This window comes from Oncorhynchus nerka, linkage group LG24 (assembly GCF_034236695.1).
Source record: "Oncorhynchus nerka isolate Pitt River linkage group LG24, Oner_Uvic_2.0, whole genome shotgun sequence".
Classification (NCBI taxonomy): Eukaryota; Metazoa; Chordata; class Actinopteri; order Salmoniformes; family Salmonidae; genus Oncorhynchus; species Oncorhynchus nerka.
This window is the reverse complement of record NC_088419.1, coordinates 71,728,080-72,016,437: the sequence shown is the minus strand read 5'-3', so window position 1 is coordinate 72,016,437 and position 288,358 is coordinate 71,728,080. Positions and strand designations below refer to the sequence as shown.

The 288,358-nt window shown below is 43.3% G+C and overlaps 3 protein-coding genes across 3 annotated transcripts; 2 read left to right on the top strand and 1 right to left on the bottom strand.

Annotated features, from left to right (window-relative positions):
- The first annotated feature begins 14,001 nt into the window (after window positions 1-14,001).
- On the top strand, window positions 14,002-26,543 carry LOC115108556 (regulator of G-protein signaling 5-like). The gene is made up of 5 exons (XM_029633049.2): window positions 14,002-14,140; window positions 16,565-16,678; window positions 17,882-17,943; window positions 24,318-24,484; window positions 24,595-26,543. The coding sequence occupies exons 1-5, from the start codon at window positions 14,097-14,099 to the stop codon at window positions 24,754-24,756; spliced, it is 549 nt and encodes a 182-aa protein (XP_029488909.1). The 5' UTR covers window positions 14,002-14,096; the 3' UTR covers window positions 24,757-26,543.
- A 21,295-nt stretch (window positions 26,544-47,838) lies between these two features.
- Window positions 47,839-60,322, bottom strand: rgs4 (regulator of G protein signaling 4). The gene is made up of 5 exons (XM_029633048.2): window positions 60,137-60,322; window positions 59,674-59,772; window positions 54,427-54,488; window positions 49,757-49,920; window positions 47,839-49,282 (listed from the first exon to the last, which is right to left on the bottom strand). The coding sequence occupies exons 1-5, from the start codon at window positions 60,178-60,180 to the stop codon at window positions 49,043-49,045; spliced, it is 609 nt and encodes a 202-aa protein (XP_029488908.1). The 5' UTR covers window positions 60,181-60,322; the 3' UTR covers window positions 47,839-49,042.
- A 38,028-nt stretch (window positions 60,323-98,350) lies between these two features.
- On the top strand, window positions 98,351-276,301 carry LOC115108554 (carboxyl-terminal PDZ ligand of neuronal nitric oxide synthase protein-like). The gene is made up of 12 exons (XM_029633047.2): window positions 98,351-99,063; window positions 99,305-99,376; window positions 172,195-172,287; window positions 176,922-176,980; window positions 203,976-204,084; window positions 217,122-217,266; window positions 218,079-218,269; window positions 233,774-233,935; window positions 246,477-246,642; window positions 253,210-253,404; window positions 268,169-268,514; window positions 269,467-276,301. The coding sequence occupies exons 1-12, from the start codon at window positions 98,959-98,961 to the stop codon at window positions 270,104-270,106; spliced, it is 2,283 nt and encodes a 760-aa protein (XP_029488907.1). The 5' UTR covers window positions 98,351-98,958; the 3' UTR covers window positions 270,107-276,301.
- The last annotated feature ends 12,057 nt before the right edge of the window (window positions 276,302-288,358 follow it).

Sequence of the window (288,358 nt, the reverse complement as noted above, 5' to 3'; positions counted from 1 at the left end):
GACTGGTACTGAAAGTATTCAGATCCTTTACTCATTACTTTGTTGAAGCACCTTTAGCAGTGATTACAGCCTTGATTTTTCTTGGGTATGACACTACAGGCACACCTGTGTATGGGGAGTTTCTCCCATTCTTCTCTACAGATGCTCTTAAGCTTTGTCAAGATGGATGGGAAGCGTCGCTGCACAGGTATTTTCAGGTCTCCAGAGATGGTCGATCAGGTTCAAGTCCCTGGCTTGGCCATTCAAGGACATTCAGAGACATTTCCCGAAGCCACTCCTACGTTGTCTTGGCTGTGTGCTTAGGGTCGTTGTCCTGTTGGACGGTGAACCTTCGCCCCAGTCTGAGGACCGGCAAGCGGTACTGGAGCGCCAAGTAGGACCAAAAGGCTCCTTAACAGCTTCTACCCCCAAGCCATAAGACTGCTGAACAATTAATCAAATGGCCACCGGACTATTACATTGACCCCACCCCTCCATATGTTTTGTACACTGCTGCTACTCACTGTTTATTATCTATGCATAGTCACCTCACCCCTACCTACATGTACAAATTACCTCAACTAACCTGTACATCCGCACACTGACTCGGTACCGGTACCCCTGTATATAGCCCCGTTATTGTTATGTTATTGTGTTATTGTTTTATCATTTTTTACTTTAGTTTATTTGGTAAATATTTGTTTAACTCTTCTTGAACTGCACTGTTGGTTAAGGGCTTGTAAGTAAGCATTTCACTGTAAGCTCTACACTTACCGTCAAATAAAGTTTGATTTGACTGCTCTGGAGCAGGTTTTCATCGAGGATCTCTCTGTACTTTGCTTCGTTCATCTTTCCCTCGATACTGACTAGTCTCCCTGTCCCTGTTGCTGAAAAACATCCCCACTGTCACGTTCTGACCTTAGTTCCTTTGTTTTGTCTTTTGTTTTAGTATGGTCAGGGCGTGGGTTGGGTGGGTTGTCTATGTTAGTTTGTCTAAGATTTTCTATTTCTGTGTTTGGCCTGGTATGGTTCTCAATCAGAGGCAGTGGTCAATCGTTGTCCCTGATTGAGAACCATATTTAGGTAGCCTGTTTTCCATTGTGTTTTGTGGGTGGTTGTTTTCAGTCTTTGTGTGTCTACACCAGACAGAACTGTTCCGGTTGTTTCTTTGTTGTTTTGTTTTTCAGTGTTCAGTTTATTTTATTATTAAAAAAGATGAACACGTACCACGCTGCGCATTGGTCCTCACCTTCGTCCACCCAAGACAGCCGCTACAGAACCACTAACCACCAAAGGACCAAGCAGCGTGGTAACGGGCAGCAGCAGCAACAGCGGCTGAAATCGCAAGACTCCTGGACATGGGAGGAGATTTTGAACGGCAAGGGACCCTGGGCACAGGCTGGAGAATATCGCCGCCCCAAGGCTGAGCTGGAGGCAGCGAAAGCCGAGAGGCGGTGGTATGAGGAGGCAGCACGGCGGCGTGGCTGGAAGCCCGAGAGGCAGCCCCAAAAATGTATTGGGGGGGCACACGGGGAGTGTGGCTAAGTCAGGTAGGAGACCTGAATCAACTCCCCGTGCTTACTGTGGAGAGAGAGGGACTGGGCAGGTACCATGTTATGCCGTGAGGTGCACGTTGTCCCTGGTGCGAGTGCATAGCCCGGTGCAGTACATTGCAGCATCTCGTATCGGCCGGGCAAGAGTGGGCATCGAGCCAGGTGCCATGAAGCCGGCTCAGCGCATCTGGTCTCCAGTGCGTCTCCTCGGGCCGGTGTACATGGCACCAGGCCTACGCATGGTGTCCCCGGTTCGCCAGCACAGCCCAGTGCGGGCTATTCCACCTCGCCGCACTGGCTTGGCTACGGGGAGCATTCAGCCAGGTAGGGTTGGGCAGGCTCGGTGCTCGAGACCTCCAGTGCGCCTCCACGGTCCGGTCTATCCGGTGCCGCCTCCACGCACCAGCCCTCCGGTGGCAGCCCCCCGCACCAGGCTGTCTCTCAGTCTCCTTCCTACAGGTGCTCCCGCCTGTCCAGCACTGCTAGAGCCTTCCTCCTGCCCAGCGCTGCCAGAGTCTCCCGTCTGTCCTGAGCTGCCAGAGACTCCCGTCTGTCCTGAGCTGCCAGAGTCTCCCATCTGTCCTTAGCTGCCAGAGTCTCCCATCTGTCCTGAGCTGTCTGCCAGAGTCTCCCGTCTGTCCTGAGCTGCCAGAGTCTCCCGTCTGTCCTGAGATGCCAGAGTCTCCCGTCTGTCCTGAGATGCCAGAGTCTCCCGTCTGTCCTGAGATGCCAGAGTCTCCCGTCTGTCCTGAGATGCCAGAGTCTCCCGTTTGTCCTGGGCTGCCAGAGTCTCCCGTCTGTCCTGGGCTCCCAGAGTCTCCCGTCTGTCCTGGGCTCCCAGAGTCTCCCGTCTGTCCTGGGCTGCTAGAGTCTCTTGTCTGTCCTGAGCTCCCAGAGCCGCCAGTCTGTCCCGTCAGTCAGCCAGGAGCTGCCAGAATCGCCCTGGTGCTGCCGGAGTCTCCTGCCTGTCCGGTGCTGCCGGAATCTCCCGTCCATTCGGGACCTGTGGTCTGCCAGAGCCGCCAGTCAGCCAGGAGCTGCCAGAACCGTCAGTCAGCCAGGAGCTGCCAGAGCCGTCAGTCAGCCAGGAGCTGCCAGAGCCATCGGTCAGCCAGGAGCTGCCAGAGCCGTCAGTCAGCCAGGAGCTGCCAGAGCAGTCGGTCAGCCAGGAGCTGCCAGAGCCGTCAGTCAGCCAGGAGCTGCCAGAATCGCCCTTCACTCCGGTGCTGCCGGAGTCTCCCGCCTGTCCGGTGCTGCCGGAATCTTCCGTCCATTCGGGACCCGTGGTCTGGATCCTTAGTCCGAGGTCGGTGGCGAGGGTCACCGCGTTAATGAGGCCACGGAGGCGGGTAGAGAGGCGGAGAAGGACTATGGTGGAGTTGGGTCCACGTCCCGCGCCAGAGCCACCACCGCGGACAGACACCCACCCAGACCCTCCCCTATAGGTTTAGGTTTTGCGGCCGGAGTCCGCCCCTTTGGAGGGGGGGGGTACTGTCACGTTCTGACATTAGTTCCTTTGTTTTGTCTTTTGTTTTAGTATGGTCAGGATGTGAGTTGGGTGGGTTGTCTATGTTAGTTTGTCTATGATTTTCTATTTCTGTGTTTGGCCTGGTATGGTTGTCAATCAGAGGCAGCTGTCAATCGTTGTCCCTGATTGAGAACCATATTTAGGTAGCCTGTTTTCCATTGTGTTTTGTGTTTTGTGGGTGGTTGTTTTCAGTCTTAGTGTGTCTACACCAGACGGAACTGTTCCGGTTGTTTCTTTGTTGTTTTGTTATTCAGTGTTCAGTTTACTTTATTAAAAAGATGAACACGTACAACGCTGCGCATTGGTCCTCACCTTCTTCCACCCAAGACAGCCGTTACACACACAGAATCATGTTGCTACCATCATGCTTCACCGTAGGGATGGTGCCAGGTTTCTTCCAGATGTGACCCTTGGCATTCAGGCCAGAGAGTTCAATATTGGTTTCATCAGACAAGAGAATATTGTTTCTCATGGTCTTAGTCCTTTAGGTGCCTTTTGGCAAACTCCAAGCGGGCTTCTCTACTGAGGAGAGGATTCTCTACCATAAAGGCCTGATTGGTGGAGTGCTTCAGAGATGGTTGTCCTTCTGGATGGTTCTCCCATCTCCACAGAGAAATTATGGAGCTTTGTCAGAGTTTGGCCGGGTGGCCAGCTCTAGGAAGAGTCTTGGTGGATCCAAACTGCTCGACACAATCCTGTCTCGGAGCTCTGCGGACAATTCCTCATGGCTTGGTTTTTGCTCTGTGGGACCTTATATAGACAGGTGTGATAGACAGGTGTGTGCCTTTCCAAATCATATACAATCAATAGAATTTACCACAGGTGGACTCCAATGAAGTTGTTGAAAGAACTCAAGGATGATCAATGGAAACAGGATGCACCTGAGCTCAATTTCAAGACTCATAGCAAAAGGGTGTGAATACTTACGTAAATAAGGTATTTCAGATTTTATTTGCAAACATTTCTAAAAACCTGTTTTCACTTTGTCATTATTGGCTATTGTGTGTAGATTGATGAGGGGAAAAAATAACTTCATCCATTTTATAATAAGGCTGTAACGTAACAAAATGTGGAAAAAGTCAAGGGTTCTGAGTACTTTCCCGAAGGCACTGTACATCTCTATAAAAATGATCTTATAGAGCCACTTAAAACCCGTTAGACTGACACTGTCCTTTCATTTGTGGTGGAAACTAAATTTTCTCTCAATGAGGATTCATTTATTTCTCTAAGGAGAGGAATGATAACTCACATATCTATTTATCTCCTGGCCTGTATTTAGCTTCGGGTACACTTGCATAATGGGAAAGAGAGAGAGGCATTGTAATTTAAAAGCAAATAATTTTAAGCAGGCGGGTTCTCCGGAAAAGCCTTTGCAAATAAACCTCCTTTATCTAAGCAATTAATGGTGCTGTGGGAAAAGCCATTTAATTTCCTCTCTCTTCTGGCCTGTGATAGCATTCTGGAGAAACATGACACCTTTGTAGGAATCCATCCAGGCCTGCCTGTCCTGGGTCAAGTCCAGTCCAGTTTGGAACAGTTTAAAAGTGTTGAGATCACTGGTTTAGCTCATCATGATCATCTTCATCTTTTTCAGTGTCACGCCCTGACCTTAGAGAGCCTTTTTATGTCTCTATTTGGTTTGGTCAGGGTGTGATTTGGGTGGGCATTCTATGTTCTATTTTCTATGTTTTTGTATTGCTATGTTTTGGCTGGGTATGGTTCTCAACCAGGGACAGCTGTCTATCGTTGTCTCTGATTGGGAATCAAACATAGTCAGCCTTTTTTCCTTTTGTCTTGGTGGGAAGTTGTCTTTGTTAGGGGCACTATAGCCTTTGTAAGCTTCATGGTCGTTTTTGTTATTTCTTGTTTTTGTTGGCGACATTAACAAATAAAAGAAAATGAACGCTCACCACGCTGCACCTTGGTCTCATGCCGACGACGGCCGTGACAGAACTTCCCACTACAAACGGACCAAGCAGCTTGGTAAGGGGGAGCAGTGTCTTCAGGAGGACTGGACATGGGAGGACATCCTGGACGGCAAAGGAAACTGGACATGGGAGGAGATCCTGGCCAGAAGGGATCGTCTTCCATGGGAACAGGTGGAAGCAGCTAGGAAGGCAGAGGCAGCGAGTAAAGGGTCCCAGCATTACGAGGGAACACGGCTAGCACGGAAGCCCGAGAGGCAACCCCAAAAAAATATTTGGGTGGGGGCACACGAGGAGATTGGCTGAGTCAGGTTGGAGACCTGAGCCATGTCCTCGTGCTTACCGTGGGAAGAAGTGTGGTACTGGTCAGGCACCATGTAATGCGGTGGAGCGCACGGTGTCTCCAGTGCACGTTCACAACCCGGTGTGCTACATCCCAGCTCCCCGCATTTTGCCGGGCTAGGGTGAGCATCCAGCCAGGACAGATGGTGCTGGCTCAGGGTGCCTGGTCTCCAGTGCGTCTCTTCAGCCCAGGATATCCTGTGCCGGTTTTGCGCACTGTGTCTCCGGTGCGTCTGCACAGCCCAGTGCGTCCTGTGCCAGCGCCCAACATTTGCAGGGCGAAGATAACCATCCAGTCAGGACGGGTTATGCAGGCTCTACGCTCGAGACCTCCAGTGCGCCTCCATGGCCCAGTGTATCCGGTGCCTCCGCCAAGAACCAAGCCTCCTGTGTGCCTGGTAAGCCCTGTGGCAGCTCCATACACCAGGCTGCCCATACGTCTCCTCACTCCAGTGATGATCCATGGCACGAAGCCTCCAGTGATGATCCATGGCACAAAGCCTCCAGTGATGATGCATGGCACAAAGCCTCCAGTGATTATCCATGGCACAAAGCCTCCAGTGATGATCCATGGCACGAAGCCTCCAGTGATGATCCATGGCACGAAGCCTCCAGTGATGATCCATGGCAAGAAGCCTCCAGTGATGATCCATGGCAAGAAGCCTCCAGTGAGGATCCATGGCACGAAGCCTCCAGTGAGGAGTCATGGCACGAAGCCTCCATCGACGCTCTCCAGTCCGGAATCCCCAGCGAGAGTCCCCAGTCCGGGGCCCGCAGCGAGGGTTCCCAGTCCGGGGCCCGCAGCGAGGGTTCCCAGTCCGGGGCCCGCAGCGAGGGTTCCCAGTCTGGGGCCCGCAGAGAGGGTCCCCAGTCCGGGGTCGACACGTATGTTTTATTCATTCTATTACAGGAAATGTACTTCCAAACTGCAACATTTTCTCTTAGACTCATGGCAAAATGTGTAGAATAGCAGGAAAATAACTCTAAAACAACAACATCTTCACTCGACCTCATTGCATAATGACTAAAATAGCATGAGATTAGCTATAAAATGTACATTTTTCTCTCTGCTTGAAAATTGCGGGTGTCCTTGCTAAACTGTGCTACGCCATTAGTGGAGATAGCATTGGAAATAACAACGTGATTCAGAGGAGTTGGGTTAAATCAAATCAAATCAAATGTATTTATATATAGCCCTTCGTACATCAGCTGATATCTCAAAGTGCTGTACAGAAACCCAGCCTAAAACCCCAAACAGCAAGCAATGCAGGTGTTGAAGCACGGTGGCTAGGAAAAACTCCCTAGAGAGGCCAAAACCTAGGAAGAAACCTAGAGAGGAACCAGGCTATGTGGGGTGGCCAGTCCTCTTCTGGCTGTGCCGGGTGGAGATTATAACAGAGCATGGCCAAGATGCTCAAATGTTCTTAAATGACCAGTTAAATCCTTTTCCCATTTGGTTTCATTGATCAAGCCTAGTCTCCATTCCATTTGTTTCATTCATACAGCCTCCATGATGATGCTTGTTCTATGGTAATCTGCTTTATCAGCCTCTCTTGCTGATGACCTTTGCCAAGGAGGAAGTAAAACGTCAGAGGGGCAGTCTGAGAGCCGCGCTAAGGCACTCAAGGAGTCATAACAAAGCACAGAGATTACAGCAGGATTGGTGCTCTGTGGTATTTTTGGAGAAATGTCAATGTGAGATTACACTCGCCTTCCTGTTTCGTCAAACACTCTGGCACCAGGAAGCCTGATATATTCTGATTTCCCAGGAAACCAGTGATTATGGCAAATACCATGGCTTCTTGCACTTAAACGACCAAATAACAACATGATTAGTCATGTTAAGTGGAGATGGGAGATTTGAACGATTCTTTCATTTTTGGAAAAGGTTCTTAGAAATTATAACTGGACAACTTGTTCTTTCTTCAGATCCCTTAGAAGTGAGGTGATTTTAGAAATAGTTCTATTGTACTATACAATTTCCACGCAGGTGTTCTGCCTACTCTCTGAAGTGTGATTGGAATGGCATTCCAAATATTGTACCAAGATTAAAGTCAGATTTCATCCAAACTGAAATCAATAACGCGGTAATAAAATATATTCCCTCATTCACATGATGTAACCGAAGTTCAGATCCCCTGGTGCCAACATTACAGTTATTGAATATTCATCTTGGTGATAGAGCGTAATGTGAGGGTTGAAATACTTGGCCTCGCTTTACATTACAAGTATTTGCTAGTTTAACTAACTACCATGTAGTACATAGTTAATATGTAAATACACCATTTGTAGTACCACTTATTCATTACGACCAAATAGTTAACGCATCTGGACCATTTTATAGAATCCTGTCTAATTGCTCTCCATATAAGCACAAACTGTATGTGACAACTAACAACGAAAACAATGACATCCCAGCCATTGGGGTTGCATGGCAGTGTTTTCCCTTGGCAGACTTTCTTTGGGTCATTACATCCCTAAGCTGAGCATAGAACATTTGTCCATGGAACAAACAAACTGCCCGGCTGCCAACTGGTCCATGTTTATTTGAACTGCATTAAAACGATCATCTTTGGCAGTTTGGGCTTCCAGTAAAGTCTGTAATCAAAACAAAGCTTTTGTGGTTTTGTATGCTTACATGGTCTCTGATCCGTTACCACTGATGCTGCTGCCTAGAGCACACAAACACTTTCCAAACATGTTAGCTTTTGATGGAGCTGCCACTAACAGAAAGTTATGTTGCTTTTTTTTCTCAACCCCCATCTGCCTGACACAGTGCTGCTGTTCCACTGAGGCGGGGAAAATTGGGGGAAATGTATTGTTTACCATGTCATCAAGATAAGACGAGCTGCTTGGTGCCCCTTTATGGTCCACTTGAAAACATGCCAGATGACATTCTGTTATCAACCATACTGAACCAATTTCCCTCTCTTTAGTTTCCATTTCTACAAACAAATGATCTGTCAATAGTCCAATATGTCACTGTTGATGTCTGGGTGTCTATAGATTAGATCCATAGCCTACATGTTCTATAGACAACACAGCACACAAGGAGCAAAGACAAGTTAGCAAGTCTCAACGAATCTGGTCAAAATATTAATTCTTTGACCTTTGTTTTTGTAACTCAGGGGAAAACGTTATCAAGAAAGTTTGATATTTCAGTAGAACAATGTTAAGGCCCTTGTTTATGTAACTGGTGTGGTCCTGGTTTGTCTGGGACAGGAACGGCACCTTCTCCTATTCAGGAAACTGGCCTCTGTTTTCTGTGCGCCCTCCAAATATCCCTCCCTGCCAAGCAGCCTGGTCTCTATAGCATGGCTACCGGCTGTAAATCATGTTCCGTCGACCAGAGAATGGTATTGTTTTAGTTCCTGTCTTGGATCCTATTCAGAGATGCTCTCCAGCATCTCCGAGCCAAATGAAGGGTTCTCTTTTTTTCTTTGTACACAGAATGTTCTTCAGACAGTAGAAGGATCAGACTGTATGTCATGTTTACTTGTTCTTTGAGTATCATGAGTGTGTAATTGCAATTTTCCAAGCTTGTTCATCATTTGTTTTTGACATTTGTTGTATTTTTTTCCCCCATGTTCTTCTCAGAGGATTCCTCACATCAGATTTGGAGGGATTGTTTACTTTCAATGTACTGTAAACATGCAGATGAAGCATAAATGGTACCAAGGGACTGATTTACTGCATTATGGTAATTTGTTCAAAGCAACTATGTAACGGTTTTCCTGTGGTGAAGTAGAGGCGGACCAAAATGCAGCGTGGTGGTTATTCATGTTCTTTAATGAAGGAACTATACATGAAATAACTAACAAAACAATAAATGTGCGAAAACCAAAAACAGTCCTATCTGGTGCAAACACAGAGACAGGAACAATCACCCACAAACACACAGTGAAACCCAGGCTACCTAAATATGGTTCCCAATCAGAGACAATGACTAACACCTGCCTCTGATTGAGAACCATATCAGGCCAGACATAGAAATAGACAAACAAGACATCCAACATAGAATGCCCACTCAGATCACACCCTGACCAACCAAAACATAGAAACATACAAAGCAAACTATGGTCAGGGTGTGACAAACTAACGGTTAACATTTATTGAATATGTGTTGGACTTTAACCTCTAAAATTTAACCTCTAAAATGCCAGCACCATGATCCAACCAACCATGCTGATGTCAGCCATGGTTACTGTGTGAGAAGTTGTCACAAGTTACATTTTTTTATTTTATTTAACCTTTATTTAACTAGGCAAGTCAGTTAAGAACAAATACTTATTTACAATGACAGCCTACCAAAAGGCAAAAGGCCTCCTGCAGGGACAGGGCCTGGGCTTAAAACTAGTGTCTAGTTTGAGAAACAGACGCCTCACAATTCCTCAACTGGCAGCTTTATTAAATAGTACCCGCAAAACACCAGTCTCATTGTCAACAGTGAAGAGGCGACTCCGAGATGCTGGCCTTCTAGGCAGAGTTGCAAAGATAAAGCCATATCTCAGACTGGCCAATAAAATGAAAAGATTAAGATGGCCAAAATAACACACACTGGACAGAGGAACTCTGCCCAGAAGGCCAGCATCTCGGAGTCGCCTCTTCACTGTTGACGTTGAGACTGGTGTTTTGCGGGTACTGTTTAATGAAGCTGCCAGTTGAGGACTTTTTGGCATCTGTTTCTCAAACTAAACACTGTAATGTACTTGTCCTCTTGCTCAGTTGTGCACCGGGGCGTCCCACTCCTCTTTCTATTCTGGTTAGAGCCAGTTCTGTGAAGGGAGTAGTACACAGCGTTGTACGAGATCTTCAGTTTCTTGGCAATTTCTTGCATAGAATAGCCTTCATTTCTCAGAACAAGAATCGACTGACGAGTTTCAGAAGAAAGTACTTTGTTTCTTGCCATTTTGAGCCTGTAAACGAACCCACACATGTTGATGCTCCAAATACTCAACTAGTCTAAAGAAGGCCAGTTTTATTGCTTATTTAATTAGCACAACAGTTTTCAACTGTGCAAACATAATTGCAAAAGGGTTCTCTAATGATCAATTAGCCTAAACGTGCCATTTGAATACAGGAGTGATGGTTGCTGATAATAGGCCTCTGTACACCTATGTAGATATTCCATTTAAAAAAATCAGCCGTTTCCAGCTACAACAGTCATTTACAACATTAACAATGTCTACACTGTATTTCTAATCAATTTGATGTTATTTTAATGTACAAAAAAGGTGCTTTTCTTTCAAGAACAAGGACATTTCTAAGTGACCCAAACGTTTGTACGGTCGTGTATGTTTATCATTACAACCTTCGTACGCACTTTGTTAAATCTCAAAGCTGTTTCCAAAAACCATCATTACTAAAGCTGTACTTGAAAACACTCACTATTTACCTACTACCTCGGACCACTCGTAGAATACCTAACTGGGTCTTTAAAAGTTTTTATGCACTTACATGCCACTTTATAGAAAGAAGATCTCCGCTAAACATGAACATCTTGATTCTATCTATGATTCTATCTGTGACCGCTGATAACTTCAGAACGAAGTTGACTACTATACAAAGTTGCCAATGTCTTTGCAATTGTTATAAACAAGCAACGGTTAAAAAGATGCTTCAAATGAAAACCGAGATGACTGCATTAAAAGATAAATACAGCAAGTTATATACTGTAGGCCTATATATTTAAATCATATTGAAATCAATTTCATGTTCAATCAATTGAGTTCTATTTTGCCAATTGTAGGCTACTGTCTGTAATTTTTGCCTACATTTGTTGTGTAGGCCTAACAACATGTGTGCATTAATGTGCCAAATATTACATTTTGAATAGCAACACTGATCCGTGAGCAGCACTGCCTTTCTTTCAATCCTACCAGTATCGTCACATGCTCTAACTATGCACTTATTGAAAGTTCTCCTTGCATGTGAGTTCTTCGGTCATTATAGAAACAATGTATCCTTAAAACACTTGTAAGCTTAAATTCGGTCACTATCGGGAAACCGGGCCCTGGCTATTAATTCATGGCTATTTGACATGGCTATTTGCATTTATGCAAAACATGGATTCTCCCTTTCAATAGGAGATGGGGTGAATATCAACTGTCGCTTTATACACTGCTCAAAAAAATAGGGAAGGTAACACTAAAATAACACATCCTAGATCTGAATGAAATATTTTTATTAAATACTTTTTTCTTTACATAGTTGAATGTGCTGACAACAAAATCACACAAATGATCAATGGAAATCAAATTTATCAACCCATGGAGGTCTGGATTTGGAGTGACACTCAAAATTAAATTGGAAAACCACACTACAGGCTGATCCAACTTTGATGTAATGTCCTTAAAACAAGTCAAAATGAGGCTCAGTAGTGTGTGTGGCCTCTACGTGCCTGTATGACCTCCCTACAACGACTGGGCATGCTCCTGATGAGGTGGTGGATGGTCTCCTGAGGGATCTCCTCCCAGACCTGGACTAAAGCATCCGCCAACTCCTGGACAGTCTGTGGTGCAACACAGTCCATGTTGGTGGATGGAGCGAGACATGATGTCCCAGATGTGCTCAATTGGATTCAGGTCTGGGGAACGGGTGGGCCAGTCCATAGCATCAATGCCTTCCTCTTGCAGGAACTGCTGACACACTCCAGTCACATGAGGTCTAGCATTGTCTTGCATTAGGAGGAACCCAGGGCCAACCGCACCAGCATATGGTCTCACAAGGGGTCTGAGCAAAAAGGTAGCACATAGTTGGTTCTTAATGGACAGAAATTAGTCCAATGGTCCCTTTATGGACACTATAGTCTTGTTTTTATCCAACGTTTAGAAGTTGAGCTAGGAGGTAGGAGCAGAAAATAATCTGAAAGCTCAATTGCTAACAACCCTTTAAAAAAATCTGTAATGTGGTTTTCGGGAACGGCTGGACGGCTCATGACGAGATGCAGGGAGTGTGTTGTGTACCTCCAGTCAAGTTGATTTGCAAATTTTCATGAAGCTTGGTGTCATATTGGCTTAAGTATGATGGTAGGGAGAATTTAATTTAACATTGAGCTTCAACCAATGCCTATACTATTGTGGGGGCTAATAATGTACATTTTAAGGCTTCAAGTTCAATCCTCTGTCTACTGAGAGTAGTTCATGACAGAGTTGGCATGGGAAAGTCAACCTCCAAAGTGAACAAGCCTTTTTTGCATTACTGTGCATTAGTAGCAATGGCTATCAGCTATATGGGAATGGGAACTTAACATCCCAAGTCCAAACCTCAGTCTACTAGTGCCAAAGAAAGCTGGAGAGTGTGGGTGTGGCCTTTATGTCTACGCATACAATTACTTGTCAATGGGGAAATGCAATCACTGTTTACTATTGTCTTCTTAATTACAGCATTGTCAGGTACATTTGTCACACCGTCTAATCAACACAATGTTGCAAACAATTCAACACACAACTACTTTACATTGTTGTATTTCCATAATTGTATCAACTTCTTCTAACATGAGGTCCAGTCCTCTTGTAATAATTGTATATGAACAAAAAATCACTGTCTATAACTCCCATATGGATTAGAAGGTTTGGTGTTTCACCTTGTTTTCTTAAATGGCTGTAGATGGGATATCTGTGACTAAACGTTTCCTATTTATAGCTAATGATGTTTGCTTTGTGTGATGGTTGAAAAGGCCTAGCATACATTGCGCAAATAGTTCATGTTTATCTGAAAACATGTTTCTCCAGCTCCACTGGAGTTTGGGCGAGTCCTGGGACCCCCTGTCTGCAGTCTATACTCAAACTTGAATTCACAACTGTTTTTTCTAATTGAGAAAGATAATCAAAAGGAATGGGAACACTTTATTTAACGGTCCATAATAAATCATGTATAAGGCATTTACAGTTTGCTCACCATTTATTAAATCATTACGCCAACATTTGTAAATATTAGTATGTTAATTATTCACACATATATATATTTCCTTAAACATCCTGTTTTGTGTGATAATTGTTTTACCAGGTACCACAGGAATGTCTAGCAATGGCATGCCCGTCTTTCATATTTCTGTATTTATAAAGTATAGATAGAGTTCACTTTAGATTAGGGACTGCAAAAATACTTTACTAATGATTAGTAAATGGTTTATAAACGTGGGAGTAATTATTAATAAATGGTGAACACAATTTATAAATGCCTTTTTGTTATTAAGGACCCTTTAAATAAAGTTTTACTAAAGTGATCTTGATTTGCGTGTTAATAAAAGGGATACTTTCGGATTTTGGCAATGAGTCAGATGAACTCGTGGATATACTTTTCATGTCTCTGTGTCCAGTATGAAGGAAGTTAGAATTGGCTCGAGGAATTACCTCTAATAGAGTTAGTACAATGAATGGAAGTCTATGGGTATCTACTAGCATGTATTTATCTAATAAATTACTTAACAAATGTATCTTTCACCACTTGATCAGTGGCTGAGTTCAGTGCAACTTTTTTATCTTTGTAAATGTAAGCATCTGATCACAAATCTGTGGTTAGGGATTAACCTCTACTTCCAGCCATACCAGTTCTAGCAGACCACTTCTCATGCAGTCGACCCTGACTCCTCTGCCTGCAGTCGCAGACATCCGTTTCATTGGCTAATGCTCTTGTCCCAAAGCCAATAGGCTCTCTGTATATAAACTCCCCAAGAGTGCTGAAGGACAAAGGCAAAAAGAAAAGGGACTCTGAATCTAACGGTGGTGGACTCACTCAACAAAACATCAAAAAGGAAAACTTCATAAAATGTGTAAAGGATTAGCTGCGTTGCCCCAAACATGTCGGATAAGGTGAGATGCCAAAAGCAGTATGCTCTTCTGTTTCTCTGAAAGGGTAATCTCTCCTATTTTTGCCTGAAATAAGCCCAGAGAAACTACATTCAAAACATTTTTGAGTTGATTTCTTATTTAGAAAATGTTTGACCTATATTCAAAATCTGATTTCTGTATTTATAGTTTTTTTTCTCAATTTGTAAAAATGCTGAGATGTTTTTAGTATGGTTTAAATTATTGAAAGATGCTGTATGGTAATCTAGATTATTGTGAATATCGTTTGCTCTTCATTTTAAGACAAGTGGAAAGTTTAAAGTTGATTTAAATACTTGATCAAACATTTGTAACTGTCCAAAAAGTTACACATTTCCAGTTGCAGATATAAAAGGTAGTCTTAATACCTGAAGGATAGCATTATGCTGACTGTATTCCCATTTGCAGCACCAACTCAACTGCAGGTCAATTGCATCCACATGCAAGACAGGAATATTTAGCCAAGCTGAAAAGCAAAACAGAGGTTCACTATCTGCTCTTTGTCATCCTCAGGTCATGAATTTATAAAACAGCATAAGCAGCCAAATGGGAAAGCGGAATCAGTATGATATACTGCACTGCCCTGTTGCAGTTTAATGGGTTGATTAATATAGTATTCATGCATATGATGTATACTTCTATATTGAGTTATGGATTTCCATGACTATTATCTGGAGAAGTATTTTTCTGAAATAGTAGGAAGTTCATAAATAACTTATGGCAATAACACCGGGCTGTTTTTCAAACAGGCATTCCCTGAAAGCCGCTCATCGAACAATTAGAACAGTTACCAGTTGATCAAAAAACCCAAATTTAAGATGCAGTATATTATCCTTTTCATGGGGGATTTCTTTTTTAATTACACATCGTTACTTGTAGATGTCCTAAAAAAAGTTACCTAGACCAATGCTACTAACACGTCTAAAAATCGTAACACATTATTTTCTTCTTCATGTGGGCTATCCTGATTTAAAACGTCAATGCCCTGAACTCCTGGGCAATCTCCTAATTACAGCCCTGGTTAGAATGAATATTCTATAGAAACCCATGGAAATGTGTGGTCTGTCGTAGTTAGGGTTGAAAATTCCTGGAACTTTCAATTAATTCCTGGGTTTTCCAGAAATTGCATTTGAAAGATCCCGGAGATAGGAGGGAATAAGCAGGATATCTGGAATCCTCCAACCAGGATTTCTGGAAAACCAGGGAATTGATTGAAAGTTCCTGGAATTTTGCAACCCTACCTGGAATCTATACTCTTAGAAAAATGGTGCTATCTTGAACCCAAAAGGGTTCTTTGGCAGTCCCCATAGGAGAGCCCTTTGAAGAACCCTTTTTGGTTCCAGGTAGAACCCTATTGGGTTCCATGTAGAACCCTTTCACCAGAGGGTTCTACGTGGAACCCAAAAAATTCTACCTGGAACCAAAAAGGGTTATATCTGGAACCCTTTTCCCAAGAGTGTAGATGTAGTTGGGTGTCATCCCCGGTCAGGAACAACAAGGTCTGTCTTGCTAACAAGAGGCTGCACGTGTGTCTGCATGTGTGGCTGTGGTTTTAGTTGAGCCCATCTATTGATCGCTGACTATATGGATCGATGAAAGTAACAAAGAGGAATCAACTACGTGAGGCTCACCACGTCATAAATTATTGATCAGACTTTGTTTTGTTTCGTTGTTTTTCTAACCTGAGTAATGGGAGCAGTAGATAATGATAAAGGTGGGTAATTCTATTCAAAGTATTTTTGGTTTACTCACTTAAATGTCCTCTTTGTAAAAAAATATATTTTGATTATTGCCTTTTTGCAAATGGCAAGTAAAATTGTTAGTGTGTAATTGTGTCCACAAAATATTGTGGACACTCTTTAAGTTTGAGATGGCTTAGAAGTGGGTCTTTTGATTATTATGATTAATAGTTAACATAATAAGCTGATTGAAGATTAAAATGAAAGTTATATTATAAAAATGACAACCTTTTAGCCCTTTTATATGTTATGGTTACATTATAGTGTAATCTAACTCCTGACACTGTGCCATTGAAAACAAAGGCTACATCACAGGACCTCTACTAATGGATCTGATTCATCTGAGGATGTGTTTGTATTATCCTGGGTCTGAAAGGGTAAATTTAAGATCCAAATAAATGAATGTGAAGGCCTAGTTTATGATTAGTCCCTCCTTTTTGAGGTTTGGTATGTATTTTGCTCTGTTGCTGATTGCTGTTCAACATGTATTATATTGAACTTTGATTGATTAGTTATAGCTATCTGTGTCTCACTTTTTCTGAATACAATCTGCATTAGCCAAAGTCATTACTAGTGTTGTTATACTGTTCTAACTCATGAATGTGTGCCATTTAAAACATTACAGCATCCTCCTAAATGGCCTTATTTCCTCATGACTTTCCTTTCTTAGGGCTAAAGAGATCAAGTCTAAGTTGGGGGTTCTCCTCCAGAAGCCTGAGAATGGCATTGACCTGATCATCCCATACCCAGAGAAACAAGAGAAGAAGCCAGAGAAGCTTCAGAAGTGAGTAGCACAGACAGTCCTCGCACACACAAAGATTAACAGGAACGCATTCTCTCTCGCGTGAGTGCGTGAACACACCTTATCGCAACATGGTTTGTCAGTTATATCCCTGACTCAGATTCAGTCAATTTTCAAGTCATAATTTTACTTCAAGTGCTCCTCAAAGGAGTGATACGTTTAGGCCTTACTCTACTTCAAACAGTGTCAAATAGACAATTGTAAATTGCTTCCATGATTTACTGCTTGGCTTTCATCTCCAGATCTGACTTAGAAAGAGAGGGAGAGCCTGTCTCCATGCCTGTGGAATGTCAGTATGCACGTTAGCCTCATAATTGATAGCCGTGCATGGACAGAGACCATTGCATGTACTGTATCAAATGAAGAGTTCAAAGGTTGAGACATTTCCGTCCCAGGCACTGGAACTGACCAGACCAAGATAATGGTTGTTTATCACAAAAATGTATATACTGTCCTATATGTGTTCAGTCTCTACAGTTTATCATGCACTACCTTCTACAGGGAAATAATCAGTTGTATGTGTGATTACAGAAAGTGAGTGTTGAAGGAAGAGGAGAAAGAGAATGCAGGGGAGAGAGAATGAGGGGGAGAGAACATCCTGTGAAGTGTCACAGTGATGTTTACATGTTAAATCATCTCCAAATTGACCATAAAAGCATTGCATACTGCGGCTGTGTCTTCCACTTAATTGCGTAACCTCTTACATAATGGATGTTTGCAAGCTATTTCCCCCACTAGCTCAGTAGAACAGCCATCAATAAATATGAGATGCTGAAAGGCTCTCTCTCTGACTAGTGTGTGTGTGCGTATGCGTGTGCGTGTGCGCGTGTGCGTGTGTTAGAGGGAGGGCAATCAAGGACCTCAATGACCTTACATGGAGCAGTATGAAGAGGCTGTGAGTGACAAACTTCTGACCCTGGGGTTAAAACACTCCAGGTGGGATTCTCTGAATCCAGCTGTTAACAACATGGCCTTCTGATAATGGGCTGACGTGGTGAAGATGAATAGGCAGGAAATATAGTCCAATCAAAGGCTAATATTGTTTGGGCTTTCCAGTAGATAAGTTCTTCTCCTTCTTTGGTTAGTAAGGACTGACCGTGCTCATTTGCTTGTCTCATGTTAAATCAAGTTTACGGTGATTGACTATAATATGTGGGTGTTGTATTGTGTTTGTGTGTTGTACAGGCCCATTCCTGAGGAGGCTTCTCAGTGGCGTGAGTCCCTGGACCATGTGCTGACCAACAGTTGTGAGTATGCCCAGATCTACAGGCATGCGTACACAAACACACACACACACAACAAATAAGTCCTTACGAAAAGCCATGAGGTCTTGTGTAAAACGATATGTTTCTTCACCCCATCATATTAAACTTTACGAGTCATGCCAAATACAGAGCAGACAGACTAGTATAAGATTACAGTAACTCATGGTATTGATTACAGTAACTTTGATGGTATTCACTCTTGTTATCCAGATCCAGAGAAGTAACATTTCATAATCCATCTGTGGGCATAACGTCTATATTGTGTAATAAATTAAACCTGCGTCTAAAATTAAACTGCTGAAAAAATATGCCTTCCTCAAAGGCCTGGTCTAAATGTTCCAGTGTGCATTCTGCCAGGCTGTGTGTGTGTGTGTGTGTGTGTGTGTGTGTGTGTGTGTGTGTGTGTGTGTGTGTGTGTGTGTGTGTGTGTGTGTGTGTGTGTGTGTGTGTGTGTGTCAGGAATCTCTCCTTACTCATAACATACAGTGCATTCTGTAACGATTCTGACCCATTGACTTTTTCTACATTTCGTTACATTAAAAACTTTTTTTTAAATTGATTAAGAAAAAATAATAGTTATTTTTCCCCCTTATCAATCTACACACAATACCCCATAATGGCAACCCAAAAACAGGTTTTTAGAATTTTTGGAAAATGTATAAAAATAGACCCTTTACTCAGTACTTTGTTGAAGCACCTTTGGCAGCAATTACAGCCTTGGGTCTATATGGTTATAACGCTACAAGCAGTGTTTGGGGAGTTTCTCCCATTCTTCTCTGCAGATCCTCTCAAGCCTTGTCAGGTTGGATGGGAAGCGTCGCTGTACAGCTATTTTCAGGTCTTGATTGGGTTCAAGTCCGGGCTCTGGCTGGGCCACTCAAGGACATTCAGGTCACTCCTGCGTTGTCTTGGCAGTGTGCTTAGGGTTGTTGTCCTGTTAGAAGGTGAACCTTCACCACAGTCTGAGCTCCTGAGCTCTCTGGAGCAGGTTTTCATCAAGGATCTCTCTGTACTTCCATCTTTGTAGCCACCACCATGCTTCACCGTAGGGATGGTGCCAGGTATCCTCCAGAAGTGATGCTTGGCATTCAGGCCAAAGAACTCAATATTGGTTTCATCAGACCAGACAATCTTGTTTCACATGGAGAGTCCATTAGGTGCCCTTTGGAAAACTTCAAGTGGGATGTCATGTGCCTTTTACTGAGGATTGCCTTCCATTTGGCCACTCTACCATAAAGGCCTGATTGGTGGAGTGCTGCAGAGATGGTTGTCCTTCTGGAAGTTTCTCCCATCTCCACAGAGGACCTCTGGAGCTCTGTCGATTGCTCAGTTTGGCTGGGCGGCCAGCTCTAGGAAGAGTTTTGGTGGTTCCAAACTTCTTCCATTTAGAAATTATGGAGGCCACTGTGCCTTGACACAATCCTGTCTCAGCGCTCTACGGAGGCTTCCTTCGTCCTCATGGCTTGGTTTTTGCTCTGACATGCACTGTCGACTGTGGGACCTTATATAGACAGGTGTGTGCCTTTCCAAATTACATTTACATTTACATTACATTTAAGTTATTTAGCAGACGCTCTTATCCAGAGCGACTTACAAATTGGTGCGTTCACCTTAAGACATCCAGTGGAACAGCCACTTTACAATAGTGCATCTAAATCTTTTAAGGGGGGTGAGAAGGATTACTTTATCCTATCCTAGGTATTCCTGAAAGAGGTGGGGTTTCAGGTGTCTCCGGAAGGTGGTGATTGACTCCGCTGTCCTGGCGTCGTGAGGGAGTTTGTTCCACCATTGGGGGGCCAGAGCAGCGAACAGTTTTGACTGGGCTGCGCGGGAACTGTACTTCCTCAGTGGTAGGGAGGCGAGCAGGCCAGAGGTGGATGAACGCAGTGCCCTTGTTTGGGTGTAGGGCCTGATCAGAGCCTGGAGGTACTGAGGTGCCGTTCCCCTCACAGCTCCGTAGGCAAGCACCATGGTCTTGTAGCGGATGCGAGCTTCAACTGGAAGCCAGTGGAGAGAGCGGAGGAGCGGGGTGACGTGAAATCATCAAATCATCTCCAATCAATTGCATTTACCACAGGGGGACTCCAATTAAGTTGTAGAAACATCTCAAGGATGATCAATGGAAACAGGATGCACCTGAGCTCAATTTTGAGTTTCAAAGCTAAGGGTCTGAATGCTTATGTAAATAATATATATATATCTATATACATACATTATATTACATTTGTAAAACTTCCTAAAAACCCGTTTTCACTTTGTCATTGTGGGGTATTGTGTGTAGATTGATGAGGAAAAACATTTATTTAATCAATTTTAGAGTAAGGCTGTAATGTAACAAAATGTGGAAAAAGTGGGTCTGAATACTTTCCGAATGCACTGTACATGTGTAAATCATATATTCATCTGGGATCAGATATGTACAGTGCTTACGTACATAAGTACATGATTTAGTGGGTTGTAATGGTACCACATGCTTTGATCTTAGTGTATGGTAGTAGCCTACACACACACACACACACACACACACACACACACACACACACACACACCATCAGATTAACCCAGTGATGCAACTCCTCTGAGCAGCCCCATCAGTCTCCTCTCATAACTCATAGCTTGTAGAGTAGCTATGATAGGTTAGGGATGTTATTGTAACATCCCCAGATAGAGCTGAGCTCAAAATTAAAGTGATTAATTACCCGGGAACTGGAAACTGCTGCGCTCTAATTATCTAACTTTGACATTAATATTACAGTTAATATGGATTCCACCTGAGTTTCCCTCATGGGGTTTAAATAGGTGTTGTTCAATGTTCTATATTTATTCTCAACCAAATGCTCTACTGTATTACTGCATACACTCATACAGCCACATCACTTACTCTAAAGTGTTACGTTCCACCAAGACAAACTCAAAATGTCACTCACAACAAAGGGACCTAACAACAAAATGATTGACAAAGAGAAAGGCATTCAAAGGGGTTCTGAAAGGCACCCATTTGGGTGCCCCCTGAAAGTTGGCAAAGCCCCTAGTAAGGGGTTCTGAAAGGCACCCATGTGGGTGCCCCCTGAAAGTTGGCAACGCCCCTAGTAAGGGGTTCTGAAAGGCACCCATGTGGGTGCCCCATGAAAGTTGGCAACGCCCCTAGTAAGGGGTTCTGAAAGGCACCCATGTGGGTGCCCCCTGAAAGTTGGCAACGCCCCTAGTAAGGGGTTCTGAAAGGCACCCATGTAGGTGCCCCCTGAAAGTTGGCAACGCCCCTAGTAAGGGGTTCTGAAAGGCACCCATGTGGGTGCCCCCTGAAAGTTGGCAACGCCCCTAGTAAGGGGTTCTGAAAGGCACCTATGTGGGTGCCCCCTGAAAGTTGGCAACGCCCCTAGTAAGGGGTTCTGAAAGGCACCCATGTGGGTGCCCCCTGAAAGTTGGCAACGCCCCTAGTAAGGTGTTCTGAAAGGCAGCCATGTGGGTGCCCCCTGAAAGTTGGCAACGCCCCTAGTAAGGGGTTCTGAAAGGCACCCATGTGGGTGCCCCCTGAAAGTTGGCAACGCCCCTAGTAAGGGGTTCTGAAAGACACCCACCATGGATGCCCACTTGGATTGCCTTCAGAAAGACCAACTGAAAGAAAAACCCACAAGAACTTAGGATAGAGAGTGAAAACAATATGGAGCAAAACAAACATGGGAAACACCAAAACTCTGGCTTCTTTCAAACTTAAATAAGGTGTGCACGAAATCGCATCACAGTTGACATAAAGTGCAGCTCTCCCCAACATCTCTCATGCTCAACTGGAGCACTCGGCCAGCCACTCCTGAATAGCACCTGGGCCAACACAGGTGAAACACCTTCCTACTAACGAGATGGCAACCAGCACAGGTATAACACATACTGACTGACGAGGTGACACCAATCGTGCTAAAGTTAAAACGTGCTAAAGTTCAACCTCAAAATATAAATGGAAAACCCAAATCCTGTAATAAAAGCAATATTGTAAAATAGGGAACTAGTAGTGGTAGGGGCAGAAATCTTGCAGGAGGCAGGCTGTTCTGTTGCAGAAGCTATGCTTTTACGTTCAGGTGACGATTGTGGTCTAGACCCACAATCTGAAATATTTACAAAATAATTACATTTACATTTACTTCAATGAAAAGAAATGCCTTGCAGGCAACCTGTCTATTCCATAAAGACTCAGGTTGGAGGTATACCAGGGTTACATAAGCCTCCCCTTACAACTACCAAGATCACTCTGCCAAAGAAGCCAAAATCAGGAATTTAAATTCTCTCTGCCCCTCCCTGGGACATACCACTTTCGAAATGACAAATAAGCCACATACTGTAACTGGTGTTAAATGCAAAAGGCATAGGCCTAGTTCAAAATCCTTTATCACATATTAGTGTTAAGCAAACAATCATAATCAGAACTCGTTCATAAAGGAACTTCATTTAATTCACAATTCACATTCATTCATAATATTGGCGTCCTGCTGGAAGGCCATGAAGGCACCCGCACGCACACACAACTTTTACAAAACAGGTACTCTGGCAAAAGGCAACTAACAACAGGAATGCTGGGAGGCTGTAAAATATCTAGGTAGCTAGCTACCTCCTCATTTGTCTCAAGACTAAGCTACTACCTTGCATTCAGGCAACCTAGCTAGCTAGCTACACTTCAAACTCTAGCCCTCTAGGGATATCAGAAAATGTTAGCTAGCTAGCTAGCATTTAGGTTAGCTTAGTTATTTAACTAGCTAGCTAGAGAAAAACGTAACCACCAAGTCATGTAAATTGTGTCAAATAATTGATTTCCTCACATCCGCTAGCTAAATTGCTTTCTCAAACAGGTTTCCACTTATTGGTTCCTCAGTTTCCCCATTGCCCCTCTGGCGCCAAAATCTAAATGAACATAGGACCTTTGAACCACTACCTGAGTGTTCCTTCATTTGCTAAATTGTATAAATTTTAGTTTGTGACATTGGAGGGTGTGGTTAACAAAACAAATAATTTCCTAATGTTTGTTTTGCAGTTTGAGTTTAAAAAAATAATTTGTTTGTTCTCCAAAACTTCTCTTGAAAATGTTTATGGCCGCCATGCACTTCCTGTGCATTTTAATTTAGACATGAAGTGCTTCCTGTGTGGCAATGATACATGTGCAGTTTCTTTTCACATTCAATGTGGGAATTCTGCCTGGGACCCACAAGCAACAAATAACGTTTATTTTAAAGTGTACACTAAAGAACATTTGACACAGATGAGGAGCTCCAAGAACTAACCATCAAACAATCACATTTGATGGAAATAAATAAAGTGAAGTGGCTGAATCAGGATGCTGGTTATTTATTTATATATAGTCAGGCCCAGTATAATGTTCTCAATTCAGCAAAAACTTTTATACAAAATGACTCACAGCAACATATATTGAGGATTAGCGGGCCATATAAGAATCCAACCTAAACTCTGCTGTTGTAAACATTTACATTTACATTTAAGTCATTTAGCAGACGCTCTTATCCAGAGCGACTTACAAATTGGTGCTTTCACCTTATGACATCCAGTGGAACAGCCACTTTACAATAGTGCATCTAGGTCTTTTAAGGGGGGGTGAGAAGGATTACTTTATCCTATCCTAGGTATTCCTTAAAGAGGTGGGGTTTCAGGTGTCTCCGGAAGGTGGTGATTGACTCCGCTGTCCTGGCGTCGTGAGGGAGTTTGTTCCACCATTGGGGGGCCAGAGCAGCGAACAGTTTTGACTGGGCTGAGCGGGAACTGTACTTCCTCAGTGGTAGGGAGGCGAGCAGGCCAGAGGTGGATGAACGCAGTGCCCTTGTTTGGGTGTAGGGCCTGATCAGAGCCTGGAGGTACTGAGGTGCCGTTCCCCTCACAGCTCCGTAGGCAAGCACCATGGTCTTGTAGCGGATGCGAGCTTCACTAGAGTCCTCTGTTAACCTCACTAGGGTAGGGGGCACTATTTTCACCTCCGGATGAAAAGCGTGCCCAAAGTAAACTGCCTGTTACTCAGGCCCAGAAGCTAGGATATGCATATCATTTGGATTTGGATAGAAAACACTCTACAGTTTCCAAAACTGTCAAAAATAATGTATGTGGGTATAACAGAACTGATATGGCAGGCAAAAACCTGAGAAAAATCCATCACTGTGCTACTGTACCAACCACATAAGCTATCGGAGCTAGTCCTATCACATCATCTAACAGTTTAAAACAGAGGCACAGTGGCAGTTTGTCTCTGGAATTCAGGTCTCATGGGAGATGTTAGAGGATTGGCGCAATGCTCTCTGTGTGGCAGGAAAATATGGGACCACTTGTTCTTTCTCTCTTTCTCCATCTTTCTCTTTATCTCCAAGGTGGCCTGGCCATGTTCCGTAGCTTCCTGCGCTCTGAATTCAGTGAGGAGAACATTGAGTTCTGGGTGGCCTGCGAGGACTTCAAGAAGACCAAATCTCCCATGAAAATGGCTGTGAAGGCCAGGAAGATCTATGAAGACTTCATCCAGACCGAGGGACCCAGAGAGGTGACAGAAAATGTGGCCATCAAATCTGTGGTTGTATTTGTTGTGGAAGCCCAGACTTACCTTTGCCTGCCTTTCTGTGTCTCTTTCTCGCTCACTCTTCCTCCCTCCAGGTGAACATTGATCATTACACCAAGGATGTGACCCTGAGGAACCTGGTTGATCTTTCCCCTGTGACCTTTGACCTGGCCCAGAAGAGAATTTATGCTCTGATGGAGAAGGACTCCTTTGGCCGCTTCCTGAGATCTGAGCAGTACCAGGAGCTGGTCAAATAAAGAGATGATCACAGAATAAGGGTCAATTCCAAACCAATTGGATGTCATTTGAAGTGGATGGAATTAGGCCTTTTTTAAATAATTTGATGCAATTGACACAAGCGAGACTGCAGTTTTGATAACTAAGGGCCATCATAAAGATTTATCTCATTCTATACCAACTTAAATCTATATTTCAAATTACTTCTATATTTGTCTTATCTACCTGCAGCCAATCAAAATGTCACATGTCAATTCAAAAAGTAGAGTGTGGAACATGCATTATGACAGTATTTGTTCAATGAGAGACAAACAAACCACCAATCAATTAAACAGTGATTTAAACAAATACATTGGAAAATCACAATCTCTTGGGAAGATTTACCAAAGGTCATAAATATTGCAGACAAAATCTCTCGCAATCATTTTGTCCCATAGACTAAATAAAAAGGAAGATCCTAGACAGACAAATAGACACACCATATTTGTACATCATAGCTTTCCCAGAAAAAAAACTGAAGTGGCTTTCAGAGTTTCTGGAGAGAACAATCTGACCTCTGCCTTGAGACTCTTAGTGACACATCCAGTACCCATCAAGTGTTCTAAATAGGGGAGAACGGGTGAGGGACTTGGCCACACTAGCGTTCACACAGCCAAGTGATAAACAGTTTAAAAACAACAGATATAGAGACCAAGTGTCTTGAGTAGCTGTGAGTTGGCTCCAACATGCTCTCAGGCCATCCTTGGGATCAGTGGTAGGCAGTTTGTTCAGTGGTTCACGGGCCACTGTGTTGTAAGTTGCTAAAATGGGAAAACCAAGTAGGGGTGGATCTCAGAAAAGAAAATAACTCAGTATTTTCTCCAGATAATTATTTTCTACCCATTTGAACTAAGTAGGCATAAATTATTCCATCTTAGGTCATTTCAGCCATTCATTTCACCTACAGATGGTCATGAAGCAAAGGAGATGAGGAAAGGACACACGCAATACCACAACATTTTAACGTTTAGGCACTTTACTAACCTAACCGAAGAGAAAGATATGCACTCCATTATTGACTAACTAATCTTATCCAGCATTTCAATACATCTTTCAGCATTTCTGTTTGTCACTAACCATTCCCTATAATAACTAGCCTTCACACCTTTTATAGTCAGAGAAGTAGATGGTTTTGAGGGTGGAGGTCTTTGGTTATGCAAAGGTTCTCTCAGTCCCATGTAGCAATAATATATCACTACCTTACAGTGTGTTTTTATAATGCTCTTCCATGTTTTTATGTATTTAAGAAATGCAGCTGTCATAGCCATATCATTGAAGTACTATTACACAAATACTCAATACCTTAATAAGTCCTTATTGTTGCCCAATACAGCATTATTTGACTTTCTGCAACACTGCAGGTCAGGAGTTGACAATTGTGGTCATTTTAATTAACTGATTTTCCCATTTATTTTCACTTGAAGCTAAAGTGACAAAATGTTAGATCACATACTTTGTAATCACTTCACATCATATAGTAATTTAAAGTTTAGTAACAATACCAACACAAAAAACATGTTTCTAAAGTGGCATTGATAAGGGTATCCAGTTGCATAGATTGGCCAATCTACTGCTATTGCCCAAGGTGTCATGCCTTTAGTGAAAACACTTGATGAAAACATCAGTAAGGACTTATGTGGTGCTAAGTTAATATCTGACTCATACAGTCTGTGCATGTATTATTTGTAGTCACCCACATAAAAGGCATCAATACATTAAATTCCTGAAGATGTATTTATTTTCTATGTAAATACAGTATCTACCAGTATTTAGTAGTATTTGTGTTGATTAAGTTATTCATGACTACCCCATTGGAATGAATGGGAGTTGTGGCCAAGAGAGCACCGAGGTCCAGGAGTATCTAGGAGAGGTCTGTCTTTTCATTGTCATAAAAGAGAAAACATCTGACTATCTATTGTCACTCTGTTTTTATTATCCAATATCGGAGGATGTTTTCCCCTTTTTGTGATCACAAGTTTATCATTAACTGAAAACATCTCTCAACATAGTACCCAAGAGAAGGCATACTCAAGGATTACACAAGCATATGTGTATCTTATAAACACCAAGTGTTTCATGATAAGTAATTATGTGTCTTTGTGTGATGACATAAGGGATATTTATTAAACAGATACATATACAAAAGGAATACATTTTTAAAAAAATAACCATTTAAAACCTTGAGCATGATAAAGCTAATTGAAAATAAACACCCACTAAGAAATTTTCCAACAACAAAACACGCAGCTTTACGAGGCTGAGTTAGCTAACGTCCTTACTCTTGACTTCTCTTTTTCCCACACGGCAAGTGAGGGTGTTTTTCTTCTTCAGAACAAAGTGCGTCAGTCGGACCCCGGAGGAGTGCATCGTTTGCTGGCGAGCGAATGAAAATGTTGGAGTAGCGAGCGGAAACAGAAAGGAAGCAGATGCACTCTGGGAGATACAGCCAACACAAACAGTGTCAAGTCCTAACATGTACTCACTCCTTATTACGGTCACAGTTCCTAGAATCACAGAAGGGTTGTGATGGCCCCTTGGGGGCATCGGTGAACCTGATAAACATCTCGTTGGATTTCTCTCATCTCTTTTACTTGTATTCACTTCTCACACAGTAGCGTGTCATATGTGTTGACATCTACCCAGAGCTGTGTCATTGGAAAAGATCAAGAATATCAGTCAGACATCTTAGTAGATCTTTATAATATGCCTTTCATGAGCAAACCAACCCATTGTTTATGAGGAGTGTAAATACTATTTAAAGCCAGACCAGACAACATTACTTTATAATGTTAAGAAATAGCTGATATATCTTTATACTGCCTGGCCAAGCAACACCACTACCATTCCATGAACCATGCAGGCCACTAGCCTTATGTCCAAATATATAACCAGAGAGTACACGCAATGCTAGCCCGGAGATGACAACCCACACACTGTGTAGATAGGCAGATAGCACCTCAATGCTTCTTATGGTCATCTGTTATATTGTTATACCATGCAACAAGAAGAGATTGTGTATTAAAAAGAGGGCTAGGATTACCGAAACATCAAGCCTGCTCTTATAAATTATGTGTTTACAAACATAAGAAAAAGAGCTTCACCTTCTCTCCTCATTTGAACTTTTCAACTGCTCCTGGTCTCTTATTCTCTAGAAGCGAAAGCTTTCTCATTCTACAGCATACAGTGTGGAAGCTTCTCAGCTGAATTTACTCATCTGTCAAGGAACATCGCCATTAAGACTTGGGAAGAACTAAACTGTGCTTCTGTAACGGATGTTAAACGGCTAGCTTAGTTAGCGGTGGTGTGCTCTAAATAGCGTTTCAATCGGTGACGTCACTTGCTCTGAGACCTTGAAGTAGTAGTTCCCCTTGCTCTGCAAGGGCCGCGGCTTTTGTGGAGCGATGGGTAACGATGCTTCATGGGTGACTGTTGTTGATGTGTGCAGAGGGTCCCTGGTTCGCGCCCGGGTATGGGCGAGGGGACGGTCTAAAGTTATACTGTTACACTTCCTAGGGTCTCTAAGTTTAGATCCCACTGATGGATGGTGATCCTAAAGCTCTATATAATGTTAACACTTTATTTGGATAGCCCATCTGTCGATGCTCCATAGACTATCAGTAACATTTCAACTAACTTTCTACTAACGCTAACCTTAACCCTTATCCTAACCCTAAACTTAACCCTAACCATAAACTCAGCAAGCAGTTGCTTATCAACAGATAGTTGGTTGATAGTATGACCATCTGTAGAGCATCTACAGATGAACTATTAAAATAAAGTGTGACCAATATGATTGATGTTTACAATAGCTTTCTGAGAGCATTGTAAGCTTCTTACTCACTTGGCTCCACTTTAAAGACTGGAATGTTCTGTCCCTTTCACTGACATAGCCTGTAACATATGCAGGCACACACACACACAGACACACACACACTGAGGTCATTCATACCCAATAACTCTGTGGCAATAACTCCAAAAATTTCTCATGAATTCTCTGAAAATATTTTTGATTTAAAGACTGATGGTAAAAAAGCAATGAATAATAGACAAAACAAACAGCACACTTGAACTTCCTTCTTAAAGCCCCGCAGGGGTATATAAAATATATACATTTTAAAAAGCAGTCGGGTCTCAACTTACTGTTGTGGGTTAGAAAAGTCGAAAATATAAGGTGCAATTTTAAATGTTGGTTGAATGCAGTTGCTCTCCCAGAACAAGGCTCCAGAGCTGCAGGCCCCCAGAACTCCAGAGATGTAGAGCTGCAGCCTGGAGGACTCAGTATGATGACATTAGTAACACCAGGTCCTCTCTGTTACTCTGTAAAGACCAGACATGCATGGCTTCTGTCCTGCCTGCAGCTACAGAGACACAGAGAGAAGAGGAAACAGAGGGAGAGAACAGAGAGAGAGGAAGAGAGAACCAAGGGAGATAAAGAGAAAGAGAGAATAGCGGGAGAGAGATAGATAGAGAGAGAGAAAAATGGGGGGAAAGTCTGCTGTAATGATATGCTGCGGTTGGTAAGGATAATGTAGCTTTGCTAACAAATTGGCAGCCAACGTAACGTAACTTATTTGAAAAGTCATTACTTTATTACATTGCTCAATATTTTCTTAACATTTGTCATAATTAGTTAAAGCAATGAAATTGTATCCACTCTTGTCCGACTGCATATACAGTGGGGCAAAAAAGTATTTAGTCAGCCACCAATTGTGCAAGTTCTCCCACTTAAAAAGATGAGAGAGGCCTGTAATTTTCATCATAGGTACACTTCAACTATGACAGACAAAATGAGGGAAAAAATCCAGAAAATCACATTGTAGGATTTTTAATGAATTTATTTGCAAGTTATGGTGCTAGCAAAACAGTCCTGTAGTGTTGCATCCTCGTCATATGACCACTTCCGTAATGAGTCACTGGTACTTCCTACTTTAGTTTTTGCTTGTAAACAGGAATCAGGAGGATAGAATTATGGTCAGATTTGCCAAATAGAGGGTGGGAGAGAGCTGTGTGTGCTGCATTATTTCACTTATAATTCACTGTATCACAATTCCAGTGGGTCAGAAGTTTACATACACTAAGTTGACTGTGCCTTTAAACAGCTTGGAAAATTCCAGAAAATGATGTCATGGATTTAGAAGCTTCTGATAGGCTAATTAACATAATCTGAATCAATTGGAGGTGTACCTGTGGGTGTATTTCAAGGCTTACCTTCAAACTCAGTGCCTCTTTGCTTGACATAATGGAAAAATCTAAAGAAATCAGGCAAGACCTCAGAAAAAAAATGTAGACCTCCACAAGTCGGGTTCATCCTTGGGAGCAATTTCCAAAAGCCTGAAGGTTCATCTGTACAAACAATAGTACGCAAGTATAAACACCATGGGACCACGCAGCCATCATACTGTCTCCTAGAGATGAACGTACTTTGGTGCGAAAAGTGTAAATCAATACCAAAACAACAGCTAAGGATCTTGTGAAGATGCTGGAGGAAACAGGTACAAAAGTATCTATATCCACAGTAAAACGAGTCCTATATTGACATAACCTGAAAGGCCGCTCAGCAAGGAAGAAGCCACTGCTCCAAAACTGCCATAAAAAAGCCAAACTACGGTTTGCAACTGCACATAGGGACAAAGATCGTATTTTTTGGAGAAATGTCCTCTGGTCTGATGAACCAAAAATAGAACTGTTTGGCAATAATGACCGACCATGATTATGACTGGAGGAAAAGGGGGACGCTTGCAAGCCGAAGAACACCATCCCAACAGTGAAACACGGGGGTGGCAGCATCAAGTTATGGGGATGCTTTGCTGCAGGAGGGACTGGTGCACTTCACAAAATAGATCGCATCATGAGGGAGGGAAATTATGTGGATATATTGAAGCAACATATCAAGACATCAGTCAGGAAGTTAAAGCTTGGTTGCAAATGGGTCTTCCAAATGGACAATGATCCGAAGCATACTTCCAAAGTTGCGGCAAAATGGCTTAAGGACAACAGAGTCAAGGTATTGGAGTGGCCATCGCAAAGCCCTGACCTCAATCCCATAGAAAAATTAGGGGCAGAACTGAAAAAGTGTGTGCGAGCAAGAAGGCTTACAAACCTGACTCAGTTACACCAGCTCTGTCAGGAGGAATGGGCCAAAATTCACCTAACTTATTGGGGGAAGCTTGTGGAAGGCTACCCAATTCGTTTGACCCAATTAAAACAATTTAAAGACAATGCTACCAAATACTAATTGAGTGTATGTAAACTTCTGACCCACTGGGAATGTGATGAAAGAAATAAACCTGAAATAAATTATTCTCTCTACTATCTACTCTCTACTTTCTCTCTACTAAAACTGAGTTTAAATGTATTTGGCTAAGGTGTATGTAAACTTCAGACTTCAACTGTAGCTTCTCTGTTCTGCCGGTGTATTGAAAATCCCTCCAGCTCTATGTTGTCGTTGTTCAGCCACAACTCGTTGAAACATAAGATATTAATGATATTAAAGATTCTTAATGTCCCGTTGGTAGGATAATCATAATCGTAGGTCATAAATTGGATTTTCCAATGATTGCATGTTAGTATGTTAGCAAGTAGAATTGAAGGCAATGGGAGTTTACTCGCTCGCCTATGGATTCTCAAAAGGCAGCCCGATCTGCGTCCTCTTTTCCTCCGTCTTTTCTTCACGCAAATGACGGGGATCTGGGCCTGTTCCCGGGAGAGCAGTATCTTTCTCATTGGAGTCGTTAAAGGAAAAAGCTTCTTCCAGTTCGTGGTGAGTAATCCCAGGTCTGATGTCCGGAAGTTATTTTCTGTCATAAGAGACGGTAGCAGCAACATTATGTACAAAATAAGTTACAAAATAAGTTACAATTAACGCAAAAAATCTAACAAAACAGCACAATTGGTTGCGGGCTTTTAAAACATCAGCCATCCTCTTCGGCGCCATCTTATTTAGGTTGAGGATCTGTTCAGAGGAGACTGCGTGAATCAGTCCTTCATGGTCGAATTGCTGCAAAGAAACCACTACTAAAGGGCACCCATAATAAGAAGAAACTTGCTTGTGCCAAGAAACACGAGCAATAAATATTAGACCGGTGAAAATCTGTCCTTTGCTCTGATAAGTCCAAATTTGAGATTTTGGTTCCAACCACCGTGTCTTTGTAAGACGCAGAGTAGGTGAATGGCTGATCTCCACATGTGTGGTTGCCATCATGAATCATAGAGGAGGAGATGTGATGGTGTGGGGGTGCTTGGTGGTGACACTGTCTGGAATTTATTTAGAATTCAAGGCACACTTAAACTGCAAATTTTACATGTTTTTTGTTGTTGTTGTAAGGGTTCTACCTGTGTCTGTGTGTGTGTTTCCTTGCCTATCTGGTCGGCATTCACTGATCCAGATACAGAGGCAAGAAAAAGTATGTGAACCCTTTGGAAATACCTGGATTTCTGCATAAATTGGTCATACAATTTGATCTGATCTTCATCTAGGTCACAACAATAGACAAACACAGTCTGCTTAAACTAATAACACACAAACAATTATACATTTTCATGTATTTCTCTGAACACACTGTGTAAACATTCACAGAGCAGGGTGGGAAAAGTATGTGAACCCTTGGATTTAATAACTGGTTGACACTTGTTTGGTAGCAAACAACCTCAACCAAAAGCTTTCTGTAGTTTGCAGTCAATCACGGACTACAAAAGAAAAACCAGCCCGTTGCGAACCACGACCGCGATGTCTTGCTCCCAGACAGACGAAACAACTTCTTTGCTCGCTTTGAGGACAATACAGTGCCACTGTCACAGCCCGCCACCAAAACCTGCGGGCTCTCCTTCACTGCAGCCAATGTGAGCAAAACATTTCAACGTGTTAACCCTCGCAAGGCTGCAGGTCCAGACGGCATCCCCGGCCGTGTCCTCAGTGCATGCGCAGACCAGCTAGCTGGTGTGTTTACGGACATATTCAATCAATCCTTAATCCAGTCTGCTGTTCCCACATGCTTCAAGAGGGCCACCATTGTTCCTGTTCCCAAGAAAGCTAAGGTAACTCAGCTAAATGACTACCGCCCTGTAGCACTCACTTCCGTCATCATGAAGTGCTTTGAGAGACTAGTCAAGGACCCTATCACCTCCACCCTACCAGACACCCTAGACCCACTCCAATTTGCTTACCGCCCCAATAGGTCCACAGACGACGCAATCACAATCACACTGCACACTGCCCTAACCCATCTGGACAAGAGGAACACCTCTTGTCCAGATGGACATCGATTACAGCTCAGCATTTAACACCAAAGTTCCCTCCAAACTCGTCATTAAGCTCGAGAACCTGGGTCTCGACCCCGCCCTGTGCAACTGGGTCCTGGAATTCCTGACAGGCTGCCCCCAGGTGGTGAGGGTAGGTAACAACATCTCCACCCTGCTGATCCTTAACACTGGGTCCCTACAAGGGTGCGTTCTCAGCGCTCTCCTGTACTCCCTGTTCACCCACGACTGCATGGCCATGCACGCCTCCAACTCAATCATCAAGTTTTCAGACGACACTACAGTGGTAGGGTTGATTACCAACAACGAAAAATAACCTCACACTCAATGTCAACAAAACAAACGAGATGATTGTGGACTTCAAGAAACAGCAGCGGGAGCAGCCCCCTATCCACGTTGACGGGACAGTAGTGGAGAAGTTGGAAAGTTTTAAGTTCCTCCATGTACACATCACTGACAAACTGAAATGGTCCACCCACACAGACAGCGTGGTGAAGAAGGCGCAGCAGCGCCTCTTCAACCTCAGGAGGCTGAAGAAATTCGGCTTGTCACCAAAAACACTCACAAACTTTTACAGATGCACAATTGAGAGCATCCTGTCGGGCTGTATCACCGCCTGGTACGGCAGCTGCTCCGCCCATAACCGTAAGGCTCTCCAGAGGGTAGTGAGGTCTGCACAACGCATCACCAGGGGCAAACTACCTGCCCTCCAGGACAACCTACACCACCCGATGTCACAGGAAGGCCAAAAAGATCATCAAGAACAACAACCAATCGAGCAACTGCCTGTTCACCCCGCTATCATCCAGAAGGCAAGGTCAGTACAGGTGCATCAAAGCGGGGACCGAGATACTTAAAAACAGCTTCTATCTCAAGGCCATCAGACTGTTAATAGAGTAACAGTATTAATAAATATATGGTGCAATCCTCTCGTGAGTAAGTTGTGCAATTAATATCAGGCAAATCTTCTGAAGTCGAGAACAAAATTCTTAATATTGCAAACTAAAATAATAACATCAAATCAAATCAAATTTATTTATATAGCCCTTCGTACATCAGCTGATATCTCAAAGTGCTGTACAGAAACCCAGCCTAAAACCCCAGACAGCAAGCAATGCAGGTGTAGAAGCACGGTGGCTAGGAAAAATTCTGTAGAAAGGCCAAAACCTAGGAAGAAACCTAGAGAGGAACCAAGCTATGTGGGGTGGCCAGTCCTCTTCTGGCTGTGCCGGGTGGAGATTATAATGGAACATGGCCAAGATGTTCAAATGTTCATAAATGACCAGCATGGTCAAGTAATAATAAGGCAGAACAGTTGAAACTGGAGCAGCAGCACGGCCAGGTGGACTGGGGACAGCAAGGAGTCATCATGTCATGTAGTCCTGAGGCATGGTCCTAGGGCTCAGGTCCTCCGAGAGAGAGAAAGAAAGAGAGAAAGAGAGAATTAGAGAGAGCATACTTAAATTCACACAGGACACCCCCGGACAGGGCCAAACAGGAAGGATATAACCCCACCCACTTTGCCAAAGCACAGCCCCCACACCACTAGAGGCATATCTTCAACCACCAACTTACCATCCTGAGACAGGGCCGAGTATAGCCCACAAAGATCTCCGCCACGGCACAACCCAAGGGGGGGGCGCCAACCCAGACAGGAAGATCACATCAGTGACTCAACCCACTCAAGTGACGCACCCCCCCTAGGGACGGTATGAAAGAGCCCCAGTAAGCCAGTGACTCAGCCCCTGTAATAGGCAGAGAATCCCAGTGGAAAGAGGGGAACCGGCCAGGCAGAGACAGCAAGGGCGGTTCGTTGCTCCAGAGCCTTTCCGTTCACCCTCCCACTCCCGGACCAGACTACACTCAATCATATGACCCACTGAAGATATGAGTCTTCAGTAAAGACTTAAAGGTTGAGACCGAGTTTGTGTCTCTTACATGGGTCGGCAGACCATTCCATAAAAATGGAGCGCTATAGGAGAAAGCCCTGCCTCCAGCTGTTTGCTTAGAAATTCTAGGGACAATTAGGAGGCCTGCGTCTTATTACCGTACTGTACGTGTAGGTATGTACGGCAGGACCAAATCAGAGAGATAGGCAGGAGCAAGCCCATGTAATGCTTTGTAGGTTAGCAGTAAAACCTTGAAATCAACCCTTGCCTTGACAGGAAGCCAGTGTAGGTAGGCTAGTAATATGATCCAATTTTTTGGTTCTAGTCAGGATTCTAGCAGCTGTATTTAGCACTAACTGAAGTTTATTTAGTGCTTTATCCAGATAGCCGGATAGTAGAGCATTGCAGTAGTCTAACCTAGAAGTGACAAAAGCATGGATTAATTTTTCTGCATCATTTTTGGACAGAAAGTTTCTGATTTTTGCAATGTTACGTATATGGAAAAAATCTGTCCTTGAAATGGTCTTGTTATGTTCTTCAAAAGAGAGATCGGGGTCCAGAGTAACGCCGAGGTCCTTCGCAGTTTTATTTGAGATGACTGTACAACCATTAAGATTAATTGTCAGATTCAACAGAAGATCTCTTTGTTTCTTGGGACCTAGAACAAGCATCTCTGTTTTGTTCGAGTTTAAAAGTAGAACGTTTGCAGCCATCCACTTCCTTATGTCTGAAACATGCTTCTAGCGAGGGCAATTTTGGGGCTTCACCATGTTTCATTGAAATGTACAGCTGTGTGTCATCCGCATAGCAGTGAAAGTTAACATTATGTTTTCGAATGACATCCCCAAGAGGTAAAATATATAGTGAAAACATAGTGGTCCTAAAACGGAACCTTGAGGAACACCGAAATTTACAGTTGATTTGTCAACATAAACCCAAAATTATTGATAGAAAAATGAGGAGCAGGGCAACACATTTCTACAGTTTGCCTCAACCCAGCTAGCATGTTTGGTTCCTTGGAAATTGTGGCAACGTCTATTTTTGGTTTCAGATTGGTTATGGGAACGAAACATAACTTTTTGGTAAAACATAACTTTTTGTTAACATTCTAACAACAGAAGCGAACCTTCTAGACTGTTCTGGGACTGTTTCTTTTTATGTTGCAGGTGTCACGAATATCACCGAAGGTGGCTCCCCTTCCCGTTTGGGTGGCGCTCCCGGTCTACTAGCTGCTACCAATAATCCCTTTCCCCTTTCAGTTTTGTTCAGTCTAATTTATTTCACCTGTTCCTTGTTGTTTTTTGGGGGGTTGGTGTTATTTAAGTTCAATTAGCCCGCCTGTGTTCGTGCCGGCTTGTTTGCTGTTTTGTCAAGGAGTGTTCCTGTTTTTTGTTGGGATTGCCACTGTACTGTACTGTTTTACGCATGTGTTTCGGGGTCACCCGTTTGTGCGCTGTTACTGTACGGAGAATAAAGCGTTTCCCGAATCCTCTGCTCTCTGCTCCTGACTCCATACCCATCACTCTTCCAGCGTTACAGCAGGGAGGTTCTGATAGCATTTTACTCAAGCTCCTTAACAGTTTTCCTGGGAGATTTTATTAACACTCTGAGAAGGGAAATTATAGATTATTTTAAGGTAATTAAGTAACAATCTGAGAATATTATCGAAATCTTTTGTTATGATTATTAGTGAAAGTTTTATTAACACTAAGAAAGAAATGTAAACATTATTTGGAGGTTTTTAAATAACTTCCTTGAAAGTTTGACTGAATGTTTCAACAAGACTTTTAATAACACTTCTAGCTTATTTTAGGTTAACGTTTTTAAATTCCAAGCACAGATATGACAAATTAAAATTTGCTTAGGCATTAATCATGCAAGCACATTTCTTTTTGATTGTGACACGGCATCAGTGAGATTCAAACCTATAATTTGCGCTCGCTATCCATGGAATTGGCACCACGGCACCACGAGGATGAAGCCAGCATGCCATGTTTTTTTTACACATACAAAGCTGTTCATTTTAGACTATTCAAACAGATATATAAATATATATTTGTAAGTCGCTTTGGATAAGAGCGTCTGCTAAATTACTTAAATGTAAATGTAATATAAGCAAACAATGAAAGCTCTTACAGTATTCAATGATGACATTTCTCTAAAATAGGCTACATGTGCACCACCAAGTCAGAACAGTAGGCTAAATTATAAGGGAAAAGGGACCCAATTATTAGGGTGAGGGACATGGGCTGCTAATAGCTTACTACACAACATACACTTAGTATTACTCTCTTAGCTACAGTGGCATATTAAATCATGTATTCAACAGCATACAATACATTTTTGGACTCACCTTGTTGGATGACTGTTCAAAATGTATTTTTTCAGTCAGACCTAATTTTTTCAGAGTTCCCAGTTGTCTTGAACTCACTGAAATCTGAGATTTCCCAGTTCCGAGTTTCCAGTTGTTTTGAAAGCGGAAGAAGTCATGCTGGATTGACAGCATGGCCCATGTTGAATGTTTATCCTTTTAAGCTTGTAAAGGAGACCCTTAAACCCCAACTGTTCTGCCTTACTATTATTCGACCATGCTGGTCATTTATGAACATTTGAACATCTTGGCCATGTTCTGTTATAATCTCCACCCGGCACAGAAGAGGACTGGCCACCCCACATATGCTCTCTCTAATTCTCTCTTTCTTTCTCTCTCTCGGAGGACCTGATCCCTAGGACCGTGCCCCAGGACTACCTGACATGATGACTCCTTGCTGTCCCCAGTCCACCTGACTGTGCTGCTGCTCCAGTTTCAACTGTTCTGCCTTATTATTATTCGACCATGCTGGTCATTTATGAACATTTGAACATCTTGGCCATGTTCTGTTATAATCTCTACCCGGCACAGCCAGAAGAGGACTGGCCACCCCACATAGCCTGGTTCCTCTCTAGGTTTCTTCCTAGGTTTTGGCCTTACTAGGGAGTTTTTCCTAGCCACCGTGCTTTTACACCTGCATTGCTTGCTGTTTGGGGTTTTAGGCTGGGTTTCTGTACAGCACTTTGAGATATCAGCTGATGTACGAAGGGCTATATAAATAAATTTGATTTGATTTTGATTTTACTTGGACCACACATCCACTCCACCGAATAGCAGACTAGTGATTGCTTTGCAATGCTCGCAGTTAGCCACTTATTCCTTCCAAACCACTCATTATTGAATTTGTGATTTCCAACTAGTTGTGTAATGTTTATGTCCAATGGCTGATGAGCACCGATATGTTTTATCTATAATTTCTCTTCATAATTTATCTTTATATGACAAGGATTAACATGTCAACTACAGAACTAAGCCAACCTCAGCGTGAGCTTTGGTTGCGAATGGTATGAACTTTGAACTCTTATTCACTACAGAAGTGATACCTCCTAGCCGTTGAGTTAGCAACAGCAGCTGCAAATGCGGGCTAGGAAAGAACAGACAGAGTATCCCGTCTACCACACAACGACGTTACTACAACGTATCCAATTGACCACCAGAGACATTCTTCAAAGGACAAAGGACTCGGTTTGGCAACACGGCCTTCCATCTACCACCAACCTACCGAAGCGCAGCTCAGAGTAAATGTTTATTGTATTTTCCTTTTCCAAAAGGGAGGTCATTTAGAATGCATAAGATACTGTATTTACAATAGCACAGCTTTTCCCTTTGTCCCTCAGTCTTCCCGCTCTTTCACTCAAACCCAGCCCCTTTTCTTTTGTGTAACCAGCTGTCATATCCGCTCCCTCCGCTTGGTACTTTTTTTGTCATTTGTAATCAAGGTATGATTTATTCTTTGTATATGTAATTCTGTGTGATTAGTTAGGTATTTAGTAAATAAATAATTAAACCCAATTTTGTATTGCTATTTCAACTTGTTAGCCAGGGTCCGTGAAGATAACCAAGAATTTAAAACTTTCAGATGAGACTGAATTTCAGATGACGATTAATATTGACTGCTATTGATGTAAAATATTACTAGGTCTTTAAGAGTTTATTCGGAAGATAACAGCTTTATAAATATTATTTTGTGGTGCCCCGACTCTCTAGTTAATTACATTTACATGATTAGCTCAATCAGGTAATATTAATTACGGAGAAAGGATTTTATAGAATAGCATGTCATATCACTTAATCTGGCATAGCCAAAGACACAACAAATGATTGTTTGCGGATTTATTAAGTCACAGATTTGTTTTTTTAACTTTGCTTGCAAACTGATGTGACACATGTTAATGTAAAAATAACATCCAAACAAGTATACAGGTGGAGCTCAAAAATGTGGGGCTCTGAGGAAACCTGTGGGACACATGCTGAAGTAATGAAATCCCCACCTAATGTATAATTGCACAGCACTGACCTTAGAGAGCCTTTTCATGTCTATTTGGTTTGTTCAGGGTGTGATTTGGGTGGGTATTCTATGTGTTGTATTTCTTTGTGTTTGGCCGAGTGTGGTTCCCAATCAGAGGCAGCTGTCTATCGTTGTCTCTGACTGGGAATCATACTTAGGTAGCCTTTTTTCCCACCTATGTTGTGGGATCTTGTCCTTGTATTGTTGCTGTTGAGCCCTACAAGGCTGTACAGTTAGTTGGTTCGCTCTTTCTTGTTTTTCGGGTTATCATTAAAGAATATGATTAACCTACCCCACACTGCATCTTGGTCTAATTCCACCAACGACGATCATAACAATAATGTCAATTTACTTTTAATCCATTTGTTTGCATATTTCAAGATATGGCATATGAGGTTGCAATGAGATACCCGACGGGTTGGACGATACTTTTCAATCATTTAAAAAAAACATATACTTAAAAACAGAAAATCAACCAATCCTGAAATTCTTTATTATATAAATGTTGAAAGTGCGTGGGCTACGGAGAGAAACAAAATGGTGCAGTTTGATGCCATGTGGCAGAGATTGATGTGGGGGCAGGAGAAGGGGGTGTGAGCATGTGGGTCTGGACAGGGGTGATTTTGTGGATGTTTGTGTGTGTCTGTATGTTGTTGTTTGTAGAAGAATGTTGTTTCTTAAAGTTCTGTGAACTTCTTCAGAACATTCACAATGTCAAACCATTTGGAGAACATGGCTAGAAAATGACCTAAAATGAATCTTTAGGAAACATTCTGTAATGAAATCTGTTTTTTTGTTAAGTTCCTTAAAGTGTTCTAAAACCAAACTATCCTGCACCTTTCCCAGAAAGTTCTGGGAAGGTTGTATGAAAAATAACCATAGGACAACATACGTTTTGAGCTGTCTGGAATATCTGAAACACATTGTGTGGCCTCGTGGTAAGGGAACAGTGGTAAGGGAACACTTAACTGATTACTTCACTGCTGTTCCAGAGACAGTCACTTACTGTCTGTGTGAGTATGAGAAATCATAGGTCCCGGGGTTTGGAATTATTTATAACTCCCCCACTTCCTGGCACACCGTAATTATCTGTAAACAAATCTGTGTACCAAGATGCAATTCGATGCGTGGTAAATTTACAGTTGAATGAAAAATACCTTAAAATGGAGCTAAAATAACATTTTCCATGTGGCATTGGCTACAGTTGAGCAGAGGTGTTATTAGGATTTCCACATATGGGGAACCTTATTTAACAAGGCCAGAAAAAACATGGCATTTTAGAAATGCATTTCATGCAATTCTGTGTCATTTACAGGACAGAAGACAGCTGAATATTTTTTAATACCACACAAATGGTCGAAATGAGTGGCTATTCAGACACTGACCATCTGGGATCATTCTGGTCTTGAATTCAAACAAACAATTACCGATGCCAATGAAGCAATACACAGACAGACCCCCCCCCTCACCCCATCCCCCTTTTGCACTCAGAATATAATAATTTTCTCAGGGCATGGACTCTACAAGGTGTCGAAAGTGTTCCACAGGGATGCTGACCCATGTTGACTCTAATGAATTAAGAAGTGACATCAATAAGGGATCATAGCTTTCACCTGGAGTCTAGTCAGTCTATGTCATGGTAAGACAATAGTAATCCTTAATGTTTTGTGCACTCAATGTGTGTATATATATATATATATATATATATATATATATACATGTGTGTGTCCTGTTGAAGTCAGAAGTTTACATACACTTAGGTTGGAGTCATTAAAACTATTTTTTCAACTACTCCACAAATGTCTTGTTAACAAACTGTAGTTTTGGCAAGTCGGTTAGGACATCTACTTTGTGCATGACACGCATGCAAGTCATTTTTCCAACAATTGTTTACAGACAGATTATTTATCTTATAATTCACTGTATCACAATTCCAGTGGGTCAGAAGTTTACATACACTAAGTTGACTGTGCCTTTAAACATTTGTCATGGCTTTAGAAGCTTCTGATTGGCTAATTGACATCAATTGAGTCAATTGGAGGTGTACCTGTGGATGTATTTCAAGGCTTACCTTCAAACCCAGTGCTTCTTTGCTTGACATAATGGGAAAATCAAAAGAAATCAGCGAAGACCTCAGGAAAAATGTAGACCTCCACAGGTCTGGTTCATCCTTGGGAGAAATGTCCAAATACCTGAATGTACCACGTACATCTGTACAAACAATAGTACGCAAGTATAAACACCATGGGACCATGCAGCCATCATTCCTCTCAGGAAGGAGATGCATTCTGAGATGAACGTACTTTGGTGCGAAAAGTGCAAATCTATCCCAGAACAACAGCAAAGGACCTTGTGAAGATGCTGGAGGACACAGGTACAAAAGTTTCTATATCCACAGTAAAACAAGTCCTATATTGACATAACCTGAAAGGCCGCTCAGCAAGGAAGAAGCCACTGCTCCAAAAACGTCATAAAAAAGCTAGACTAAGGTTTGGAACTGCACATGAGGACAAATATCGTACTTTTTGGAGAAATGTCCTCTGGTCTGATGAAACAAAAATGGAACTGTTTGGCCATAATGACCATCGTTATGTTTGGAGGAAAAAGGGGGAGTCTTGCAAGCCGAAGAGCACCATCCCAATCGTGAAGCACGGGGGTGGAAGCATCATGTTGTGGGGGTGCTTTGCTGCAGGAGGGACTGGTACACTTCACAAAATTGATGGCTTCATGAGAAAGGAAAATTATGTGGATATATTGAAGCAACATCTTAAAGCATCAGCCAGGAAGTTAAAGCTTGGTCACAATTGGGTCTTCCAAATGTACAATGACCCCAAGCATACTTCCAAAATTGTGGCAAAATGGCTTAACCTGTTGCTTCTACTCGGGACGCTTGCGTCCCAACTAGAGCTCTGGAAATGCAAATGCGCTACGCTAAATGCTAATAGTATTAGTTAAAACTCAAAAGTTCATTAAAATACACATGCAGGGTATCGAATTAAAGCTACACTCGTTGTGAATCCAGGCAACAAGTCAGATTTTTAAAATGCTTTTCGGCGAAAGCATGAGAAGCTATTATCTGATAGCATGCAACACCCCAAAAGACCCACAGGGGACGTAAACAAAATAATTAGCATTTCGGCGTTACACAAACCGCACAATAAAATAGAAAACATTCATTACCTTTCACCATCTTCTTTGTTGGCACTCCTAGATGTCCCATAAACACTATTTGGGTCTTTATTTCGATTAAATCGGTCCATATAAAGCCTAGATATCGTTTATATGTAGACTGTGTGATAAACGAAAAAAACATCGTTTCAAAACGTAACGTCATTTTTTTAAAATTCAAAAAGTCGACGATAAACTTTCACAAAACACTTCGAAATACGTTTGTAATGCAACTTTAGGTATTAGTAAACGTTAATAAGCGATAAAATTCATCAGGAGGCGATGTAAAGATCATTAGCTGTCCGTCTGGAAAAATGTCCGGCTAGAAACTCAACGAAAATATCCGGTCCTAGACCAGAGGAGATACGGTGCCCTGCATGTGTCTGACCAAGAAAAAACTCGAAGGGAAATGACAAGACTCTAGACACCGTGTGGAAGCTGTAGGTACTGCAACCTCAGTCAATTAATTGTGGTTCACCTTTATCAATGGGTTCAAGTAGCGCATGGATATATTTTCCCATTTTCAGTGATCAGTTTTTCCTGTGCTTTTCGATGTAAATGCCGTTCTGGTAAAGCCACAGCAGTGATTTAACCAGTTTTTTAAACGTCTGAGTGTTTTCTATCCACACAGACTAAGCAAATGCATATACTATATTGCTGGCATGAGTAGCAGGGCGCTGAAATGTTGCGCGATTTTTAACAGAATGTTCAAAAAAGTAGAGGGTCGACTTAAGAGGTTAAGGACAACAAAGTCAAGGTATTGGAGAGGCCATAACAAAGCGCTGACCTCAATCCTATAGAACATTTGTGGGCAGAATTGAAAACGGATGTGCGAGCAATGAGGCCCACAAACCTGACTCAGTTACACCAGCTCTGTCAGGAGGAATGGGTCAAAATTCACCCAACTTATTGGGGAAAGCTTGTAGAAGGCTACCCGAAACGTTTGACCCAAGTTAAACAATTTAAAGGCAATGCTACCAAATACTAATTGAGTGTATGCAAACTTCTGATCCACTCGGAATTTGATGAAACCAATACAAGCTGAAATAAATCATTCTCTCTTCTATTATTCTGACATTTCACATTCTTAAAATAAGGTGGTGATCCAAACTGACCTAATTTTTACTAGCATTAAATGTCGGGAATTGTGAGTTTAAAACCTGTTCAAGGTTATGGTACCCATTTGGGAACGAACCCTCCCACGTTCAGCTGGAACGTGGCGCAATGGAACGCAAAAATATTCTTAGAAATATTTAACCTCCACACATTAACAAGTCCAATAGCTCAAATGAAAGATAAACACCTTGTTCATCTACCCAGCAAGTCAGATTTCTAAAATGTTTTACGGCGAAAACATAGCACATATTTATGTCAAACCACCACCAAAGACACAGCTAATTTGAATAGCCAAGTTGAACAAAATATGCAATCAACAAACGCAGGATTAAAAGAAAAATAATTCACTAACCTTTTGAAAATCTTCATCAGATGACAGTAATATAACATGTTACACAGTACATTTATGTTTTTTTCAATAATATGCAATTTATATCCATAAATCTCTGTTTACAATGACACCATGTTCAAAAAATGCTACTCAAATGTCCGGAGAAATGATGATAGCTCCGTCAGATAACGTCAGATAACAAGCAATACACATCATACACTTGAACTAAATATACATGTTCTACACATAGATAGAAAGATACACTTCTTCTTAATACAACCGCTGTGTTACATTTATTTTTAACGTTACACAATTCGTTCACTAGGCTATAATATGAGACGGCGCTCAGAAATTAGCATTACGTCTCCTCTATCTTGGAGTCCACAGAAACCCAAATTTACCACATAAATATTCCCTTACCTTTGATGTTCTTCCATCAGAAGACCTGGAAGGAGTTATACTTACCAAAAACATTGTTTGGTTTTGAAGTCTGTGTCTTTAGGTTATCAAACGCGACAAATTCCGGTCGAAATGCAGCCAAAATTCTAGTGGATGTGCACCAAAACTTCAAAATTACATATTATATGTCGACTAAACTGGTCGAACTAAGTGCAGAATCAAGCTTTAGCATGTTATAAACGTGGAAAACAATCCTTACAACGAACAGAAACAACGACATCGTTTGGTCAATCCTGGAAGAAAGAGAGCTCTGGAGCCGACGCGCGCATGAAAGTACTTGTTTTTTCGCGTGACCCGAAGGTTTCAGCCCGCCAAAAGTCTCGTGGGCGCGCGATTCTCACAATGGCAAGCCCCATTGAAAGCAGACATCGCGCTGAAGACATAGAAACTGTTCCCAGGTCTGTAGCTGCTTGGGAAAGGTGGGGGCGATGACGTCAAAGTTGGGCCAACTTTTCTGATGACAAGAGAGAGTTTGGGAGAATGGCTGCCCTGAGAGTTCTGCTTTACATACAGACATAATTTGAACGGTTTTAGAAGCTTTAGAGTGTTTTCTATTCAATAATAATTATTATATGCATATATTAGCAATTTTGGACAGATTTTTTTTCTGTTTACTATGGGCACGCAATTCCTCCAAAGGGGGCAGTAGTCAGCCCTATCCTTAACACAGGGAATTGGCCGGCTTTCCTTCCAATTCTCTGCTGCCAGTGACTGGAAAGAATTGCAAATATCGCTGAAGTTGAGACTTATTTCCCTCACCAACTTTAAACATCAACTATCTGAGCAGCTAACCGATCGCTGCAGCTCTACATAGTCCATCTGTAAATAGCCCACACAATCTAACTACCTCATCCCCATACTGTTTTTATTTTATTAACTTTTCTGCTCTTTTGCACACCAGTATCTCTACTTGCACATCATCATCTGCTCATTTATCACTCCAGTGTTAATCTGCTAAATTGTAACTATTCGCCCCTATGGCCTATTTATTGCCTACCTCATCATGCCTTTTACACACACTGTATATATACTTTCTTTTTTCTACTGTGTCATTGATTTGTTATTGTGTTATTGGCTTGTTTATTGTTTACTCCATGTGTAACTGTGTTGTTGTCTGTGTCACACTGCTTTGCTTTATCTTGGCCAGGTCGCAGTTGCAAATGAGAACTTGTTTTCAACTAGCCTACCTGGTTAAATAAAGGTGAAATAAATTAAATAAAAATGTAAACTTCTGAATTCAACTGTATGTATACAGTACCAGTCCAAAGTTTGGACACACCTACTCATTCAAGGGTTTTTCTTTGTTTACTATTTTTTACACTGTAGAATAATAGTGAAGACATCAAACTATGAAATAACACATATGGAATCATGTAGTAACCAAAAAAGTGTTTAACAAATAAAAATATATTTTGGATTTTGGATTCTTCAAAGTAGCCACCCTTTGCCTTGACAGCTTTACACACTCTTGGCATAAAGAAAAACCCTTGAATGAGTAGGTGTTCTAAAACTTTTGACTGGTAGTGTATACTATATATATAATATAATATATTGTATAAACTTCCATATGTTTTTCTTTACTATTCTTTTTGGGCCCATGTGCTTCATACCCGGTAAGCCACTGCATTAATCCGGCCCTGTGTGTGTGTGAGAGTATGTTCTTCACGGACTGTTTGAAAGATAAGGTCTTTTATACACACATGCTCAATATCTGCAGCTCTCTGTGTATAGCGTATACGGCAGACCTCCACTTTTCATTAGCTAGATGCCATGAAGGCTCACTCTTATTTTCACTAAAGAGCTCAGAGTCAATACCAAACATCTATCAGATTGTTCAGTAAAAGTCTAAGCTTAAACCTTTTTATGTTTCTTGGAGTCAGACCTGGGTCAAATACTTGAGCTGACTGAGATTTACAGTAATTACCAATGGAATAGTTCCAAAAGAGCATATTCCAGCTAAATCAAACTACCTTAAATATCTCTAAGTATTTGAAAGTATCTGACATATGTATTGTACACAGGTCATGTCGAGGCCGCCTGTGTTGTCCCTTGTAAAAGCTCTGTTAGACAGTATATTGGTGACAGGCCTTCTCCTGCGTCATCCAACAACCACCTCAGGCTACCGATTATACTGTACCTCTAAATATCAGCCAGACCCATTTTCCTCTGCTTAATCTATCCAGATCCATTCTCACCAGTTAGCTATCTAAATCTGTACAGGCTCATTCTTCTGCTACAACCAGGTTGGCAGCATGATCACACTATCTTGGCTATACTAATATTTGAACATATTTCCCTTATTCTGTCAATTAAAGTTAGAATTTAGACTCACCAAGAGAATACTTATGTAACATTGGATTAAAAGTGGGTACAGATTTGATCACACTTTTGTTGTTGAGAATATTCCTGTACTACAGGAAATGCAGATGCAGATGAAATGCACCTTTGTGATTGACATTCATTTACTGAAAACCCACACTAACAGACGGTTATATTAACAGTATTGCAATTTTCATGTAGCCAAATTTTGTCCAGCTATAGCCTAACAACCAAACAAACAAGATTATGGAGATTGCATGGCTGTGTGCTCCATTTTATACACCTGTCAGCAACAGGTGTGGCTGAAATAGGTGAATCCACTAATATGAAGGGGTGTCCATATACTTTTAGTCTTGTAGTGTGTCTTCAGTGTGGTTCTAAATAAACAAGCTTTAATGGCCAAACAAATTACCCTGACTGTTGTTGGCACCCATGAGAGCTGTGCGAAAGGTAACATTAAAATTTTTAAAAATTAAATATGTCCACTCTTTGGTTGCTGCTCCCACAAGTGCTTTCAGAGCCACACAAACAACCTTTAAATCGACATGATCTGCATCAGGCCACTGACGTAAGACCTTATCTTTCTAAATATGGCTTGTTATAGGACGGGTCAAGACTACGTATGGGAGAAGCAAAGTGAGTGAGTGAACCTAGTCTTCTCTACGGTTGTTTCTTCTATTTTTGACCAACTCTTATGCCAAGTTGTATGTATGTAAATACTGTCTTTTCCACATTAAAGCTGCAGTCTGTGGTAATAAACTAGTTAGAATAGTGTGTACTGGAGCATATCTTCTGTCACTGGCACTGTGATCTATACCGTGGGAGGTAAAATCAATATTTATACTGAGAGCAGTCCATAGTTTCAAGTAGTTTAATCTAGTGTCTGTGTAACTCTCTGTCATCCCGTTTCTCTGTTTATCAACAAATGAACTAATTAAATCAGAATTTTTTTGTGGTGATGTATTCAGTTTATACAGGGCAATGGAATGATTGGACTACATGGTCGTAGGAAACTGCATATTGCCTTAAATAGAATACGTACAGCTAGTGTGCTGAAATTAGGACATGTATGTTTTCGAAACTGGTACATTTTACAATATTGGCCTTTCGTTCATTTGGATAAATGTATGAAAATAAGTAACCATCTCTGTTGATGCATCGTTTTATTCACAAATAAATGATGAATAAACGTGTCAAGAAAACAACAAGAAAATAAATATGAAGATGATTATTACATTGTATAATAAATATGTAGCCATCATCATTGGAGGCGAGTAGGAGTAATGTTTTAACAAAACTTACAGAACCATATAATGATACCAATATCATTACCAATAACCATATAATGATACAGTATCAATAGCTTTACCAATATCCATATAATGATATCAATAGCTTTACCAATAACCATATAATGATATCAATATCATTACCAATAACCATATAATGATACAGTATCAATAGCTTTACTAATAACCATATAATGATATCAATAGCTTTACCAATAACCATATAATGATATCAATAGCATTACCAATAACCATATAATGATAAAGTATCAATATGTTTACTTCATAAGCACATCAGGAAAGGATCAGCTGAAGCAAGTCGCTGAATTGCTCAAATGGGAGTGGGTGTTTGTCTCTGTGTGTGTTAGGGGTGGATAGAGAAGTCATTCCAGATTGTTTCTCCCTGTGTTGTGAATCAAAACATCACATAGTCATGACTTTGTTGTCAGGTTAACAGAAGGCCAGCGAGTTACACATTAACAGTGCATGAACTGGCCACAGGTAAAGTAAAGACAGAAAAACAGAGTCAAACAAACAACAGTCAGGTGAAATAAGTTTTAACACCAATCCATTCAGAAACTATAATCTAATTTAACACAGTTTGAAGAAGTGCATTTTCATTATTGGTGTTTAAGCATGACTTAGCATGGAGCCCTTGATTAAAACCAGACTGAGGGGACACAGGGAACTAACCAGGGTGAAATACCTAAATGCTTGTTTGAACCATTTGAATATTTTTAGAGATCTGGAAGATAGTCAGTGTAAAGAAAGCAGACCCTCGCACAACAATGAAAATAAGAGAATGGAACATCCTTTCAGGAGCATATTTCTCCCGAAAAATAACTCTGACAGTTCTCTCCCTCTCCAATCGTCCCCTCGTCTCAAAAGTAATCTATTTGTGATGCGTGTTGAAATAGTTATCTGGAACAATGGACAGAAAAAATAAAACCCCACCCACTCATAATAATGTTTTCTCTTCAAGACTACCTGCTCTTTCCCTCACAGATTGACAAAATTTTACACATTCTTCAATCCGTCCTTGTTTCTCTCTCCATCTCCATCTATGCACCACATCTGTTCTCAGAACAACCTATTTTTCCTCCTATCTTCTTCAGTGCACAGAGTGGGGTGGTGGTGCTCAACAGGGACAGATCCTGGATCAGTTTGGAGTGGAGGAACCTTCTGTATGAGTCTTTCTCCATCAAATTGAAGATCTTCTGCTGGGCGTCATTGAAACAGGATAAGCCGGCAATAGACAGGTTCTGTCTGGTCTCCTCTCGCGTTGCTGAGTCCAGGTTCACCTGATAGGGAGAGGGAAAAAGAGATATACACTGTATAAGTAATGCATTAAAACATGGGTACTGTATCAACAAAATGTGCCACCAAAAGTGCTATAAAAATCCAAAAGGACAATCCCAAAGGAAAAACTACAGGTGTTTTTCGAAAGGGGGGACTCATTGAAGGGGAAATCCTCAGTTGAAACAATAACAAAGCGTGCTTTGTTGAGGGATGGGTGGGGATGGAGAAATGTAACCACTCTCAAATTCATAGAAATCAAAATGATATGATGCTATAAAAATGATTTTAAACCATCTTTTGAGAGTGGCTCTCAGTTGGTATAGGCTGTGTTGCTCTTGTTAACATAATATTTGCATATGTTCAGGCCGTCACTGTAAATAAGAATTTATTCTGTCTTGTCTGTCTTGTCTGGTTAAATAATGAAATATAATAATTTTAAAAAGTCATAAACATGCCAATCATTATTCCCATTTGACCTCATTTGGAGAGTCTGCCTCAATGTACTGTTCGTAGATCTCTTTAGCTTTGGCCGCCATCTTGTTTGGGGAAGACTTTTTGTATTCCTCGCAAGCGTTCCAGAATTCCAAGTTCTCCTGGCTGAGCTCTGACTTCAGGAACGCAGTGAACACTGTACGACCACCTGATAGACAGACAGACAAACAAACAGAGAAAGAGGTTAGGTTAGGTCAGTCTCAGATCCTCTTACTTAGCATGTGTAACATCCAGAGAAATTTCCAGGGTGCTAGGTTGAGTGTTCGATATGAAACCATACACTATTAAACTATCCTAACTGCTTTTCTCTATTAGAAGGTAGGGGGTGGGGGTGTTTTGAGAGAGAGAGAGAGAGAGAGAGAGAGAGAGAGAGAGAGAGAGAGAGAGAGAGAGCATCCCTCTGTAGGGAGGCAGTGGTGGAGGTCAAGGCCTGGATGGTTCTCAGGAGGCGTTGCTCCTGCTCTGTGTCCCAGCCTGGTCTCAGACTAGACGTAACATAGTAATAGTAAAAACTACGATACGTTTGGGATGGTTACATAAGACAGATGGTTATTGAGGCAAAAACAAAAGTATGGTGGTTGGTTGGGGTGGATGGGTAGCCATTTCAGGCAAACATCTAGCAACCCAAACGTATCGTGGTTGTGAGTTCAAATCTCATCACGGATCATTTTAGCTAATTAGCATCTTTTCAACTACTTATCATGTTAGCTAACCCTTGCCCTAACCATAACCTTTAATCTAACTCCTGAACTTAACCAATTTTTGCAAATTCGTAACATATTGTACATTTTGAAAATTGTTAACATATAACACGGATTGTAATGAGTAACATATAATACGAAATGGGTGCTGGACATATACAAATTATATATGGTGTCCCCACGGGTGTCCCCACACACAGCCTGACACCACAGGGACTGCCAACACACACACACACACACACACACACACACACACACACACACACACACACACACACACACACACACACACACACACACACACACACACACACACACACACACACACACACACACACACACACACACACACACACACACACACACACACACACACACACACACACACACACACACACACACACTGTTTGTTCACCAGCAACTGCTAATAACCCAACCACCAGAATATACAGTAGAAGTCGGAAGTTTAACTACACCTTAAAACTCAGTTTTTCACAATTCCTGATGTTTAATCCAAATAAAAATGCCCTGTCTTAGGTCAGTAGGGTAGCCTAGTGGTTAGAGAGTTGGACTAGTAACCAGAAGGTTGCGAGTTCAAACCCCCGAGCTGACAAGGTACAAATCTGTCGTTCTGCCCCTGAACAGGTAGTTAACCCACTGTTCCCAGGCTGTCATTGAAAATAAGACTGTGTTCTTAACTGACTTGCCTGGTTAAAAAAAAAAAAAAAAAGTTAGAATCACCACTTTATTTTAAGAATGTGAAATATCAGAATAATAGTAGAGAGAATGATTTATTTCAGCTTTTATTTCTTTCATCACATTCCCAGTGGGTCAGAAGTTTACATACACTCAATTAGTATTGGGTAGCATTGCCTTTAAATTGTTTAACTTGGGTCAAACATTTTCGGGTAGCCTTCCACAAGCTTCCCACAATAAGTTGGGTGATTTTTGGCCCATTCCTCCTGACAGAGCTGGTGAAACTGAGTCAGGTGTGTAGGCCTCCTTGCTCGCACACACTTTTTCAGTTCTGCCCACAAATGTTCTATAAGATTGAGGTCATGGCTTTGTGATGGCCACTCCAATACCTTGACTTTGTTGTCCTTAAGCCATTTTGCCACAACTTTGGAAGTATGCATGGGGTCATTGTCCATTTGGAAGACCCATTTGAGACCAAGCTTTAACTTCCTGACTGATGTCTTGATGTTGCTTCAATATATCCACATCATTTTCCTTCCTCATGAAGCCATCGATTTTGTGAAGTGCACCAGTCCCTCCTGCAGCAAAGCACCCCCACAACATGATGCTGCCACCCCCGTGCTTCAGGGTTGGGATGGTGTTCTTCGGCTTGCCCCTTTATCCTCCAAACAGAACGATGGTCATTATGGCCAAACAGTTTCATTTTTGTTTCATCAGACCAGAGGGCATTTCTCCAAAAAGTACGATCTTTGTCCTCCTGTGCATTTTCAAACCGTAATCTGGCATTTTTATGGCAGTTTTGGAGGAGTGGCTTCTTCCTTGCTGAGCGGCCTTTCTGGTTATGTCGATATAGGACTCATTTTACTGTGGATATAGATACTTTTGTACATGTTTTCCTCCAGCATTTTCACAGGGTCCTTTGCTGTTGTTCTGGGATTGATTTACACTTTTCGCACCAAAGTATATTCATCTCTAGGAGACAGAACGCATCTCCTTTCTGAGCGGTATGAGCTGGGCTGCATGGTCTCATGGAGTTTATGCTTGCGTACTATTGTTTGTACAGATGTACGTGGTACCTTCAGGCGCTTGGAAATTGAACCAGACTTGTGGAGGTCTATATATTTTTTCTGAGGTCTTAACTGATTTCTTTTGATTTTCCCATGATGTCAAGCAAAGAGTCACTGAGTTGAAGCTAGGCCTTGAAATACATCCACAGGTACACCTCCAATTGACTCAGATAATGTCAATTAGAAGCTTCTAAAGCCATGACATAATTTTCTGGAATTTTCCAAGCTGTTTAAAAGGCACAGTCAACTTATGGTATGTAAACGTCTGACCCACTGGAATTGTGATACAGTGAATTATAAATTAAATAATCTGTCTGTAAACAATTGTTGGAAAAATGACTTGTGTCATGCACAAAGTAGATGTCCTAACCGACTTGCCAAAACTATAGTTTGTTAACATGAAATTTGTGGAGTGGTTGAAAAACAAGTTTTAATGACTCCAACCTAAGTGTATGTAAACTTCCGACTTCAACTGTATGTGATAAAGTTAAAATCTGAGTCCCGCACCCGACACTAACCCGCAAATATAGACAATGTGTTGTAGAGTCAGAGATAGTAGAACGATTTATTGAAATGTTTTCTTATGTCCAAATTTCTCAATTAAAGTTGGTTTCGACATGTAGCCTATTGTGTAATATCATTTTGAAATATAGGCCTACATACAAAGCATCATCCAACTTGCACAATTGTGTATGCCAACACATAGTGGCTCAAAGACAAAAGTCTGTTTTTAAAACACCACATTAGGCCTACCTTATTATAAATTAGGCCATCACTGTCAATCGTGAATGATAATTCTTCACTTTTTATGCATGAAACATCCATGCTGCATCTGCATTACAACATTTAATCCCTATCAGTTTTATCATGGGAATATGTACTTCGATCTTCTTGAATGATATACACATAATTAGTTTAAGAATGTTTAATCACATTTTAGAGCAGATAGGTAAGAAGCTACACAGCCACCTGTATTTGTTTTCAATCAAAGTATATTTAGCTTCATGTACATTTGGTGTATAATTTTAGAGCAAGAAATGCTTAATCCTGCGTAAATTAGCCTAATATTATATCAGGCTATGTGAGAGGTTATAGACCTACAGTCAGATGTCCAGATTTCAGTTTGGCTACTATTCCATTTAACCCATCTGAGACTACAGTTCCCTTGATGTGCCATATTGAAGTCCCCGTCTTGTGACTGTGGAATTTGTATAGCGCCATACAATCATCACACACAGCATAGTCGACACTGCTATCATCCTCTTTTCATCAAATTTTCCCAAACATTGCTGTTCAGTCCCTCCTTCTCTTTATTTTCAAGTCAACTCTCCATTTCACAGCATTCCTCTTATTTAATAAAAATCCAACATTTTTATTTTTGCCTGAGTGGATCATCGTTAACTTTTTCATCCCAGGTTCCCAAAAGCATTTGTCGATTGGTGTGTATTTGACATGTGTACAGTTAGGCACTAATGCCAGATAACATAATGAAAAAATGTAGCCTATAGATATGAATTTCACAAGAATTTACATTTATGGATTTTGTGTATGCATTGTTTTCCATTTATTCAACTTGACCACCACCCACCCGCCCTTCATCCACACTATTTTTAATTACCCTAAACCCTCCCGCCGCGTGGATATAACCGCTATAACCGCGGGGACTGAGAGTTATGGTTCATCCTGTGCATCACACACACACAGGGAGGGAGCAGAGCAGAGCAGCAGGGGTCTAGGGGCTACCCAGCATACCGTCTAGACACATAGCACACGTCCAGAGCATGAAAACGTATCCTGAGAGCTGGCTGAAGTCCCCAACTATACACAGCTAAACCCAAAAGTACCCTACAGCCCACAGAGGCATCATGACATCAGTCTTTAAACAGAAACCCAGAGAGTGATAAAGCCCATTGAATTGAATTTAATTTAATTTAATTGGGGTCGGAGAGACAGGAGGAGAGGGGGTGAGGGAGATACAAATGTCACTCAAGTTTTGAAGAAATGTTGTTCCGTGGTCTGGTTTGGTAATAGGTCATGGTAGAGTTTTGTCAGGAATTCAACACAAGACTCAATTAAATTCAAAATCAATACATCTTTTCAATTCAGTAAACCACCATAACATTTGAGCAAGATCGACTCCCCAATCCTACAGTATTCTAAAGATGTTGCTTTGATTTGTAAGAAACTCACTTTCACAATTCATCAGGTTGTTGAAGGACAGCTTCCATTTCTCCACATCAGCAGGTGAAACTCTAAAACCAGAGAAATAACATCATTATTATACTGTACACCTGTATTACTGGGAGAAACGATAATATTATTAATATTTCAGTTCATCTCTTGTGTGATATCCCACAGTTCTTAACCTGCATATTGCTGATGACCTGTATTTTAATGATAGCCTACCAGTAGATGTCATATCTACCATCTTACATAATGTTCTTTACAACAGGACATACTGTATTTGACTACTATATTGACTACTGTATTTTCCATGAGCATCAGCCACACCAGATGCACCTCTTCAAGCTATTGAGTAACCAACCACTTATTTACATTACTCACCTATTTGAGCTAATGAGTAACCCTTTTATAACATTATAAACTGTGTGGTTCGAGCACTGAATGCTTATTGGCTGAAAGCTGTGGTATATTTAAGCAATAAGGCACGAGGGGGTGTAGTATTTGGCCAATATACCATTGCTAAGTGCTGTTCTTACGCACAACGCATCACGGAGTACTTAGACTCAACCCTTAGCCGTGGTATATTGGCCATATACCACAAACCCTGAGGTGCATTATTGCTATTATAAACTGGTTACCAACATAATTAGAGCAGTATAAATACATTTTTTTTATCATACCCGTGGTGTACGATCTGATATGCCATTGCTGTCAGCCAATCAGCATTCAGTGCTCAAACCACCTAGTTTATAATAGACCATATACCACGGGTATGACTAAATATGTATTTTTACTGCCTTAATTACGTTGGTAACCAGTTTATAATAGCAATAATGCACCTCGGAGGTTTGTGGTATATGGCAAATAAGCCACGTCTAAGGGCTGTATCCAGGTACTCCGCGTTGCATCGTGCCAAAGAACAGCCCTTAGCTGTGGTATATTGGCCATATACCACACCCCCTCTGGCCTTTTTGCTTAATTATACACCTCTTTGAGCTAATGAGTAACCAACATTTTATAATATTATCAGGCAGATCGCTCAAGAGAGACTTCGAAATTGGACATCTATCCACGTCGGAAAATGCCTTCAAAACCGGCAACTAGGGGAAACAGTGAACGCTAATACCATCAAGTGGATGGGCGTAATCCCATGACTCTGGACCCTTACCTTACCCATTCGGAATGAGTCCATGAACTTAATGTTTTAACCCTATCCAAAACCTTAACCCTTAACCATCTAAATGTAATGTTTGGAGCAACTTAGAAATGTTTGTTTGGAGAAACGGAATAATACTGAGCAGGAGGAGTCCTTATAATGCACCCCCTTATAAATGTAAATAATGTTTCCAAAATTATGTAATTACTCCTGTCTAATCACACCGAATTTGCCAAATATCGAACAGATTGTGCGTTGCGGACATAAAAATATTATCTATAGCAGCTAGCACATAACATTTTGAGAACCATATGTTCTCAGAGCGGGGTTGTCCTATGGTTATTTTGCATACAACCTTCCCATAACATTTCCTACAGGTTTCCTCATGGTCCTATTTAAAGTCATGTTCTCAGAACATTCAGAGAATGTTAAGAAGCAACGTTCTTCTGTGTGGATATCAGTACTTCAGAATAATGTTTCCTACAGGTTTCCTCATGGTTCTTTTTAAAGTCATGTTCTCAGAACGTTCAGAGAAGGTGGAAAAAGAACAGACTTCTGTGGGAATTCCAGTACTTCAGCATAAAGTTTTCTGCAGGTTTCCTCATGGTTCAATTTAAATACTCTTCTCAGAACATAAAACCACATGAAAACATCAGTAACATTCACAGAATGTTCTAAGAATGTTATTTAAAAACATTCTCAGCATCAAAAAAACTCTTGTTAAATGTGTTTAGGTGTGTTGGTCATGCCCACTAATTGGCCACACCTGATCTTAATGAATGCTTGTTTCCTTTGAAATAGGGTCTGCTTGAATAGACAAAAATTAACAGCCTTGTATGAGTAAAAAAAAACATGGCAAGCTAGCTCCATCCTGGTGGCGTAGTGAACTAATTCCATGGATAGAGAGCAGAAGATCATATGTTTGAACGGTCAGGAAATGTTTTAACGGTCAGGAAACTTATGGCTCCGTTCCCAGAACCATTGGGAAATCAAAAACATAAGGAACCAAATGTGCTAGCTGGAAAAGGGCTGCTGCCCTTTAATTTGGAGACTTACATTTCCCTCACTAACTTTAAACATCAGCTATCTGAGCAGCTAACCGATTGCTGCAGCTGTACATAGTCCATCTGTAAATAGCCCACCCAATCTACCTACCTCATCCCCATACTGTTTTTATTTACTTTGCTGCTCTTTTGCACATCAGTATCACTACTTACACACCATCATCTGCTCATCATCATCTGCTCATCTATCACTCCAGTGTTAATCTGCTAAATTGTAATTACTTTGCTACTATGGTCTATTTATTGCCTTACCTCCTCATGCCATTTGTACACACTGTATATAGACTTTCTTTTCTTTCTATTGTGTTATTGACTGTACGCTTGTTTATTCCATGTGTAACTCTGTGTTGTTGTTTTTGTCGCACTGCTTTGCTTTATCTTGGCCAGGTCGCAGTTGTAAATGAGAACTTGTTCTCAACTAGCTTACCTGGTTAAACAAAGGTGAAATTTAAAATAAATTTAAAATGTAAAATTATTTGTTATTTTTCTTTTTTTTCTACTTATCTATAATTAGACTTATTTTTCTTTCAAATGCATTGTTGGTTAAGGGCTTGCAAGTAAGCATTCACTGTAAGGTCGACACCTGTTGTACTCAGCGCATTTAACAAATAACATTTGATTTGATTTGATTTGGGGTTTGAAGGTTCACCTTCCAACAGGACAACGACCCTAAGCACACAGCCAAGACAACTTAAGAGTGGTTTCGGGACGAGTCCCTGAATGCCCAGCCAGAGTGGCCCAGCCAGAGCCCGGTCTTGAACTCGATCAAACATCTCTGGAGAGAGCTGAAAAACAGTGCAGTGACGCTCCCATCCAACCTGACAGAGCTTGAGAAGATCTGCAGAGAAGAATGGGAGAAACTCCCCAAATACAGGTATGCCAACCTTGTAGCGTCATACCCAAGAAGACTTGAGGCTGTAATTTCTGTCAAATGTGCTTCAACAAAGTAAAGGCTCTGAATACTTATGTTATTCTCATATTTCCGTTAATTTTTTTTATACATTTGCAACATTTAGTTTTGTCATCATGGGGTATTGTGTGTAGATTTATGAGAAAAAAAAAACAATTTTATAAATTTTAGAATAAGGCTGTAACGTATCAAAATGTGGCAAAGGTCAAGCGGTCTGAATACTTTCCAAATGCACTGTATAATAGTTATATATTGTACAATCTGTGTGTTTCCCTTCTTTTTATTGGTCCTGGGCCAGGTCAAGGTCTGGTATCTCAAAATCATCTTAAGGCTAAATTCATCTTAGAATCGTAGGATCCTATTTTCAACGATGAACTTAGCCCAAGATGCGTTTATATTTATCTGTTGGACAGTGTCAGAGTGCCAATCATTTTGATAACTTGTGTAGTATTAAAAAATATTTTGATAATGTCTCCTAAGATCTTCCCACTACATGTGTAAATCCTAAAAATGCTTCTGCTGAACTGTATGCGACTAGGCAAATGCAATGACAGAATGCGTTATATTAAAGGATTTTTCTTTACTGAAAGTACCATTTACATTTTTGATCTCAAAGTAAAATGAGTTCACCTATATTGGCTACAATCAGATAATCAAAGTTGGTCAATATTAATGCAAACTGTGAGGTTGCAATTAAGGGGTTGTGTTCATTTTTTCTCATCATGAGGGCATTGATTTGATTTAGTGCTAATGAAATCAAAAGTCAGGCTGGATATTGTCTATGCTAACTAGTTTAGGGACAACAGATGCTAAACAGATGCAAAAACTGGTCGAATCAACTTTGTTTCCACGTCATTTCAACAACAAAATATAAATGTGATGATGTTGAATCAACGTTGAAAGCTGATTGGATTTGCAAAACATCATTAAAGGTAAGGGAATTTTGTCTTTTTTTCACCCAACCTTTCACCTAAATACATAGACATGGTGACATGTTTTGTTTATTTCATGTTGAATTCACGTGAGTTGACAACTTAACCAAATGTAAATCAAAACTAGGTGTAGAACTGCATTAAAACCTATTTACCCACGTGTACAATGGGTATTGCCTTGAGAGCATTATTTCCCATGGCGTGATAAATTAATTTAATGGAGTCTGAAGGCTATTTTATCTATGATATATAAACGCAACTTGCAACAATTTCAACGATTTTACTGAGTTACAGCTCATATAAGGAAATTAGTCAATTGCAATAAATTAATTTGGCCCTAATCTATGGTTGTCGCATGACTGGGCAGGGGCACAGACATGGGTGGGAAGGTATAAGCCCACCCACTGGCGATTCAGGCCTAGCGAATCAGAAATAGTTTTTCCCCACAAAAGTGCTTTATTACAGACATAAATACTCCTCCGTTTCATCAGCTGTCCGGGTGGCTGGTCTCAGACGATCTTGCAGGTGAATGAGCCAGATGTGGAGGTCCTGGGCTGGTGTGGTTACACGTTGCCTGCGGTTGTGAGGCCGGTTGGACTTACTGCCAAATTCTCCAAAATGACATTGGTCGCGACTTATGGTAGAGAAATTAACATAAAATTCTCTGGCAACAGTTCTGGTGGACATTCCTGCAGTCATCATCACAATTGCATGTTCCCTCAACCTCAGACATCTGTGGCATTGTGTTGTGTGACAAACTGCACATTTTAGAGTGGCTTTTTTTTATCCCTATCACAAGGTGCACCTGTGTATTGATCATGTTGTTTAATCAGCTTCTTGATATGCCACACCTGTCAGGTAGATGGATTATCTTGGCAAAGGAGAAATGCTCACTAACAGGGATGTAAACAAATTTGTGCACAACATTTGAGGGAAATCAGCTTTTTGTGCTTTAGGAACATTTCTGGGATCTTTTATTTCAGCTCACGAAACATGGAACCAACACTTTACATGTTGTGTTTATATTTTTGTTCCGTCTGTATGATAATGAGTATCAAGTGTTTATTTGCTGCTCACATTTAACAGGTCTCCCTGGTAAAATAGATCCTTAATCTCAAAGAGATGTCCTTTATAAATAAATGATAAATAAATCAATACATTCAAAGTGTCACTATTCTCCTGTACACTCACCTCTTGACAGCGGTCGTCTTCTCTTTGACCTGTTTCTGGTCTGTTGGAAACTCAGGCTTCTGGAGCAGAAAGCCAATCTTGTGTTTGATGTCTTTGGCACTGAGGGAGGAGAGAGTGTGGGTAGTGTTTGGCTACAGAATGTATTAAAACATCTCACAGTCGTGTGTCCTATTATATGTAATGCACTTACTGTATAACAGAACCAAGATGCCTGGCACACAAGGCTCGTATTCAACATACATTACTGTCTTAAAATATCCCATTGCAGCACAGACATGACACCTTTCAATTGTTAGAATCTCACATGACATGTTGCATTACTTTTGTTGCATCAAATTTTAAACCAAGCATTTTCCAAATGTTACTGTTGCATTTATCCTCTTCCATACAACTCAATACATGTTCCATACACGTTGATCGTGATCTACAACAACATGCTAATAAACTAAAATAACCATCTTACCTTTTTAAGCAGGTTGCTGGCAGTGTTGCTAATCCCTTACACATGTTGTATGTTTGCTCAATCCAAATCTAGGAGAATTATTTGCAGTGGTTTGGAGTTAAGAGGAGAAGTCTGTAATAGTATGACTGTTAGTCCTCACAGTGTTTCAGTGGTATGCTGTGTCTTAGTGAAATCTCCCACAGTTGGGGTTTTATACAGCCACAGTGCTCACACACAGACAGAGAGCCAATCACAGCCCTCACTGGGCTAAGTATGCTCAATCAATTCTCTCAAAGGGGGGAAATAATATGAGCAGGTATTTGTCAGTGACTGCCTGTTACCCACTGAAGTGGGCATAGCAGCGTGTGGAGGAAATGTAATGCAGTGAAACTGTTATGTGGCTGATTGATGTACCCACTGAAGTGGGTGACAGAAACAAAAGGTGTTTTTCATTGAAGAAGAGAAGGTGATTTCCATTGCCCTCCCTCTTTGGAACGATTTAGGGTAATTATGTTCTTGTAAAGAAGCCAAAGATGTACAAATACTTTCTTTATTTGCCAATATGATTTGTCCAATATTGCTTTTGCCACCTTGGATTATCGTGTGCTCTTCTCAATGTTTTGGATCAGTGGCTTGTGGATGGTGTTGACATACTAGCTTATAGTGGCTCTCGCTTTGGTTGCAGTGATTGAGTCAACATTGTATTGACTTACACATTTGTGCGTGCACATGATGCATAAGGACAAGGTATGAATGGCTCGGATTGAACCTTTGTCGTTTGCACACCACTAGACTGTGTTAGCCTGCTGCTAAAGTCTAGGTAATAGTTCAGAGAGATAGCACAAATCTTCAGGTCTCAGGCTAGGATAATCCTTATGCGAGTGTGGTTCACCAAACCACCTCTGTTACAAAAAGGTCCATTGACATGCCGTTGACATCATCATCAACTCAAACTCCACATCCCCAGAACATTCCCTCAGCCTCTCCTTTCATCAACGGCCCAAACTCAGCCTCCTTTGATCTACATGCAGGCAGTGGTATACTTAAATAAAAATACTTAAGTAGTATTTAAATAGTTTTTGGGGGTATATTTTTAACAACTTTTACTTTTACTTCACTACATTTCTAAGGAAAATTATTTACTTTTTACTCCTTGCATTTTCCCTGACACTCAACCGTACTCGTTACATTTTGAATGCTTAGCAGGACAGGAAAATGGTCCAATTCACACACATATCAAGACAACATCCCTGGTCAGCCATACTGCATCTGATCTGGCGGACTCACTAAACTCACATGCTTTGTTTGTAAATTATGTGTCAGTATTGGAGTGTGTCCCTGGCTTTCTGTAAATAAAAAAAAACAATAATATGGCTCCATCTGATTTGCTTAATATAACGAATTTGAAATTATTTGTATTTTTACTTTGATACTTAAGTATATTTTAGCACTTACATTTACTTTTGATACTTTTAGACTTTTACTCAAGTATTATTTTAGTGGATGACTCACTTTTACTTGAGTCATTTTCTATTCTTTACTTTTACTCGAGTATGACAATTGGGTACTTTTTCTACCACTGCATGCAGGGTAGCAGAAACACACACACATACTGTATCTCTGTATACCTGTTTAGGTATTTCAACTCTGGATGGCTGCCCAGAGCATAGCAGCGTGTGGAGGAAATGTAATGCAGTGAAACTGTTATGTGGCTGATTGATGTAAATTATTTTCTGATGGCATCAATCAGAAAACTTTGAGATATCAGCTGATGTAAGAAGGGCTTTATGAATAAATTTGATTTGAATTCAAAGTAACCGAGGTGAGTTAGTTAAATTCACTCCTCAGGTTGAAGTACCCCGACCCGAGCCATCAAATTACTAACTTCTCAGTGGTGCAGCTGGCTAATGTGTTTCAAGAGTGCCAGTCATGTGTGTTTGAAAGACAAAAGCCACAAGATCAAGGCCCAGTGTGGGCTTGTGAGTAAGAAAGCAAATCTGTTAAGGGACAATGTGATGCTGGTTACACTTGCTTTCACAAAATGGTCATTAACAGAACACTAGCCTGCCTGAAGCATGTGTGTGCATGCATATGTGTATGAGCTTGTCTTCCAATATAACACAAAATCAGACATATTCACACTGGACAGTGCAGTGTACATGTATACAGAAAAGCAGTCATTGACATCATGGTGTATATGACTTGCCCTGTTGAAAGGCTACAGGGCAAAGCACAGTGGACACAAGACATGAGTCATCCACTGAGCAATCTCCTATGACCTCATAGACTCTCCAACGATTACTGCATAATTGATCTAGACCTGGGCCAATGATGAAAGACAAAATGGTGTGTGTGTGTGTGTGTGTGTGTGTGTGTGTGTGTGTGTGTGTGTGTGTGTGTGTGTGTGTGTGTGTGTGTGTGTGGTCTTTCAGTATCATCCCTGGGCAATAAAACTGAGATCTACATGAGTTTGAGGATATTAACCCTGTGTTATCTCCCTGAAGAGTTCACACTGATATTCACACCTACTGAGAGGACACTGTGAGAATAACATAAGTCGCTCTCGCACATACACACACTAACACAGGTAATCAGTCATTTCCCAGAAAAGTAAGGCTCTTTAGTATAAAGCCAGGTGCAGGGCATTAAGAAATTGTTTCAATGCTGTAGCCTTCCCAACTGTAGGCATATTGGTAACTGCCTAAATAAAGGAAACACTTGGGTAAACAAGGGATACAAAGTACACTACATACAAAAGTATGTGGACATCTGCTCGTCGAACATCTCATTCCAAAATCATGGGCATTAATATGGAGTTGGCTCCCTTTGCTGCAACAGCCTCCACTCTTCTGGGAAGGCTTTCCACTAGATTTTGGAACATTGCTGCAGGGATTTGCTTCCATTCAGCAACAACAGCATTAGTGAGGTCGGGCACTGATGTTGGCCAATTAGGCCTAGCTTACAGCCGGCGTTCCAATTCATCCCAAAGGTGTTTGATGGGGTTGAGGTCAGGGCTCTGTGCAGACCAGTCAAGTTCTTCCACACCGATCTCAGCAAACCATTTCTCTATGGACTTCGCTTTGTGCACTGTCATGCTGAAACAGGAAATGGCCTTCCCCAAACTGTTGCCACAAAGTTTGAAACACAGATTATTCCTCCTCCACCAAACTTTACAGTTAGCACTATACTTTAGGTCAGGTAGCGTTCTTCTAGCATCCTTCAAACCCAGATTAATCCGGACTTCTAGATTGTGTAGCATTATTCATCACTCCAGAGAACGCTTTTCCACTGCTCCAGAATCCAATGACGGCGAGCTTTACACCACTCCAGCCGACACTTGGCATTGCAAGTGCTTATTTGCAGCTGCTTGTGTCATCTAACATTTTGCGGCTGAGCAGTTGTTGCTCCTAGACATTTCCACTTCACAATAACAACACTTACAATTGCCCGGGGCAGCTCTAGCAGAGCAGAAATTTGACGAACTGACTTGGAAAGGTGGTATCCTATAACGGTGCCATTTCCTTCATATTTTTTTTGTTCTTTTTTTTTTGTTGTTTACTGCCCCTTCGGCCCCCCACAGGCCTGAACCTGGGCCCAGGGGCTTCAGCCCCAGTAAAACCCTGTATTAAGCCGGCCCTGGCCAGGTGGTAATGACATTTTCCTCTAGGCCTGAACACACCTGTTTTTCTGTAGACACTGAGGCAGGCTAGCCCACCTGGCTATCAATAGCCCCTTTCTGTCAGGGCTACACACAACAAACACCCATTGTGTTCTGTCAGCATGGGGTTGACTGAGGGATAGGTGCAGTTCAATAAACAGATCTTCTCATTACCATGACAATCTGGAATGTATTGGAGGATGTTTTGTCTCATTAGTTAGTTAACTGAAACCTCACATTCTGGAAGTGCGAATTGAATGTCTGACAGAAATAGGGACAGCAAAATATTGGACATGGTTGTGTGACAAAATACCAAATTTCACAGACAGACAGAGAGAGAGACAGAGAGAGAGAGACAGAGAGAGACAGAGAGAGAGAGAGAAAGACAGAGATAGACCTTAAAAATGGTCAGACTCCAGCCACCCAGGGCATAGACTGTTCTCGCTGCAACTCCACGACAAGTGGTACCGAAGTTGGGAACCAACAGGACCCTGAACATTTTCTACCCCAAGCCATAAGACTGCTAAATTGTTAGTTCAATTGTTAACCAAATAGCTACCCAGACTATCTGCATTGACGCTTTTTGAACTAACTTTTTTGACTCATCACATACGCTGCTGTTTATTATCTGTCACTTAATTTCTAGTTATATGTACATATTTACCTCAAAAACCTCGTACCCCGGCACATCGACTCTGAACTTGGCTTTATACAAGGGGTACCAGTAATCATTACTCATTGTGTATCTATTATTCATTTTTTTATTACTTGCTTTACTTTTCTATTATTTCTCCATTTTCTTTCTCTGTGCTTTGTTGGAAAGGCTTGTAAGTAAGCCTGTAAGTAAGCATTTCACTATCAGTCCAGACCCGTTTTTTACGACACGTGACAAATAACATTTTATTGGATTTGATTTGTCTGTGCATGATCAATCAGTGTGATTAAAAGAAGCAGAGGAGACAGAGATGCCTGCTTTTCTGTGTCCAGACTATAACTCATAATCACAACTGACACGTCAAAATATTCATGCTACCCTGTGCTGCATCCTACATACTGTAGTTTATTTGACTGATATTATTTTCAACTGACGGACTGACTGACTAACTAACTTCGTCATTACATTTTCAAAACATGAACGAATGAGAAAGAACGAAACCCCTGATTAGACTGTTGTCCTGACGTTACACACTTGGAACTCAAATGTTCTGACAAAACTAACAAGCAAGCCTTTCTTCGCTTAATCAACTGACCCGTAGACAGGTAACCAGTCTGGGGTGGGGAGGGGGCACATGTGCACATTGTTTAGTCATCTTCTCAGTCATTGGTGGATGTGTTATCAACAGCTGTGAGGCTACGTGCAGCACAGCACAGGGCAAGAGATGGATATCAGACCAGATGCCGCTGAGTGACCGGCTTCTCCTCTTTCATCTGAGGCATGGTGGGGTGGGGCTGAGGAAGGTGGGTTGGAGGCTGAGGCTGGGGCCGGCGGTGTGGAGGGCTATGGAGGTGGGCTGGGGCTGGAGTCTGTAACAAATACATTGTATGGACAAACACCTGGCCAGAATCTATCCAGGCTGAATCTTTTAGAAGTCTGTAGCCACTCTCTATCACTGAGGTGTGTGATAATAGGTTTTATTAGGCTTCAGTCACTCCTCCAGTCCCTCTTAGTGCATGGACGTTCTATTCAAGTTGGATTACTCCTGGGCTACAGCTCCCAATGACAGATGGATAATCACTTTTAAGAGTAGAACACACCAGATTTTTTGGACACTCTAAATTCAGCCACCAAGTTTGGTCCCTATTTTTAACCACATTCGTCATAGCTTTTCATTAACTACATTTCAGAGTTCATTTGATTTTCTTTGCTTTCAACAGAAACATCAGAACAGTCCTTGTTAACATTTACATAAAATGTTGAGTATAAATTATACTATTATATACTATTAACAACATAAATTAACTTTCATATATAACCATTAAGGCCTTTCCTCAATGGATGGAAAATGAACATATTCTGTAAGAGAGCCACTGGGGTGCTTGTGTTGCATGAAATCTCCTCCAGGAATAGTTTGACATGGTGTCTCTGTCCTGTAGGGGAGAGTGAGGTAAGTTGACCAATTTTTTACATTCAGCATCACTCCATCAAGGGAAATATAGTATTATTTTAAACAAAGATATCTACAAATATTTTAGGTTGTTGTGTATCTGTGGAATAATTCAGAATTCATATTAACAGTTTTTAAAACATAGCTTGCCCAAAAAAATGGTCTCTTGGCACAACTTGGTGTGAGTTGTAAGTTGTTCTGCTGAACAGGGTATGTTAAGCCACTTACAAATGTCTGTTCTGAATGAAATATTACCACTACTCTTTTAAACCATGTCTATCTTAATGTCCAAAACACAATTTAACAATCAGAATTGCCTTTTTGTCTTCAAATCATTTTAAGCATCTTTTAAAACAGCCTTAACACCTAACACTTTGTACTTTTTTGTTTTAACACTTTTAACGGACCAGGTCCTGTTACCTCAAATCCCAGCAATAACGCCTTGTATTACACCTGGGAAGAAAACACTTCAATTTGTTCAACTTGCCATTGGCTCAACTTACCAGAGCAAACAAGTGAAGTCCAATATCATTTATTTTGTTTTGCTGACATTGAGTGAGAGGTTATTTTCCTGACACCACACTCCGAGGGTACTCACCTCCTCCCTGTAGGCCGTCTCATCATTGTTGGAAATCAAACCTTCCACTGTAGTCTCGTCTGCAAACTTGATGATTGAGTTGGAGGCGTGCATGGCCATGCAGGCGTGGGGGAACAAGGAGTACAGGAAAGGGCTGAGAACTTACCCTTGTGGGGCTCCAGTGTTGAGGATCCAGAGTGGAGATGTTGTTTCCTACCTTCACCACCTGGGGGCAGCCTGTCAGGAAGTCCTGGACCCAGTTGCACAGGGCGGGGTCGAGACCATCAATCAATCAATCAATCAAATGAATTTATATAGCCCTTCTTACATCAATTGATGTCAAAGTGCTGTACAGAAACCCAGCCTAAAACCCCAAACGGCAAGCAATGCAGGTGTAGAAGCACGGTGGCTAGGAAAAACTCCCCAGAAAGGTCAGAACCTAGGAAGAAACATAGTGAGGAACCAGGGGTGGCCAGTCCTCTTCTGGCTGTGCCGGGTGGAGATTATAACAGAAGATGTTCAAATGTTCATAGATGACCAGCAGGGTCAAATAATAATAATCACAGTGGTCGAGGGTGCAACAGGTCAGCACCTCAGGAGTAAATAAATGTCTGTTGGCTTTTCATAGCCAATCATTCAGAGTATCTCTACCGCTCGTGATGTCTCTAGAGAGTTGAAAACAGCATGTCTGGGACAGGTAGCTCACGTCCGGTGAACAGGTCAGCGTTCCATAGCCGCAGGCAAAACAGTTGAAACTGGAGCAGCAGCACGGCCAGGTGGACTGGGGACAGCAAGGAGTCATCGTGCCAGGTAGTCCTGAGGAATGGTCCTAGGGCTCAGGTCCTCCGAGAAAGAAAGAAAGAAAGAAAGAAAGAAAGAAAGAAAGAAAGAAAGAAAGAAAGAAAGAAAAAAAGAGAGAGAATTAGAGAGAGCATACTTAAATTCACACAGAACACCGGAAAGGACAGGAGAAATACTCCAGATATAACAGAATGACCCTAGCGCCCGACACAAACTACTGCAGCTTAAATACTAGAGGCTGAGACAGGAGGGGTCGGGAGACACTATGGCCCCCTCCGACGATACCCTCGGACAGGGCCAAACAGGCAGGATATAACCCCACCCACTTTGCCAAAGCACAGCCCCCACACCACTAGAGGGATATCTTCAAACACCAACTTCCCATCCTGAGACAAGGCCGAGTATAGCCCACAAAGATCTCCGCCATGGCACAACTCAAGGGGGGCGCCAATGTGGACAGGAAGATCACGTCATTGACTCAACCCACTCAAGTGACGCACCCCTCCTAGAGACGGCATGGAAGAGCACCAGTAAGCCAGTGACTCAGCCCCTGTAATAGGGTTAGAGGCAGAGAATCCCAGTGGAGAGAGGGGAACCGGCCAGGCAGAGACAGCATGGGTGGTTCGTTGCTCCATAAAAATGGAGCTCTTGGTCTTGATCACGTTGAGGGAGAGGTTGTTGTCCTTGTACCACATGGTCAGGTCTCTGACCGCCTCCCTATAGGGTGTCTCATCGTTGTCGGTGAACAGGCCTACGACTGTTGTGTCATCAGCAAACTTAATGATGTTTTGGAGTTGTGCATGACCGTGCAGTCATGAATGAACAGGGCGTACTAGAGGGGACTGAACAGGCACCCTGAGGGTCCCCTGTGTTATGGATCAGCTTGGTGGATGTGTTGTTACCTACCCTTACCACCTAGGGCGGCCCGTCAGGAAGTCCAGGATCCAGATTCAGAGGGAGGTGTTTAGTCCCAGGGTCCTTAGCGTAGTGATGAGCTTTGAAGGCACTATAGTGTTGAACGCTGAACTGCAGTCGATGAACAGCATTCTCACTTAGGTATTCCTTTTGTCCAGGTGTGAGGTTAGTGTGGAGTGCATAGAGATTGCGTCATCTGTGGATCTGTTGGCGCAGGATGCAAATTGGAGTGGGTCTAGTGTTTCTGAGATAATGGTGTTGGTGTGAGGCATGACCAGCCTTTCAAAGCATTTCATGGCTACAGACGTGAGTGCTAAGGGTTGGTAGTCATTAAGGCAGGTTACCTTAGTGTTCTTGGGCACAGGGACTATGGTGGTCTGCTTGAAACATGTTGGTATTACAGACTCAGACAGGGAGCAGTTGAAAGTGTCGGTGGAGACACTTGCCAGTTGGTCAGTGCATGCTCAGAGTACACGTCCTGGTAATCTGTCTGACCCTGCAGCCTTGTGAATGTTGACCTGTTTAGAGGTCTTACTCACATCGGCTGCGGAGAGCGTGATCAAACAGTCGTCCAGAACAGCTGATGCTCTCATGCATGTTTCATTGTTACTAGCCTTAAAGCGAGCATAGAAGTTATTTAGCACGTCTGGTATGCTTGTGTCACTGGGCAGTTCGTGGCTGTACTTCCCTTAACTTCTGCAGGGCGCCAAATTCAAAAACAGAAATCTCATCATTAAAATTCCTCAAACATACAGGTATTATGCACCATTTTAAAGATAAACTTCTCGTTAATCCAGCCACAGTGTCTGATTTCAAAAAGGCTTTACGGTGAAAGCACACCTTGCGATTATGTTAGGTCAGTGCCAAGTCACAGAAAAACATACAGCCATTTTCCAATGAAGGAGAGGTGTCACAAAACTCAGAAATAGCGTTATAGATATTCACTTACCTTTTATGATCTTCATCGGAATGCACTCCCAGGAATCGCAAAAGGAATGCAGCTAGCTCTCATGGTCGCACGCCTGACTGAGCTCATGGCATTCTGCCAGACCTCTGACTCAAACAGCTCTTATTTTCTCCCCCTTCACAGTAGAAGCCTGAAACAAGGTTCTAAAGACTGTTGACATCAATTGGAAGCCTTAGGAAGTACAATATTACCCCATAGACACTGTATATTGGATAGGCAAAGACTTGAAAAACTACAAACCTCAGATTTCCCACTTCCTGGTTGGATTTGTCTCAGGTTTTTGTCTGCCATATGAGTTCTGTTATACTCACAGACATCATTCAAACAGTTTTAGAAACTTCAGAGTGTTTTCTATCCAAGCATATTTGCATATGCTTTTGGTCCTGAGTAGCAGGCAGTTTACTCTTATTCATCCAAGCTACTCAATACTGCCCCCGTTCCCAAAGAAGTTAATAGTTTGCAAGCCCTGCCACATCCGACGAGCATCGGAGTTGGTGTAGTACAATTCGATCTTAGTCCTGTACTGATGCTTTGACTGTTTGATGGTTCGTCAGAGGGCATAGCAGGATTTCTTATAAGCTTCCGGGTTAGAGTCCCGCTCCTTGAAAGCGGCAGCTCTACTCTTTAGCTCAGTACGAATGTTGCCTGTAAATCCATGGCTTCTGATTGGGGTATGTATGTACAGTCATTGTGTGGACGACGTCCTCGATGCTCTTATTGATAAAGTCAGTGACTGATGTGGTGTACCCCTCAATGCCGGAATAATCCTGGAATATATTCCAGTCTGCGCTCGCAAAACAGTCCTGTAATTTAGCATCTGCTTCATCTGACCACTTTTTTATAGAATGAGTCACTGGTGCTTCCCGCTTACATTTTTGCTTGTAAGCAAGAATCAGGAGAATATAATTATTGTCAGATTTGCCAAATGGAGGGTGGGGGAGAGCTTTGAAGTTGAAGCCAAACTCAGTTGGAATGGGAAAGATGGGGCTTGCTTTTTTGGGGGGGGGGTTAATGTCCAATTTCAAATTACAGTACATTGACATTTAACATGTGGAGTGACATATGGTGTATGTAATCAGTATATTCAGTTCTTGAAAAATAGCTTAAAGTCTGGGTAGGGATGGGTGCGAAGTAACGCAATGGGTATGTCTGTAAGAACACAAGGAGTGGGTAACCTTTCAACTTTTTTTAGAACAGCTTTGTTAGTGTTTTGTAGCATCCAAAATACCTTGGCCGCCACTCCACACTCATGCAACAAATCAAAACTGAAAAAGGTTGTGGCAAAATTATTCAGCCCCTTTACTTTCAGTGCAGCAAACTCTCTCCAAAACTGAAGTTCAGTGAGCAAACTCTCTCCAGATCTCTGAATGATCCAATGTTGAGTGGTCCATTCTGGTTTAGTTGAAATAGGACTAAATGACTAATGATGATAAATACAATCCACCTGTGTGTAATCAAGTCTCCGTATAAATGCACCTGCACCTTGATAGTCTCAGAGGTCCGTTAAAAGCGCAGAGAGCATCATGAAGAACAAGGAACATACCAGGCAGGTCCGAGATACTGTTGTGAAGAAGTTTAAAGCCGGATTTGGATACAAAAAGATTTCCCAAGCTTTAAACATCCCAAGGAGCACTGTGCAAGCGATAATATTGAAATGGAAGGAGTATCAGACCACTGCAAATCTACCAAGACCTGGCCGTCCCTATAAACTTTCAGCTCATACAAGGAGAAGACTGATCAGAGATGCAGCCAAGAGGCCCATGATCACTCTGGATGAACTGCAGAGATCTACAGCTGAGGTGGGAGACTCTGTCCATAGGACAACAATCAGTCGTATATTGCACAAATCTGGCCTTTATGGAAGAGTGGCAAGAAGAAAGCCATTTCTTAAAGATATCCATAAAAAGTGTTGTTTAAAGTTTGCCACAAGCCACCTGGGAGACACACCAAACATGTGGAAGAAGGTGCTCTGGTCAGATGAAACCAAAATTGAACTTTTTGGCAACAATGCAAAACGTTATGTTTGGCGTAAAAGCAACACAGCTCACCACCCTGAACACACCATCCCCACTGTCAAACATGGTGGTGGCAGCATCATGGTTTGGGCCTGCTTTTCTTCAACAGGGACAGGGAAGATGGTTAAAATTGATGGGAAGATGGATGGAGCCAAATACAGGACCATTCTGGAAGAAAACCTGATGGAGTCTGCAAAAGACCTGAGACTGGGACGGAGATTTGTCTTCCAACAAGACAATGATCCAAAACATAAAGCAACATCTACAATGGAATGGTTCAAAAATAAATATATCCAGGTGTTAGAATGGCCAAGTCAAAGTCCAGACATGAATCCAATCGAGAATCTGTGGAAAGAACTGAAAACTGCTGTTCACAAATGTTCTCCATCCAACCTCACTGAGCTCGAGCTGTTTTGCAAGGAGGAATGGGAAAAAATGTCAGTCTCTCGATGTGCAAAACTGATAGAGACATACCCCAAGCGACTTACAGCTGTAATCGCAGCAAAAGGTGGCGCTACAAAGTATTAACTTAAGGGGGCTGAATAATTTTGCACGCCCAATTTTTCAGTTTTTGATATGTTAAAAAAGTTTGAAATATCCAATAAATGTCGTTCCACTTCATGATTGTGTCCCACTTGTTGTTGATTCTTCACAAAAAAAATACAGTTTTATATCTTTATGTTTGAAGCCTGAAATGTGGCAAAAGGTCGCAAAGTTCAAGGGGGCCGAATACTTTCGCAAGGCACTGTATGAGTTAGCTATGTTGTTTCTAGCAGCCACTCCCCACCAGACCTTTCAATTATGTGTACTTTGATTCACATTTGTTATCCATACAACCTGCTAAACAGGTTCCATAAACCACTCCTTATCTGAATGAAGGTTTCAGAGTAAACTAAACTTAACTCAGACTCACTCCCAGTCTACATGTCAACACAACATTTCCTCTACACTTTATGCAGTTAACAACCACGATGTATGTGTTCGTGAGAGTCTCAGCTTTCGATGGTGGGTTCATATTCGTTTCTATACCAAACCGTTACAACTCTGCAGATGTTTTTGTGAGAAGACACATTTTCGGGATGTCTCCTGGTCTGACAAACACTGCTGTAGCTTTGTAACCATCCACCACAGATGCAGCAGCCCATGCAACAAAAAAACAGATATCTCTGGCTTAACCAGACACATTTTGATGGGGAATTTTGTAGTATGCTAATTAGATTAACATGCGGGCGAATCAATCGATTCTAGGGGGGTTAAGACTGTAGTGAAATTAAATGTATTATTTTCTTTATGATATTGTTATGCAGAATATAGATGATTATTGCTGTTAAGGCTGTTATTGTTTTTTAAAAATCAACATTAAACTGAATGGTAACGTCAGAAGTCCATAATGGTTCCCAAGTGTGTCCCATTTCTCTGCTTGTCGTCTTTCACCTGCACTGACCTGAGAGAACTGGAAAATTCTGAAGAGCTCTAGTGACACCCTGTGGTTAGGCTAAACCACATAGAATCTGCTGCTTCTATTACTCTCAAGTAATGTGGAATCAGTGGATTTAAAAATGTTTTAGTGCTTTTTATTTCTCTACTCTTTCTTCTACCCATAAAGGATGCAACATACAATGTCAAAGACATATTTATTCAAACCATTTCAGGGATGTCATGAAGTCTCTCCAGTTTCATGACTCGCCAGATGGAAACAACCACTCCACACAAGGGTGTTAATTAATCACCTTGTTCCTTAGCCCCCCGAGGACTCAGACATTTACCTGCAAATGCATTTGCATTCATCAAGCTATGCTTTCAGACAATGGTCTAAGAGTATATAACCCTCTATAGCACCCTACATGCAAAGAGTCAACTAAACGCATTGTGCACTTTAAATCACAAAGTCCACCTTCTTTACATGTAATATCTCTGGCTCCTGCTGGTGGGAGATCAACTCTGCAGCCTGTAGTGAAGGCCTATCCAACACAATGAAGTCCTCAGGGGGACCATTTGTTCCCTCAACCCTATTAACCGCCACTATGTATGAAATGCACTGGACGGCTCTGACTTTGGCAACTTCATTCTCTTTCACCCCCGACGGGCTCTCCAAAGATGTAGTAACATGATTTCCAACAATTCACAGTTTGTTCCTCACATTCACCATGACCTTCTTTTCCACACCTTCCACATCTATGAATCTTCCACCTGCAGACACTTTATATCCATCAATGAGACATTGCAGCAGACATTATCATGCCAAAGATATCAAGTCACATTTTCTCCAGCCATGTCAGAGACGTCATGAAGAAAGTCTCTCCAGTTCCATGACTCACCACATGAAAAAAGGCCACATGAATCAAACACACCACCTGAGGGTGTTAATGAATCACTTTGTTGCTTATGCGGCGAGAACTCGAACCTTTACCTGCAAATGCGTTTGCATTAATCAAGCTATACTTTATGTATAACCCTTTAAAGCACTCCTTTATAGCACCCTACATGCATTTATTTGACTGAACGCATTGTGAACGTAATCATGAACTGTATCTTGAGAAAACCTTTTAAGTGAAACCTACAGTTTTGATTTGCAGCCATTCTAAGTCCATTCTACAAACCACTCCTTGTAATACCTTTCTATTACATGGCATATTTTGATCTACAATCTTCATACATACAACCTGCTAAACAGGTTCCATAAGCCACTCCTTATCTGAATGAAGGTTTCAGAGTCAGACTCACTCACCTCCATTTTACAACTCAACACAACATTGCTTCTACACTTGATGCATTTAATCAGATGGTTTGTACTCTTTACTTTTTTTTTTATTATTGGAACTCATTGCAAGTCTGTAGACCTGTCTGTTGACAAGAAAATAGCAGCTGCTAATATTTCTGTTGTTAGGGACCAATTCTGTTATTCGATCTGTCTGGACATATTGAAGGATCCGGTGGCAATTCCTTGTGGACACAGGTACTGTATGGACTGTATTGAGGACTGCTAGGATCAGGATGATCAGAGGGGAGTCTACAAATGCCCCCAGTGCAGACAGACCTTCTTCCCAAGGCCTGTTTTGAACAGAAACACAATGCCTGCTGAATTGGTGGAGGAATTGAAGAAGACAGGACTCCAAGCTGCTCCACCTGCTCACTATTACACTGACCTTTGGATTTGGAGTTTGATGTCTGCACTGGGAGAACATTCAAACTGTCGAGTTCTGTCTTGTGTGTCACACCCTGATCTTGTTCACCTGTCCTTGTGATTGTCTCCACCCCCTCCAGGTGTCGCTTATTATCCCCGGTGTATATATCCATGTGTTTCCTGTCTTTCTGTGCCAGTTCGTCTTGTTTGCCAAGTCAACCAGTGTTTTTCCTTGCTCCTATTTCTCCCAGTCTCTGTTTGTTTCTAGTCCTCCTGGTTTCGACCCTTGCCTGTCCTAACTCCGAACCCGCCTGCCTGCCACTCTTCCTGTTCTGATTACCAGCCTGCCTATCCTCTTGCACTGTTTTGGACTCGGATCTGGTTTCTGACCCCTGCCTGGCCTGACTTTGAGATTGCCTATCGTCTGGTACTGTTTGGACTCTGACCTGGTTTATGAACTCTCGACCTGTTCCTTACCTGCCTTTGCCTACTCCTTTTGTTTTAATACATATCGGAGCTCTACCATCTGCCTCCTGTGACCAAGGGTTCAAGGCGATAATGGAGCAAATCAGTGAATTAGATCATAGGCAACCTTCCTACTAGTGGTGGATTGGTTCAACCTTCCCCGGCTCCCCGAGTGCCCCGCTTACCTCCTCCGGAACGTTATGCAGGCAATTATGGTACCTGCGGGGCGTTCCTTTCCCAATGCTCTCTCATATTCAAACTCCAGCCCTCTTCATTCCTGTCGGACCGTTCAAGGATAGCTTATTTAATCACGTTAATGTCTGGAAGGGCATTCTCCTGGGCAACTGTCATGTCCTGACCATAGAAATCCTTTGTTTTCTATGGTAGAGTAGGTCAGGGCATGACTAGGGGGGTTAGTCGAGTTTATATTTTCTATGTGGTTTCTAGGTTGTTTTTTCTATGTTGGGGTTTTGGTATGATTCCCAATTAGAGGCAGCTGGTTATCGTTGTCTCTAATTGGGGATCATACTTACATTTACATTTACATTTAAGTCATTTAGCAGACGCTCTTATCCATTCACCTTAAGACATCCAGTGGAACAGCCACTTTACAATAGTGCATCTAAATCTTTTAAGGGGGGAGGGGGTGAGAAGGATTACTTTATCCTATCCTAGGTATTCCTGAAAGAGGTGGGGTTTCAGGTGTCTCCGGAAGGTGGTGATTGACTCCGCTGTCCTGGCGTCGTGAGGGAGTTTGTTCCACCATTGGGGGGCCAGAGCAGCGAACAGTTTTGACTGGGCTGCGCGGGAACTGTACTTCCTCAGTGGTAGGGAGGCGAGCAGGCCAGAGGTGGATGAACGCAGTGCCCTTGTTTGGGTGTAGGGCCTGATCAGAGCCTGGAGGTACTGAGGTGCCGTTCCCCTCACAGCTCCGTAGGCAAGCACCATGGTCTTGTAGCGGATGCGAGCTTCAACTGGAAGCCAGTGGAGAGAGCGGAGGAGCGGGGTGACGTGAGAGAACTTGGGAAGGTTGAACACCAGACGGGCTGCGGCGTTCTGGATGAGTTGTAGGGGTTTAATGGCACAGGCAGGGAGCCCAGCCAACAGCGAGTTGCAGTAATCCAGACGGGAGATGACAAGTGCCTGGATTAGGACCTGCGCTGCTTCCTGTGTGAGGCAGGGTCGTACTCTGCGGATGTTGTAGAGCATGAACCTACAAGAACGGACCACCGCCTTGATGTTAGTTGAGAACGACAGGGTGTTGTCCAGGATCACGCCAAGGTTCTTAGCGCTCTGGGAGGAGGACACAATGGAGTTGTCAACCGTGATGGCGAGATCATGGAACGGGCAGTCCTTCCCCGGGAGGAAGAGCAGCTCCGTCTTGCCGAGGTTCAGCTTGAGGTGGTGATCCGTCATCCACACTGATATGTCTGCCAGACATGCAGAGATGCGATTCGCCACCTGGTCATCAGAAGGGGGAAAGGAAAATACCAGCAACAGTGTGTGAAAACCTTTTGAAGACTTACAGAAAACGTTTGACCTCTGTCATTGCCAACAAATGGTATATAACAAAGTATTGAGAAACTTTTGTTATTGACCAAATACTTACTTTCCACCACAATTTGAAAACAAATCCACTACAAATCCTACAATGTGACTCTCTGGATCCTTCCCCTCATCCTGTCTGTCACAGCCGAAGTGAACCCATGACGAAAATTACAGGCCTCTCATCTTTTTAAGTATAATTTTTTCCACGTGTGGGTTATGAGATATTGTTTATGTTTTGAGTAAGCACCTCTGTTATCACGGTTTGCAGTTACGTTTGTTTGTAATGCAAAGTTTCACTATTAAATATACTGCTCAAAAAAATAAAGGGAACACTAAAATAACACATCCTAGATCTGAATGAATGAAATATTCTTATTAAATACTTTTTTCTTTACATAGTTGAATGTGCTGACAATGAAATCACACAAAAATGATCAATGGAAATCAAATTTAGCAACCCATGGAGGTCTGGATTTGGAGTCACACTCAAAATTAAAGTGGAAAACCACACTACAGGCTGATCCAACTTTGATGTAATGTCCTTAAAACAAGTCAAAATGAGGCTCAGTAGTGTGTGTGGCCTCCACGTGCCTGTATGACCTCCCTACAACGCCTGGGCATGCTCCTGATGAGGTGGCGGATGGTCTCCTGAGGGATCTCCTTCCAGACCTGGACTAAAGCATCCGCCAACTCCTGGACAGTCTGTGGTGTAACGTGGCGTTGGTGGATGGAGCGAGACATGATGCCCCAGATGTGCTCAATTGGATTCAGGTCTGGGGAACGGGCAAGCCAGTCCATAGAATCAATGCCTTCCTCTTGCAGGAACTGCTGACACACTCCAGCCACATGAGGTCTAGAATTGTCTTGCATTAGGAGGAACCCAGGGCCAACCGCACCAGCATATGGTCTCACAAGGGGTCTGAGGATCTCATCTCGGTACCTAATGGCAGTCAGGCTACCTCTGGCGAGCACATGGAGGGCTGTGCGGCCCCCCAAAGAAATACCACCCCACACCATGACTGACCCACCGCCAAACCGGTCATGCTGGAGGATGTTGCAGGCAGCAGAACGTACTCCACGGCGTCTCCAGACTCTGTCACGTCTGTCACGTGCTCAGTGTGAACCTGCTTTCATCTGTGAAGAGCACAGGGCGCCAGTGGCGAATTTGCCAATCTTGGTGTTCTCTGGCAAATGCCAAACGTCCTGCACAGTGTTGGGCTGTAAGCACAACCCCCACCTGTGGACGTCGGGCCCTTATACCACCCTCATGGAGTCTGTTTCTGACCGTTTGAGCAGACACATGCACATTTGTGGCCTGCTGGAGGTCATTTTGCAGGGCTCTGGGAGTGCTCCTCCTGCTCCTCCTTGCACAAAGGCGGAGGTAGCGGTCCTGCTGCTGGGTTGTTGTCCTCCTACGGCCTCCTCCACGTCTCCTGATGTACTGGCCTGTCTCCTGGTAGCGCCTCCATGCTCTGGACACTACGCTGACAGACACAGCAAACCTTCTTGCCACAGCTCACATTGAGGTTCCATCCTGGATGAGCTGCACTACCTGAGACACTTGTGTGGGTTGTAGACTCCGTCTCATGCTACCACTAGAGTGAAAGCACCGCCAGCATTCAAAAGTGACCAATACATCAGCCAGGAAGCATAGGAACTGAGAAGTGGTCTGTGGTCATCACCTGCAGAACCACTCCTTTTTTATCTATTCCATTTGCACAACAGCATGTGAAATGTATTGTCAATCAGTGTTGCTTCCTAAGTGGACAGTTTGATTTCACAGAAGTGTGATTGACTTGGAGTTACATTGTGTTGAGAGAGAGGTATTGGTTTGGCTGGAGAGGCAATACAGTCGCCCTGAGGAGCGTGTTAGCTGTCCATGCCACCTGTGCCAGCTCTCCGCACTCGCTTTGAGGTACAATGTGTGCTGGTACAATGTGTGCTGGTTCTACGCACCGTGTCTCCAGTGCGCCTCCACAGCCCGGTACGTCCTGTGCTGCTCCCCGCACTTGCCTTGTAAAGGTGTGTCATCGAACCGGTACCATTGATGCCGGCTATACGCAACAGGTCTACAGTACGTCTCCACAGCCCGGTACATCCTGTGCCTGCTCCTCGCACTCTCCCTCAAGTGCGTCTTCCCAGTCAGCTACGTCCTGTGCCTGCTCCTCGCACTTTCCCTGAAGTGCGTGTCCCCAGTCCAATATGTCCTGTGCCTCCTCCCTGCACTTGCCCTGAAGTGCGTGTCACTAGTCCGGTGCCACCTGTACCGGCCCCACACATCAGGCCCCCAGGGCGTGTGACTAGAGGGGTTAGTCGAGTTTATATTTTCTATGTGGGGTTCTAGGTTGTTTTCTATGTTGTGGTTTTGGTATGATTCCCAATTAGAGGCAGCTGGCTATTGTTGTCTCTAATTGGGGATCATACTTAAGTAGATTTTTTTCCACCTGTGGGTTATAGGATATTGTTTATGTTTTGAGTAAGTGTATGTAGTACCTCTGTTGTCACGGTTTGTTGTTTTGCAAAGTTTGTTTTGCAAAGTTTCACTCTTAAATATTATGTGGAACTCAACATACGCACCTTGGTCCGTCTATACAACAGCTGTGCGGGAGCAGCATTCTGCTGTGTGCAAGAGCTTGGAGGAATTCGTGGCAGAAGTGAGGAAGGTTTTTCGATTCTCAGGTGCCCGGGAGGGAGACCGCTCAAAGTATTGCAGGTACATCTGAACTCCCATAGTGTGGCAAACTACGCAGTAGATTTTCGCACATTGGCCACCGTGAGTTCCTGTAATCCGGAGGCTCTGTTCGACACCTTCCTCCATGAACTGTCGGAGGGGATAAAGGACAAGCTCGCAGCTTGGGAAATACCACTGGACCTCAATTCCCTTATCACCCTTTTGATTAGGATTGATGGCCGCCTATGACAACGCCGGTGTGAGAGGAGGTCGGGCTTCCTCAAACACTCGTTTGTCTGATGATGGCACTCGTCCTAAGGAATCCGGAAATCCCCAACGTACGTATTTCCGAGGAAAGCCGAAAACACCTGAGGTACCCCGAGAATCATCAACGATGGGTGAGTTGGATACTCCTGAGCCTATGCAACTGGGAAGAGCTAGGTTATCGGTTGGGGAATGCTCATGTAGGCTGAGTTCAAACTGTTGTCTGTACTGTGGAGGGGCAGGATATTATATAGCTACCTGCCCTGTTAGGAAACTTGTCTCTGGTGGGTACAAGTACTCTGGTGAGCCAGACTGGGAGTTTCCTAATTCCCAACACCTGCACTCGTTTTTTGTGCTTTTGCTGTGGGGAGACCAATCTATCTGAATGCTCATTGACTCTGGGGCTGATGAAAGTTTCATGGATGCTACTATTGTTTCTGAACTTAGTATTCCCTCAACCCCTCTCTGTCCCCATGGATGCAAGGGTACTGGACAGCCGCTCAATTGGAGGAGTCACCCATAGTACAGTGCCAGTTCATATACAGGTTTTAGGAAACCACAGTGAGACCATACAGTATCTTCCCATGTTCCTGTTGTCTTGGGATTTTCCTGGCTCCAAAAACACAACTCTGTTATTGACTGGACCATGAGCTCCATCCTGGGTTAGAGCCCATTTTTCCATTCCCACTGTCTTAAAGCAGCACAGCCGTCCCCTAGACGTCCTCCTTAGCAAGGCTTTGGATGTCTCTGCCATTCCCACTGTCTTAAAGCAGCACAGCCGTCCCCGAGACGTCCTCCTTAGCAAGGCTTTGGATGTCTCTGCCATTCCCACTATATACCATGACCTCCAGGAAGTTTTCAGTAAGGCACGTGCTACTTCTCTTCCCCCACACCTTCCTTATGATTGTGCCATTGATCTCTTCCCATGCACCACACCACCCCATGGTAGTCTATATTCTTTATCTGGGCCGGAGACCAAGGCCATGGAGGAATACATAGAGGAGTCTCTGGCTACTGGAGGCGTCCGTCCGTCTGCATCTCCTGCCGGAGAAGAAGGGCAAGACCCTTCGTCCGTGCATTGACTACCGGGGTCTGAATGACATTACGATTAAAAATTGTTACCCACTACCCACAGCCATTCTTACCCACTACTCGGCTTTTGAACCTCTCCAGGGGGCCACCATTTTTTTCCAAGCTGGACCTTTGGAATGTCTAACACCTGGTTTGGATATGCGAAGGAGATGAGTGGAAGACAGCATTCAACACAGCCAGCAGACATGAGTACCAGGTCATGCCGTTTGGACTCACCTACTCTGTCTTCCAGGCTCTGGTAAACGATGTGCTCTGGGACATGCTAAACCGTTTTGTGTTCATCTACCTTGACGACATTCTGTTTTTTTCCCCTGTCTGCCCAAGAACATGTTCTTCATGTCAGACAGGTCCTTCAGCGCCTCCTGGAGAACCAGTTGTTCATGAAAGCCGATAAGTGTGAGTTCCACCGCTCGACAATCTCCTTTCTGGGGTATGTCATTGCTGAGGGAAATGTCCAAATGGATCCTGGAAAAGTGTGGTAGATTGGCCTTAACCTATGTCCAGGGTGCAGTTACAACGTTTCCTAGGTTTCGCTAACTTCTACCGCTGTTTCATTCGGGGCTACAGTACCCTGGCGGCCCCCCTCTCTGCACTCACCTCTTCCAAAGTACCGTTCACATGGTCTCCAGCTGTCAACAGAGACTTTGTGGACCTGAACCATCAGTTCACCACAGCACCCATCCTCGTCCATCCGGACCCGTCTCCTCAATTTGTTGTAGACGGTGATGCTTCTGACGTTGGAGTGGGGGCCATCCTGTCCCAGCGATCTGCCCAGAACCAAAAGCTTCATGCCGTGCCTTCCTGTCTCATCGTCTCAATCCCGCAGAGAGGAACTAGGACGTAGGCAACCGGGAACTCCTGGCGGTCAAGATTTTGTTGGAAGAGTGGAGGCAATGGCTGGAAGGAGCAGAACAGCCATTCTTGGTCTGGACCGACCATAGATTTTTTTGAATATCTCCGTACAGCCAATCGACTTAACTCCAGGCAGGCCCGGTGGGCTCTCTTGTTTACAAGATTCAACTTCACCATTTCCTACCGCCCAGGGTCCAAAATGGGGAGCCAGATGTCCTCTCCCGCCTCTGCAGTTCCTCCCCCACACCCTCAGTCTCTGAAGCCATCCTCCCTACCTCATGCCTTGCAGCCTCAGTGGGTTGGGGGATTGAGACCCTGGTTTGCAAGGCACAACGTTCCCAGCCTGAACCTGAAGGGGGTTGTTTGTCCCTAATTCAGTATGCTCCCGGGTCCTGGAATGGGCCCATTCCTCCAGGCTGACCTGTCATCCAGGTTCCCGCTGTACCCTAGCCTTCCTCAGACAATGTTTCTGGTGGCCCACAATGGTTCCTGATGTCTCTGCCTTCATCGCCGCGTGCACAGTGTGTGCTCAGAACAAGACTCCACGGCAAGCTCCTTCTGGCCTTCTTCTGCCACTACCGGTCATCGTCCCTGGTCCCATATCTCTCTGGACTTTGTCACTGGGCTTCCCCCGTCTGATGGCAACACCGTCATTCTTAACGTTTAACTACTTCTAAACTTTCAACCAATTTTAACAGTCCAAGTCTGTATACCTATCTATTGGCAAGAAAATAGCAGCTGCTAATATTTCTGTTGATAGGGACAATTCTGTTTTTCGATCTGTCTGGATCGACTGAAGGATCCAGTGGCAACTGCCTGTGGACACAGATACTGTATGGACTATATTGAGGGCTGGTGGGATCAAGATGATCAGAGGGGAGTCTACAAATGCCCCCAGTGCAGACAGACCTTCATCCCAAGGCCTTTTCGGAACAGAAGTACAATGCTGGCTGAAGTAGCAGAGAAACTAAAGAACGCTAGACCAGTAGACGTGGAGTGTGACATCTGCAAAAAATGAGAAAATCCTGTCTGGTGTGTCTGGCCTTACTGTGAGTCTCATCTCCAGCCTCACTTTGAATCTCCTGCCTTTAAGAAGCACGAGCTGGTCAAAGCCTCCACACAACTACAGCAGCAGATCTGCTCTCATCATGATAAACTGCTGGAGATTTACTTGCCATACCAATCAGCAGTGTATCTGTTATGTGTTTGTTAGATGAACATAAATGTCATGATACAATCTCAGCTGCAGCAGAAAGGACAGAGAAACAGAATCAGTTGAAATTGAAACAGGAAACGTTCCAACATAAAATAAACTGGGGTAGATTGAGAAGGTCAAAAAAAGCTATGATGCCACTGAAACCCTCTGCCAATGTAGCAGTAGAGGACTGTAAGAGGATATTTTCTGAGCTGATCTGCTCCATTGAAAGAGGTGGCTTTGAGGTAAAGGAGCTGATCAGAGCCCAGGAGAGGGCTGAAGTGATTTGGGCTGAAGAACGCCTGGAGCGAATGTGGCAGGAGGTGGCTGAGCTAAGGAGGAGAGACTGAGCTGGATCTCTCACACACAGAGGACAACATCTATTTCCTCCAGGGGTACAAAGTCCACTATGATCATATTGTGTCTGAAAGATTGCTTATACCACCATCCTGTGTGGCTGTTGGTAGAGCATGGTGCTTGTTAAGCCAGTGTTTGAAGTTTGATTCCCATGGGGAACCAGTACGAAAATGTATTAAGTCGCTACTGTAAGAGGGGGCTGTGGAAAATGAAAATTCCAGTATATCTGATCATTTTAAACAAGGTACACATACAAAATGATGCCCTCATCAAGGATAAACACAAAGTACACAACTTATTTCCATTGTGGTCCTCTTTCATGATACCATTTGACAAGTTTGGCATATGTGGCAGGACAAAAAAACAGACGCTAAAATGGCAGGCCAATTTGTTTATTTAGTCAGTGCAATCTGTCCACGTGATGCAACCAGTACAGCTAAGCTTGGGAGAATAATTACCAGTGCAATCTCCTTTTGGAGCCAATACAATTCCAAATACTAGTTTTTGCAGTTATTGTGAAGAATTTGGTGATGATGATTTTGATTGTCCTTGCCACTCGTGGAACAATTTAGGAGACTTGGGATCTACAGGTGGTAGGATTGTGACGCCCTTAAGCGTAGTGGGTGCGGAGTCAGGTGCAGGAGGCAGAAAGTACAGAGTAGTGCACTGGGAAAATCGTGCGCGCCAAAACTCACGGGCGCAACAAACACGATACCCAAAACCAGGACCTAACAAGTCCAGAGGGAAAACCCCAAAACGAAACAAGCTACCAATACACTACCACACACAAACAAAGTGGGAAAAATAAGCCCGCAGGCGGGCCGACCAGCTTAAATAGCCTAACTAAACGTAAACAAGAAACAAGTGTAACTCATAAGACAAAACCAACAGAAAAGGGAAAAGGGATCGGTGGCAGCTAGTAGACCGGTGACGACGACCGCAGAGCACCGCCTGAACAGGAAGAGGAGCCACCTTCGGTAGGAGTTGTGACAAGGATAGTGTCGGATTTGCCTGACTTCATGAAGATACTCTTATATTATGAGATCAAGTAAAATTTCAAAGCAAAACATGTTTTAAAGAGATGTGGGTCTTTCTATAAGTAATGGGGTCAATGTGTGACTTTGGGATCAACATTTCAAAATCGTTTGAAACAAAAATAAAATGATTTTTATGCAGTTCCACAAATGTACTTAGAGGAATACAAGTGAATATATGCAAATTGGCCCATAAGTCCACCTACAGTGCATTCGGAAAGTATTCAGACCCCTTGACGTTTTCCACATTTTGTTACGTTATGGCCTTATTCAAAAATGTATAATGTACAAATACTTTTTCCCCTCATCAATCTACACACAAAATCCAATAATGCCAACGCAAAAAAACAGTCTTCTTGGGTATGACTCTACAAGCTTGGCACACCTGTATTTGGGGAGTTGCTCCCATTATTCTCTGCAGATCCTCTGTCTAGTCTGACTAGTCTCCCAGTCCCTGCCGATAAAAAAACATCTCCACAGCATGATGCTGCCACCACCATGCTTCACCGTAGAGAAGGTTCCAGGTTTCCTCCAGACGTGACGCTTGGCATTCAGGCCAAAGAGTTTGGTTTAGTCATACCAGAGAATCTTGTTTCTCATGGTCTGAGTCCTTTATTTGCCTTTGGGAAAACCCCAAGCAGGCTGTCATGTGCCTTTTACTGAGGAGTGGCTTCCGTCTGGAAGGTTCTCCCATCTCCACAGAGGATCTCTGGAGCTCTGTAAGCGTGACCATCGGGTGCTTGGTCACCTCCCTGACCAAGGCCCTTCACCACCAATTGCTCAGTTTGGCCAGGTGACCAGCTATTGGAAGAGTCTTGGTGACTCCAAACTTCTTCAATTTACGAATGATGGAGGTCACTGTGTTCTTAGGGACCTTTGACGCTGCAGACATTTTTTGGTACCCTTCCCCAGATCTGTGCCTCGACACAATCCTGTCTCAGAGCTCTATGGACAATTCCTTCAACCTCAAAGCTTGATTTTTTTCTCTGACATACACTGTCACCTGTGGGACCTTATATAGACAGGTGTGTGCCTTTCCAAATCATGTCCAATCAATTGAATTTACTACAGGTGGACTACAATCATATTGTAGAAACATCTCAACGATGATCAATGGAAACAGGATACACCTTAGCTCAATTTCGAGACCAAATAGAGAATAAAAAGGCTCTCTATGGTCAGGGCATGACAAGCAGGCATCAAATTTATGTGCCCAAATCTCTCACAAAAACAAATCAAAAATAAAAACAGATAATTATAAGGGAGCAGGAGAACTTATAAATTGTCTACAATAATTGCAAGGACATTTCAAGAACCAAAATTAGGAAATGTCGGATTTTCAAAAAAGGCATATTCCAGTATTTGAATTTCTGAGTTCAAGTAGGCTACTTCAAGCCCCTTGTATTGTTTAAAATTGCAGGCGCAACATGGAAAACAAACACATTTTATTGAATATCCAGTAGCTATGATCCCCCTTATATCTTAATGTAATGACATAAAAGAAATGTGCAGATTATTATCAATGACTTATCAACAGCTGTAACAAGTTGTCCAGTATAGGAAATCCTTACTGGTGTAACGGCTTTCTTCCGTCGAAGGAGAGTCGGACCAAAATGCAGCGTGGTTAGTTCGATACATCTTTAATAAGGAAAACCACGAACAATACAAAACCAACAAACGGAATGTGAAAACCTATACAGCCTATCTGGTGAATAACTAACACAGAGACAGGAACAATCACCCACGAAAACACTCAAAGAATATGGCTGCCTAAATATGGTTCCCAATCAGAGACAACGATAATCACCTGCCTCTGATTAAGAACCGCCTCAAGGCAACCATAGACTTTCCTAGACAACCCTACTCAGCCACAATCCCAATACCTACTAAAACCCCAATACAACAACACACCACAAAATAAACCCATGTCACACCCTGGCCTGACCAAATAAATAAAGAAAATACAAAATACTAAGACCAAGGCGTGACAGAACCCCCCTAAGGTGCGGACTCCCGGACGCACATCAAAACCATAGGGAGGGTCCGGGTGGGCGTCTGTCCATGGTGGCGGCTCCGGTCCGGGACGTGGACCCCACTCCATTAATGTCTTAGTTCCTCCCCCTCGCGTCCTAGGATAGTCCACTCTCGCCGCCGACCATGGCCTAGTAGTCCTCACCCAGAACCCCACTGGACTGAGGGGCAGCTCGGGACTGAAGTGCAGCTCGGGACTGAGGGGAAGCTAAACACTGAGGGGAGGCTCAGCACTGAGGGGAAGCCCAGCACTGAGGGAAGCCCAGCACTGAGAGGAAGCTCAGCACTGAGAGGAAGCTCAGCACTGAGAGGAAGCTCAGGCAGGTAGTTGGCTCCGGCAGATCCTGGCTGGCTGGCGGATCTGGAAGAGTCTGGTTGACTGGCAGATCTGGAAGAGTCTGGTTGACTGGCAGATCTGGAAGAGTCTGGCTGACTGGCAGATCTGGAAGAGTCTGGCTGACTGGTAGATCTGGAAGAGTCTGGCTGACTGGCAGATCTGGAAGAGTCTGGCTGACTGGCAGATCTGGAAGAGTCTGGTTGACTGGCAGATCTAGCTGCTCTGGCTGCTCCATGCAGACTGTCAGCTCTGGCTGCTCCATGCAGACTGACAGCTCTGGCTGCTCCATGCAGACTGTCAGCTCTGGCTGCTCCATGCAGACTGTCAGCTCTGGCTGCTCCATGCAGTCTGACAGCTCAGGTTGCTCCATGCAGACTGGCAGCTCAGGCTGCTCCATGCAGGCTGGCAGCTCTGGCTGCGCTGAACAGGCAGGAGACTCCAGCAGCGCTGTAGAGGAGGAAGGCTCTGGCAGCCCTGAACAGGCGGGAGACTGGCAGCGCAGGAGAGGAGAAAGGCTCTGGCTGTGCTAAACAGGCGGGAGACTCCAGCAGCGCTGTAGAGGAGGAAGGCTCTGGCTGCGCTGAACAGGCGGGAGGCTCCGGCAGCGCTGTAGAGGAGGAAGGCTCTGGCTGCGCTAAACAGGCGAGGCGCATTGAAGGCCTGGTGCGTGGTGCTGGAACTGGTGGTACTGGACCGAGGACACGCACAGGAAGCCTGGTGCGGGGAGCTGCTACCGGAGGACTGGTGTGTGGAGGTGGCACTGGATAGACCGGACCGTGCAGGCGCACTGGAGCTCTTGAGCACCGAGCCTGCCCAACCTTACATGGCTCGATGCCCACTCTAGCCCGGCCAATACGAAGAGCTGGTATGTACCGCACCGGGCTATGCACCCGCACTGGAGACACCGTGCGCTCAATAGCATAACACGGTGCCTGCCCGGACTCTTTAGACCCCCGGTAAGCACAGGAAGTTAGCGCAGGTCTCCTACCTGGCGTAGCCATACTCCCTGTGAGCCCCCCGCCAATACATTTTTGGAGCTGACTCTTGGGCTTCCATCCGCGTCGCCGTGCTACCTCTTCATACCAGCGCCTCTCCACTTTTCCGCCTCCAGTTCTTCTTTGGGGCGTCGATATTCACCAGGCTGTGCCCAAGGTCCTTTTCCGTCCAATATCTCCTCCCAAGTCCAGAAGTCCTGTGATCGCTGCTCCTCACAATAAACAGGGGGAGTTGGTTCAGGTCTGAACCCTGACTCTGCCACACTCTCCCTGAGCCCCCCCCCCAATACATTTTTGGGGCTGACTTTTGGGCTTCCTTGCCAACCGTGTTCCCTCATATCGTCGGCTCCTCTCTCCGGCTGCCTCTGCTCTCCTACGTGCCTCCACCTGTTCCCATGGGAGGCGATCTCTTCCAGCCAGTATCTCCTCCCAAGTGTAACAACCTTTGCCATCCAAAACGTCTTCCCATGTCCATTCCTCCTTTCGCTGCTTCTGCTGCTTCTGCTGTCGCTGCCTGTCACCACGCCACTTGGTCCTATTGTGGTGAGTGATTCTGTAACGGCTTTCTTCCGTCGAAGGAGAGTCGGACCAAAATGCAGCGTGGTTACATTTACATTTACATTTAAGTCATTTAGCAGACGCTCTTAGCGACTTACAAATTGGTGCTTTCACCTTATGACATCCAGTGGAACAGCCACTTTACAATAGTGCATCTAGGTATTTTAAGGGGGGAGAAGGATTACTTTATCCTATCCTAGGTATTCCTTAAAGAGGTGGGGTTTCAGGTGTCTCCGGAAGGTGGTGATTGACTCCGCTGTCCTGGCGTCGTGAGAGAGTTTGTTCCACCATTGGGGGCCAGAGCAGCGAACAGATTTTTGACTGGGCTGAGCGGGAACTGTACTTCCTCAGTGGTAGGGAGGCGAGCAGGCCAGAGGTGGATGAACGCAGTGCCCTTGTTTGGGTGTAGGGCCTGATCAGAGCCTAGAGGTACTGAGGTGCCGTTCCCCTCACAGCTCCGTGGCAAGCACCATGGTCTTGTAGCGGATGCGAGCTTCAACTGGAAGCCAGTGGAGAGAGCGGAGGAGCGGGGTGACGTGAGAGAACTTGGGAAGGTTGAACACCAGACGGGCTGCGGCGTTCTGGATGAGTTGTAGGGGTTTAATGGCACAGGCAGGGCCCAGCCAACAGCGAGTTGCAGTAATCCAGACGGGAGATGACAAGTGCCTGGATTAGGACCTGCGCCGCTTCCTGTGTGAGGCAGGGTCGTACTCTGCGGATGTTGTAGAGCATGAACCTACAGGAACGGGCCACCGCCTTGATGTTATTTGAGAACGACAGGGTGTTGTCCAGGATCACGCCGAGGTTCTTAGCGCTCTGGGACGAGGACACAATGGAGTTGTCAACCGTGATGGCGAGATCATGGAACGGGCAGTCCTTCCCCGGGAGGAAGAGCAGCTCCGTCTTGCCGAGGTTCAGCTTGAGGTGATGATCCGTCATCCACACTGATATGTCTGCCAGACATGCAGAGATGCGATTCACCACCTGGTCGTCAGAAGGGGAAAGGAGAAGATTAATTGTGTGTCGTCTGCATAGCAATGATAGGAGAGACCATGTGAGGTTATGACAGAGCCAAGTGACTTGGTGTATAGCGAGAATAGGAGAGGGCCTAGAACAGAGCCCTGGGGGACACCAGTGGTGAGAGCACGTGGTGAGGAGACGGATTCTCGCCACGCCACCTGGTAGGAGCGACCTGTCAGGTAGGACGCAATCCAAGCGTGGGCCGCGCCGGAGATGCCCAACTCGGAGAGGGTGGAGAGGAGGATCTGATGGTTCACAGTATCGAAGGCAGCCGATAGGTCTAGAAGGATGAGAGCAGAGGAGAGAGAGTTAGCTTTAGCAGTGCGGAGCGCCTCAGTGATACAGAGAAGAGCAGTCTCAGTTGAATGACTAGTCTTGAAACCTGACTGATTTGGATCAAGAAGGTCATTCTGAGAGAGATAGCGGGAGAGCTGGCCAAGGACGGCACGTTCAAGAGTTTTGGAGAGAAAAGAAAGGGATACTGGTCTGTAGTTGTTGACATCGGAGGGATCGAGTGTAGGTTTTTTCAGAAGGGTGCAACTCTCGCTCTTTGAAGACGGGAGGGACGTAGCCAGCGGTCAGGGATGAGTTGATGAGCGAGGTGAGGTAAGGGAGAAGGTCACCGGAGATGGTCTGGAGAAGAGAGGAGGGGATAGGGTCAAGCGGGCAGGTTGTTGGGCGGCCGGCCGTCACAAGACGCGAGATGTAATCTGGAGAGAGAGGGGAGAAAGAGGTCAGAGCACAGGGTAGGGCAGTGTGAGCAGAACCAGCGGTGTCGTTTGACTTAGCAAACGAGGATCGGATGTCGTCGACCTTCTTTTCAAAATGGTTGACGAAGTCATCTGCAGAGAGGGAGGAGGGGGGGGAGGATTCAAGAGGGAGGAGAAGGTGGCAAAGAGCTTCCTAGGGTTAGAGGCAGATGCTTGGAATTTAGCGTGGTAGAAAGTGGCTTTAGCAGCAGAGACAGAGGAGGAAAATGTAGAGAGGAGGGAGTGAAAGGATGCCAGGTCCGCAGGGAGGCGAGTTTTCCTCCATTTCCGCTCGGCTGCCCGGAGCCCTGTTCTGTGAGCTCGCAATGAGTCGTCGAGCCACGGAGCGGGAGGGGAGGACCGAGCCGGCCTGGAGGATAGGGGACATAGAGCGTCAAAGGATGCAGAAAGGGAGGAGAGGAGGTTGAGGAGGCAGAATCAGGAGATAGGTTGGAGAAGGTTTGAGCAGAGGGAAGAGATGATAGGATGGAAGAGGAGAGAGTAGCGGGGGAGAGAGAGCGAAGGTTGGGACGGCGCGATACCATCCGAGTAGGGGCAGTGTGGGAAGTGTTGGATGAGAGCGAGAGGGAAAAGGATACAAGGTAGTGGTCGGAGACTTGGAGGGGAGTTGCAGTGAGGTTAGTGGAAGAACAGCATCTAGTAAAGATGAGGTCGAGCGTATTGCCTGCCTTGTGAGTAGGGGGAAGGTGAGAGGGTGAGGTCAAAAGAGGAGAGGAGTGGAAAGAAGGAGGCAGAGAGGAATGAGTCAAAGGTAGACGTGGGGAGGTTAAAGTCGCCCAGAACTGTGAGAGGTGAGCCGTCCTCAGGAAAGGAGCTTATCAAGGCATCAAGCTCATTGATGAACTCTCCGAGGGAACCTGGAGGGCGATAAATGATAAGGATGTTAAGCTTGAAAGGGCTGGTAACTGTGACAGCATGGAATTCAAAGGAGGCGATAGACAGATGGGTAAGGGGAGAAAGAGAGAATGACCACTTGGGAGAGATGAGGATCCCGGTGCCACCACCCCGCTGACCAGAAGCTCTCGGGGTGTGCGAGAGCACGTGGGCGGACGAAGAGAGAGCAGTAGGAGTAGCGGTGTTGTCTGTGGTGATCCATGTTTCCGTCAGAGCCAAGAAGTCGAGGACTGGAGGGAGGCATAGGCTGAGATGAACTCTGCCTTGTTGGCCGCAGATCGGCAGTTCCAGAGGCTACCGGAGACCTGGAACTCCACGTGGGTCGTGCGCGCTGGGACCACCAGATTAGGTGGCCGCGGCCATGCGGTGTGGAGCGTTTGTATGGTCTGTGCAGAGAGGAGAGAACAGGGATAGACAGACACATAGTTGACAGGCTAGAGAAGAGGCTACGCTAATGCAGAGGAGATTGGAATGACAAGTGGACTACACGTCTCGAATGTTCAGAAAGTTAAGCTTACGTAGCAAGAATCTAATTGACTAAAATGATTAAAATTATACAGTACTGCTGGGGTAGGCTAGCTGCGTTGTTGACACTACCCTAATCAAGTCGTACGGTTGAGTGTGAAGTTTCTACAATGCTGCTTTTCGGGAGCTAGCTGGCTAGCTAGCAGTGTTGGTTACGTTACGTTGCGTTAGGAGAACGACAATAGCTGGCTAGCTAATCTAGAAAATCGCTCTAGACTACACAATTATCTTTGAAACAAAGACGGCTATGTAGCTAGCTATGTAGCTAGCTACGATCAAACAAATCACACCGTTGGGACTGTAATGAAATGAAATGAAAATGTGATACTACCTGTGGAGCGACGCGGAATGCGACCGGAATGCGAAAGTTCTATTCAGTAGACGTTGGCTGGCTATTGACTAGCTAGGAGTGTCTCCTACGTTAAGGACGACAAAATAGCTGGCTAGCTAACCTCGGTGAATTAAGATAATCACTCTAAGACTACACACTCTAAACTACACAATTATCTTGGATACGAAGACAGCAAAGACAACTATGTAGCTAGCTAATACTACACTAATCAAGTCGTTCAGTTGAGTGTGATAGTTAGTACAGTGCTACGGTAGCCGGTGAACGTAAGCTAGCTGGGTAGCTGCTAGGCAGATAGGAGGGCGACGAAATACGATAATAACGCAATTATCACTCTAAGACTCCACACTCTAAACTACACAATTATCTTGGATACGAAGACAGCAAAGACAAGTATGTAGCTAGCTAACACTACACTAATCAAGTCGTTCAGTTGAGTGTGATAGTTACTACAGTGCTACGGTAGACGGTGAACGTGTTGGGCAGATAGGAGACGACGAAATACGATAATTACGCAATTATCTTTGATACAACGACGACTATGTAGCTAGCTATGAAGAAATTGCTAAGATTAACCACAAACAATACAAAACCAACAAACGGAATGTGAAAACCTATACAGCCTATCTGGTGAATAACTAACACAGAGACAGGAACAATCACCCACGAAAACACTCAAAGAATATGGCTGCCTAAATATGGTTCCCAATCAGAGACAACGATAATCACCTGCCTCTGATTAAGAATCGCCTCAAGGCAACCATAGACTTTCCTAGACAACCCTACTCAGCCACAATCCCAATACCTACTAAAACCCCAATACAACAACACACCACAAAATAAACCCATGTCACACCCTGGCCTGACCAAATAAATAAAGAAAATACAAAATACTAAGACCAAGGCGTGACAACTGGTACCCTAGTTTATAGAAATACCCATGTATTTGTCAGGGTTTGGGGACTAGAAAAATTAGATAAGGGAGTTTAAAGTAAGATTGAGGAGTTAGTTAATCACTAATCAGTATACAATATAAGAATGATGTTAAATTGTATACTGTGGTTAGACATTACTTGTCTGGGCTTTCATTTTGTATTAAGTTTTATGTAGGCCAATGCTGTTGATTTAACTTTAGTTAAAGGTCGCATACAGGTCGCAGTGGTGGGTAGTATATGGGGCTTTGGTGACCAAATGGATGGCACTGTGATAGACTACATCGAATTTGCTGAGTAGAGTGTTGGAAGCTATTTTGTAGATGATATCGCCGAAGTCAAGGATCGGTAGGATAGTCAGTTTTACGAGGGTATGTTTGGCAGCATGAGTGAAGGAGGCCTTGTTGTGAAATTGGAAGCCGATTCTAGATTTAATGTTGGATTGTAGATGCTTAATGTGAGTCTGGAAGGAGAGTTTACAGTCTAACCAGACACCTAGGTATTTGTAGATGTCCACATATTCTAAGTCAGAACTGTCCAGAGTTGTGATGCTAGTCGGGTGGGAGGGTACGGGCAGCAATCTGTTGAAGAGCATGCATTTAGTTTTACTGGCATTTAAATGTAGTTGGAGGCCACGGAAGGAGTACTGTATGGCGTTGAAGCTCATTTGGAGGTGTGTTAGCACAGTGTCCAAAGAAGGACCAGATGTATACAGAATGGTATTGTCTGCGTGGAGGTGGATCAGAGAATCACCAGCAGCATGAGCGACATCATTGATATATACAGAGAAAAGCGTCGGCCCGAGAATTGAACCCTGTGGCACTCCCATAGAGACTGCCAGAGGTCCGGACAACAGGTCCTCCAATTTGACACACGGAACTCTATCTGACAAGTTTTTGAACCAGGCGAGGCCGTCATTTGAAAAGCCAAGGCTATTGAGTCTGCCGATAAAAATGCGGTGATTGACAGAGTCGAAAGCCTTGGCCAGGTCGATGAAGACGGCTTCACAGTACTACTGTCTTTTATCGATGGCTGTTATGATATCGTTTATGACCTTGAGCATGGCCGAGGTGCACCCATGACCAGCTCGGAAACTAGATTGCATAGTGGAGAAGGTACGGTGGGATTCGAAATAGTCAGTGATCTGTTTGTTAACTTGGCTTTCAAAGATTTTAGAAAAGCAAGGCAGGATGGATATAGGTCTATAACAGTTTGGGTCTAGAGTGTATCCCCCTTTGAACAGGGGGATGACCGTGGCAGCTTTCCAATCTTTGGGAATCTCATATGATATGAAAGAGTGTCTGAATAGGCTAGTAATAGGGGTTGCAACAATTTTGGCGGATAAATTTAGAAAGAGAGGGTCCAGATTGTCTAGCCCAGCTGATTTGTAGGGATCCAGATTTTGCAGCTCTTTCAGAACATCAACTGTCTGGATTTGGGTGAAGGAGAAGCGGGGGTGGGGGCTTGGCAAGTTGCTGCAGGGGGTGCTGAGATGTTGGTCGGGGTAGCCAGGTGGGAAGCATGGCCAGCCATAGAAAAATGCTTTTTGAAATGATTGATTATCGTAGATTTATCGGTGGTGACAGTGTTTCCTACCCTCAGTGCAGTGGGAAGCTGGGAGGAGGTGCTCTTATACTCCATGGAATGACAGTGGCTCAAAACTTCTTGGAATTAGTGCTACAGGAAGCAAATTTCTGTTTGAAAAAGCTAGTCTTAGCTTTCCTAACTGACTGAGTATATTGGTTCCTGACTTCCCTGAAAAGTTGCATATCGCGGGTGCTATTCGATGCTAATGCAGAACGCCACAGGATGTTGTTGTGCTGGTCAAGGGCAGTCAAGTCTGGGGTGAACCAAGGGCTATATCTGTTCTTATTTCTAAATTTTTTGAATGGGGCATGCTTATTTAAGAGGGTGAGGAAAGCTTAAATTCTTGTTAATTAAACTGCACTGTCCAATGTACAGTAACTATTACAGTGAAGAAATACCATGCTATTGTTTGAGGAGATTGCACAACAACAAAAAAACGTACATTCAGTAATCTTGCTCTGATTTGTCATCCTGAAGGTCCCAGAGATAAAATGTAGCATAGTTTTGTTTGATAAAATCTATTTGTATATTCAAATGTAGGAACTGAGTTCTAAAGTTTGAACCCCTGCTGTTTCTGGATCCTTGCTTCAGGTCCTGAGCTACAGGCAGTTAGATTTGGGTATGTCATTTTTGGCGGAAAAAAAAGAAAAATGGTCTGATCCTTAAGAGGTTTAAAGAACCCATTGCCCTTTATGGTTGTGAAGTATGGGGTCCACTCACCAACCAAGAATTCACAAAATGGGCTAAACACCAAATTGAGACTCCTCCGTGTACAATGGAAACACCAAATAATGCATGCAGAGCAGAATAAGGCCGATACCCCCTAATTATCAAAATACAGAAAAGAGCAGTTAAATACTACAACCACCCAAAAGGAAGCAATTCCCAAACCTTCCTTAACAAAGCCACCACCAACAGAGAGATGAACCTGGAGAGTAGTTCCCTAAGCAAGCTTGTCCTAGGGCTCTGTTCACAAACACAAACAAACTCCACAGAGCCTCAGGACAGCAACACAATTAGACCCCAAAAAATCATGAGAAAACAAAAAGATAATTACATTGGAAAGAATTAACAAAAGAACTGAGAAAACTAGAACGCTATTTGGCCCCTAACAGATAGTACACAGCGGCAGAGTACCTGACCATTGTGACTGACCCAAAAAGACAGACCTGGCTCTCAAGAGAAGACATGGCTATGTGCACATAGCCCACAAAATGAGGAGGAAACTGAGCTGCACTTCCTAACCTCCTGCCAAATATATGACCATATTAGAGACACATACTTCCCTCAGATTACACAGACCCACAAAGAATTCGAAAAAACAAATCCAATTTTGATAAACTCTCATATATTTTGGGTGAAATACCACAGTGTGACCTGTTGCCACAAGAAAAGGGCAACCACTGAAGAACAAACACCATTGTAAATACAACCCATATTAATGTTTATTTATTTTCCCTTTTGTACTTTAACTATTTGCACATCATTACAACACTGTATATATACATAATATGACATTTGAACTTTGGAACCTTTGGAACTTTTGTGATTCTAATGTTTACTGCTGTTTATTGTTTATTTCAGTTTTGGTTATGATCTATTTCACCTGCTTTGGCAATGTAAACATGTTTCCTATGCCAATATATATATATATATAGAGAGAGAGAGAGATAGATAGAGAGGCATTAGTGCTTTGAGTAGATGGCTGTCTATTGTGTGAGCTAAAGAGTGTGCAGATCGAAGGCAAATCATCGTCAATCAGAGCATCCCTTTCTTTTGCCAGTCCCCCTCTTTCTTTCTCCCTCCTCTTTCTCCCAGCCTCTCTTTCTTTCTCTTTTCTCTCACACCTCTGGGTAGACTCATTGTGTGAATTTTAGAGTAGAGTAGGTTGCAGTTGGAGGAAAAGACAGAGTTTAGAATGATGCCCACACAGAATTACAAAAAATACATAACAATGATCACGGCCTTAGATCTCCTGTGGAGAGACTCCATCTTGTAGTGCTGTACATGCAGGCCTAACTGAAAACATCTATTCATACCCTGTGGACCCCTCTTTCTCTGTGTGTAGATCCAAGTGAGCAGATGAGAAAGGCAGAGTAGCTTAAATGGTGCGTTAAAAAATATTGAGAGAGAGAGCGAGAGAGGGAGAGAAAGGGAGAGAGAATTTAGACTAATGCCTTAATGATACCTTCCATTTGTCATCATGTCATCAGTCTGTCTCTGTACTGAGTGCTGACTTGTGTTAATCTCTGCAGTTCTTGTGCCCCTATGGGAGCAAGTAATATTACACCCACAATGTGAACCTTGAACAGGAGCTTCTCATTCATTACATCAGAGTAAGGAGACGAGAGAGAGAGCGAAAAGAAGAGCGAGAGACAGAGAGACAGAGAGAGAAAAAGAGTGTCTATGTTTCTCAGATAGCAGGATGGAATATGTGCTTGAATGGTCGCTCATCTTTGGAGTTAATTAACAATGTGAAAGACACGTCATTGCTCAAATCCTTTCTGCATCTATATTCAAAAGCTTTATATTATTGCACACAAAGGCACTTCCAGCTCTCCAAGTGATGTACTGCATGCAAACAAGGAAGTCACGGCATAAAAGCACCCCAGGTTAATCATCTGCAGGACCAGAGAGTAATGTGGTGTGGATGAGTCTCTCTGTGTTTCTTCTAACTGCATAACCAGTTTATGTTCTTCCTGCATACCGGGCCATGGCAATAACCATCTGTTAAAATATTTTTTGACAATTTTGCCTTTTGACTGTCTATATTGGATGATATTGGATGTTTTACACTCTCTTCATCCACCCAGTTAACTCAGTAAATCTCCAGCTTCCCCTCATTGAAACCAGTTTTGCCACTTCTCTTTCTGTGTTTCTCTCTCTCTTTCTGTCTCTCTCTCATCTTTCCCATGTACAATGTCCTTGGGATTTGGAAAGCAGCAAATGAAATGTAACATTATTCTAAACTCTTGTCTGTTTTTTGTGAACATGAGATTGGGAAATGGCACAATCATTTTATTATTATTTTCTCTTTCTCTCTCCTCCTCTTCTCTCTCTCTCTCTCTCTGCTTGTCTCTGGGGAGTGGTCCATCCCCTGCTTGTGTCACTTGCCCCACATTCTTAAAGAAATGCCATGATTAATTCAGATTTGAAAAAACCTGGTCTAGCTGTGTGTGTATGTGTGCGTGTGTGTGGAATGGAGCTCATAGCAGCAGCAGGGGCTATTAACGGACCGAAGACATCCTCAGCCTGCACAGCTAAACACACTAATTAAAACACTACGTGTATCACAGCACATTAAATACGGTAAATGATCACAAGGTTATTACTTCATAGCCATTTTAGATGCACTAGAAAATGTAGAACCACCTGAGGTAGGAATAATTGTTGCTGATAATCAGCAGCAGTAGCCTAATCGCAGAAATGGCCAGTGACGGCAGAATCAGAGATCCCTCTTCTAAAGAATCAGGAAGCATAATGACTGATGTCCAAAATCCACTTGATGTTGGGAGCATAGTATGCTTTCAAAGCCAGCACAGTATTGAGCACACACAGATGGAAATGGAGACCAAACACTAAAGGGAGATTATCCATGATGTTCTTTCAAGAGAGGGCTAGTGAGACTTGAGCTGCTTCGAATAGTCTAAAGTTGCTTTCTCTCCTTTCCTTCATCCACACTGACCTGAAAGCACAGGATAGGTGATAACAGATGGCCCAAGGCATCCCTAAATTATCCATATGATTTTCACCCAGGAGAGGAATCGACTTTAGACTTTAGATTTACGCCTTTACTGCAATTATCTATTTCACTGCTTGGGACAACATGCTGATGATTAATGAGATGAGGAGATGAAGCCACTTAAGACTATTGAGATGCAGCCTCAGACAAGTTAGTCAGTACAGTGACAGCTTTTAGCCTCTGCCAGTGAATTGTTGAGAATGTGAATTAGTGCTGCTCCAATTCCCCACACATCTGAGACACCTTGAGGAGCAGAGCACTGCTTCTTACTGTAAGTTGCAGTGCAGGTGACACAGGTGGACTCTGCATTATACAACACCAAGCAGCATTCATGCACTTCATGTACAGAGCATGATATACAGAATATTGCCTGCATTGCATAATAAGTGCCTTATTACAGTCATTAGCTTAGGTGACCACTAGTAGGTAGTCTTGCTCTTTCTAAATCTCAAGCAGCTGTTTATCCATTGCTATCACCCTATCTTATATCTGCCTAAACAACACCACTATTCTACATAATCATAATTTAACGTCTAATAAATATACCTGATCTAAAACATTGTTGGGTGAGGGAGAATTTACAAACACTTAGTTTGAGTTGGTTTAGTAATGCAATGCATAAGCATAACAATGTGTTTTAATTTTATACAAACTTCAAACAGGTGTTATAACAGTTATACGTAGGCCTATAGTTTTTATTATTTGTTAAACCTTTATTTTATTAGCTATAACCACTAGGCTACCCTGCCGCCCCAAAGTGTGCACCTACACTGCAAGTAGGTCTACACTGTAGCCGCCTACATGCCTACGTAACTCATTAATCACTACCATGTAACTACATAGGTTTTTAGGAAAGTTGGACCGAAAGAGCAACAATTCCTTCAGGTTAAACTGCTAGTTGACATTTACGGCTTTCCTGGGGCTGAGTTCGAGTGTTTCTCCCTCCTACTATTCCATGATGTAACTCTGTTCCAATGAAAACAGGTGGAATTCCCAGATTCCTCCAATCCCGATCTGCCTTGAGAATCCGTCGGAGAGAGTGAAGAGGCTGGTCATGGCGCTGTAGTGAAGTTCGGCAGGGGAAATTCGGCAAGACCAGAAAAGCACAAATTTGGACTATTGTGTATAGTGTTTTTGGTTATAAATGCCTTTACGTTGTTGGAAGTAACCTTGGGCTACTTATTTTTGGAAGTGAGTTGATTCGCAAGAGAGCGACGATTGTTTTTTATCAGAACGGGAAGCCAGCCTACTTGCGTGAGCAATAGATACAAAGTTAACGTTCGTTTCACCTAGCCCACTGGATATACTAGTGTGACACTCAGGTGTGGGACGAGTCCAGTTGCTACGATGGACCACTGGAATTAAGGAATTTGGGACTCCTGATTTTTGTCTGGCAGCGTTTTGGATGAACAAGTAACGTTAAATTCCTTTCCGTGTGTTGCGAAAACGGAAAGTCGGCAGTCATGCCAGCGAAAACAAAGTACAATCTTGTTGACGATGGCCATGATTTGAGAATTCCATTGCATAACGAGGAAGCATTCCAACATGGGATCAACTTCGAAGCCAAGGTGAGTTGTTTGTATATGTTATTGTATTGATATTATTTGCTAAACTATCAACTTTTGACAAACCAATGTTGGATTTTGCTTTAATAAGGTTTGCTAAGTATCAGCCTAGGCTATATCCTGGGCTAATCCCCCTTCTACGTTTCCCAAGTTAATGTTGTTAATATTGTTGTTTGAATATCGCAGTAGTAAAAACAAATATGGTAACATTTATATAATTGCTTTCTGTTTTGTTCCTAACCAGTACATCGGCAGTCTGGACGTGGCGCGGCCGAACAGCAGAGTGGAGATCGTGGCTGCTATGAGAAGAATACGGGTTAGTTATGCCCTTCATCCAAACAAACTAGTCACCAATCTCGGCTACTGATGTTCCATTGCGAAACAATGCCATAATGCCCATGTAGGTAGGCTAGGCCATGCGATAAATCTGGCTGGATTTGATGACAAGAAGAACGTGAAAGAACTAAGCACAGATGCGCTTATAAAGTGTTCCTATCTGGGTGGCCTGGCTGCGTACCGGCTCCGGGGTAATTTAACCACACCACTAGAAAGTGTGTCAAATCAATCGACAAATGACTCTGCTTTGCAGAACTAAATCGGGTTGGTTAAGCAAAATATATTACTCGGGTTTATAGGCTCCTGAAAGTGTACGGGCCTCTTTTTCTTGTTCTCATGTGGTCCATGCGGTCGGACGGTGATCAGTGATGGCGCTTTTTGAAGTGAGGCAATGGGGTGGAAATGCTTTATAGAAACGTTTCGCGGTCTCGTGCTCTTCATTGGTCTTATATTGTCTGATCGTTAGCCTATGTTCATCTTAAAATATTGATCTCAATATTCACCACCATCCTGTGTTTCTTGTCTTGTGACCATTTACTTGTTTTATGTCCTGTTGAATTTCTACAGTTGTATATCCTGATAATTCTGTCTGTTTGGTGAAGGTAGGCTATGTCATTACTGTTTAACCAGTACAAGCAAAGGTTATAGGGTCAATATTTGCTCATGGCCCTGGCTTACAAGTTCCTGCAAGTGTGTGTGCAGTTTGAGTTTTATCTCAAGAAAGATTACTATGGAATATCACTTCTCCTCAGGAGAAAGTTTTTATCTATGTTTTTCAAATATGTGGAATATCAGAGAGATGAGAGTTCTTCCATACTCCCACCACACAACGGGGCTTTGTATCATTGTTTGTTATTTTTAGACATTGTTCCTCAGATGTTCTCTTGTCTAGTCAACTCACACACGCGCACACACATACAGCAGAAAAGGCTCTACCTCTTACTGTGTGAAAATAGTTAAAACGGGCCTGGTCAACACAAAGGACGGAAACAGGCATCTGGGCCTGGTATGCGAGCTCTGGACAGACTGTTCGTATGGACTTTAAACTTTCAAGTCACATTTTTACATTGCGGTGTACTTATTACTGTGTAATTATTCCTGTAAGTACAGTGTACTCCTAATAAAAATAGTGTACTTTGTTCGTATTGAACAGTATGGTATTAGTTTAAAGGTCAATGTGTAGGCTTGTTGTAAAGTAACTGTGTTGGTTTGTCTCACTGTTAACTTATCTCGCTAGTCTAGCAGCAAATTAGTGTTCATCAGGTTTTTCCCTGAGTCATGTGTCATTGCGGTTGCTAAGCAAGTTGTTGATAGTGTGTGTCACCTATACGAACTGCCATACCTGGTAACCAATAAAAAATAGAACAGCTAGGAATGGCCAATTGTCCGGAATAAGAAAAAATCCTATTGGGAAATAATGCTTTTTAGCCTATTAATTGATGAAATACCAGTCAATGGAAATACATTTGATTGGTCATGCTTATTGGTCTATAAATTCATTTTCATAATTTAGTGGAATTAAATGGTCACGTATGTACAGTATATTCGTTATGTAGGCCTATCTTATTTATCATGCATACAGCATACATATACAGAGCCGTTTAATGGAAAACTGTCAGACAGCGCGAGAGCTGCTGCCACAGCATCTCAAACAGCAAACATATTCAACGGAAGGCAGGCTTCATCAGTGTGTCACACACCACTTTGCAATGAGCTAGTTGCAGTATTCATTTTCAAAACATATACTTAATGGTTTGAAACCTCAACATTTGAATACATATAATGAGGGCCTTGCTCGGACCTTGTGGGGAGCCCCGCAAAACTGCTGTGCCACTGACGCACACACACATACGAGTCATCCACACACACACTTTTGCAGAGAGCCCATATTTCAAATAATCCATTCTTCTCTGAGTATTAAATGAAATGTTATATGAATGATTTACACCAGAGCATTATGAGAAATCTGTGCTGGGAGATAAATAGTAGAAGGGGAAGAGAATCAGGCTCTACATCTTAACTTAGCCTCCCTGTATAGCCTCAGTACTGGAGCTGCAGCTCTTCAGAGGAGAAGAGACCTTTGCAGTGTCTTAAAGGGATTCATTTCTCATTAATCTGCTTTAGCTGGGTTAATTGACGGTGCTCTGATAGACCAGCAGAGGGAAATGATTAGAGACAGACCAAGGATGAGAAGAGAGCTCCACTGCACCAGAATACATCAATTGACTATGACTAGCTTCTAATTCTGCTGTCTAGATGATGCTCTGGTGCCCTTTGAAACATCATCATCAGTTTATCCATATGTGACCGACTGCCTCGATTCGGTCTAATGTAGTAAAATTGAAATAGTGTTTTTTACATTGGATAAAAGTAGAGACTCCAAAATGGTATATCATACACTGCAGTTGAGGAACAATAAGAAAGTAATTCTGCTTTGAAAGTTGATAAACTTGTAACCCGCCTTTTGAGAAAATGTTCCTTAAATGTTTTGGTACACCTACTGGAGTGCTCTTTAAAACTGATAGAGACATACCCCAAGCGACTTACAGCTGTAATCGCAGCAAAAGGTGGCGCTACAAAGTATTAGCTTAAGGGGGCTGAATAATTTTGCACGCCCAATTTTTCAGTTTTTGATTTGTTAAAAAAGTTTGAAATATCCAATAAATGTTGTTCCACTTCATGATTGTGTCCCACTTGTTGTTGATTCTTCACAAAAAAATACAGTTTTATATCTTTATGTTTGAAGCCTGAAATGTGGCAAAAGGTCGCAAAGTTCAAGGGGGCCGAATACTTTCGCAAGGCACTGTATGTGGCCATCTGCAAAACAGAGTGAGTTAGATATTGTAGTAAACAACCAAAGTTTTCAAGACTAAAAGGGGTTAAAGTAGTAGCCTACAATAAGACAAATCTCCAGGTAAAAATACCCTTTATCTAGACCTTGGCCTATATCCTAATCTGACTTTTGTGCAGGTCATGATGTTCTTCACATTACCGTCATAACCACACTATATCAAATAAAATCAAAGTTTAGTTTTTTTTATTGAGGGATGTCAAATGCTCGCTGGCTTCCCTTGCATTCAACAATGTCATACTCTTTATGACAGGACAGAATCAGATAGATAGCCTATACATACAGAGACAGAGGGGCGCTATTTCACTCGCTTGGATGCTTTCTCCGTTGAGATACAATCAAGCTCTTGCGAATTGAAGGAAAATTGTGAAAACATAGAGAGACTAAATCAAGTATTTTATATGTTTGTTTAAAAAATAAAAATTGGGGTGGGGGGGCTAGCTTCCCTTGGCGGCCATGAAAACACACCACTGATCATGAGTATCATCCGATCCAAATATCAACTGTCAATTTACGGATACGATTATGAATACGAGTATGGTCATGTCGGCACACCCCAACCAGACACACTTCTCTAAATTGATGGGTCATGTGAAAGAAATGTTATAACCACCCCCAGCCACATAGTTGAGTGGGTGGTTCACTATTGTCTAGACAAGTACACATGTTCATGAAATACTACAATAGATGCGTCAAGATTGCTTCGATCACGTGGACTGGGATATGTTCCGCATTGCGGCGAACAACAACATTGATGAATACGCTGATTCGGTGAGCGGGTTTATTAGCAAGTGCATCGTCGATGTCGTACCCACAGCGTCTATTAAAACATTCCCAAACCAGAAACTGTGGATTGATGGCAGAATTCGCGCAAAACTGAAAGCGTGAACAACTGCTTTTAATCAGGACAAGGTGACCGGAAACATGACCGAATACAAACAGTGTAGCTATTTCCTCCGCAAAGCAATCAAACAAGCTAAGCTTCAGTATAGAGACAAAGAAGAGTCTCAATTCAACAGCTCAGACATAAGAGGTATGTGGCAGGATCTACAGTCAATCGCGGACTATAAAAGGAAAACCAGCCCCGTCGTGGACCAGGATGTCTTGCTCCCAGACAGACTAAACCACTTCTTTGCTCACTTTGAGGACAATACAGTGCCACTGACATGGCCCGCTACCAAAACCTGCGGGCTCTCCTTCACTGCAGCCGACGTGAGCAAAACGTTTAAATGTGTCAACCCTCGCAAGGCTGCAGGCCCAGACGGCATCCCCAGCCGCGTCCTCAGAGCATGCACAGACCAGCTGGCCGGTGTGTTTACAGACATATTCAACCAGCCTTATCCCAGTCTGCTGTCCCCACATGCTTCAAGAGGTTCACCATTGTTTCTGTTCCCAAGAAAGCTAAGGTAACTGAGATAAAGGACTACCGCCCCGTAGCACTCACTTCCGTCATCATGAAGTGCTTTGAGAGACCAGTCAAGGACCATATCATCTCCACTCTACCTGATACCCTAGACCCACTCCAATTTGCTTTCTGCCCCAATAGGTCCACAGACAACGCAATCGCAATCACACTGCCCTAACCCATCTGGATGAGAGTAATACCCGCCCTGTGCAGCTGGGTCCTTGACTTCCTGACGGGCCGCCCCCAGGTAGTGAGGGTAGGTAACAACATCTCCACCCCGCTGATCCTCAACACTGGGGACCCACAAGGGTGCGTTCTCAGCCCTCTCCTGTACTCCCTGTTCACCCACGACTGCATGGCCATGCACTCCTCCAACTCAATCATCAAGTTTGCAGACGACACTACAGTGGTAGCCTTGATTACCAACAACGACTAGACGGCCTACAATGAGGAGGTGAGGGCCATCGGCGTGTGGTGTCAGGAAAATAACCTCACACTCAACGTCAACAAAACAAAGGAGATTATCGTGGACTTCAGGAAACAGCAGAGGGGGCACCCCCCCTTACCACATCGACGGGACAGTAGTGGAGAGGGTAGAAAGTTTTAAGTTCCTCGGCGTACACATCACGGACAAACTGAAATGGTCCAACCACACAGACAGCGTGGTGAAGAAGGCGCAGTTGCGCCTCTTCAACCTCAGGAGGCTGAAGAAATTTGTCTTGTCACCAAAAGCACTCACAAACTTTTACAGATGCACAAACGAGAGCATCCTGTCGGGCTGTATCACCGCCTGGTACGGCAGCAGCTTCGCCCACAACCGTAAGGCTCTCCAGAGGGTAGTGAGGTCTGCACAACGCATTACCGGGGGCAAACTACCTGCCCTCCAGGACACCTACACCACCCGATGTTACAGGAAGGCCAAAAAGATCATCAAGGACAACAACCACGCGAGCCACTGCCTGTTCACCCCGCTATCAGCCAGAAGGCGAGGTCAGTACAGGTGCATCAAAGCAGGGACCGAGAGACTTAAAAACAGCTTCTATCTCAAGGCCATCAGACTGTTAAACAGCCATCACTAACATTGAATGGCTGTTGCCAACATGCTGACTCAACTCCAGCCATTTTAATAATGGAAATATTGATGCATTAAATGTATCACTAGCAACTTTAAACAATACCACTTCATATAATGTTTACATACCCTACATTACTCATCTCATATGTATATGCTGTACTCTATACCATCTACTGCATCTTGCCATCTTGCTGTAATGTATCACTTGCCACTTCAAACAATGCCACGTTTATATGTTTACATACCCTACATTACTCATCTCATATGTATATACTGTACTCTATACCAGCCACTGCATCTTGCCTATGCCGTTCTATACCATCACTCATTCATCAATTTTTTATGTACATATTCTTATTCATTCCTTTACACTTGTGTGTATAAGGTAATTGTTGTGAAATTGTTAGGTTAGATTACTTGGTGGATATTACTGCATTGTCGGAACTAGAAGCACAAGCATTTCGCTACACTCTCATTAACATCTGCTAACCATGTGTATGTGACAAATACATTTTTGATTTGATTTGCATCAGGGATCTACAGTGTATCCGGAAAGTTTTCAGACCCCTTGACTTTTCCACATTTTGTTACTTTACAGCCTTATTCTAAAATGGTTTACATTATTTTTGTCCCCTCATCAATCTACACACAATACCCCATAATGACAGATCGAAAACAGTTTTTTTGAAAATATTGCAAATGTATTAAAAATAAAAAACAGAAATACCTTATTTACATAAGTTTTCAGACCCTTTGCTATGACACTCGAAATTGAGCTCAGGCGTCTCATCCTTGAGACGTTTCTCCAACTGGATTGGAGTCCACCTGTGGTAAATTCAGTTGATTGGGCATGATTTAGAAAGGAACACATCTGTCTATTTAACCTCCCACAGTTGACAGTCCTGTCAGCGCAAAAACCAAGCCGTGAGGTTCATGGAATTGTCCGTAGAGCTCCAAGACACAATTGTGTCGAGGCACAGGTCTGAGGAAGGGTACCAAAAAATGTCTGCAGCATTGAAGGTCCCCAAGAACACGGTGTCCTCCATTCTTAAATGAAAGAAGTTTGGAATCACCAAGATTCTTCTTAGAGCTGGCGGTCCTGCTAAACTGAGCAATCAGGGGAGAAGGGCCTTGGTAAGTGAGGTGACCAAGAACCCGATAGTCACTCTGAATGAGCTCCAGAGTTCCTCTGTGGAGATGGGGAGAACCTTCCAGATGGACAACAATCTCTGCAGCACTCCACCAATCAGGCCTTTGTGGTATAGTCGCCAGACGGAAGCCACTCCTCAGTAAAATTACAGCTCGCTTGGAGTTTTCCAAAAGGTACCTGAAGGACTCAGACCATGAGAAACAAGATTCTCTGGTCTGATGAAACCAAGATTGAACTCTTTGGCCTGAATGCCAAGTATTATGTCAGAAGGAAACCCCCATCTCTACAGTGAAGCATGGTGGTGGCAGCATCCTGCTGTGGTAATGTTTTTCAGTGGTAGGGACTGGGAAACTAGTGAGGATCGAGGGAAAATGAATTGAGCAAAGTACAGAGAGATCCTTGATGAAAAGCTTACTTGTCACGCCCTAGCCGTAGAGAGGCCTTTTTTCTCTATTTTGGTTAGGCCAGGGTGTGACTAGGGTGGGCATTCTAGTTTCTTTATTTCTATGTTTTGGCCGGGTATGGTTCTCAATCAGGGACAGCTGTCTATCGTTGTCTCTGATTGGGAATCATACTTAGGCAGCCTTTTTCCCACCTGTGTTTTGTGGCTAGCTATTTTATGTTAGCTGTTTAGTTGCCTGACAGAACTGTGCGCTTTCGTTTTTCTACTTTGTTATTTTGTTGCGGTGTTCAGTTTAATAAATATCATGAACACCTACCACGCGCACCTTGGTCTCCTTCTTCAACCCACGAAAGTCGTGACATTACTCCAGAGTGCTCAGGACCTCAGACAGGGAAGAAGGTTCATCTTCCAACAGGGCCACAAACAAGACAGCACAGGTGTGGCTTTGGGACAATTCTCGTTTCAATGGCACCGTTTTACGGGCTCCTAACCAATTGTGCTGTTTTGTGTGTTTGTTTTAGCATTGTTTGTAACTTATTTGAGGTCCAAAAGGCTCCTTAACAGCTTCTACCCTCAAGCCATAAGACTGCTGAACAATTAATCAAATGGCCACCTGGAATATTTGATGAGGAAAAACAACAATTTAAACTTTTTTAGAATAAGGCTGTCAAGTAACAAAATGTGGAAAAAGTCAAGGGGTCTGAACACTTTCCGAATGCACTGTACATACCACACTGATCCTCGAAAACTGCTGGGTGTGCCAGCCCAACAATAACACACTACTAACACACCACATACCCGTACTGTAGCCTTCTTACCTGTGTAAGGATGACTGGCTTCCCTGCAGGGAGACTGCGTTGGCTGACAATAGCTGTGTATCTGTGGATTCTCCTCAGAAGAGGAAGGGGAGGGCATTCTACTCAGTGAATTTGATAAAAATCTAAATAGTGAAACATTAAAAAAGTTATCCTTTTTAGATAAAACTATACTAAATATATTCACATCACCAAATAACTGATTAAAACACACTGTTTTGCAATGGTCTACATAAACCTCAACAGCACATTCTTGGGTAGCACCATGGTGTAGCTGGAGGACAGCTATATTCTGTCTTCTCTAGGTACATTGACTTCAATACAAAACCTAGGAGGCTCATGGTTCTCACCCCCTTCCATAGACTTACACAGTAACTATGATGACTTCCGGTGGACGTTCTCCAACCTATCATAGAACAATGCTGTAAGTAAATGATTTGCCACGGAAATAAAGCACTCCGCACTTCATCGTCGTTAACAGTTGGGAAAAATGGCAGAGAGTGAAACAGGGAAGTGACTGCAGTGAAGGCCAATTGTGCGTCGGCCAATTGTGCGTCGCCCCACAGACCTCCCTGTCACGGCCGGTTACGACAGAGGCTGGGCGCGAACCCAGAATCTCTGGTGGCACAGCTGGCGCTGCAGTACAGCGCCCTTAACCACTGCGCCACCCGGGAGGCCGTATGGCAAAACTTTGAGTAGGTGATGAAATGCAAACTTTGCAAGGTAGAATTGAGCTACAGTGGGTGCAATGCTGAAAGGGAGGCACCGTGAGCCCCAAACCGTTGCAGGCAGCAGTGCGATAAGGACGGAGTGAGAAAATTACAGCACTGATTACAGAAATTATTGCAGTTGATATGCAGCTTCAATACCCTAATGGCATATCTAGAACCAGACTACAAGATGCCATGTCAAAAAAACGTGACGGCCCCGATGGAAAAATTGTACAATGATTCAACGCCACCATATGTGGCGTTAACAACAGATTGTTGGACGTCTATGAACACGTTGTCATACATCACTGCAATGAGCCATCACATTGATAAGAAGTGGGACATGAAGTCCCATGTACTGACAACTGAAAACATGGAGGAGAGGCAAATAACAGAGAACCTAATTCAACATTAATACGATCATTGCTGAGTGGGTGGGGAACAGGAGTAAGGTGAGCAGTGTCTGGAAGGTAGCCAGGACTGTGGTAGATTGAACTGCCCCCTAGCGGTCATACGCAGGATCATATCTGAATTGTGAATTCGCGTCATTTTATTATCTTTTTTGTACTTTTAACAGTAAAAAAATGACTGTTTAAACATGAAGAAAAATGTAACATGTGTCACATCCCTATTACTAGTGTGTTAATTATAGTAGCTCCTGTAAAATTGTAATTAAAATCTCAAATAGTCGCCTGACCCTTTTAATATTTTATTTTTTACATTTTTATTTCACCTTTATTTAACCAAGTAGGCTAGTTGAGAACAAGTTCTCATTTGCAACTGCGACCTGGCCAAGATAAAGCATAGCAATTTGACAAATACAACAACACAGAGTTACACATGGAATAAACAGTAGATCAAAAGAAAACAAAACGTCTATATACACAGAGTGCAAATGAGTTAAGATAAGGGAGTTAAGGCAATAAATAGGCCCTAGTGGCAAAGTAATTACAATATAGCAATTAAACACTGGAGTCATAGATGTGCAGAAGATGAATGTGCAGGTAGAGATACTGGGGTGCAAAGGAGCAAGATAAATAAATAAATACTGTATGGGGAGGAGGTAGGTAGATATATGGGCTGTTACAGATGGGCTATGTACAGGTGCAGTGATCTGTGAGCTGCTCTGACAGCTGGTGCGTAAAGCTAGTGAGTGAGATATGAGTCTCCAGCTTCAGAGATTTTGCAGTTCGTTCCAGTCATTGGCATCAGAGAACCTAAAGGAAAGACGACCAAAGGAGGAATTGGCTTTGGGGGTGACCAGTGAGATATACCTGCTGGAGCGTGTGCTACGAGTGGGTGCTGCTATGGTGACCAGTGAGCTGAGATAAGGCGGGGCTTTACCTAGTAGAGACTTGTAGATAACCTGTAGCCAGTGGGTTTGGCGATGAGTATGAAGCGAGGGCCAACCAACGAGAGCGTACAGGTTGCAATGGATGGCACAGTGATAGACTGGATCCAGTTTGTTGAGTAGAGTGTTGGAGGCTATTTTATAGATGACATCGCCGAAGTCGAGGATCGGTAGGATGGTGAGTTTTACAAGGGTATGTTTGGCAGCATGAGTGAAGGATGCTTTGTTGCGATATAGGAAGCCACACTACAAGCCACATTACAAGTCTGCACAGTAATGTCTCTTATCGATGGCTGTTATGATGTCGTTTAGGACCTTGAGCGTGGCTGAGGTGCACCCATGACCAGCTCTGAAACCAGATTGCATAGCGTTTAAGGTATGGTGGGATTCGAAATGGTCGGTAATCTGTTTGTTAACTTGGCTTTCGAAGACCTTAGAAAGACAGGGTAGGATGGATATAAGTCTGTAGCAGTTTGGGTCTAGAGTATCACCCCCTTTGAAGAGGGGGATGACCGCGGCAGCTTTCCAATCTTTGGGAATCTCAGACGATACGAAAGAGAGGTTGAACAGGCTAGTAATAGGGGTTGCAACAATTTCGGCAGATCATTTTAGAAATAGAGGGTCCAGATTGTCTAGCCCGGCTGATTTGTAGGGGTCCAGATTTTGCAGCTCTTTCAGAACATCAGCTATCTGGATTTGGGTAAAGGAGAAATGGTGGGAGCTTTGGCAGGTTGCTGTGGAGGGTGCCGGGCAGTTGACCGGGGTAGGGGCAGTCAGGTGGAAAGCATGGCCAGCCGTAGAGAAATGCTTATTGAAATTCTCAATTATAGTGGATTTATCGGTGGTGACAGTGTTTCCTAGCCTCAGAGCAGTGGGCAGCTGGGAGGAGGTGCTCTTATTCTCCATGGACTTTACAGTGTCCCAGAACTTTTTTGAGTTAGTACTACAGGATGCCAATTTCTGTTTGAACAAGCTAGCCTTAGCTAGCCGGGCAATGGCACACATTCAGCAAATAAAGGCCTGTTTCAAATAAACAGCGGGTCTAAATGAACTATTTATGACCTGTGCACCTACGCTACAAACTTTCATTTGGGTCATGATGGGTTTAGGGCAAATTGAAGTATCATGTAGTAGCCTAAACCTATTAATGTTACATTGAGCTGGGTGAATGGAATATGAATGACAGTCATCCATTATGGTGTAATCAATGATAAGGCCATGCTCAATAATAAGGCCATGCTCCCTAATCATAAACGGCACCGACCACCAGTGCTGTGTATGAATAGCTCAGTAGCTTTAATGGAAACTTTCATCAGTGTGGCTAAACTGTTGGGCCTTAGGGAGTATTGCTGTGGGGATGAGTGATCGCTAGCTAGCCTAGTGTTGTACCAGACACTTAACTCACACAGAGGGGCTGTGGGGCTATACAGTCATTGGTGTAGAGCAATTAGATATGCAAAAGGCTCAGCTGAGGGTTCCTCTCCCATCTGTTCTCTCTGGACAGTCTTTCTGTCAGTGGGCATGCTGTGCCTGCCCTCTCTCTATTCTCCCCAAAGAGCCTCTCACACACCGAGTTTGTTGTGTGTGTGTGTGTGTGTGTACTCTCACTATCGGCAGCAGCAATGTGTCCTCAGCAGCACTGACCCAGAGTGTGGAAACAGAGCCAAGACATAGTCGGACCCCTGCACTTGTTTCCCAGAGAGACTGACAGCTTTAAATCAAACCAGACCCCCCCCCCCTCCCAACCTTCCTTTCTCTCTCTCCTACACTCTCTTTTTCTCCCTTAATCTCTTTCGCTTCCTCAGCATTTCTCCCTGACAGTCTCCCTCTCTCTATCTCTTTCCCTCCATCCCTCCTCCATTGAGCGAGTTATTCCCCCCCACCCCCACCCCACCCCTCATCAGGAGGGAATCTTAAGCTGGGCGATATGGCCTAAAAAATCATATCTAAAATGTTTTATGTTTTCTCTAAATAAGCTTTGTTGTACAATTGATGGTCAAATACACTGCATTTCAAACAGTCAGCATAAGCTAATGAATCAATGATCTGGCTTTCAAGTCTGTCTATGAAAATACCCTTTTTGTTCCAAATGTAACCAGAACCATACATAATGCACATTCACTAATAATGACTAACTTCTTCTAGCAGTCATTATCGAAAACACATAAACAATCTCTAAAACACAAGCACACGTGCTAGTGAGTAGCCAGCTAATCTTTATAGTTTAGCCTACTTCGATCTATTTGCTAGCTAACAAGGCAAAACAGTAGAATTGCTATAAACACACCCTTCTTTATGTCTCCAACTGTTTGAAAAACATGTTAGCCTGCCCACTTTGTTCAGATGTTGAGATCAAGACACCTTCCTTATTTCTCAGAATGAGAACGAGTTGCCAATTCCTTATATAATTGTGTTTTATTCTTATTGCACATTTATAAAACACAGACTAGCTAGCATAATAGTATTTGGCTAAATGCTACTAGTGTGACGTGGTGACGTGGTCACCGCAATGCCGCATGCGACAAACTGAGCAAGAATTTTCCCAGAATCAATGTTTATCAATTGATACTCCCATTTTAGGAGTGTTTGCTCTGTGCACAATTTGAGCAGTTGAGCCATTTCATTAGAAAGGTTAACTTCTCCTCTATTACAGTAAATTAATGGCTCATTGTGTTTCGTTGTTCATATGACTGATTCTGTTGGACCCGTGATCAAACGCAAATAGCGAGTGGTTTCACTCTCGCCAAAATCTGTCCAAAATAAAGCCAATGCATTTCTATAGGCTTAATTTGGACCTAAGCTTGTCGCCTGTCTTCCCGCCTTTTGGGACAACAACTCCCATTGTTTGGGCAGAGACATGATCATCTCGTCATTATATGCAGTGCATTCGGAAAGTATTCAGACCCCCCTTGACTTTTTCCACATTTTGTTACATTACAGCCTTATTCTAAAATGGATGAAATTGTTTTTTTTCCCTCAGCAATCTACACACAATACCCCATAATGACAAAGCATTTTTGCAAATTTATAACATTTTTTTAATGGAAATATTACATTAACATAAGTATTCAGACCCTTTACTCAGTACTTTGTTGAAGCACATTTGGCAGTGATTACAGCCTTGAGTCTTCTTGGGTATAACGCTACAAGTTTGGCACACCTGTATTTGGGGGGGTTTCTCCCATTCTTCTCTGCAGATCGTCTCAAGCTCTGTCAGCCTGGATGGGGAGAGTCGCTGCAAAGCTATTTTCAGGTCTCTCCAGAGATGTTCGATCAGGTTCAAGTCTGGGTTCTGGCTGGGCCACTCAAGGACATTCCCGAAGCGACTCCTGGGTTGTCTTGGTTGTGTGCTTAGTGTCGTTGTCCTGTTGGAAGGTGAACCTTCGCCACAATTTTAGGTCCTGAGCAAGTTTTCATCAAGGATCTCTCTGTACTTTGCTCCTTTCATCTTTTCCTTGATCCTGACTTGTCTCCCAGTTCCTGCTGCTGAAAAACATAACCACAGCATGATGCTGCCACCACTGTGCTTCACCGTAGGGATGGTGCCAGGTTTCCTCCAGACGTGACACTTGGCATTCAGGCCAAAGAGTTCAATCTTGGTTTCATCAGACCAGAGAATCTTGTTTCTTATGGTCTGAGAGTCCTTTAGGTTCCTTTTGGCAAACTCCAAGCGGGCTGTCATGTGCCTTTTACTGAGGAGTGGCTTCCATCTGGCCACTCTAGCATAAAGGCCTGGTTGGTGGAGTGCTGGAGAGATGGTTGTCCTTCTGGAAGGTTCTCCCATCTCCACAGAGGAACTCTGGAGCTCATTCAGAGTGACCATCGGGTTCTTGGCCACTTCCCTGACCAAGGCCCTTCTCCTCCGATTGCTCAGTTTGGCCGGGCGGCCAGTTCTAGGAAGAATATTGGTGGTTTCAAACTTCTTCCATTTAAGAATGATGGAGGCCACTGTGTTCTTGGGGACCTTCAATGCTGCAGGACATTTTTGGTACCCTTCCCCAGATCTGTGCCTCGACACAATCCTGTCTCGGAGCTCTGAGGACAATTCCATCAACCTCTTGGCTTGTTTTTTGCTCAGACATGCACTGTCAACTGTGAGACCTTATATAGATGTCCAATCAATTGAATTTACCGCAGGTGGACTCCAACCAAGTTGTAGAAACATCTCAAGGATGATCAATGGAAACAGGATGCGCCTGAGCAAAATGTTGAGTCTCATAGCAAAGGGTTTGAATACTTATCTAAATAAGGTATTTCAGGTTTAAAGTTTTTTTAATGAATTTGCAAAAACGTCTAACCCCCTGTTTTCACTTTGTCATTTTGAGGTATTTTGTGTAGATTGATGAGGGCAAAAATGATTTTATCAATTTTAGAATAAGGCTGTAATGTAACAAATTGTGGAAAAAGGGAAAGGGGTCTGAGTACTTTTCCAAATACACTGTACATATCTGTGGTATAAATGGGAAGGAGCGTAGGAGACTAGACCAAAAAGACAACATGAACATGCAGCATATAAAAACGTTTTAAAAACCACGTTAATCAAAATAGGCATTATAATGAATCAAATTAATTCAACATATTGCCCAGCCCTAAGTTTAAACTTTTGCTGATTCACTGTTTCTCTTAGAAGCAGGCTGCCTTTTGTCAGGTTCTACAGTAACTAATGGAGATGCCTCTCTAATTTCAGACTGCTTTTTAGATTAGCCAATCCCGTAGTGATCCACTGCTCCAGGAGCCACAGAGAGGTTAGTAATGCTCTGTAGCCAAGAAATGACTTCATAAAAAGGTACAAATGTTCTGTTTTGAGAAACAGATGCCTCACAAGTCCTCAACTGGCAGCTTCATTAAATAGTACCCGCAAAACACCAGTCTCAACGTCAACAGTGAAGAGGCGACTCCGGGATGCTGGCCATCTAGGCATAGTTGCAAAGAAAAAGTAATATCTCCGACTAGCCAATAAAAAGGAAATATTAAGATGGGCAAAATAACGCAGACAAAGGACAGAGGAACTCTGCCTAGAGTGCCATTATCCCGGAGTCGCCTCTTCAATGTTGACGTTTAATGAAGCTGCCAGTTGATTGGTAAGGCGTGTGTTTCTCAAACTACCGTTGCTGGACTATTAAGCGCACCTGAATATAAACCGCACCCACTGAATTATTAAAAAAGATGTATTTTGTACATAAATAAGCCGCACATGTCTATGCCTACCGGTACATTGAAACAAATGAACTTGGTCACTATCTTCCTCCTCCTGTGCACTGAAACCACTGAAGTCATCTCCTTCGGTGTCGGAGTTGAATAGCCTCAGAATTGCTTCATCCGATGTTGGATCGTTTTCATTGTCGCTCTCGTCACTTTCATCCGGAGGCAAATACCCCGCTGAGCTCATGCTGCCCCTTCAACACGCAGCAGTCCAGCCTTTCGAAACCCGTTGATGATAGTGGATTTTTTGACAATGCTCCACGCTGTCAGGACCCAATGGCAGACTTGACCATAAGTTGCTCTTCGCATGCCCGTTTCAGTGAAGGATTTCTCCCCACTTGTCATCCAAGCCTCCCACTGAACAAGGAGCGCCACCTTAAATGCACGATTTACACTGATGTCGAGTGGCTGCAAATACTTTGGGCCATCTGCTTTTCTTCCCTCTGAAAGCTTTTGTTGTCTTTTTGCACTGAGTCAGTTCCTCACGCTGCTGTTTCCAACGTCTTATCATCGACTCATTAAGGCCAAGCTCCCGTGCAGCAGCTCAACAGCAAGATCGATCGCCTTGAACTTGAAAGCTGCATCATATGCATTTCTTCGTGTCTTTGCCATGATGAGGGTGACAAAATTACTACCGTAATCAGAATGATGAGAAGTTTGAGCGCGCTCGATTTACGTCACATTATGTGGCGGTGCTCAGTTTTGTGGCGGCATGAATCTTGGAATAAAGTAGCGGCTTATAGTCCGGAAATTACGGTATACACTCTAATGTACTTGTCCTCTTGCTCAGTTGTGCACCGGGGCCTCCCACTCCTCTTTCTATTCTGGTTAGAGTCAGTTTGCGCTGTTCTGTGAAGGGAGTAGTACACAGATCTTCAGTTTCTTGGCAATTTCTCACATGGAATAGCCTTCATTTCTCAGAACAAGAATAGACTGATGAGTTTCAGAAGAAAGGTATTTGTTTCTGGACATTTTGAGCCTGTAATCGAATCCACAAATGCCGATGCCCCAGATACTCAATTAGTCTAAAGAAGGCCAGTTTTATTGCTTCTTCAATTGGTACAACCGTTTTCAGCTGTGCTATCATAATTGCAAAAGGGTTTTCTAATGATCAATTAGCCTTTTAAAATGAATGATTTGCATTAGCTAACACAAGGTTCCATTGGAACACAGGAGTGATGGTTGCTGATAATGGGCGTCTGTACTCCTATGTAGATATTCCATTAAAAATCAACCATTTCCAGCTACAATAGTCATTTACAACATTCACAATGTCTACACTGTATTTCGGATCAATTTGATGTTATTTTAATGGACAAAAAAATAGATTTTCTTTCAAGAACTGGGCATTTCTAAGTGACCCCAAACTTTTGAATGGTAGTGTATATATATTTCCTACTGCTTGACAAAAAATAATATTTGTCGACCAACAGCCTATCAACCAAACAATCGACCAGTTGACTAAATGGGTTGAGCCATAGTTTCCATCCATCCATCCCTACACACACACACACACACACACACACACACACACACACACACACACACACACACACACACACACACAGTCTTGCGCAGCTAATCTTGTGGGGACATACAATTCAGTCCCATTCAAAATCCTATTTTGCTTAACCCCTAAACCTAATACGTACCCTTTCCCTAACCCTAACCTTATGCCTAACCGTAACACTAATTCTAACCTTAACCCTAAACCCCTAGAAATAGCATTTGACCTTGTGGGGACCAACGAAATGTCCCCAGTTGGTCCAATTTGTTGTTTGTTTACTATTCTTGAGGGAGCTTCTGGTCCCCACAAGTATAGTTACACACACACACACACACACACACACACACACACACACACACACACACACACACACACACACACACACACACACACACACACACACACACACACAGCCTTGGAGCCCAGCGACACTCTTAATCTTGTCACAGGGTAATGTAGCCCAGATGCTGCAGGCATCCTTACAACTCTGATCGTATTTCATTTAGTTATGTAGAAAAGGTGGTTACTTTATTGGAGAGGGAATGGCTTTCTCCCCAGCAAAATGTCAGTTGAGAAATCCCCCTGACTGTACCTTTCATCCTGGCTGCTAGGCTCTGAGAATGAATGGAGGCACATTGAACTGGCTGCCCTACACAGACATGCACATACACATACACACACACTCACACACACAGCAACACAATGGACATCTCAAGGGGAGGTCTGGAGAGCTGGGATCTACTATGCTGATTTAACACTGGTGAATCACTGTCATAGTCCTGTACCAATAGCCTCCTCCAGAGAGAGAGAGGGAGAGCTGAGTATCTATTCTCAGTGGGTCAGTGTTTTATCCCAGAATGGATGGCTTACATTAACACACTCACAGTCACACACACACACACACACACACACACACTAGGGATAATGTTAATATAGTCATGTCCATCTCTCCCCCTGACCTTGGTTCTCCTCTCATCTGTCAACTCCTGTTCGGCTGCATCTCAACACTTCTAATGGCTCTTCCTCTCCTCCTCTCCTTTCCTTCATTTGCACTAATGTTCAACGCGTACTTTCAGCTATCCAGGGTTAATAGTCTCATACTCCCTAGGTGACAGCATGTTCCTTTTACTCTGCAGCTGACCCCACACTACTGATATACTACTTCCACAGCCTCAGTGCCCCTACTTTCTCTTGGTCTTTATATTTATTCACCTCTCAGTCCTTCCCTCACTCACTATCCCTCCTTCTCTCCCCGTCTCTGTAAGTGGTGGAGCTGGACCCAGGGCCAGACTTTTATTTACTGTCGTTTTTCACCCGGACTGACAGGTCATCTAGTGTGCCGTGTGTCAAAAAAAAGAAATGATCCAGCTACACATGGCTGATTGTCTCACATTTACCGAGAGGCGGGAGCAGGCCTCATTTGTTCTAGTTTAGCTGTCAATTTGCATAGAGCCTATTCATCACCTGAGTCCTACCTCAGCTCTCTCTCGCTTGCTCGCTATCTCCCCCTCTCTCACACATACACCTCTCTCCCCCTCTCCCTCACCCCTCTCCTTTCCCTTCTTTTGGACTTCTCGCTCACTCCTCTCTCTCACCTCAACTCTCTCTCTCTCTCCCTTTCTCTCTCTTCTCTCCTCTCTCAGCTCAACACCCCTTCTCCATCTCTCTCTCTCTATCTCTCTCTCTCTCTCTCTCCCTTTCTCTCTCTCCTCTCCTCTCTCAGCTCAACACCCCTTCTCCATCTCTCTCTCTCTCTCTCTCTCTCGCTCTCTCACATATACACACTCACCTCTCCCCCATCTCTCTCTCTCCTCTCTTCCGGGTCGCTGCAGGTGTTTCTACATGATTGACGTTCCGAGTGGAGTCAGGGCGACTTGGCAGAGAGTGAGGCAGTGAGAGGCCTTCTGTCAGGTTGATGCTTGACTGCCAGATCTGCATTATAAAAACATTGAGACCTCTCAGAGTGTCCACTTCCAGCTGATTTATAGACTGGTCTTTTCAAGTCCCTTTTCAAGTCCCAATCATCTGTGTTGTCAACAGAACTGTGTGGAGCTGACACTGCAGCTGGGATGATGCTGATGCATTTGATCCATAACTAGCAGAGCACCCAACACGCTCTTTGGGTTTTTCTTATATGCAAATGTCCTAAGTAGAGGTCAGTCGCAGAGCAGTGCAGTTATAGGAGATGTAAATTTAGATCTGAGCAGCCAGCCATGCAGGCCAGGCCAGTCACAAACGATGCACTGCCACTATGTCTAACTCAGACGGCAGAGAATTTTAATTCCAGGAAATTATGTTTTGCCTCGTATTGGACACACAAATAGCTGAATATTAATTTCTTTAATGTGGTGATTGGACATATGTAATTAACTGTTCCCGTTCTGTGTTTACAGCCTCTATATATCGCTCTCTGTTGGGCACCAGTTATTAGCCCACATTATGGTCTGAGAGGGATGTAATAGCCATAATAGCAGGCTTAGGCAGGAAAGCACAGCAAGGATTTTCTATTTCCCGATTAAGCATTTGCGGTTTTATAGGCTAATGAACAACAGTGTAAAACGTAACAATGTTCAATGATTTCTTTAAAGCACCTCAATAAACAGTCTCTAAAATAGTTATTAAAAAAGTTAGACTTAAGGCAGAGGCAACTATGTCTCCCTGTGGAAATGTTCTTCCATAAAGGATTCATATTGACCCAGTTTTTGGGATAAATAACATGTTTTTCTTCACCAGATGATGTATCTTTACTTTCACAAACAGGTTTACAACGTAATTGGCATGTATGAACCAAGCATGTTTGCAGGCTGTCAGACTCAGCTCACAGAAAGGGTCATTCATTCATAACATTTGAAGTCAATGGAGTAGGCCTGACTTATCTTTTAAAGTTTAAACACTAAAACATTTGACTGTGTACATGCTGGCATGTGTAGGCCTCTGTATCATTACATGCCAGTTATTGTGTGGAAATGGGGCCGCCTGCTAGCAGCATTAAACACCAGTCCTCACAGTACATATACTAACACACGATCAATCAGAAGGCCGTGGAACAAGGGCTGTGTGTGTGTGTCTTTTTACATCTTCCTCTGATCTGCTTTGATTGTGTTTAGGAGAGTTTTTGATTGGCTTGTCGTGTACGGGAGAGAAAGTAATGGGGCTTGATCAAGGCTCTACAAGACACCACTGAAACATTCATAGAGGTATAGAAACAAACAGGGAAACCACAGAAACACAAACAACGGAATAACAGCTATTTCAAATCCTGTTCCTTCAGCCTAACATGCTGACCAGACTGAACACGCGTGCTCAGGCATTGCAAAATAAATGTACACATACATGGTATTCAATCATTCAATCGCGCGCGTCAGCGAGAGTCTGCATAACCAATTGCTAAAATAGAACTTGGTTCTATTTGTGATGCTGGTTTATAGAAGCACATGCCCATGTGGGTGATTGAAAGATGAACTGAGGTCCACACTCCAGTCGGTTGTGGTAATGCATCTTAAAGTTGGTTGCCAACCGCCATATAAAGTCCACATTTTTTGTTTTTATTTCACCATTATTTAACCAGCTAGGCCAGTTGAGTACAAGTTCTCATTTACAACTGTGACCTGGCCAAGATAAAGCAAAGCAGTGTGCCAAAAACAACAACACAGAGTTACACATAAACAAACGTACAGTCAATAACACAATAGCAAAATGTATGTACAGTGTGAGCGAATGTAGAAGAGTAGGGAGGTAAGGCAATAAATATGCTATAGAGGTGAAATAATTATAATTGAGTGATAGATGTGCAGATGATGATGTGCAAGTAGAGATACTGGGGTGCAAAAGAGCAAGAAGATAAAAAATAACAATATGGGGATGAGGTAGTTGGGTGTGCTATTTACAGATTGGCTGTGTACAGGCACAGTGATCGGTAAGCTGCTCTGACAGCTGAGGAAGATATAAGTCTCCAGCTTCAGTGATTTTTGCAATTCGTTCCAGTCATTGGCAGCAGAGAACTGGAAGGAAAGGCGGCCAAAGAAGTGTTGGCTTTGGGGATGACCAGTGAAATATACCTGCTGGAGGGCGTGCTACGAGTGTTGCTATGGTGACCAGTGAGCTGAGATAAGGCGGGGCTTTGCCTAGCAAAGACTTATAGATGACCTGGAGCCAGTGGGTTTGGCGACGAATATGTAGCAAGGGCCAGACAATGAGAGCATACAGGTCGCAGTGGTGGGTAGCATATGGGGCTTTGGTGACAAAACGGATGGCACTGTGATAGACTACATCAGTTTGCTGAGTAGAGTGTTGGAAGCTATTTTGTAAATGACATCGCCAAAGTCAAGGATCGGTATGATAGTCAGTTTTACGAGGGTATGTTTGGCAGCATGAGTGAAGGAGGCTTTGTTGTGAAATAGGAAGCCAATTCTAGATTTAATTTTGGATTAGAGATGGTTAATGTGAGTCTGGAAGGAGAGTTTACAGTCTAACCAGATACCTAGGTATTTGTAGTTGTCGACATATTCTAAATCATAACCGTCCAGAGTAGTGATGCTAGTCGGGTGGGCGCGTGTGGGCAGCAAGAGGTTGAAGAGCATGCATTTATTTTTACTTCCATTTAAAAGCAGTTGAAGGTCACGGAAGGAGTGTTGTATGGCATTGAAGCCTGTTTGGAGGTTTGTTAAAACTTCTTGACGCTACCCATCCCTTAAGCAGGATAATTGTCATCAGCAACCGCTGAATAGCATAGCGCCACAGTCAAATAATATTACTAAAAAATATTCATATTCATGAAATCACAAGTGCAATATTGCAAAACACAGTTTAGCCTTTTGTTAATCCACCTGTCGTCTCAGATTTTGAAATTATGCTTTACAGCGAAAGCAATCCAAGCTTTTGTGTAAATTAGCATAACAAAACATTATGTACACTAAGCATTAAGTAGCTAGGTCACGAAAACCAGAAAAGCAATCAAATTAATCGTTTACCTTTGATGCTCTTCGGATGTTTTCACTCACGAGACTCCCAGTTACACAACAAATGTTCCTTTTGTTCCATAAAGATTATTTTTATATCCAAATACCTACGTTTATTTGTCGCGTTATGTTCAGAAATCCACAGGAAATAGTGGTCACGACAACGCAGCCGAAAATTCCAAATAATATCCATAATGTCCACAGAAACATGTCAAATGTTTTTTATAATCAATCCTCAGGTTAAAAAATATATTAGATAATATATCAACCGGGAGTGTAGGTTTTTCAATAGGACCGGGAGAAACAATGGCCGCTTTACCGCTTTACTGTAGCGCAAAACTCACTCTGAGAGCCCCCACCTATCCACTTACGCAATGTGATCTTTCTGGCTCATTTTTCAAAATAAAAGCCTGAAACTATGTCTAAGGCCTGTTGACACATTAGGGAAGCCATAGAAAAAGGAATATAGTTGATATCCCTTTAAATGGAGGATAGGCATGCATAGGAACAGAAAGGTTTCAAAATAAGAGGCACTTCCTGATTGCAATAATATTAATATTATATTAGTTATGTTATACTCACAGACAATATTTTGACAGTTTGGGAAACTTTAGAGTGTTTTCTATCCTAATCTGACAATTATATGCATGTTCTAGTTTCTGGGGCTGAGAAATAGGCAGTTTCAAATTTTGTACGTTTTTTAGCCAAAAACGAAAATACTGCCCCCTACACGCAAAAGGTTAACTTCTTGCGTCGAGCCATCCCGGATCCGGTATCGTGACTACAGCCTCAAGCTCATTACCATAACGCAACGTTAACTATTCATGAAAATCGCAAATGAAATGAAATTAATCTATTTGCTCTCAAGCTTAGCTTTTTGTTAACAACACTGTCATCTCAGATTTTCAAAATATGCTTCTCAACCATTGCAAAACAAGCATTTGTGTAACAGTATTGATGGCTAACGTACCATTTAGCATTAGCATTCAGCATGCAACATTTTCCACAAAAAACATAAAAGCATTCAAATAAAATCATTTACCTTTGAAGAACTTCAGATGTTTTCAATGAGGAGACTCTGTTAGATAGCAAATGTTCCGTTTTTACAAAAAATATTATTTGTGTCGACTAATCGCTCCGTTTTGTTCATCGCGTTTGGGTAAGGAAAAAAGAATAATAATAAGTCATTAAAACGCGAACTTTTTTCCAAATTAACTCCATAATATCGACAGAAACATGGCAAACGATGTTTAGAATCAATCCTCAAGGTGTTTTTCACATATCTATCGACGATAAAATCCATCGTGGCAGTTTACTTTCAATTCTGAAGAAATGCGAAACGCGCATGGACCTACAGATTACGCACACAGGACACCGGGCGGGACACCAGGTAAATGTAGTCTCTTATGGTCAATCTTCCAATGATATGCCTACAAACACGTCACAATGCTGCAGACACCTCGGGGAATAGACAGAAAGCGCAGGCTCATTCCTGGCGCATTCACAGCCATATAAGGAGACATTGGAACACAGCGCCTTCAGAATCCGGGGCATTTCCTGTATGAAACTTCATCTTGGTTTCGCCTGTTGCATTAGTTCTGGGGCACGCACAGATAATATCTTTGCAGTTTTGGAGACGTCAGAGTTGTGTCTTTCCAAGGCTGTCAATTCCATGCATAGTCGAGCATCTTTTCGTGACAAAATATTGCGCTTAAAACGGGCACGTCTTTTTATCCAATAATGACACAGCGCCCCCATAGGTTCAACACGTTAATACAGTGTCCAAAGAAGGGCCAGATGTATACAGAATGATGTCATCCGCGTAGAGTTAGATCAGAGAATCACCAGCAGCAAGAGCGACATCATTAGCGACATCATTGATATATATACAGAGAAAAGAGTCGGCCCTAGAATTGAACCCCGTGGCACCCCCTTAGAGACTGCCAGAGGTCCGGACAACAGGCCCTCCTATTTGACACACTGAACTCTGTCTGAGAAGTAGTTGGTGAACCAGGCGAGGTAGTCATTTGAGAAACCAAGGCTATTGAGTCTGCCGATAAGAATGCGGTGATTGACAGAGTCGAAAGCCTTGGCTAGGTCGATGAAGATGGCTGCGCAGTTCTGTCTTTTATCGATGGCGGTTAGGATATTGTTTGGACCTTGAGCGTGGCTGAGGTGCACCCATGACCAGCTCAGAAACCAGATGCATAGTGGAGAAGGTACGGTGGGATTCAAAATGGTCGGTGATCTGTTTGTTAATTTGGCTTTTGAAGATTTTAGAAAAGCAGTGCAGGATGGATATAGGTCTATTAAAGTTTTGGTCTAGAGTGTCTCCCCCTTTGAAGATGGGGATGACCGTGGCAGCTTTACATTCTTTGGGGATCTCAGACTATACGAAAGAGAGGTTGAACACGCTAGCAATAGGGGTTGCAACAATTTCGGCTGATAATTAAATTTTTTAGAAAGAGAGGGTCCAGATTGTCTAGCCTAGCTGATTTGTAGGGATCCAGATTTTGCAGCTCTCTCAGAACATCAGCTATCTGGATTTGGGGGAAGGAGAAGCAGGGGGGGGTGTAAGTTGCGGCAGGGGTGCTGAGCTGTTGGCTGAGGTAGGTGTAGCCAGAAAAATGCTTATTGAAATGATCGATTATCTTAGATTTATCAGTGGTTACAGTGATTCCTAGCCACAGTGCAGTGGGCAGCTGGGAGGAGGTGCTCTTATTCTCCATGGACTTTACAGTGTCTCAAAACCTTTTGGAATTCGTGCTACAGGATGCACATTTCTGTTTGAAAAAGCTAGCCTAACTGACTGTGTATATTAGTTCCTGACTTCCCTCACATATCGTGGGGACAATTCGATGCTAATGCAGAACGTCACAGGATGTTTTTGTGCTGGTCAAGGGCAGTCAAGTCTGGGTTGAACCAAGGGCTATATCTGTTCTTAGTTCTACATTTCTTGAATGGGACATGCTTATTTAAGATGGTGAGGAAAGCACTTTTAAAGAGCAACCCGGCATCCTTTACTGACAGGATGAGGTCAATATCCTTCCAGGATACCCGGGCCAGGTCGATTAGAAAGTGATGACAGTGATGAGACAGTGATGAGGGGTGGACCCATTACGTACGCAGGCAGTGATCGCTGAGATCCTGGTTGAAGACAGCAGAGGTGTATTTAGAGGGCAAGTTGGTCAGGATAATATCTAAGAGGGTGCCCATGGTTACAGATATAGGGTTGTACCTGGTAGGTTCCTTGATCATTTGTCTGAGATTGAGGGCATCTAACTTAGATTGTAGGACGGCCGGGGTGTTAAGCATATCCCAGTTTAGGTCACCTAACAGTACGAACTCTGAAGATAGATGGGGGGCAATCAATTCACATATGGTGTCCATGGCACAGCTGGGGGCTGAGGGGGGTCTATAAAAAGCAGCAACGGTAAGAAACTTGTTTCTGGAAAGGTGGATTTTTAAATGTAGAAGCTCAAATTTTTGGGGCACAGACCTGGATAGTATGACAGACCTCTGCAGGCTGTCTCTAAAGTAGATTGCAACTCCGCCCCCTTTGGCAGTTCTATCTTGTCGGAAAATGTTGTAGTTGGGGATAGACATTTCAGTATTTTTGGTGGCCTTCCTAAGCCAGGATTCAGACACGGCTAGGACATCAGGGTTGGCGGAGTGTGCTAAAGCAGTGAATAAAATAAACTTAGGCTTCTAATGTTAACATGCATGAAACCAAGGTTTTTACGCTTATAGAAGTCAACAAATGAGAGCGCCTGGGGAATGCGAGTGGTGCTGGGGGCTGCAGGGCCAGGGTTAACCTCTACATCACCAGAGGAGCAGAGGAGGAGTAGGATAAGGTTGCGGCTAAAGGCTATAAGAACTGGTCGTCTAGTGCGTTCGGAACAGAGTGTAAAAGGAGCAGATTTCTGGGCGTGGAAGAATAGATTCAAGGCATAATGTACAGACAAGGGTATGGTAGGATGCGACCCCAGTGAAGGTAAACCTAGGTATTGAGTGACGATGATAGAGGTTTTGTCTCTAGAGGCACCAGTTAACCTCTAGCGTCGAGCAATCCCGTATCCGGGAGCGTAATCATAGCCTCAAGCTCATTACCATAACACAACGTTTCCTATTCATGAAATGAAATAAATATATTGAAACACAAGCTTAGCCTTTTGTTAACAACACTGTCATCTCAGATTTTCAAAATATGCTTTAACCAAAGCTACACAAGCATTTGTGTAAGAGTATTGATAGCCTAGCATAGCATTAAGCCTAACATTCAGCAGGCAACATTTTCACAAAAACAAGAAAAGCATTCAAATAAAATCATTTACTTTTGAAGAACTTCGGATGTTTTCAATGACGAGACTCTCAGTTAGATAGAAAATGTTCATTTTTTCCAAAAATATTATTTGTGTAAGAGAAATAGCTCCGTTTTGTTCATCACGTTTGGCTAAGAAAAAAAAATGAAAATGCAGTCACTTAGAATCAATCCTCAAGGTGTTTTTCACAATACTATTCGATAATCTATCAGTGGTGGCAGCTGGCTTCTCATCAGAAGAAAACGGAAAAATACTGCAGCTGGAGATTACGCAATAATTGCGACGGAGGACACCAAGCGACCACCTGGTAAATGTAGTCTCTTATGGTCAATCTTCCAATGATATGCCTACAAATACGTCACAATGCTGCAGACACCTTGGGGAAAACGTGGAAAAGGTAAGGTGACGCCTAGCTCCTCCACAGCCATATAAGGAGTCATTGCCATGAGGCGGTTTTTAAAAAATGCGGCACTTCCTGATTGTATTTTTATCTGGGTTTTTTCTGTAACATCAGTTCTGTGACACTCACAGACAATATCTTTGCAGTTTTGGAAACATCAGAGTGTTTTCTTTCCAAAGCTGTCAATTATATCTTGTTTAAAACGGGAACGTTTTCCATCCAAAAATTAAAAGAGCGCCCCCTATATCGAAGAAGTTAAGCCAGGTGAGGTCACCGCATGTGTGGGGGGTGGAACAAAAGAGCTATCAATAATCACTAACCAAAACAGCAATAGACAAGACATATTGACATTAGGGAGAAGCATGTGTAGCTGAGTGATCATAGGGTGCAATGAGTAGCAATAGATGAGAAGAAGAAGAAGAAGTAGCCTGAAGAAAGGAGGAGAGATTCCTAGAAAACTCTGTTTTATCTGTGGATTAATTGTCAGAGTAGAGGACCTTGTGCATTTCAGGTAAAATAACAACCCAATGTTTATCTCCCAGGACAAATTAGCTAGCAACAGCAAGCTAGCTAGGTAAATTGCCTTAATTGTTTAATGCTTTTTGACCTGTCCCCAAATTAATAGAATTGGTTTGTTTTGATTTTTGATTTTTGAACCTACGTGTTCTAATTGCATCTGGTGTGGGTGGACAAAATTAACTTGCATGCAAAGGCACACGCGGACGCATGCGCGCATGCGGTGTGGTCAGCATATAACAAGGACATTGTGTGCGAGTGGAAGAGACGTCTGCCGAGTCTGGGCTCAGGGTAGAAGTGTCTAAGCATAGATCTAGGATCACCTTATTACTGTGAACATTTTTACCACATAATTTCTTTGTATAGACATGGCCATAAAATAAAGTGCTATCCACAACTAAATTGTGAATATGTAAACACATATTAGCATACACTGAGAGTACTCGAGTACTCTCTCTTTTTTGCAGTGTGTTTATATGTAGGCTACATACCAGATGGTGAAAAACACAAACTGGTAATATGTTCAAAAAAGGCATAAACATAGACAGCTCACTGTATGCCTGGATTGCCAGGCTGTTTTTGAGAATATACATACTGTGATTAATATTGTAAGTGCCTTGAACGATTCTGGGTTGTTCAACCTCAAAAACCACAAGAAAGAGGATTTCGACACCTTCAATCTCAGATTGTTTTGAAAATGTTTATGTTGTTAGAACAGATAAGATTAGCAACATTATTTTGTTGAAATATAATTTGATCCCGAAAAATTAGGCTAATTTATTGCACCCAAATTGGCCATTTTAATTTATAGGATAGGGTTCATATAATATTAAATAAATATAGTACCTAAGATCCGAATTGGACCAAACCTTACACCTAATAGCAGGAACAGCACCATCTACTGATCACAACCTGGTAATATCAGGATGTAGAGGACATAAACCTAACAACTTCAGTGACTAATTTCTCTGAACATGGGAGATAGAACAAATAGATAGATTACGTAGGATGAAGAAACAATACTCCATACTGCTTGTCAGACATAGAGAACTGATACTGTATACTCATTGGATTCGGTTGGGATTGCCATGGGATGTGGGGGGGGGGGGGGGTCTGTTGGTGGCTTTTGACAAAATCTTTGGATTCCTCATGTCTTACTCATTAGCTAGGTTTCCATCCAATTGGCGACAAATTTTCATGTGAGTATTCTAAAATCTGCATGAAAACAATATGCACATTTTCCCACCAGAGATGTTTCCATCAAATTGACTTGTTGCAGATGAAAGGCTGTGCATGATTACGTAGTTAACATAAAAATAACTTCTGTGGTTAAATTCCCAAATAAAAAATACAAGTTAAATGGCATCGCATTTTCAACTCTACTGATGGTTTTGTAACAAAAAAATGTTGCGTTGCGTTATATAGAAAATGGGCCAACTCTGATCTTGACACGTGCACTCTAGTCTACAGCTGGCAGATACAATGCAGGTATAGGCTACTACATGATGAGAATATTATGGACAAAAGAGATAAATCATTTTTTATTTGTCAGCAGCCAAGCATCGATCATCATGTCACCAGAATAAGATCCTCAACATTTATTTGAATGGAGCATCAAGCTAATCACCGTGCACTTTCACCACCCTGTGAAGTTCAACATAACTTATTTAGTCTGTAGCCTAATAAACAGCATACTTTCCCAACAAGTCTTATTGGGAGGACCACACAATATCTCATCACCTGCCTCCAAATTTACTTTGATATGATGGTTATTATTTCAATATTTGCGCATAAAAGCGTTTCCACCACCATTTCTTGCATAATTAATTTTATCGACACAAAAAGATCCCACCTTGTCTACTGTATTTTGCACTGGCATGGAAATGTGAGTGTAAGTACCAGCATGTCCTACTGGAAAGACTCACACACACAAACATACACACACCACGGGATGAAAATGGTGTGTGTGTGATGGGGTAGACCTAGAGGAGCAAGTTTAACAAATCATACAGACCAGGAAGGAAGAAGAGGAATGAAGGACTGTATGACCTTGTCTTCCAAGATAGCCCTACAAGTCTGCAAACATATGACTTTGCTGTTGCATGCATTGTACTGAGGCATTACTTTTCTGATTCTATCTTGAACATTTTTCTGGTGTGTTCTGGAACTTTCCCATAAGAGTTTCGATGCTACAGTGTGTGTCTCTCCCTGTCCATCGAAGTCTGTTTAATGCTTAATCTGCCATCTTAGAGGAACTCAGTGTAATTAGTCCCAATGAGGATCACCTTCCTTCCGGCCGCTAGACATTCATGTCATACAGACAAGCTGCTAGCCCTGTTTGACCCGGCTATGACGAGGCTCTGGGAATTAACTCTCTCTCTCTCTCTCTCTCTCTCTCTCTCTCTCTCTCTCTCTCTGTCTCTCTCTCACTCTCTCTCTCGCTCTGTATCTCTCACATATTGTTTTGTGTCACTGTTTTCCTCTCTTACTGTAGGGAAGAATGTATGCCAAGCAAAAACCATTCATTGCAAAGTTTAAGAAACCATATACCTACAGTGCATTCGGAAAGTATTCAGACCCCTTTACGTTTTCCACATTTTGTTACGTTACAGCCTTATTCTAAAATGTATTACATTGTTTTCCCCCCTCATCAATCTACACACAATACCCCATAATGACAAAGCAAAAACTGTTTAAAAAAAACATTTTTGCAAATGTATAAAAACTAAAAACAATGGAAATATCAAATTTACATAAGTATTCAGACCCTTTACTCAGTACTTTGTTGAAGCACCTTTGGCAGCGATTACAGCCTCAAGTCTTCTTGGGTATGACTCTACAAGCTTGGCACACCTGTATTTGTGGAGTTTCTCCCATTCTTCTCTGCAGATCCTCTCAAGCTCTGTCAGGTTGGTTGGGGAGCGTCGCTGCACAGCTATTTTCAGGTGAGATGTTTGATCGGGTTCAAGTCCGAGCTCTGGCCGGGCCACTCAAGGCTTGGGTTGTTGTCCTGTTGGAAGGTGAACCTTCGCCCCAGTCTGAAGTCCTGAGCGCTCTGGAGCAGGTTTTCATCAAGGATCTCTCTGTACTTTGCTCTGTTCATTTTTCCTTCGATCCTTACAAGTCTCCTAGTCCCTGCTGCTGAAAAACATCCCACAGCATGATGCTGCCACCACCATGCTTCACCGTAGGGATGGTGCAAGGTTTCCTCCAGACGTGACCCTTGGTATTCAGGCAAAATAGTTTAATCTTGGTTTCATCAGACCAGAGTGTCTTGTTTCTCATGGTCCGAGAGTCCTTTAGGTGCCTTTTGGCAAACTCCAAGAGGGCTGTCATATGCCTTTTACTGAGGAGTGGCATCTGTCTGGCCACTCTACCATAAAGGCCTGATTGGTGGAGTGCTGCAGAGATGGTTGTCCTTCTGGATTGTTTGTATCCTGTATATTTGACTGTGATATGGGGTTGTCTCCTCTATCTTAAGATGAATGCACTTACTGTAAGTCGCTCTGGATAAGAGCATCTGCTAAATGACTCAAATGTGAAATGTAAATGTTTTACATATCTCATATTACTGTATTTAATTATAATTTATATTGATGTCACAAATGTATAATTGGTAAATTTGATAAAAAGTATAGTTTGTTTCATTTGACTGTGTCAAACCTAGCAGTACTACTTATTTATCAGAGAGTTAGGCGGATATATAGCATTTTGCAAAATACCATGATTATTTGCCTCTGAAATTAAACCATCAAGTGATACATTTTAAACAAATAGACAAAACAAATACAAATAGAACAAATAGTCCATCATTGTACTGTAACGTCTGCTTCCAGCTCTCACTCTCAGACACATAGATCCCCTGAACGCAGCTCACTCTCCAGATCCCAATCACCTGACTTCTGATCACCTGTTCACACTAGACTTCTGATCTCCTGTTCACACTAGAGGTCGAACGATTATGATTTTTCAACGCTGATACCGATTAACATTTGAGTTCCTTGCTCAGAACATGGAACATATGAAAGTTGGTGGTTCCTTTTAACATGAGACTTCAATATTCCAAGGTAAGAGGTTTTAGGTTTTTTGTAGTTAATATAGTATTTATATGACTATTTCTCTCTATACAATTTGTATTCCATATACCTTTGACTATTGGATGTTCTTATAGGCACTATAGTATTGCCAGTGTAACAGTATAGCTTCCGTCCCTCTCCTCGCCCCTACCTGGGCTCGAACCAGGAACACATCGACAACAGCCACACTTGAAGCATCGTTACCCATCGCTACCCATCGCTCCACAAAAGCCACAAGGGGAATAACTACTCCAAGTCTCAGAGCGTGTGACGTTTGAAACGCTATTAGCGCACACCCAGCTAACTAGCTAGCCATTTCACATCGGTTACACCAGCCATTAGGCTGATAGTCTTGAAGTCATAAACAGTGCTGTGCTTGCGAAGAGCTGCTGGCAAGCGCACGAAAGTGCTGTTTGAATTAATGCTTACGAGCCTGCTGCTGCCTACCATCGCTCAGTCAGACTGCTCTATCAAATCATAGACTTAATTATAACATAATAACACACAGAAATACGAGCCTTTGGTCATTAATATGGTCGAATCCGGAAACTATCATTTCGAAAACAAAACGTTTATTATTTCAGTGAAATACGGAACCGTTCGGTATTTTATCTAACGGGTGGCATCCCTAAGTCTAAATATTCTTGTTACATTGCACAACCTTCAATGTTATGTCATAATTACGTAAAATTCTGGCAAATTAGTTCGCAGTGAGCCAGGCTGCCCAAACTGTTGCATAAACCCTGACTGCGTGCAATGAACGCAAGAGAAACGACACAATTTCACCTGGTTAATATTGCCTGCTAACCTGGATTTCTTTTAGCTAAATATGCAGGTTTAAAAAATATATACTTCTGTGTATTGATTTGAAGAAAGGCATTGGTGTTTATGGTTGGGTACAGTCGTCCAACGATTGTGCTTTTTTACGCAAATGCGCTTTTGTTAAATCATCCCCCAGCGTTGCATCGATTATAGTAATATCATCAACCATGTGTAGTTATAACTAGTGATTATGATTGATTGATTGTTTTTTATAAGATGAGGTTAATGCTAGCTAGCAACTTACCTTGGCTTCTACTGCATTCGCGTAACAGGCAGGCTCCTCGCGGAGTGCAATGAGAGGCAGGTGGTTAGAGCGTTGGACTAATTAACTGTAATTTTGCAAGATTGCATCCCCCGAGCTGACAATGTGGAAAATCTGTCGTTCTGCCCTTGAACAAGGCAGTTAACCCACCGTTCCTAGGCCGTCATTGAAAATAAGATTGTGTTCTTAACTGACTTGCCTAGAACCTCTTACAGCTACCCCCCTACTTCTTTCAATTTCTGCCTGAAGACATACCCAAATCTAACTGCCTGTAGCTCAGGCCCAGAACCACGGATATGCATATTCTTGGTTTCATTTGAAAGAAAACACTCTGAAGTTTGTGTAATTGTGAATTGAATGTAGGAGAATATAACACAATATATCTGGTTTAGATAATACAATGAAAAAAACATTTTTATTGTTGTATCATGATCGTTAAAATGAACAAGACAAAACAAACATTCAGATAGGATGATGGGGACAATTTTAGTGAAAAACATAAGAGGGCACCAGTACTTGTGCAAAGTTTCAGAATGATAACTTCCAAAATGATTGTGCTACATGACATTTATCATGATGTCAACCAGGTGTCCCACACAAGTAGCCCAAATGTACCCAAGTGGCCAAATTGGTGAAGTTATACATTTTGAATGGCATAACTATATACAAAATACCAAAATGGTATTCTAACACACCCCCACAAAAAATGGAGAAAATACATGAAAAAAAAATATACATTTACAAAAGAACACTTTCAATATTTGGAAGACCCTCGGTCCTCTACACAATATTGGGCTGCTGATGCCAGGTGCCATAGCAGTCTCTTTCTGCTGTAAAGCAGAGGGTCACCAAGCATGTGGTGCAGGTGATGGGGGACTTCATTTTGCAAAGAACACAGCGACGCCTCCATGCTGTGCCCTTTTGGCCCTGAGGCACATCCATGCCTGCAGAAATAAATTTGGGCAGGTGCACACCACTTGTGGCAGGAGCTGGATGAACCAGCTTCAGTGGGGGATGGACACCTTGGCACTGGGGGCTCCCATTCGGAGTCAGTGTCACTGTGAAAGAAAATGTTCAGTTAGAATAGTTTCACATATGAGCCCTGTATCAAACAGGTATAATAAACAGATATATATATAGAGTACAGGGAACATAAGGTTGAATATATTACTGTCTCATTTATATTATGACAGACCAGCTAGATCTACTGTCTATTTTATATTATGACATTTCAGCTAGATCTACTGTCTCTATTATATTATGACAGACCAGCTAGATCTACTGTCTTTATTATATTACAACAGACCAGCTGTATCTACTGTCTCCATTTCACTTTGGCCATTGTTGTGGGCCTGCACTCGCCTCAACAGCCGCAAATAGGCTATTTCATGTGGGCGTGGGGTGGGGTGGAGCAGCAGACACACGCATCTCGGCCATGCTCCCTCTAATCCACAATATGTATATATACACACACAAACATAGGCTATGGGTCATAAACATTCATACAAACATACCCCCACCCACAATGTATAGCCAACGTGAACTTTACACATTTCATACAATTGTTATATATTGCTACTAATATTTTTTTTAAATAACAAATAATATTTTATATTAATAATTTCAAACAACGGCATTAGCATGAGAAGAACTTACCAGTCCAAAACGATGTCCTCTCCGTTCAAAAAATAATCCTCAATTTGAGAATCAAAGCTATGCTAGCTAAATGAATTGTCCTCCAACAATCTCTGTCTCACTTTCCCGATCAATTTCTTCTAAAATTGTGTGTACATCTGTATATCTAGACTTAGATTTAGCTTTCCCTGACTTAGTTGCCATACTGATTGATATATAAACAGCTGAAGATGCGCTTTACCAAAAAAATGCTGTGCGTAACATGTGCTCCTTCCAGTATGAATCTTCAATGGCGAATGACCCTCTTTATGCCGGAGTTTACTACATGGGTTGGTCTTCCAACACATAACCATTACATATTGCCATTTACCTCAGCTTATTGGCTATCGACCAAGCTAGATTTCAAGACGATCAGTGGTCATTGGGTAAAAATACAGTCAATCAACAAAACAGCGGTCATATCATTGATGCACAATGATGTCATTACTTGTTGTCTTCAAATCGGTTTCTTTCAGTCTATACGTCCCGCAAAATGACCCATCAAGTTTGGTTGTGTTACAAACAAACCAGTTGATTGCAATGAAACCAAACATGACTGGAAAAGTCACGTTTAGTGTGTGTATTTACATCGAATGTGTCGTCGAAAATTGAATGAGACAGAATTCACGACACAATCGGTTCACAAAATGTTTCGTGTTAGGCTACAAAAATGGATTTTATCAAACAAAAGACCATTCATTGTGTAACAATGAGCAATTGGGATTGCAAACAAAGGAAGATCGTCAAAGGTAAACAATTGATTTTATTGCAATTTGTGATTTTGTTACAACTGTGCTGGTTGAAATAGTTTTTTTATGGGGCTCTATCCTCCGATAATCGCATCGTATTCTTTCCCAGTAAATCCTTTTTAAATCTGACAACGCAGTTGGATTCTAGGCTTTCGAATCATGTGAGACACTTGTATTTTCATGAATGTTTAATATGACTATTTATGTTGTCACGTTCTGGTTTTGTCTTTATTTAGTATGGTCAGGGCATGAGTTGGAGTGGGCAGTCTATGTGTGTTTTTCTATGTTGGGGTTTTGAGTTCAGCCTAGTATGGTTCTCAATCAGAGGCAGGTGTCGTTAGTTGTCTCTGATTGAGAATCACACTTAGGTAACCTGGGTTTCACTTTTGAGTTGTGGGTGTTTGTTTTCTGTGTGTGTGTTTGTTGCCACACGGTACTGTTTCGGTTTTGTTCGTTTCACGTTTATTGTTTTGTAGTGTTCAGTTTATGTCTTTAAATAAACGTTATGGACACCTACCACGCTGCGCATTGGTCCTCCGATCCTTCTCGCTTCAGAAGAGGAGGAGGAATGCCGTTACAGAAACACCCATCAACAAAGGACCAAGCAGCAGCGGCAAAGAACACAGGACTCCTGGACATGGGAGGAGATTCTGGGCACAGCCAGGGGAATATCGCCACCCCAAAGCAGAGCTGGAGGCAGCGAAGGCAGAGAGAGGCGCTGGTATGAGGAGGCAGCAAGGCGGTGCGGCTGGAAGCCCGAGAGGCAGCCCCAAAACTTTATTTGGGGGGAACACAGAGAGTGTGGCAAAGCCAGGTAGGATACCTGCGCCAACTTCCCGTGCTTACCGGAGAGAAAGAGGGACCGGGCAGGCACCGTGTTATGCGGTGGAGCGCATAGTTTCCCCAGTGCATGTGCATAGCCCGGTGTGGTACATTCCAGCTCCTCGTATCGGCAGGCTTGAGTGGGCATCGAGCCAGGTGCCATGAAGCCGGCTCTACGCATCTGGTCTCCAGTGCGTCTCCTCGGGCCGGCGTACATGGCACCAGCCTTACGCATGGTGTCCCCGGTTTGCCAGCACAGCCCAGTGCGGGCTATTCCACCTCGCCCCACTGGCCTGGCTACGGGGAGCATTCAACCAGGTAAGGTTGGGCAGGCTCGGTGCTCAAGAGCTCCAGTGCGCATGCACGGTCCGGTCTACCCAGTGCCACCTCCACGCACCAGCCCTCCGGTGGCAGCCCCCCGCACCAGGCTGTCTCTCAGTTTTCTCCTTAAAGGTCTCCTGCCTGTCCAGCGCTGCCAGAGCCTTCCTCCTCTCCTGAGCCGCCAGAGTCTCCCGTCTGTCCTGAGCCGCCAGTGTCTCTCGCCTGTCCTGAGTATCCAGAGTCTCCCGTGTGCCCTGAGCCGCCAGAGTCTCCCGTCTGTCCTGAGCCGCCAGAGTCTCCCGTCTGTCCTGAGCCGCCAGAGTCTCCCGTTTGTCCTGAGCCGCCAGAGTCTCCCGTCTGTCCTGAGCCGCCAGAGTCTCCCGTCTGTCCTGAGCCGCCAGAGTCTCCCGTTTGTCCTGAGCCGCCAGAGTCTCCCGTTTGTCCTGAGCTGCCAGAGTCTCCCGTCTGTCCTGAGCCGCCAGAGTCTTCCTTCTGTCCTGAGCCGCCAGAGTCTCCCATTTGTCCTGAGCCGCCAGAGTCTCCCGTCTGTCCTGTCCTGAGCCGCCAGTCTTCCTTCTGTCCTGAGCCGCCAGAGTCTCCCGTCTCTCTGTCCTCAGCCGCCAGAGTCTCCCGTCTGTCCTGAGCCGCCAGAGTCTCCCGTCTGTCCTGAGCCGCCAGTCTTCCTTCTGTCCTGAGCCGCCAGAGTCTCCCGTCTGTCCTGAGCCGCCAGAGTCTCCCGTCTGTCCTGAGCCGCCAGAGTCTCCCGTCTGTCCTGAGCCGCCAGAGTCTCCAGTCTGTCCTGAGCCGCCAGTCTGTCCTGAGCCGCCAGAGTCTCCCGTCTGTCCTGAGCCGCCAGTCTATCCTGAGCCGCCAGATCCGCCAGTCTGTCCTGAGCCACCAGAGCCACCAGTCTGTCCTGAGCCGCCAGAGCCGCCAGTCTGTCCTGAGCCGCCAGAGCCGCCAGTCTGTCCTGAGCCGCCAGAGCCGCCAGTCAGCCAGGAGCCGCTAGTCAGCCAGTCTGTCCTGAGCCGCCAGAGTCTCCCGTCTGTCCTGAGCCGCCAGAGTCTCCAGTCTGTCCTGAGACGCCAGTCTGTCCTGAGCCGCCAGAGCCGCCAGTCAGCCAGGAGCCGCTAGTCAGCCAGTCTGTCCTGAGCCGCCAGAGTCTCCCGTCTGTCCTGAGCCGCCAGAGTCTCCCGTCTGTCCTGAGCCGCCAGAGTCTCCCGTCTGTCCTGAGCCGCCAGAGTCTCCAGTCTGTCCTGAGCCGCCAGTCTGTCCTGAGCCGCCAGAGTCTCCCGTCTGTCCTGAGCCGCCAGTCTATCCTGAGCGCCAGAGCCGCCAGTCTGTCCTGAGCCACCAGAGCCACCAGTCTGTCCTGAGCCGCCAGTCTGTCCTGAGCCGCCAGAGCCGCCAGTCTGTCCTGAGCCGCCAGAGCCGCCAGTCTGTCCTGAGCCGCCAGAGCCGCCAGTCAGCCAGGAGCCGCTAGTCAGCCAGTCTGTCCTGAGCCGCCAGAGTCTCCCGTCTGTCCTGAGCCGCCAGAGTCTCCCGTCTGTCCTGAGACGCCAGAGTCTCCCGTCTGTCCTGAGACGCCAGTCTGTCCTGAGCCGCCAGAGTCTCCCAGTCTGTCCTGAGCCGCCAGTCTATCCTGAGCGCCAGAGCCGCCAGTCTGTCCTGAGCCACCAGAGCCACCAGTCTGTCCTGAGCCGCCAGTCTGTCCTGAGCCGCCAGAGCCGCCAGTCTGTCCTGAGCCGCCAGAGCCGCCAGTCTGTCCTGAGCCGCCAGAACCGCCAGTCAGCCAGGAGCCGCTAGTCAGCCTGGAGCCGCCAGAGCCGCCAGTCAGCCAGGAGCCGCCAGTGCCGCCAGCCAGCCAGGAGCCTCCAGAGCCGTCAGCCAGCCAGGAGCTGCCAGAGCCGCCAGCCAGGAGCCGCCATAGCCGTCAGCCAGCCAGGAGCCGCCAGAGCCGTCAGTCAGCCAGGAGCCGTCAGTCAGCCAGGGGCCGCCAGAGCCGTCAATCAGCCAGGGGCCACCAGAGCCGTCAGTCAGCCAGGAGCTGCCAGAGCCATCAGTCAGCCAGGCGATGCCAGAAATGCCCTTCACTCCGGAGCTGCCGGAGTCTCCCGTCTGTCCGGCGCTGCCGGAATCTCCCGTCCATTCGGGACCCATTTCTAGGGTCCGAGGTCGGCGGCGAAGGTCGCCGTGTTTAAGAGGCTACGGAGGCGGACAATGAGGCGGAGAAAAGCTGTGGTGAAGTGGGGTCCACGTCCCGCGCCAGAGCCACCACCGCGGACAGACGCCCACCCAGACCCTCCCCTATAGGTTCAGGTTCTGTGGCCGGAGTCCGCACCTTTGGGGGGGAGGAGGAGAAGAGGAGGAGGAATGCCGTTACATATGTAGCAATCACCGTATGTTGTCGAATTTAATCCCGCTATCGGGTTCGGTGCGCAGAGAGGTTAACCTTCTTACATGTAAAACCTTATTTGTTCATCAAATTGTGAATAACTCCCCACAGGTTAATGAGAAGGGTGTGCTTGAAACGATGCACATAACTGTGCAATGTTGGGTTGTATTGGAGAGTCTCAGTCTTAAATCATTTTCCACACAGTCTGTACCTGTATTTAGTTTTCATGCTAGTGAGGGCCGAGAATCCACTCTCACATAGGTACGTGGTTGCAAAGGGCATCAGTGTCTTAACAGCGCAATTTGCCAAGGCAGGATACTTTGAGCGCAGTCCTATCCACAAATCTGGCAGTGGCTTCTGATTACATTAATTTTTCACAGAACCGCTTGTTGCAATTTCGATGAGGCTCTCTAGTTCAGATATTGGTAAGTGGACTGGAGGCAGGGCATGAAAGGGATAACGAGTCCAATTGTTTGTGTCTTCCGTTTTGGGAAAGTACCTGCGTAATTGTGCACCCAGCTCACTCAGGTGCTTCGCTATATCACATTTGACGTTGTCCGTAAGCTTGAGTTCATTTGCACACAAAAAAATCATACAATGATAGAAAGACCATCCTTGTTAATGCAGACAGAGAAGAGCTCCAACTTCTTAATTATAGCCTCAGTTTTGTCCCGCACATTGAATATAGTTGTAGAGTCCCTGTAATCCTAGATTCAGATCATTCAGGCGAGAAAAAACATCACCCAGATAGGCCAGTTGTGTGAGAAACTCGCCCTCATGCAAACAGTCAGACAAGTGAAAATTAAGAAAACGTTAAGCTCGTCTCTCAATTAAAAAACATACGTGTCAATACTTTGCCTCTTGATAACCAGCGCACTTCTGTATGTTGTAAAAGCGTTACATGGTCACTTCCCATGTCATTGCATAGTGCAGAAAATACATGAGAGTTCAGAGGCCTTGCTTTAACAAAGTTAACCATTTTCACTGTAGTATCCAAAACGCATTTCAAGTTGTCAGGCATTCCCTTGGCAGCAATAGCCTCTCGATGGATGCTGCAGTGTACCCAAGGGCGTCGGGAGCAACTGCTTGCACGTGCGTTACCACTCCGCTATGTCTCCCTGTCATGGCTTTTGCGCCATCAGTACAGATACCAACATGAGCAGCAGCTACGTTTGGCTACATACGAGGCAGTTAGTGCAATTCCTGCGAGAGAGTAACGGTTTATGTGATTGGATGTTAATTATTTGTCTAGGCTACCTGTATTTGACATTGTGTTGTTATTTTGCTGAACACTAGATGGTTTAATTTTATTTTTGGCAGCGAAACGAGGCTACTTGGGCGAGAAAGAAACCTCACCCAAATGTATAGCCCCGTTGGAAAATATAAATGGACTGCTTGAAGATGTGAAGAAAAAAATACGTAAAAAAAAAAGAAAAAACATCAATATATATTTTTTGAAATGTGAATCACATTTTTATTTGGCATACCCCCGACGGCATTCACGCAACCCCAGTTTGGGAATACCTGCTCTAAAACATTGTCAACTATTTAACCTCTTAAGTGTCCACTTCTACCATACACACAGTATACCGTTAGTCAAGGACCATTATTCCTCTAATCCATAATAGGAAGGGTTTAACGAGGCAGCTCACACAATGGTGTGAAATTGGCACCAATACCAAAATACATAAAACATTTTTAGTTAAATGTCAAAGTGCCCTCCCCCTTATTCCTTTATGTCCCTTCCCCTTTTCATTCCCTACTCCCCTTCCCCATTGTTCATGCAGTAATGAATCATGGGTTGGCAGTAGCAGTAGAGTAGTGGACAGCAGGAGTAAAGCACAGCCCTCGATTATAGTGGTTTTTGAAAGAGGGAGGGTGTATGTGTGTGCATTCAATCCTTGTGGTGTTGGGTGTAGGGAGGCAGAAGCCTATCGTATTGCTTCGCAAGTAATATGGCCTTCCCATTAGATTGTGATTGTTCTCTAATAGAATAGGATGAGCCTGTGACCGGTGGCTCCATGGCACTCCATAGCATGATTCATTCCCTCATCTCTCTCTGCTTGTCATACGCTATCCGCTCCGATAACACTGTTTATATACATAATTATTCACACTTTCACTGGTGACGCTGAGAATGCCAATCACCTCTCCACTAACCAGAGCCACGACCTTCTCTCTGATTGGATATGTCCGAGGAATAAGAATCAGGAGGGAAGTGGTCTGGCAGGCATATTCAATACACTATTTAGACAGTTGAATTAACTTGTTCTCTTCTCTCCAGAGTGAACCATTGCTCATTGCTCATAGATACTCCAATGCTTCTCAGTGTTAACTGGTTTTAATATGTTTACCTGGCTGGCCCACAATATACACCAGTATACAAAGCATGTGGACACCCCTTCAAATGAGTGTCTTGGCTATTTCAGCCACACCCGTTGCTGGCAGGTAGATCAAGTCGAGCACACAGCAATGCAATCTCCATAGATAAACATTGGCAGTATAATGGTCCGTACTGAAGAGCTCAGTAACTTTCAACGTGGCACCGTCATAGGATGCCACCTTTCCAGCAAGTCAGTTTGTCAAATTTCTGCCCTGCTAGAGCTTCCCCGGTCAACTGTAACTGCTGTTATTGTGAAGTGTAAATGTCTAAGAGCAACAACGGCTTAGCCGCGAAGTGGTAGGCCACACAACCTCACAGAACAGGACCGCCGAGTGCTGAAGTCTGTCCTTGGTTGCAACACTCACTACCAATTTCCAAACTGTCTCTGGAAGCAACGTCAGCACAAGAACTGTTTGTCAGGAGCTTCATGAAATGGGTTTCCATTGCCGAGCAGCCGCACACAAGCCTAAGATCACCATGCGCACTGCCAAGCATGGGCTGGAATGGTGTAAAGCTCGCTGCCATTGGGCTCTGAAGCAGTGGAAAATGTTCTCTGGAGTGATGAATAACTCTTCGCCATTTGGAAGTCCAACGGACAAATCTAGGTTTGGCGGATGCAAGGAGAAAGCTACCTGCCCAAATATATAGTGCCAACTGTAAAGTTTGGCGGAGGTTGAATAATGGTCTGGAGCTTTTATTCATGGTTCGGGCTAAGCCCCTGAGTTGCAGTGAAGGGAAATCTTAACGCTACGGCATGCAATTACATTCTAGATGATTCTGTGCTTCCAACTTTGTGGGGAAGGCCCTTTCCTGTTTCAGCATGACATTGCCCCCGTGCACAAAGCGAGGTCCATAGAAAAATGGTTTGTTGAGATGTGGAAGAACTTGATTGGCCTGCATAGCCCTGACCTCAACCCCATCGAACACCTTTGGGATGAATTGGAACGCAGACTGCGTTCCGACTTTACTAATGCTCTTGTTTCTGAATGGAAGCAAGTCCCCGCAGCAATGTTCCAACATCTAGTGGAATGTCTTCCCAGAAGAGTGGAGGCTGTTTATAGCATCTAAAGGGGGACCAACTCCATAAGAATGCCCATGATTTTGGAATGAGATGTTTGAAGAGCAGGTGTCCACATACTTGTAGTGTAATTTTGCCTGCCTCACAGGCAATTCTGTTTAGAGCTTGGGCAGTAGACTGATGTTGCCTCTACACACTGATGTATGGTCAGTTTTGAGTTAACGCCTCATAATAGTTTTGGGTAAGCGGATCCTAAATCTCTACAGACGACCAACAGCTACCCAAAACTAAGTCAGCCAGTTTGAAACCATGTTTCTTGGGCCTCTATATTAAAGATCAATTAATCTAGTATTTTTGGTCTGGCTTCCTCTGCTCCTGCGTGCCTGCCAGGTCTTTGAACCTCTCCTTTCAGAGGATTACTACTGGATAATTATTTCAGAGCAGAGCCAGTCAGTGGAGGGAAGTTACTAGCTCAGATAGAAGTGTAATCTATCATGTCTCTTCAGAATTAGGGCCTCAGTAGAATGCCTGCTTTCATCCTATTACACAGACTCAAAATCAATGCTTTCAGAATCCCCAGGCCATTGATACAGCTCTAGAACTACATGACAAGTTACCAAGTTCAGCCAAAAATCCCCAATATTCCAGTTTCGGTATACAGTCATAACTATGAAGTGGATGCACATTTGTTCAACATGGGTTGAATTAGGATCTGGCTGACACTTAGTTAAAAGCACTATGGACAATTCCACAGTAACAGAGTGATGCTGAGACTCACTTTACCAATTATTGCAAACCATACCATTGTATGCACAATGACTACTTCGAAGAATTTCATAAAAAATAAAAACATTTACTTTAAGAAAGTTTGCTAAAAGAATGACGGTTTGCTGTTTGTGGCATCATTCTGTTACCAAACTTTGCATCTGAACTGTTCTTCAAGTAAATGTGTTGTAAAGTTTTTTGTGGAAATTCTTAAAAGTAGTCCTTGTGCATAGATTTGTGTGGTTTGTTTCATTTTGCAATCATTGGTTTTGTTTGTGACAATTTTAGCCTCAGCATCGCTCTGTTACCATAGAATTGCCCCTATGTAAACACAACTTATAGCCTATTAATCTTCATCGTCAATATCCTTTTGTCCAGCATTTCCCTCTGTTATGAAGTGTATAATGACAGCATTGTGACCAGTGTTGTTGTTGTTGTGTAATATAGTCAGCTCATTTGATATTGCGTCCGTTGTGGTCTGCCAGCCGATATGTCTCAGCTGAGATTTGACCCGGTGTGATCTCTGTCTTAAGTGTTATCACTGATGGCCTGGGTAAAGGCAGGGCTGGGCTATTACATGTCTAGTCAAGCACTCCAAATAATTCACCATCAACCCATTTAGAGTGTAATAATTGGATGATGATTACAGTGTTTAATCATGCTTTGTGCCCAGCAAAACACTGGCTGTTTAAACCCAGCTCTGTGGTCATAGCACACAATGGCTGCAGTTAACAGAAGCATATCTGACGGACTGAGAGCTGGCTCAGTCACTATGTGATCTGGGATGTCAGTGTTTGAAGGTGTTGATAAAGCCCATAGCCAGACTCATCCTGAGGTGATGGTACGTCAGAGTGAATCAGTGACGAATGCACAGACAGTGCTACGAAAGAGCTCTCTCTCTCCCTCTCTCAATTCAATTCAAGGGGATTTATTGGCATGGGAAACATGTGTTAACATTGCCAAAGCAAGTGAGGTAGATATACAAAAGTGAAATAAATATAATAAACAAATAAACAATAAAAAAAACAGTAAATATTACACTCACAGAGGTTTCAAAACAATAAAGACATTACAAATGTCATATATATATATATATATATATATATATATATATATATATATATATATGTGTGTATATATATATATACATACAGTGTTGTAACAATGTACAAATGGTTAAAGTACACAAGGGAAAATAAATATGGGTTCTATTTACAATGGTGTTTGTTCTTCACTGGTTGCCCTTTTCTTATGGCAACAGGTCACAAATCTTGCTGCTTTGATGGCACACTGTGGAATTTCATCAAGTAGATATCAAAATTGGATTTGTTTTCGAATTCTTTGTGGATCTGTGTAATCTGAGGGAAATATGTCTCTCTAATATGGTCATACATTGGGCAGGAGGTTAGGAAGTGCAGCTCAGTTTCCACCTCATTTTGTGGGCAGTGAGCACATAGCCTGTCTTCTCTTGAGAGCCAGGTCTGCCTACGGCGGCCTTTCTCAATAGCAAGGCTATGCTCACTGAGTCTGTACATAGTCAAAGCTTTCCTTAAGTTTGGGTCAGGTATTCTGCCACTGTGTACTCTCTGTTTTTTTGTTAATTATGTCCAATGTGTCAAGTAATTATCTTTTTTCTCTCTCTCTCACACACACACACACACACACACACACACACACACACACACACACACACACACACACCCCTTGCTATGAGACTTGAGCTCAGGTGTATCCTTTTTCCATTGATCATGCTTGAGATGTTACTACAACTTGATTGGAGTCCACCTGTGGTAAATTCAATTGATTGGACATGATTTGGAAAGGCGACCCTAAGGACACAGCCAAGACTAAGCAGGAGTGGCTTCGGGACAAGTCTCTGAATGTCCTTGAGTTGCCCAGTCAGAGCCCGGACTTGAACCCGATCTAACATCTCTGGAGACACCTGAAAAAAGCTGTGCAGGGTCGCTCCCCATCCAACCTGACAGCTTGAGAGGATCTACAGAGAAGAATGGGCGAAACTCCCCAAATACAGGGGTGCCAAGCTTTTTGGTGTAATCGCTGCCAAAGTTGCTTCAACAAAGTACTCAGTAAAGGGTCTGAATACTTAGGTAAATGTAATGTTTCTGTTTTTTATTTTTAATACATTTGGAAAAATGTCTAAAAACCTGTTTTTGTTTGTCATTATGGGGCATTGTGTGTCGATTGATGAGGGGAAAAAAACAATGTAATACATTTTAAAATAATCAAATCACATGCGCCGAATACAACAGGAAGAAGCACTGCTCCAAAAAAGCCAGACTACGGTTTGCAACTGCACATGGGAACAAAGATCATACTTTTTGGAGAAATGTCCTTTGGTCTGATGAAACAAAAATCAACTGTTTGGCCATAATGACCATCGTTATGTTTGGAGGGAAAAGGGTGAGGCTTGCAAGCCGAAGAACACCATCCCAACCATGAAACACGGGGGTGGCAGCATCATATTGTGGGGGTGCTTTGCTGCAGGAGGGACTGATGCAGTTCACAAAATCGATGGCATTATGAGGCAGGAAAATTGTGTGGATATATTTGAAGCAACGTCTCAAGACATCAGTCAGGAAGTTAAAGCTTGGTCGCAAATGGATTTTCCAAATGGACAATGACCCCAAGCATTCTTCCAAAGTTGTGGCAAAATGGCTTAACCTTTCTAGCAAACCCCTCGACAACATTCCGCTGAAAAAATATTTTTTTGAAATATGTAACTTTCACACATTAACAAGTCCAATACAGCAAATGAAAGATAAACATCTTGTTAATCTACCCATCGTGTCTGATTTAAAAAAATGCTTTACAGCGAAAGCACCACATATGATTATGTTAGGTCATAGCCAAGTCGAAAAAACACAGCCATTTTTCCAGCCAAAGGTAGGAGTCACAAAAAGCAGAAATATAGATCAAATTAATCAGTAACCTTTGATGATATTTTTCAGATGAGACTCATAGGACATCATGTTACACAATACATGTATGTTTTGTTCAATAATGTGCATATTTATACCCCAAAATCTCCGTTTACATTGGCACCTTACATGCAGTAATGTTTTGATTCCAAAACATCCCGTGATTTTGCAGAAATACTCATAATAAACATTGATAAAAGATACAAGTGTTATTCACATAATTAAATATAGACTTCTCCTTAATGTGTCAGATTTTTTAAAAACTTTACGGAAAAAGCATAATCTGAGAACGTTGCTCAGAGCCCAAAACAGCCAGAGGAATATATGCCGTTTTGTAGTCAACTTAGTTAGAAACAACACCATAAATATTAACTTACCTTTGATGCTCTTCATCAGAAGGCACTCCCATGAATCCCAGGTCGACAATAAATGACTGATTTGTCCAAATAGCCACTTGTTGTTAGCGTGTTCAGCCCAGTAATCCATCTTTATGAGGCGCAGGCACTTCATCCAGACAAAAACTCTAAAAGTTCCATTACAGTCCTTTAGAAACATGTCAAACGATGTATGGAATCAATCTTTAGGATGTTTTTAACATAAAACATCAATAATGTTCCAACCGGAGAATTCCTTTGTCTTCAGAAAAGCACTGGAACGAGAGGTAACTCTGTCGGGAGCGCGCATCATGAGACCAAGGCACTCTGCCAGACCACTGACTGAAAGAAGTCTCATGAGCCCCTCCTTTATAGTAGAATCCTCATTCAAGTTTATAAAGACGGTTGACATCTAGTGGAAGCCGTAGGAAGTGCAACTTTATCCATATCTTAATGTGTATGCCAAGCTTTGATATTTGGTATGCCAAGCTTTGAAAAACTACAAACCTCAGATGTCCCACTTCCTGGTTGGATTTTTCTCAGGTTTTCGTCTGCCATATGAGTTCTGTTATACTCACGGACATCATTCAAACAGTTTTAGAAACTTCAGAGTGTTTTCTATCCAATACTAATACTAATATGTGTATATTAGCATACTCTGGGCACGCTATTCATCCAAAAGTGAAAATGCTGTCCCCTATCCCAAAAATAGCTTAAGGACAACCAAGTCAAGGTATTGGAGTGGCCATCACAAAGCCCTGAACTCAGTGCTATAGAAAATTTGTGGGCAGAACTGAAAAAGTGTGTGTGAGCAAGGAGGCCTACAAACCTGACTCTGTTACACCAGCTCTGTTAGGAGGAATGGGACAAAATTCACCCAACTTTTTGTGGGAAGCTTGTGGAAGGTTTGACCCAAGTTAAACAATTTAAAGGCAATGCTACCAAATACTAATTGAGTGTATGTAAACTTCTGACCCACTGAGAATGTGATGAAAGGAATAATAGCTGAAATAAATCATTCTCTCTTCTATTATTCTGACATTTCACATTCTTAAAATTACGTGGTGATCCTAACTGACCTAAGACAGGGAATTCTTACTGGGATTAAATGTCAGGAACTGTACTTGTCACAGGAAAATTGTACTTGTCACAGGAGCTGAATACAGCACATGTAGTTGACATTACCGTGAAATGCTTACTTATAAGCCCTTAACCAATAATTCAGTTCAAGAAATAGAGTTAAGAAAATATTTGCAAAATTAACTAAAGTAAAAAAATTAAAATAAAAAGTAACCCAATAAAATAACAATAACGAGGCTTCATACAGGGGGTTCCGGAAGCGAGTCAATATGCGGAGGTAAGTCGAGGTAATTTGTACATGTAGGTAGGGTGAAGTGAAGTAGAGTTGCTATATGCGGAATGAGTATGTGTGCTGCATATATGCACCCAGACATGATATCAGTGTGGTGTATGTTGAGTAATCTATGTTATTCTCGAGATGTGTGCCCCATATTTTTGTTTTCAGCCTAAATATATCCCATAAGGGCTATGTGCCTTGTTCCCTGGGGTGTTTAATGCATCTCTCCAGTCACTGCAATGGCTGAAAGAGGCTGTCTTCTGAGACAATCAGCCGGCAGTAATCTCTACATGGGGCTAAATTAAATCCAATAGGAGGAGTGGTGATATGAAGAGACGAGCAGAATCTGATCTATCCTGTCAGGGATTGGAGTTTGGAGGTGTGTGTGCATGCGTGAGAGGGTCTGGATGCTGCGGGCCTCTTGATCAGAGTTATAACACAGTGGTGTTTGTGGTAATAGAGGCTCACACTTTCTCCTTGGCTCTAATGTGTTAAAATAGATGCCTTGTTATTTCAGAGACAAATTATGGATCTTCAGGGCCATTGAGTGGTTTGCAGAATATAATTACTTTGGCTCTGAAATCAATTAAAACTAGTTTGCCTCGCACGTTTATCAAGCCAGAGGGGCGGTTAGCTAGAAGAACATACACTGTTTTCATTGGAAATTACAATGGGATGTGATTGTGTTTGACTGGACAGTGAATATGGTTGGATAATTTGTCTTTCCACACCAGGAGAATGGACCTGGGGAAGTGACAGGTGAGGTTTGAATATTTGCATAAGAGAAGGGGTCCTGTTTCTTGTGTACAGAGAACAATTCTTTAAAGATGCATTATGCAGAAATAGCTCCAACATTTCCTGGTTGCAAAAATTCCTAATTTCAGTTTATGTGAAAAAACAAGCAACTAAAGTGTAGAGAATCATTGTACCTGTAACGTCTGCTTCCAACTAGAACCCTCAAACACGTAGATCCCCTGAACGTAGCTCACTTTCCAGCCCACTTTCCAGCTCACAGTCTCAAACAACTAGATCCCCTGAACGCAGCTCACTCTCCAGATCCCAATCACCTGAATTCTAATCATCTGTTCACACACCTGTATGTCATTATCACACACTATTTAGTTCAGTTCTTTGCACCCCATCACTGTGAGGTATTGTTTGTTTTGTGACACATGTCTTTTTCCCTTGAGTTTCTCCTCCTGTGTATGATAGTTTTTGCCCGCCTCACTAACAGCACCTATTCCCTGCCTGTACTGTTGCCCTTTTGGACCCCCTGTGTATGACCTTCTGCCTGCCCCTGGACCCAGCTACCTGCCTCCTCATGTGGTCCTTGTACTACATAAAGATGGCAAGATGCAGTAGATGGTATAGAGTACAGTATATACACATGAGATGAGTAATGTAGGGTATGTAAACATTATATTAAGTGGCATTGTTTAAAGTGGCTAGTGATACATTTTTTACATACATTTTTCCATTATTAAAGTGGAGTTGAGTCCGTATGTTGGCAGAAGCCACTCAATGTTAGTAGTGGCTGTTTAACAGTCTGATGGCCTTGACATAGAAGCTGTTTTTCAGTCTCTCGGTCCCTGCTTTGATGCACCTGTACTGACCTCGCCTTCTGGATGATAGCGGGGTGAACAGGCAGTGGCTTGGGTGGTTGTTGTCCTTGATGATCTTTATGGCCTTCCTGTGACATCGGGTGGTGTAGGTGTCCTGGAGGGCAGGTAGTTTGCCCCTCCCGGTGATGCGTTGTGCAGACCTCACTACCCTCTGGAGAGCCTTATGGTTGTGGGTGGAGCAGTTGCCTTACCAGGCAGCGATACAGCCCGACAGGATGCTCTCAATTGTGCATCTGTAAAAGTTTGTGAGTGCTTTTGGTGACAAGACAAATTTCTTCAGCCTCCTGAGGTTGAAGAGGCGCTGCTGCGCCTTCTTCACCACCCTGTCTGTGTGGATGGACCAATTCAGTTTGTCTGTGATGTGTACGCCGATGAACTTAAAACTTTCTACCCTCTCCACTACTGTCCCGTCAATGTGGATAGGGGGGGTGCTCCCTCTGCTGTTTACTGAAGTCCACGATCATCTCCTTTGTTTTGTTGACGTTAAGTGTGAGGTTATTTTCCTGACACCACACTCCGAGGGCCCTCACCTCCTCCCTGTAGGCCGTCTCGTCGTTGTTGGTAATCAAGCCTACCACTGTAGTGTCGTCTGCAAACTTGACGATTGAGTTGGAGGCTTGCATGGCCACACAGTCGTGGGTGAACAGGGAGTACAGGGGAGGGCTCAGAACGCACCCTTGTGGAGCCCCAGTGTTGAGGATCAGCGGGGTGAAGATGTTGTTACCTACCCTCACTACCTGGGGGCGGCCCATCAGGAAGTCCAGTACACAGTTGCACAGGGCGGAGTCGAGACCCAGGGTCTGCTGTGGGAGGCTTCGGCATCTCAGACCCCGTAACGGGAGGAGTAGAGACCAGAGAAGGCTCGGCCTCTGACTCCGACTCACTGCTTAATGGAGAGAACCTGTTGAAAGTTTCTGTCGGCTGAATGAGCGACACCAGTTGAGCATTGCTACAGCATCTCCTAACGATCTAGTCTCATCGTTGCAACTCCCCAATGGGCTCGGGAGAGGCAACGGTCGAGTCATGCGTCCCCCGAAACATGACCCGCCAAACTTTGATTTATAACACCTGCTCGCTTAACCCGGAAGCCAGCCACTCCAATGTGTCGGAGGAAACATTGTTCAATTGACGACCGAATTCAGCCTGCAGACGCCCGGCCTGCCACAAAGAGTCGCTAGAGCGCAATGAGCAAAGGAAAGCCCCTCCTGCCTAACCCGGACGGCGCTGGACCAATTGTGCGCCGCCCAATGGTATTCCCAGTCACGGCTGGTTGTGACACAAACAAACAAACCCCAGGCTGTAGTGACACTGCAACGCTGCGATGCAGTGCTTAGACCGCTGTGCCACTTGGGAGGCCTTATAACTCACATTTCTATGTGGATTTGGTCAGGTTGGCCAAAAAATGACATATTGCTTTAAGTCATGATGTAATTTCTTGAAAGTCCTCACACATTCTACCCAATTGAAATCCCTTTACGTACAGTTAGGTTTTGTGTGGAGTCCTGGCATGATATATCCTAGTTAATCATTTCAGTAGCTATTAACTTACAGGCTACCTGAAATAATATGCTGAAATTGATGTCCATATTAGTTTATGATGAATTCAACTTTATAATTCCTGTTTTTGACAAATGACTCCATTAAACGTGCATCAGTACTGGGTGCATTTACAGTTAACAATATCTAAGTAAGATGTGTTACTGTTCACTGCTAATGGGTCCATCAACCAGAAGTAATGTCCTCTTAATAATGTCGCACAAATAATATTTTATGACTGGTTATTAACTAAGTTCATTTATCATCAGAAGCTCCAGGGCTGGGGACCAACCATGAGATGGGGTGCCACTGCAAAGCAGGTACTCACTAATGGAACTCAGAACTCATGTGAAAAGTAAGAAGGAAGGGAGTTTAAGTTTTATCTCACAAAGTTGGACAGAACTGCATAATTTGACTGTCAGTTGATAGCTAGGTAGCACAAAGGTATGGCATGTGTATTTAAAGTTTTAAAATTCTGTAGGAAAGTGTATGCAAGCTCATATGTGCTTGTGCCTGTGTGTGTGTGTGTGTGTGTGCAGCGGCACATTGTCTGACAGGGATAACAGAAACAAACATGGACAGTGTAGAGGATCTGTTCCTGCCAGCTGCTCTGTCACAGAGCTGTACCCATAAATGCAGATGAACTGTGTGTGTGTGTGTAGAGGCACATTGTCTGACAGGGATAACAGAAACAAACATGAACAGTGTAGAGGATCTGTTCCTGCCAGCCGCTCTGTCTCAGAGCTGTACCCAGGAATGCAGATGAACTGTGTGTGTGTGTGTGTGTGTGTGTAGAGGCACATTGTCTGACAGGGATAACAGAAACAAACATGAACAGTGTAGAGGATCTGTTCCTGCCAGCCGCTCTGTCACAGAGCTGTACCCAGGAATGCAGATGAACTGTGTGTGTGCGTGCGTGTGCATGGTTTTATGTCACTGTGCTCTATACAAGAATACAGATGGACTACAGCTAGTTCTCTCTGCAGGGGCATGTGCAGAGAGAAGTGATTGATAGGAAATCAAGTTAATTGTGATGCGTCATCCATTATTGTGAGAATTAATGAAAATCCTGTTAATGATTTGCATGTACTGTATATAGCTCTTTTCATGTAAGTGTTCAACCACCTTCCCACCACTGCAATCGAGCTAGCAGATAGGTTGAAATATGACAGTCTATACTTCCTTTAGAAAACAGTATACTACAGTGGCCATGACTGAAAATATCAGTTTCTACCATCCAAACCAATATTAATTGGTGGTCGATTGATTAATCGGAATGGCCGATTAATTAGGGCCGATTTCAAGTTATCATAACAATCGATAAACTGCATTTCTGGACATCGATCATGGCCGATTACATTGCACTCCATGAGGAGACTGTGTGGCAGGCTGACTACCTGTTATGCGAGTGCAGCAAGGAGCCAAGGTAAGGTGCTAGCTAGCATTAAACGTATCTTATTTTTTATTTTTATTTCACCTTTATTTAACCAGGTAGGCTAGTTGAGAACAAGTTCTCATTTGCAACTGCGACCTGGCCAAGATAAAGCATAGCAGTGTGAACAGACAACACAGAGTTACACATGGAGTAAACAATTAACAAGTCAATAACACAGTAGAAAAAAAAAAAAAAAAAAATGGGCAGTCTATATACAATGTGTGCAAAAGGCATGAGGAGGTAGGCAAATAATACAATTTTGCAGATTAACACTGGAGTGATAAATGATCAGATGGTCATGTACAGGTAGAGATATTGGTGTGCAAAAGAGCAGAAAAGTAAATAATATATATATTTTTTAAACAGTATAAAAACAGTATGGGAATGAGGTAGGTGAAAATGGGTGGGCTATTTACCAATAGACTATGTACAGCTGCAGCGATCGGTTAGCTGCTCGGATAGCTGATGTTTGAAGTTGGTGAGGGAGATAAAAGTCTCCAACTTCAGCGATTTTTGCAGTTCGTTCCAGTCACAGGCAGCAGAGTACTGGAACGAAAGGCGGCCAAATGAGGTGTTGGCTTTAGGGATGATCAGTGAGATACACCTGCTGGAGCGCGTGCTACGGATGGGTGTTGCCATCGTGACCAGTGAACTGAGATAAGGCGGAGCTTTACCTAGCATGGACAATCAATCTTAACATAATTACTAGTTAACTACACATGGTTGATGATATTACAAGTTTATCTAGCTTGTCCTGCGTTGCATATACAGTGGGGCAAAAAATTATTTAGTCAGCCACCAATTGTGCAAGTTCTCCTACTTAAAAAGATGAGAGAGGCCTGTAATTTTCATCATAGGTAGTACACTTCAACTATGACAGACAAAATGAGAGAAAAAAATCCAGAAAATCACATTGTAGGATTTTTTATGAATTTATTTGCAAATTATGGTGGTCCTGTAACTTCTTCTTTAAGAGGCTCCTCTGTCCTCCACTCGTTACCTGTATTAATGGCACCTGTTTGAACTTGTTATCAGTATAAAAGACACCTGTCCACAACCTCAAACAGTCACACTCCAAACTCTACTATGGCCAAGACCAAAGAGCTGTCAAAGGACAGCAGAAACAAAATGTTTTGTTTTCGAAATTATAGTTTCCGGATTTTACCATATCGATGATCTCAGTCTTGTATTTCTGTGTGTTATTATGTTATAATTAAGTCTATGATTTGATATTTGATAGAGCAGTATTTGACTGAGCGGTTTTAGGCAGCAGCAGGCTCGTAAGCATTAATTCAAACAGCACTTTCGTGCGTTTGCCAGCAGCTCTTCACTCTGCTTCAAGCATTGAGCTGTTCATGACTTCAAGCCTATCACCTTCCCGAGATTAGGCTGGTGTAACCGATGTGAAATGGCTAGCTAGTTAGCGGGCTGCGCGCTAATAGCGTTTCAATCAGTGACGTCACTCGCTCTGAGACCTTGAAGTCGTTGTTCCCCTTGCAGAGGGGCTTTTGTGGAGCGATGGGTAACAATGCTTCGAGGGTGGCTGTTGTCGATGTGTTCCTGGTTCGAGCCCAGGTAGGGGGGAGGAGAGGGACAGAAGCTATACTGTTACACTGGCAATACTAAAGTGCCTATAAGAACATCCAATAGTCAAAGGTATATGAAATACAAATGGTATAGCGAGAAATGGTCCTATAATTCCTATAATAACTACAACCTAAAACTTCTTACCTGGGAATATTGAAGACTCATGTTAAAAGGAACCACCAGGTTTCATATGTTCTCATGTTCTGAGCAAGGAACTTAAACGTTAGCTTTTTTTACATGGCACATATTGCACTTTTACTTTCTTCTCCAACACTTTGTTTTTGAATTATTTAAACCAAATTGAACATGTTTCATTATATATTTCAGGCTAAATTGATTTTATTGAGGTTTTATATTAAGTTGTTATAAAAGTGTTCATTCAGTATTGTTGTAATTGTCATTATTACAAATAAATACATTTTAAAAATGGCCGATTAATCGATATCGGCTTTTTTGGTCCTCCAATAATCGCATCGGTATAGGCATTGAAAAATCATAATCGTTCGACCTCTAATATTAATACAGTTGTATTATGTTGTAGAGACCTGACTAAAAACCTGTAGAAGTGGGGACTGAATGACTGGTAACTCTGTAAGCTTGTCTATCTGTCACGCTGGCAGATTTCTATCTCCCCTGTGTCCTATCTTATCAGACAGACAGAGACAACATTACTCCCTATAAGACACACACATCTCTCTTTCCTCAGTTGAAGTTCTACAGAGTGTTTGTTGCCAATGTCTGCTAGACATGAACACACACACAAGAAATAGACATCTTTTTTTGTGCTGGCCCTCTGTAGTTGTTAAAGTTGGATTACTCCGGGGCTATAGCACACAAAGATGCACATCTACCCTACGCTTTCCTGTTCAGAGTTTCCATACTTTTTCAATCACAGCTGCCAGATTCTTCAGTCACACAGGGGAACTTCCTCCTCGCCTGTCGCCCCTGCAATTCCCTACTATTCTTCATATTATGCAAATACAGATCAGAGATTCCAATAGGTTCTGGAATCTTACGAAAATGACAATGAAAACAGCGGGAGTGTTACCAAGGTAACCTCTGACAAATCAGAGTAGGGTAACAGCTGGAGGTAGAGAAAGAAAATTGAGAGTTTAGAAAGAGTTAGATACATTTGTCCTGGTCTGCACAGACAGACAGTATCTGTTACTAAAGCTCCCCACAGGAAAGTGAAACTGACCTTGTACTGTATGGAATTGGTTGTCAATTAAAAGCTTTTGTGGAAACATGTCAGATAAAACCATCAGTATCTCCCAGGCGTGGGAGTCAGAGAGAGAGAGAACGTTGACTGTCCAATGCCTTGCATACAGGGAGGAGTCCAGTGAATGCTGTCAGCTTTGATGCATTTCTCGTAGAGAGGCTGAGCTTTGAAGGCTCTCCAATTACAGGGATTTCTACACTGTCAGCCTGCCTCTCTCAGGACCACCGTTACAGGGCTGTCAGAGGTGCGTGTCTAGTTTTTCTTGTCGCTTGCGATTATATTAGGGTTACGAATAGTTGAAAAGGAGTGTCCAGTAGGTGTCCAGTAGTTCTGAATACTTCCTTTTGCTGCCTAGTGTAACAGGCTGAAAGGTTTAGGGCACTGTGATAAGGTACCAAGCAGAGATAGGCCTACACACTTCGAGGGCATAACTGCTCTGGCCATGCGAGAGAACAGGCTTTGGCTACAAAACACATAGAAGGCTGTTTGAAGTTGCCATCTTGTTTTGGTTATCCTCTATCTGGGCATCCCTTCTCAGAAAAAGTAATCTCTTGAAAGTTGAGAAAGATGAAACACTTTGAAATTCCCCAATCTGTTCATATTGAGATATGTGTGATTTACTTTGTACTAGTCAGTGTCAGAGTAGGCGCTGAAAAGCATTTTCCTCAACTTCAAATCCACTAGTGTTGACACAACTGGTCAGCAGGCCTGCAGTAGAACTCTGATGAGTCAGTCAATGTAGTCAATGTTCCAGTTCTAGAATGCTGATTCCTGCTACTGTAGCTAACCTGCCCGCGGCGCTAGCTCCTCTGAGGGAGCTTTCTTAGCTCTTCCAGCTCTCTCAGACTTTTGATCAAAGCAACATGTCATTCAGACTCGGGCTCTCTCCAGCTATGTGCTGAGTAAACATGGCCCAAACTAGCCCCGCATTCTGGTTTCCACGCCTCCCACTTTGAGCCTATGGCTGCTGAGCACTCAGCTCCACGGGGGAGAGCAGAGACAGATTTGGAGGAGAAGCGGAACAGCTTGGATGATTGCTCGCTTTTTGAGCTCCTGTTCCTCTTATAGAATATTAGCTCAAAAGTATTGTGGAGCTCCTGCACATAAATGTAAACAGTAGCTGCACCCAAAATGAGTACCAGCACCGGCTAACGTCATCAGTTGTGAGAGAATTAATTCATAGACTTTGGGTTGTATGAGACAGGGAGGGTTCTTCAACCCTGAAAGCTACAGCGGAATGACTGAAATATAGATTAGTTTCCTCTCTCTGAGGAGAGGTTCAATAATTATGCCGTCCGTCACTTTTAAGGAATTTCTAATTTGCACAGAGCGGAATTGTTCAAGGGACAACAGCGAGAGAAATAATGGAAGAGAAGCACATTATATGCGTTCAACTAATGAAATATCACACAGGATGATATGAATCACTGAGGAACAGTTGGTGAATGTAAATTGCTTTGTAAATGGCTTTTGCTACAACTGTTTTGCAAGAGAGATTTCATCATATTTAGCCTACATTACAGCAACACCTACCTTGTCTTTAGTTCTGTTTCCTTATGTTTTTAAATTAGACTGCATAAATACTGGAAGAGAGTGATTGACAAACCAGGCCTGCTATTCAAAATGAAGGAAATCTCAGAGTAGCATTAGCAATAAAGACGTGTGTCGTGTCCCAGATGTGATAACTAACAGCCCGTCATTTAACAACTAGGACCTGGCAAATGGACAGACATTATCTCTCACTCTTTCCGTCTCGCTCTCTTTTAATCAGTTGAAGGGATCTTTTCTTCACAGACACAATGCATGAAGAGCATCTCTCCAATAAAACACCTCTCCTCTCTTCGTCTCTCTCTCTCAATCAATTGTTTTATCAGTTGAAGGGATCTTTTCTTTACAGACACAATGCATGAAGAGCCTCTCTCCAATAAAACACCTCTCCTCTTCGTCTCTCTCACTCTCCCCCTCTTTCTTAGTCTGCCAATTACCACCCTTCTCTCGGAGCAGTGTCAACCAGATTTCACCCTGTGGTGACGTATGGGGTGTGACGCATGGCGTCTGATGGGGCCAGGCAGACCATCCAGAATGGATTGCAGTAATGCTAGTGTTGGGTGTTGAATTGAGCCCACTGAAATGTTTATGAAACGGCCAAAGATGCATTTTAGGGAGAGAATTTATTTAACCTTTATTTTGACAAGGAGTCAATGCTGAGACCAGATGAGCCCTGTAAAGCACACCTATACACATCACAATACAATAAATGCATTAAACTACACATTCATATACACATTAAAATACATGTAATTATACACAACGATACATGAAAAGCAAAACACAATCATAAAAAACAGACACATTCTTCAGTAAAAAGGTCCCCTAACAATCTCTGAAATGCCCTAGAGCCGCTAATTCCTCCAATTTTAAAGTGTATTGTAGATCATTCCACACGTAAGGTGCAAGGAAATTAAAGGCTGATTTACTTAACTCTCTGGACACCAAAGGAGTCTCCACAGTTAACCAACCGTGTGAACAGGCTTGATAACTTGTCATTTTAAATCTTAACAGAAAGGAATGAGAGAAAAAAATAGATTGTTTTAAGTTCACCAACTTTACTTTTTAGCCCTGTTGGCAGACAAGCGACTAACTGCTCACTGAATCGTAATATTCAAATGTATTCTGCATTTGGATATTTTCTAAAAAGTTTATTTTATTTTATTGAGTTCTGTCAAGTGGAAGATTCCATTAAAGCTATGACACAGACCCGTCAGAAGGGTGCTCACTCAGTCAGACATTTAGAAGTTGAGTCGAGGAAAGTTTTGGGAGGTAAATAGTCGCCTATTGTAGAGAAGTCTCAGCTCTCAGCCCCTCAGTGTTAAACAGTTCGACAGTGTGCTGTTAGCACTCAGTCAAACACTCAGTCAGAATGATTTTTGACAGTTGGGTTATCTGCTGGTATTTAACTGAAATTGAAAAGTCTTAACTATTGACAGGACAGTTACCCATACCACTCAATCTGTCTGCTCAGAAACTCTTCAGGATCCATCGGACCGGGTGGAGAGTTGTGAACCCACCCATGCATTGTGGAGAGGTTTAAAAGCTTACATCTCAAGGAAAATGGTCCAGAGGAGAAACGTCAGAGAGAAATAAATAACTTCTCAGTCAGGGAACTGTTCTCTAAAGAAAATGTGGACAGGAGTACCGATACAAACAGAAAACTGACAATTAAAACTTGTAACTTTCTCCAGCTTTCGGTCTGCTACTTTGAATGGAAGATTCCCCACAATATTCCCCACAAATACTCCTCAGAGCCAGAGTAAACTAAGTCAACCATCCTATAACAGCAGCCACATCCCAGTCCACTCCAATCCACAGAGGCTCTTGGCAGCTGGAATTGCCTTCCCAATAACCCTTCAGTGTGAGGTTAAGACCATAATAGTTGTGCTGCTCCTGAGAAGACCCTTTTAGCCGACAGTTCCTGTGTCATCTGGCCTACATTATGACTATGAAATGCCTCTCGCGCCCCACTGGCTCCCCTCTCGCTCCCCTCTTGCACCCCTCTCGATCTCCTCTGTCTCGAAACCACTTTCCTTCCCCTCTCTCCCCTCTCCCGCTGAAAAACGACCAGGGTGATTAGGTAGCAACCCAGAGCGGCTGGGCCACCGTGTGTGCGTGTCCTTTAAACAATAGACACAATGGTGCCTGGCCTGCTACATAATCCCTCTGTGAAAACAGTCATCAATGCAGCACAGCACTGTTTGTGTTTTATAGCACAGCAGTGGTTGATAAGATCGCAGGAGAGAGCAGGCCACTGGTGTCTCTTTAACAACAAGGACAGGCCGCTACACACTGTGAAAACACAAGGATGTACCTCACTGTGTTTGTGTTTTACAGTGATGGCAGGGCCAGAGATAGTTCCCTGTAGTCCTCTCAGAGCTGTTCCTCTCCATTGTGTGGTTGACTCAGGCAGTTTCGGTTTTTACAGAGAGAACTCCCTCAGGGTGGATAAACCATGGTTAGGGTAAACATATCCTATCCTGTCTCGTCCTTCATCTAAGCACACTCTGGGTTTTCCTGTATGTGTGTGCGTGTGTGTTTGTGATGGTGATATAGTGGGCTGATGGTTTGCCAAGCTAATAAAAAAGCAATTTCCATGATTCTAGGGGGAATGGGAATGCTGTGGTCATCATTCTGATTTCTACATTCTGTTTCTAATGCTTTTACTGTTGGCTATATTAGAGAGCAGAAATATGGACTACACTCAGGTCTCCTGGCTTTATGACAGAGGGGGACAGACAGAGATACTGTAGATTAACAGAGAGAGAACGAGAGAGAGAGAGAGAGAAAAAGAGAGAGAGACACACACACAGGGATAAGGACTAGCCTGTATGAGGGGTCGTGCGGTATTGTTTGGATACAGTGGAAACGTTCTGAAGCTATTACCATCACCATCAGAGAGGCAAGGAGAGGGGAGATACACACAGGTGGTATAGAAGTCATCACTGCTGATGAGATTTAGAGGCTTTATGCCACAGTGAACTCGTCCTCGCTGCTGTTCCCTAGCTGTGAGAATGGAGGCTAAAACAATCTCGTATCCTCCTCCTGTCTGTCTTATTGATGCACCCGCCCAGACTTCCGGCTCCCAACTGCTACACGCACAATGATTTCTTATTTCACCCGGCGCACAACAGACGACCGTTCTCGCTTTGTCTCTTTCTCTCTACCTCTGTTTCTCTCTCTCTACACCTCTACCTCCCATTCTCTCGCTCTCTCTCTCTCTTCTCTCTAACCCCCTCTATCTTCACCCTCTACATCCCTCTCTCTACCCCCACCTCTCTCCCTCCCTGGGCAGATTAAATGTTATTTGGGAGATGGAGCAGGCGAGATCTCAGTGTCATATTTCTTGATTAAAAGAGGTGTTGTGCTTTTCCAGGCAAATAGAACTGCTCCCCCCCCCCTTTGCCTTTTCCACTTTTATATTGCAGAGCCAGTCCCCGGTAACTGTCTCCTGGTAACTGTCTCCGATGTGTCTGTGTGAGAGAGTTATAACAACGAAACCCAGAACAGGAGCCGAGCAGACACTCTTCAACTGTTTCCCCACTTCACATTGACTCCTATGGCTCAGAGACTTTTCCTGTTCCACAGCCACACGCGCACAAACACACACAAATGAATGTAGAATAGATGATACTGTACTTAGAATGGGGTCTTTTAACCAAAGCCTTTCAGCTGGGAGTCTCAAGCCCCTTTAGAATGAACGTTTCTTCATGCAGTTATTGTTATTTAAAGGAGCGTGAACTAATAAGACTCTTGCATGTATATGACTGTGTGGTTATCGTATCATAATAGACCTCTACTCCTCTGTTCACTGTAATTACATTCCACTGAAGCTATCTCACCTTGTCAACACTGGAGAGTTTTCACTGTGTAATTGGTTGTGTGTGTGTGTGTGTGTGTGCGTGTGCGTGATGTGTTCATTATTGAGTCAAGGGATTGAATCTGTGTGATGATCAGATAAGTTGAGGAATAAGAGAGAATTGCATGTGTAAAGTATCTTTGTAACAGCAAAGAGTTTCATTCAATGATTCATCAGTTTTTTGTTCTAACTGACAAAAATATAACTCACAAAAATGTTCTGATTTTGATCGCTCTAAATCAGATCATGACCCCTCTAGTTTTCCCTCAGACTGATGTGATGACTGATGCTTTTTGCATTTTTTATAACCAAATTGTCCACTCCAAGCATTCATTTTAGACACACTCATAGACTCATAAGTTGATGAGCCTCTGACTCACTTGGCTACCAAAACTCCCTCGTCTGACATATTCTCTGTTTCTGCATTTCTGTGTTCTGCTGACTAGCCCTGTCATTAGGCTGGGTAATAAAGCAGTAGATATGGGGTTCAAAGGCCTTCATTAGCTGTAGGATGAGAGGACTACCCCCCCCCCCCGCCCGCCAGAAGTGAGACATTAAATAAATAAGGTCTCCCACGTTTAGAACATATTCTGTAAACTGCTCCATCTGTGAGAGAAAGAGGGAGAGAGCGAAATAGATATTGCGAGAGAGAGAGAGACAGGGCAAGCGAGAGAAGGAGAGAGTCTCTTTCAACTACAGTTGAAGTCGGAAGTTTACATACACTTAGGTTGGAGTCATTAAAACTAATTTTTTCAACCACTCCACAAATGTCTTGTTAACAAACTATTGTTTTGGCAAGTCGGTTAGGACATCTACTTTGTGCATGACACAAGCAATTTCTCCAACAATTGTATACAGACAGATTATTTCACTTATCACTGTATCACAATTCCAGTGGGTCAGAAGTTTACATACACTAAGTTGACTGTGCCTTTAAACAGCTTGGAAAATTCCAGAAGGTTATGTCATGGCTTTAGAAGCTTCTGATAGGCTTATTGACATAATTTGAGTCAATTGTAGGTGTACCTGTGGATGTATTTCAAGGCCTACCTTCAAACTCTGTGCCTCGTTGCTTGACATCACGGGAAAATCAAAAGAAATCATTCAAGACCTCAGAAAAAAATGTTGACCTCCACAAGTGTCACGCCCTGGTTGTAATATATTGTGTTTGTCTTCATTTATTTGGTCAGGCCAGGGTGTGACATGGGTTTATTGTGGTGTGTTTTGTCTTTGGGTTTTGTGGGGTGTTGGGTGTGTGGCTTAGTGGGGTTATCTAGCAAAGTCTATGGCTGTCTGGAGTGGTTCTCAATCAGAGGCAGGTGTGTATCGTTGTCTCTGATTGGGAACCATATTTAGGCAGCCATATTCTTTGAGTGTTTTGTGGGCGATTGTTCCTGTCTTTGTGTTTGCACCAGATAGGGCTGTTTTGGTTTTCATTATTTCATTATTTTGTAGTTTCTTCATGTATAGTTTTTCCCTTAATTAAAATATCATGAATCATCATCACGCTGCATTTTGGTCCGACTCTCTTTCACCACAAGAGAACCGTTACAACAAGTCTGCTTCATCCTTGGGAGCAATTTCCAAACGCCTGAAGGTACCACGTTCATCTGTACAAACAATAGTATAAACACCATGGAACCACACAGCCGTCATACCCCTCAGGAAGGCGATGCGTTCTGTCTCTTAGAGATTAACGTATTTTGGTGCGAAAAGTGCAAATCAATCCCAGAACAACAGCACAGGATCTTGTGAAGATGCTAGAGGAAACAGGTACAAAAGTGTCTATATCCACAGTAAAACGAGTCCTATATTGACATAACCTGAAAGGCCGCTCAGCAAGAAAGAAGCAACTGCTCCAAAACTGCCATAAAAAAGCCAGACTACTGTTTGCAACTGCACATGGGGACAAAGATTGAACTTTTTGGAGAAATGTCCTCTGGTCTGATGAAACAAAAATAGAACTGTTTGACAATAATGCCCATCGTTATGTTTGGAGGAAAAAGGGGGAGGCTTGCAAGCCGAAGAACACCATCCCAACTGTGAACTACGGGGGTGGCAGCATCATGTTGTGGGGGTGCTTTGCTGTAGGAGGGACTGGTGCACTTTACACAATCGATGGCATCATGAGGGAGGAAAATTATGTGGATATATTGAAGCAACATCTCAAGACATTAGTCAGGAAGTTAAAGCTTGGTCGCAAATGGGTCTTCCAAATGGGCAATGACCCCAAGCATACTTCCGAAGTTGTGGCAGAATAGCTTAAGGACAACAAAGTCAAGGTATTGGAGTGGCCATCACAAAGCCCTGACCTTAATCCCATAGAAAATGTGTGGGCAGAACTGAAAAAGCGTGTGCGAGCAAGGAGGCCTACAAACCTGACTCAGTTACACCAGCTCTGACAGGAGGAATGGGACAAAATTCACCCAACTTTTTGGGCGAAGCTTGTGGAAGGCTACCTGAAACGTTTGACCCAAGTTAAACAATTTAAAGTTAATGCTACCAAATATTTTTTGAGTGTATGTTAACTTCTGACCCACTGGGAATGTGATGCAAGAAATTAAAGCTGAAATAAATCATTCTCTCTACTATTATTATTTCAGATTCTTAAAATGACGTGGTGATCCTAACTGACCTAAGACAGGGAATTTTTACTTGGATTTAATGTCAGGAATTGCGAAAAACTGAGTTTAAATGTATTTGACTAAGGTGTATGTAAGCTTCTGACTTTAACTGTAAATCCCAGAACTCCTTCACTGTCATTATTGCTCATAGATTGGCCCTGGAAATACTCTATTGCAAAATGGCTACCAAATTGGGTTTGTCTTGTGTTGTTATTCTGCTCTACCTGTCAGTACATTCCTCTCTTCCCTGTGATGTACAGCTGGAATATAGTTTGGCACTGTATTCCACAGACAGACTGCTATGGTATCTGTGGTGTAACAGACAGATAGCTACGGTATCTGTGATGTAACAGACAGACAGCTGCGGTATCTGTGGTGTAACAGACAGACAGCTATGGTATCTGCGGTGTAACAGACAGACATCTACGGTATCTGCGGTGTAACAGACAGACAGCTACAGTATCTGCGGTGTAACAGACAGACAGCTACAGTATCTGCGGTGTAACAGAAAGACAGCTACAGTATCTGCGGTGTAACAGAAAGACAGCTACGGGATCTGCGGTGTAACAGACAGACAGCTACAGTGTCTACGGTCTAACAGACAGACAGCTACAGTGTCTACGGTCTAACAGACAGACAGCTACTGTGTCTACGGTGTTACAGACAGCTACATTATCTGCGGTGTAACAGAAAGACAGCTACGGGATCTGCGGTGTAACAGACAGACAGCTACAGTGTCTACGGTCTAATAGACAGACAGCTACAGTGTCTACGGTGTTACAGACAGACAGCTACAGTATCTGCGGTGTAACAGACAGACAGCTATGGTATCTGTGGTGTAACAGACAGACAGCTATGGTATCTGCGGTGTAACAGACAGACAGCTACGGTATCTGTGAAGTAACAGACAGCTACAGTATCTGTGTTATAACATACAGACAGCTACAGTATCTGTGGTGTGATTACTGCTGTGGGATAGCTTTCTAATGCTCCTAATAGGATGAGGGGAATGAGATATCTCCTTTCTACTGGCTGCTACTGTAGCAACCCAAAGACTCCCGATTGTTTCACATCTAGATGAAACCACTGTCTTTTTCAAAGACTAGATGAGAAGATGGAGGCCTTTTACAGATAGATAGCATTCAATATCTTCTGCCTCCACCTCTGGTGATGCACTGTTACAGACTGTACTCTCTCACACTCTCTGACTGCTCCTAGCTTTAATTCACACATTGCTTTGTTGTGGTTGTACAACTGTGACATCGCTGAATGAGAACTGCTTACTGGGTATTGAATCAGCCACAGGCCAGTGGGTTTGTATTCTATATTCCCATAGATTTTATTTTTCATTGGGGGAGGCGTGGTGAATGTGTGCTGTTCTAGCAGAGTGAATATGACATGTTTCTAGTGGGATGAGAGAGATATCACTCTGTCCCTCTCTTTCTCGCTCTATTTCTCTCTCTCTCCATTGGCCAATGTTATAGGTCCTTAGTGAGATATGAGAGAGAAAGCTTGATAGAAAGGCAGAGGGCAAGTAAGAACATGAAAAATAACTGAGAGAGAGAGAGAATAACAGAGAGAGGGGTCTAATGATGACATGGTAATGGCTCTCTCTAGATGAAGGCTTCTGGAAGAAATCTTGATATTCTAACGAGTCGCTATGGAAACCCCTCGCTGTCCTCTCATGGCTCCGCTAGCCATTGACACAGGGCATCTCTAAGTTTTAATTGATGGCCTATGGCCGATCACTTCAATCGACAAAACGCAAACCTGATTATAGCAATATCAATTAAAGTGATTTGGGATCTAATGGTCCCCCGTGACTTGTCTTATAACACTCCTAGCCCCGAGCCACTTGTGGAGATCTTGAATGATAGGAACATGGCTGGAGGGTAAGATGAAGCTATTACCTCATTACTTATCTAATCTACTCAGATCTCCACAAGTGCATGAGGGCTAGGGGCTACAAAGGCCTCCTGTAATGTGGGCACTAGGTTGTGTTTAACCCCATAAAGTCAACTCACTCACCGGTATGTCAATCTAAGTTAAATAACCAATAAATCCCCATCAAAATGTCAGTTCAAGCTAGAGATGTTTGTTCTTTTGCATTGGATGCGTCTCAATCCACCACATCCACCAGTGTCGCACTTCCGGATCTGTGGTGAAAGTTGGCAGAGCTAGAAAGCGGTGTTTGTCAGATCCCAAAATCGGTTGTCTTATGAAAACGTCTGTAGCGTCCGAACGGTTTGACCTACAAACTGTTATGACCCCATGGGAAGGGGAGACTCATGAACACGATGGGGTTCTCCGTTTTGCTCTACAACCCCCACAGTGTCAGGAGACTCGTCTGAAGTCGGTACCGTCGATGTGCCACCTTCTGTTTGGTAGCATCCAACTAATGGGACTCCACTGTGGAAAAGGGAGATTCTCACGAACACGATGGTGTTCTCTTTTTTTGCCCTATGACTCACACACACAAGTGTCACAGGACCCGTCTGAAGGTAACTGGTACCAGTTTTAAAAAAGCTAATGGAAGTAAGAAATAAAGGTGGTTTTGTGCCTACTGCAAAAAAAGGGGTTAAATAAGTGTGAAACAATTCGTTTTTTTATTCCTCCTAGATTTAGTACAGACACTTCAAAACCTTGTTTCTTATGACATATTCCTTGTTTCTTATGATGTGTTCCTATGTGTTTCAGTAGTAAAGGCCAAAATGGGTTATCTCCTACTCGATACCATCGTGATACTCGATACCAAAATGAATGACACTGGATCCAGACAGATTATCTCAGCTACTTACTGCTCTCTTCAGTCTTCATCTTTTTAGTTCACTATCATTGCATTTGACATTTTTTACGTCAACATTTTAATAAGTTATAGAATCAATTTGACTTTGTTTTTACCAATCTAACTACATAACACCATAATGCTAATCATTTATTTGAATGATACATCTCTACTGATAAGCTGGGTAAATCAAAATGTAGCCTTTTCAAAATACAGGTGAATGAATATTCAATAGGAGTGTGTACCTGCATTGAGTTATTGAGCTTGTTTTGGCTGATTTCATGGGGCTACAGATTACAAACAATCTGTTTTCCTTCCATTTGGGGAATATTTTATTCTACTGATCAACAACATTTGCATAGAAGTAGCTTAATTTATGACGTCATTAACGAGGAAGGGGGGCGGAACCCCATTCACACACAGTCAGTTCGCTGAGGCAATAGATCATCTTTGGAAGAGACATGAGAGAGATTGATTATGTGAATTAATAGCCAAGTACTTTGTTTTGGTGGCAATCAGCCTTGAAATCAATATATTTTGCATTATGGTTAGCATATTATCACAAAGTACTTGGGTAGTGAATTGATGTTAGCTTCAGCTGTGAGCTAGCAAGCAGAAGTTAGCCCACAAAGCTGGATATATGCACAGGATACCAGTACAAAGTCAATGTGCAGGGGTATGAGGTAGGGGTATGAGGTAATTGAGGTAGATATGTTCATATTGGTAGGGATAAAGTGACCATTAAAGTGTGTTCACTTCTGTGCAGCATGAGTGGTGAGCTAACATGATGCAGGCTAAAAAAGGGGAACATCGGCTGCACTGATAGACATACTTGATCCGTGAGACACATTTGACAGAAGTACAAAAGTAACAAAAATTCTAGTACCAAACCGTTTTTTATGTTTTAGTATCAACACAACTAGACATCTAGCTGGCTGAGTGCTTCTGGAAGACATTTTGCAGTGGTTTACTGTCTGATGATGTGTGTGCCTGCGTGTGTACGTACGTACGTACGCGCGAGACCAAAATGCTGCATCCAAACTCGCTGAAAAGGTTTATTATTATGACAGTCATCGATGGATGGCCCGGTCTCATTGGTGGATCAGATTAAGGGCTATTTGTATGTGTGTGAAAATAGCCTTTGAGATTGAAGATGCCATTATGTTTGTCTGATGGTATTGTTATTGCTATGATGGATTACAGAGCAAACGGCTCGTGGCCGACCTTCAGGAAATAATGACCTGCTTATCTGGCAATATGGAGGCTAAATGTTAAATAGATCACATGCTGAGACACACACAATACAGTCTTTACATGACAAGTCTTTCTTGTTATGTAAGGATTCGTTTTCTAAGCCCTGTCTTCTTTACAAGATCTAATTTTCAAAATGGCAGCACAAAAAAATGATGGCCTGTGCCTTTTTTAGCAGGGAGCCATTGTGGTGTTGACTGTCGTAATTAGGTCCGTTTATTTGGTTGTTTCATGTGTTGTTGAACATCCTATCATCAGAATAAGATGTAGATTGGAAATTGAAAGTGAATGTGCTGTGGCACCTCTTTACGAGCCTGCCAGACCAGACTAGTTGATGTGATTTACTGTGAGATGGAGCAGGATCATGAGGGATAGACAGGCCTATTTAAATATTGTCACATTACGCCACATAGATGCATATACTGTATGTGCCAGCCGTTCATTGAGAGGCATTAGATGGACGCTGTAATCTGTAAAGAGGTCACTCACAACGAACACGTACGGTATGCACACACACACATGTCGCATAGACAGTCACAGTACTGTACTGTCTATCTGTCTTTGTTCCTCTGTCTGTCTGTCTGTCTGTCTGTCTGTCTGTCCCTGTCTGTCCCAGTTTAGCTGTCTGTCTGCCTTCCTGCCTGCCTGTCTGTCTCTCTGCCTGTCTGTCTATCTATCCCAGCTGTCTGTGTTATCCACTGACCTGGTAACAGGTAGTGGTCAGCAGATTATTCCTCCACAGGGTTAGCAAGGGATGAGATTCCTGGCAGGCCTCATAGCAGCCTGTCTAATATCAAAGATACTGGTAATACTCTCCTGGAATGAATACTCTCCTCCAGAGAATGCTCAAAATCCTGACTGCTGAATTAAATAAAATATGTAATTATGTTACCAGGGAATTGCCCTGCACTGAACAGGCCAGGTAGACCAACATGATCTCATTGTTTCCCTTCGAAATTCGACGTATTAAGGATGATTATTTTTGAAGATTTCATTTTGTGTGGTTACAGGGTTAATTTCGCATGGTTACAAGGTTAAAACATAAACAACTCAAATGTTAATAGTTTAGGCACTCATTCTGAGAGGTTAAGGTTACGGCTATGGTTTGGGGAAGGCTTAAAACAAAGTAATGCACTAGGTATCTTCAGTATTCATAGTGTTCTCACAGCTTGCTGGAGCATTGTGAACTGTAGTGTTCTAAGCAGCACACACCAGCTCCAAGCCTAATGAGTTCACACCCAGTGCTGGACAATCGGTTCGCTTTTTTTTTTGAGAGCCGAGACAAGCATTCAGTATATCGACGTTCTCAGGACCTTTTCAAACATCCGAAATTGCTGTCTATTTCTAGTGACCAGCCTGGGCAGACACCTCACCCAAACACAGATAAACTTTTAATGGAATTTTAAAACCTTGCCAGTATGGATCAGTTGGTGTGGATTGTACTGAATACTTGAATGTGCTTAGAGACTGAGATTTGGGGTTTTCTACGCTGAACGTAAAATGCCCATGGTACCCGTGGCCTGTCTGCATCAGGCATCAGTCCAGGACCAACACAAAAGACAGGTGGCCTGTCTGCATCAGGCATCAGTCCAGGACCAACACAAAAGACAAGTGGCCTGTCTGCATCAGGCATCAGTCCGGGACCAACACAAAAGACAGGTGGCCTGTCTGCATCAGGGCATCAGTCCAGGGCCAACACAAAAGACAGGTGGCCTGTCTGCATCAGGCATCAGTCCGGGACCAACACAAAAGACAGGTGGCCTGTCTGCATCAGGCATCAGTCCGGGACCAACACAAAAGACAGGTGGCCTGTCTACATCAGGCATCAGTCCGGGACCAACACAAAAGACAGGTTGCCTGTCTGCATCAGGCATCAGTCCGGGACCAACACAAAAGACAGGTGGCCTGTCTGCATCAGGGCATCAGTCCAGGACCAACACAAAAGACAGGTGGCCTGTCTGCATCAGGCATCAGTCCAGGACCAACACAAAAGACAGGTGGCCTGTCTGCATCAGGCATCAGTCCAGGACCAACACAAAAGACAGGTGGCCTGTCTGCATCAGGCATCAGTCCGGGACCAACACAAAAGACAGGTGGCCTGTCTGCATCAGGCATCAGTCCGGGACCAACACAAAAGACAGGTGGCCTGTCTGCATCAGGGCATCAGTCCAGGACCAACACAAAAGACAGGTGGCCTGTCTGCATCAGGGCATCAGTCCAGGGCCAACACCATAGACAGGTGGCCTGTCTGCATCAGGCATCAGGGCATCAGTCCAGGGCTAACACAATAGACAGGTGGCCAGTGTGCATCAGGCATCAGTCCGGGACCAACACAAAAGACAGGTGGCCTGTCTGCATCGGGGCATCAGTCCAGGACCAACACAAAAGACAGGTGGCCTGTCTGCATCAGGCATCAGTCCAGGACCAACACAAAAGACAGGTGGCCTGTCTGCATCAGGCATCAGTCCAGGACCAACACAAAAGACAGGTGGCCTGTCTACATCAGGCATCAGTCCGGGACCAACACAAAAGACAGGTGGCCTGTCTGCATCAGGCATCAGTCCGGGACCAACACAAAAGACAGGTGGCCTGTCTGCATCAGGGCATCAGTCCAGGACCAACACAAAAGACAGGTGGCCTGTCTACATCAGGCATCAGTCCGGGACCAACACAAAAGACAGGTGGTCTGTCTGCATCAGGCATCAGTCCGGGACCAACACAAAAGACAGGTGGCCTGTCTGCATCAGGGCATCAGTCCAGGACCAACACAAAAGACAGGTGGCCTGTCTGCATCAGGCATCAGTCCAGGACCAACACAAAAGACAGGTGGCCTGTCTGCATCAGGCATCAGTCCAGGACCAACACAAAAGACAGGTGGCCTGTCTACATCAGGCATCAGTCCGGGACCAACACAAAAGACAGGTGGCCTGTCTGCATCAGGGCATCAGTCCAGGACCAACACAAAAGACAGGTGGCCTGTCTGCATCAGGCATCAGTCCGGGACCAACACAAAAGACAGGTGGCCTGTCTACATCAGGCATCAGTCCGGGACCAACACAAAAGACAGGTGGTCTGTCTGCATCAGGCATCAGTCCGGGACCAACACAAAAGACAGGTGGCCTGTCTGCATCAGGGCATCAGTCCAGGACCAACACAAAAGACAGGTGGCCTGTCTGCATCAGGGCATCAGACCTGGACCAACACAAGAGACAGGTGGCCTGTCTACATCAGGCATCAGTCCGGGACCAACGCAAAAGACGGGTGGCCTGTCTGCATCAGGCATCAGGGCATCAGTCCAGGGCCAACACCATAGACAGGTGGCCTGTCTGCATCAGTCCAGGACCAACACAAAAGATCAGGTCAGCCTGGTCTGCATCAGGGCATCAGTCCAGGGCCAACACAATAGACAGGTGGCCAGTGTGCATCAGGCATCAGTCCGGGACCAACACAAAAGACAGGTGGCCTGTCTGCATCGGGGCATCAGTCCAGGACCAACACAAAAGACAGGTGGCCTGTCTGCATCAGGCATCAGGGCATCAGTCCAGGGCCAACACCATAGACAGGTGGCCTGTCTGCATCAGTCCAGGACCAACACAAAAGACAGGTGGCCTGTCTGCATCAGGGCATCAGTCCAGGACCAACACAAAAGACAGGTGGCCTGTCTGCATCAGGGCATCAGTCCAGGACCAACACAAAAGACAGGTGGCCTGTCTGCATCAGGCATCAGGGCATCAGTCCAGGACCAACACAAAAGACAGGTGGCCTGTCTGCATCGGGGCATCAGTCCAGGACCAACACAAAAGACAGGTGGCCTGTCTGCATCAGGCATCAGGGCAACACAAAGACAGGTGGCCTGTCTGCATCAGGCATCAGGGCATCAGTCCAGGGCACACCATAGACAGGTGGCCTGTCTGCATCAGTCCAGGACCAACACAAAAGACAGGTGGCCTGTCTGCATCAGGGCATCAGTCCAGGACCAACACAAAAGACAGGTGGCCTGTCTGCATCCGGGCATCAGTCCAGGGCCAACACCATAGACAGGTGGCCTGTCTGCATCAGGCATCAGGGCATCAGTCCAGGACCAACACAAAAGACAGGTGGCCTGTCTGCATCAGGCATCAGTCCAGGACCAACACAAAAGGCAGGTGGCCTGTCTGCATCAGGCATCAGTCCGGGACCAACACAAAAGACAGGTGGCCTGTCTGCATCAGGGCATCAGTCCAGGACCAACACAAAAGACAGGTGGCCTGTCTGCATCAGGGCATCAGACCTGGACCAACACAAGAGACAGGTGGCCTGTCTACATCAGGCATCAGTCCGGGACCAACGCAAAAGACGGGTGGCCTGTCTGCATCAGGCATCAGGGCATCAGTCCAGGGCCAACACCATAGACAGGTGGCCTGTCTGCATCAGTCCAGGACCAACACAAAAGATAGGTCGCCTGTCTGCATCAGGGCATCAGTCCAGGGCCAACACAATAGACAGGTGGCCAGTGTGCATCAGGCATCAGTCCGGGACCAACACAAAAGACAGGTGGCCTGTCTGCATCGGGGCATCAGTCCAGGACCAACACAAAAGACAGGTGGCCTGTCTGCATCAGGCATCAGGGCATCAGTCCAGGGCCAACACCATAGACAGGTGGCCTGTCTGCATCAGTCCAGGACCAACACAAAAGACAGGTGGCCTGTCTGCATCAGGGCATCAGTCCAGGACCAACACAAAAGACAGGTGGCCTGTCTGCATCCGGGCATCAGTCCAGGACCAACACAAAAGACAGGTGGCCTGTCTGCATCGTGGCATCAGTCCAGGACCAACACAAAAGACAGGTGGCCTGTCTGCATCAGGCATCAGGGCATCAGTCCAGGGCCAACACCATAGACAGGTGGCCTGTCTGCATCAGTCCAGGACCAACACAAAAGACAGGTGGCCTGTCTGCATCAGGGCATCAGTCCAGGACCAACACAAAAGACAGGTGGCCTGTCTGCATCCGGGCATCAGTCCAGGGCCAACACCATAGACAGGTGGCCTGTCTGCATCAGGCATCAGGGCATCAGTCCAGGACCAACACAAAAGACAGGTGGCCTGTCTGCATCAGGCATCAGTCCAGGACCAACACAAAAGGCAGGTGGCCTGTCTGCATCAGGTATGAGGGCATCAGTCCAGGGCCAACACCATAGACAGGTGGCCTGTCTGCATCAGGCATATGAGGGCATCAGTCCAGGACCAACACAAGAGACAGGTGGCCAGTCTGGCCACACACCACAGGCATTCGGACACACACACACACACACACACACACACATACCTAGCTGTTTCTGTCTGGACCAGGTGCAGGTGGCTACAGAGCAGACAGGAGAGGACACACAGACACCACACACACACACCCACCCTAGTCAGTCACCAACCACAGAGCAGGCGTCCGACCAGAGGAACATTAAAGCGATATATTAAAGACATGGAGGCAGCAGGTTCACATTGATTCATGCGGCTGCTAGGCCCATATTTGGTTATGGCAGAGTTGTTATTCCCAGTCAAGTTGTGCAAATGTAAATCCCTATGGCTGTGTAGGTATGGTGTGTGATGTTTTTGAAGAGCAGAAGCTTTCCTATGCTTAACCCTGATTTATCAGACACCAGCAGGGATAAGGCTAATCGACTCTACAGATGTAGGGAAGCTAGCCACAGCCTTAAAACCTCTAGCTACCCTGCCAGCTAATGCCTGCAAGTGGCTACCCTAGTAGCTAATACCTTTGAGATCTCAGCCATAGAAAATACCTTTCAGTTAAATATTTTGACTAAATAGAAAGACACATTCACACACACACACACACACACACACACACACTTTCCCTGGATAAATGCAATTCAAATGAATGTAAAATACTAATGACTCCTCTATCAATCCTAACCAATTAGCACATATTTCTGCTCAATATACAGTGGGGCAAAAAAGTATTTAGTCAGCCACCAATTGTGCAAGTTCTCCCACTTAAAAAGATGAGAGAGGCCTGTAATTTTCATCATAGGTACACTTCAACTATGACAGACAAATGAGAAAAAAAAAAAATCACATTGTAGGATTTTTTAATGAATTTATTTGCAAATTATGGTGGAAAATAAGTGTTTGGTCACCTACAAACAAGCAAGATTTCTGGCTCTCACAGACCAGAGGAGCCTCTTCTTTAAAAGGCTCCTCTGTCCTCCACTCGTTACCTGTATTAATGGCACCTGTTTGAACTTGTTATCAGTATAAAAGACACCTGTCCACAACCTCAAACAGTCATGAACCGTACATCCGATTGACTTGAAACTCAAAATGTATGTTATCACGTCTGTCTCTAGTACGTTTGAGAGAAGCTAAGCAATATGTTGAAAGATTGAAGAGGAAATTACAACTATCTCAAATCAAATATTGTATCCTCAATTAAAGCCTAATAACTTCACTTCTCTACACTTTATCAACATGAAACTTGAATATGAAGTGTTTTGAATTGTTACATGGGGCTTTTACATGAGGGAGGATGTTTAACGCTTCCAGCGCCCCTTTTCATTGCTGCTTGCAGCTATACTTTCATTTATTTTGGGGGCAATGTTTCATTTAATTTTCACTTTATATGCTAACTAATATTAAGAAATCTTTCTTTCCTCAATAGAAATTCAATGTCTTAATATATACTTACTAATGTTAATCAATCATTCTTTCCACAGTATGAATTCAAAGTGAAGAACATCAAGAAGAAGAAGGTCAACATCATTGTCTCAGTGGATGGAGTGAAGGTGGCACTCAGAAAAAAGTTAAAAGTGAGTATTTATTTTTCTTTTATAACCTGTTATTATCTCTCAACCAGTTTCTTTCCATTTGAACTGTCCAGAGCTTAGGGGCAAAGCATAGAGTGGATGGCTGTTGTGTTGTTTCTAACCAACCCCAGTCAAACTGCGCACTCAGCCATTGCTGAGAAGTGTCATATCCTGGGGTTGTGAGTGGAGGAGTGAGTGGGATTCATAAACTGTCACCAGCAGTGAGAGGGAGTGATGAGTGAATCTGTGCTCTGCTAAATATTGCTCCAGACAGGGTAGAGTTCAGTGAATCTGTGCCCTGATAAATAACATTCCAGACAGGTTAGAGTGGAGGAGAGGAGTGAATCTGTGCCCTGATAAATAACGTTCCAGACAGGTTAGAGTGGAGGAGAGGAGTGAATCTGTGCCCTGATAAATAACGTTCCAGACAGGTTAGAGTGGAGGAGAGGAGTGAATCTGTGCCCTGATAAATAACGTTCCAGACAGGTTAGAGTGGAGGAGAGGAGTGAATCTGTGCCCTGATAAATAACATTCCAGACAGGTTAGAGTGGAGGAGGGGAGTGAATCTGTGCCCTGCTAAATAACGTTCCAGACAGGTTAGAGGAGAGGAGTGGTGCCCTGCTAAATAACGTTCCAGACAGGTTAGAGTGAGGATCTGTGCCCTGCTAAATAACGTTCCAGACAGGTTAGAGTGGAGGAGAGGAGTGAATCTGTGCCCTGATAAATAACGTTCCAGACAGGTTAGAGTGGAGGAGAGGAGTGAATCTGTGCCCTTCCAGACAGGTAAAGGAGGGAGTAATCTGTGCCCTGCGTTCCAGACAGGTTAGAGTGGAGGAGAGGAGTGAATCTGTGCCCTGATAAATAACGTTGTGCCAGACACAGGTTAGAGTGGAGGAGAGGAGTGAATCTGTGCCCTGATAAATAACGTTCCAGACAGGTTAGCCCTGCTAAATAACGTGACAGGGTTAGAGTGGAGGAGAGGAGTGAATCTGTGCCCTGATAAATAACGTTCCAGACAGGTTAGAGTGGAGGAGGAGTGAATCTGTGCCCTGCTAAATAACGTTCCAGACAGGAGTGGAGGAGAGGAGTGAATAGAGTGGAGGAGAGGAGTGAATCTGTGCCCTGCTAAATAACGTTCCAGACAGGTTAGAGTGGAGGAGAGGAGTGAATCTGTGCCCTGCTAAATAACGTTCCAGACAGGTTAGAGTGGAGGAGAGGAGTGAATCTGTGCCCTGATAAATAACGTTCCAGACAGGTTAGAGTGGAGGAGAGGAGTGAATCTGTGCCCTGATAAATAACGTTCCAGACAGGTTAGAGTGGAGGAGAGGAGTACAGGTTAGAGTGGAGGAGGGAGTGAATCTGAAATAACGTTCCAGACAGGTTAGAGTGGAGGAGAGGAGTGAATCTGTGCCCTGCTAAATAACGTCTTAGTGGAGGAGAGGAGTGAATCTGTGCCCTGCTAAATAACGTTCCAGACAGGTTAGAGTGGAGGAGAGGAGTGAATCTGTGCCCTGCTAAATAACGTTCCAGACAGGGTAGAGTGTAGGATGAGAGCAAATCCGTTCTATGCTATGCTAAATATACCCCCTGTTTTGCTCTCCATGTCATTTGTATAAAGCTTTCTTTATGGCAGTTTTACAGTGATTTGGGTTTATAATAAACCTTGACAGTAGTTCAACTGGGTTTACCTTGAGTGACCTCTCAGCTGTCTCTCAGTTTAACTACAGTATTAACATCAGTCCCTATTAAAGCTAGAAGTACACTTATAACCTCTGGTATGCAAACAAGCCTAAAGGTATATAAAGGCCACTGGTATTCAGCAGATGTCTTCTTCCTTCCTCAACCCTCCATTGTCTGGAGTCCTGTATGGAGATCTGCTTTCTCTCCTCTCTCTATTCATGTTTTTGTAAAGAGAGGACAGTACTAATGCACTAGACATGGCTCAAGGCATTGACTGAAGGCTGAAGGCTACACTTAAGCTCTATAGGAATCTGTAATGCATTTAGCCTGTATAGGACCCTTTAACATGCCTTAACAACCTTTAACAATGGTGCGGAGGGCGAAGGGAGGCTACAGAGAGAAGGTATGTGGCCGGATATAAATATCCCCTAGCTGCATTAGCTTCCCCCCTCCCTCCCTCCCCCCCTCCCTCCCTCCCTCCACACTGATTACAGTCGGGCCTTAATTGAGTTGTTCTTAGTGGTCGTTTTCATTTGACCACTCTGAAGGGCAGCGAATGCGTGTGTTTCTGCGCGCATGTGTGAGTTCATTCTTGCGTGCATGTCCACGTTTTAACACTCTGAATGCCAATGGATGCTTCCATATCCGTAAGGATCCGTTAGCCTATTATGCAGCTGTCTATATCTGCTGTCCGTTGGTCAATCGCTCATAAAGCCTCATCCACACATCCCAACCAACACAGATCTGTGAATGAAGCTTTATTTATGCAGTCAGTAGAGTGGGAGAATGAGACCTAGAATGAGGTATGGAGAAAAAACAATACATGAACACCAACTGCCAGACAGTCTTATATCAGAGTGATTCCAGTGTAGAAGGGATTTCCCTTTAGAGTCCACACAGACCAAGGCCCTTTAGAGTCCACACAGACCAAGGCCCTTTAGAGTCCACACAGACCAAGGCCCTTTATGTGGAACTCTATGGGATCCTATGGATGGAGAGAACAGAGAAAGGAGGAAGAAGGCAGCTGTGTAAAGTACTTAAGTAAAAATACTTTAAAGTACTACTTAAGTCGTTTTTTGGGGTATCTGAATGTTTTTTTACTAATTATATTTTGGACAACTTTCATGTGTACTCCTCTACATTCCTAAATAAAATATGTTCACTTTACTCTGATACATTTTCCCTAACACCAAAAAGTACTTGTTACATTCTGAATGCTTAGGAAGGACATAATTATGGTCCAATTTATGCACTTATGAATAATAATAACATGTTATCATCCTTACTGTCTCTTATCTGGTGGACTCAATAAACACAAATACTACGTTTGTAAATGAATTACGTCTGAGTGTTGGAGTGTGCCTCTGTCTGTCTGTAAAAAATATATATAATGGTGCTCCATATTGACACATCCAGCCCAAAGCGGGAGGTTTACAAAATACTTACTAATTGGAGCATGTTTTTAATTACATTTAAACCCAGATCATTTTAGACTTTTACTCAAGTAGTATTTTAATGGATGACTTTTATTTGAGTAATTTTCTATTAAGGTATATTTACTTTTATTCAAGTATGAAAATGTAGTACTTATTCCACCACTGGAAGAAGGGAATAGAGAAAGGAGAAAATAATATGGGGAGGAAGACAAAGGGAATAGAGAGAGGAGAAAATAATATGGGGAGGAAGACAAAGGGAATAGAGAGAGGAGAAAATAATATGGGGAGGAAGACAAAGGGAATAGAATAGAGAAAATAAAATGAGGAGACAAAGGGAATATAATATGGGGAGGAAGACAAAGGGAATAGAGAGAGGAGAAAATAATATGGGGAGGAAGACAAAGGGAATAGAATAATATGGGGAGAAGACAAAGGGAATAGAAAATAATATGGGGAGGAAGACAAAGGGAATAGAGAGAGGAGAAAATAATATGGGGAGGAAGACAAAGGGAATAGAGAGAGGAGAAAGAGGAGAATAGACGTAGTGATCGCAAGACTGTGAATGATAATTTATCTTGATAACCCCAGTAAAAGAAAGAGACACGCGCCTTGTACCCTGGTCAGTCCCCTTTAATAGATAGTAGATGCCTCTGCCAGATCCAGAATCTCTGGTTGAATTGTTCTAAACAGCTGGAGTGAACTGAACACAGCACAGAATGAAAGGTGTTGTGATTTTGAATGGGACTCTGTGGCTCTGTCTGCTTTGTCTCTCCGCCTGCTCTCTGGCCAAGACTGAAATGTCAACGCGTCCAGAGACCGCCTCATTTACATCTCACCGAATGGAGAGATGAAAGGAGGTATGAAAAGAGAGATGTTTGAGTGGAAATGGTGAAACGAAAAATCAATAGGAGGAATAATTCCAATCGCTCTCCTGTTGACATTTATATTCTCTCAGTAAACTTGGACAAAGCCCAGTGTCGAAAGAAAGAGAGATAATGAGAATGAATGAGGGATAGGGAACGGGAGAGAGAACGAGAAAAAGACAGACAAAGAGAGAAGATGGAGAGGGAGACAAAGCTAGGGAATATGAGAGAAAGAGTGCAAGTGAGAAAAAGAGAGAGCAAGTGAAAAAGAGCAGCCAAAGCAAGACTGAGTGAGAAAGATGGGAAGAAAGGGAGCAAAATAAGGTAAGAGAGAATGGGCGAAATAATTGCTTTATTCAGTGTGTGGATTGTGGATCGATTGGCTCTATTGAATCAATATCTCCAGTCCTTGGGCTCAACATCCAGCCCACCCTAGGTCATAGTTCATTACTGTGGCAATCAGAGACACAGTGGTGAATGGCAGTAGCCAGCGGGGTCAGCCTCATTTTAAAGTGTCTGGCGTGAACGTACTACACAGAGGTCCTGACCTCCTCTCACTCCATCTTAGCATCTCTCACACTCTCCTTACACACACAAACCTCTGGCTGACTGTCTGCGGCACACTCCTCACTGAACAATTTATTCTGTCTTTCCACAGAAGAAGGAGTGGACGTGGGATGAGAGTAAGATGATGGTGATGCAGGATCCCATTTACAGGTAACACTTCACCACCATCTTACAGCAGTTAATGCGGCCCATCAGAGAGCAGGACAGGTCAGGGCGGGACCTGAATGGTTTCTATAGTGACACACCAAGTGGATTAGCATCTCATTGGATCCAGATGGGCTGGGTCGGCCCACTCTGACCCTGGGACACACACACACACACACACACACAAAATGACACACACACCCTGCAGCTCTTCTGGGTGGTTCAGACCAGTCCAAGACATGACCATGGAGGGGGAAGAGAGTTTTCATTTCACAAACGATTGCCCACAGCTAATTCCTTGTGTTATACTAAAAGCCTAGCTGTGTTGCACAGTATACAATGATATATATTGTGTGTGTGTGTAGATGTGTCTATGTGTGTGTTAGGCTGGTTTAGATATGGTTGATGGTAATGAATGGCCCAGTGCCCAGTGACCAGAATGAGCAGTTAAATGCTGCTGGGTTAATTGGCTGACTATGGTGGTTTAGTGGTGGTTTAGTGATGGAGAGTAATCATCTGTAGACGCTTTATTGATTTTAACCTCTTCAGTCGACCCTCTACTTTTTTGAACATTTTGTTAAAAATCGCGCAACATTTCAGCGCCCTGCTACTCATGCCAGGAATATAGTACGTTCATATGGTTAGAATGTGTGGATAGGAAACCCTCGGACGTTTTTAAAACTGGTTAAATCACGACTGTGGCTATTACATAAGGTGCGTTACATCGGAAAGCGCAGGAAAACCTGATCACAGAAAATGGAAATAAATATCCTTGCGCCACTTCCAGCAATTGTTAACAGTGAGCCGAATTAGATAAGACCGAGCATTCAACTCCCACAGCATCCCCATGTTGTCTAGAGTCTTGTGAATTGAATCATCTTTGATTCTTGGTTTAACCGAAAGAGGGGCACGACTTACCTCCGGTCTCCGCCCAGATCATTCCGGAAGAGCTCTCTCCTGAAATTTTTTCCAAGACGACAGCTAATGATATTTACATCGCCTACGGATGATTTTTTATCGCTTATTAACGTTTACTAATACATAAAGTAGCATTACAAACGTATTTCAAGTGTTTTGTGAAAGTTTATCGTCTACTTTTTGAATTTTAAAAATGACGTTACGTTGTGAAATCGCTGTTTTTTTCGTTTATCACACAGTCTACATATAACGATATCTTGGCTTTATATGGCCCGATTTAATCGAAATAAAGACCCAATAGTGTTTATGGGACATCTAGGAGTGCCAACAAAGAAGATGGTGAAAGGTAATGACTGTTTTCTATTTTATTGTGCGGTTTGTGTAACGCCGAAATGCTAATTATTTTGTTTACGTCCCCTGCTGTGCTTTTCTGTTGTAGTGTATTGGTGCATGCTATCAGATAATAGCTTCTCATGCTGTCGCCGAAAAGCATTTTAAAAATCTGACTTGTTGCCTGGATTCACAACGAGTGTAGCTTTAATTTGATACCATGCATGTGTATTTTAATGAACTTTTGAGTTTTAACTAATACTATTAGCATTTAGCGTAGCGCATTTGCATTTCCAGAGCTCTAGTTGGGACGCAAGCGTCCCAAGTAGAGGCAAGAGGTTAATGATTCATCACACACACACACACACACACACACACACAGGACTTTGGTGATGGATATTGTCCAGGTAATCCGATATTGATTTTAATGACTGAATCTGTGTATAAAATATTATGTATAATCTCATTACACGTTTAATGTTGAGGGAGAGGTTTTTGTCCTGGCACCACACGGCCAGGTCTATATGACCTCCTCCCTGTAGGCTGTGTCATCGTTGTTGGTGACCAGGCCTACCACTGTTGTGTCTTCGGCAAACTTGATGATGGTGTTGGAGTTGTGCCTGGCCATGCAGTCATGAGTGAACAGGGAGTACAGGAGGGGACTGAGCACACACCCCTGAGGGACCCCCGTGTTTAGGATCAGCGTGGCGGATGTGTTGTTACCTACCCTTACCACCTGGGGGCGGCCCGTCAGGAAGTTCAGGATCCAAATCAAACTTTATTTGCCACATGCGCCGAATACAACAAGTGTACTTTACCGTGAAATGCTTACTTACAAGCCCTTAGCCAACAGTGCAGTTCAAGAAGAAGAAAGTATTTGCCAAGTAGGCTACTCGGGGCACCGGTACCGAGTCAGTGTGCAAGGGTACAGGCTTGTCCAGTTGCAGAGGTTAGTTCCAGGGTCCTTAGCTTAGTGATGAGCTTTGAGGGCACTATGGTGTTGAACGCTGAACTGTAGTCCATGTGTATGAGCAACAGATGCATATCTGTATTCCCAGTCATGTGAAATCCATAGATTATGACCTAATTCATTTCTTTATATTTCTTTATATGAACTGTAACTCAGTGAAATCTTTGAATTGTTGCATGTTGCATTTATATTTTTGTTCAGTATTGTTGGAGGGCATGGAGGTACGATATGGCGGGCCAGGGCCCCTAAGGCCTGCCCATAATGCCAGCCCTGCCCCTTTAACTCAAAGACTTTGTGAAAGAGAATTTCTCGCAACCTTGTAGGAAGTTCCTCCGTACGCTGCGGCAGCCAGCAGCATCTTGGCAGCAGGGTGTGGGTGTGTGTTTCTTTCAGCTGGGATAATAAGAGGCTGTGGTATTAGTCCAAATCACAAGATTACCTCTGAGGAAATGGACCAGGCCGTTGCTGGCTGGAGATTGATGTGTGTGTGTGCGCACACATGTGTATGTGACAGAAGTGCAGAGAGGGGGCTCAAAATTTGAGGCAGCAGGTTCAGGCCCGTGAACACACATACACACACGCACGTGCTCACACACACACTGTAGTGGAGGGATTTGGAGGCTCAGACAGATTTGATGAGAAATTAGATAAATACAGTGCAGTGTCTGAAGCATTAATCACTTATACACACACACACACACACACTGTAAAACCAATGGAGGGTGAATGACAAAGCTAGCAAGGAACATTTGTAATTCCAGTACTGTAAATCAGTAGAGTAATGATGGTGTCTCTTCCGTGAGACTGGACAACAGACAGACTATCTAGTTAGAACCCCGTGATTCAGCCCTGCCTTCACACACACAAACACATATGCACTGAGTATTCATTAATGAGTATTCAACATTAAGAACACCTAGTATTGAGTTGCACTCCCCCCTTTTGTCCTCAGAACAGCCTAAATTGATCGGGGCATGGACTCTACAAGGTGTCGAAAGCGTTCCTCTACAAGGTGTCGAAAGCGTTCCACAGGGATGCTGGCCCATGTTGACTCCATTGCTTCCCACAGTTGTGTTATAGTTGGCTGGCTGTTGAGTATGAAAAGCCCAGCAGCGATGCAGTTCTCGACACAAACCGGTGCGGATGGCACCTATTACCATACCCTGTTCAAAGGCACTTACATTTTCTGTCTTGCCTATTCACCCTCTGAATGGCACACATACACATTCCATGTCTCAATTGTCTCAAGGCTTAAAATGATTATTTCACCTGTCTCCTCCCCTTCATCTACACTGATTGAAGTGGATTTAACAAGTGACATCAATAAGGGATCATAGCTTCCACCTGGATTCATCTGGTCAGTCTAAGTCATGGAAAGAGCAGGTGTTCTTAATGTTTGTATACTCAGTGTATATACACACATACTGTATATACACCTGCTGTCAACAGAGGGGGCTCCCTGGCCTCATCAGAGATGTATTTAGTAGCAGCTAGCGCAGCCTGCCTCAGGGCTACAGAGGAGAGCACAGTGGGATTTGTTATTCTGTCAGGAAGATTGAAGCTGCAAGCTGTTTTTAGAACATGGAACTTGTTTGTTCTCCTGTTGTTAGGAAGGATCCCAAATCCCTTGTCAAAGTTTGGTGTATGAGTTTGTATGTGGGATAGGATCTGGCCCAGTGTGTGTTTCCTCGTGTACCTCTCCCTATGGGGATACCTGCCAATACTTCCTCAGCAATTACGCTGATGAGGGTCACACACACACACACACACACACACACACACACACACACACACACAGCAAGCATGCAACATCAAGATGGTGATTAGTAGTAGTGTAGATCCGATTGTTCTGTCCTAACAACAGCAGTCAAGCACCCAAGCTAACTGGCCAACGTTGGCTAGCTTTCTATTTACTTCCAGACACAAATGAGAGAACAGCTCACTCTGACCATTTACTTGCCCTAGCAGAGCAGGTTGGGCTGTTTTTATGTTATCCAGATCGTTGGTGACTGCAACTGTGCTGCTGCCAACAATTGAATTACGCTTTTTGCCGACGTTTACTGATATTGGCCATATTCAACGGGTGTTGAGAGTTGGTCATTATGAACGCTCAGTTATTCTGCACTCTGGCACACTCAGATGAGAGAGCTCTGAAATCGGAGTAGATAGCCAGAGCGAATTTACCAGCTACGTATATCAACAGTTGTCACATTGACATCACGAACATTCTATTGAAATGGTTACTTGCATAGTGGAGTCTTTTGTTAAGACAAAAGCTAAACAAAAGCTAAACAGTACAGTGCCCTCCACAAATATTGGCACCCTTGGTAAATATGAGCAAAACATGCTGTGTTAATAAATCTAACCTTTATTAAAGTAACATTTTTGAAAGGAGAAAAAAATGTTTTATCATAAAACAAATAATTTTCTCAGCTATATGTGTGCCACAATTATTGGCACCCCTTCAGTCAATACTTAGTGCAACCTCCCTTTGCTAAGATAACAGCTCTGAATCTTCTCTTGTAATGTGTAATGAGGTTGGAGAACACATGACAAGGGATCTGAGACCATTCCTCCATACAGAATCTCTCCAGATCCTTAAGATTCTGAGGTCCACGCTTGTGGACTCTCCTCTTCAGCTCATTCCAATGGTTTTCTATGGGGTTTAGGTCAGGGGACTTGGATGGCCGTGGCAAAACCTTGATTCTGTGGTCAGTGAACCATTTTTGTGTTGATTTTGAGATGTGCTTTGGATCATTGTCCTGCTGGAAGAACCAACCACGGCCCAGTTTAAGCTTCAGATTTTATTCAGTCAGATTTTATTTTATATAGAGACGGTAATGTGAAGAACAACATGACCTGCACCTAAATCAGATTAGGACAGAAAGTAAAGCGGAAGTAAAGCGAAAGTAAAGCGGTAAGGTCCATTACGGCGTCCCGGCAAAATAAAATGTGGGGCTACACCGTACCAGTAAAACGTGAGCCTTTAATACAAACAACAATTAATACAACATGGCCAAAAAACTATAGGCTATAACTATATTATTTAACATTAATGCATGCAGCGTAGCGTAGCCTAGTGGTTAGAGCGTTGGACTAGTAACCAGAAGGTTGTGAGTTCAAACCCCCGAGCTGACAAGGTACAAATCTGTCGTTCTGCCCCTGAACAGGCAGTTAACCCACTGTTCCCAGGCCGTCATTGAAAATAAGAATGTGTTCTTAACTGACTTGCCTGGTTAAATAAAGGTAAAATAAAAAAAAATAAAAAAATGTTATCCGCATGAGAAAATGGAGAATTCACTAGAAACCGGGTGCTATACGCTCCAAATTACATTGTTGTTTGAGGGGAACACATTTTGTCAAGACAGGGAGTGGCCGAGACTCTTGCGGACAAGGCGGAAATTAGTGGCTGAGACCGAGGCGCGTGTGGACAACAAGTGGATGCATCAATTCAGGCTACAAGTGTAGGTCTAATGACAATCGCAGAATGTCATTGCAATACACGTAGGTGTTTGTAGCATATGTCTCTTTCCATTCATCAAAATACAGGTGGGAAGTGCACTGTTGGGGTTTAGTGCTAAAATTATTTTGTGAGGGGACGAATGTGCACAGGTAGCCGTGCGCTGGTAGCCTACACAAGTGTCTTGGTGAAGTGATTGTTTGACAATCAGATGAAAACATGACTGGTTGTGTTTATGCCATATTAAAAGGCATAGCCGGCGTGTCCATAAGGCTAGGGGAAGCTAAGCTTTCCCTACAGTAAATTGAATTAGATTGCAAACATTATATAGCCTAATTAGCTTACTCCTGTCTATAAGGAAATTAATATAATCGATTATGACAGCGCGCGTTGCAAATACCAAATAGATGATTGTTGCGACTGTCAGTGAAAAGCAGAGACCCAGCCAGGCAGATCGCAATATGTAAAAATACAATTGCGGAAAAACTGTTCGGAAATCAAATGGCTATTGCTGTAAAGAGATGACAATGAAAATACTTAAATCTGTCTTAACTTAGTTGAGCGAACAGTAGTCTATATTGTTGGCACCAGAGGAAAACATTGGCCATATCCCTGGTGAGTGTGTATATTCACTGTCTTTGTCATTGGGTCACTTTTGTTTGTTTTTGGACAATCATTTCCTCCTCCAGGTTAGATGGACGTCATATTGTATGTGTCTCCCCTTTTCGTTGACCAATTATACGGATCAGACAACATTGTTTTTATTGATCTGTTTGTCAGTGTCAGCAGAGTAGGCTTCCTTGTGATTTTGTAGTATTAAAAAAATGTGTCCGCGTAGGATGTAGACCAAGGACTAGATAAAGTGTATTTTTGCTCCTAATTTTAGTCTTGAAATCTTTGGCTGTTTACTACACTACCTTACTCATTCTGTTTAGGACATGGCCTCACATGTGAATCCTTAAAGAGATGGGTGGGGCTAAGGCTGAAGAGGGTGTGAACGATGCTGAATGGGTGTAGACCAGGGTTTCCCAACTGGCGGCCTGTGGGCCAAATTGGTGGTTTATTGGTGGAATTTTCATTGTTGGACATACGACTATAAAAATACCAGGACATCAGCTCCAAGTGACATTAATTTAAGAAATCTGTTCCCAAGTATTCTCAGACATAATATAGACACGTGATCATATACAAATGTAAGCAAACTTTGAAATGATTGTTTTAGTTGAACATATCTGTTTGGGCTTCATGCGGTCAAATTTGCGGTCTACAAGTTATTTGTAATTATGTTCTGGCCCACCGACCATCCCCTCAAGAAACAATCATCCCTTGGCTGAATCTAGTTGATGATCCCTGGTGTAGACAAAATATTTAATGGACATTTTCTCAAAAGTTGCATTACAAGTTTATCAACTTTCAAAGCAGAATTACTTTCCCACGGTTCCTCAACTGCAGCGTATTATATAAAATTTTCTAGCTCTCTCTCTACTTTTATCCCATGTAAAAAACACAATTTCAAAATTTTCTATATAGGATCGAATCCTGGTGGTGGGTCACATATACAAAAGTATATGGAAACCTGCTTGTCAAACACCTATTTCCAAAATCATGGGCATTAATATGGAGTTGTTCCCCCCTTTGATTCTATAACATCCTCCACTCTTCTGGGAAGGCGTTGCGGGGACTTGCTTCTATTCAGCCACAATAGCATTAGTGAGGTTGGGCACTGATGTTGGGCGATTAGGCCTGGCTCAGAGTCGACGTTCCAATTCATCCCAAAGGTGTTCAGTGGGGTTGAGGTCAGGGCTCTGCGCAGGCCAGTCAAGTTCTTCCACAACGATCTTGACAAACCATTTCTGTATGAACCTTGCTTTGTGCACAAGTGCATTGTCGTGCTGAAACAGGAAAGGGCCTTTCCCAAACTGTTGCCACAAAGTTGAAAGAACAGAATTGTCTAGAATGCTGTAGCGTTAAGATTGCCCTTCACTGGAACTAAAGAGCCCAAACCATGTGTGACTTTCTGTGAGCTTGTGTGGCCTATCACTTTGCGTGTTTTCACTTCACAATAACAGCACTTGCAGTTGACCGGGGCAGTTCTGGCAGGGCAGAAATTTTATGAACTGACTAGTTGGAAACTTGGCATCCTATGACGGTGCCACATTGAATGTCACCGAACTCTTCAGTAAGACCATTCTATTGCCAATGTTTGTCTATGGAAATTGCATGGCTGTGTGCTAGATTTGATATAACTGTCAACAACGGGTGTGCCTGAAATAGCCGAATCCACTAATTTGAAGGGGTGTTCACATACTTTTGTACATATAGTGTATCAAACCCAGCTCTACTGACCAGCTACTCTGCTGTACTCACTCACACGTGGGCAAGGATAGACTCATGTACACACAGAGAAACACACGCAATTTGTACACACAGTCGACAGGGGCAGGATGTATACTTCTAGAACAGAAATAGAAATAGCCATCATCATCTTTCACTCCTCTGACATAGAGGTTTCTATTTGATCCTGAGCTCCTGGACTTCATTCTCTTCAAAACATTTAAAAGCGTCTGCCAAATATAGACGGCTGGTCTTCATAGCTCTCATTCATTCTCTCTCTCTCCCTCTCTCTCTCTCTCTTGCTCTCTCAACAAATAGCAGAAAAGGCATCAGCCCCTTCATAGCCTTTTGACTGACCGACCGTGTGTGTGTGTCCATTAGGATCTGGTCCACTGTGTGAATGCGTCCTCATGTACCATGTGGGTATATCTGGCAATACGTCCTCAGCAATTACACTGATGAGTGTGTACACACACGCATACGGTTTTGTTATTGTAGAAGTGGCGTGAACACACCCTGATAACAGCGGTGGGAAGGGCAGTGTAGATGAAAATCTCATTAAAGCTTTGATTATTCTCACACACAGTCACACTGACCTAGTCTGCTGAAAAAACAGTGTGTGAAGAGTAACTTGGTATGCTGTTTACAGTAGTAAGCATGTTCATTCATATTCATACATTATTAGGTCAGAGTAAATCAATAAAGGTAAATAAACTGAAACCTTTCACAAAGAACTTTGCTGAAATGAGATGTGTGTGTATAAATACTCGTAAATAGTGTGCGTACAGCATGCTCCAGTGCTATTAATTCCACCGTGATTATTTAATCAAGATAATCTCACCGTTTAATCTTGTTAACAGTATATAAACAAACTCTGTCTGCTACATTTACATACACTCTCTCTCTTATCCCAGCTCAGAGCCTTACAGTACAGTATCAGGGTAAAATGTCCAGACTTTCACCCCCAGGGACCACAAATGGTGTCAGAGGGTGTTAACCTCTCTAGGGGGTGTGGTCCCACCTGGCCAACATCCGTGAAATTGCAGAGCGCCAAATTCAAAAACAGAAATACTCATAATACAAATTCAAAAAACATACAAGTGTTACACATCAGTTTAAAGATTAACTTCTTGTTAATCTAACTGTTGTGTCAGATTTCAAAAAGGCTTTACGGCGAAAGCGTACCATGAGATTATCCGAGGACAGAGACCAGCACACAAAACATTACAAACAGTTACCAGCCAAGCAGAGGTGTAACAAAAGTCAGAAATAACGATAAAATGAATCACTTACCTTTGATGATCTTCATATGGTTGCACTCACAAGACTCCCAGTTACCCAATAAATGTTTGTTTTGTTCGATAAAGTCCCTCTTTATATCCAAAAACCTCCATTTTGTTGGTTCGTTTTGTTCTGAAATCCAATGGCTCCAAGGCGGTCAAAACAGGCAGATAATAATGAACAATATTTCAACAGGACAATAGCTTCGTCAATATAAAAGAAAAACAAGAAAGGCGTGCTCTCTGTCATGCGCAGTAAACAGCTCTGGGACACTGTAGGGTCCATTCATTCAGAGTGGTCTTACTCTCTCATTTTTCAGAATACAAGCCTGAAACTATTTCTAAAGACTGTTGACATCTAGTGGAAGCCATAGGAAGTGCAATCTGGGTCCTAAGTCATTGGATACTGTAAAGGCAGTCAATGTAAATTACAAACATAAAAAAATCCCACTTCCTGGATGGATTTTTCTCAGGTTTTCGCCTGCAATATCAGTTCTGTTATACCCACATACATTATTTTTGACAGTTTTGGAAACTGTAGAGTGTTTTCTATCCAAATCCAAATGATATGCATATCCTAGCTTCTGGGCCTGAGTAACAGGCAGTTTACTTTGGGCACGCTTTTCATCCGGAGGTGAAAATAGTGCCCCCTACCCTAGTGAGGTTAACAGAGGACTCTAGTAACATCGTCAATCAGGGGTAGCTATTGGCAGACACGGGCCAGTCATATCATCCAATCATACAGCATATTGATCCTCGGTTAGTTTTAAAAAGTATTGTTGTTTAGAGGAGAGTACCATGTGTTTCATAAACTATTGCTCTCTTTCTGCACTAGAGTATCATTTGGAGCAGTAAAAGAGAGCTGTGAAATATGGCTGTGATTATATCTAAAAATCACTATAACTAATAAACTGTAAAAGGGCCACTAGTCCATAAACATAACAGCCCGGTTTCACTTACCTAACATAGTTTATGGTATCTCTGTTATACCGAATGGAATAGCCAGTTAGTTGTTTATTGTAGTTGGATTCCCTCTCTCCCTCCCCCCTCTGCATCAGCAAAGCTCCATGGCTGACCTTGGGGTTGCTCTCAAAGCACTGACTACTCTACAGCCAGCCAGTCTCATCTACAGAAGCTGTCTGGGGGTTTGGGACTAGAGGATGTCATGTCTGACACACAGGCCCTTTACTTTTTATCTGAGAGAGAGAGAGAGAGAGAGAGAGAGAGAAAAAAAAAGTGGTTGAGCAGCAGGGGAAAATGGAGCTCCACACATACACCAACAGAAACACACACACAATTTACTGTAAGTCGTGGTGCTTTGCGGGATCTCTAGAGATCATGTGACCTTCATCTGATATCAGTAGATGTAAGGAGAGATAAAGGAAGATCTATATGATATGATAAGACTGGCCACATTGTTATGTGTATTACAGAGGATATGAGCGGAGTGGAGCTGGTTTTGAGCGAGGAGCGGAGGGTGCATCAATCGTCTGGAGTGTGGAGCAGATTCAAAGAATTTAGGAGAGTTAGCCTTCTCCCCTGCTCCAACTTCGCTCTGGTACCGCTCAGCCACGAGCTATTCTTTACTGTTCTCTTAATTAGGCCTATTCTGTTGTATGTATTTAGGCAACGCCACCACTAATGGTCCCGTGAGGCTCAGTTGGTAGACTATGGCACTTGCAATGCCAGGGTTGTGGGTTCAACTCCCACAGGGGACCAGTATGGCGAAAGAAAAGTATGAAATGTATGCACTCACTACATTAAGAGTGTTTGCTGTATGACATACTGTACATGTGATGTTGATATGAGTTGACCAAGAAATAGGTCAAACAGCCTGTGTAGTTGATGGAAGACAATGAATGCAGCATCACCGGAGACATTTTGGTTTCTAAATAGGCTATTGTTTAAAAAAAGAGTCTAAGTTTGTAATGATGCTGAAGTTGTCAATCAACTGTAAAATCTGAGCGTAACAGAACCAGTTACAACTGAAGTATCTGACCATTAATAGATGAGAGAATTAGCTTATTTTTTCCACAGTGGCCACAAGGCCTATGACCTAGTGCATTCAAAAATTATTCAGACCCCTTGACTTTTTCCACATTTTACATTACATCCTTATTCTGAAATGGATGAAATACTTTCCCCCCACTTATCAATCTACACACAATACCCCATAATGACAAAGCAAAACCAGTTTTTTTGAAATTCTTACTAATGTATTAAAAATTAAAAACAGAAATACATAAATATTTAGACCCTTTGCTATGGGATGCGAAATTGAATTCAGGTGCATGCTGTTTCCGTTGATCATCCTTGATATCTTTCTTCAACTTGATTGGAGTCCACCTGTGGTAAATTAAATTGATTGGACATAATTTGTAAAGGCACACACCTGTCTATTTAAGGTCCCACAGTCGACAGTGCATGTCAGAGCAAAAACCAAGCCATGAGGACGAAGGAATTGTCCCTAGAGCTCCAAGACAGGATTGTGTTGAGGCACAGATCTGGGGAAGAGTACCAAAAAATGTCTGCAGCGTTGAAGGTCCCCAAGAACACAGTGGACCCATTATTCTTAATTGGAAAAAGTTTGGAACCACCAAGACTCTTCATAGAGCTGGCCGCCCGGCCAAACTGAGCACTCAGGGGAGAACGGCTTTGGTCAGGGAGGTGACCAAGAACCCGATGGTCACTCTGAATGAGCTCCAGAGTTTATTCGTGGAGATGAGAGAACCTTCCAGGAGGAAAACTATCTCTGCAGCACTCCACCAATCATGCCTTTATGGTAGAGTGGCCAGACAGAAGCCACTCCTCAGTAAATACTCTATGGGACTCCCAATCACAGCCGGTTGTGATACAGCCTGGAATCAAACTAGGGTCTGTAGTGACACCTCTAAGACTGAGATGCAGTGCCTTAGACCGCTGTGCCACTCGGGAACTTAAGTACTTTACACCACTGATAACAATCAGTGAATAGATACAAAGTTCCATCTTGAGTTGATGGGTAGGCTACAGTCTGGGATATGGGAATAATGGGAATTTCAATTATTGAAACATTGATTCTATTCCTGGATAATATCATGTATAAATGTACACCAAGGTCATTCTTTGTCATGCCTCATCTGAGCAGGATCAGATGGTGACAGGGGTCTCAACCGGGTCAGGCACCCAGGGAAGACAAGTCTGTGACAGCGTAGAGGTGAACTTTTGCAGACAGGACACTTTATTCTCTCTGTGCAGCAAACAATATATAAACTATTTTAAGGGAGACTGACAAACCTCTAAAGTTGATTTGTAAACTGTATCAAGGGTTGATAGAGGCTTTTCCCAATGACAAAACATGCCAAAGAAAAATGTTAGGAAGACCTGGAAGACACTATAGGTGATGATGAATGGATACAGATACTTTTGTATAAATAGTGTGTGTGGACACCCCTTCAAATTAGTGGATTCGGCTATTTCAGCCACACCCATTGCTGACAGGTGTATAAAATTGAGCACACCGCCATGCGATCTCCATAGACAAACATTGGCAGTAGAATGGCCTTACTGAAGAGCTCGTGACTTTCAACGTGGCACCATAATAGGATGCCACCTTTCCAACAAGTCAGTTCATCACATTTCTGCCCTGCCAGAGCTGCCCTGGTCAACTTTAAGTGCTGTTATTGTGAAGTGGAAACATCTAGGAGCAACATTGGCTCAGCCGCAAAGTGGTAGGCCACACATGCTAACAGAACAGTACCGCCGAGTGCTGAAGCATATAGCGTATACGACTCGTGGTGTAATTGTGATACCATACTGAAACTCAAGTCCTTTTGTTCACCAAACCTAGAATACCTCACAATCAAATGCCAACCATATTATCTTCTAAGATCATTTTCTTCTGAGATAGTCACGACCGTGTATATCCCCCCTTAAGCCGATACCACGACGGCCCTCAAGGAACACTGGACTTTATGGAAACTGGAAACCACATATCCTGAGGCTGCATTTATTATAGCTGGGGATTTTAACAAAGCAAATTTGAGGACAGGCTACCTAAATTCTACCAACATATCAATTATAGTACTCGCGCTGCTAAAACACTGGACCACTGTTACTCCAACTTCGGGGATGCATACAAGGCCCTCCCCAGCCGTCCTTTCGGCAAATCTGACCATGACTCCATTTTGCTCCTCCCTTCCTATAGGCAGAAACTCAAACAGGAAGTACCTGTGCTAAGGACAATCCAACGCTGGTCTGACCAATCGGAATCCACACATCAAGATTGTTTTGATCACGCGGACTGGGATAAGTTCCGGGTAGCCTCAGAGAATAACATTGACGTATAAACTGATACGCTTACTGAGTTTATCAGTAAAGTGCATAGGAGATGTTGTACCCTAACCAGAAACTGTGGATAGATGGCAGCATTCGCGCAAAACTGAAAATGCGAACCATCGCATTTTAAAAATGGCAAGGTGACTGGGAATATGGCAGAATACAAACAGTGTAGTTATTCCCTCCGCAAGGCAATCAAACAGGCAAAACGTCAGTATAGAGACAAAGTGGAGTCGCAATTCAACGGCTCAGACACGAGACGTATGTGGCAGGGTCTACAGACAAGCACAGACTAAAAAAGGAAAACCAGCCATGTCGTGGACACCGTCTTGCTTCATGATAAGCTAAACACCTTCTTTTCCCGCTTTGAAGACAACACAGTGCCAATGATGCTGCCAAGGACTGTGGGCTCTCCTTCTCTGTGGCATGACTATGACATTTAAGCGTGTTAAACCTCGCAGGGCTGCCGGCCCAGACGGCATCCCTAGCCGCGTCCTCAAAGCATGCGCAGATCAGCTAGCTGGTGTGTTTACGGACATATTCAATCTCTTCCTATCCCAGCCTGCTGTCCCAAAATGCTTCAAGATGGCCACCATTGTTCCTGTACCCAAGAAAGCAAAGGTAACTGAACTAAATGACTATCGCCCCGTAGCACTCACTTTTGTCATCATGAAGTGCTTGGAGAGACTAGTCAAGGATATCACCTCTACCTTATCACCTCTACCTTACCTGTCACTCTAGACCCACTTCAATTTGCCTACAATCGCCATTACACTGCCCACTGCCCTATCCCATCTGGACAAGAGGAATACCTATGTAAGAATGCTGTTCATTGACTATATCTCAACATTCAACACCATAGTACCCTCCAAGCTCATCATTAAGCTAGAGGCCCTGGATCTGAATCCCACCCTGTGCAACTGGGTCCTGGACTTCTTGATGGGCCGACCCAGGTGGTGAAGGTAGAAAACAACACCTCCACTTCGCTGATCCTTAACACTGAGGCCCCACAAGGGGGCGTGCCCAGCCCCCTCCTGTACTCCCTGTTCACCCATGACTGTGTGGCTAAGCACACCTCCAACTCAATCATCAAGTTTGCAGATGACACAACAGTAGTAGACTTGATTCCCAACAATGACGAGACCGCTTACAGGGAGGAGGTGATGGTTCTGGGAGTATGGTGCCAGAAAATAACCTCTCATTCAACGTCAACAAAACAATGCATCAACGGGACCACCGTGGAGAAGGTGGAAAGCTTCAAGTTCCTCAGCATACACATTCCTGACAAACTGAAATGGCGCAACAGCGCCTCTTCAACCTCAGGAGGATGAATTCAATTTAACCCTCACAAACTTTTACAGATGCACAATTGAGAGCATCCTATCGGGCTTTATCACCTCTTGATACGGCAACTGCACTGCCGGCAACCGCAGGAATGTCCAGAGGGTGGTGCGGTCTGCCCAACGCATCACCGGCGGCAAACTGCCTGCCCTTGACCTCCAGGACACCTACAGCACCCAATATCACAGAAGGCCAAAAAGATTGTCAAGGACAACAATCACCCAAGCCACTACCTGTTCACCCCGCTATCACCCAGAAGGCGAGATCAGTACAGGTGCATCAAAGCTGGGACCGAGAGACCGAAGCTGTTTTTCAATCTCAAGGCCATCAGACTGTTAAATAGCCATCAATTGCACATAGAGGCTGCTACCTATATACATAGACTTGAAATCACTAGCCACTTTAATAATATTTACATATCTTGCATTACTCATCTCAAATGTATATTCTGTATTCTATACTATTCTACGCCGCTCTGACATTGCTCGTCCATATATTTATATATTCTTAATTTCATTCCTTTACTTAGATTTCTGTGTACTGGGTATATGTTTGGAAGTTGTTAAATATTACTTGTTAGATATTACTGCACTGTCAGAGCTAGAAACACAAGCATTTCGCAACACCCGCAATAACATCTGCTGAACACCTGTATTTGACCATTAACATTTGATTTGATTTGATGACAATGCCCACGTGCACAAAGTGAGGTCCATACAGTAGTACTAGTCTACTTGGCCTGCATGCAAATGTAGGCCTACTAATGTGCCCTTTTCGGGATGTCTGATAGTATTTCTGATTGTTTTAACTCACCACCACTAATGAGCTATGGCGCAAACAAAGTCTGTTTCTAGAATCAATTAAGAATGACAATAGTTCCTCAAAGTATTTGAACAATATTTCAAGCTTTCTCCCTTTTAATAACCACTTGGTATGAAAGGGAAAAATGTAATGTTCTGATCCAGTGGAAACATCATAAAATACCTGATTACTTCTTATCCCTTGCACAAATAGCCTGCAGCTGTGTCTGTCCCAAGCTCACTGGCTCATAATATTTTATACAAGTTTGTTGTTGCCAATGTGATTCATAGGATATTTATTTTTATCTGGATATTTTCTACCTGCAGGCGGCAATGTTTTTATGTGTTGGTTTAATGTATGCCATTTTTACATAGTTGACAATGGCAATAAAATGTTCCTTTTATATTTGTATAATTTTCATTTAGATATAATGTAGATTAACCAATGATTTTGAGGTGCAAAGACTATTATAAATGAAATGAAACTGTTCCAGAAATGTGCATATGAAAATCATAACTGGCACGCAGATTGGTAGAAATGGTAAGATAAATTGGCACTCCAAATGGAGAAGGTTGCTTACCGTTGGTTTAGCCTATTACCCACAACTTCAGGGTCTGGAACAGGTTTCTGTTAGGCTGGTTAGGCTAGGCTAGGTTAGGCTAGGCTAGGTTAGGCTACTGATCTGAGGGGGATTTTCAAGCGACTGAATCTGGCATGTAAATGCGGACAGGAGATCTTTCAAATAGGCCTAGTTTGTGCATCACTGTGACTAGCTATCACTAATTAACAGGGAGAATACAAATTCTAAGTAGCTACTAAAGTTCAAAAGAAGTGGCTGCTGAGATGACGCTGCAGTGGATAGCAGCCGTCTTATGGGCTCCTGACCAATTCAGATATTTTGTGTTTTTTTACGCTTATCTTAACTTAATTTTTTGTACATAATGTCTCTGCCATCATTTCTTATGACCAAAAACAGCTTCTGGACATTAAACAGTGATCACTAACCTCGATTTGGATTAAAAATGTCTACTTCAATGAGATGGCAGCTCTGGATGTTCTGCTTACTTCGGACCAGGCCCTAATACCCGGGACTCAAGGGGGAAAGCGTCTGCGAAAGACACGCAGGCGAGCCGGCACCCTGACAAGACTACATCGGCGAGCAAATAGACCGCCATTGCCCTCTGTTCTATTGGCAAACGTGCTATCACTGAAGAACAAACTGGAGGAGCTCTCTTCGAGACTAGCCTATCAACGGGACTTGAAAAACTGTAATATCCTATGTTTCTCAGAGTCGTGACTGAACAAGGACATGAATATACATCTTGCTGGTTTTTCCAAGCATCGTCAAGACCGGACTGTAGACTCTGGTAAAACGACGGGGGAGGGGTGTGTCTCTTAACAACAGCTTGTGCACGAAGTCTCAAATTTTTGCTCTCCTGAGGTAGTATGGTCTGCAGCTTGTCAAGAAGTATTCTATTTACCAAGAGCGTTTTCATCTATATTTTTCGTAGCGGTCTATTTACCATCAGAGGCAGCGTTTCTTGTGGCCGATGATTTTAATGCAGGGAAACTGAAATTTGTTTTACCTCATTTTTAACAACATGTCACCTGTACAACTACAGGCGCCAATTCTAGATCACCTTTAATCCACACACAGAAACGCATACAAGGCTCTCCCACTGCCTCCCTTTGTCAAATCAGACCATAACTCTATCCTCCTGCTTACAAGCCAAAACTCTAACAGGAAGTACCAGTGACGCGCTCAATACAGAAGTGGTCTGATGAAGCAGATGCTAAGCTACAGGACTGTTTTGCTAGCACAGATTGGGAATATGTTCCGGGATTCATCCTATAATTTGAGGAGTTTACAACATCAGTCACCGGCTTCATTATAAGTGCATTGACGACATCGTCCCCACAGTGACCATACATACGTACATACCCCTACCAGAAGCCATGAATTACAGGCAACAGCCGCAATGAGCTAAAGGCTAGAGCTACCGCTTTCAAGGAGTGGTAAACTAATCCGGACGCTTATAAGAAATCCCTCTATAACCTCAGACGAGCCATCAAACAGGCAAAGCGTCAATACAGGACTATAATTGAATCCTAATACGCCGGTTCTATGCTCAATAATAGCGCCGATGGAGATGGCCGCCATTTTACGGTCCCGTAACCAATCGTGCTATTGTGTATGTTTTTTGGCGCTATTTGTAACTGATTTTGTACATTTTGTTTCTGCCACTGTCTTATGACCGAAAAGAGCTTCTTGATATTAGGGCAGCGATTACTCACCCCGTACTGGAGGAATTCTGCTTCTTCTTCAACGAGTCGAACAGGAAGGATTTACTCCAGACACCCGACAAGGCCCACATCCTCATCATTCGCAGGAGGAAAAGATGGAGGTATCGTTGACAGCGGTCCGGTTGCCTTGTCCGTGAGGGTAATCTACCTTTACCATCGGTCCTATTAGCCAACGTACAATCAATCGCTAATATATAGTTTACGCTTACGCTCCACTGACAGCGTATGGAGTCAGATTTTGGGCTGACACTTGGACACCATGGCCAGATGTACTCCACATACTTATGTACTTTCACCTCTTATCTTCACAGGGGACAAAAGAGACGGAAACAAAGCTAAAACAACAGTCTTCAACTTTAGTTCACACTCATCTTTTATGATGTTGTTGTAGGACTGGGCGAAATAGACAAAATATATCACTGTATTTTTCTATTTATTTACGGCATGATGGTATTTGACTGTATTTGATGTTATTGAGTAATACAAGTTTTAAGTTTTACTTCATGAGTAGTGTGTCACCCTAGGGTGGCAACACATACATTCTAAATTATTTAATTCAGGGCTTTCTCTATTCAGATAGTTTTATATTGTTCAATTCAACTTCAATCAAAATAATTTTCTGCACTCATTTAAGATAATTTCCACACTACCACGTAGGCCTTATTTTTAATCAAACGTCGCAATTGCGATTTAGATCAAAACACTTGGGTGAACTGTTGGAATCATGGAAATAGAATGTTTATTTTAATTCTACAGTTAAATGATAAGTAATAGTGGGCACTTTGGATACAGTGTTTGACATCACAACAAATGAAAATGTCAGCTAGCCAGCTAAATAGAGATTAGCATTAGTGGCTAACACGATTTAAAGAACTTGAAGAAAAGACAAACTAGCTGTTAACAATGTAAGAAACACAAACTAACAGTTTATTTATAGAACATTTGTGAATTTATATTAACAAGCAAAGTGGAAACAACATTGTTGTCATTGTTGCATGTGCTGCATTGACCCTGCAGACTGAACACAAGTGTCTAGTGGTCAAGCAACAACAAATTTGCTCCTTGAGTGACGGGGGTGGGGCTAGGTCTTTGTGGAAAGCGGCATGGAGAGATCGGAGAGGGATGACTCAAGTAGGTGTAAACTATCAAAATGGACGTTACACACGGCATATCACATTTAACAAACCAAACTTTAAAATACCGTTATAGAAGGTAAAGTTAAAACCCAAACCGGTCCATGCATCAATAAATCAAATCAAAGTTTATTTGTCACATTCACCGAATACAACAGGTGTAGACCTTACAGTGAAATGCTTACTTACAGGCTCTAACCAATAGTGCAAAAAAGGTATTAGGTGAACACTAGGTAGGTAAAGAAATAAAACAACAGTAAAAAGACAGGCTATATACAGTAACAAGGCTATAAAAGTAACGAGGCTACCGGTCTTTTCCTCTGAGGAATAATATCTTAGAACATAGGACTGGGCGGTGTACCATATTTGACTATATAACGGTATTGGTCCTGGGTCCTGCGACCCTCAAAAGGTTCTACAGCTGCAACATCGAGAGCATTCTGACTAGTTGCATCACTGCCTGGTACGGCAATTGCTTGGCCTCTGACCGCAAGGCACTACAGAGGGTAGTGCGTACAGCCCAGTACATCACTGGGGCTAAGCTTCCTGCCATCCAGGACATCTACACCAGGCATTGTCAGAGGAAGGACCTAAAAATTGTCAAAGACCCCAGCCACCCCAGTCATAGACTGTTCTCTCTACTACCGCATGACAAGCAGTACCGGAGTGCCAAGTCTAGGACAAAAAAAGGATTCTCAACAGTTTTTACCCCCAAGCCATAAGACTCCTGAACAGGTAATCAAATGGCTACCCGGACTATTTGCATTGTGTGTGTGTGTCCCAAACCCTCTTTTTACGCTGCTGCTACTCTTGATCAAATGTTGTCACTAACTTACTGTATTTTTCTTACTCTCTCTTTCGCTCTCTCTCCTATCTTTCTCTCAGAGCATGCGTGGGGGTGTGTGTGTGTGTGTATGTGTGTGTGATGACAGAATGCTGTGGCCTCTTAGCATCTGATATATCGGCAGCACATTTCATAGCAGATATTAATCAGAGTAAACAAAGCCAAGCTAAAACGCATCACATAAATTACTGTGACATTATATCAACCTGTCTCCTACTGGGCTATCACGGTATTAAAAGTGGTGTGTGTGTGTTTGTATTTGTGCGTGTGGGTGGGTGGCTGCGTGTGTGTGTGTGTGTGTGTATTAAAAGTGATGTTGCCTCAGCAAATTATGTTTTTTTCATCCTCTACGAAGCACTGGGTCGAGAAGGTTTCAAAAGTTAAAAGGGCCTTGAACTAATTACTAAATGCTTTTAAGGTGTGTGGGGGGGGTTGAAGACAATGACTGCTTTCATTAGGTGGACAGAGGAGTACCCTGTCCAATGTTCTCTCTCCGTCCATCTCCTCTTCCCTCCCACCATCTCTCCCTCAGTCTCTCTTGTTGACACACCCCCCACTGAGACACAAGTTTTAATTTACCTGTCAGGCTCCAGTGCATCCCTATCTAACACACACACACACACACACACACACACACACACACACACACAGTAAGGCTGGTGTCTTTCTATGCTTTATATAGACATATCTAGTGTTCCTTTGTCTGGTGACAGATGTTAAATCTAGATCCATCTGCTGCTGTTGGTATTGGTGTGTAGACTGTAGAGGTTTTTGAGGCAGAGTTTGGCACAGTGTTGATTTATCTGTTGTTTGGTGTTGATGTACATGTATCTGTCTGTCGTTTAAATTGATCCCGGAGATTTCTCAGAACAGCGAGCTCACATTTTCTGGCAGCAGTTAAAATCTTAGTCTTAACCCACCTTCCTTAAAGCTGGGCAAGTACTTTTTCCTCCCTCTCCTCTCCACCTCTACATGAAAGCCAGTGTCTTGGTGGGAGATCGATGTGTATCAGATCAGCTGAAGAAGACAGATAATGAACCATTTTATCTTTAAAGGTCCAATGCAGCTGTTTAAATCTTAATATCAAATCAATTCTGGGTAACAATTAAGTACGTTGCTGTGATTGTTTGTAAATGAATATGGTCAGAAAGAAACAAATTGCTCTTTAGCAAAGAGGAATTTCTCAAACAAGAATTTCACTAGCTGTCTGGTAGTGGTCTGAGGGGCCTAATGGGATGCATATGTAACCTAAAAATTAGCTGTTATTGGCAGGCAGAGCGGTTTGAAACTCTCTTTGTTATTGGTCTATTAACTTATAACCTACCTGGTGATGTCGCAAGGCAAGCCAAAACTCCATCCCACCAAAACAGGCTGAAATTTCATGAATTTCTTTCAAATTGTTCTTACAATAAAGGGCATTATCATCCTTTTCACAATTGCACAGTATTAATCCAACCTCATAGTGTGGAAATATACAGTACTGGTCAAAAGTTTGGACACACCTACTCATTTAAGGCTTTTATCTTTATCTTTACTATTTTCTATTTTCTACATTGTAGAATAATATTGAAGACATCAAAACTATGAAATAACACAAAAGGAATCATGTAGTAACCAGAAAATTGTTAAACAATTCAAAATGTGTGTGTGTGTATCCTCCCTGTCTTTGTCACACTCTCTGTGCTAATCACCACACCATCTACCTACATCACCATGGGCATGGTGAGGCATAGGCCCTATTCCCACTACGAGAGATGAAGGAGAGTCTGAGGAGATTTCTACTCTTCACATTACATCCTTGCCTTACTTTTTATTGTGGCTAGCAACACAACATTCTTGGTCCACTGCTCAAATTGACCATAAATATCACAGTAGCCACTAGCTAGCCAGTAAGCACAAACTATGTGTTACAAGTTATCTATAACATATGTCATGCTTTATAAAGGGTTCATACATGTGGCATAACTGTGTGACATATAACCACCCACCATGTCAAATGTGACATAACCCAGTATGTCAAATATGACATAAACCTGTGCTTTATAAAGGGTTGCATAAGCACCCCTTAATAAAGGCCTTATAAATCATATTAAGTTGAGGCTTCACAAATCATTTATAACCCTGTCCTTCATCTTGGTAGAGCATTGCAATGCCAGGATATTGGGTTTGATTCCCGGGACCACCCTTACGTAAAAATGTATTCATGCATGACTGTGGAAGTCTGCTAAATGTTCTATATTATATTTCACTAAAACATTTCTAGGATGGCCCAACCTCTTTCCCTCTTGGGTGCATAGTCAATATTGGACCTGAGCTCAACTTCCCCCAAAATGCTGTGTTGCAGGATGACACACACTCTAAAGTGTAGTCATGCACAGAAAAAAAACGTAGGGCCTTTTAAAATCAATTACAATGTTTTGCCTACTTCTGTTTTCTTTCCTACTTCTGTTTCCAGGTTTCGGATTTCCCCCATTGTTTTCTGGTTTACCCATTTTTTGTACACTTTTTGAGTAGAAAAACAACAATTAGATTTTATGTGTTCACAACAATTCTTACACTACATCAGGGGATGACTTTTGAGGTCTGGGAAAAATCTAAACCTTTTTTTTTTAAATGGTGTAGTTGCCCATTAATTCAGTGAGCATGCCCTGCATTGTTGTTTGGTTAGCGGGTTTCTGTAATGCAGTAAGAGCATATGATGTGATTCGGGTGCCAATGGAATGTTTGGAGTAAAAGGCCAGCAACACTCCGTATTATTCACAGCCCATGAAATGACACCATAGAGTGAAAGTATTCAGACCCCTTGACTTTTTCCACATTTTGTTACGTTCTAAAATGGATTCAATTAATTATTTTCCTCATCAATCTACGCACAATAACCCATTATGACAAAGCGAAATAATTTTATTTTTATTTACTTTTTTATACCTTATTTACATAAGTATTCAGACATAAGTATGAGACTCGAAATTAAGCTCAGGTGCATCCTGTTTCCATGAATCATCCTTGAGAAATTTCTACAACTTGACTGGAGTCCACCTGAGGTAAATTCAATTGATTGGAAATGATTTGGAAAGGCACACATCTGTCTATATAAGGTCCCACAGTTGACAGTGCATGTCAGAGCAAAAACCAAGCGATGAGGTGGAAGGAATTGTCCGTAGAGCTCAGAAACAGGATTTCACACTACATAAGGCAAATGGTGGTCACACCAGGTACTGAGTGGCCTCTACCTGTTTTTAAAGTATCTGTGACAAATAGATGCATATATGTATTCCCAGTCATTTGAAATCCATAGATTAGGGCCTAATGAATTTATTTAAATTGACTGATTTCCTCATATGAACTGTTACTCAGTAAAATCATTGAAGTTGTTGCATGTTACATTTATATTTTTGGTCAGTGTATATTGTATTATACAAGGGCTCATTTGGAAATGAGACCTAGGTCTCAATATGTCTTCCCTGTTAAAATAAAGGTTAAATAGAAATAAAAAGGTAACATTTTTGAACGTTATGGCAGCCTATTGTAGCAGGACTACTTTTGGTCTATCCCATTTCTCTTTGCGAGATACGAAGCAGAAATCGACACGCTATCTGATGCAAGACAATGATGGAAGTCGTTATATAAAGCAAATTGTGACTGAAAATGTTGATCATTCCCAGGGGAGTTGCATCTTGCCTGGACATCAGTGGCTCAGTGCAGTGAAGCAAAAACAAAAAATCACTGTCAAGATTTAAAGCTACGGTGACAATTTCATAATGTTACAGGCTGTTACTACAGTTTCAGGTAAAAACTCAATAAATCAAGTCTCAAAAATAAGGAAAATGTATGTACATTTCAGCTGTTTCAAAAACATTACTCTGCTATTTTTTTTAAATGTACTGAAAGATTGTTGGCTCAACAAGACAATTCTGTTTACACTGTCCTGCTTAGCAACTGTCAGGAGAGTGTTGTGCTCTACCTCCGGAGATAGCGGTCGAGAAGTGACAAGTTCGCAAGTTTTAAATTGCAGTAATACACTGAGTGTACAAAACATTAGGAACACCTGCTCTTTCCCTGACATAGACTGACCAGGTGAATCCAGGTGAAAGCTATGATCCCTTATTGATGTCACTTGCTAAATCCACCACAGTCAGTGTAGATGAAGGGGAGGAGACAGGTTAAAGAAAGATTTGTAAGCCTTGAGAAAGTTAAGACATGTATTGTGTATGTGTGCCATTCAGAGAGTGAATGGGCATGACAAAAGATTTAAGTGCCTTTGAACGGGGAATTGTATTAGGTGCCAGGTGCACCGGTTTGAGTTTGTCAAGGACTGCAACGCTGCTGGGTTTTTCAAACACAACAATGGTCCACCACCCAAAGGACGTCCAGCCAACTTGACACAACTGTGGGAAGGATGGGGGTCGACATCTCTGTGGAACACTTTCAACACCTTGTAGAATCCATGCCCGATGAATTGAGGCTGTTCTGAGGGCAGAAGGGGGTCCAAGTCAATATTAGGAAGGTGTTCCTAATAGAGGTCGACCGATTATGATTTTTCAACGCCGATACCGATTATTGGATGACCCAAAAAGCCGGTGCCGATTAATCGGCCGATTTTTATTTTTTTATTTGATCTGTAATAATGACAATTACAACAATACTGAATTAACACTTATTTTAACTTAATATAAAACATCAATAAAATCAATTTAGCCTCAAATAAATAATTAAACATGTTCGATTTGGTTTAAATAATGCAAAAACAAAGTGTTGGAGAAGAAAGTAATATGTGCCATGTAAAAATGTGTGCCATGTAAAAAAGCTAATGTTTAAGTTCCTTGCTCAGAACATGAGAACATGTGAAAGTTGGTGGTTCCTTTTAACATGAGACTTCAATATTCCAAGGTAAGAGGTTTTAGGTTGTAGTTAATATAGTATTTATAGGACTATTTCTCTCTATACCATTTGTATTTCATATACCTTTGACTATTGGATGTTCTTATAGGCACTATATTATTGCCAGTGTAACAGTATAGCTTCCGTCCCCCTCCTCGCCCCTACCTGGGCACGAACCAGGAACACATCGACAACAGCCACACTCGAAGCATCGTTACCCATCGCTCCACAAAAGCCGCGCGGAATAACTACTCCAAATCTAAAAGCGAGTGACGTTTGAAACAGTATTAGCGCACACCCAGCTAACTAGCTAGCCATTTCTCATTGGTTACACCAGCCATTAGGCTGATAGGCTTGAAGTCATAAACAGCGCTGTGCTTGCAAAGAGCTGCTGGCAAAAGGCACAAAAGTGCTGTTTGAATGAATGATTACGGGCCTGCTGCTGCTCAGTCAGACTGCTCAATCAAATCAGACTTAATTATAACATTATAACACACAGAAATACGAGCCTTTGGTCATTAATATGATCGAATCCGGAAACTATCATTTTGAAAAAATAAAACGTTTATTATTTCAGTGAAATATGGAACCGTTCGGTATTTTATCTAACGGGTGGCATCCCTTAGTCTTAATATTCTTGTTACATTGCACAACCTTCAATGTATGTCATAATTACGTAAAATTCTGGAAAATTAGTTCGCAATGAGCCAGGCAGCCCAAACTGTTGCATATACCCTGACTCTGCGTGCAATGAACGCAAGAGAAATGACACACCTGGTTAGTATTGCCTGCTAAACTGGATTAGTAGTTAGTAGTTAGTAGTTAGTTAGTTAGTGATTATGATTGATTGTTTTTTATAAGATAAGTTTAATGCTAGCTAGCTAGCAATTTACCTTGGCTTCTACTGCATTCGAGTAATAGGCAGACTACTCGTGGAGTGCAATGATTAGAGCGTTGGACTAGTTAACTGTGCGGTTGCAAGATTGGACCCCTGAGCTGACAAGGTGAAAATCTGTCGTTCTGCCCCTGAACAAGGCAGTTAACCCACAGTTCCTAGGCAGTCATTAAACATAAGAATGTGTTCTTAACTGACTTGCCTAGTTAAATAAAAGGTATAAAAAATATATAATAATCGGAAAATCGGCGCCCAAAAATGCCGATTTCCGATTGTTATGAAAACGGCCCTAATTAATCGGCGATTAATCGTTCGACCTCTAGTTCCTAATGTTTTGTACACTCAGTGTATTTTTATTTAACCAGACAAATTCTTACTTTCAATAACGGCCCAGGCACAGTGGGTTAACTGCCTTGTTCAGGGGCAGAACGACATATTTTTACCTTGTCGGCTCAAGTATACCCTGCCGCCCCCTAACCACTAGGCCACCCTGCCGTGTATGTGTAGGGGAGGGTATTTTTGCGAGAAGCTAAGTGTGAAGAACTTCATAGTGTAGAGTAGGCAGGGACATAATGCACTGCAGCCTCCAAGAGGTCATTGGACGTCAGCTAGGCCCCTGGCGTGACACACACACACAGTTCTTAATTAAAGGTTGTTTATTTTCTCTCACCGCAGTAGCTGACCTCTGATTTGTCTTTTAGGGGTGTTTGTGTGAGTGTGTGTGTGTGTGTGTTCTTGTACAATAATGTGTGTGTGTGTGTGTGATGTCTCCTACCTCGGAGTTTATTGACGTCTAGCATTTAAAGAGCAATTAGAACAATTTTCCGCTTGAATTGTAGTTTACACGACAGCGTTACGGGTCAGTGTTACACAGAGTTTAATAGGAACCTCAAAGCAGAGCATAAATAAAATTAAATAAATAAATGAAAGCATTATTTGACTGGGCTAGCTTTGTTGAATAAAACAAATAAATGCCAGGATGTAAACGGCCTATAGTCTCAATACAAAACAATATAGTACACTTCTTTTTGGCATAGTAGTTCTGTTTTGAATTAGTCAGCTGTCATCCACGTTAATCAGATGTTTGCGTGAAGGTTGAGTTGCACAAACAGATTGAGTTATTGTTCAGCCCTGAGTGTCCCTCTATGGTTACTTTTGGTTGTGTATCTATTTCCTCTGTTTCTGTCCTGTAGGATCTTCTATGTGTCTCATGACTCCCAGGACCTGAAGATCTTCAGCTACATCGCCAGAGACGGACAGAGTAACATCTTCCGTTGTAACGTCTTCAAGTCCAAGAAGAAGGTGAGAAACCTAAACACACTTTCTCTTTTGCTCTCTCTCGCCTCTCTTGCAGCGTAAGGTTATCCACAGTCCCATTGACATTACTAAGCCAAGTCTAGTAATGTGTGCTAAATGTAGCAAAGGAATTCACACATTTACACTCACTCTATCTTACCCTCTCACACACACACACACTCGCTCTCACACACTTTCACTCGTTGCCCCCCCTATCAACTATGCCAAGCATGTGCGCGCGCACACACACACACTCCCAGCTTTTACACTGATATTCACAGTGATGAAGTGTTATAGGCCCATGGCTGTACTGTATTCTACCTCTACAAGAACTGCTCGTATTAGAGACAGAGAGAATAGGGAGTACTTTTGGTTTCAAGTTATTTGTCTCTTAAAGGAATTCACAGATCAACAGTGAAAAAGGCCAGACACCACAAGTCAAACAGCATGGTAGAACATTGAGATTGGGAACCTGTAAATCCTTAGAGAATTTCAATTACCATTGCACACAGACACACCTCTCCACGTTTGGTCCAGTTAGCCCATTAAGATATCTCTCTCTCTCTATCCCTATCAGTGATGCCAACTTAGCAATTTTGTTCCTAGATTTAGCAACTTTTCAGACAACCCTGGCAACTTCGTATTTCAAACAGCACCTAGCAACAAATTTAGACACTTTTAAAAATGTATTTGGAACATTTAGCAACATTTGAAAAGTGACTGAGACTCAAATGCACGCATTTCCCTCTAAATGATTTTCTCTGTCACACACTCAGTCACAACACACGTGCCTGGCTGCAAAAGTGCATTGTGAGTGACGTCAGCAGCAGGCGCTCAGCTCGTGCACAGGCAACAGCAGGTCAGCAGCAATTTCAGCAAACTGCAAATCATTGTTGGCTGACTGCAGCAGCAGTAGTATGCGTTCAACGAGACAAACCCAATGAATGTAGTTGATCACGAATGTTTGATCTTGAACAGAACTTACAACATAAATTAACGTCTCAATCAAAATTGTACAGAAAAGAGTGGGAGTCTGTACCTGAATTAAAATTGTGTCTGGAGCCAGTAATTGGGGATGATTGTCGGGCATACTGTGCGTACTTCAAATCAGATATGCTTGCAAAATCGTATGACATCAAAAAACATTATGCAACAGCAAAGCATATACATAAATCAAAACCGTACAACCCCACAATGCAGTCTACATTACCACAGTTGGTTAAGAAAGTGGAGAACTGCAAAAGAGCAGAAGCTACTATGGCATGGGCCATTGCGGAGCATTGTTCGCTGCTAGGATGCCACCATTTAGGTATGGCTTGCAAAGCTGCCTTTTCAGATTCTGTGGCAGCAACAAACTTCCAAATGCACCAAGTGCATAGAAATGATTAGGGGAGTACTGGCTCCTTATTTTCTGAAAAGTGTAACATCAGATGTGGGGGATGAGAAGTTCAGTCTCCTTTTGGAGTCCATAGATGTCAGTGTCTCGAAATACCTGGGTGTGGTGATTCGGTATTTCAGTGCTAAAAAAAGAACCATTGTGTCCATATTTCTCGGGCTGGTTGAATTGGAGCGGGGCAATGCCAGATCAATAGCAAAGGCGGAAGTTGAGTTTCTTCAGAAGTGTAACCTTAAAAAAGAGAATCTTCAGGGTATTGGCACTGATAATGCGTCCGTGATGACTGGGGTGCACAACGGGATGCACAAGATTTTAAAGGAAGAATGTGCATTGCCCAATTTGGTACTCAATCTGCTCTGTGTGCTATTATTTACAATTGGCTGTCAGTGCAGCATCCAAGAAACCATCCCTAGGAGCGTTGAGTACTTAATCAGGAAAACCTACAACTGGTTTTTGATTTCCCCAATGTTACCATTGAGCATTGATACATGGTGGATGTGCTCCACGCCATGTACATGGACAAGACCAACTATGTCTACCTGGCATTCTTGAAATCAATCCTGTCCGACTTACAAGTTGCAGTGAAGTCATTTGAGGGAGAGCAAACGGTTCCTGTCAAGCTTTTTGACAATCTGGTACACCTCTTAACATCAATTTGCAGCAGAGTATTCAACTCTATGGCAAAAATTGATGTCCTGAAGGATTCCATTGATGGACATCTCCGTCCATCTCTATACCTTGGGTACCTTTTCTGTTTAGGTGGGATTCACTGAAAATACAGTCGAGTTTTGGAGTGAAGTGTGTGACTACACGGACTCTTCCGGGTCAAATCCATTTGAAGAACTGTGCAAAGCTGCACTCGCTGCCCTCTCCTTGCCACACTCAAATGCGGAGGTTGAACGGCTGTACAGCCAAATGAGTGTGGTTAAGAAATTGAATGTCACTGTACACTCTCAAATCCATACTCCTGGTGCAGTATGGAAGGAAGCTGGCTGGTGATACCTGTTACCAGCATAAACTACCAAGTGAAGTTCTCCAGCAGTTTGGCACCACAGCAGTATACAGCTTTAAGGCCACTCCATCCTCTACTGCTGGTTCCAGCTCCGTGACAAAGCAGTTGGACAGTGAAGATGAAGAGGATTTCCTTGCCAATCTATGATTCATCATATTTACAGTACGTATGCAAGGAGTGGACTTTCTGGAACTGGCGGAGACACACAGCTGATGGTGGCAGTGTGTACTGCAGTGTGTGTGAGAACAGTGGCAATATCTGGAGGAAACCATTGAGCAGCTAGCCAGCCAAGCAGCACAACAACCTGGAGAGAGATGCCTAGTCAATCAGATAGCATATATACCTTGTTATTAGCTTGTACCTATTGTTGATCAGTTAGGTAGCATGTTAACTAACTACCAATACTCTGCTTCAAACTATAATTGTTCAAAATGTGTAGGTTTACTAGTCAAAAAGAAAATCAATCAAATGTAATTGTTCAATAATGGGTAATGTGTAAATGTTCAATAATTCAATGTCTTGTGTTTAAAAATAAAAACTTCTGATCATATAAAATGTGTTGTGTTTATATTACTTTTACAAATAAAAATATGTGATAATAAACAAACAAATGTCAAATCATATTTTTCACCGAGATGGCCAGTCAATTTGAGTAACGTTATTGTGTATTCTACGTAATGACGGCATCACGCAATGACATCACAATGTCATTTAGCTACTTTTAGCAACAAATCGACAGGCCCCTAGCAACTTCCCCTGAAAATTAGTTGGCAACACTGATCCCTATCCCTTTTTCTGTTATTGTCTCTCTCCATTCCTCCTTCTCCTGGACTCTCTAAAGTTGGATGTTTTGGTGCCGCTAGGGCAGTTCAGACAGCTGGTTGATTACTTATTTTATTAAGGAATGTTTGTTTTTCATGACTTCATAACTTGTGTAAGTTACTTTTCATAAATGCTTTATTGCATTGGAATTGTAAATATTGGGAATTTGTATGATTGTGTGCAGGGCTCCCTTGTAAAAGAGGCCTTGGTCTCAATGGGATTTCCCTTTTTGAATACATTTTAATAAATACAAATAAATTCCTCCCTCCCTCCTCTCAAGCTGTCCTCCTGTGGACAGTTTAAAGCAGTGTAATTAACGAGGCTGTCTCCATCACAGACAGTTAAACGAGGGGGAGACCTGCAGGGAGAACTCATTAGAGACCAGAGGCCTAGACTAATGGGAGACTGACTTGTGTGTGTCCTTGCCAGTTGCCACTCTCTGCCAGTCTCAGACACGGGCCCTGGCATGGGCCAAGTGGCATAGCTTTGGGCGTCCATCACCCAGGATACTGAGCCAGCAGGTGGCTAACATTATTTGACCATGCAAATACTCACCAATCTGGCTACATTTTCCAAATTAATTCATCTGATAATTCATCTTCAAAGACATCCTCTTAGTCATTCCCCCTGCCATTGTTCAGAGCAGTCACAGTTGCACCCCAGCCCTGTCTGTTTTGATGACTGTCTGAGAAACTGTTGAGCCATAATGGCTGTTAATTGGCAGGCTGAATTGGAGGGAAAACACCTTGACTCAGAACAAAGGCTTGGCAGTTGGAGAGACTGAGAGAGTCATTATGACACACTAACTTTAGGGGGCTGTTCTACTGCTGGTCCTTTATCTGGGTTTACAACTCTAACAATGCTAACGATGGTAGTACTGCTGGTACTTAATATGGGCTAATGACTAACAAGGCAAATGGTGCTAACAATGTTAGTGCTGCTGGTCCTTAATCTGGGCTACACTCTTCCAAAAAATAAAATCCTTATAGAACCGAAAAGGGTTCTGTCGCTTGCTTCACATATGGTAACCCTTAAAGTTCTTCACTGAACCAAAATGGTTCCATGTAGAACACTGAATGTTGCCATTAATAAATGGCATTTTTAGCTAAGAATATAATTTCATAAACAATTAAATAATGGACTAATAATAACAGCATAGGTTTTTGGACTGTATTGTCATTATATGCAAACATAGTTTGTAAATATGCACTGGTGGCCAGCAGAGAGGCATCTCTTTGTTTGAATGATGGCCCACATCAACTCTGGCTGACTTCAATACAATACATCTTTGTCCATTAGTTATAGAGAACAACAAAAATGTGTCTTCCAGTGCCCCTGGATGTTGTTGGGGTTAAGGACCTTGCTCAAGGGCCCAACGGTAAGGGAATGTTTTGAGGATATGAACCCAGCAGCCCTCCAGTTGTGAGATCAATTCCACCCATTTCTTTCCAGCGCCTGGCCCAGAATTCAAACCGCCCACAAGTCCAACTCCCTAGTGGCTGGGAAGTACAGTATGGGTTACCACAAGTCCAACTCCCTAGTGGCTGGGCAGAACAGTATGGGTTACCACAAGTCCAACTCCCTAGTGGCTGGGCAGTACAGTATGAGTTACCACAAGTCCAACTCCCTAGCGGCTGGGCAGAACAGTATGGGTTACCACAAGTCCAACTCTCTAGCGGCTGGGCAGTACAGTATGGGTTACCACAAGTCCAACTCCCTAGCGGCTGGGCAGTACAGTATGGGTTACCACAAGTCCAACTCCCTAGCGGCTGGGCAGAACAGTATGGGTTACCACAAGTCCAACTCCCTAGCGGCTGGGCAGAACAGTATGGGTTACCACAAGTCCAACTCCCTAGCGGCTGGGCAGAACAGTATGGGTTACCACAAGTCCAACTCCCTAGCGGCTGGGCAGAACAGTATGGGTTACCACAAGTCCAACTCCCTAGCGGCTGGGCAGAACAGTATGGGTTACCACAAGTCCAACTCCCTAGCGGCTGGGCAGAACAGTATGGGTTGTTGCCTGACTGGTTCCAGAGAAGAAGGAGAAAAAAACAGATAATCTGCCAAAATGAAGACATCATTTATTCTAAATATTTTATGCATACTGAAACATACTGAAACACAGAGCCTTCAATTGACTCCATACTGAAATAAAAGTATCAATTAGCTCATTGCCAATGTCAGACTAGGTCTGTAGCTCTATTTGGAATATCCCACAATAACAAATAATTTGTATTTGAAAGAGTTAGCTGGCTAGCTTGAAAGGGTGACTTAAAGTAGCTAGCTCACAAACATGTTCAAATTCTGCTAATATTTCAACTTATTTGTCTAGCCTATGGCTTTGGCTTCATATATTTTAATAAAATAATCACCTTTGCTTACCTTAATACTTTGAAAAAGTATGTGCTTATTGGTAGGCTACTTGCAAGTTGGTTCAACCACCGTCCTCTTGTGTTGTCATTAGGTTTGGGCGGTATCCAAATTGTCATACCTTCATACCGACCTTGTGCCATTCCGGGATATTCTGTAATACCGGTACTGGCTCGGTTTTCAAACCCCACTGATACTCTGTAATCCAAAGGTTAGTAATTCTAACAAGTACATGTCAAATCCCACAGAGAATGCTAACTAAATGTTAAGCACATTGCAAACATTTTGTACAGTTTCTTATCTAATAGATACAAGTGTAGAAGTAACTCAAAAATGCTACTCAGTTTGCTGCTTGTACAAAACAAATATTAGGCAGCAAGGCTCTTAATCCAGAACGGGATTCTCTGCTGTTGCCAAGTGAATGCTTGATTTTGGAAGAAGCTAAATGTCAGGAATTGTGAAAAACTATACATTAAAAAAACATAACTATTATATATTTTTTTTAAATGTTTATTTAAATAGACAAGTAGGTTAAGAACAAATTGTTATTTTCAAAGATGGCTGAGGAACATTGGGTTAACTGCCTTGTTCAGGGGGAAAATTACCTTTTTGTTTTACCTTGTCAGCTCAGGGATTTGATCTTACAACCTTCTGGTTACTAATCCAACACTCTAACCACTAGGCTACCTGCCACACTGACAGTTGGTTGGCAGAAGTTTACATACACCTTAGCGAAATACATTTAAACTCAGTTTTTCACAATTCCTGACATTTAATCAGAGTACAAATTCCCTGTCTTAGGTCAGTTAGGATCACCACGTCATTTTAAGAATGTGAAATGTCAGAATAATAGTAGAGAGAATTATTTATTTCAGCTTTTATTTTTTTCATCACATTCCCAGTGGGTCAGAAGTTTACATACACTCAATTAGTATTTGGTAGCATTGCCTTTAAATTGTTTTACTTGGGTCAAACGTTTAGAGTAGCCCTCCACACGCTTCCGACAAAAAGTTGGGTGAATTTTGGCCCATTCCTCCTGACAGAGCTGGTGTAAATTAGTCAGGTTTGTAGGCCTCCTTGCTCGCACGCGCTTTTTCAGTTCTGCCCACAAATTTTCTATAGGATTGAGGTCAGGACTTTGTGATGACCACTCCAATACCTTGATTTTGTTGTTCTTATTAAGCCATTTTGCCACAACTTTGGAAGTATGCTTGGGGTCATTGTCCATTTGGAAGCCCACAACATGATGCTGCCCCTGTTCTTCATGGTTGGGATGGTGTTCTTCGGCTTGCAAGCCTCCCCCTTTTTCCTCCAAATATAACAATGGTCATTATGGCCAAATAGTTATATTTTTGTTTCATCAGACCAGAGGGCATTTCTCCAAAAAGTATGATCTTTGTCCCCATGTGCAGTTGCAAACCGTAATCTGGCTGTTTTCTTGCAGTTTTGGTGCAGTGGCTTTTTCCTTGCTGAGCGGCCTTTCAGGTTATGTCGATATAGGACTCGTTTTACTGTGGATATTGTAACGGTTTTCTAATGGTGAAGGAGAGTCGGACCAAAATGCAGCGTGTAGATTGCGATCCATGTTTAATGAAAAAACACACGTAAACACGAATCAATACAAAAAACAATAAACGTAACGAAAACCGAAACACCCTAAACTGGTGCAAACTAACAGTAGATAGTTACAAGGACACTAAGGACAATCACCCACAATACAACCAAAGAATATGGCTGCCTAAATATGGTTCCCAATCAGAGACAACGATAACCACCTGCCTCTGATTGAGAACCACTCCAGACAGCCATAGACTTTCCTAGAAAACCCTACTAAGCTACAATCCCACTAACATACACACCAAAACCCCCAGACAAAACACACCACAATACAAAAACTCCATGCCACACCCTGGCCTGACCCAATACATAAAGATAAACACAAAATACTTAGACCAGGGCGTGACAGATATAGATACTTTTGTACCTATTTCCTCCAGCATCTTCACAAGGTCCTTTGCTGTTGTTCTGGGATTGATTTGCACTTTTCGCACCAAATTACGTTCATCTCTAGGAGACAGAACGCGTCTCCTTCCTGAGCGGTATGACGACTGCGTGGTCCCGTGGTGTTTATACTTGCGTACTATTGTTTGTACAGACGAACATGGTACCTTCAGGCATGTGGAGGTCTACCATTTATTTTCTAAGGTCTTGGCTGATTTCTTTTGATTTTCCCATGATGTCAAGCAAAGAGGCACTGAGTTTGAAGGTAGGCCTTAAAATCCATCCACAGGTACTCCTCCAATTGACTCAAATGATGTCAATTAGCCTATCCGAAGCTTCTAAAGCCATGACATAATTTTCTTGACTTTTCCAAGCTGTTTAAAGGCACAGTCAATTTAGTAAATGTAAACTTCTCACCCACTGGAATTGTGATACAGTGAATTATAAGTGAAACAACTTTGTGTCATGCACAAAGTAGATTTCCTAACTGACTTGCCAAAACTATAGTTTGTTAACAAGAAATTTGTGGAGTGGTTGAAAAATTTGTTTTAATGACTCCAACCTAAGTGTATGTAAACTTCCGACTTCAACTTTATATATACATTTTCATTTTCTTACGTTACAGCCTTATTCTAAAATGGATTAATTTATTGTTTTCCATTATCAATCTACACGCAATATCCCATAATGACAAAGTAAAAACATGTTTTTAGAAATTTTTGCAAATGTATTAAAAATAAAAAACAGAAATACCTAATTTACAGTATTCAGACTCTTTGCTATGAGACTATAAATTTAGCTCAGGTGCATCCTGTTTCCATTGATCATCCTTGAGATGTTTCTACAACTTTATTGGAGTCCATTTGTGGTAAATCCAATTGATTAGATATGATTTGGAAAGGAACACACCTGTCTTTATAAGGTCCCACAGTTGACAGTGCATGTCAGAGCAAAATCCAAGCCATGAGGTCGAAGGAATTGTCCGTAGAGCTCCACGACAGGATTGTGTCGAGGCACAGATCTGGGGAAGGGTACCAAAAAATGTATGTGGTTTCGAAGCTCCCAAAGAATACAGTGGCCTCCATCATTCTTAAATGGAAGAAGTTTGGAACCACCAAGACTCTTCATAGAGCTGGCCACCTGGCCAAACTGAGCACTCGGGGGAGAAGGGCCTTGGTCAGGGAGGTGACCAAGAACCCAATGGTCACTTTGACAGAGCTACATAGTTTTCTGTGTAGATGGGAGAACCTTCCAGAAGGACAACCATCTCTGCAGCACTCCACCTATCAGGGGTCTATGGTAGAGTGGCCAGACGGAAGCCACTCCTCAGTAAAAGGCACATGACAGCCTGCTTGGAGTTTGCCAAAAGGCACCTAAATGCAGCATCATGCTGTGGGGACGTTTTTCAGCAGCAGGGACTGGGAGACTAGTCAGGATTGAGGGATAGATGAACGGAGCAAAGTACAGAGAGATCCTTGATGAAAACCTGCTCCAATGCGATCAGGACCTCAGACTGGGGCAATGGTTCACCTTCCAACAGGACAACGAACCTAAACACAAATCCAAGACAACGCAGGAGTGGCCCAGCCAGAGCCCGGACTTGAACCCGATCAAACATCTCTGGAGAGACCTGAAAATAGCTGTGCAGCGACACTCCCAATCCAACCTGACAGAGTTTGAGAGGATCTGCAGAGAAGAATGGAAACTCCCCAAATACAGGTGTGCCAAGCTTGTAGGGTCATACCCAAGAAGACTTGAGGCTGTAATCGCTGCCAAAGGTGCTTCAACAAAGTACTGAGTAAAATGTCTGAATACTTATGCACATTTTGTATTTTTATTTTTAATACATTTGCAAAAATGTCAACCTGTTTTGCTTTGTCATTATGGGGTATTGTGTGTAGATTGATGAGGGGAAAAAACAATTGAATACATTTGTGAATAAGGCGGTAATGTAACAAATTGTGGAAAAAGACAAGGCGTCTGAGTACTTGCCGAATGCACCGTAAATGGTTCTTTAATCTCATCTTTTTTCTGTGTATAGACTCTAGGCTAACAATGCTAGTGCTGTACCTGCTATTGATTATACACGGTTGTGAAAGTAATCCTGGTGCAAGGACAAGGCCGTGTGAATGAAATTGTGTGTGTGGGGAGTGTGTGCGAGCGCAAGGCAGTGTGTGAATGGAAATGTCCTCTGCCTCTCTCTGCTCGGCCGAATAGAGAGCCAATCGTTCAGACTGCAATGCTACCAATGTCACACACTCTTGTCACAATCCATCTCTGTCTAATCCAAGGGTCTCAAACATACAGGGGTGGACGCAATATACTTTAAAATGACAAAAAAAAGAATCAAAACTGTAGAAATTATACAGTTTCTTGACTTTGTACAGCTCGCTTATAATCACTGAAAACAAAGCTAGAGGACCATTATTTGCACATTTTGACGGTGAGGAAATGAGTTTGACACCCCTGGCCTAAACCATCATGTTCATTTATGTAATTTAGTAGACGCTCTTATCCAGAGCGACTTACGGTAGTGAGTGCATGCATTTTCATACTGGTACCCCGTGGGAATCGAACCGTGGCATCGCAAGCACCATGTCTACCAACTGAGCCACACGGGACCACAGACGTACATGCACCACTCATGTACGCACATGTTACGCCCCTGAAAAAGGGGAGAAATAATCACGAGATACGATCTTGTTTTCTCAATGAGAACTTTTAGTGCAAATATTTTACAAAAGTAACACATTTTACAGAACAACAGATCTACAGGAAATAGATAGTTTTTAGGGTACAAGGCTTATACAAGTCACAACATTATACACTGTAATTCACTGAAACAGATACTAATTTCAATATAACTGTCAAGCACAAATCTTTAACTCAGTAAACCATAACTCAATTTATCAACAGGCAATAAAGTGTTTGAAAAAATATTATACAAATAACACCGCAAAATATCTTATTAACAACGCACATGTTTATTCACAATCGACATAAAATGGCAGCTACTCTCAGTACGATGCTATTCTTCGCTGCAACCGAGCAGGGCAGCTGTATTCATTGATCTGGCCAAGGCTTTCGACTCTGACTCTTTCGACTCTGTCAATCACCACATCCTCATCGGCAGACTCGACAGCCTTGGTTTCTCAAATGATTGCCTCGCCTGGTTCACCAACTACTTCTCTGATAGAGTTCAGTGTGTCAAATCGGAGGGTCTGCTGTCCGGACCTCTGGCAGTCTCTATGGGGGTGCCACAGGGTTCAATTTCTGGACCAACTCTCTTCTCAATGATGTCGCTCTTGCTGCTGGTGAGTCTCTGATCCACCTCTACGCAGACGACACCATTCTGTATACTTCTGGCCCTTCTTTGGACACTGTGTTAACAACCCTACAGGCAAGCTTCAATGCCATACAACTCTCCTTCCATGGCCTCCAATTGCTCTTAAACGCAAGTAAAACTAAATGCATGCTCTTCAACCGATCACTGCCTGCACCTGCCCGCCTGTCCAACATCACTACTCTGGACGGCTCTGACTTAGAATACGTGGACAACTACAAATACCTAGGTGTCTGGTTAGACTGTAAACTCTCCTTCCAGACCCACATCAAACATCTCCAATCCAAAGTTAAATCTAGAATTGGCTTCCTATTTTGCAACAAAGCATCCTTCACTCATGCTGCCAAACATACCCTTGTAAAAATGACCATCCTACCGATCCTCGACTTCGGCGATGTCATTTACAAAATAGCCTCCAATACCCTACTCAACAAATTGGATGCAGTCTATCACAGTGCAATCCGTTTTGTCACCAAAGCCCCATATACTACCCACCATTGCGACCTGTACGCTCTCATAGGCTGGCCCTCGCTTCATACTCGTCGCCAAACCCACTGGCTCCATGTCATCTACAAGACCCTGCTAGGTAAAGTCCCCCCTTATCTCAGCTCGCTGGTCACCATAGCATCACCCACCTGTAGCACGCGCTCCAGCAGGTATATCTCTCTGGTCACCCCCAAAATCAATTATTTCTTTGGCCGCCTCTCCTTCCAGTTCTCTGCTGCCAATGACTGGAATGAACTACAAACATCTCTGAAACTGGAAACACTTATCTCCCTCACTAGCTTTAAGCACCAACTGTCAGAGCAGCTCACAGATTACTGTACCTGTACATAGCCCACCTATAATTTACTACTATTTACTAACTACCTCTTTCCCTACTGTATTTATTTTATTTATTTATTTTGCTCCTTTGCACCCCATTATTTTTATTTCTACTTTGCACATTCTTCCATTGCAAAACTACCAATCCAGTGTTTTACTTGCTATATTGTATTTACTTTGCCACCATGGCCTTTTTTGCCTTTACCTCCCTTCTCACCTCATTTGCTTACATTGTATATAGACTTGTTTATACTGTATTATTGACTGTATGTTTGTTTTACTCCATGTGTAACTCTGTGTCGTTGTATGTGTCGAACTGCTTTGCTTTATCTTGGCCAGGTCGCAATTGTAAATGAGAACTGAAATAAAAAAATATATTAAATTAAGGGCTCATATTGCTCTCTGCAAACTTAACTCTAACTTCCTCAAGATGTTACTAAGACACACCTTAAACATTCTTGACATGCTAGCGAGTTATTACATTTAAATTACTCTTTTTGTTCATCAATAACGTACCCGGAAAAAGGGGAGAAATAATCATGAGAGTGATACGATCTTGTTTTCTCAATGAGAACTTTTAGTGCAAAGAGAAAAGACCGAGAAAAGTTTCCCTGGGAACTTGGGTGGAGACCAGAGCAATCGATCTTAGGCTCATAGATTAAGACCATTTAGTAGATCACAGATTAAAATTTTTATCCTTCCATTAGGCACCACAAAATAAAGTAATCAATATATCATTTACACATTCCTCTCACAATTCGTACCCTTTGTACGCTTGACGGATTTGAACTTTAACCCAATTATATGAATGTTATCAATCTCTATCAACTAATACTGAATGCATGATCTTTTTAACCTTAGATGTTTTAAGATCCTCACATACTTTGAACTTACTAATACTTTTTAATGTATAACAGGCTATAGTATTTCCTTTAACCTGTCATACACACACACACACACACACACTCATGCTGTCCAGTCATTCTGATTGTGGTGTGATGAAGTGTTCTTGGCTACTCTTTGACAACCTCTTATTACCTCCCAGTCGTCCTCCAACTATTTTAAAAGAATACGAATGCTATGCTATTGCTTATTCTACCTGTCTCTCCCCTTTACTCTCCCTATCTCTTTCTCTGCTCCGAGAACAGTATATTTAATTGAAGGACAGAGAGAAGTCATCCACAGTAGCTCATCAAAGAACATTGAATAACCACTCTCTCCCTCTGTCTCTTTCCTCCATCCCCTCCTCCCTCTCCTTCGTCTATCCTCTCCAGTCCCAGGCCATGCGTATCGTGCGGACGGTGGGCCAGGCGTTCGAGGTGTGTCATAAACTCAGCTTGCAACACACACACCAGAACGCAGATGGACAGGAGGACGCAAACAATGACAAGACCTGCAACGAGGAGTCCACGCTCTCAGGTGAATATATACACACACAAACACACTCCTGATTGAGTGTAAGAGACAATTTGAGAGGATAGCATCACAGATGAGTCAGTCTATAGAGAGAGACTGTGACTGTGACTGAACAGAACAGTGGTGGGAGGACTCTGGCTCCAGTGACTGCTGCGTCCTTTCATAGGCAGATGAGCCCACAGCACCCACGCACCACGCTCACACATACACACAAACACACACACACATCTGCATTGACCCCCCTTTGCACCAAATCTTTTGACTCATCACATTTATTCCTTGTGTTATTATCTTTCTATTATTTTTCTATTTTTTTCTCTGCATTGTTGGGAAGAGCCCGTTTCACTGTAATTCTACACCTGTTGTTTACGAAGCATGTGACAAATACAATTTGATTTGACACAAACACGCACACGATAGCTGATCCCAGCTCTCTCTGTCTGTCCCACTAGTGTAAACCTCAGGAGCCTCTGAGCACAGCCAATGAGCTTATCTGGAGTGTTAGTTGTCAGAGCTGAGAGAACAAGAGAACCACTGGAGAACACCTTAATGAAGCTCCTCCCCTCCTGCACCCTCTTTTTTTTGTCATCCTTCCTCATCTTTTGGTGTAGCAACTTTCAACAAAATACCTCTGAGTTCTCTCCCCTCCTCTCATCTTTTTATGTTTCTCTACCTCTTGTGGTGTAGCAACTTTTTTTCTAGCAGCGAAGTCTGTTACGCCATTGGCCCTCCTTCTGACAATGTGTTGGTGTGTTCGTTCACTCAACGCCATTGGCCCTCCTTCTGACAATGTGTTGGTGTGTTCGTTCACTCAGCCCGGGAGTTAACGGGAGTGGAGAAGTCGGCGGTTGCTGTGGAGACAGACATCGATGCGGAGGAGGCTCCCTTACCATTACCGGACAGTACGGTTGAGGAATTTAACCGCGGCGTCACTGACCTGGACGGAGTGGATGCTACCGCCAAGACTGACCACACACACTTCAACAATATTGACAACGACAAGAAGGTATGGGGGTGTGTGTATGTGTTTTGGGGGGTGAGGTTGGGGCGTGTTTGAGAGGGAAAGAGAGGAGTGGGGTGCAAGCAAAGCAGGATGAAAGTTCCATACATAGAGTATTCTAACTAAGTGCTGGAATGAGAGAACACGGTAATTGCTTGTTAGACCAGTTAATACAATATCATCGGTCTATCTACTGTATTGATTGCTTACACCAGGGAATATAATACAATTGGTCAATCTATAGATTTCTTGGACCAGAGAATACAATATATTGTGGCTTTTCTAAAGATGGCTTGAGGAGGCGGAAAACAATATTGTGTGGCCTATGTATAGGTTGATATGTACAGTGACACTGTTTTTGTGAGTCAGGGAGAACCCACACACACATTAGTTAACAACTTCTCTCCATTTCTTCCTAACAAAGACCGTAATTAATTTGCCAGAATTTTACATAATTATGATATAACATTGAAGGTTGTGCAAAAATACAGAGCAGTTCCGTATTTCACTGAAAGAATAAACGTTTTGTTTTTTAAAATGATAGTTTCCGGATTTGACCATATTAATGACCTAAGGCTCATATTTCTGTGTGTTTATTATAATTAAGTCTATGATTTGATATTTGATAGAGCAGTCTGACTGAGCGGTGGCAGGCAGCAACAGGCTCGTAAGCATTCGTTCAAACCTCACTTTCCTCCGTTTGTCAGCAGCTTTTCGCAATGCTTGAAGCACAGCGCTGTTTATGACTTCAAGCCTATCAACTCCTGAGATTAGGCTGGCAATACTATAGTGCCTATAAGAACATCCAATAGTCAAAGGTCTATGAAATACAAATGGTATAGAGAGAAATAGTCCTATAATAACTACAACCTAAAACTTCTTCACTGGGAATATTGAAGACTCATGTAAAAGGAACCACCAGCTTTCATATGTTCTGAGCAAGGAACTTAAACGTTAGCTTTTTTACATGGCACATATTGTACTTTTACTTTCTTCTCCAACACTGTTTTTGCATTATTTAAACCAAATTGAACATGATTCATTATTTATTTGAGACTAAATAGATTTTATTATTTTACTTATTATTTTAAGTTCGTGTTCATTGTTCATTCAGTATTGTTGTAATTGTCATTATTACAAATATATGTATAAAAATCGTCTGATTAATCAGCATCAGCTTTTTTTGGTCCTCCAATAATCATTATTGGTATCAGCGTTGAAAAATCATAATCGGTCGACCTCAAGTTGGCACCATGCATTGGGGAAGGTAGCGTTTTCCTGGCATCTGCCAAACCAATATTAGTCCGTCGGACTGCCATATGGTACATGATTCATCACTCCAGAGAACACGTTTCCACGGCTCCAGAGTCCTATGGCGGCGAGCTTTACCCAACTCTAGCCGACTCTTGGCATTGCGCAGGGTGATTTTAGGCTTGTGTGCGACTGCTCGGCCATGGAAACCCATTTCTTGAAGCTCCCGAAGAACAGTTATTGTGCTGAGGTTGCTTACAGAGGCAGTTTGGAACTCGGTAGTGAGTGTGCCAACCGAGGACAGAGGATTTTTACACGCTACGTACTTCAGCATTCGGCGGTCCCGTTCTGTGAACTTGTGTGGCCTACCACTCCGCGGCTGAGCCGTTGTTGCTCCTAGATGATTACACTTCACAATAACAGAACTTACAGTTGACCGGGGCAGCGTTAGCAGGACAGAAATTTGATGAACTGACTTGTTGGAAAGGTGGCATTCTATGACAGTGTCACGTTGAAAGTCACTGAGCCCTTCTGTAAGGCCATTCTACTGCCAATGTTTGGCTACGGATATTGCATGGCTGTGTGCTTGATTTGATACACCTGTCAGCAACGGGCGTGGCTGAAATAGCCTAGTCAAATTTATTTGAAGTGGTGTCCACATACTTTTGTATATATAGTGTACAGTCGTGGCCAAAAGTTTTGAGAATGACACAAATGTTAATTTTCACAAAGCCTGCTGCCTCAGTTTGTATGATGGCAATTTGCATATACTCCAGAATGTTATGAAGAGCGATCAGATGAACTGCAATTAATTGCAAAGTCCCTCTTTGCCATGCAAATTATCTGAATCCCCAAAACACATTTTCATTGCATTTCAGCCCTGCCACAAAAGGACCAGCTGACATCATGTCAGTGATTCTCTCGTTAACACAGGTGTGAGTGTTGACGAGGACAAGGTTGGAGATCACTCTGTCATGCTGATTGAGTTCGAATAACAGACTGGAAGCTTCAAAAGTTGGGTGGTGCTTGGAATCATTGTTCTTCCTCTGTCAACCATGGTTACCTGCAAGGAAACACGTGCCGTCATCATTGCTTTGCACAAAAAGGGCTTCACAGGCAAGGATATTGCTGCCAGTAAGATTGCACCTAAATCAACCATTTATCGGATCATCAAGAACTTCAAGGAGAGCGGATCAATTGTTGTGAAGAAGGCTTCAGGGCGCCCAAGAAAGTCCAACAGGCTCCAGGACCGTCTCCTAAAGTTGATTCAGGCACCACCAGTACAGAGCTTGCTCAGGAATGGCAGCAGGCAAGTGTGCGTGCATCTGCACGCAACCTGAGGCGAAGACTTTTGGAGGATGGCCTGGTGTCAAGAAGGGCAGCAAAGAAGCCTCTTCTCTCCAGGAAAAACATCAGGGACAGACTGATATTATGCAAAAGGTACAGGGATTGGACTGCTGAAGAGTGGGGTAAAGTAATTTTGCCTGATGAATCCCGTTTCCCATTGTTTGGGTCATCCGGAAAAAAGCATCCTGAGACCATGTGTGGGGTTGCTTCTCAGCCAAGGGAGTGGGCTCACTCACAATTTTGCCTAAGAACACAGCCATGAATAAAGAATGGTACCAACACGTCCTCCGAGCATCTTCTCCCAACCATCCAGGAACAGTTTGGTGACAAACAATGCCTTTTTTCAGCATGATGGAGCACCTTGTCATAAGGCAAAAGTGATAACTAAGTGGCTTGGGGAACAAAACATCAATATTTTGAGTCCATGGCCAGGAAACTCCCCAGACCTTAATCCCATTGAGAACGTGTGGTCAATCCTCAAGAGGCGGGTGGACAAACAAAAACCCACAAATTCTGACATACTCCAAGCATTGATTTTGCAAGAATGGGCTGCCATCAGTCAGGATGTGGCCCAGAAGTTAATTGAGACAGCATGCCAGGGCGGATTGCAGAGGTCTTGAAGAAGAAGGGTCAACACTGCAAATATTGACTCTTTACATCAACTTCATGTAATTGTCAATAAAAGCCTTTGACACATATGAAATGCTTGTAATTATACTTCAGTATTCCATAGTAACATCTGACAAAAATATCTAAAGACAATGAAGCAGCAAACTTTGTGAAAACTAATATTTGTGTCATTCTCAACTTTTGGCCACGACTGTATATATGGAGCATTTACTGTTTTATTCAGATTTTTCAAGTGCTGGTGACAAATCATGCATTCCAATTTCTTGTTTAGATTGTAATGGACACATATTATGTGTGTAAAAAAAAAATTTTTGAGGGTTGTACTGATTATGATGATCTAATACTAAGCTATTTGCCAGCTATGTGTGGCGCCATGTTTGTTGACATAATAGAATGCGTTTTGGCTGTCAGACCAAAGATGGTATAACAAAATGAGGTGAAGGGATGGTTCACTCGACTGACTTATGGTGCTTTCAATACAACTGGGAAGTCTGAAAAGAATACGAGGTCAAATCATGACGTCCGTGATCTTTAGGTTGGAAAGTCGGAGCTCTAGAAAGAGACAGAGTTGTATGACCTTTCAAAACAATTTTTCCCAGTCTGAGCTCTTTTTTTCTCCAGAGTTCCCAGTTGTCGTGAACGTACTGAAATCAGAAGTCGTAGATTTCTGAGTTCCCAGTTGATTTGAACGCAGCATCAGATTGTAACTATGGTACCTCAGGGTTGCCAGCTCAGACCCCCTTTCCAGGAGTTTTATTTTTATTTAGCTTATCAACTTCTCCTGTGTTTGCCCCCCATTTATTGTTAAATCCCCCATCATAGTAATATTTCCTGCATCGTATGACCCTAAGATATCTTCCCCCATTTCTATCCTCCATGGACTTGAAATCCCCCAAAACCCCTCTGAAATGGTTTCATCCATATCTGGCAACCCTGTTTAGCTTTCACGCTACAGTTAGGCTAGGCAGTAGGCTTGTATTTGAGGTGATGATAACATTTTATTTGCTTTGTGATTTGTCAAGAACTGTAAACGAATTGTCAAGTCATGTGCTCCGGTACTTGTACACACTGTAACAAATACATAAAAGATTTCAAATATGCTGCTTTTCCTTCACTCTGCGCTCCAACTCATCCCAAACCATCTCAATTGGGTTGAGGTTGAGTGATTGTGGAGGTTACTACATGATTCCATAGGTGTTATTTCATAGTGTTGATGTCTTCACTATTATTCCACAATTTAGAAAATAGTTCAAATAAAAACCCTTGAATGAGTAGGTGTGTCCAAACTTTTGACTGGTACTGTATTTGCGATGGTACACAGCAGGGACCACTCAACAATGATGACAAATATGTAATCGTACGCATCAAAGGGTTAAAGATAGAGTTATGTCAACGGCGTGTTCAATATGGATCAGATTGGAAACAACACGGTGTGAAATCGCTACAGCAACAAAGGGTTAGGAAAGGCCTTGCTCACCCCCTTTGTGTGTGTGTGTGTGTGTGTGTGTGTGTGTGTGTGTGTGTGTGTGTGCACATGATGGATTACACAGAGATGGATTGGGACGGGAGTGTGTGACATTGGTAGTAGAGGTGTGTGTGGGTGGGGGAGGGGGGTGTACTTCATCCACTGTGGGTTTTCTGGAAGCTCATGAAAGGAAATGAGCCAAAGAGCTTAAGGTCTATTTTCTCCTGTCAGGTCTCATTCATTTGACGAAGCCTTTTACTTCCAACCGCTCCTTGGTCGCAGCCACAAATCAATTCAACGACATCATGTGAACAACTTGAAAGACACCAAGGCTAGTGTTGTGGACTAAAGGCACAGTCCGTAGGTTCTGTGAAATAGAAACTTACATTTGAGTCAAAAAGGATATTCATATGATAGGTAAGATATACAAAACCTTGCAGAGAGCCTTTCTAACAGACAATCTCTTAGAAAAAAAATGTAAACTACTGGAACCAAGACTTAAAAATAACTGATATTGGCACAAGATGGAGGTCATACTGTTAATCCAGTATAAACTAATGTACTGAATGTATTACACAAGAGAAAAAATTCACAAATGCTACAGCACAATGGCATGTCTTAAGTGTAAAACTAACAATGACTCAATAGTCCATTGTGCTATTGTGTATGTTATTTATGTAACTTATTTTGTACATAATGTTTCTGCCACCGTGACTTATGACCGAAAAGAGCTTCTAGATATCAGGACAGAGATTACTCACCCCGTACTGAAGAATACTTTCTCTTCAACGGGTCAGAAGGGAAGGATTTACTTCAGACGAGATGAGAGATGGAGGTGCCTTGAAAAAGAGATGTAAAAGAGATGGAGGTATCGAGGACGAAGGTCCAGGGGCCTTGTAAGGATCTGTCGCCGAGAGGGCAATCTACCTTTACCATTGGTCCTATTAGCCAACGTACAGTCAAACGATAATGAAATAGACAAACTACGATCACCTATATCCTACCAATGGGACATTAAAAACTGTAATATCTTATGTTTCACCAAGTCGTGGCTGAACAATGACATGAATAACGTACAGCTGGCAGGTTTTAAGCTTTTTCGGCAGGATAGAACAGCGGCCTCTGGTAAGACAAGGGGTGGCGGTCTGTGTATATTTGTAAACAACTGCACAAAATCTAAGGAAGCCTCAAGGTTTTGCTCACCTGAGGTAGAGTATCTCATGATAAGCTGTAGACCACACTATTTACGAAGGGAATATTCATCTGTATTCTTCGTAGCTGTCTATGTTCCACCCCAAACCAATCCTGGCACTAAGACCACACCCAATGAGCTGTATACGGCCTTAAGCAAACAGGAAAATGCTCATCCAGAGGCGGCGCTCCTATTGGCCGGGGACTTTAATGCTGGCAAACTAATTCGTTTGACCTCATTTCTACCAGCATGTTAAATGTGCAACCAGAGGGAAAAAACTCTAGACCACCTTTACTCCACACACAGAGACCATAACCACAATTCTATCCTCCTGATTCCTGCTTACAAGCAAAAACTAAAGCAGGAAGCACCAGTGACTCAGTCAATAAGAAAGTGGTCAGATGATGAAGCAGATGCTAAGCTACAGGACTGTTTTGCTATCACAGACTGGAATATGTTTCCGGGATTCTTCCAATGGCGTTGAGGAGTACACCACATCAATCACTGGCTTCATCAATAAGTGCATCAATGACATAATCCCCACAGTGACCGTACGTACATACCCCAACCAAAAGCCATGGATTACAGGCAACATCCACACTGAGCTAAACGGTAGAGCTGCCGCTTTCAAGGAGTGGGACTCTAACCCGGAAGCTTATAAGAAATCCTGCTATGCCCTCTGACGAACCATCAAACAGGCAAAGCATCAATACAGGACTAAGATTTAATTGTACTACACCGGCTCCAACACTCGTCAGATGTGTCAGGGCTTGCAAACTATTACAGACTACAAAGGGAAGCACACCCGCAAGCTGCCCAGTGACACGAGCCCACCAAACGAGCTAAATTACTTCTATGCTCATTTCGAGGCAACACTGAAGCATGCATTAGAGCATCAGCTGTTCCGGATGACTGTGTGATCACGCTCTCTGTGAGTAAGACCGGTCAACATTCACAAGGCTGCAGGGACAGACTGATTACCAGGACGTGTACTCTGAGCATTTGCTGACCAACTGGCAAGTGTCTTCACTGACATTTTCAACCTGTCCCTGACTGAGTATGTAATATTAACATGTTTCAAACAGACCACCATAGTCCCTGTGCCCAATAACACTAAGGTAACCTGCCTAAATGACTACCAACCCGTAGCACTCATGTCTGTAGCCATGAAGTGCTTTGAAAGGCTGGTCGTGGCTCACATCAACACCATTATCACAGAAACCCTAGACCCACTCCAATTTGCATACCACCCCAACAGATCCACAGATGATGCAATCTCAATCGCACTCCACACTGCCCTTTCCCACCTGGACAAAATTAACACCTATGTGAGCATGCTATTCATTGACTACAACTCAGCGTTCAACAACATAGTGCCCTCAAAGCTCATCACTAAGCTAAGGACCCAGGGACTAAACTCCTCCCTCTGCAACTGGATCCGGGCTGCCCCCAGGTGGTAAGGTTAGGTAACAACACAACCGCCATGCTGGTCCTCAACATGGGGGCCCCTCAGGTGTGCGTGCTCAGTCCTCTACTGTACTCCCTGTTCACTCATGACTGCATGGCCAGACATGACTCCAACAACATCATCAAGTTTGCCAATGACACAGCAGCGGTAGGCCTGATCACCAACAATGATGAGATGTGTGGTGCCAGGACAACAACCTCTCCCTCAACATGATCAAGACAAATGAGATGATTGTGGACTACAGGAAAAGGAGGACCGAGCACGCCCCCATTCTCATCGACGGGGCTGTAGTGGAGCAGGTTGAGTGTCAAGTTCCTTGGTGTCCACATCACCAACAAACTATCATGGTCCAAACACACTAAGATAGTAATGAAGAGGGCACGACAAAGCCTATTCCCCCTCAGGAGACTGAAAAGATTTGGCATGGGTCCTCAGATCATCAAAAGGTTCTACAGCTGCACCATCGAGACCATCCTGACTGGTTGCATCACTGCCTTGTATGGCAACTTCTCAGCCTCTGACCACAAGGCACTGCAAAGGGTAGTGAGTACGGCCCAGTACATCATCGGGGCCAAGCTTTCTGCCATCCAGGACCTCTATACCAGGTGGTGTCAGAGGAAGGCCCTAAAAAACTCCAGCCACCCTAGTCATGAACTGTTCTCTCTGCTACCACACGGCAAGCGGTACCGGATCACCAAGTCTAGGCCCAAGAGGCTTCTTAACAGCATCTACCCCCAAGCCATAAGACTTCTGAACAGCTAATCAAAGGGATACCCAGACCCCTCTTTTACGCTGCTGCTCTCTGTTTATGATCTATGCATAGTCACTTTAACTCTACCTACATGTACATATCACCTCAATTACCTCTACTAACCGGTGCCCCCAGACATTGACTCTGTACCGGTACCCCCTGTATATAGCGTCCCTATTGTTATTTTTATCATGACACAAGGCGAGACCCAGATGCATACACAGGAGGCAGATTGTTGGAGTCTTACAATATTAATTAATCCAATATAGTAAGGCAAGAGAATGGTCATGGACAGGCAAAAGGGTCAAAACCAGTTCAGAGTCCAAAAGGTACCGAAGGGCAGGCAGAATCAAGGTCAGGGCAGGCAGGCGGGAAAGCTGGTTGACTTGACTAACACACAAGATGAACTGGCACAGAGAGACAGGAAACACAGGGATAAATAAGCGACATCTGGAGGGGGTGGAGACAATCACAGGAACAGGTGAAACAGATCAGGGCATGACAATTTTGTTGCTGTTTAATTATTTGATACTTTTATTTTTAATGTTTTACAAATCTTTTATCTTAAAGCATTGTTGGTTAAGGGCTTGTAAGTAATCATTTCACTGTATTTGGCGCATGTGACAAATACGATTTGATTTGAGCTTGATGAGCAAAAAAAACAATTAAATACATTTTAGAATACGGCTTTAACGGAACAAAATGTGGAAAACGTCAATGGGTCTGAATACTTTCCAAATGCACCGTAAAATGTACTTTTAATCCGTCTGCCTGCGTATTTCAAGACATGGCATATGAGGGTGCAGAGAGATACCCAATGGGTTGGATGAACCTTTTCTCATCAATCATCTTGAGAAAACGTATACTTCAAAACTGGAAATAAACCAATCAACACAATGGAAAGGTCAAATACTTTATTATCTAAATGTTGAATGTGCGTGGGTGACGGAGAGAAACAAAATGGTCCAGTTTGAGAACTATTGGACTCAGTTTTGTTGAGATGTTTAGATTATACTACTGGTGTCCCTGAACTCTGTTCTGCTTTGCTCTGCTGTGATCTAGATGTGAGTTGTAGAACAAACAGCTTCGAGGTGTGCAGTCTGTTTCTACTCAACTCTTATCCTCCCTCTCCTGTTTGGATGCCTGCAGGTGTGTTTGAAAGAAAAAGTGTGTTTTAATGGCGCATACTGCTTACACTGCTCAACAGATGGCCTCGGAAACTATCTACAGCAGGAGATTGGGATGCTACTGCTTGCTGTCTCTCTCTTTTTCTCTCTTTCTCGCTCTCGCTCTCTAACATTCTCTCTCACTCACTCTCACTCTCTCACTTTCTCACACTCTCACTCTCTAACATGCTCTCTCTCAAATCAAGGGGCTTTATTGGCATGGGAAACATATGTTAACATTGCCAAAGCAAGTGAAGTCTCTCACTCATTCACTCTCTCTCTGTTTCGCTCTCTCTCTTCGCTGTATCAGTAAATAATTCAAAGTGCCAACTTTCCAAAGACTATTATTGTTTTCACCTCATGACTGAAGAATCAGGAAGGTGAGGTGTTAAGTATTCAGTGGTGTGTGTATGTGTGAATAAATGATGGCCGTGTGTTTTTCACCAGTGTCTAACCAGAAAAACAACCACTTAGCCTGATATCCATTAACTACACAAACACAACACTGAAACATAAACGGTATACGTGTAGCAATAGTTTAAATGTGCTGCTAACTGCTAAAATGCTGTTTTAGCCTCACCTCTCCAAATAGTTGGCATTTGCCAAACCCTGTCATAGAAATCATCTGTCATGAATAATGTCTTCACTGATTGGATCAAACTCTCTCTCCCTGTTGCGCCGCATAGATTTACTATAGTAACACTAGAGCCATTCAGTCTGCTCATTTAAACACTGTCCTTGGAGGCACACTGTATCAGCTACCGTATATAAACATGGACACAGGCATAGACAGTTCTGAGGGAAGGGACCCCTTAGTATTAAGATTAAGAATATATACTCCTCTGCTGCACGCACGTGCACACACACACCTCTCCCCTTCCTCCATTACCCCAGGTCTAGAGGCATTGACCTGGCTGTGCTTAGTCGTACTGAGCAGGCCATTAATATCAGTCATCAATAGTAATGTCACAGACACAGATAGACACGGTTCTTTATTTATGAGGACAGAATACAGATAAAAACCTGAATATCACACCACTGTATGTGCTGAGTTTTTCACCCTCGACCGTTTCAAGAGTGTATCAAGAATGGTGCATCACCCAAATGACATCCAGCCATTTTGACACAACTGTGGGAAGCGTTGCAGTCAACATGGGCCAGCATCCCTGTGGAATGCTTCGATACCGTATGGAGTCCATGCCCTGACAAATTGAGGTTGTTCTGGTGGCAAAAGGGGGGTGCAACTCAGTATTAAAGAAGGTGTTCTTAATGTTTGGTACACTCAAATGATTAAAGATACTGCAGTAATTCTATAATATGATGCACTTAGGGTAGTCCTATTATGGCAGTGACTGTTTGAGTTTCATTGTGTGTGTGGTTTGGTTTTACTTTCCTTGTGGGTACCAGAAGTCCTCACAAGGATAGTAAAACGAGGACAATTCGAACAAGTGGGGACATTTCGCCGGCACCCACAAGGAAAAAGGCTACTTTAGGCTTAAGGGTTTATGGTTAGAATTAGGGGTTAGGGTTAGAATTAGGGGTTAGGGTTAGAATTAGGGGTTAGGGTAAGAATTAGGGGTTAGGGTTAGAATTAGGGGTTAGGTAGGGTTAGATTTTGAATGGCAATACATTTTTGTGTCCCCACAAGGATAGTAAAGCAAATGTGTGTGTGGGGGGGGGGGCTGCTCTGCCTGTCATCTCTGATGTATTACATCATCTGTACTCCTGCCTTCTCAATTCACGTGCAGGGCTCTCAGCTTGGTGCTCTCCATCACAACAACCCTACACGCGCGCGCACAAAGATATTTCCAATCCTGTCTAGATTGTGCCTCCAGAGAGCAACTGTAGTTAGTTGGCAACAGTGCTGATGGTTCGTGTTTCACAAGTCTTTAGTTCGGCAGGCTAACACATTCAGGCGACCAGGTTTAAAACTAGTCGGTCACAAACTTGTGGGGAGAGAGATAGATGACTGGAGCTGAGTGTGCCTAAACTGGTACACGGCATGGTTATTTTGCATGTTGGAAAATATTTCCTGTATCCAGAGGTTTCTTCCTGTCCTGGATGGTTGCCAGGATGGTTGCCAGGATACAGGAGGGAGTGACACTTCAGAAGTCCTTTGTTGTTAACTTCCTCCCCCGTTCCTCCCTGTTCCAAAATAGCCTGTAGCTCCTAGCGCTCTGTGTGGATGAGCTTCTCTTATCCCCTATCACTCACACACACACACACCACTGGCATCCCTCACCCAACCCCTTATCCAATCCTACCTAGCCCCACTCCATTACCCCCTAGCCCCTGCTACTCTGCCATATGCATTCACCCCCCCACACACACACACACACACTCTCACACAGCTCTCTCACAGTTATGTGGGTGGATCCATGGTAGATAGCAGAGAGCAGCTAGTGTAATCACTGCTAAGGGACCAGGGAGCCAGTCTTCCTTCTCTGTCTCAGGGGTCCATTGCTTCATCTCTCGTTCTTCTCCTCCCTCCCTTCGTTGGGCTGTGTTGCTGAGTGGATGGGGTGGCAGAGAGATGGATGGGCAGATTACTGCGACTACAAAGGACATCTGAGGGGACTGGGTGGAGTAAACACACACACACACACACACACACACACACACACACACACACTGCCTTATTCACAGCTGCTGTTACAACACTAGCCCCAGACCCTTGACGGGTGCGTGTGTGTGTACTGAAAGGCAGAGGGCCATAGCACTTAAGGGCTCTCAGGACATCCAGGGAAGGAGACTTGGAATGGAACATTTTTGTTTTTATTTAACCTGTTTTTATTTAACCTTTATTTAACTAGGCAAGTCAGTTAAGAACAAATTCTTATTTACAATGACGGCCTACCCCGGCCAAACCGTCACGACGTTGGGCCAATTGTGTACCACCCTATGGGACTCCCTATCACGACCGGTTGTGATATTGCCCGGGATCGAATCAGGGTCTGTAGTGACACCTCTAGCACTGAGATGCAGTGCCTTAGACTGCTGTACCACTCGGGAGCAATGGAACATGCAGTTCGACCTCTGAAGGGAAGGAGATGAGTGCACTTCCGTGTTCTCTGAAAGGAGGGAGTGGTGACTTGGAATGGAACATGTAGTTTGCTTCAATGTCTACTGTAAAGGGCATGACTGTCTCGTATCAGGACATCTGCTGCAGATAGGGTGGAAGGGAGCAGGGAGAGAGTGGCTAGCATCTACAGCATGTTGAATTCTTAGTAGATATTGCCTTGATATTGTTTTGACATTGAAGTGTGAACTTAGAGACATTTGTCATGTCAAAACATATTTGGGAAGTGTTTTGTAGTTGTAATTCTGCTCAGAACACGAACTTCAGACCCCATTTTCTTCTCCTCGTTTGTTTACTTGTCTGAATAAAAAAAATGCAAATGCTGTTTCCATCCAAATTGGGACCAGATTGCTGTAAACACATTTGGCATTCACTGCATACGGATTGTTGTTTTCGCTGTCTGTTGAGTTAAACACACTTGGAAGGCTGTGGATCAGACACTGTTTGAGAATCTAATCTTTATTCAGTATGCCTGTTAGTGTGTTGTCGTTATCTTGTTAGAACTGCTTGGTGAATGTGTCTGTACGTGCGTGTCTGTCTGTCTCTTGGTGCCTGCGGGGCAAAGTACAGCCTCAGGCAAAATGACGCTGGGTTGTATTCAACACATTGGTCTCTCTGCTGCCCTCAGTGTGTGTGTGGTTCAGAGTGCTTTGACTGAATGTGTTGGTATTTCACTATTAACCAACAGAGGCCAGAGGGCCATTGTTCAAAAACCACAGGTTTCATGTACTTCTCCCCAAGGCGAAATACATTTCTCCCCAAGTCAACACACCCTGAAATCCCGATGAATAACAACAATTCACTCGCTACCCATCTGCTTTCTTCAAATATACAGTACAAATCTACTGACTGTTTCTTCATAGGAAGGAGTAAAGGCGCTATATCTGACGACAAGGGTATTGAATAACCTCTACTGTGTCTTTGTTAGTGTAGCTTTTCAACTACTCATCGTACTATATGTGTACAGAATACTCAGTGGCGCATGACTCGTCACAAAGCTCTGCTTGACTGAGAGGGATGGATGGACACCTTTATGGAAACTGACAGGAAGTGTCTGTCTCTCTACCATTCTCTCTCTGTCTCTCTCCTTAACATTCTCCCTCTTTCTCTCTCTTCTGTCTCTCTCACTCTACCACTCTCTCTCCCTACCACTCTCTCTTTCAATCTCTCTCTCTCCCCATCACTCTCTCTCTCTCTTTCTCCCTCTCTCCATCTCCCCTTCATATTCTCTACCAACGTAATGTCTCAGTGTAGTTCTTCCGACCAATACAGCCGTTTTCTCTCTCTCTCTCTCTCTCTCTCTCTCTCTACTTCCCAGCGCCCCTAACCATTACACATGTATTATATTAACCTCTTAACTGTCCTCTTTACTCCTACTCCCATTATACCACTGACAGTTCTCTATGCAAAGGTACTTAGCAGATAAAATACATAAAACAGTCTGTCTTGGAGCTGACAGCCAAGGTATTATTTTCCTCTTCAAACTACTGCAATTATTCTGATGAGATGGAGGTCTCCCACTCTCTGAAACGACTGTTTTAGTCACCATGGTTACAGCTATGGGAGACCTGGTCTCCTTAAAGGAGATATTTTCCACCAAGCTGTGTATTGTGATTCATGTTGTAGTGTCGCTTTGACAATGTCTGTCTGAAAGAAACCATCATTTTTTATTATTATAAACAGTACAGAGATGTGTACTTCACTTGATGAAATCACTACACGCACATACACACACACACACACACACACAGACATACACATGTATCTACACACACACAAACACACATACACACATACATCCATACACACACACACACACACACAAACAGACATACACATGTATCTACACACACACAAACACACATACACACATACATCCATACACACACACACACACACACAAACAGACATACACATGTATCTACACACACACAAACACACATACACACATACATCCATACACACACACACACACACACACACAAACAGACATACACATGTATCTATACACACACAAACACACATACATACACACATACACACACACACACACACACACAAACAGACATACACATGTATCTACACACACACAAACACACATACACACATACACACACACACACACACAAACAGACATACACATGTATCTACACACACACAAACACACATACACACATACATCCATACACACACACACACACATACACACACACACAGCGTACTAGTTTCAGTGTTCATCATTAAGTCATGAGCGTAAACAGTCTGTCTGGTAATGTTCCCATTAAGCTGTAGATCAGACAGCGACACTCCATCACTCATCCACTGGCCGCCCAGTGGGGGTACAAACCTTGAGTTCTCTTTCTTTATTTCCCACACTAATCAATCTCTATCAATCAATCTCTCTCTGAACCCCAGCGGTTGCCGGATCGAATCCCAGTGCTGGTGGGGAGTGAGCTGGCAACCAAAGGGTTGCTGGCATCAATATCTCAGTTGCAACCAACCGCTGATGTTCGCTTGAGCAAGGACATTAAACACCCTAAAAAAAATGCTCATTGGGCACTGCTCTGTGACTGGCCTGTGCTCCAACCTAAGCAGAAGACACATTTATATCTATACTAATAAAGTATAAAGTATATCTTATGAATTCTTCTCAGCACAGCATCTTCTCAGTCAATGCAATTATCTTTGTCTGACACACACATACACAAATGCAACTATCTCTCTCTGACACACTGACAGATTGAATTTGCTCTTCAAGGAAAAACAATATAGTCCTCCAGTCCTTTGACAGATACAAGCTGCTATTGTTCATCTTTTCAATTCATTATTGTGTGAATGCTATTCCAGTAGTGACATATTGGGTTGTCTGGGTGGATGCGTGAGTGAGCATGAGTTTTCCTTTTCTCTTAGGGCCTGTTCAGCCATGCCTCTGTTTTACCTCAAGCTCTGCTTATCACCGGGGGAAATGTACACTCGCACTGCCAAAGGACACATTCTAAATATGAACATCAATATGTCTCTTTCTTTGACTCTCTCTCTCTCTCTTTGTTTATCTTTCTCCATCTCCTCCTTATGTCTTCCATCCTCTTTCTCCTTGTATTGATGTCTCCCTCTCTCAATCTATCAATCCACCATTAACCCTCTCCTCTCCTCCATGGCAGGTTCCAGAGGAGGCCTCTCTGCTGCTTGCGTCCCCCAGGATGCTGCTGCCGTCATCGGGTACTCTGCCTCCCACCACCCCCCTGTCAGTCCACCACCAGATCCAACTGCTACAGCAACAACTACAGCAACAACAGCAACAGACACATGTAGCCGTGGCACAGGTAGGACTGAGACACACACGTTTGTGTATGTTAACAGATGGTGTTTGTAGTACTGTGGTAGGTCTTGTTGTTTGAACTACAGTGAGATGGTCATTACCAAAACAAATGGTTCCCTGCTAGCTACCATCTTGTTTGACTTTACTAATATTAACCTTTATGAATCATGTCAACCTTACCTTGTGTGACCTTAACACCAGCTCTCCTACACAAACACACACACACTACACATATTACCAATTATTCACAGCAGAAAAGAGGATTAGTGTATGTACTGTACATCAGTATTGACAAAACATGATTAATACAACATGCATGTTGAACCACTGTCACCTTTACAGTATATCACTGTAGATACAGGATAATAGAAAGGTTACAGTTGGGTTACTATTGTATAAAGTAAGAATTGTTTTCAGTGACCTAGTCAGGACGCTTAGGTCATACACTCCCTCACACTCCATCTGTGCGGAATTAACTCTCACTCACTCACTCACTCACTCACTCACTCACTCACTCACTCACACAGGTTCACACTGTCAGCCAGTTGGCGAAGCTCCCCCTATTTTCCCTCTATTTACACACAACTCCATGAACACACGCACACTTACACAACACAAAACCCACACACAAGTTAGCAACAACCTTGGAGTCCAATGGCCGCAATTTCACACCTGAGCTCCCTTTATTTAACTCCAACTGCTTGAACACACACACAAGACAATAATTTATTAATTTGACAAAAATCTGAAATCCCACTGGATGTATTAGACTTTAGAATTGCATTGGGGGCATACTTATTTCACTGTAAAGCCTTACCTAAGGATTGTGGATCAATGACATGGTATCAGTCTACTCAGTGACACACAGAGAACATTAGCATCGTAGCTCTTATTGCAGGACTCAGAAACCACTGTGAATTGAGGCACATTTATTGTACCAGTCAACCTACTATGTGTATCGAACACTATTCCAGAGGAAAAACAATACAATGTGGATGTTTTGGAGCATGAAAACTCCTGAGGAGGACTTTGGGGAAAAAGCTAGTTATTTCAATAGGAGAACAACAAGTGGCTACCTAGCTAATACTTACTCACATGTGTTAGGTTCTAATTCTCAGAGTAAAACACTCAACAGACATTATGAAAGCTTAACCAAGTTTATTCTGCCTAGAGGGTCAATACAGCTGCATTCATACAAAAACATTTTCACACAAACACTGATATTTAACCGTCCCTCATAGGCTGAGTCTCCTCTACCCATCTGTACAAACATTGTTCTTTACTGCGGCCATAAACGTATATTTCTCCCTTAAGGTGACCTGAGCTGACCTCAACCCCCCTCCATCACTAATCCATGGCTCTCTCCCCTTATCAATGCCTGCCCCACGTAAACGCTTCCCTGCACTCAACACATTCCAAGCTTAGTTGCACACACTATATACCTTCCTCCTATAACCAATAACTTCTGGTGTAGACCCTCTAAACCCCAGCACTCCATCAGTGACATGAATAAGTATATTTCCTATTCTCAGAACCCAACACATGGGTTCCTAAATCATTGCTAAGAATATTGAAAATGACTGCAGTTTCTACTGTTCATGGTTTTCAGCCTGGTTGCATTAGCGCTAGCTAGGTACCAAGCTAAAGCTAGCTAGTTACTCCAAAAGTTGCTGATAACATCTGTATCAAAGATATTTGCAAACATTTTTTATCCTGCTCGTTTGATCCTGATCTAATTTCAAATGCTCACAGACGTTTTCACATTCGGTCGAACAAATAATGCCTTATTACCAACGTGGTAATGTCCAGCTTTGACAGTGATTGTAATGGTGGCGCTGGGCGTGCAAATTCAGCACACACAACATTCTTTAACCTCTTGATTCTAGCCATCCCGGATCCGGGATCGTGAATACAGCCTCAAGCTCATTACCATAAAGCAACGTTAACTATTCATGAAAATCGCAAATGAAATGAAATAAATATGCTAGCTCTCAAGCTTAGCCTTTTGTTAACAACACTGTCATCTAAGATTTTCAAAATATGTTTTTCAACCATAGCAAAACAAGCATTTGTGTAACAGTATTGATAGCTAGCGTAGCATTTAGCGTTAGCATTAAGCGGGCAACATTTTCACAAAAACAAGAAAAGCATTCAAATAAAATCATTTACCTTTGAATAACTTCGGATGTTTTCAATGAGGAGACTCTCAGTTAGATAACAAATGTTCAGTTTGTCCAAAAAGATTCTTTGTGTAGGAGAAATCGCTCCGTTTTGTACATCCACGTTTGGCTACCAAAAAAAAACGAAAATTCAGTCATCAAAACGCCAAACTTTTTTCCAAATTAACTCCATAATATCGACTGAAACATGGTAAACGTTGTTTAGAATCAATCTTCAAGGTGTTTTTCACATATCTCTTCGATGATATATCGTTCGTGGAAGTCTCCTCTCTCCCCTGAATCACATGGATGAATGCGTGCAGCTTGGAGATTACGCACCAATTTCGACAAAGGACACCGGGCGGACACCTGGTAAATGTAGTCTCTTATGGCCAATCTTCCAATGATATGCCTACAAATACGTCACAATGCTGCAGACACCTTGGGCAAACGGCAGAAAGTGTAGGCTCGTTCAGGGCACATTCACAGCCATATAAGGAGACAATGGAAAACAGAGCCTCAAAAATTCTGCTCATTTCCTGTTTGAAGTTTCATCTTGGTTTCGCCTGTAGCATCAGTTCTGTGGCACTCACAGATAATATCTTTGCAGTTTTGGAAACGTCAGAGTGTTTTCTTTCCAAAGCTGTCAATTATATGCATAGTCGAGCATCTTTACGTGACAAAATATCTTGTTTAAAATGGGAACGTTTTTTAAATCCGTAAATTAAGAGCGCCCCCTACATCCAAGAAGTTAATGGAATTGTGTTATTTGACTTGTCAAATTAAAAGCTTATGACGTGTCAAATAGTGTTATTTGAGGTGTATCTTTTTTGACACGCAAAGACCCAAACGGCGTTCCATACATCTGAGGCTGTGATGTTGTGATGTTCCTTTATTTATCTCTCCAGCAGCGTGTTTGGCCGTGGTTCCCCAAGGAAAGCCCTGCCTCGTCAGATCAAACCACAGACACAGTGTTTTTGGTGTTGAAAGAGAGAATTTTCCTTCTACAAATACCAGACATGGACATGGGAATAACCCAAACACACACTTCACACAGCTTCAGCTCAACGCTAGATGGGGACAGGGGAATAACCAACCTCAATATTTATATTCTAACCTCCTCTTCCTCCCTCCATTCATCTCCTCCCTTCCAGCCGATGTAGGCCTATTAAGTAAAGATTAGTCCGGCCTCCTCCTGTTGTTATTGGCTAATTGCTGTTTGTATTGTCTTGCTGTTGAAAGTGTAAGGCTTTACACTTGTGGGCCATCAGCGCATTAGATGCAGCCAACGGAGCTTAAGGAGTCTTGGCTCTTATCCTGCTTATCTCTGTCCAAACCCCAGCTCACTGCACAGGCATGGATAAACACATCAGTTCTGCTGCCTGCCTTGCGGCATTAAGACTTTGCCCATAGCTAGTTTCAACGGGCCCTTGATGAGTAAGGGGACTTAAAAACTCACTCCGAGGTTAAAAAGAAGACAATAATAAGCTGATTATAAAACACAACATTTGGAAAATAAGTGAAGCAGAGGAAGATGTGACTGCCTTGTGGAAGTCTAGTTCTGAAGGCCTGTGTATGTGCGTGTGCGTGGCTGTGTTTGTGCTTTCTTGCGTGTGTGTGTGTTTGTACTTTCTTGCGTGTGTGTGAGACAGGGTACCCGGGTAGCTGGACCTGATTGAAAGCAACCCTCTAACCCCTGTCTGCCAGTCCAGTCAGTTGATCGCCCTGAGAGGGTGATGATGTCACGACTGACTTTGTGCAACAGACAGTAAGGAAGAAAATATTAGATTTTATCTCCGCCAATCAGGTGTCAAGGTGGGTCAAGTATATCACTTCCATTTAGCCTCAGAGGGAGGGCCAGGACTGGATAACGATCGGCCCAGTTAGGTTGGGACAGTGCCAAATCTCTGAGACTGAAAGGACTTCTAACCAAAGTGCTGACAATAGCTGAGAAGTTTGAAGTTAGCTGCTCCATGAAAGCTCACAATCATTGAGAGTTGAAAAGAGAGAAAAAGAGGAAAGGATGAGAGAGTGAGTGGAGGAGAGAAGAATCATTAACATAATCAGTGAAGTGTGAATACTTGTGTTTGATGAGACTCTCACACTGCAGAGCAGAACCTTTTTAGTTTTGGTGGCTAATGAGATTTAATCTACACACTGAATGAAAATGTAAAGGCAAAATGTAAAGTGTTGGTCCCATATGTTATGAGAGGAAATAAAAGATCCCAGAAATGTTCCATACGCACAAAACACTTATTTCTTGCAGATTTTGTTCACAAATTTGTTTACATCCCTGTTAGTAAGCATTTCTCCTTTGCCTATATAATCCTTCCACATGACAGGTGTGACCTATCAAGAAGCTGATTAACCAGCATGATAATTACACAGGAGCACCTTGTGATGACATCAATAAATGGCCACTCTAAAATGTGCAGTTTTGTCACACAACAGGAAGGAGACGCGTTCTGTCTCCTAGAGATGAATGTGCTTTGTTGAGAAAAGTGGCAAATCAATCCCAGAACAACAGCAAAGGACCTTGTGAAGATGCTGGAGGAAACAGGTAAAAAATGATCTATATCCACAGTAAAATAAGTCCTACATCGACACAACCTAAAAGGTTGCTCAGCAAGGAAGAAGCCACTGCTCCAAAACCGTCATAAAAAAGCCAGATTCCAGTTTGCAACTGCACATGGGGACAAAGATCAGAGGATATTTCTCCAAAATGTACAGTCTGATGAAACAAAAATAGAACTGTTTGGCCATAATGACCATTGTTATGTTTGGAGGAAAAAGGGTGAAGTACACCATCCCAACCGTGAAGAACGGGGGTGGCAGCGTCATGTTGTGGGGGTGCTTTGCTGCAGGAAGGACTGGTGCACTTCACAAAATAGATGGCATCATGAGGGAAAAAATTATGTGGATGTATTGAAGCAACATCTCAAGACATCAGTCAGGAAGTTAAAGGTTGGTCGCAAATGGGTCTTCTAAATGGACAATGACCCCAAGCATACTTCCAATGTTGTGGCAAAATGGCTTAAGGACAACAAAGTCAAGGTATTGGAGTGGCCATCACAAAGCCCTGACCTCAATCCCATAGAACAATTGTGGGCAGAGCGTGTGCGAGCAAGGATGCATATAAACCTGACTCAGTTACACCAGCTCTGTCAGGAGGAATGGGCCAAAATTCACCCAACTTATTGTGGGAAGCTTGTGGAAGGCTACCTGAAACGTTTGACCCAAGTCAAACAATTTAAAGGCAATGCTACCAAAAACTAATTGAGTGTTTTTGTAAACTTCTGACCCACTGGGAATGTAATGAGAGAAATAAAAGCTGAAATAAATAATTCTCTCTACTATTATTCTGACATTTCACATTCTTAAAATAAGGTGGTGATCCTGACTGACCTAAGACAGGGAATTTTTACTAGGATTAAGTGTCAGGAATTGTGAAACTGAATTTAAATGTATTTGGCTAAAGTGTATTTGAACTTCCAACTTCAACTGTATATTTTTGTTCAGTTTAAAATTCATACACTACTGGAAGCTATCTCTCTCACACACACACACACATACACACACACACTCTGTCTCTCTCTGCCTGGTTGCGTAAACTACATGAGGATTATCCTGAACTGGGTGGCAATAGAGTTGTACATCCTCTGGTTCTTGTAGGAACATCACCTCAACACTAAGTCGTTGATTGAGAGGGACCCCCCTAAAACTACGTTTCAGCCTGTTACAGTTCATTAGATACGGTCATTATTGAGCCATCTATATTACTTTATTTTTTAAATTATTTTTTAAATTATTATTTAACCTTTATTATTATTCAGGCTACGTTCCCCATCACCACAGAGCAGCGTTTTTGTAGCGTGTCTCACAGGACTTCAGAAGTCACGTCTTGGACAAATGTGACACCTCCCTTCTCCCAAGACCTTTCGGACTAAACTCGGTTTAGCTTTCACACTTTGATCAGTACAGCATGTCTTCTCCTCAGAGTCATGTACCTCAGCCCCCATATCGCATGCTGTGTCCTGGCGGTGCTTGAGGTGTCGTACTGCGGTATATTATCCTGACCGCATCGTTAGACTGACTGGATTTACAGATGAACTCTGAGGGTGATGGCCTGCACTAATGTAGGCTAGATCACTGCCAATTTGTCGCTGTGGAGTGATGATGGAATCTGATCTGTCTTTAACCCTCTTTACCGTCCAGGGGTGGAATGGGGAAGAGGGGAGAGGATGAGAAGCGCTAGGGGGAGAGAGGAGAGTGAAGGGGCTAGGGGAAGAGAGAGAGAGAGCTGAAGGGGAGAGTGAAGGGGAGTGTACAGTAAGGGGAAGAGGGGAGTGGATGAGAAGAGCCTGGGGGAGAGGGAGGGAGAGAAGAGCTGAAGGGGGAGAGTGAAGGGGGCGAAGGGCAGTGTACAGTAAGGGGAAGAGGGGAGTGGATGAGAAGAGCTAGGGGGAGAGAGGAGAGTGAAGGGGGCGAAGGGCAGTGTACAGTAAGGGGAAGAGGGGAGCTAGGGGGATGAGAAGAGCTAGGGGAAGAGGGAGAGGAGAGAAGAGCTAAGAGGAGGGGGGCGAAGGGGAGTGTACAGTAAGGGGAAGAGGGGAGGGTGTGGGGTTGAAGAGTGGCTCCATCTTGTGTCTGTATGGTTTAGAGGCTTCTTATTAGACACAAAGTCCTTCAGCTGTTTTTCCCATTCCATCACCATTAACTGTTTGTCTTTACAGTTATTACATCAGCGTTTATTGGTTGCGTACACAGATATTTTGCAGGTGTTGTGGCAGTGAAATGCTTATGTTTCCAACAGTGCAGCAATATCTATCAATACAATAACAATACACACATAATCCTAAACTAAAAAAATAATGACAATATCCGAACGATCATGTCAGAGTCCAGACAATAAATACTGTATATGAACAGAAAAGGTGTGTACAGAAGCAGTAGTTATCTCGGATGAGTCATGAATAGAATAGAGTATATACGTATAAGGTAGTTAAAACAGTATGTAAACATTATTAAAGTGACTGGCAGCCGGCTAGTGACTGTGTCTCAGGATCAGGGCAGGGTACTGGGCGGAGGCCGACTAGTGATGACTGTTTAACAGTCTGATGGCCTGGAGATAAATCAAAAATCGAATCAACTTTTATTTGTCACGTGCAGAATACTTACTTTCCTTTCCTTACTTGCAAGGCTTTAACCAAATAGGCAGTTCAAGAAATAGTTTATTTACTAAATAAACTAAAGTAAAAAAAATAACAAATAAAAGTAACACAATAAAATCACAATACCGAGTCAATGTGCAGAGGTACAGATTAGTCAGGGTAATTTGTAGATGTAGGTAGGGGTAAAGTGATAATAAGATAGATAATAAACAGCGAGTTGCAGCAGTGTGTAAAAATAAAGGAGGGGGGGTCAGTCAATGTAAATAGTCTGGGTGGGCATTTGATGAATTGTTCAGCAGTCTTATGGCTTGGAGGTAGAAGCTGTTAAGGAGACTTTTGGATCTAGACTTGTTGCTCCGATTCCGCTTGCCGTGCTGTAGCAGAGAGAACAGTCTATGACTTGGGTGACTGGGGTCTTTGACAATTTTTTGGGCCTTTCTTTGACACCGCCTAATATATAGGTCCTGGATTGCAGGAAGCTTGGCCCCAGTGATGTACTGGGTCGTACGCACTACCCTCTGTAGCACTACTCTTGATGCACCTGTACTGTCTCCAGAAGGGACCATTTCAGGAACTTGGCGCTTTTGGCCCTCTCCACTGCGGTTCTGTTGATGTGGATGGGGGTGTGCTCTCTCTGCTGTCTACTGTAGTCCACGATCAGCTCCTTCGTTTTGTTGACATTGAGGTTATTTCCCTGGCATCACTCTGCCAGGGCTCTCACCTCCTCCCTGATGGCTCAGGTCTACCACTGTACTCAGGTCTACCACTGTTGTACCATCAGCAAACTTGATGATTGAGTTGGAGAAGTGCGTGGCCGCGCAGTCATGGTTGAACAGGGAGTACAGGAGGGGGGCTGAGCATGCACCCCTGTGGGGCCCCCACGTTGAGGATCAGTGTGGCGGAGGTGTTGTTGCCTACCTTCATCAGGAGTTTAGGACCCAGTTGCACAGGGAAGGGTTCAGACCCAGGACCCTGAGCTTAGTGATAAGCTTGGAGGGCACTATGGTGTTGAAGGCTGAGCTGTGGTCGATGAACAGCATTGTCACGTAGGTATTTGTCTCATATTTGTGAGAAAGGGAAGTGTGCAGTGCAATTGCGATTGCGTCGTCCGTCAAGCTGTTGGGACGGTATGCAAATTGTAGTCGGTATAGGGTGTCTGATAAAGTGGAGGTGATATGATCCTTAGCACTCTTGAATGTCTTACTCACGTCTGCCACTGAGATCAGGAGCACACAGTCCATGTGAGCGACGGGTGCCTATGTTGCCAGCTCTGTGTTGTTTTCCTCGAAATGGGCGAAAAGGTGTTTAAGTTGTTTGGGAGCAAGGCGTCAGTGTCCACGACATGGCTGGCTTTCCCTTTATAACTCTTGATTGTCTGGAGTCCCCACCACATGTGTCTCGTGTCTGAGCCTTTGAATTGTGACTCCACTTTGTCCCTGTACTGTCGTTTTGCCTCTGATTTGTCATAACTGGTCTGTTTGTACATGTTCATGTTCCCAGTCACCTTGCCGTGGTTATATGCATTGGTTTTGCGCGAGTGCTGCCATCATTTCACGGTTTTTGGTTTGGATAAATTTTAATTGTCACAGTAGCGTTACCTTGGTTAGAGTTTTTGTAGCTATGGTACATGTATGAATAAATCAGAATCATGTCATCTTGTTATATTGAAAGACAGAATCAGAGAGCTTCAGATTCTCTAGCTACAGCCTCATTAAATAAAATGTATTTATGTAGCCCTTCTTATATCAGCTGATATCTCAAAGTGCTGTACAGAAACCCAGCCTAAAACCCCAAACAGCAAGTAATGCAGGTGTAGAAGCACGGTGGCTAGGAAAAACTCCCTAGAAAGGCCAAAACCTAGGAAGAAACCTAGAGAGGAACCAGGCAATGAGGGGTGGCCAGTCCTCTTCTGGCTGTGCCGGGTGGAGATTATAATAGAACATGCATGGTCAAATAATAATAATCACAGTTGAAACTGGAGCAACAGCACGGCCAGGTGGACTGGGGACAGCAAGGAGTCATCATGCCAGGTAGTCCTGAGGCATGGTCCTAGGGCTGAGGTCCTCCGAGAGAGAGAGAAAGAAAGAGAGAATTAGAGAGAGCATACTTAAATTCACACAGGACGCCGGATAAAACAGGAGAAGTAGTCCAGATATAACAAACTGACCCTAGCCCCCCGACACATAAACTACTGCAGCATACATACTGGAGGCTGAGACAGGAGGGGTCAGGAGACACTGTGGCCCCATCCGATGACAGGGCCAAACAGGAAGGATATAACCCCACCCACTTTGCCAAAGCACAGCCCCCACACCACTAGAGGGATATCTTCAACCACCAACTTACCATCCTGAGACAAGGCCGAGTATAGCCCACAAAGATCTCCGCCACGGCACAACCCAGGGGGGGGCGCCAACCCAGACAGGAAGATCACGTCAGTGACTCAACCCACTCAGGTGACGCATCCCTCCTAGGGATGGCATGGAAGAGCACCAGTAAGCCAGTGACTCAGCCCCTGTAATAGGGTTAGAGGCAGAGAATCCCAGTGGAAAGAGGGGAACCGGCCAGGCAGAGACAGCAAGGGTGGTTCGTTGCTCCAGAGCCTTTCCGTTCACCTTCACACTCCTGGGCCAGACTACACTCAATCATATGACCCACTGAAGAGATGAGTCTTCAGTAAAGACTTAAAGGTTGAGACCGAGTCTGCGTCTCTCACATGGGTAGGCAGACCATTCCATAAAAATGGAGCTCTTATAGGAGAAAGCCCTGCCTCCAGCTGTTTGCTTAGAAATTCTAGGGCAAATTAGGAGGCCTGCGTCTTGTGACCGTAGCGTATGTGTAGGTATGTACAGCAGGACCAAATCGGAAAGATAGGTAGGAGCAAGCCCATGTAATGCTTTGTAGGTTAGCAGTAAAACCTTGAAATCAGCCCTTGCCTTAACAGGAAGCCAGTGTAGGGAGGCTAGCACTGGAGTAATATGATCACATTTTTTGGTTCTAGTCAGTGCTAAATACGGATGCTAGAATCCTAACTGAAGTTTATTTAGTGCTTTATCCGGAAAGTGGAGCATTGCAGTAGTCTAACCTAGAAGTAACAAAAGCATGGATTAATTTTTCTGCATCATTTTTGGATAGAAAGTTTCTGATTTCTGCAATGTTACTTAGATGGAAAAAAGCTGTCCTTGAAACAGTCTTGATATGTTTGTCAAAAGAGAGATCAGGGTCCAGAGTAACGCTTAGGTCCTTCACAGTTTTATTTGAGACGACTGTACAACCATCAAGATTAATTGTCAGATTCAACAGAAGATCTCTTTGTTTCTTGGGACCTAGAACAAGCATCTCTGTTTTGTCCGAGTTTAAAAGTAGAAAGTTTGCAGCCATCCACTTCCTTATGTCTGAAACACAGGCTTCTAGCAAGGGCAATTTTGGGGCTTCACCATGTTTCATTGAAATGTACAGCATGACTCATGACTCAATTCATGCTCCATTTTCCTTGAAGTGAGAAATTAATGCAGTGCTTTAGAGACATGGGCTGTATGCCAAGCCAGAAATAGCCCTTTCTATTCATAATGCTCCTTGAAGTCAGAAAACCACAGCAGAAGTGTTCCTATAGAAACCATCACAAAGTTTTAAGTAGAAGCGCTCGCTCAATGTCAAGTTAGAAATATCACAGTAGCACTCATTGTCAACCATTCACAAATCGATGAGCCTTTTTCTTTGCTGAGTCTTCATTGCTTCTCTTGTCAGGATATATGCCAGCGGCATACCACCCTGCATCCCACTGCAGGCTTGCCCCTGGAGCTAAGCAGGATTGGTTGTGGCTGGTCCCTGGATGGGAGACCAGATGCTGCTGGAAGTGGTGTTGGAGGGCCAGTAGGAGGCACTCTTTTTTCTGGTCTAAAAAAAGATCCCAATTCCCCAGCAGTGATTGGGGACATTGCCCTGTGTAGGGTGCTGTCTTTTGGATCGGATGGGATGTCACTCAAGATCCCATGGCACTAATTGTAAGAGTAGGGGTGTTAACCCCGGTGTCCTGGCTAAATTTCCAATCTGGCCCTCATACCATCATTGCCACCTAATCATTCCCAGCTTCCAATTGGCACATTCCTCTCCTCCGTAACTGTTCCCCAGGTTGTTGCTGTAATTGAGAATCTTTTCTCGGTCAACTTATGTGGTGAAATATACAGCACATCAAATTAGGTCTGTGACTATTTTGGATGACGGTTATTGGTCAGCCAAATGACCTCAGTCACCATTATAATCGTTTGAATAGCAATTATTTTGTAAAACATTTTTTAAAGACTCACATTTTCTGACTGCATGTGCTGCTGCTGCAGGGTTGCCTATGCAACCAAAGACTTGTTTGCTAGAACACCTTGCTTGTTTTAACAAGGAGCAACATAGTTTCATCACGTTGTATAGAGTCCATGTTACAGCGGAAACGCACTTAACCGCGATCCACACACTCACAATTTTTCTTTATCCTTAATTGGCAGTTACACGATTATACGGTAATTGTGCCAGCCCTACAGCCAATGTCACTCTGCCTCCCATTGGAATGAAGCTTTATAAAAGAGGTTGAATCTCAGCTCTGGCTAGTAATACCATGTAGACTAATGCACATGCATGTCCCTTGATATTGAAGGAATCACTCAGCTACTGCTCTGGCCATCATCAGTGTCTCTCCACTTGTTTCTGAGAAGACATGATTAATCCCCAGGGTTGTCTGTGTCCTGAGCCTGGTGTTGAAACCTGGGATAGAGAAGAAATAGGGTATCTTCTTCTCTGGTTTAAATGATTTAGTGACTAATGCCACTGCAGGCTGCTCCTTTAATGGAAACTGTCTTTCTTCTTCTTTTGGTCTAATCCTGCTACTGACCATACATGGCATTAAGTTTGCATGAGCTTGAGCTTGGAGTCTGGCAGTCCACATCTTGTACTTCATGTTATGGGTTTTGGTGAGACAGACACACTGACACTCTCAATAGCATGAAGTCGCTGTTGAGTGTTTGTTTATGTAAATGCATATCTCAGGAGTGTTGGTACTCTCTCTCAGGTGCACATACTGTAGTGTGTGTGTGTGTGTGTGTGTGTGTGTGTGTGTGTGTGTGTGTGTGTGTGTGTGTGTGTGTGTGTGTGTGTGTGTGTGTGTTCTCTCTCTCCCAAATGTGTCCTTATCTCAGACGTACAGTATGTGTGTGTTCTCTCCCTCTAGGTGCACCTGTTGAAGGACCAACTGAGTGCGGAGGCTACAGCCAGACTGGAGGCCCAGGCCAGAGTGCACCAGCTGCTGCTTCAGAACAAGGACCTGCTGCAGCACATCTCCCTACTGGTCAAACAGATCCAGGAGCTGGAGGTCAAAATGTCAGGACCCTGCTCTAGTGAGTACACTCATGGATGCATTACCACACACACACACACACACACACACACAAACTGCACATTTTAGAGTGGCCTTTTATTGTCCGCAGCACAAGGTGCACCTCTGTAATGATCATGATGTTTAGTCAGCTTCTTGATATGCCACATCTGTTAGGTAGATGGATTATCTAAGCCAAGGATAAATGCTCACTAACAAGGATGTAAACACATTTGTGCACAACATTTGTGAGAAATAAGCTTTCTGGTATCTGAAACATTTCTGGGAACTTGTATTTTTCAGCTCATGAAACATGGGACCAACACTTTACATGCTGCGTTTATATTTTTGTTCAGTATATTTCCAAGCTTTGTCAGGAGCCAAACCCTTGACTACGTTGATAGAAGGGGATGCTATGCTTTGGTTTTTAATCAAATAAAACTAAATGGGGAAAAAACATTTGTTTTTATGTTTCTAAGTACGAAGTATACAGGTACCAAAATCACATTGGGCTACTCGTCTTAAATATCCCCATCAGCGCCTCCTGAACTTAGCACTTTGGATCATGTTTTTAAGAACACACCTCAAATATTTAAACCCCGCCCATCTGAGTACCAGCGAGCTGATATAAGACAGGTAAATTGCCGAACCTGGAGTTAGGGCTGGAATATGTAAGTGTGCCAGTTTGTACATGACAAAATTGCAAACTAACGTGTGTTTGACACTAGCAACCTCTTTGGGCTGCAATCCCGTCAACGGGATGAGATGAACCGCCAGTGAAAGTGCATGGCGCCAAATTCAAAACAACAGAAATCTCATAATTGCAATTCCTCAAACATACATGTATTTTATACCATTTTAAAGGTAATCTTGTTGTTAATCCCACCACAGTGTCCGATTTCAAATATGCTTTTCAGCGAAAGCACCACAAACGATTATGTTAGGTCACCACCAAGCCACAGAAAAACAGCCATTTTTCCAGCCAAAGAGAGTCACAAAAAGCACAAATAAAGATTAAATTGCCTGCCATATGAGTTCTGTTATACTCACAGACATAATTCAAACAGTTTTAGAAACTTCAGAGTGTTTTCTATCCAATTCTAATAATAATATGCATATGTTAGCCACTATGACTGAGGAGCAGGCCGTTTACTCTGGGCACCTCTGTGCACCTTTCATCCAAGCTACTCAATACTGCCCCTGCAGCCATAAGAAGTTAACGGCAGACGGAAATAGAGCCGTTTTTTCTCTCTCTCCTCCCTCCATCTCCTTATCTTATCAAACCCTGTTTATCGACTCCTCCCCTCTTTCATATTTATTCTCTTCCTGGTGACTCTCTCCTCCCATTTCTCTCTCATCAAAGACCATTTCACACCTCTTTAAGCTCTCTGGCCAAGCATAGACTCCAACAGACCAACCAGCATGTTATCATGTAACCTGTTACTTTACCACCCCTTTCTCAGCTGCATCATTATACATCATTTATCATGTTACACCTCAAAGGACCAACCTGCTCTACACCTCAGCCAACTCAGCCCTCTCCTCTCCTCCTGAGCTCACACTCCGCACCTCACCTCTTCCTAATATAGTGTTTGACACCGTTTCTCAATCCCTACCATGCCCCAGTCCAGCCTGGTCTCGTAGACTGGACGTAACATAATAAATGTAAATCTGGGACACTCAAATTAGTATGATACTGTATAATGCGTTTGGTATGGTTACATAAGACAAAAGTAAGACGGTTGGTCGGGGTGGGTGGATAGGTGGGAAAATGAATACATTTACATTTAAGTCATTTAGCAGACGCTCTTATCCAGAGCGACTTACAAATTGGTGCGTTCACCTTAAGACATCCAGTGGAACAGCCACTTTACAATAGTGCATCTAAATCTTTTAAGGGGGGTGAGAAGGATTACTTTATCCTATCCTAGGTATTCCTGAAAGAGGTGGGGTTTCAGGTGTCTCCGGAAGGTGGTGATTGACTCCGCTGTCCTGGCGTCGTGAGGGAGTTTGTTCCACCATTGGGGGGCCAGAGCAACGAACAGTTTTGACTGGGCTGAGCGGGAACTGTACTTCCTCAGTGGTAGGGAGGCGAGCAGGCCAGAGGTGGATGAACGCAGTGCCCTTGTTTGGGTGTAGGGCCTGATCAGAGCCTGGAGGTACTGAGGTGCCGTTCCCCTCACAGCTCCGTAGGCAAGCACCATGGTCTTGTAGCGGATGCGAGCTTCAACTGGAAGCCAGTGGAGAGAGCGGAGGAGCGGGGTGACGTGAGAGAACTTGGGAAGGTTGAACACCAGACGGGCTGCGGCGTTCTGGATGAGTTGTAGGGGTTTAATGGCACAGGCAGGGAGCCCAGCCAACAGCGAGTTGCAGTAATCCAGACGGGAGATGACAAGTGCCTGGATTAGGACCTGCGCCGCTTCCTGTGTGAGACAGGGTCGTACTCTGCGGATGTTGTAGAGCATGAACCTACAAGAACGGGCCACCGCCTTGATGTTAGTTGAGAACGACAGGGTGTTGTCCAGGATCACGCCAAGGTTCTTAGCGCTCTGGGAGGAGGACACAATGGAGTTGTCAACCGTGATGGCGAGATCATGGAATGGGCAGTCCTTCCCCGGGAGGAAGAGCAGCTCCGTCTTGCCGAGGTTCAGCTTGAGGTGGTGATCCGTCATCCACACTGATATGTCTGCCAGACATGCAGAGATGCGATTCGCCACCTGGTCATCAGAAGGGGAAAGGAGAAGATTAATTGTGTGTCGTCTGCATAGCAATGATAGGAGAGACCATGTGAGGTTATGACAGAGCCAAGTGACTTGGTGTATAGCGAGAATAGGAGAGGGCCTAGAACAGAGCCCTGGGGGACGCCAGTGGTGAGAGCGCGTGGTGAGGAGACAGATTCTCGCCACGCCACCTGGTAGGAGCGACCTGTCAGGTAGGACGCAATCCAAGCGTGGGCCGCGCCGGAGATGCCCAACTCGGAGAGGGTGGAGAGGAGGATCTGATGGTTTACAGTATCGAAGGCAGCCGATAGGTCTAGAAGGATGAGAGCAGAGGAGAGAGAGTTAGCTTTAGCAGTGCGGATGGCCTCCGTGATACAGAGAAGAGCAGTCTCAGTTGAATGACTAGTCTTGAAACCTGACTGATTTGGATCAAGAAGGTCATTCTGAGAGAGATAGCGGGAGAGCTGGCCAAGGACGGCACGTTCAAGAGTTTTGGAGAGAAAAGAAAGAAGGGATACTGGTCTGTAGTTGTTGACATCGGAGGGATCGAGTGTAGGTTTTTTCAGAAGAGGTGCAACTCTCGCTCTCTTGAAGACAGAAGGGACGTAGCCAGCGGTCAGGGATGAGTTGATGAGCGAGGTGAGGTAAGGGAGAAGGTCTCCGGAAATGGTCTCGAGAAGAGAGGAGGGAATAGGGTCAAGCGGGCAGGTTGTTGGGCGGCCGGCCGTCACAAGACGCGAGATTTCATCTGGAGAGAGAGGGGAGAAAGAGGTCAGAGCACAGGGTAGGGCAGTGTGAGCAGAACCAGCGGTGTCGTTTGACTTAGCAAACGAGGATCGGATGTCGTCGACCTTCTTTCCAAAATGGTTGACGAAGTCATCTGCAGAGAGGGGGGGGGAGGAGGATTCAGGAGGGAGGAGAAGGTGGCAAAGAACTTCCTAGGGTTAGAGGCAGATGCTTGGAATTTAGAGTGGTAGAAAGTGGCTTTAGCAGCAGAGACAGAAGAGGAAAATGTAGAGAGGAGGGAGTGAAAGGATGCCAGGTCCGCAGGGAGGCGAGTTTTCCTCCATTTCCGCTCGGCTGCCCGGAGCCCTGTTCTGTGAGCTCGCAATGAGTCGTCGAGCCACGGAGCAGGAGGGGAGGACCGAGCCGGCCTGGAGGATAGGGGACATAGAGAATCAAGGGATGCAGAAAGGGAGGAGAGGAGGGTTGAGGAGGCAGAATCAGGAGATAGGTTGGAGAAGGTTTGAGCAGAGGGAAGAAATGATAGGATGGAAGAGGAGAGAGTAGCGGGGAGAGAGAGCGAAGATTGGGACGGCGCGATACCATCCGAGTAGGGGCAGTGTGGGAAGTGTTGGATGAGAGCAAGAGGGAAAAGGATACAAGGTAGTGGTCGGAGACTTGGAGGGGAGTTGCAGTGAGGTTAGTGGAAGAACAGCATCTAGTAAAGATGAGGTCGAGCGTATTGCCTGCCTTGTGAGTAGAGGGGGAAGGTGAGAGGGTGAGGGTCAAAAGAGGAGAGGAGTGGAAAGAAGGAGGCAGAGAGGAATGAGTCAAAGGTAGACGTGGGGAGGTTAAAGTCGCCCAGAACTGTGAGAGGTGAGCCGTCCTCAGGAAAGGAGCTTATCAAGGCATCAAGCTCATTGATGAACTCTCCGAGGGAACCTGGAGGGCGATAAATGATAAGGATGTTAAGCTTGAAAGGGCTGGTAACTGTGACAGCATGGAATTCAAAGGAGGCGATAGACAGATGGGTAAGGGAGAAAGAGAGAATGACCACTTGGGAGAGATGAGGATCCCGGTGCCACCACCCCGCTGACCAGAAGCTCTCGGGGTGTGCGAGAACACGTGGGCGGACGAAGAGAGAGCAGTAGGAGTAGCAGTGTTATCTGTGGTGATCCATGTTTCCGTCAGTGCCAAGAAGTCGAGGGACTGGAGGGAGGCATAGGCTGAGATGAACTCTGCCTTGTTGGCCGCAGATCGGCAGTTCCAGAGGCTACCGGAGACCTGGAACTCCACGTGGGTTGTGCGCGCTGGGACCACCAGATTAGAGTGGCCGCGGCCACGCGGTGTGGAGCGTTTGTATGGTCTGTGCAGAGAGGAGAGAACAGGGATAGACAGACACATAGTTGACAGGCTACAGAAGAGGCTACGCTAATGCAAAGGAGATTGGAATGACAAGTGGACTACACGTCTCGAATGTTCAGAAAGTTAAGCTTACGTAGCAGGAATCTTATTGACTAAAATAATTCAAATGATACAGTACTGCTGAAGTAGGCTAGCTGGCAGTGGCTGCGTTGTTGTTGTTGTTCTATCTCTCTATAGTGCTGTTTCTTGTATTATGGTCTCTTGTTTCTTTAGAGGTTTCACTTTGTTGTCCTTTTTCTTTTCCTTTTTCTTCTGTCCTTATTTTGTCTTCCTTTCTTCTGTTAACTAGATATTTTTTGTTGTTATTATTTGTAAGCTAGCTAGCTTCTTCCAGGAGAGTCCCTAGCAACTGCTTAGCAACTGCTTAGCAACAAGTAAACAATTCAGCTAGCAATTCAGCTAGCTAAGATAACTGTACAATTTTATGAAAAATAGTTACTTCTTCAAAAGCCTGTCTTTTTGGTTTGTTCCTTGTTTTGTCTTCTATTGAGTCTTGCAGTTTTCTCTTGATTTTTTCGATGTACTTCACTCTAAAAAAACATTTAAATCTCAATATATACAGGAGCTCATTTTTCAGCAGCTGCTCAATTTAGAACTCCGGAACAAGAATACATACCATACGAATCTTAACAACGCGGATGGATGGGCCAATGACACGAACGTCTAGCAACACATAGGTTGCATCACATACAACTTTAGCATTTGAGCAAATTAGCAACTTTTCAATTACTTACTACTTTTTGCTACTTTCTAACTACTTAGCATGTTAGCTAACACTTTGGCCTAACCTTAACCCTTTTAGCTAACCCTAACTGTAACCCTTTAACCTAACTCCTAAACTTAACCCTAACCTAAACCCTAATCCCTAGCCTAGCTAACATTAGCCAGCTAGCTATCCTTAGCAACCTAGCCACTTACCTAGAATTCGTAACATATCATACATTTTAGAAATTCATAACACATTGTACGTTTGCAAATTCGTAATAAAAAATATGAATTGTAATTCATAATATATCAGACGAAATGGGTAATGGACATCCACAAATTAATACATACCATATGAAACATAACATATAACACAGATAGGTGGGTGTATAACACAAATGTGTAGCAACCCACAGGTTCACGATTTCGAATCTTATCATGGACAACTTTAGCATTTTAGCTAATTAGCAACTTTTCAACTACATACCACTTTTTTCTACTTTGTAACTACTTAGCATGTTAGCTATCCCCTTTTCCTAACCTTAACCCTTTTAGCTAACCCTTCCCCTAACTCTAACCTTAACTCTTTAACCTAACTCCTAGACTTAACCCTAACCTAAACCCTTACCCTTAGCTTAGCTAACTTTAGCCACCTAACTAGAATTCGTAACATATCATACTTTTTGAAAATTCGAACATTAGCAATTTCTTAACATATAATACGATGTGAAATGCATAACATATCATAGGAAATGGGTGATGTACATTACAAAGTAATACATACCATACTAAATGTAACATATCATACTAAATGGAGTGCTCGTTTTTACATACAGAATAATACTAAATGCTCTGAGACCAGGTTGCCCAATCTGCTCATACATCCAGGAGTAGATGAGAATGAGGCTCCTGTTAGCATTAGCCATGTAAAACAGATTAATGTAAACTCAATGTGTGGAAGGATGCTTATCTTTAATGACATTTTTATTTTCTCTTTCCCTCCTTCACTCCTTCAGTGGGTTCCCAGGATAGTCTGTTGGAGATCACTTTCCGTTCCACCGTCCCCCCAGTTTTGTGTGACCCTACGACCCCGCGACCCCAGGACCATGTCAACCTCACCCTGCCAGCGCTGGGCATCAACATGGGCATGGGCCAGGATGGGACGGCCGCCCCACTCTCCTCCTCCTCCCTGCCCCTAGGCAACCACCTAGGTAGGGATCAGTGTCTCCTCAAGCTAGAATGTTTCCGCTTCCTGCCCGGACCCCCAACACCTGAACCTCGCCCTCCTACTCCTCCGCAGCGGAGGGGTCAGAATGGGGTCAAAGGTCAGGACGGGTCAGGTTTGGTGATGTCATCAACCCGCGACGAGGTGCTTGGCAGTCTGGAGCTGCTGAGGTTCCGGGAGTCTGGCATTGCGTCTGAGTATGAGTCCAACACTGACGATAGTGATGATAGTGATGAGAGGGATGAGAGAGAAGAGAGGGAGGAGAGAGAGGAGAGGGATATCATATACAGCTGGGGGTCTGATGAGGAGACCCTCCGTCTACTAAATGTGCTTAACAGACAGGGACCACCAGACTGCCTGGGGGATGAGATAGCAGTGTAGCACGACAACACACACATTCACACATGCACACACTCATAAACACACACCAGCACATACCACCCTGCTCGACCCAGATTGACACACACACACACCCCCACCAGGTGAAAACATCTGAACAGCCATAATAACCTGACCCCCACTGCTCCTCTCCCTCTGCTCACAGACATTTTTGCCAGAATTATCGGAACAGATTCCTTTACTGCACCTCTGTGTGTGTACCCCAGTCTACAGGCTATGACTCAAACTGTCTGTCTACACAGTGTAATGGTATAGGCACTGTGCAGGCCCTAAAACATGGGTGTCAAAGTCATTCCATGGAGGGCCGAGTGTGTACTGGTTTATTATTTCCTTTCTATTTGTGTTCAATTTAGACCTAGACAACCAGGTGATGGGAGTTCCTAACTAATTAGTGACCTTATTGATCAATCAATTACAAGGGAGGAGCGAACACCTTCAGACACTCGGCCCTCCATGGAACGAGTTTGACACGTGTCCTAAAGTGTACAGGACTTTTGGTGTCTGTTACAGAGGGAGCCTCTTCTCCCTCTCCACAATTCGTAAGCAAAGACTATTTTTAGTAAGATTATGATGATATCTGTATCTGAACATGACATTTTCTACATGGTCATTGTGATGGTCTATAATATCTATTATGTTGGTTGAGAACGTATTATTCCAGCTCTTTTTGTTTCTGAATAACCCATTTTTTGGAATCATATGTGGACTGTTCCCCTTTAAGACCTTGGTTTATTCAGACCTCTAGGAATGTAATTCATTTATAGGACTTTGTGTCGTATCAGTGGCTAGAAAGCCCGCCAGAACTGTTCCCCTTTAAGATCTTGTGCACTAACAGTGACTAAGAGCACCTGCCAAATGTTCTTCCTATTAAACCCTATTCACCGCATGGTCATAGGACAACACTGTGTGTGGGTAGTATAGAGGTTACAGAAGTAATCATATACAGTAAAAGGCCCAAAGCAGGTCAAGTCAGTTTACATCAGTCAGTTATCCTCAGCTCATCTCTTGCATCAGATTCAGTAGAGTAGAGAGCAGAGAATTGAAGTTTACAGTTATTTAAAATAATTCAACCTTTGATCAAACTTTGATCTCTGAAGTCTCTGTTCTCCTGTATGTATAACCCACCTGACCCAGAGTGTGGTGTGTGCGTGTGTGTGTGTGCGTTCATGTGTGTGAATAGTTATACCACCTCCAATCAACCCCTTTTGTGATCTCCTTGAGTGGATTAGCGAGGAAGGTTTCTAGGTTGTACTCATCCAGTAGTTAGTTGGTGAAGCATGGTGATGGTCTCAGAAGGCCTCCAGGTCTAGAGGCTAGGGTCCAGCTGTTCACCTTCCTCAATCTCTAGTGTCCTCAGTCACCCACACAACAGCCTCTGGCCTCTCCCTCACCTCTCTTCCTCTCTCCTCTCCAGTCACCCATACACAACCCTCTGGGATAAACACTCCCCATGTATACTATTTTTGTCCTCCTCCTTTCCTCTCTTCCTATCCTCTTATCCACACCAGCTCCCCTCTCCTATCTTCTCCTTTCCTTTCCTTTCCTTTCTGCTCATCTCCTTTCCTCATCTCCTGTCTCCTTTCCTATCCTCTCATCTCCTTTCCTCTCCCCTCATCTCTTCTCGCCTCTCCTTTGCTCTCCTCTCCTGCTGAAGGACGTGTTGATGATTAATAGGAGCGTTTGGCTCCAGACCTGAATCAATGATCCCCAGTCTTGAACCTAGTCACACCCCAACACTTAATCTACCAATAAAGACTCATCACTCACCCTGACTAACACACAAAGGCACACACAGACCACACACATCACTGGAGTTGATAATGATTATTTGTTTAATATTTAGACAGATGCTCTTCTAAAGTTGTACATACACTGTGTAAAATGCCACACACACTCACACGCCCTATCAAACACACACACACACACACACACACAGCTCTGCCACTGTGGAAAGTCTTGCAAAGTCAGTCGGTTAGAAAAGTTTGTGTGACTCTTAATATATTGACAGTTCTGCTGACTACCTACCCCTCTGACATATGATGGTTTCTCCTAGTGACAGCAGAGATAACAGGGTCCTGGGAAACGTCACATGATGCTGCAGGGGTGGTGGCAGATCTCAGAGGTCACAGTGACACCGAGCGGACTTTGAAATGTTCAGACCTGTCTCTCTGTCCATGCGCACCCAGCCAACATAACAGCACCACAGTCATCAACGTCACTGTCATTGTCACACCCAGTGGCCTAGTGGCAATGTTAATTAAAGCCACACTCCCAGAGTGGATCACCCAGGGAGAATGGGAAAGCTGCTGTGGAATTGACCAGACAGCACACACACGCATGCACATAGACCCACATAGACACTCACACACACACAGCTGTGCGGTTTTATTGGCAGGCAGATGGGGTGTCCATCCCATCTGTCCTAACTGTGTGTAGGATTTTAGAGACACTAACTTGTTATTTCTGGAATGATGAAAGAGATTCCATCTTAATTAAATTCAAAGGGACATTATTAGCATGGAAAACAAATGTTTACATTGCCACTCTCTCTCACACACACACACACACTATGTGGCAGCATTGAAGACCTTCCAGAGAAGCGTAGCAGAGGTAACAGGCTGAGGCTGTCACTGCAGCCTCAAAAGAAACAAGAACCCACGCGGAGAGAAAGATGAGGGAGTGAGAGAGAGATGAGACTAACAGGATTTTGTTCTTCAGTTCTGATATTTTGCTGCTGTTGGTGTTTACTGTTTACAGAGGAGATGTTTACCATGTTCTTCTGAGCTCCCTGCGTCTTCTCACATCATAATTGAAATCCAGTGAAAATATCAGTGCATGCTTTATCCCAACCATTTTGTCTACATATAAAGAGGTTATCTGGTGGGTCTGTTTGTGTGGGGTTTGTGTTTACTTGTGCTTGTTTACGCACATGCGTGTGTGTGAGCCTACGCATGAAAACAAAAAGCTATTCACCTTTATCTGTGGTGATAGGGTACATAAGCCGTCCTCCCTCGTCAGCTCAAAGACTAGGGTCTGAAAGCAGTGCAGCCTTTCATTGTTGGAAGGGGTTCGATTCCAGGCTGTATCACAACCGGGCGTGATTCGGTGTCCCATAGGGTGGTGCACAATTGGCCCAGCGTCATCCGGGTTAGGGTTTGGCCAGCGTAGGCCGTCAGGGTAGGCCGTCATTGTAATTAAGAATTTGTTCTTAACTGACTTGCCTAGTTAAATAAAGGTTCAAAAAAAGCTCCCTCCACAGATTTTCTATGGGATTAAGGTCTGGAGACTGGCTAGGCCACTCCAGGACCTTAATGTGCTTCTTCTTGAGCCACTCCTTTGTTGCCTTGGCCGTGTATTTTGGGTCATTGTCATGCTGGAATACCCATCCGCGACCCATTTTCAATGCCCTGGCTGAAGGAAGGAGGTTCTCACCCAAGATTTGACGGTACATGGCCCCGTCCATCGTCCCTTTGATGCGGTGAAGTTGTCCTGTCCCCTTAGCAGAAAAACACACCCAAAGCATGTTTCCACCTCCGTGTTTGACGGTGGGGATGGTGTTATTGGGGTCATAGGCAGCATTCCTCCTCCTCCAAACACGGCGAGTTGAGTTGTTGCCAAAAGCTCAATTTTGGTCTCTTCTGACCACAACACTTTCACCCAGTTGTCCTCTGAATCATTCAGATGTTCATTGGCAAACTTCAGATGGGCATGTATATGTGCTTTCTTGAGCACGGGGACCTTGCGGGCGCTGCAGGATTTCAGTCCTTCACGGCGTAGTGTGTAACCAATTGTTTTTTTGGTGACTATGGTTCAAGCTGCCTTGAGATCATTGACAAGATCCTCCCGTGTAGTTCTGGGCTGATTCCTCACCGTTCTCATGACCATTGCAACTCCACAAGGTGAGATCTTGCATGGAGCCCCGGGCCGAGGGAGATTGACAGTTCTTTTGTATTTCTTCCATTTGCGAATAATCGCACCAAATGTTGTCACCTTCTCACCAAGCTGCTTGGCGATGGTCTTGTAGCCCATTCCAGCCTTGTGAAGGTCTACAATCTTGTCCCTGACATCCTTGGAGAGCTCTTTGGTCTTGGCCACGTTGGAGAGTTTGGAATCTCATTGATTGATTGCTTCTGTGGACAGGTGTCTTTTATACAGGTAACAAACTGAGATTAGGAGCACTGCCTTTACGAGTGTGCTCCTAATCTCAGCTCGTTACCTGTATAAAAGACACCTGGGAGCCAGAAATCTTTCTGATTAAGGGGGGGTCAAGTACTTATTTCCCTCAATAAAATGCAAATCAATTTATAACATTTTTAACGTGCGTTTTTCTGGATTTTTTGTTTTTATTCTGTGTCTCACTATTCAAATAAACCTACCATTAAAATGATAGACTGATCATGTCTTTGTCAGTGGGCAAACGTGAAATATCAGCAGGGGATAAAAAATGTCCCTTATATGTAATGTCCCTTACTGTATATGTATATGTATTGCCATGGGGTAGAGAGAAATATTATAGCTAATCTCATGCTATTCTACACATTTTGCCATAAAACTGAGATTATTATATATTTTTTCCTGTAGTTCTAAACATTTTTGTCATGCTTATGACGTGTTTGAATGCTATCTGTGTAGGGGGGGGCCCGACCTCCAGTGGGCTGTGGGGATTTGTGGAATATCAGTGGAGTTGCTGTAGCAGGGTTTCAGGAGAGTTTCTTTGTTGAGAGTGTTGCTGTAACAGGGTTCGAGGAGAGTTTCTTTGTTGAGAGTGTAGCTGTAATAGGGTTTGAGGAGAGTTTCTTTGTTGAGAGTGTTGCTGTAACAGGGTTTGAGGAGAGTTTCTTTGTTGAGAGTGTAGCTGTAATAGGGTTTGAGGAGAGTTTCTTTGTTGAGAGTGTTGCTGTAACAGGGTTCGAGGAGAGTTTCTTTGTTGAGAGTGTGTTGCTGTAATAGGGTTCGAGGAGAGTTTCTTTGTTGAGAGTGTGTTGCTGTAACAGGGTTTGAGGAGAGTTTCTTTGTTGAGAGTGTTGCTGTAATAGGGTTCGAGGAGAGTTTCTTTGTTGAGAGTGTGTTGCTGTAACAGGGTTTGAGGAGAGTTTCTTTGTTGAGAGTGTGTTGCTGTAATAGGGTTCAGGGAGAGTTTCTTTGTTGAGAGTGTTGCTGTAACAGGGTTTGAGGAGAGTTTATTTGTTGAGAGTGTTGCTGTAACAGGGTTTGAGGAGAGTTTCTTTGTTGAGAGTGTTTCTGTAACAGGGTTTGAGGAGAGTTTATTTGTTGAGAGTGTAGCTGTAATAGGGTTCGAGGAGAGTTTCTTTGTTGAGAGTGTGCTGCTGTAACAGGGTTTGAGGAGAGTTTATTTGTTGAGAGTGTTGCTGTAACAGGGTTTGAGGAGAGTTTCTTTGTTGAGAGTGTGTTGCTGTAACAGGGTTTGAGGAGAGTTTCTTTGTTGAGAGTGTTGCTGTAACAGGGTTCGAGGAGAGTTTCTTTGTTGAGAGTGTGTTGCTGTAACAGGGTTCAGGGAGAGTTTCTTTGTTGAGAGTGTTGCTGTAACAGGGTTTGAGGAGAGTTTATTTGTTGAGAGTGTGTTGCTGTAACAGGGTTTGAGGAGAGTTTCTTTGTTGAGAGTGTTGCTGTAACAGGGTTCGAGGAGAGTTTCTTTGTTGAGAGTGTGTTGCTGTAACAGGGTTCAGGGAGAGTTTCTTTGTTGAGAGTGTTGCTGTAACAGGGTTTGAGGAGAGTTTATTTGTTGAGAGTGTTGCTGTAACAGGGTATGAGGAGAGTTTCTTTGTTGAGTGTGTTGCTGTAATAGGGTTTGAGGAGAGTTTCTTTGTTGAGAGTGTTGCTGTAACAGGGTTTGAGGAGAGTTTCTTTGTTGAGAGTGTGTTGCTGTAATAGGGTTTGAGGAGAGTTTATGTGTTGAGAGTGTTGCTGTAACAGGGTTTGAGGAGAGTTTCTTTGTTGAGAGTGTTGCTGTAACAGGGTATGAGGAGAGTTTCTTTGTTGAGAGTGTTGCTGTAACAGGGTTCAGGGAGAGTTTCTTTGTTGAGAGTGTTGCTGTAACAGGGTTCGAGGAGAGTTTCTTTGTTGAGAGTGTTGCTGTAACAGGGTTCGAGGAGAGTTTCTTTGTTGAGAGTATTGCTGTAACAGGGTTCAGGGAGAGTTTCTTTGTTGAGAGTGTTGCTGTAACAGGGTTCGAGGAGAGTTTCTTTGTTGAGAGTGTGTTGCTGTAACAGGGTTTGAGGAGAGTTTCTTTGTTGAGAGTGTAGCTGTAATAGGGTTTGAGGAGAGTTTCTTTGTTGAGAGTGTTGCTGTAATAGGGTTCGAGGAGAGTTTCTTTGTTGAGAGTGTTGCTGTAACAGGGTTCGAGGAGAGTTTCTTTGTTGAGAGTGTGTTGCTGTAATAGGGTTCGAGGAGAGTTTCTTTGTTGAGAGTGTGTTGCTGTAACAGGGTTTGAGGAGAGTTTCTTTGTTGAGAGTGTTGCTGTAATAGGGTTCGAGGAGAGTTTCTTTGTTGAGAGTGTGTTGCTGTAACAGGGTTTGAGGAGAGTTTCTTTGTTGAGAGTGTGTTGCTGTAATCGGGTTCAGGGAGAGTTTCTTTGTTGAGAGTGTTGCTGTAACAGGGTTTGAGGAGAGTTTATTTGTTGAGAGTGTTGCTGTAACAGGGTTTGAGGAGAGTTTCTTTGTTGAGAGTGTTGCTGTAACAGGGTTTGAGGAGAGTTTATTTGTTGAGAGTGTAGCTGTAATAGGGTTCGAGGAGAGTTTCTTTGTTGAGAGTGTGTTGCTGTAACAGGGTTTGAGGAGAGTTTATTTGTTGAGAGTGTTGCTGTAACAGGGTTTGAGGAGAGTTTCTTTGTTGAGAGTGTGTTGCTGTAACAGGGTTTGAGGAGAGTTTCTTTGTTGAGAGTGTTGCTGTAACAGGGTTCGAGGAGAGTTTCTTTGTTGAGAGTGTGTTGCTGTAACAGGGTTCAGGGAGAGTTTCTTTGTTGAGAGTGTTGCTGTAACAGGGTTTGAGGAGAGTTTATTTGTTGAGAGTGTTGCTGTAACAGGGTATGAGGAGAGTTTCTTTGTTGAGAGTGTGTTGCTGTAATAGGGTTTGAGGAGAGTTTATTTGTTGAGAGTGTTGCTGTAACAGGGTTTGAGGAGAGTTTCTTTGTTGAGAGTGTGTTGCTGTAATAGGGTTTGAGGAGAGTTTATGTGTTGAGAGTGTTGCTGTAACAGGGTTTGAGGAGAGTTTCTTTGTTGAGAGTGTTGCTGTAACAGGGTATGGGGAGAGTTTCTTTGTTGAGAGTGTTGCTGTAACAGGGTTCAGGGAGAGTTTCTTTGTTGAGAGTGTTGCTGTAACAGGGTTCAGGGAGAGTTTCTTTGTTGAGAGTGTTGCTGTAACAGGGTTCGAGGAGAGTTTCTTTGTTGAGAGTGTTGCTGTAACAGGGTTTGAGGAGAGTTTCTTTGTTGAGAGTGTGTTGCTGTAACAGGGTTCGAGGAGAGTTTCTTTGTTGAGAGTGTGTTGCTGTAACAGGGTTTGATATGTTCATTCACATCTGGAGGTTAGAATATTAATTATTGTTCCTGAGGTTTTTCTGCTGTTGTTTGGGTGCAGACATGTCCATAAATGGGGGGGGGTGTCATGATCTGGGAACCACTGATTCTACTCGCTCCTGTCATCTCCAACACATTCTAGTTGATCTCTGCTAACCACAACAGTATGTATTGGATGTTATTGGTGAACTTGTGAAGGACTCTATTGATCAGACCTTTGAGTTAACCTCAGTTAACCTCAGTCTAATATTTAAAATGGCTGTGCAAGTAGGAATCAATGAGATGCAATACAACACACATACATCCAGACACACGGAGAGACAGCCTATCGACTGAGCTAAACAGACCATTGATGAAATGTTATGGCCGCTTAATTCTGAAACTGAAAGAGAGAATGGGATAGAGAGACAGAGGCCGAGAGAGAGGGTTGGGGAGGGAGAAAGACAGGGGGGGGGGGGGTGTAACACACACAGTAACACACTGGCTCTTCATTGAGAAGCACTTGGGGGGGAACTCATAATCCCATCGGCCGCTGTAGCTGTAGGTCTAACTTTATACCTCTGACCTCCCTGTCCAAACCACAAGAGACAGGAAGCAGGACAGTGTACAACTCAACAGGAGGTTACAGAATGAGCAGACCCCCTCGTATCCCTCTAGCTCTATAGTGTACAGCACTTAAATTATTCATCCCCAACACCCACTAATTTCAATTATTCATATTAAAAAACGAGGGTGTGTGAATTATAGATGTTTGGCCTACAATAGCTGTGCTCTGGGTGTGCATAGTGTGTGGCTGGGCTACTGTACTGTGGGTCAGGGGAACAGGAAGTCTAGCTCTCTGGGTCATGTCTGGCTCCAAAGTTAGACATAACTTATCTAAAATAATTAGCCTGTTCTATTTGAAGTGCTTCATTTTCATCTCCGGTTAGTGCACAGTGCAGACACTACTTTACTTTGGAACAGTCAATTAAATTAATTCATCGCCACAAATGAGCGTGTTAAATTTAATTTACTACCCAGCATTCAGTCTCGTTCAGTGACTTAAAGGGACAGTTTGACATTTTGGCAAGAGTCAGATGAACTCATGAATACCATGTTTGTCTCTGCATGCAGTTTGAAGGTAGTTTCTGGAGCCATTGGTTTACTAGTGTTAGCGCATGACTGGAAGTCTAGGGGAGCAGCTGCTAGCTACTCCTGTAGACAGCAACTACACTACATGATCAAAAGTAACATTTCTGCGGGGACTTGCTTCCATTCAACCACAAGAGCATTAGTGAGGCCTGCCACTGATGTTGGGCGATTAGGCCTGGCTCACAGTCTGCGTTCCAATTCATCCTAAAGGTGTTTAATGGCTTTGAGGTTGGGGCTCTGCAGGCAAGTCAAGTTCTTCCACACGATCTTGACAAACCATTTCTATATGGACCTCGCTTTGTGCACGGGGTATTGTCATGCTGAAACAGGAAAGGGCCTTCCCAAACTGTTGGCACAAAGTTGTAAGCACAGAATGGTCCAGAATGTAATTGTATGCTGTAGCGTTAAGCTTTCCCTTCACTGGAACTAAGGGGCTTAGCCCGAACCATGAAAAACAGCTACAGACCATTATTCCTCGTCCGACAAACTTTACGGTTGGCACTATGCATTGGGGCAGGTAGCGTTCTCCTGGCATCTGCCAAACCCAGATTAATCTGTCAGACTGCCAGATGGTGAAGCATGATTCATCACTCCAGAAAACACTCCAGAGTCCAATGGTGGCGAGGTTTACAGCACTCCAGCCGGCGCATGGTGATCTTAGGATTTTGTGCAGTTGCTCAGCCATGAAAACCCATTTCATGAAGCTCTCGACGAACAGTTATTGTGTTGACGTTGCTTCCAGTGGCAGTTTAGAACTCGGTAGTGAGTTTTGCAACTGAGGACAGACTCGGTGCTTCAGCACTCGGCGGTCCCGTTCTGTGAGCTTTTGTTGCCTACCACTTTGCGGCTGAGCCGTTGTTGCTCCTAGACATTTCGACTTAATAATAAAAGCACACTCCTCCACTCAGCCCTGTGGTACGTTGTTTCCTACTCTCCTTCACTCAGCCCTGTGGTACGTTGTCTCCTACTCTCCTCCAGTCAGCCCTGTGGTACGTTGTCTCCTACTCTCCTTCACTCAGCCCTGTGGTACGTTGTTTCCTACTCTCCTTCACTCAGCCCTGTGGTATGTTGTCTCCTACTCTCCTCCAGTCAGCCCTGTGGTACGTTGTTTCCTACTCTCCTTCACTCAGCCCTGTGGTACGTTGTCTCCTACTCTCCTCTAGTCAGCCCTGTGGTACGATGTCTCCTACTCTCCTTCACTCAGCCATGTGGTACGTTGTCTCCTACTCTCCTCCACTCAGCCCTGTGGTACGTTGTCTCCTACTCTCCTTCACTCAGCCCTGTGGTACGTTGTCTCCTACTCTCCTTCACTCAGCCCTGTGGTACGTTGTCTCCTACTCTCTTTCACTCAGCCCTGTGGTACGTTGTCTCCTACTCTCCTCCACTCAGCCCTGTGGTACGTTGTCTCCTACTCTCCTCCACTCAGCCCTGTGGTACGTTGTAGAGGTTCGACCAATTATGATTTTCAATGCCGATACCGAGGACCAAAAAAAGCCGATACCGATTAATTCCCGATTTTTATATATGTATATTTGTAATAATGACAATTACAACAATACTGAATGAACAATGAACACTTTTATTTTAACTTAATATAATACATAAATAAAATCTATTTAGTCTCAAATAAATAATTAATCATGCTCAATTTGGTTTAAATAGTGCAAAAACACAGTGTTGGAGAAGAAAGTAAAAGTGCAATATGTGCCATGTAAAAAAGCTAACGTTTAAGTTCCTTGCTCAGAACATATGAAAGCTGGTGGTTCAATATTCCCAGTTCTTCAATATACCCAGTTAAGAAGTTTTAGGTTGTAGTTATTATAGGAATTATGACGCATCAACTATTTCTATCTATACCATTTGTATTTCATATATGTTTGACTATTGGATGTTCTAACAGGCACTTTAGTATTGCCAGCCTAATCTCAGGAGTTGATAGGCTTGAAGTCATAAACAGCTCTGTGTTTCAAGCATTGCTAAGAGCTGCTGGCAAACGCAGTAAAGTTTGAATGAATGCTTACGAGCCTGTTGCTGCCTACCACCGCTCTGTCAGACTGCTCTATCAAATATCAAATCATAGACTTAATTATAATATAATAAACACAGAAATACGAGCCTTTGGTCATTAATATGGTCAAATACGAAAACTATCATTTCGAAAACAAAACGTTTATTCTTTCAGTGAAATACGGAACCGTTCTGTATTTTATCGAACGAGTGGCAACCCTAAGTCTAAATATTTCTGTTACATTGCACATCCTTCAATGTTATGTCATAATTATGTAAAGTTCTGGCAAATTAATTCGCAACGGCCCAAACTGTTGCATATACCCTGACTCTGCTTACACTGAACGCAAGAGAAGTGACACAATTTCCCTACTTAATATTGCCTGCTAACATGAATTTCTTTTAACTAAATATGCAGATCCCAAAAAATATAATTCTGTGTATTAATTTTAAGAAAGACATTGATGTTTATGATTAGGGACATTCGTGCAACGATTGTGCTTTTTTCGCGCTTTTATAGGCTGTGATTCGATGATAAATTAACAGGCACCTCATTGATTATATGCAACGCAGGACAAGCTAGTTAACCTAGTAATATCACCAACCATGTGTAGTTAACTAGTGATTATGTGAAGATTGATTGTTTTTTATAAGATAAGTTTAATGGTAGCTAGCTACTTACCATGGCTCCTTGCTGCACTCGCATAACAGGTGATCAGCCTGTGATTGTCTCCTACTCTCCTTCTTTCTCAACTGTGATAACATCTCTGTGAGGAAGGCTGCTGTTGTCTGACTAACAGCCCAAGTCTCACCACTGTGTGTGTGTGTGTGTGTGTGTGTGTGTGTGTGTGTGTGTGTGTGTGTGTGTGTGTGTAGTCACTGTGACAGAAGTGGGTTACTCACAGCTGAGAACAAAGTCTAAAGTTTTTCTTCAGATGAAGAGTAAAGTTGAGTCCATAAAGAAACAGCAGCCTATAAGACTGATATAAGGCTCTGACTGACTCTGTAGAAGTTGTTATCGTCATGGACATTCTCTCTAAGGGTATATGTTAGTAATACAGACAATTATGTGACAGGAGATAAAACTTTTAATAACACTTGAGATAAAACTTTAAATTATAAATAAACCAATTGGAACGTTACATTGCATTCCAGTATCTCCCAACAAGACTGGACCTTATGATTCTAAGTTCCAAAGTTGTGGCTAAACTTTGTTTCCTATTCCTGTGACTAAGGCTTCATTGGGCTGTGGGAGCATCTCAATAGTGTGACCTTTCTCCCTCTGTTCTGTTAACCTGGGTCTTTTTTCTCTGGTACAAAACATTTCATTCCATCAGGTCCTTCGCTGGCCTGTTGTATAAAGAGAAACCCAGTATACTGTACTGTATATGTGTGGGAGTGAAAATGCACTTACCCTGCATCTCATTCTGTCCCTGACCTTGCTTTTGCTCAATAAACGTCTCCTTTCTTACTTTCTCTCTTTCCGTACTCCTCTACTTAAATTGCTGTGCCACACTGTACCGTACTATCATAACAGTTGATTGCCTTTCTAGAATTCTGTCTCTTTCATTTAATTGTCTTTTTTTTTCATTTAATTATCTTTCTTTTATGTTTTCTGTACTTCATTCCTATATGTTTATTCTCCTCTTGTAACGATGTATGCTGAGAGTCGGGAAGCAAGTTCATGGAGTGAATACATTTCATAAATAAATGAACAAAACAAGAAACACGAACAGCGCACCAACATGAAACAGGAACAATGACGACTGGGGAAGAAACCAAAGGGAGTGACATATAAAGGGCAGGTAATCAAGGAGGTGATGGAGTTCAGGTGATTGTAACGCTGGTGACAGAAAAAAAAAATGTATATATATATATATTCCCCCCAGATTCACCCCAGTAGTACATACCCCTCAGGAGGGAGGGGGGTTGAGAGCAAGAGAGGGAAAATAAGAGAGAGGGGGGAAACAAGAGAGAGAGAGGGAGATAGAGACAGGAGAGGGACACCAGCATGTATTATAGTACAGGGCCAGTCTCAGCCTCGGGTGTAGACAAACAAGCTCCAGCGTCTTAACACGGGGAGTTAATGTGTAATGGAGCTGACTATGTTTGTGCTATTTATTATCATGCCCACCCATACTTAAAACACTATCCTCATTCTATCATTATGCAGCCTTCTGATAGGGATTGTAGCTAAGAAAAGTGTGGGAACTGCTTTTCTAGCATAAAGAGTGGCTGAGAGCTGTCACAAACACACGTGCACAGACACACAGAGATAAACAGATTGATTTTCTGTTAAATATCATTTTTGCCGAAGTGATGCCGAAACGTTGGTAAATACCATTAAATTGCTGGGAGATTATATGTAGTGTGCAACTGTTTTATTTTGATAGTTTATAGTTTATTCGCCGTTAGTCAGCACCTCCACACAAACTATTTTCTGGGTGTGCGCCAGCTCATGTTTTTTTTTTTTTATCAAATATAATTTTTCTAACAGCACTTCTCTTTAGTCAGGCTACAGAGCATCCATCCCCCTGGCAAGCCTCTAACAGTGAAAGGAGATATCAGTGTTTGTGTGAATAACCACCTGGATGTCTGCTCTCCCTCTCTCTTCCTCTTTCAAACATCCTTCGTTCACTGCTGATTCATATTAGCTCACTCTCCAAAGACACACTAATATATTCTAAGATCTCTGGAGCTGCCAGTGTCTTTGAAATCATCTGAATTGCAGCCGCAACACAAAGTGAAGTCAAGGGCACCTGTGATGTACTGTCTCACTGCTTTCACTGTTTCTTTCCATATATCTGTCGAGAGATGAGATGTGGTGTTTAGAGTTACAATCCAACCCGGTTTTTAGCCGTAAAGTCCCTATTTGTCCCTATGATGAGCCCGTCAGGGCTCCTGAGCGATTGTCTGATCAGCGAAAAAGAATCAGGCAGTAAATTGTGTTCCATTGGAATGTGCTCAGTATTCTGAACTCTACATTTTCTCTAGCATATGTACTGGAGGTTATTAGAAAGCACTCTGCATAAGACCATCTGCTACATGATTTAACTTAGAACTTAAAATGTATTTATATAACACTTTGTACGCAATGTTTGGAACCCGCTTTACAAATACACGTTTTATTCATTCTAAGCACTTGTTGTGTCTTACTAATGCCTTCTGAGAAATTATTTTCTCCACGAGGTAAGGAAATCTATTATTGTACTGTGGACCGACAACAACCCGCTTCTTTGTGCATTTACCCATCCTGTAATGCATTGTGGTCCCTTTTTCTGCTTCATTGTGATTGGTGGATGTGGATATGTGCATGTGTCATGCCCCTTGCTTGCATCCTGACTTGTTGATGGTTGTGTAATGTGTTGCATCCATATGGAGTGGTTGTAACACTGTGCCTTGTGGCACCCCATTTGCTCATTCTAATACTAAGCCATACTTAAACATGTTTTTGATTTTGCAACATTCTGCAATGTAGCATAAAAGATGCAGTAAGTATTGGAATGTCAGGAGTGTTCTTTTGCTCCAGGTCATGAGATTTAATGTTGTCTATACATTCCATTTATATCTGTTCCATTCCATTGGTGCCTGTAATGTTCTATGTATCTGAAACCTTGCATTTAACTAGAAATGCCTCACTTTTATCTTACACGATCCCTCTCCCTCCCTCTCTCCCTCCAGTTGACCAGAGTATGTTTGAGAACTCCAACGCCTCCAGAGCTCCAGGCCAGGGGCTCCAGGCCTCCAGGTTGACTCAGGCCTCGGCCCGTCGCTCCCTGGTCACTGCTAACCCTGCCCTGGGTAGCAGCCCTGCCGAGGCCCCCTCCTCCACCGCTGTCGCTGGAGGTCAGCAGAGGCTGAAGAACGCCCTGAACCTGGGAAAGGTGGTGGGGGCAAAGGTCAATGACCTGCTGCGGAGGAAGGAGCCCAGTCTTCTAGGAGACATCGGGGTCACAGAGGTCAACAAGAACGTAGGAGCAGTCTGGAGCAATATGGAGGAGATGACCCTGGGGACTACTGCCAATAGGTAAGGAGGGATACACACATTACACATTACACACAGACACTTTTAGACACTGTGCTCTGGAGAATCACTCCAATATTGGTTTTATTCTGAGTCAAACTGTAGCTAGTTATTTCAAAAAGCAACTTTTCACTCCATATTAAAATCATAACCACGGAGTCTAAGATGTTTAAATGATTCATCAGAGTAAGAGGATGGTTAGTTAGATTGAAGACAGAGATTAAACCATACACATACACACACACACACACACACGCAGCCTTGGGTCTCCCTCTGTCTAAAGAGACAGAATGAGCTGTTTGTCTACATACTGTAGCTGTTCATTGATCTGTCTGTCTCTTGACTGAACTCGCTGCCGAACTCACATCCTCATCATATAATTGGTAAAACCGTGATGTGTGTTTGGACACTGATGTGTTGAGAAATATGGATTGTGTGTGTGTGTGTGTGTGTGTGTGTGTGTGTGTGTGTGTGTGTGTGTGTGTGTGTGTGTGTGTGTGTGTGTGTGTGTGTGTGTCAGCGACAGTGAGTGGTAAGTCACGTACAGACAGACTAGTCATAAATGACTGGTATTCTTTGCAGTGACTTCTTATTACTATGGAAATGATAAGTCATCACCATGGCAATATGCTCATTTATGGGGGACAGATAGAGAAATATTCCACTGATAATATAAACACACAGTCAACAAACACACACAATCTCACAGCATGAGAGAGAGAGAGAGAAAGAGAGAGAGAGAGAGAGGGAGAGGGAGAGAGAGAGAGGCAAGTAAGGAGGTGACGGGGAGGGATTGAACAAATGAGTCATTAATTTCAGGTTCAGGCAACGTATTAGGCTTTGTTCATAGCTAAACTGCTAAAACGGATGTATGTGCATCTTCTCTCTCCCCTGTCTACTAAACAGACACAGAAACACACAAAGATTGACACAGTTCTCTTCTCTATCCCTCCAGTCATACCTCTCTGGACTCCTTCCCTCGTCTGGACCCCCCTCCCCCCGGTAAGAAGCGTCTTCCTCGCGCCCTGAAGACCACCCAGGACATGATGATCTCATCTGACCCTGTCGTCACCACTCCCCCTGAGACCCCTGATCACTCCCTCTCCTCCCCTGACAAAAACCCCCCCATTAGCAAGGAGCATACCCCACCCCAGGGAGAGAGGGATGGAGAGAATGATGGAGGGAGAGACGGATTCACCGGACTGACTGGCTCTCTGGACAGCGAGAGGAAAGAGGAGGATGAGGTGGTGGAGATGGAGAGAAATGGAAGTAGTAAGATGGATGGAGTGGAAGGGGATGAGACGGAAGAGAGGAGAGAGCCAGAGAAGACCCAGATTCAGCTCCAGCTCTCTGTCCCAGACCTCATCCATAAGGACCACCCGGACCCCCACAGGTCGAAGACGTCTGAGCCCAGGCAGAAGGCACCGGGAGTGGACACGAGGCTGGCCTCCACCCCTCTGAAGGCTCCATACAGGATCAGTCTGAGTGTGAGTGAGGATGGGCTGATGGAGAATGGCTCCCTCTGTATGAGAGGATCAGCAGTTACAGACACAGAGGAGCTTGAACAACACCCCGACCTGCTCTCCTTTGAGTAGAGACACACATAAACACACACACACCACATACATACAAACATACACACATACATGGATACATACACACAGACAGTGATGTGGTGAGGACTTGGCAGAGGGAGAGAAGACAGAAATTGTGTGTGCGAGAAAATAAGAGGGAGAGAGGATGTTTTTGACTAGACCCTAGACTTGGGTTAGGGCACAGGGATATAGATTGTGATGTTGTGTGTTTGTATGTGAGTGGGAGTTGGATATAGTGGTAGAGAATTGTATTAAGGAAGGGTATGTGTGAGAGAGGTAGAGAGAACAAGACAGACCGGGAAAGAGTATCTATTTTAGCATCATGAAGGGACAGACCACAGTGGCTTAGAATCTTTTCAAGAGAACCAAAACCTCCTGGTCTGCCAAACATTGTTTTATAACCTTGTTTTAAGTCATGTTTTATAGTGTTAATCTTGGAAGATAATGCTGAAGGAAGATTTATACCCAAGGATTCTAGATATCTAGATTTCAAATAAATAATTTGGAATGTCATAGTACCCTTTCATGCTGAGACAGAATGTATTTTTTATGATCTTTTATAATTGTTGCCCCTCAGAAAATGTCAAACCGTCAGCGCTAAATATGAAAACAAAAGTGAACATAACCAGTAACATAACACAGTTTTGCGGGGCCACCTCGCAAGGTCTTGCGTGGATTACGGGGGTGTCCGATACGCCAGTGAACACGACATAAACACTGATTAATATGATTCAACACCACAAGCTCTTTCTCTGTTTTTATACGCCCACTGCTGTGTTCCTCATTCTCACCCTTCAAGTGGAGACATGTATTGTGGGAGACGTGCGATTGGGTTTGTTTCACCTGTGTATGTGTCTGGTTTATGTTTGTTGATCGACGGTCATTGTTTTAGTAGTGCCACTCACAGTCCTGTTGTTTTATTTCCTTTTTATGTGTCATCTTTATTTTGTCATTTGATTTGAAGTAATGGTCATTCTGCAACAAAAAAAGTTGTAAAAAAATATATCACAAACACACACACAGGACACATAGTAGGACAGAATGAGGGGAATGTAAGGCAGGTCTCTCCCAGAGAAAATAGGCTTTGTCTGGGGCTGCTATTCTCGCTTACAGGCTCCTCACCACTGTACTCATCTACCCCTTCTCTTCCCCTCTCATCCACTCCTTCCTGAGATGAACAAACAGATATAATCCACTATCACAGCCCTTTTATGTTCCTAGCACAGATTGAGATTAATGAGACTTTAACCAGTGTTTCACAAAACTGACCGTAGATCAGTGTGTCAGGGGAACTACTACTCTAATAGACAATGCTTAGTTATCCTGGGTGGGGTGTATGTGGATCTGTGCTTCCATCAGTCAGCACACAGAATATTAGTCTGGACCCAGTATTTCTGGAATGTAGTAGCCAGACACTGAGACTGGAGAGAGAGAGAGAGAGAGAGAGAGACAGAGGGGGGGGGGGGTGGACTGCAGGCGACAACATGAAGATTGATACCATTGGGAGTATTTACATCCAGATTGTTCTTAGCCTATTGTATCAACCGAGTGTTTTCCAAACCGTGGGTCATGGGACCTGGCTGAAAACGTCTGTGACTAAAAACATGGATTTCTGTGATTGGATGTTGGAAAGGCTATATGTATGTCAATGTGTTATTAGATACTCTGTTTGATAAGGCAACCTAATCATGATGTAAACTAAAGCAATAATTGATATATTTTAAATGAATCAATCATTGTTTGTAGAGTGTAGACGGGTGTTGGCGTTATATTGTTATTTCTAAATGAGAACACTAAAGAGGACCGTTGCTTATAGAGCTACATTTTACAGCATCAACACATGTATCAATACTATGCTGACCACTTAAGTTATATCAGAACTTGAAATGTGAAGGAAAATACTGTACATTTGTGGAAATATTTTTACTACACCTTTATAACGTCTCTGTATATGAAAATCGTTTCACATCTTATTAAGAAATGAATGAAAGTGATTTATTTTGAAATAGAATTTAGTCATAAATCTCGTAGAAAATGTTTCTATTTAGCTAGTTGTAAAGATATTTGATTGAAATGGAATGATATCACATACTGTGCATTTGATTTGTTATGATTGATTTATTCATAATTGTAGTTATTGTTTTAAGTTTTGTATTCTACAAGATGGTCAATATAATTTCACTACTCCGCTGTTGAATGAAGGAAAGCTATAATGAGCAACAATGATGTGGATGTGTGTGACTGTAAGAGAGAGAGAGAAGCTTTGTGGTGTATTTTGAGAGATATGGACAGTTCTGATGAAGACCTTTCACTGGAACAGTTTTTCTATTCATTATTTGTAATACATTTGGGTCACCATGTCTTACAACAAATCTGTGATTTAAATGGTTGTTTTTGATTTATTTAGATTTTATTGTTTTATGATTCTCTGTTTTTTTAACATTGGGGAAATAGTTACTCTTGCTACTGGAAAATATAAAGTTAAAAAAATGAAAAATGACTCCTTGTGCCTGTAACTTATGGACGAAACGGAGAGAACTTAGCGCTCTTCTCTCTTTTCAGAAGCTTTCCTGTCTATTTTGGGCCATACAGATGTAGGATCTTCATTTGATCACTTTTCTTATTGCTGGAAAATGTTGCTGCATGGCAGGAAATACAAACTTGTAATGTTTTCGAGGTTTATAAATGCTTCTAACATTTGTAATTTACACTTTAAAATGTCAGCCTTGATTTGCCCTAACAAAAAATATAGCAACCCCTACAAAAAATGTTCATTAAAGATGCACTATGCAGAAATCGCTTCACCATTTCCTGGTTGCAAAATTCAAATTTCAGTTTATGTGACAAAACAAGTGTCACGCCCTGACCTTAAAGAGACGTTTTATTTCTCTATTTGGTTAGGTCAGGGTGTGATCTGGGGTGGGCATTCTATGTTGTCTATTTCTTTGTTTTTGGCCGAGTATGGTTCCCAATCAGAGGCAGCTGTCTATCGTTGTCTCTGATTGGGAATCATACTTAGGCAGCCCTTTTTCCCACTTTCTGTTGTGGGACCTTTTTTTTGTTAGTTGCTGTGTGAGCGCTACATTACTTTACGTGTCGTTTATCTTCTTGTTTTTTTGTTGGTGTTCATTTAATACATTTAAAATGTACGCCTACCACGCTGCACCTTGGTCTCATTCGAACGACGGACGTAACAACAAGCAAGTACAGTGTAGAGAATTATTGTACCATTTTCAATAACCAAAAATAGATTATTTTCCGCTGTTTGAAGCTGGTCTAGCAAAATGAAAGTAAAAGTCTTAAAAAAACTCAACTTAAGAATGGGAAGCATAGAAATAACGCATATTGAACAGATCTACCACTTCCTAGATTGCTTTCAATGAGAATGACAGATCTATAACTCACATTTCTATGTGAATTTGGTATGGTACCCCAAAACAATATTGCAACTGTAATTATAATCCACATAATATTTCACATTTCCTGTTGCTGCAAGAATATTTTCCTGCTGTAGCAAACTGGCTCAGATTAAGATCCTACATCTGTCTCCTATTGTATTAGTTCTTACCCTCACACATAACCATGGCAACTTGTGTCACATTCAAAAGTGCCACTGTGACAGCCTGTTCTGCTGAATTTAGGACCCTGGAAAGTTTAGATATAAACTTTATATATACAAATATTTATATTTATTTATATAAACAAATATAATTCGATTTTTCTTTGCAATCACCCATGTTTATGATTCCCTTCATGCAAAATGACGATTAAGAGCAGAGGCAGAAATTACATGGCAAATGTGATCGACTGGCTCGAGTCGGTCTTATGTTTTTACATTGGATAAAAGTAAAGACAGAGCTAGGAAATGGTATATCTTACACTACAGTTGAGGAGCAGTGGGAAAGTAATTCTGCTTTGAAAGTTGATAAACTTGTAACCTCACGTTTGAGAAAATGGCCCTTGAATGTTTTGGTTAACCTATTGGAGAGCCCTTCAGCATCGTTCATATCCTCATTGTTGTTATGAAAAAGTATAAACAGAAAAATACAGGCTGCATGACATCAGCCAAAATAGCATAACTAGTCTATTTTAACACCAATTAACCCACCTGTTTAAACATGAATTCAGTATATGTCAATCTAGCAAACCAGGGAACTAAAAGCAACTTTCTAAATAATGTTTTGGTTTGTTTATTAGCTTGTTCGCTAGCTAGCTAATGTTAAGTTAGCTGGCTAGCCAGTTCAGGTAATGACCATATCATAAAGATGACAACGTCTTCGCTTTAGCTAATTTTTCTTCATTATTACAGGAAAATAAACTCACGACAATATCATTATTTCCAAGTTAATAGCGAGTCAATTACAAAAAATTGCTTACGATTGTGAGTGTGAGGAAATAAAAGCAGCACTCTACCAGAGCATTTTAGAACTTGGATACGTTATAGCCTAATTTGACTTTTGTGCAGGTCATGTTCTTCACTTTACCATCTCTGGTAAATATATACTATATCAAATAAAAGTTTATTTGTCACATGCACAGGATACAGAAGGTGTTGTGAAATGGGTAATTGGATTGTAAAAGTATTTTGTTTATACATCTAGCTAGCTAGCTAAACAATGAACTATAATTCCAACTCATAACGTTACTACCCTGCATGAATCTGCAAGTAGCTAACCAACCAGGTTCAATGTTAGCTAGCTAACAATAGGCTATAACTAGCAATGCAAATGGCTCTGAGATACTAATAATATTACCACACAGATAATACACGTAACGTTAACTAGCGAGCCAGCCAGCTAACGTTAGCTAGCTAGCTAACAGTATGCTTTAACTTGAAATTAAAATGACTTTCTGATCAAATCTGAAAATGTAACTAACTAGACTATCTTACCCGTATACATGGATGGACTCTTCTCCCTCTCTGTCACTGATGCCATGGTTGCCCTTAGTTTGAAGATGTAATCAAGAGACCGGTGTTTTACACAACAGCCTTCTGTGTATTCTGTTTTTGACTCCCTCTGCATATTTACAATCAAACGGCTGAATTTTCTCCATATCCTTAGCTATCATATTCTAATTCCATCGGGCATTCCACTGATTTCAAAACTCAGTCCTCCGGAAAGTGGAGAGCAACACTTTTGCAATTCTACTATGTGATATCTTTCAAAAAAGCAGCATTAGAAATGATTGCCTACACATACTGACCAGCTCATGTTATAGACAGAAGTGTGCTACCTGGTAGACCAATCCAAACTCATCTCTTGGCATGTCCAGCCCATCCATTATCTCATTATCTCAGCCAATCATGGCTAAACCAACTAGGTTCATAATTGAACAATTGTATTCATATTTAAGATGGCATATAAATGTATTATTAAGGCACGTGAAAGTTGACATGTTCCTGAAGGCATTTATGCCAAAAAAACACATTTTGTTAAAAAAAAGGTTACGTTGAAATGCGTCTTCTGTGAAGTAGTGATGCACGACATCACCTAGTTTCCTGAAATGAGTCACAAATACTTTGTTCAAATGTTAAGATTGTTTTCAAGGGAGCAGTCATTTGTCTTTGTCTTTTTATGGCTCTGTCTTTTTAATGCATTTTGCTAGAGGAGATTTTTTGGGCTAAAAAATACATTCCATTCACACACACCATGGTTCCCACATATTGCAAACTGTGGCTTATTTTCTTGTATACCCTTTCTATGCTGTACAGTTTGGCACATGTTTCTTGTATGCGGAGGAACTGGTGAAAGCTATACTACCAAATCTAATCAGGACCCTGGCTTGAACCTAATATCTATCTCCTGTCCCTGTTCTCTGAAAGTTCTTCTATGGAGAAGCAAAATAAAGAGGCTACAATAAATTATGTATATTTGTCACGCCCTGGCCATAGAGAGGTTTTTATTCTCTATTTTGGTTAGGCCAGGGTGTGACTAGGGTGGGCATTCTATGTTCATTTTCTATGTTTTGGATTTCTTTGTTGTTTGGCCGTGTGGTTCTGAATCAGAGGCAGCTGTCTATCGTTGTCTCTGATTGAGAACCATACTTAGGTAGCCTTTTCCCACCTGAGTTTTGTGGGTAGTTGCTTTCTGTTTTTGTGTCTGCACCAGACAGAACTGTTTTGGTTGTTCTCTTTGTTGTTTTGTTAATTAGTGTTCAGTTCCATTAATAAAAGGATGAACACGTACCACGCTGCGCCTTGGTCCTCACCTTCTTCCACCAACAGCCGTTACAATATTGTCAGACCTCATTTGATGTCCATGAATTTGCATACATCCTCTCTTGCACAAAGTGTCATAAATGGCATTTGTGTCATTTTTCTATTGCCTTCAAATGCTGCATACAGTGCCTTGCGAAAGTATTCGGCCCCCTTGAACTTTGCAACCTTTTGCCACATTTCAGGCTTCAAACATAAAGATATAAAACTGTATTTTTTTGTGAAGAATCAACAACAAGTGGGACACAATCATGAAGTGGAATGACATTTATTGGATATTTCAAACTTTTTTAACAAATCAAAAACTGAAAAATTGGGCGTGCAAAATTATTCAGCCCCTTTACTTTCAGTGCAGCAAACTCTCTCCAGAAGTTCAGTGAGGATCTCTGAATGATCCAATGTTGACCTAAATGACTAATGATGATAAATACAATCCACCTGTGTGTAATCAAGTCTCCGTATAAATGCACCTGCACTGTGATAGTCTCAGAGGTCCGTTAAAAGCGCAGAGAGCATCATGAAGAACAAGGAACACACCAGGCAGGTCCGAGATACTGTTGTGAAGAAGTTTAAAGCCGGATTTGGATACAAAAAGATTTCCCAAGCTTTAAACATCCCAAGGAGCACTGTGCAAGCGATAATATTGAAATGGAAGGAGTATCAGACCACTGCAAATCTACCAAGACCTGGCCGTCCCTCTAAACTTTCAGCTCATACAAGGAGAAGACTGATCAGAGATGCAGCCAAGAGGCCCATGATCACTCTGGATGACCTGCAGAGATCTACAGCTGAGGTGGGACACTCTGTCCATAGGACACCAATCAGTCGTATATTGCACAAATCTGGCCTTTATGGAAGAGTGGCAAGAAGAAAGACATTTCTTAAAGATATCCATAAAAAGTGTTGTTTAAAGTTTGCCACAAGCCACCTGGGAGACACACGAAACATGTGGAAGAAGGTGCTCTGGTCAGATGAAACCAAAATTGAACTTTTTGGCAACAATGCAAAACGTTATGTTTGGCGTAAAAGCAACACAGCTCATCACCCTGAACACACCATCCCCACTGTCAAACATGGTGGTGGCAGCATCATGGTTTGGGCCTGCTTTTCTTCAGCAGGGACAGGGAAGATGGTTAAAATTGATGGGAAGATGGATGGAGCCAAATACAAGACCATTCTGGAAGAAAACCTGATGGAGTCTGCAAAAGACCTGAGACTGGGACGGAGATTTGTCTTCCAACAAGACAACGATCCAAAACATAAAGCAAAATCTACAATGGAATGGTTCAAAAATAAACATATCCAGGTGTTAGAATGGCCAAGTCAAAGTCCAGACCTGAATCCAATCGGGAATCTGTGGAAAGAACTGAAAACTGCTGTTCACAAATGCTCTCCATCCAACCTCACTGAGCTCGAGCTGTTTTGCAAGGAGGAATGGGAAAAAAATGTCAGTCTCTCGATGTGCAAAACTGATAGAGACATACCCCAAGCGACTTACAGCTGTAATCGCAGCAAAAGGTGGCGCTACAAAGTATTAACTTAAGGGGGCTGAATAATTTTGCACGCCCAATTTTTCAGTTTTTGATTTGTTAAAAAAGTTTGAAATATCCAATAAATGTAGTTCCACTTCATGATTGTGTCCCACTTGTTGTTGATTCTTCACAAAAAAATACAGTTTTATATCTTTATGTTTGAAGCCTGAAATGTGGCAAAAGGTCGCAAAGTTCAAGGGGGCCGAATACTTTCGCAAGGCACTGTACCTTTTCTGAGAGGATCCGGTGTTGTATCTCAAAAAATGGAATGCAGCACCAGCGTATGTGTCTGTGTGCATACGTGCATACATGTGTGAGGGTCTAACATCCTCTGGCAGCCATGTGCGACCTGTGTAACAACACTAATTAATATGGATAGGTATCTTCCGGGTTGGAGCGAGCCGGTCGCATCCGCGCTTCGGTCTGCAGGTTGTATAACTTTTTCATTACATTTCATTATAGTACAACGGTCTGATTTGTCTAATCTTAGCAATTTCTTCTTAGCTAGCTACATAGTCGTCGTTGTATCAAAGATAATTGCGTAATTATCGTATTTCGTCAACTCCTATCTGCCCAACACGTTCACCGTCTACCGTAGCACTGTAGTAACTATCACACTCAACTGAACGACTTGATTAGTGTAGTGTTAGCTAGCTACATAGTTGTCTTTGCTGTCTTCGTATCCAAGATAATTGTGTAGTTTAGAGTGTGGAGTCTTAGAGTGATAATTGCGTTATTATCGTATTTCGTCGTCCTCCTATCTGCCTAGCAGCTAGCCAGCTAGCATACGTTCACCGGCTACCGTAGCACTGTAGTAACTATCACACTCACCTGAACGACTTGATTAGTGTAGTATTAGCTAGCTACATAGTTGTCTTTGCTGTCTTCGTATCCAAGATAATTGTGTAGTTTAGAGTGTGTAGTCTTAGAGTGATTATCTTAATTCACCGAGGTTAGCTAGCCAGCTATTTTGTCGTCCTTAACGTAGGAGACACTCCTAGCTAGCCAACAGCCAGCCAACGTCTACTGATTAGAACTTTCGCATTCCGGTCGCATTCCGCTTCGCTCCACAGGTAGTATCACATTTTCATTTCATTTCATTACAGTCCCAACGGTGTGATTTGTTTGATCGTAGCTAGCTACATAGCTAGCTACATAGCCGTCTTTGTTTCAAAGATAATTGTGTAGTCTAGAGCGATTTTCTAGGTTAGCTAGCCAGCTATTGTCGTTCTCCTAACGCAACGTAACGTAACCAACACTGCTAGCTAGCCAGCTAGCTCCCGAAAAGCAGCATTGTAGAAACTTCACACTCAACGGTACGACTTGATTAGGGTAGTGTCAACAACGCAGCTAGCCTACCCCAGCAGTACTGTATCATTTTAATCATTTTAGTCAATTAGATTCTTGCTAAGTAAGCTTAACTTTCTGAACATTTGAGACGTGTAGTCCACTTGTCATTCCAATCTCCTCTGCATTAGCGTAGCCTCTTCTCTAGCCTGTCAACTATGTGTCTGTCTATCCCTGTTCTCTCCTCTCTGCACAGACCATACAAACGCTCCACACCGCATGGCCGCGGCCACCCTAATCTGGTGGTCCCAGCGCGCACGACCCACGTGGAGTTCCAGGTCTCCGGTAGCCTCTGGAACTGCCGATCTGCGGCCAACAAGGCAGAGTTCATCTCAGCCTATGCCTCCCTCCAGTCCCTCGACTTCTTGGCTCTGACGGAAACATGGATCACCACAGACAACACCGCTACTCCTACTGCTCTCTCTTCGTCCGCCCACGTGCTCTCGCACACCCCGAGAGCTTCTGGTCAGCGGGGTGGTGGCACCGGGATCCTCATCTCTCCCAAGTGGTCATTCTCTCTTTCTCCCCTTACCCATCTGTCTATCGCCTCCTTTGAATTCCATGCTGTCACAGTTACCAGCCCTTTCAAGCTTAACATCCTTATCATTTATCGCCCTCCAGGTTCCCTCGGAGAGTTCATCAATGAGCTTGATGCCTTGATAAGCTCCTTTCCTGAGGACGGCTCACCTCTCACAGTTCTGGGCGACTTTAACCTCCCCACGTCTACCTTTGACTCATTCCTCTCTGCCTCCTTCTTTCCACTCCTCTCCTCTTTTGACCTCACCCTCTCACCTTCCCCCCTACTCACAAGGCAGGCAATTCGCTCGACCTCATCTTTACTAGATGCTGTTCCTCCACTAACCTCATTGCAACTCCCCTCCAAGTCTCCGACCACTACCTTGTATCCTTTTCCCTCTCGCTCTCATCCAACACTTCCCACACTGCCCCTACTCGGATGGTATCGCGCCGTCCCAACCTTGGCTCTCTCTCCCCCGCTACTCTCTCCTCTTCCATCCTATCATCTCTTCCCTCTGCTCAAACCTTCTCCAACCTATCTCCTGATTCTGCCTCCTCAACCCTCCTCTCCTCCCTTTCTGCATCCTTTGACTCTCTATGTCCCCTATCCTCCAGGCCGGCTCGGTGCTCCGTGGCTCGACGACTCATTGCGAGCTCACAGAACAGGGCTCCGGGCAGCCGAGCGGAAATGGAGGAAAACTCGCCTCCCTGCGGACCTGGCATCCTTTCACTCCCTCCTCTCTACATTTTCCTCCTCTGTCTCTGCTGCTAAAGCCACTTTCTACCACTCTAAATTCCAAGCATCTGCCTCTAACCCTAGGAAGCTCTTTGCCACCTTCTCCTCCCTCTTGAATCCTCCTCCCCCCCCCCTCCTCCCTCTCTGCAGATGACTTCGTCAACCATTTTGAAAAGAAGGTCGACGACATCCGATCCTCGTTTGCTAAGTCAAACGACACCGCTGGTTCTGCTCACACTGCCCTACCCTGTGCTCTGACCTCTTTCTCCCCTCTCTCTCCAGATGACATCTCGCGTCTTGTGACGGCCGGCCGCCCAACAACCTGCCCGCTTGACCCTATCCCCTCCTCTCTTCTCCAGACCATCTCCGGTGACCTTCTCCCTTACCTCACCTCGCTCATCAACTCATCCCTGACCGCTGGCTACGTCCCTCCTGTCTTCAAGAGAGCGAGAGTTGCACCCCTTCTGAAAAAACCTACACTCGATCCCTCCGATGTCAACAACTACAGACCAGTATCCCTTCTTTCTTTTCTCTCCAAAACTCTTGAACGTGCCGTCCTTGGCCAGCTCTCCCGCTATCTCTCTCAGAATGACCTTCTTGATCCAAATCAGTCAGGTTTCAAGACTAGTCATTCAACTGAGACTGCTCTTCTCTGTATCACGGAGGCGCTCCGCACTGCTAAAGCTAACTCTCTCTCCTCTGCTCTCATCCTTCTAGACCTATCGGCTGCCTTCGATACTGTGAACCATCAGATCCTCCTCTCCACCCTCTCCGAGTTGGGCATCTCCGGCGCGGCCCACGCTTGATTGCGTCCTACCTGACAGGTCGCTCCTACCAGGTGGCGTGGCGAGAATCCGTCTCCTCACCACGTGCTCTCACCACTGGTGTCCCCAGGGCTCTGTTCTAGGCCCTCTCCTATTCTCGCTATACACCAAGTCACTTGGCTCTGTCATAACCTCACATGGTCTCTCCTATCATTGCTATGCAGACGACACACAATTAATCTTCTCCTTTCCCCCTTCTGACGACCAGGTGGCGAATCGCATCTCTGCATGTCTGGCAGACATATCAGTGTGGATGACGGATCATCACCTCAAGCTGAACCTTGGCAAGACGGAGCTGCTCTTCCTCCCAGGGAAGGACTGCCCGTTCCATGATCTCGCCATCACGGTTGACAACTCCATTGTGTCCTCGTCCCAGAGCGCTAAGAACCTTGGCGTGATCCTGGACAACACCCTGTCGTTCTCAAATAACATCAAGGCGGTGGCCCGTTCCTGTAGGTTCATGCTCTACAACATCCGCAGAGTACGACCCTGCCTCACACAGGAAGCGGCGCAGGTCCTAATCCAGGCACTTGTCATCTCCCGTCTGGATTACTGCAACTCGCTGTTGGCTGGGCTCCCTGCCTGTGCCATTAAACCCCTACAACTCATCCAGAACGCCGCAGCCCGTCTGGTGTTCAACCTTCCCAAGTTCTCTCACGTCACCCCGCTCCTCCGCTCTCTCCACTGGCTTCCAGTTGAAGCTCGCATCCGCTACAAGACCATGGTGCTTGCCTACGGAGCTGTGAGGGGAACGGCACCTCAGTACCTCCAGGCTCTGATCAGGCCCTACACCCAAACAAGGGCACTGCGTTCATCCACCTCTGGCCTGCTCGCCTCCCTACCACTGAGGAAGTACAGTTCCCGCTCAGCCCAGTCAAAACTGTTCGCTGCTCTGGCCCCCCAATGGTGGAACAAACTCCCTCACGACGCCAGGACAGCGAAGTCAATCACCACCTTCCGGAGACACCTGAAACCCCACCTCTTTAAGGAATACCTAGGATAGGATAAAGTAATCCTTCTCCCCCCCCCCCCCTTAAAAGACCTAGATGCACTATTGTAAAGTGGCTGTTCCACTGGATGTCATAAGGTGAAAGCACCAATTTGTAAGTCGCTCTGGATAAGAGCGTCTGCTAAATGACTTAAATGTAAATGTAAATGTAAATTGGATTAAGTGATTTATTTAGTCACTTTATGCAGATCTTGGCGCTAGATTCAATCAGATTGACATCTGCATAGCGTTATTTTGGTGTTGTCGGAGGTGGAACTGCGTTAGCGCCAGGGGTTGGAATCAAAATGATTTTCCAACATTTTCGTTTTGATTAGAATCAACAACAAAAAATTGGTCCATTCCACTCTTCCAACCAGCAAAATAAAGTATCCATTCTTCTCTGATTAAACATCTCTCCCTAATTTCGGTATTACGCTTGTAATGTCATCAGTAGGCTACAGTACGAGAAGAAAAATAGAGGGGCAATTAGTCTACACACACACACGCACACCCACTGGCAAAGATTTCCAGCTGGTAGGCAGATGCTGGAATAAGTTTCTCCAGTGACAGAGCGCTTTGTTGGGATTTTTGTGGGTCTGAAAAAAATCCCTGGAACGTAAAATAACATTAACTGGTTCAAAATACTGTTCTGCTCCGAAACAGTATAGATCACTTTCGTATTCGGTTTGGGTTCGGTTCTTCAAATAATGTCATTATTTTCCGGTTTTCGGTTCTGTTCCCTGAACCTGTTCCAACCATTGGCTAGAGCTGTCAAATCCACAAGTGGCTCATTGCATTGGGCTCCCGAGTGGTGCAGCAGTCTAAGACACTGCATTTCAGCACAAGAGGTGTCACTACAGTCCCTGGTTCAAATCCAGGCTGTATCACATCTGGCTGTGATTGGGAGTCCCATAGGGTGGTGCACAATTGACTGGGGTAGACTGTGATTATAAATAAGATTTTGTTCTTAACTGACTTGCCTAGTTAAATAATAATAAAAAATTGCCTTATCGCGGACAATACACTAGATGCAACTAAACCACACCCGACTATAATCCAACCAATTCTATGTAGCTGCATAGAAGTTAATGCAGCCGAATTAGACTGATAGGCATAAATCCCCCATCCAAATGAACATGAAAACATTGCATTAACCTAACATCAATGGTTTGATGTTTGAGAGTCATTATTTCTAACATGGGTAGAGCCTACACTTTCTTGCTCTGTTTTGAACTTCTAACGCAGTAGGGAGAAGCTAATAAGGAAGGGAGTGGTTTGTGACACACCAACAGCCACTCACTGATATATCAGCTCATACCGCAGTTACACATCTGCCCTGCTGTTTTACACTTGATCTGATTGAATCCAGGCCCACGTATGTAAACAGTTCATCAGATCAAGACATACAGACGTCACTACTAATTGAAACACTTATTTATTCAAGTGTTTTTCTCTGTAATCTGGAATCTAGGTCTTTAATGCGTAATACAGTTGGTGTAACCATCTCAAAGCCTCTGTGTTCATCCTCTCTTTGTTGACTTTATTGTATTTTATGTCCTTCAAAGGGAATAATGAAGTGAACCAAAGAATAAACCGGTTTACCTAGCTATCCTATCTATCAACCAGACTAAGAGAAGAGGAAGAGAACACATTTGTTTTTTGATAACTTCCTCTGAGAAGGATGAAAGTAAGTTCATGTATTATCTGCTTTTTGATTGTAACACGTCTTCTGTAGTGAGAGGGAGGTAATTCCACTGACTGAAGTTAATCATCTGTTTTATTGTATATTTAATCTATTCTTTCATTTGAGCCAGCAGCAGGCAGGCAGCCACTGCATTTTTTCTTTATCAATAAATATCACAGTGGTCCTCTTCAAAAAACATGAGAAGGATTAGAAAAGTTCTGCTTAGCCAAGTGACACAGTGTGATGTACTTATGAACTGAAGGACAGAATGTTACACTGATAAGAAATAACAATAGGACACAATTAAACTCTGCTACAATCATACTTTTCACAATTTCAGATAGTTATTTCGACCTCATAGTGAGGACATTTCATAATCGCGTTTTTCACTGCACTGCCCATTTAACACTGTCCTGACAAAGATACTGTATTGACTGACGCGGGGATTCAATCAAATGTGTGTTGTAGACACGTGCATTGTACTTGACTTTAAAAAGTCATTTACACTTCATCCGACTTCTGCAGTGTTTACCTTGTATGTGATCTCTGCGGACGTCAGGGAAATTGCCTGCAGTGCAGTGCGCTGGACTATAATGTGCCTTTGATTGAATCCTGGCCTGAGTGTGTATCATCATCCATGTCCTAATGTGACCTGTCTGCTGTTTCAGTATTGTGATAGAGCTCTGTCCCATCAGTCCATTCATAATTCAACACCTGGTTCTGGTACTGGAGTGTGTATGTGTAAGTGTGTGTGTGTGTGTGTGTGTGTGTGTGTGTGTGTGTGTGTGTGTGTGTGTGTGTGTGTGTGTGTGTGTGAGTGAGTAATTGGGTCTGGACCAGGACCACACAATGTGTCTACACACACACAGTCATGAATATTCACATGACAGGCTGGCTGTTTACACTCCTTCCTAGCTTTCCTAAAACAGACTGGCAGACTCTGTTTGTTGAGGAGGTAAAAGCCCACAGGCCAAAACACAAGAGTAAACACACACTTTTAATAGAGCCAGTGGAAGAGTGGGGAGTCAGTCGGAAGAACTCAATAATCAGAGTGAGTGAATGCATCTCATTTGATTAGAAAGTCTGCTAGTCAAAAGTCTAAAGGAGCTTCCACTCCTGGTCTCATACACAAACTAGACAGACACAGGCCCAGGCAGACAGGTAGACTTCACAGGTTAAATGGCACTACACATAGGTAGAAAAACAGGTGACAAGTTTGCCTGAGGCACTAGTGAGTATCATTTCTCTTCTTCTGTCTGTATCTCTCTCTTTCTCTCTCACTCCCTTCCTCTCACTCTGATAGGATAGTCTGAACTCCAATACACACTACACTAGACTACTAAAAGATGTTATGCCTACTGTCATCCCCAACATTATGTCTATTGTAAATAGTTCCCTGACCTCTGGCTCTGTTCCAGCCTATTTGAAAACTGCTCTGGTCCAACCTCCTTAAAAATCTCTTTCAAGACCCCTCCTCACTGAATAATTATAGACCTATCCTAAGCTTCCTTTTTTATCCAAGATTTTAGAAACATTGTTTTCAAGCAATTGTTGGCTCGTTTGAGTATGAACAACTTATTTGAAAAATTCCAGTCGTTCTTCTGCTCACTTCACAGCATGGAAACGGCTTTATTGAAAGACAGTAATGACCTTCTATTGGCTGCCGAAGCCGGTGAATTTTATTTTGTATTTGTATTTAACCTTTATTTAACTAAGCAAGTCAGTTAAGAACAAATTCGTATTTACAATGACGGCCTACCAAAAGGCCTCCTGCGGAGACGGGGGCCTGGGATTAAAATAAATAAATAAATACAATATAAATATAGGACAAAACACATATCACAACAAGAGACAACACAACACTACATAAAGAGAGACCTAAGACAACAATATAGCAAGGCAGCAACACATGACAACACAGCATGGTAGCAACACAACATAACAACAACATGGTAGCGACATTATTGGGCAATGCTCTATTCTAGTTATTTTGGTTCTCAGTGACGCGCTTCCCACTAGGTGGGAATCTCCGGCGACGCACGTCTGGTTCAGGTCATATCTTTGTGGAAGACATTCCTCAGTGAGCATGGGTGGTTCAGTATCGTCCCCAGGGCCTATTCACTATGGCAGGGGTTCTCAAAGTGCCGTCCGCGGAAGTACTACGGGAGTCGGCTGCCAGATCTCAAAATATATACATATTTTTAATTCCACAGCATTCCACCAATTATACATTTTAAACTCAATACTATTCCTATTATTACTATTTTTTACATAAATGCACTGTAATTTAAGCTGTAAAGGTCAAATGCTGCCATTTTCATCTCATTATAAAATATTTTCTAGGTAACAATGAAGTACCTTACCGTGATTGTTTTAAATTAAAATGGTCAAAAAATATACAAATATATATTATTAGCAAAAGAGCAATTTCTTAAGCAAGAATTTTGTTAGGACTGTCTGGGAGTGGTATGAGTGGGGAGGGGAAAAGTAGCTGTTATTGGCAGAGTTTGGAACTCACCAGGCAGGCCAAAACTCCTTCCCACCCAAACAGGCTGAAATTTCAAGCGGGCATTTCAAACAGCTCTTACACTAAAAAGGCATTATCATAATTTTCAGAATTTGTCAGTATTATGCCAACTTCAGTGTGGAAATATACACTGAGTGTATAAAACATTAGGAACATCTCCCTAATATTGAGTTGCACCAACTTTTGCCCTCAGAACAGCCTCAATTCATCAGGGCATGGACTACAAAGGTGTCTAAAGCGTTCCACAGGGATGCTGGCCAATTCATGATACACACGGGAAACTGTTGAGAGTGAAAAACCCAGCAGCGTTGCAGTTCTTGACACACTCAAACCGGTGCACCTGGCACCTACTACCATACAATGTTCAAAGGCACTTCAATCTTTAGTCTTGCCCATTCACCCTCTGAATGGCACACATACACAATCCATGTCTTAATTGTCTCAAGGCTTAAAAGTCATTCTTTAACCTGTCTCCCCCCCTTCATCTACACTGATAGAAGTGACATCAATAAGGGATCATAGCTTTCACCTGGATTCACCTGGTCAGTCTATGTCATAGAAATGTTTTGTGTTTTGACTGCACTGGGGCTTGAAAACTGAAAAGTTCTCTCTCCCTCATGACAAAGTGTGTAGAATTGCAGGAAATTATCTTGAAAACTGCAACATTTTCTTTCCAATGCCAAGAGGTGGGCATTCTTTCCCTGGACCTGAGACTTGGTTCATCCAGCCATGCACTGCAGACATCATAGTAAAACTGCTTGTATAACTCTTTTTATCTCACTCGAGTTGTGTTCTGACTAAGAGGGGGGGTCCCTGATGAATTCTCTATCACAAAAAGGGTCCCCAACCCCCAAAAAGTTTCAGCTGATTCAAATGATCAAACCTGGATGATTAGTTGATCATTTGAATCAGCTGTGTAGTGCTAGGGCAAAAACCAAAATGTGCACCCTTTGGGGTCCCGAGGACCAAGTTTTGGAACTGATTAGAGAGCTGCGTGTCATTAGCATAGTGAAAGTAAATGTTCTGATTGGGGAAGAACTTTGGAACTTCCCCAATCAGAACATTTACTTTCACTATGCTAATGACACGCAGCTCTATTTACCAATCAGACCCAGTGACCAATCTAGCGTAGCTACCTTTCATAAGTGACTTGCTAACATCAAATGTTGGATGTCTGACAATCTGAGGTTATATCTGGTCCCCACCTTGATAGAACTCAGAGTACAGCCGGCTGCGACTGGGAGATCAATGGGGCGACGCACAATTGGCCCAGCATCATCTGGGTTAGCGGAGGGTTTGGCCGGCAGGGATGTCCTTGTCCCATCGCGCTCTAGCGACTCCTGTGGGGGTCTGGGTGCATGCACGCTGACACGGTCACCAGGTGTATGGTGTTTCCTCCGACACGTTGGTGTGGCTGGCTAGTCATTTGTCCACAAAGGTAAAGCCTAAGGCCAGAAATCTTGGTGTCTTCTTTGAACCTGACCTAAATCTCGAGCTGCATGAACAAAATGTTGTCCAGTCCTGCTTTTACTGTATACTGTTGCTAAGGTCAAGTCTTTTATTTCAGTTCTGATCTGAAAAAACATACGCATGCTTTTATTTCAGTTCTGATCTGGAGAAACATACGCATGATTTTATTTCAGTTCTGATCTGGAGAAACATACGCATGATTTTATTTCAGTTCTGATCTGGAGAAACATACGCATGATTTTATTTCAGTTCTGATCTGGAGAAACATACGCATGCTTTTATTTCAGTTCTGATCTGGAGAAACATACGCATGATTTTATTTCAGTTCTGATCTGGAGAAACATACGCATGCTTTTATTTCCTCACAACTAGATTGTAACTGTTTGTATATCTGTCTCAGTCAGAAATAAC

Excerpts from the sequence above, each read along its gene's own strand:
- rgs4 (XM_029633048.2), bottom strand. The coding sequence starts at position 60,180 with ATGTGTAAGGGATTAGCAACACTGCCAGCAACCTGCTTAAAAAG. Across the intron at positions 54,489-59,673 it reads AAGACGACCGCTGTCAAGAG|AGTTTCACCTGCTGATGTGG; the intron begins GTGAGTGTACAG and ends CTCTGGTTTTAG. Across the intron at positions 49,283-49,756 it reads AGGCAGACTCTCCAAATGAG|GTGAACCTGGACTCAGCAAC; the intron begins GTCAAATGGGAA and ends TCTCCCTATCAG.
- LOC115108556 (XM_029633049.2), top strand. The coding sequence starts at position 14,097 with ATGTGTAAAGGATTAGCTGCGTTGCCCCAAACATGTCGGATAAG. Across the intron at positions 14,141-16,564 it reads CCCCAAACATGTCGGATAAG|GGCTAAAGAGATCAAGTCTA; the intron begins GTGAGATGCCAA and ends TTCCTTTCTTAG. Across the intron at positions 17,944-24,317 it reads CCATGTGCTGACCAACAGTT|GTGGCCTGGCCATGTTCCGT; the intron begins GTGAGTATGCCC and ends TTTATCTCCAAG.
- LOC115108554 (XM_029633047.2), top strand. The coding sequence starts at position 98,959 with ATGCCAGCGAAAACAAAGTACAATCTTGTTGACGATGGCCATGATTTG. Across the intron at positions 99,064-99,304 it reads GGATCAACTTCGAAGCCAAG|TACATCGGCAGTCTGGACGT; the intron begins GTGAGTTGTTTG and ends GTTCCTAACCAG. Across the intron at positions 176,981-203,975 it reads ATGCAGGATCCCATTTACAG|GATCTTCTATGTGTCTCATG; the intron begins GTAACACTTCAC and ends TCTGTCCTGTAG.